Source organism: Hydra vulgaris, chromosome 03 (genome assembly GCF_038396675.1).
Source record: "Hydra vulgaris chromosome 03, alternate assembly HydraT2T_AEP".
NCBI lineage: Eukaryota > Metazoa > Cnidaria > Hydrozoa > Anthoathecata > Hydridae > Hydra > Hydra vulgaris.
The window spans coordinates 28,482,501-28,757,500 of record NC_088922.1 but is presented as its reverse complement, the minus strand read 5'-3'; the positions used below and the strand labels follow the sequence as shown (position 1 = coordinate 28,757,500).

Here is a 275,000-nt window from a genome sequence, read left to right as displayed (position 1 = left end):
GAAGTAAATATATTTTAAATATAAATACTAGTTATGTAAAAGTGTTAAGAGGAAATTAGAGTACCTGTAAAATAATAATTTATGATTTCTAAATTTATTTTCGATTAGAAAAGGATAAAGTTTTAAATAAAAAAATTAAACGACGTATTTGGAACTATAATACTTTTTAATAAAATCAAAACTTTTATAAGTATTTTATAATTATTAAAATGTGTTTTTGAATTATCTTTAATTTATTGGGAAATTTTGACTTGCATTTTATACTTTTATTCCACACATCGGCTTCAGCTTTTGCCCTTTTTACAAATGATGGACTATATTTATAAACAAAAAATAAGCGGCTTCATTTTTTGTCCAATAAAATCCCGCAAGTTAGACATCTAGTTTATATAATATATCATTGCTCTACCATGGTATATGTGCAATAAATTTCTACAGGTGTTTTGATGTATATATTACCTTGTATACTTGTATATACTATACAAGTATACAAGGTAAATTAGAGTTTTATATATGATAGTTATAAAAATCCTTGAATTATTATTATTTATTTTTTTTTCAAGATTTTATTTTAAACGTTATCATCTAGGAATATTTTTTTAAAGAATGTCCTTGAAGATTGTTTTTTGTTCTTTTGAGTTCCAGCATTCAACTGCACATTTTCGAGTTTGAAAATCCGTTTCAGGAACTAAATTTTTTAAGCCAATAATTTTTATTTTTTTTTTACTTTGAATTATTTTCTCCAGATTTAGTTCATGTTTATTACACAAACCCTTGATACTATCTAAAAAAGGTTGTGGGGCTGTTTTGTTTTCCGGCTGCGACATAATAATATCAAATGTAATTTTATTGTTCATCAGGCGAATAAATAAGTTGAGCTTGTTTTGTTGTATAGTTATTGATATATCTTCAATAAAGAATAAGGGATGAATATAATTTTTGCTATGTTTTGAAACGTCGAGGAGTGACTTGAGTGCGTTTCTTCCAACTATATCAAGCTTTTGCATTAATTCTTTTTTATGTTCGCAAAGTTCAAGACCATATGTTAGTGTTGGGACAGCCAAAGTTTTATACAGCTGGACAATGGAGTTTGGGTGAGCAAAACGGATTCCTGATTGAATTAAAGTTTGGATTACTGCCCGGAAATTAGATATTCGGTGATCAATGTTTAAACTATTTAGTGAGGCAAAAGGTGAACTTTTTTTGTCAACATTCAATTTTATACAGTTTTTGTGTGTGTACATATTACAGGTATTAAGAAGCTTTTGTAGGCCAGAAAGGGTGGAGCTAAGGAGTATAATACCATCAGCATATGCTACAACACCCGTATAGTTTCCATTGATTGGTGTACCTACGATGCTTTCATTTTGTAAGGTATCAAGTAGGTTTTCATTGTAAATGTTATGCGAATAAGGCGAGAGAATAGATCCCTGTCTCGCTCCTTGCGTTAGATAGAATGGATATGATTTGCAACCTAGATAAGAAACAGAAGCACTACTTTCATAGTATAATGATGATATGGTATTAACAATATATATAGAAGGAGTTTTTTATCATTGTAGAGTCGCTCAAACAGAATGTCCCAGTTACAGCTGTCAAACACTTTTTCAGCATCGAGGGAACAGAGATAGACGGGTGAGTTGTTGTTGTTGTAGTGTTTTTCTGGACAGACTAGTAGGATAAGATATTCCATTAGTTTCGTAAAGATTGGAATAATGTTAATGCTGTGGTAATTAATTGGATCAATTGAGGATTTTTTATATGATTTAGCGAGTGGTATTATTAGTGATGTAGACATCGATTTTGGGGTCTGCCTATGATTAATAGAAAAATTAAAAATTTTTTTGAGCCATTCTGTCTGTGCTTCACAGCTCGCATTCTTTAAATGTTCAGCTGAGATTCCAAAAGCGTCCTTGGATTTGTTTAATTTAAGGCGAGAAATAACCGTTTTTATATTTTCATCTGATATTATTACCTCGTCGAATTTTGTACAAGGTGGAATTTCAAAATTTGTAGAGGCATATGTGATTGCTTTAGTGTTTAATCGATTTTCAAAACTGTTGGCAAATTTTTTCGTGATTGAGTCTTTATCTTTTTTATCATTTATGGTGTACAATTTCGAGTTTGCATCGTTTTTTATATTTTTGAAAGTGTTTCAGAAATTTTTTGGATTTGTATTTTTTAACTTTTCGATTTTTATGTATTCTCTGTACCGGTTTTTGTTTTGAGCATTTTTGACAGCATTGTGGAAATTTTTTCGAGTCATCCGGTATCGAATAAAAATTTGAGAGTTTAAATCTTTTAGGAACCCATTTCCCCGCCAATTTTTAAAATAAAATGAAAGAATATCTTTACTGCAGCTTAACTCGAGTGTCCACCAAGATTTTGAATACAAAGACGGTTTTTTCCCGAATAAATATTGACTAAGTGCTTCAGCTGCAGATTTTGTAATAATAGTATATGCCTTGATAAGTTCTTCATCGTAATTTTCATTCGTAAAATTGTGACGATTAAAATTAATATTTAAGCAATTGTTATATAGTTGTAAAAAATCATTGTTATTCCAGGCATAATTTGGAATGCTGTAATTTTCTGATTTTTTGTGATTGTTTTCTTGAGAAGATTGTCCGATAATTCCAATTTCATTCGATACTGGTAAATGATCACTCATATTTTGAGATAAAAAAAGAATTACGAAACAATTTGAGTACAGAAGAGATGTATACCTTGAGAAAGCTATGTGATCTATGTAAGATGCGTTTGGTAATGTATTATGGTGATACGTTATCTTAGGTCCAAAGCCTTTTGTCACGTCCACTAATTCAAGTTCATTCGACTTAATAAAATCTGATAAAACCACGGAGTATTCGGAAACATTTGTTTCAAAACATTATTATTCTTCATAAAGAATAATAATGTTTTGAAACAAATGTTTCCGAATAAAAAACGCGTTTACGTCAAACGGTCGACCCTCATGTTTGTTAGCCTGGTGGAAAAATGAAGAATGGGTATTTTTATAGATATTTTTTATCTTAAAGTGTTCTAGTTTTGATATTCAGTGTTCATATATAAAAGTTATGTCATGAGAGAGAATCAACGATTTGGTATACTTAAAGTTGGACTTTAGGCCGTGGCAGTTAAAAGTACATAGATTAAATGTTGTTGTTGGAAGTTTATCTTCCTTTAAAATATTCCCTAAATCCATTTTGATCTATGAGACTCTTCCTGGTTTCCGTTAGTTTCCAGATTTTGAAATATGTTAGTATATAAACGTTTTTTTCGGTATGGTTTAACTATTATATTGTTATCCCATAAAGCAGAGTTAAATATTATATTTTTTTCTGTGTTGTTTACGGAAACTTTGTACGATCTGTTGTATTCATTTTCTTTATTCAATATAACAGATAAGTGGGGGATTCCTATTTCTGTTTCTAAATAGTTTTTAAAAAGTTCTTCATTGATTTGATTGCTTACCCTTCCGACAAAAATGTCAAATTTACGAATTATTCTTTCACCTGCAATTGTTTTATTTTCAGAAAATGTTGTTTCGAAAACAGGCTCTGAAGTTCTATGCTTTTTTACTAATGGACAATTTTGTGTTTTGTGATTAGATTTACTATTTTGGCACACTAAAGTAAAATTATTATTGTCATTGTTGGTGTTTGATGCGCGTAGTTTGTTATCGATTTTGGTTTCTTCGTTTATATTTGTGGTCAGTATTCCATCGATTTGTGCTCGATTTGTGATTGAGTGAGTTTGAGTTACTACATTTACGAATGTTTCAATTAGTCGCGGTTTGTACTCAGCATTATTAAAAGTCTTATCATACATTTTTTGAGTGAGATTTTTTTTAGCATCTGTGTTGGTAATTTTATTATCACATTGCGAATAACCATGGATCTTTAATTTCGATATTTGACACGGCTGTTTTCTATCTTAAGGTTTTCAATAATTTTAGTTTGGAAAATTATTTATATATGCTATGTATATAGTTTCTATAGAATTTCAAAAATGTTTTATTTTGTATTTAAAAAAATTGAAAAAGATTTAAAAAATAATAATAATGTGTTTGTGCACAGAGGGCCAACAAAATGGACAAAAGTTAAAATTTTGACATTATCAATCTGTATAAAAATCATATACAATGTTCTATGTGTTCATCTAATTAAAGTTCTATATATTTATCTAATTAAAGTTCTATATATTTAAATAAAGGCTTTATAATAATTTGTTGAACAATTTACAATTTTTTTATAGTTTTGTTTACATTGTTACAACTTTTTTTGAATAACAACGGTATTGATTGTTTTTTTATTACAATTTAACATTTAAAAGGTAATACCTAGCCACAGTTATGGATGCTAATATTATTTTAAGCTGTAACAAATGAATATTAGAACAGGTGAATGAATATTAGAATAGGTAAATGAATATTAGAATAGGTTAGTTGAAGAATGGCTCTAAGAGTAGATTCGGTTGTACATTATTCTTTCTAAAATTTTTGAAAAAACTGGAAGAACTGAAATAGGGCGATAATTTGTTATATTTGTACAGGGGCGGATCTAGGGGGTATCCTGTGTTGCCCAGGATTCACCCATAATATTATAAGAAGTTATAAAAAATTCCGATTCATAATATAAAAAATACTAAACTTAAATTAAAGTATACTAATATGTATATATGAGTTCTTTAAAAAAATAAGTATTCCCTTTATAGAAAAACATACACGGCTTTAACAATGTTTCAAAGACTCTCTCTCTCTCCTCCGTGATGTTTCAAAACGCCGCTATTAATCAGGATTCTTTTTTTAAAGTAAACGGAACCGAAAGAACCCTTTTAATCAATCGTTATTGCAATGTATTTATTTTGGTTGCCGTAATTAAGGCCAAAAAAATCCCTAATGTTTCAGGATTCATTTGACCCGAATTTCCGGTAGACAACAAAAAAAAGTTGCAGGAACGTTTGATCAAAAGGGTTCTCTCGGTTCCGTTTATATGTAGAAATGAATCCTTAATTATTCCAATAACGCCTTAATTATTCGTATAAACTTTATTCGAATAATTAAAGCTTTAAAATAAAGCTATAAGTATTCGAATAAATTGAAGTTTTATCAAAAATTAGTTTAAAGTAATTTTTAATACAAATTTTATTTTTGTTTGCAATTATGGATTTGTTGCTATCCAATGCCATTAAAGCCAAGCATTTGCCTAATATTACGACTTACAAAGTAAAGCTTCGTAATAATCTCAAAGATTTAAATTCAAAGTTTCCTGTTGTAAACAAAGATCTTCTTTCTTTAAGAAATTCTGAACTGGAAGCTTTTATTCCCATGCAAAAAGAAAATGAAGACTATATTGTTTTAAAGTATGAGTTTAAACGCGTTTTTTTATGTTTTATTTTGTTTATAAAACAATAATTCTTAACAAATAACCTTTAGTTAAATATGTTTTTTTTAATTATATTTAGTTTATATATGATATGACTTTACAGGTCAATGGAAAATGGTAACTGTCTTTACAACTCTGCTGCTTTATTAATAAATTCATCAGATAAAACACATGAAATTCTTCGACTATTAACTTCTGTTGAGTTGTTTGAGAAAGCAACCTTTTATTCAATATACCCAATAATCTTAAACCAAGTGGAATCTAAAAGTTTTTCTTCACTCTCTAGTGTTTTCATGGCATGTGTTTCATTTGAGTCTTCTGATTCTTTTACAGAATTAAATGATATAAATATTTCTGAACTTATAAAAAAAGAAGCCTATAACAATTGCAGAAACAATAAATTTGCTTCTTTTCTTTGTTTAATTGCATTATCTACAGTGTTAAATAAGCAAATTCGTTCTGTTTATCCTGAATTTGGACTTGAAAAATATAAAAAGTTATTTAATGTGAGTATATACCCACGTGGTGATCATAAAACAAATAAAGAAATTCTGAGTATTTTATGGTGTAACACTGATTGTCGCTCTATTTCCAAGAATAAAGATATGTGGTCACCAAATCATTTTGTCCCTATTGTGAAAAGAGAAGTTTTATGCTTAAAGAAATTTGTCAAAAGTGATTTAAAATAGGATCGTGTTCAGTTTTGCCAAGTGTTCTATCGCATTCTTCTGTTACCACTAAGGTTCTTAATTTATCTTGTCAACCTCCTAAAAATCCATTTTCTAATAAAAAATCATTAGTTCAATCTCACATAAAGTTTTGCATAGATAATGAAACTAAAATTGTAGATGTAAATATTGATATTACTCCTAATCCAATCTTAGTTAATTGTATTCCTTGTACATCAGATCAGCCTTCAAGCCTTCCTTTTTATGATGTTTCTACTTACTATGAGCGCGGTAGACATCTATCTGCTGGCAAAGATGATTCAATGTTATTAGATCTAGTTAATAAAATATTTATTCCTAACTTGTCTTTTGTTTTTCCTGTTTCTGGTGAAAAAAAAAAACGATCATTTTTACATAAATGGCTACTTGAATATTCCTGGTTAGCTTACTCACAGATTGAAGATGGAGCATACTGCCTTCCATGTACACTGTTGGGTAGCAGAATTCCAAACAATACCACAATAATCAACTTTATTCAAAAACCTTTTAAAATATGGGGTAATGCAACTCGTGCTTATATGGATCACAATAATAATTGTCGACTTCATCAAATGTCAATGCATTGTCTGAACATGCTGCAATCTAGATCTAATTCAAAAAAAAATCTGATTGAAATTGATATTGATAATCTAAGAAAAAAACTTATTATAAGTAATCGAAATAAATTAATTCCAATTATAAAGACAATTATTTTTCTTGGCCGCAACGATATTGCTTTTCGAGGTCATCGTGATGACAGTAAGTATCATCCACAGATTGGAGAAACATGTAAAGACAACATTGGTATAGGTAACTTTGTAGAGTTTTTAATATTTCGTATTGAAGCAGGTGATAAAGTTCTTGAGCACCATATTCGTTCTGCTCCTAAAAATGCAACTTATATATCTAAAACCGCACAAAACGAACTTATTGAATGCTGTGGAAAAACAATCGAAGAAGTTCTAATTAAGAAAATTAAAAAGTAAGATTATTTTTCTATCTTGTGTGATGGAGCCTCTGATTGTTCTAATGTTGAACAGCTATCTCTAGTTATAAGATACATTGACTGTGATAATGTTATTTGTGAAGACTTTCTACGGTTTATTGAATGTAAATCTGGTACAACTGGTCTTAGTCTTTCGCAAAACATAATTTCTGCAATTGATGATCTTGGTCTTGATATCCAAAAATGTAGAGGTCAAGGATATGATGGTGCTGGGGCAATGTCTGGTAAATTAAAAGGTATTTCATCTAGAATTAAACTTATCAATTCAAAGGCTATTTTTGTTCACTGTGCATGCCATAAACTTAATTTAGTTATTAGTAAATCATGCAATGTTCAGAGTGTTAGAATGCTCTTGATCAAATCAAAGATATATCATATTTTTTTAACTTATCACCTAAACGTGCTAGCTGTCTCAATAAATTCATTTTTCCTGGTCAAGCAAAATTAATTGATACATGTCGAACTAGATGGGTTCAGAAACTTAAAGGTCTGGATGTTTTTTTTGATAACTACATATCCGTTTTTCATTCAATGGAAGAAATGGCATACAATGAAGGTAAAAGTTATAATACTGATACTTCTTCAAAAGCTTCATGTTTTTTAAATCTTATGACAAATTTTTCTTTTATTGTGAGCTTAGTTTTAACAAAACAAATAATGGACTATTTCTACGCCATCACTGTTGTTCTCCAAACTAAAGCATTTGATATATCACAACAGTGTAATGAAATAAATTGTTTAAAAACTCAAATTTTAGATTTAAAAAAAAATATTGATGTCTATCATAACGAATGGTACTTAATTGCTCTTGACCTAGCTAAGACTCTTGATGTTTCAGAAGTTAAACCAAGGCTCTGTGGCAGACAAGTTTATAGAGATAATTATCCCTCTGACACAGTTTCAGATTATTTCAAATATTCCATCACATCTCCTCTTCTAGATCATTTAATTAATGAATTAGAAGATAGATTTGATGAAGGTGAGATGATTGTTTACAAAGGTTTATCTGGTATTCCTGCAACTGTTGTAAAAAAAAATAAAGAAAAATGTTTTTGGAAATCAGATTTTACGGAATTTTTGCATTTTTATATATCGGATATGCCTCATCCTACATCAATTCATGCTGAATTAGATTTGTGGGAAACATTTTGGAACAATCAATCTGTGATCCCATCCACTATTTCAGAGACTTTAAAGTCTATTGATATGAGGGGTTTCCCAAACATTAGGGAAGGTTTTTTAATAATGGGAACAATTCCAATTACTACATGTGAATGCGAGAGGAGCATTTCTGTTATACGCAGACTGAAAACTTATATGCGAAGCCGCATGACAGAGTCAAGATTTAATTCTTTAGCTCTGATGTCTATTCATCAAGAAATAATTCCTGATGTAGAAAGAGTTTTAAATATTTTTTCTGTTTTAGGGGAACGACGCTTAGAGTTGGTTTTTACCTAATATTAATTTATTAATTTCTTTTTTGTTTATTGACTATATTCGTGTATTTTATTTTATATTTAAGTTTACCTTATATTTAGTGAAAATTAGAAAAGCAACATAAAAAATTAAAAATAAAACCCTATTAAAAAAATTTGGCCTAATTGCCTATCAAGAAAAGGAAAGAATCCAGAAATGGAGGACTAACCTAAGGCAACAATATTAATACTTTACATAAACTGCCTATCAAGAAAAGGAAAGAATCCAGAAATGGATGGCTAACCTAAGGCAACTATATTAATACTTTACATTAACTGCCTATCAAGAAAAGGTAAGAATCCAGAAATGGAGGGCTAACCTAAGGCAACAATACAAATACTTTACACTAACTGCCTATCAAGAAAAGGAAAGAATCCAGAAATGGAGGGCTAACCTTAGGCCACATGACAGTTTACAGATGGAGTGCAAAGTCCTATGGCTTACCTTCTCGTTGGTGCACTTCGTTAAATAGGTTAGACAAGTAAAAAATGTCTAATTTATGAACAGAATAGCCAAGGCAATATTTTTATTAGTTTTGTTTTATATGGGTAATTGAGAACAATGCCAAGTAAGTAATAATAAAGTACTGATGCCGCTTTGATGACGAATTATAGTCGGCGATATTTTTTTGCAACCTTACCCCCCCCCCCCCTTACAAGCCCGGGGGAGGAGTTTACAAAAAAATATCGCCGACTATATTTTGGCAATTCGAAAAAAAACAGGCAAAACCCACAAAAAATCCTGCATCCGCCCCTGTTGTACGATCCCCTGTCTTAAAGATTGGAGTTACTTTTGCAATTTTTAGTTTATCTGGAAAAGACCCTTGTGCAATGCTCTGAAGATTTTATAAAGAATATCTTTTATAACATCGTAGGAATCAATCACAATATTTGTGTTAATATCATCATACCCAGTAGCTTTATTACGTTTTAATGACTTAAAAGCAACTTTGTTGTAAACTCATCAACAGACTTATCTTTAATGAATGAAATACTATCGCTTAATTTTGTCCCGATAGTGGTGAAAAGCTTATTAAATTCAAATGCAATATCAAAATTTGGGAGTAAATTTTTATTTGGTTTAAGTTTTCCAGACACCTCCTTCATGATTTGCCAGACGCGTTTTGAGTTGTGCTTATATTTATTAAGCAAGTTTGAATAGTAGTTTTTTTTTTTGCATTTTTGCGACGTTTTTCAAATAAGTTTGTTTAAGTTTCATAATTTTGTTTATGTTTTTCAGATTTCGATTTTAGGTATTTTATGTAAAGCTTTTGCTTAATTTTTGACGATTTTCTGAGACCTTTATTAATCCAAGGAGATGACATTTCTTTATCGCTTAAAACTATTTCAATTAAAGGAAAATTGGAATCGTACACTTGGTGAAAAGTTTTATAAAAATTGTCGTAGATTATGTTGATATTATCATTAAAGTTAATATAACCCCAATCTATAAGTGATAATTGTTCTCTGAAAGAATTTAAATTATTATTATTGATAAGCCGTTTTATTATAAAAACTTTTCCTAGCTTTTCTTTTTTTAAAGTAACACATATAGAAAAAAAGTGATCGGAAACATCGGTTTTTATAATTCCCTTTTTTAGTGACTTATTAAAAAAATCGGTTATTAAAATGTTATCAATTAGTGATGATGAATGACTTGTGATTCTAGTCGGACGATTAATTAATGGTATTGTTCCAGTTTCAAATAAACCATTAAAAAATTTTCTCGAACTTTGATTTTCATAATAACCAAAGGAGTTTATGTTGAAATCCCCAATCAAGTAATTTTTTTTCTTTTCAAGATCAGTTTGCTTTATTATGTTTTTTAGTAAAAATTTGCCAAAGTTTTCAATTCTTTTAGTTGGTGGCCTGTAACAACAGCTTGTTAGTATATTTTTTGAACGCTTATTGATAAGTTCCATTGTTAAAATCTCTCTGTTTTCGTCAGAAACACACGCTTCGAACTTTATACAGAAGGTTATTTTTGACAAAAAAATAAAACTCCTCCTCCTCGCTTATTAGTACTTCGTTCTAAAATTACTGGATCAAAACCTAGGAGATGGAGAGTTGAATTATTTTTAAAATCTGCTTGTAAACACCAAGTTTCAGTTAAACAAATTAAATTAAAAGAACTTTCCGCTTTGCTAATAAAATTTAATAAGTTTTCAAAATTCTTTTTTAAGCTACGTAAATTAATGTTGACTGCATTAAGATAATCACTTTTATTATCGCCTTTTAAAATTTTGCTCACGTCACTAGGATAAAAATAAGAGGTTTCAAATTCAGGAGAATTAATTTCATTAAAATAATTAATATCCGGATCGGATTCGTCGTCTATGTGTAATTTATGGGTTTCAAATAAATTAACTTTTTTTTTTAATTATTATTAGCTTTTTCCATTTTCGCTATAATTTAGATTTGGCAATAAATAATAATATATGACATTTTGAAAGTCTTATAGGAAGACTTAGTGATTAATTTATTGTATACCATAAAAAAAAGTTTGAAAAGATAAGATATTACTTTTTTTGGAATTCCAATCCCGTACAATAAGTTTGTCGTATGAAATATACGCGTATTTGCCAGCTTGTCTTTCGACTTTCATTTTTTCACGTAGGGTCTTTCGTATAACATTCGTTTCGTTACAGTAATCTTCATATATGAAAATATTTTTACCTTTTAATTTGGAAGAGTTGTTGAGAATTTCAGTTTTATCTTTAAAGTTCAGATGTTTTAGGATTATTGTTCTATGTTTGTTGTGAACAACTTTTCTATGTGCTCTTTCAATGTTTACACTTTTGACTCCTAATATGTCGTTGAATATTTTTTTTACCTTTTTTTCACATTCAGCCCAGCTTTCATTGTCATTTTCAGGGGCACCATCAATTCTTAGATTATTATGCCTTGGTCTATCCTCAATCTCTCTGAGTTTGTTATTTATTTTTATAAGTTCATGGTTGTTATTTTGTATTTTGATGTTTGCTAGATTTTCTTTTTCGAGATAAATCAATAGCGGTTTTTATTTTTTTATTGAAAAGATCTTCATGAAAATTAAAACTTTCTTTGATTTCTTCTACTTCCTTTGCAATTGATGCTATTTTTGTTGAGTTTTGAAGGACGTTAAGTTCAACTCTGTCTAATCGATCATTTAATATTTTTGTGTTAGAACTATGTTGATAAAAGTATTTTCTTGTTGCATTTCTTCCGTCTCAATCTTAAACTTCATAAACATTTCCGTTATCGATTTTTTAACTTCAACAAGTGTGACATTTTTAATAAGTATAAATTATTCCCATTGGACACGGAACTAAAAATAGACGTCTTTTGAACGTTCAAAAGACGTCCACAACGTTTAAAAGACGTTCAAAAGACGTCTTTTTTACGTCCTGTGCCCACTGGGTTATAATATAAATATCTATTAATACTATTAACGATTTTTTATTTTATTTTCTTAAAGCAGCGAAAAAAGCCTGCGTTCACTTCAGCGTTCTATTTCGCATTTATTAGTGTACATGTTATGTACACTATATTAAATGTGTGAATAAAAATAAGGTTTACACTTCTTATGGAAGTCATATTTTTATTTGGTTGCAATAGATACCTAGTTTTTTAGTTTTTGCATAACAACCGTATTATTTGTTGTTTCATTACATTTTAACATTTAAAAGATAATACTTAGCCAATGTTATAAATGTTATTTTAAGCTGTAATAAATGAATAATATAATAAATAATAGAATAAGCATAACATATAAGTTTTACTTTATTATTTAAATGCGCCAAATTAAAAAAAAAACGCCGTGCTATTTTTTATTTTGTTGTTAATATTTTCAGACATGGTGATCACAAAATTGGATATTGACATGTTTTTACGTGAAAATAAAGAAGTATTTTTAATTCCGAAGCTTATGAACAACTTTAAAGCTATTTAAGTCACTAACTAAAAGTGAATATGTCTTTTTTCAGCAGTGAAAAATTAAATGAGTTCATCAAAAGTTCTAAAAAAAGAAAGAGAATTGCATAGGGGAAAGTCGAGTAAACTAAAGAAGCTATTTTTTATTTATTTGGCATTGAGTGCCATAAAAACATGCTTTTAGTTATTTTTAGGCATATGCAAAATATCTGCCCCAATATTTGAAAGCGATCGGATGGTAGAGCCAAATATTGTATTAATTTTTTTGTTTACACTTAACTTTTTATTTATCTATAATAAAAATTTTCTTTACAATATTTGTAGAAAAAAAATAATTTTGCTTTATACTTTTATGAATGGTTTTAAAAATGGTATTTTGAAATGTGGTATGAACGGGTGATACCGGACAAACGTTTGGAAGGTAGCTCCGGACAGTTTATCGCATTTATAAATTGTAATTTTTGAAATTAATGCGTTTTTTTCATCATTTATGTCAAAAGGCACCGTTTGATTATTGACAACAAGTAAAGTTAAAAACGAATTTTTAAAGCCCAATACTTTTATATGATATTAAAACACAAATTTTGCAATCAATTTTTTTTGATATTACTAAATTATTTTATTAACATTTGGCTGCATGCGTGTGTAAAAAACCAAAAAAACCACAGAAATTCCGATTTTAGATTAATACTAGGCAGTCCAAATACAAACAGATTACAGCTTATGGTGAAAGACACCTTAAAAGTGAACAAAGTTTATTTCTCATATGCCTTGTTCCACTTGAATTATCTTGTTTTATTGATGGCTGTAAACAAATAATTTTGTACAACCATAAACCATCTTCAACATTGAACTGTTGTCCACTGCGTTTTAAAGTTATTAAAGAAACAACAGATGTATCCATAGAAGAAGAGTCTTTTATTAGAAATTCAAATCTTGAGCTAACTCAATGGAATAACATCAGTTACATCAATATAATATTACAATGGAATACAATGGAATTACAAATTACAATGGAATAACATCAGTAACAACATTGCATATCATTAAAATAACCATGGTAGATGGTAAAGTGGAAACAGTCTTTCAGTCGAGACATCACAGTCCTGCTCAGTGTGTGGCAGCAAACCAAAAGAAATGAACAATATTGAAAAAATGGTAGCAAAAAATGAAAATGCAAATTACTCTGGTCTACAGTATGACTTGTTGTCATTACATGCATGGATTAAAACAATGGAATGCTGTCTTCACCTTGCCTACAAACTGGATAACTAAAAGATGCAGGCGCGTAGCACAAAAGAAAAGTGATTTGTGACAACAAATAAAAAAGAATCCGAGATGCGTTTAATAACATCCAATGATGGAAATCATTGGATATCTCAAAAACTAGCTGAATTTTTAAAGCTGAATGTGCTACTGCTGAAAAAGTTGCATGTCATCTTGGCCACATTGTCATCAGCTCTTCCAATTAAGGCAGACGCAATTCTAAAGTACTGCTTTAAACTAAGTTTATTTGTTAATAAATATTGTTACTATACTGAGCTGTGGCTAACTTAGCTTTTGTAATCACATGATTGGTTGCCTCTTTTAGGTGGCTCATTTATTTGTACATGTATACCCATGGTAAACACGATACAAAGTTTGCGCAAGATTTTTTGCTCAAGAATTTTTGAAAACGCTCAAGAACAATTGCACAAGAATTACTAAATGGACAAAAGGTTGTGAGGAGAATGGTCTTGCCTATTGGCATGTTTTTTAAGGAGGCACACGAAGCAAAAAACAAAGACTTTAAACGTTTTCATGAAAACTACACACGCAAATGCAGTAATTCAAAACAAACTATGATGTGTTATGCCAACTTTTGTACTCATTAGACCCAATAATCAGCAATATGAGGCACTCAAATTCTTAAAATTCAAAATCTCCAGAATGTGTTAGTAATTTGCTTCTTGCTCATTGCACTATTTTCTGTTATTATTATTAATGACCTAATTCTTAATCTAAAATTAATTACCTAAATATTTAATACTTAATAGTTAATTAAGTATTAAATATTTAGGTAATTAAAATTAACAAAAGTTCCATTTATCTGTGAATAACTAATGTAAGTATGTGGTTGTTAAGCAATATAGGTAATCATAGCAACTAAATAAAAAAACTATGACTTTTATATAAAGTGCAACATCGATCCGGTACTTACGTCAAATTCAATGAATATAGCACTCATAAAAAATCTGCTACCACCAAAATAGGTTGTTGTTATGCAAATTAGGTATCCATAAAACTAGATATCCATAGCAACCAAATAAAAAATATCCCCCTCTTAAGAAGAACAAACCTCATATTAATGAACAAACTATTTATAGTGTATATAGCACACATAAAACATCCACAACTACAATAGTTTATTGGTTACAATAGGTTGTTACTAAGCAAAACTTGGTATCCATAGCAAACATATATAAAAATATCGCTTTCATAAAAAACGCAGGCCTCATATTAGTAGTCATGCGAAATTTAGTAAATAAAAACCTAATATTTAGTTAGTTGTTAATTTTGTCTGTTAAAATTGAATTCTGGGCCGCTGTGTAGCGTAAAGATTTGAACCATGGCATTTCAGAAGCGCTGCGAGCTAACCAGTTTGGTAACTAAGACATATTGTTTGTAAAAGGTTTTAACATTATTTAATTAACAAAAGAAATAACAATGGACTAAGAATTGAACCTTGCGGGAGCCCATATTTAATATTTTGAAGTCATGTTACAGTGTTGTTATATGATAAAGCTTGTTTTCGATTATTAAGGTAACAGTAAAATCATTTTAAATTGCTATTTCTTATTCCATAAGTAACAGTTTATAAAGAAGAATATTGTGGTCAACTGTGTCAAACACTTTCGAAAGATCGAGGAATAATATTGGTTATTATTTAATAAGTGATGATTTACTAGATAGTTGTAAAGTCTATTGTGCATTATATCCTCTAATACTTTTGAAATTCATGGTAAAATAGAAATCGTTATGTATTTAGAAGCAAAAGAATCATCTCCGCTTATAAATATAAGAACAATCTTTGCTAGCTTTAGCTAATCAGGTAATACCCCATGTTTTAAAGATTACAGATATGTAGATGGGGATATTCAATAATACCGTTGACAATTTTTACAACGTTTACACTAATGTCATATAGTCATGGACTTTGGTTTGGATATGGTATTAAAAGCATTTTTAAACTCATCCAGACTTATTTCGAGTTTATCCATTACAGAATCCTTTTTTTTCTGGATACGATTTATAACGTTTTTTTTCAGGAGTTATTTTATTAGCTAGTTTTTGCCCATTTTTATAAAAAAAACTATTAAATTTTTTTCTGCAACATTTATTGCCTTATAGGCTACAGTACCATTCTCATCTGTTCTTAAGTATTGCAGGAGCACTTTGGTCGCGTTTTTTTTCCTTGTTACCTCTTTTATTATCCCTCATGTTTTTTTGATTTTACCAAAATAATTTTCTAATAATGTTTTTTTAATTTTCCAATAAGATTTTTGTAATAGATGCTAATATATTTTTACATTTTTATGTCTTCTTTTTTAAAAAATTTTCATAAAGTTTTTTTTTTAAAGATTTAATAAGCCCTATTGTCATCCAAGAACTTAGGTCTTTGAGTGTAGGTTTTTGAGTATAGTTATTCTTTCAAGCTTTTCGAAGTGATTGTAAGCTGTGTTTTTGCAATTAGCAACCTGATCCCAGTTTTCCATCAATAAGTCGCTTCGGGTTTTGTTATATTTTCCATCGATAAGTCGCTTTGGAACTCTGTTATATTTTCCATCAATAAGTCGCTTCAGAACTTTGTTATATTTTCCATCGATAAGTCCCTTCGGAACTCTGTTATATTTTCCATCGATAAGTCCCTTCGGAACTCTGTTATATTTTCCATCGATAAGTCCCTTCGGAACTCTGTTATATTTTCCATCGATAAGTCCCTTCGGAACTCTGTTATATTTTCCATCGATAAGTCCCTTCGGAACTTTGTTATATTTTCCATCGATAAGTCGCTTCGGAACTTTATTAAAACTTATAAAACTTTAAAGTTTTATAAGTTTTAACAAAGTTCCGAAGTGTCGGTGGCTTCGGCCGAGAGGTCATTTTCTAAGTTGGAAATTAAAGAAAATTTAAGAAGCCATATGTCTCAAGAAAGACTGACTGGATTAGCATGACTTAGCATTGAAAACAATAAGCTTACAAAGGTTACCATTAGCTTTAGCCTATTCATCCTATGCAATTTCACTCCAATAGAGTGTAAAATATAAAAAAAATAAATATTATAATACCATTTTTGTAAAGAAACAATGCAAATAGTAAACGTGATAAAAAGCGAATATATGATTATAGTAATATTATTAGTAAAAATGTATTAAAATATAAATGGTTGTAAAAATAAGATACTAGTTTCACTCAATATAAAAGCGAGCTTGAGGTCTCAATAACTTTTGAGTTCTTAAAAAATAAATATTTCCGCATAAAAAAATATATTTCCGCATAAAAAGTATAAAAGTTCACTAACTTTAAAATAATTTTTTTTCTATAAACGCTTTCATCTTTAAATCAAAAAAATCCTAAAGATCAATATTTACTTGTTAAACAAATATTCACAATAAACGGACTATAATAAAATATTGCTGATTATTTAGATTATCGTATGTATTTTGCAATTTTTACTGAAAACCTGTCTTGGGCCAACTAAGATTCTATAACAAAGCTACATGCTTTACGGTTGAAATTTGAAACACTTATCAACGAGTGTCTATTCTATCATATTCTTACGTTACTGGTGTGTTTTTGTCAAAAAGAATCATTTTTTTTATTGCATTTATATATTTAGTTTTATTATTTATAGATGTAAAATATAACATTTTTGATCAGCAAAAGGTTAAAATTTCAATAACGCGATGACGTAAAACATTAAACGTTTAAACATTTTCTCTAATATTTTTTTGCGATTTGTTTAAATGAAACTAATAATTTTTATTTCATTTTACATAAAGTTTGAGTAATACTTTATTATCTTTTATAATAGTCTAACAATGTTTATACGTGATAATATATATCAGATGTATTTTCAATATTTTTTTTGATAATTTTACTACAAATAATTGAAAGTCAACTAATTCATCATTTGCAGCGTTCCTTAAATGTTGAAGAAAATTGATTAGTTTATTGAATTTTATAATACATTTAAGAATTTTATGAAAATTTTATAGACGTTTTGTTGGTGTTTTTTTTGTTTTCTAGAATAAAAATCATCTCTAGTATTTAAAAAGTTATAAAAATTTTAGTAGAACTACTTGAGTAAATGCTTTCAGAAAATAACAAGAAGTTGAAACAGCCGTGAGTAATATAAATAGTAAACACATGTAAACACATGTAAACACATGTAAACACATAGTAAACACATGTAAACACATGTAAACACATGTAAACACATAGTAAGAGCTATTATCGAGTAAAAGTGATTAATATTAAATAAAGTAAGAATAATATTAAAGATAGTAAGTAGGATAGTGAGAAATAAAATAATATATTTAAAATAGATAGATAATAATGGTTGTTATGTATATATATATATATATATATATATATATATATATATATATATATAAATATATATATATATATATAAATATATATATATATATATATATATATATATATATATATATATATATATATATATATATATATATATATATATATATATATATACATATACATATTAGTGGTGTTTAAAAAAAAAGATTTTTCAAAACGTGAATACACAAGAAGCCAAATTTGGGGTAATTATAAAAAAAATTACGATTACAAAAAAAATTCCAAAAATATTGAAATTTACCTTGTGCTCAAGTGACAAAATACCCCGAAAAATGCGAAAAATGGGTAAATCTCAATATTTTGTAAAACTTTTTTTTCTAATGTTATCATAATCATATATTTTTTTCAAGATCATGCTTTTGAGTCGATTAGACGTGTTTATTTAAGCGTAAGTTCTCAGTGATTTTTTTTTTTTCGTAATCTTTTCCGTTTATTCCATTTATTTTATTATCTACATATACTTTCTTCTACTGCAATTTGCTTCATCTTATAAGCTTATTTACTATCCTTTACTTTTCTGCTTTAAATTAATTATAATACATATATTATTTTATCTACATTCGATTCGGCGTGTCTTAATTTATTCAAATACGGTTTGTTTGTTTATTGTTTGTTTTAATTATATACACATATTTATATATTATTTTATATAACTTTATAAATTATTGTGAAAAAATATATTTATAAGCAAATATTTATGCTTCAGTTTGCTTATATTTTTACAGAGTTTTGACAAGTTTTAAAATCTTTTCAAGTTATTTTTATTTTTTATTTTTTATTTTCTAGTCTTCTTTTCTAATCTTTTCTTTTCAAAATTTACCGTCAATAGTTGCGTTGCAACTGATTTTTATCTGTTTGTATATTCATATTTTTGAACATTAGCTTTTCAGATCTTTGTAAATCTTATTCTTTCTATTTTGCGCTTTTGACAATTTTAAAACATACTTAATATATTACATAATAAATCCGTGATTATATATATTTCCGGAAAATTAGTTTTGTTTTTTTTCAGAAAAATTTATTATTATTATAAATAAATTGTTATAACACGGAAAAAAATAAAAAATAAAAAAAAAAAAATAAAAAGTTTATTGAAACTTCACGGATATAAACTATATCAAAGAGTATTTATCGAGTTAAAAGCAAATCATATATACATACACCTTAAAATCGCTTCCACTGGTAATTGCTAAAGTTTGGTAACACAAAAACAGCTTCAAGACGCTCTGGAAAACGATGATAAAATTGCCAAAGAAGAGCTTAAACAAGCTCTTCGTGTAATTAAATCACTTACTGCCAGAATTGACGAACTTACTAATAGAATTGATTTGCAGGATATTGAAATAAAGATCCCTGAAAGATAGCAAAAGTAGTGAAAAACCTTTGTTATCTAAATTAGTTGAACAAGTCAGCAAACCCGGTACATTGCAAACGTTGCTGTAGTGAGCGCGCTCAATAAGCATAATATGGACGTGATTAATAGAGAGAAGAGAATTGTTGTGTTTGGTCTACCTGAATCTGCAAAAACTCAATCAAGCGATATAACTAAAGATGACACCGCGGAAAAAGGTTATGGCATCCTAAAATAAATCAGTCAATATAGTTAGAGTTAAACGTTTCAAAAAAAAAAAAGAACTTTAATTCTGGTAAACCTGCTCCTCTTATGATTGAAGTTGATTCGGTATCTATCAGAAACGACGTTATAGCATCGGCAAAACAATTAGCATCGGGTAATTTTAAAGATATATTTATACGCCCTGACCGCACAACAGCAGAACAAAGTGAGTTTAATAAATTAAACTCACTTTTCACAATTAAAAGAAAAGCAGCTAATCAGAATTAGCTGCTTTTCTTTCTGAGTTTAATTTGTTATTGTCAAGGTCAGCCTTGACAAGCTTGGAAAACTTGACAAACCCTTTAGATTTGTCATCCGCAGCGATAAATTGCGATGCATTGATGTCTCACAGGAAGTTGAAATCAATGGACGTAAAAAGCATCCTTTCATCAAATGGAGAGATGCACAAGCAGCCAGAATTGCAAAAACACAATGAGTCAAAATGTTTACCTGCGAATATTTATTTAAATGCATTAAATACAAAAATAAAATCTGCTAAATCTAACAATAAAAATACATTTTTAAAATGTTTTTACACTAACGCAACTTCCCTTAATCCGGATAAAATGAACGAATTATCTGCACTTGTGATGTGACATAAACATGTATGATTTAATCTTTATTTCTGAGACATGGTTTACTGAAATATCTGCTTCTCAATTGAACAACTACTCACTAGTAAAGAAAAATCGAATTAGTCACGGTGGAGGTGTTGCTATCTACATCAAGCGTGATCTAGTCGTGAATGAGGTATCTGATCGTCATCTAAGAGAGATCTTAAACAACAGCAACTCCGAGCAAATATGGTGTGAAATTAAAATCGGTAACGAAATTGTTCTTATTGGTTGTGTCTATAGACCACCTTTATCGAATATAAATGATATAAATAAAACAATTATATTGGCTAAGCAAGCTGTTGATAGAAAAGCGTATAGTTGTATGTTACTAGCAGGTGATTTCAACTTTCCGGATATCAAATGGCACGTTGACGACAGGATCGAATTACTAAGTGGTCAAAATAGTGCGGCAAGTGTTTTTCTTGATACTTTGGCTAATCATAACCAAGAACAATTAGTTGATTTCTCAACATTCGAAGCATCTAATGGTAAAGCAAAAGACATTTTGGATTTAATTACTACAGACTTATCAACAAGAGTAATCAACTTATCTAGCTCTCTGCCGTTATTTAAATCTTCGCAAGGTCATCGCATATTGAGTTAGGATTATGTCGTCCTTTCTAAAAATGAGACTACTTTCTCAAACAAAAAATATGACTTTAATAAAGGTGGCTATATAAATTTCGGTAAAAAGATTATGGAAACTAACTGGAAGAAATTATTTGAAAATAAAAACACTAATGAGTGCTATGAACTTTTCTGCAATAAATATAATAAATTCAGCAAGCAATTTATTCCGTTAAAAAAAGTCCATACCACTCGTTATGCACCGCGGATATATAAGGAGGTACTGGCTATGATAAAGCAAAAAAAAACAAAAAACAACTGGGCAATTACTTATCTGCGGCTAACTGGCGATCAGCGACACTGATTCGTGAATATAGGAAACTAAGAAGCCAAGTGCAGAAAGCATGTAAATATCGTGTTCGAGTATTTGAAGCACAACTAGCATCAGATAAAAGTAATCCTAAAAGGGTGTACGCTTATGCTAAGGCGCAACAGAATGTTCATGTATCTATTAGTGCTATATCTGATGCAAAAGGTGAAACGTTAACAGAGGGAATACATATCGCAAACAGACTTAACGAACACTTCAAATTTTTTTGTTGATAATAATAAAAGTATTCATGTACCTATTTTTGAGAGAAGGCATTATCAAGAAGACTTAGGCGATATAATTATTAATTTTGAAGCGACGCTCGCTTATTTGAAAGGTTTGAACCCAAATAAATCTATTGGTGCTGATAACATTAGTTCAAAGGTACTTAAAGAATGCGCAGCTCAACTGACTTACCCTCTTACTTTACTTTACAATAAAGCACTGTCCGAAGGCTCAACACCTACAGCTTGGAAACAGTCACACGTCACCGTTGTTTAAAAAAGGAAGTCGTCTTGATGCCGCTAGTTACAGACCAGTGTCTATCACATCAGCTCCATGTAAAGTAATGGAAAAGATTATCAGGGAATAGATAACTAAATATCTTAAAAAAATGAGCTGCATCTCACATAATCAAGATGGATTTATGTCCAAAAAAGGATGCACGTCTAACTTATTTGAGAGTGTTGACTACATCACGAAAGCGTTAAGTAAAAATCACCGTAGACTACTTCATAAATTGAAAGCATATGGGATTAATGGCAATGTTCTAAAATGGATTGAGTCATTTTTAATTAGTAGAAAACAGCGAACTGTTTTAGGTGAACACTCTAGCGACTGGACCGATGTTCTAAGCGGAGTTCCTCAAGGGTCTGTACTTGGTCCAACATTATTTATCATTTATATAAACGACTTAAAGGATAAGTTAAAATCAGCTCATAAAATCTATGCTGATGACACTAAACTATTACAAGAAATAAGACCTGAGTTTCACGATACTGATCGCCTGATCCTCTAAAATGATTTAAACATTGTCACAGAATGGTCAAAGGAATGGCTAATGGAGTTAAATGTTCCAAAATGTAAAGTTATGCGCCTTGGTTATGAAAATAGTAATCATGAATATGTAACGAATGATGGAAATACATCACTTACTCTTGAGGCAACGGATATTGAGAGAAACATGGGTATCTTCATATCTAATGATCTAAAATGGAATTACCACATACAGGTTGCAACACGTAAAGCGAATATATTACTTGGCCTATTAAAAAAAACATTTAGATCAAGAGATATGAAGCTTTGAAGTTAATTATACACTACGTATGTTAGGCCGCACCTGGAAATCGCTATTCCGGTATGGTGTCCTTACTTAAAAGGTGGCATCAAAGAATTCGAAAAAATTCAGCACAAACAAACAAAAGTACCTCATGATTTAAAAGGATTACCTTATGCTGAAAGGTGTCGTCGGCTCAATTTTATTACTTTGGAAACTCGCAGGAGACGTGGCGACTTAATCCAACAGTTTAAGCTAGAAAAAGGTTTTGAGAGTATCAATTGGCATAATCCACCAATTCGTAGATCATCTTCCAACGTCCTAATGCGTGAATTCACATATAATAATACTCGTCACAATTTTTTTACAAATCGTATTGTCAATGATTGGAATAACTTGCCGTCAGCATTCAAAAAGGTTCCGTCAGTTAACGCATTTAAGAATACTAATATAATTGTATATAAATAGGCTTTTATGTTTTTATATAGATATATTTAAAATATAAATTATGTTGTTGCCACTGCTATTTATTTAAAAATGGTTGCCGAGCCAGCGCTGGATTTATGTAACTACGCATATGCTTGTAAAATGGAATTGAATTAACTCTATAATATCCATAATATTTCCAAGTTTCCTGATTACCCCATCCGATTTCGATTTCCCTGTTTGTAAGTATGCTTTAAAGAAGAAATTCTTCTATTAGATTAAGCTGTGGCGTGTATGCTAGTAGATACTTAATAGTTATGCCATGAGAGGCTAGTGTTTGCCTAACAGAAAGACTCCAGTGTATTTTACAATTGTTCATAACAAGCACCAATACTTGCATTCCTAATCGCTGGTGCCAACATTGTAGTAATGAAAGTACAAAATGAATCTGCATTGCAGCCTCCAGTTTTTATTTCATAAGCCAGCACTCCTATTGTTGAAACATCATAAATTAAACTAACATAATATTAAACAAATTTGCCACGATTTGCAGACGACTGTAAAATTGCTGGAACACCTCTTAGCGAATAACGATATGTGCTGTCATTGTGCACATTAAATCCAATTTTATCTGAATAAATTAGTTTGTCATTTGAAATTCCGTTAATTTCGCTTGCAATTGCTTAGCGTGCATCAATAACTTGTGTCGAGTTTCGTTCTTCTGACACATGCACAACACGCTTTCGTGTACAGGGATGATCCAACCTGAAGCTAATTCCAATCAAATCTGATGATCTCCTCCACCTTGTCCACCGCTTCCTTGACGCTTGGCTAAGCTTTCTGCAATCTTATATATAGTGCTCTCCTGGGCCCTTTTGTTTTTCCATAATATAAGAAATATGTATTTCCAACATATGTCGTCTGCAGAAAAACCAGTGAAAAGGAATTTAGATAATATTTGTGAGAATGGTAATTGTGCCAACAAATGCTCCAATGTTGGAAGCAGTGGTGTCACATTATATGGTGAAGATCTGATCAACAATTTTGTAATACTCTAGGATATTTATGATAACACCTGCCTGGTCAACTTCTTTGGAGATTTCAGCTTAAATTCCAAGGAAGATATCATTTGTGTCATCAATACCTGGTGAAACAACAGTGTTCTGGGGTTAGTCTGTGCTTCATCTTTTATCTCTTTTATTTGCGGCTATCTTTTGAAGACGAACCATCTCAGAAAATACTACGAAACATTAGGTTATATGACTTAAATTCATTTATTATTATTTATATCATCATCTCAAAAATTTTAAACCAAAAACTTTGACCAAAACTATGTATTTAAATTTACCTTTTTAATTGACCAAATCAAGTCGACATGCTTTTTAAAATAAGTATAATACTTATAAACATATTAAGGTTCAGATTTTGTTAAAAATAAAATAAGCAAACGACAAGAATATTGTTGGGCTAAACTCTAAATTGCACATGTTTTGTATTACATGAACAGAAATAATAGATTTCTGGAACATTGGAATTGTCGTGCTTATTCGCTGCATAAAAATCATTGGAGTTGTTTTTTTTGAGTGTAAAACAAAAATGTATCAGAAGTTTAAGAATATTTGTAAGCATGATAACATTTGGTGTAATACCCGAACCTGTTTCAAAAAGAAATGTTTATAAAAACATGCAGACTAGTATTATTATTAACTTAGACGTAATGTTAGGGAAAAACTTGAGTATTATCCTGGGGAAAAAAGTTTGTTTCTGGGACACATAGAGAGTTTTTCAATTTAAATCAAAAATAAGTTTAAAGTGGTTGAACCATGTAATAATAATAACAAAGTACGCTTGCAATGAGGCTCTACAACCCACTTCATAAGCCTTTGCGCTAGCATTTCGAGAATCATAAGAAGAACAGTCAAATACTTAGATGTGAACACAATAAAAGTTTTATACCGTGTTAATACGAAATAGTGCAATTGCAACTTAGGCATGGTCTCCATAATTAATCAGTGTTTTTAGAAGAGAGCAGATTAGCTCGAAAATACCGCAACTGTAAAAATACTGATAATAACAGGATATAGACAAAAGATCATATAGACAAGATCCCAACAAAAGCAACCTTACACCTACAATTAAACTGTCAGTTAAAAGGCAAGGTTCGATAATATGATATAAACAATACTAGAACATAAACTACACGGAGATCTTATTCAATTTTATAAAAAGCATCACGATGAAATAAATTTGGTTGCAATGATTTGAAATCAGCATCTAAAAAAGACCCACAAAACACATTTAAGATTAATAGATATATACAAAACAAAAAAATGTGAAAAACGCAAACTAAAATAAATACCCTTATTTATAAAGGAGTTTGAAATCAAACCACCGATCGCCTAATTTTGACTCCCATAGTTAATTCATTTCGAAATTAAGCGGGAGCTAATTTATCAGGGAGTTAACTCGTATCAAAACACCGGGTCTGGTTGCACAACACTAAAAACACACACGTTTATATAGTTATTCAATTTGCTTCGAAAATTGAATGACTATATAAACGTGTGTGTATTTAGTGTTGTTAACAAAAACAACGTTTTTGTTAACAACCTATAACAATTTATTTTGATCAAATCATTATTTTCTCACTCGTTCTGCAATAAATGTAATCGCCGAAATATTTAATTAACGGAGCTTCAAACTGAAGTCCAGTTAAACTCTAACAAAATGCATTTAAATCAAATTATTCATAACAAACCGGTCTTTAACTCGTAGTAACCGAGACGAGTGTTTTATAAAAAATCAAAAAAAAAAATAAATTATGAAATCATTCATGATATAGTTTCGTATTAAGTAAAATGAACATAAAGAAAAAATCAAAATATCAAAATTGTAATTAAAGATTCGGGTGTTAATACATTTAGATATTTTTCTTATTTATATTAACAAAATGTATAAAATATTATAGATTTCGCTAGTAATTTAAGCAAAAAGCTATTATTTCTTTCAAAATAAAAATGAATTAGGGTAATTGCAAATTACAAACAAAGACAATTATAGTTTATAAATTCAAAATTATACAGCCTAAATATAAAAACAGAACAGCTTAAAAGTGATTAGAACCTTGAGACTCAATATCAAAAGTACTATTAAAAATTTCGCCTGACCAAAGGAACTACTTTCGTTTACCGCGATAGTGCTTTTGTGGTTTCGTATAATTTAAAGGATTGTTTGAAGAGTATTCACCTGAATCTCCGGAATTCGAAGACAAAGCATTGTCACGCTTTTTTAATTTTGAGTCTACGTTATCATTTATTCCGCCATGAAAATCGTTTAAACGTTTACGATTATCGTGCATTTCCTCCGCAAATACACTTGATCTGTTGCGGTTTTCGTTATTCTTCTCCACATAAACATTCGCCCTACCACTTTTACTATAATTGACATTTTCGGAAAAAGAGTGATCATAATTTGACTTATGCTGCTTTGAACCGTCGTAAACATTACGATTATAATACATTGAACGAAAGTTATTTTTATTATTTCTATTACTTTCGAAATTTCTGTCTTTGTTAGAGTCTCTGTGTATTATTTCTTGATTGTCACTTCGGTATCTTTCTATTTCATTATTGCGTAATTGATTTCCTCCTTCGCGGTACTTATTTTCACGTTCATGTTTTTCGTCGGTTCGTTGGCGACGAGAATCTATCTTTTCTTGGTGATGCACATCAACTCTCTGATAATCATCTCTGTTTTTCTGATGTAAATCTCTGTTAAAAAAGTAAATGTTTATATAATAGTATCATTTATCTTTGATACAACATTATACAACACACCTTAAATACAATATACAATGTCGTGCACATTTTTATAGTTGTATACAGAAGTAAGAGTTATAAACCTCTTTTTATGCGTTTATATTATACTACATTTGATGTTACATGCATATTTGCATTATGATCAGTGAATTGTAAGCTTGTTAGATGTTATATAAAAAATAAAATAAATCATGTTATTGCATAAAAATGTCTTCGATGTATATGTTGCACTGTATACATTGTATGCACAGTATACACAGTATGTCTTTCATGTGTTGTTTTAAAAGACACACAAGTCTTCTATTATAAAAATACTGTTATTTTATGCCTTTAATGCGTTAGTTATAAAATAAATGTTTTCTTTAAAACAAAAATACAATTTCAAAAAGATGTCTAGTGAGAAAATTAAAATTAATAAAACTATTAAATATAATATAAATATTAAAAAGTAAAAAAAAAACAAAAAAACAACGAAATTATTAAAACCATTAATAATAAAAAAGCATATACCAAGGCTAGTAATTATTACTAAAACAAAAATAAAATAATACCTTTTTTCAGTATTTGAACCATACTTTCCTGACGTTTTTTTAGTTTTCTCATCAACTTGTCTTGATCTTAATATTCCGTGATCTTCAGATTGCTCAATGAGAGTTTGTTTTTCTCCTGCTTTTTCGTAAGATTTTCTTCGAGACCCATCAGACATAGGAGAGGCAATAACTTTTTGTGATCTAACTGGAGTAGTTGAAAAAGGTGCTTCCCAATGGCCACTTGATTCAGCCACTTGTATATCTTCTAGACCAGGTTTACAGCTTTTTCTTGATTCTTTAGGAAATGATAAAAATCCAGAAAATCCGCTTGCTCTAACTTTAGAGGCCATAGCAACCTCATTAGAAGTATCATCTACTTGAGAAAATGATTTGCTGAAAAATGCATCAGATGCCTCAATTGATTGACCAGGTTCATCATATTGAATATTTTCAGCACTATGAAAACTTTTAGACCTTGAAGTTGATTTTACTTCTTTATCAAATCGTGAATCTCTTGGTTTTTCAAAGATAGATTCTCTTTGCAAAGTTCTAAGTGTGTTTTCAGAGTGATTTTCCCTGGATACTCCTTTTCTTTTATGATCTACTTCAATTGAATCTTTTTTCTCAAAATAAAATTCTTTTTGAGATATTAGAGTAGTTTTGTTGCTATCTTGAGTATCCCTTTGATCAAATCGATTCTTCTTTCGATTCTCATCATTTTTTTTTCTACTTGTATGAGAAACTATAGATTTCTCAAAATTCAACTCTCGTTCTCCTTTACTGACTTGTTGCTGATTCAATATTTCATCTTTACCATCACTAGTTGAATGTACTTTATCATTGCTATCGCCTTGAGACTTTTGCTGAGATTTGTTACTTCGATGTTTATCTCTGGTACCTCGAGAACTCTTTCTACCTTCACTGTCTCGTATACCATGTCTTTTCCAATTATCATCTTCAGAATCTAGTTCTAAATCATCATCAGATTTAAAAACGTTGAAAACTTCTTCTTCACAAGGTGGAGTATCTATTTCATCATCTTGCAAAGCAATTGCACTTGGATCTTTAGAAAGTATACCAGAAACACCAGCAATCTGATTATCTTCATCAAATTCATCATGAATTTCTGTATCTTTAACATTTTGTTCATCACTCACGACATCAGATTTATTTACATTTGAGGATATTAGTTCTTTTTTTAATTGTTCTCTCAGTTCATCACACAACTTTGCCTTTTGTTCTTCAAACCAAACTTTAAGCTCATCTTCATTTAGAGCACCCTTCCGCTCTTTCTTTACTTTACGTTTTAGATTTTTTAACTTCTTTAATGACTTTTTCTTGATTTTTCTCTTTTTCTTTTTCTTTTTTTTGATGCTGTCATCACTACTATCAGAATCAATATCAGTTGAATCACTATCACTTGATGAGCTGTAATGCTTTTTAGATTTTTTCTTTTTTGACCTCTTTTTTTTCTTTTTCAATGAATCAGATTCATCTGTTGATGACGAGTCGTCACTTGAGTCACTTAAATCAGTTTCACCCTCTTCAGACTTTTCAGTTTCATTTAATTCAGATTTCTTGCTAGTATCCTCAGATTTTGCATCACTATCATCTGATGTTAAAACTTGGTTTTTAATATCTATGTTTTCTTTTGTTAACAAAATATGATCACTATGACTAGGTTCAATTTTAATGTGAGGTGTATCATGATATTTTTCAGTAATTGTATGACGTAACTCACTAATTGGCCTGTCTCTTTTATCAGAACTTATGTAAGGGACTCTTGCAAAATTTTCTTTTTGTTGTTCTGCAATATCTTCATGACAGTCAGTCACAGTAGACGCTTCATAAATTCCTAAAGAGGAATCTAGTGAAGATTGCTTACTATCATTGAACTTTTTTTCTTGAGTTTTGGTGGAAACATTTTCTGAACTCATTTCTTTTTTATCAGGAGCATTAATAGAATGTATGGCAACATTAACATCTAACGAGTCAATCTTATTTTCTTGACGTTTTAATTTAGACTTCTTTTTTGTTTCAATTTTTGATTCAATTTCTCTTAATTCTTCTTCCATTCTCTTTCTCTGAGCATTTGTTGATTCTTTCTCTCTCAACTTTTCTTCATCCATTCTTTTACGCTCAGCTAAACGAGCTCGTTCAACACTATTTGATCGCCTGTATGCAGTACTAAACCTAGATCCTTGAATATTACCTCTATCATTACGACGATCAGGAATCCATCTTGTTCTTGGTGGAGAAAATCTTCTTTGTGAATGTTGAAACCTATTTTGATGAAAATGACCTCTCCCATATCGAGTATTGTTATTAAAACGACCAACTTCTCTTCTTATTGGTCTTCCATGCTGTTGCCAAGTTGGTCTGTAATTGTCTTGAACATAACGATTTCTTGGTGAACGTGAACGCCTTTGACGAGGGCTTATTCTCCGCGGACTTCGACGTTGAGGACTTTTAGATAGATGGCGTTGTTTTCTAACATTAGAATCTCTGCTTCTTGCAGTATCATCTTTTGAAAAATGTCTCTCCTGATCATTCAAAACTCTATCCTGAGACGTATAAGATTTAAAAACATCATTTTGAGCATCATTCCCACCATCATCAGCACTATCAACAAATTCTCTTGAACTAGAATTTTTCATTTTTCTTGATTCATCTTTTGATAAAACAACTGCAGACCTATTCTTATCTCTTCCAACAGATACTTGAATTGTTTCAGGATTTTCATCTATAATAGCTAATTTTTCATTTGCTTGCTTTATATCATCATCATTATCATCATCAATAATTTCAATACTTTCACTAAAATCTTTGCTTTCACATTCAACATTTCTTTTTTGTATTTTTCTAGTGTCTTCTTTATTAGCTGTAAGTGTAAATTTCCGGCTAACTTCTTGGGTAAAACTGTTATCTTTGTTTATAATTTGTTCCCCAGTGGATTTTGATGTTAGATTTTGACGAATACCAGAGAATTGCTGCTGGTTTGATGCCGTTGATGACTGGATCTGAAACCAATTAACAAACTGAAGCTAAAGTTAAAGCAATTCTTGTAACAAGAGGCGGCTATACCTGAAATAGCAAATTGACGCATTCAATTAACTAAATCGTATGCCCTTTTTGTTAAAACTGTTAGATGTACAAATCATGAGAGACAATTGTTTAGGAATACTTTCTTTTCATTGGAACTGCAGGTTTTGACAACTAACAAAGATCCCTCAGCTAACAATAATTACATATTTATAATCTACTTGAAAGCCACACTGAAGTACTTTGAAACAACCTTTTGGAAATGCTGTTATTAGTTGCTTACTTTAACATAGCAGCCAGATTGAAACATTTGATGCTGCATATAGCAAAATACAAGCCTAAAAAAAAATATTTTTATTAATAAGTATATAAAAATACTTAATCTATTAAGTTTATGTTAAAAACGACAACAAGAAGAAAATTATCCTTCTATTATTATCAAAATCAAAATCAAAATTAAAAAAAAAAAAAATCATGTATTGACTGGAATAGTATTTGATGCACCCCTTACAAAAGCTCAATAAGAGTACTTTAAGGCTTAGGTAATAAAACAAATAAACCAAAACAACAAAAAAACAACAAATATGAAAAATAATAAATTTAAAATTTATTTCTTTGATTAAACCTTTGATTAAAAAACAAACGAGTTATTGTAGGTTAAAGGCATAAAATAGGAATAAAATTAATAGTAAATAATTAAACTTAAAATAAAAAAACAGATATTTTCCCAGATATCACAATTTGTGATCGCATTTAACCTTTGTTGATGATCTCAATGTCCTAATTTACTACAGCCCTCCCAAGAAACACATACAGTGTTTTGTCCTGTATGTCTATGCATGAGTATATATGAGTATATATATGCATGCATTACATAGGTATGGATATAGGGATAATATATACTTGTTACATTAAAATTATAAAAATATACTTTAGAAACAGAAAACAATTTATATTTTTGCATTCCTTTTTAAAAAATAGAAAGTAAAATCTAGGTAAATCATTTTTTTAAACATTGACTTTTTTTTTTGCTTTGTTTTATTCACTTTCGTTGCTGAAAATAACATCCACCCTAAAGAAACAAAAATAAAAACAGTACACAGACTATTTTTCTACTTAATTTTATTTTAATTTCCTATTTTGTTAGTTTCGCTTTCTTTGCTTATGAAACTTATTTTTTTTTTGCAACGTCTAATATAATAAAACTTGCAAATGGCCATGACCAAGTTGTCTAAAATAAAATACTAGTGGGTGGACATACAAGACGAAAAACCGCATGCGCCTCCTAGGAAGGCTTGTATAGTGCTAAAAAGTTAAGAATGTGCCTATCCATTTTACGGGAAAGATGAAATAGGAAGTAAAGATCTGGTTTACATGCTTATAAACCACAAAATTATTGATAGCATTTTAATGATTTGATTTAATGGGAATAAACAGAGTTGCCACATTTAAAGCAATCATATTAATATCAAAAGATTATCTTATGCTATTTTGAAATATTAATAAACATTTTTTTGGATATATTTTGTCCTTTTCCACTAATAAAACTTTATATCAATAGAAATAAACAAATCTTTATTTTTATTAAACACTTTTTATTTAAGCAAAGATATTTTTAACACTATTGTTGGCACAAACTTTAAACTTCTTGGCATGGTTGCATAAATATTGGCATTTAAATTATTTTATACAATAATGCTCAATTTGTTTACTTAAAAATCAAATAGTTTATTTTGAAAACAATGAAATATAAGTAAAAAAAAAGCTTTGCATGGCATTTTTAATGAATGTATTTTTGTAATATTTTGAATAATAAAAGCAACATTTAATGTTATTTTTATTGTTTAAAATATAACCAAAAAAAAAATTGCCATAAAGTGCTCATTTTATATTTATATATTTCAGTGTTTTCAAATTAATAAATGAATTTTATATAATCTTTCTAAAAAAAACCTACTAGTTATATAAACGTTTTTTTTTTTCAACATTTGTATGTTTCAATCATTAACTATACTCTGCAGTATGCTGAAAGGTAGAAAGACAGCAATTAGGGTTTTATTTAAACATATTAACATTTTTTTTTACAACCCTAAAATGGAGTTATATAAAAGTTTTGTAAATGTTTCAATATTTAGAGATTTTCTTTAATAGCTCATATTTAAACAAATGCTGTATGAATTGTTTATTGAGCTCTGTTAGAATAAAACAACTCAAACATTCCTACTAATTTAATATGTTTTCAATATTGTTTTCTTTATATTTTTATATATTGCTTTTATTATTTTTATTTTTCCAACCTTAAAATTTTTGTAGGATAAAATTTGTAGTTTTAGCTTAGTACATTTCAAATAAATAAATATACATTTTTGAGTAAATTTTTACTACTTATACTTAGTACTTATACTTTATTACTTAGTACTTATACTTACTTTTACTTAGTAAACTTTTACTACTTATGAACAATACAAGCAATTTTTAAGACATTTTTTATGATGTGGAACTTTTTCATCATCGTAAAAATTGAAATAATAAATTTGTATATCAGCAAAATAGTGTTTCAGTTTTACTTCCAAATACAATGCATGTTTTACAGTATAATTACATTCTTCCTTAAAAGCTTTTAGAATGATTCCTGCTATATTTTTGCAAACAATAATTTTATTAATGTTAAATTTTGCATACATATTTATAATATAACGTCTCTCAATATATATATATATATATATATATATATTATATATATATATATATATATATATATATATATATATATGTATATATATGTATATATATATAGTAAAAAATATCATAATACTATTTTTGCAAAGAAACAATGGAACTATAAAACCAATTCAAGACAGACCTTGAAAAAGAACTAAGGAAAAAAACAAACACATACACACATAGTGATTTTATGTTCAGAGTAAAGTAGTAATTTTACTATTTACTAAACTAAATAGTAGTAAAATAGGTATTATTGAGTAAATACAAATAATATTATAGAGTAAGGTAAGGGGTATAAGAAAAATAGTATTAGTTGTAGTAATATACTTAGTATAGGTAGATAGCAATGATTTTTATTTCTATTTCTACTATTTAAGTTTTAGATTTAGTTTTTTATATCATTTTTGAGCTCTTGATGTAAAAAATGTGCTTTAATTTTTCAGAAAAAAAGAAGAAGATTGCTGCCTCATGCTGAAGCCTCAGTCGATGTATGTACACAAACCCCCACAACTTCCTGTTTAATGCTGCATTTATTTATGTTATATATATATATATATATATATATATATATATATATATATATATATATATATATATATATATATATATATATTATATATATATATATATATATATATATATATATATATATATATATATATATATATATATATATATATATATATATATAAAACATAAATAAATGGTTTCTATGAGCAAACTTTAACTATTCGAAAAAAGTCTTAATAAAAGCAAGTTTATTTCATATATTTAATATACTTAAAGTAGTAAAAATAATAATAGAAAATTGTTGATAAAATATTTGTTTAATTATTAAAAAAAAGTATAAATTTAATACAACTATTTTTTTTGCAAATAGTAATAATATTGTGGGTGCATCAAAACTACTTGAAGTTATTTCCATCCAGATGAAACTGATATATGGTAACTTCAAATAGAGAAAAGATGATGTTAGTGCCCCATGAGGACAGCGTAAACATACTTTTCTTAACTTTTTATGGTGTCCTAAATTTATTCATTTAAATTATTTACTTTATTGCTAAACTGAAATAGCTTACCAATAGTAACTAGTGAAGCACAGCAAAACCATTTCGCTCAAAACACTTCTACAATGTTTATTGCAATATTCTGACTTAACTTGCTTTAATTTGTCCATATCAAAACCACTGCATTATTTTATTCCATAACGAAACCAATTCAAAATCTATGTTTTATTTTTTACTTCAAAATATCAATTATTATTGCCATAACATGTCAATCTCATGAACTGTACATCTAACATTGAATAATTCTGACACGATACAAAATAAATAGCTGTAAACAATTATAAAAATATTACACACACTCAAAACATTTATGCACAAAAAAAAACATGTAATAGATACAGAGCATACTAAAATTAGATGTGCACTTTAATTTGTAAAAAAGCAAAAAGAAACTTTTTACCCTCTCATACTATGATTATAACCAGCATGGAAAATAACGGCCAGAAAAGACTAAAAATGCTTTTTTGACCTCCCAAAATGAATTCTTGCTGGTCATGGTTGAATAGATTTAAAAACAAGTTTTGACAAATAATGAAGATGTTTATTTGGAAAATGCATATACTAAAATTTTATAAAACTATTTGAATTTTGAAAAAGCGTTTAAAATAGTTTTCAAGTTTATAATACCCTACTTAAATTGCTAGTGGGTTGTTAAAGCAAAAAGTTTGAAAGCGAAAAAAAGTTAAAGCAAATTTTTTATTTGACCTTTTTATTTTGCAATACTGCCTGTTTTTTATCTTTGTTTTAAAAACGCTCAAATAAATTCATTTTTTTTATCTATTTAATTCAATAATTAAAAATTAATAATTTTATATTATTAATTCTACTACTTAAAATATATTTGAGTATATATTAAATTTATTGTTGCTAAAACTTTTAACTTATAATATATTTCATATTAATAGAAAACAGTAACTTTTCTGCTTTAACAACCCTGAATTAATAAAATATGTGAAATTTTTATATTAAATAATAATAAAATAAGAACTTCAATCATTTAAGAAAAAATTATTTTCAGCATCAGCAAATAAAATTAATTTAAATACATGCAATAAATTCATCAACAAAGCGAATTAATGATAATTCGCTTTGTTGATGAATTTATTGCATGTAACGACATAAAATATATCATTAAGTTTTTTGCTTCACTTATTTAAATTAATTTTATTTGCTGATGCTGAAAATCCTTTTTTCTTAAATGATTGAAGTTCTTATTTTATTACTATTTTAATATGAAAATTTCACATATTATTTTATTAATAATATAATATATAATAAATTATGTATTTAACTATGAACAGTTTTCCTTTCATCTGCACTTAGTCAATTCGTTTTATAGATGAAGTTTGTAGAGCAAGATATTATAGTATCTGTAGAAAAGAGAAAGAGAAGCAACATTATGATGATGTGTTAATGGTTGGAGGTTGGCTGCTAGAGCAGGTCCAACTATGTTTACAATGCGTTTTTGCACCTTGTCTAAAAGAGAATGGGCATCATTAGAAGATTGGCCCCAGATATGGCAACAGTATTCCATACAAGGCCGGATTTGAGATTTATAGAGATAGATAATAGAATCCGGAACAAGAAATAAATGAATTAATTTATTTGCAACTTGCGGTATATATAGCGCTAGCCCTTTTTTTTAATAACAGGATTATTAAAAACAATTATATTTATTAAAAATCTTTCATGTAAATCTAAAATTTTTTATAGTGTTTCATTAAACAAATTATTTGTTTCAAATTTTACTATTTAAAACTTGTTTAATTAAACAAATTGTTTAATACTAAGAAGACAAATGTTTAAAATAATTCAAAGTATTAAATATTCAGTTTAAATATGCAAACAAGAGCTAGTAACATTATTATTAACTAATTAACATTAGCGGTTTATGAAATGATTTTAATGAGCAAGAGATATAAATTGTGGGAAAATTTTTCTTATTTAACTTCAGAGAATTATTTCATTATCATTCGAAATTATTATACGTAATTAAGAACATAATCAACTGTACTTTTTTAAAATCTATTCTATAATTTTTCTCTCAGCTTTTCCCACTATTTGTGAAGTCATTGCAATTTAATGAATTATTTTTAATAAATTATAAATTATCAACTGTTTGTTTCTGCTTTTAAAAAAAGCATTGATTTTATCTAAAATTGTTAATAATAAAATAATTTTATTACTTAGACTTAAATCATTAACTTATTTTTGTATTTACAAAGTATAGTCAAGAAGAACTATTACTAAGATTTAAACGAAGAAAAAAAAAAATTTTGACTGTCAAAAAAAAAAAAAAAGACAGTCAATTCTTTGAGTTGGCCGATCGAATTGACCGGTTTCCTTCAATTCCTTATTTTCATAGATCATCCAGGTCATATTATAAAAATCCAGAAAATTGTTCAGGTAAAATATCCGGAAAAACCTAGACTATATTTTCCTCTATTTTTGCTTTAGCTGAGTTGTTTCAATAATTTTTCTTAATTTTTGTATGAGTAATGAGTGAAAAAGCTTAAAAACATATACATTACAAAAATATAAACCTAAAAATGTATGTATGGAAAATGTTTTGGATTTCCGGAAAACTAAAAGTTAAGTAAAATATCTGGAATTCTGGAAATATCCTGAAAAAGATTAACCCTGTTATTTTCCACATTGATTATAACAATCAACTGTTAGTCAAGAACAGTATGAAAAATACATATATATTTTTATAAAGTAAAAATTCCCACAAAATACAAATTAGGTGCAGACCAAAAACGATTTAGTAGATTTTATAAAATTTTGATGTTTAAAATACTAAAAAAACTATACCTCTTTATCATGGTCATAGAATGAACTCTAAAAGAATATAAAACTTTTATTAAAAAACTTCACAACTAATAAAACCATTAAACAATTTTACAATGTGTCTACTATAAATAATTTAGTTAAAGCAACAACAATCAAAAAAAAAAAAAAAAAAAAAAAAAAAAAAACTTAAGGAAAAAACTTAAAAACTACATAATAATAAAAATTCAAATAAACTATTTAAAAAAAAAAAAATTTGTTTCGATCTGATTAGCTCAGATCTTCATCAAACATAAAATAATGCTGAAACATTCAAACACAGCAGAATAAAGCTTAAACATTATGCGATAATTTATTTAAAATAATTTAGATGTTCAATGCAAATTTTTTATACCATATTTTTTTAATACTAGGGATTGTTTAACTTTATGAAATGTTTGTGCTAAACTTATCTATAACAATATGAAAAAGTAATTAAAGAGATTACTTTTCATTACTTTAATTACCTTTTCATATTATTGTTAAAGAGTGCATCTAGTTAAATACTTTGTGACACTTTTTGTGATGTTCAGTTGTTTCTGAAGCACACCAAATTTTATTTTAAATTATTTTGTGCTTAATGCTTCTTTGCAAAATTCTATTCTGTTTCCCTAATATAAATTCTTCCAACCAAACATAAGCACATTAGGGTATCAACCCTAATGAACCATATGTTTGTATATGTTATAATGGGCTAATTTAAGTTAATTTAATGTTATAAATACTTAACATAGTTTTGAGAGCCAAGATACAACTTTTATGATTGTATCTTGGCTCTCAAATGAATGTGATCTCGCTTTCACACAACTTCGAGAGCTGTGTGAAAGCGAGATCACATTCATTTGAAGAGATATGCAAACAGAAAAGAACTTGATGAAGTAAAAGCTGATTATTTACAGATTTTATCTGTATAAGAAAATCAGCTTTTTTCGATAGGATTTATTCTGAACTGATGTAACAAGTTGCTTTAAGAAAAGAAGATTAATTTAAACCTAATCAAAAATTTAAATAATTATAAGTCAACAATCTTTTATGAATATATTGATTACATCTTGAGATCACACCTTTTCTCCTTTGATTCCGCAACGCTACGTTCTGCAGCAACACTAATTGTCATTGATTTTAACAGCAGAAACTTCAGCTTTCTGGTCAAATCAAATTTCAGAAACTACCTCCCATTAATGATACTGCATAAAACATCTTATTAAACTCATTAAGCTTTAATCAATTGAAAATAAATCTTTAAAGAGATGGAATAATTGGGGTATCTGTCTGATATCTCACTAAGATTTTTGGCCACCTGTACACAATTTTGTCAGATTTATGCAATTAATTATTGCCAAAAATTTGGTCATATTTTTAAGTAATTTTTTTGCAGGAGGATAGCCCAAAAATTGAGAGTCAAAGTATCTGTATTCAACACAATTTAGACCATTGTTCCAAAATTGAATACTATTTGGATCTCCTTGGTTTTTAGATGTAGACTGCAGGTTTGATCTAGCAGGATACTGGTTTTTACTTTCTGAACATGTTTTTCTCCCTCTATGTGACTTGTCACAGCTCTTTGATCTATATTTGATAAGTTAAACTGAACTTGGCATGTTTTGACTTAATATCTGTGCCATTTACCAACCATTTTTTAAACAATAGATCATTCAAACATTCTTCATCGAAAACTATTATTTAAAAATTTTAAATTTTTATTTATTCTAAAAAAAGAGAATGAACATACAATGTTAAAAAAACTTTAAAAGTCGTAAAAAACACGTTACAGCTATTTCTACACAAAATAGCACCTAATAAATTCATTTAAATTTTGCTCAAACCTACGTAAAATGTTTTGCATAAACTTTTTATTTGGTTATACTGTATATAAATGACCAGAACAAATTTTTTTTAATGATCAAATATAATATTTAATTAGTTAACTAAAAAAGAATATTATTTACTTTAAAACATTAAAATAAAATAATACAATTTCCTGATTTTTCCTGACTTTTAACTAAATCAATCTTTTGCCCCTGATTTTCCCAGATCATATCTAAATTTCCCCGACTTTCCCTGAATTGATAGCAACCCTGTGATGTTCTTTCCAATGCTTAAATAATCTTTTTTTGCAGACATATATATTTTGAAATAAATCAATTAAGTCATAAAACATTTTAAAGAACTTTTCCTTTATACAATGGAGATATATTTTTAACAATCCTTTTTTGTTAAAATTAGTCATTAAAATTTTTGAGAGCTTTATTGATCTTCTGTCTTTTTACTTTGAATAATATAACAAAATCTTTATCAACTTGTTTACCCTGACTTAGTTCCTTTTCTGGAGGATTTTCTCTTCTGGCTATCTTTTGTTTTAATATTTAAACTGCTTTTAATTGTAACTTGTGACTCTTTTATTGTAAATATGTCAAGATTTTATGAACGAATTGTGTAAAGCATATCTAAAAATTTGACTCAAACTTTATTTTATGTTTTTGAAAGAAAAAATCAGTTATGTTTTGTACAAGTAGATATCAGTTTTCACTTACATATATATCAAATTGGTAATGTGTTAAAATTCCAATAAAATTTTACTAATTAATGTGGTTCTAAAACTAAAAATTTTAAAGATTCTAATTGTCAAAATTCAGTAAACAAATACACATCAGTATCATACTTATTTTGTATATAAAAACAAAACATGATGTGTTTTTTAGTAGTTAAGATCATTAATTTTAGTAGGAAATGAGTTCAAAATTTTCTAAAATTTAGGTGATTTGATGTAGAATTTACCTCTTTACAAATCATAATACAACTAACTAATAAAAAAAAATAGCACACACAAATATAGATTCCTTTTTTTTAAAAACTGAATTTACTTTCCCAAGACTGAGGAGGGGCAATACAATCAAAGAGACAGCATTGCTCTCCTTATTTATCTTTCTTTTGCCCTCCAAAATTTACATGAAAATTTTTTTTCATATTAATTTTGAAAATATAAATTCACACATTGCAAGAAATCTTACTATATTTATTATTGTATAGTTTCTTGTTTAATAACTTACCTTAACCTATTTCCTAGAGTATTTTTTTTTTGTGGTAAAAATGGTCATTATCTAAATTATCTGACATTTGATTGAGAAGGAATTTCAACTACTAGAAGTAATGAAAACATTTTTGTTGGAAGAAATATTATCAGATACAAAAAAATACGCAAAAAATTCCTAAAATCAAAATATAATTTTTATTAATTAATTTTCCATTTCATGTTATCCAATAACTTCACTAGCATTATAAAACAATTTATAGTAAGTAACAATTTATAGTAGTAAATTCACTAGCATTATAAAACAATTTATAAAGGCAGTAAAGTAATTTATTTAAATTCAAACTAATCAATTAATATTAACATACTGACCTCTTCATTTTTAGATGATTTTTTATAAGCTTGTTCAGAAACTTTGTCAGAACTTTTCTTCCTTTTTAGCTTAACAGGTTTACTTCCTCTGAGCTCACCTTTTGATACAGCAGGAATCTTTACAGTTAATGCATTTGATTTTGGTCTAGTTTCATCTGTAATTATACTGCTTCCACCTGAATCATTATCACTTTCAATTTCCATTTTTGGTTTTTTCTGCAACCTGAAACAATTTATATATATATATATAATATATATATTTATAATATATATATATATATATATAATATATATATAATATATATGTATAATATATATATAATATATATACAATATATATATATATAATATATATAAATAATATGTATATAATATATATAAATATATATCAAGCCTTCCAGGGAAGCGTGTGCGGTCGCACATCTTGTTCATCCATGTTTAAATTTTTTTTTTAGACCACATTTTTATATAAGCGTTTTAAGAATTTGCAGCAAAAAAAAGTTTTTAAATACATAAATAAATATATACATACATATATATATATATATACACACATACATACACACACACACACACACACATATATATATAATATATTTGTATATTATATATATATATTTGTATATTATATATATATATATATATATATATATATATATATATATATATATATATATATATATATATATATATATATATATATAAAACAAGCGTTAATCACAACAGTTTGATAAAACTGCTCTTCTATTTCACTATCAGGAAACATTTTTCTACTTTAAGTACAAGGCCTTTAAAATTCATGATCACAACTTGTATGAAATTATATATTCATGAATACAACAACACAAAGTTTAATTAATTTAAGTTTTTGTGACTTTATCGCATAGCATAGCAATCAACTGGTTTATGAATGCTTACCAAACTTACAGCACTCAATACACACAAATTGTTTTTGAACAACAATTAATTTTTTTATTTTTTAAACAACTAACTAGCGTTATTTGAATCTTGTTGAAATGCGTCAGAAGTTTATAAATGACAGAAATTATATTATACTCTTTGATAAATAGAAGAACATTTGTTTATTTATTAAACAAAAAATAATAATAAGTTGTTACTTTATATTTAAAATGTTGCACTTTATATTTAAAATGTTTATAAAAAAAAATTAAAAAAGCGAAGTTAAGAAAATATTAGTTCTAGACGTAATTTATTTTGTTTCAAGTTTTTTGTGTTAAAAATTATTTACCTTTCGATGTACGTGTGGGGAGAGGGTCCTTTTTTTTAATACCAATTACTTTAAGCTTCATGCAAATTTTGATATAAACATTTAGCAAAATATGTTTGTTATTTTAAACTGCCTTTTTTTAAAAAATGACCCTATTTAAAAAATTAACATTACGGGCCTGCTTTTTTTAGCATTTTTTGTCAACTGTCTCTCATTGGTCCAGTTAAATCTTTCTTAGCATTTTTTTAGGAAATGTTATCAAAACAGCTAAAGAGCTGTGGCCAAATTGTCGCAACAAAATATTATATCCGTGGTCAGGAGTCAAGTGCGATTGCAGTTGCTTCCAGACCAAGCCTATTATATAACCCTTTTTCATGACTTTTTACTACCTAAATGCCCATCTTACTTAAATCAAATGTTTTTAAATAAAGCACATAACATGCAGATCTATTTTGTATTATGAATTTTTGTATTAGCCAAAACCAATAAGTATGAAGTGTCTTATTTAACTTATCTTTACTGAAACAACATTTTTTTGACATTATTATATATTTATTTTCTAAACAAAAGATATAAATTTGTTTATATAAGAACAATACAAACTATAAATTTACCTTAATATTTAGGAACTAAACCTATAAATATAAAACAAACACTGTATGTATTTATAGTGCTTCATTAAATACTAATTTCAAGGCTATCACTTAAAGCAATAGCCTTGAACTAACTTTCTATATAAAAACAATATCATATCCAACTTGACTATATTCAATTTCCACACATTTAGTCTTCACTTTAAAACAAGTGAAAGTTGCCGACCTTACACAGCTTAATGTCAGCATCAAATTGGCACAAAATTTTAAAAATTTGGAGCTAAAACATGAAAGAAAAGAATAATAAGCAAAAATGTGTGCAAATATCTAATTTCATTTTAATACATCTTTATCAGAAAATTATGATTATTCTATTTTGTAAGATACAACCCAAATTTAGCATATTCAATGACTTGTTCTTCATCAAAATATTAGCAGACACCCTGATAATATTATCAGGGTGTCTGCTAATACTTTAAGGCAGATTTCCCTAATCCACTACCTGTTTTGCCTGATTCAATTTGACATTAGCCAAAATTAACTTTAAAAAAATTAGGCTTTTTTTCTTTTGTAAAATGTTCTTCAATTGCTAAAATATAACATTAATACATTTATATATATAAAATAATACAATAAAAACATTTTATTGATTGCTTCTAAAATTAATGCACATTTTTACGGACCATTAGTAACGTTTTTCATAATGCTAAACCTTTTATACATTTTTATAAAGTTGTTCAAGTTCAAGTTTTAAATATTTGATTATTCACTCTATTTTTCTAGATGCTTTTTACTTCAATTTAAATTTGGGATAACTTATGTTGTTTGAACAAAGAATGAATTATAAAAGTTATATAGTTATAAAAGTTATCAAGTGCGTTATAAAAGTATTATAGTGTTATTACTTCTATAAAGCAGTTAGTTACTTCTTTTTGCTTAAAAATTTAAGTTGATTCGCTCCTTGAAAACAAAGAACACGGTTTTGCATTAACTAAAATTTTGAAGACCAGATATTTTTCAAGATTTTGCATTTTGCAATTGCTTAATTCAACCCTTGTACACACACATATCTACAATAGCAAATTTATATAAGCATTTGCTTACTTTTTTTGAAGAATGCTATTTTAGTATGATGTCACACTGCCAATTAAATCAGCAGTATAATATGTATAGGCCTCAGCGAGAAGCAAGAGCTTTAGCTCTTGCTCACACTCTTCTAAAACGGTTTATGGGAGCAATTTATGGCTCTTGCAAAAATATAACTTTTTCTCGCAAAAGTATAATTATCATTGTAACTAAAATTTAAAACACAAAGTCATTTAAAAAAAAATTAATTACATAATATATTTAGTAGATTGTATATGATGTACAATATACAATCTAATATAGTTATGTAAGTTTGATGAGTCATTTTCCCTGATTTCTTCTTGATTTTTTCAAAATTTAACCCAATTTCCCTGATTTTTCCCTGATTTTTTTTTGCAGATATCTGAATTCACTGACTTTTCCCTGACCTAACAGTCACCATAATTATGCTTTCCGGTATTGTAGCTATTAAAGTTATAATTTTTTCCCCTCTCAAATATCAACAGCACATGTAACCAATAAATAATTATACAATATACAAAATATATGATTTTTATAATCTCCAACAAACAAACATTTTCTTTTTTCTAAAAATTCTTTATTCAGAATTTCCCTGACTTCTCCAGGTTGCTAAAATTCACTTTTATTTTTAAAATAAAAGTGAACTTTAGGCAAAAGTAAAAGCAAAGATGAAAATTAAACAATAAAATTAACAATTTTATTATTTAATTTATATATTTGCTTAAACTTTCACCATTTATCTTCACTTTTATTTTGATGTTGATGTTTTTAGCACCTCCTTTAGTAAGTTTGTAAAAAACAAGTCTTAAATGAAATTGTTGAAAACTGTACTCTAACCCTGACCCTTAGGGTTAGGCTCAGGGTATGGCTTTTTAATATAAAAAACTTTAGTTATGGGTTCAGGGTTAGAGTATAGTTTTAAAGAAATGTTATGCATAAAACGTGACTCATTTTTTACAGACTTATTAAAGGAAAAGAGGATGGCCTAAATTACATGTCCGCCTTTATTTTTAGATGCATTATTATGTTCCTATATGATGGAAGATTATTTAATGTTGAAAATAGTAAAATGTTGCTAAAACTAAATGTACTTTACTAACTATAATTAAACATAATTTATATATTATCAAGTGAACATCTAATAACTTACACTTGAGACTGTCATTCAAGAGTTTAATCACAAATTCTTCATGGCTTTTAAAAGAATTAGGTTTCTTTAAATATGCCTTAGTTTATAATTTCAAAGTATGTTATTGACTAATTTGAATATAATTTGGCAACTAATAAACTAAATTAGTAAACTAATTTGGTAATGAAGACAAACATTTTTAATGCAACATTTCCATTTTGTCAGAATAGAAATGCGAACAAAAAAAACAAACATTTTAAATGCAACACTTTCATTTAGTAAGAATAGAAATTCGTACAAAAAATAACTTATATTTATTATTCATTTAATGATTCAGTTACTGATGAATGATTTTAGAAAATAACATTTCCGAAAATTACGTAAAAAAATGATAAAACATTTGCATACTATAAAACTACACGATTAATACCTTGATGTTTCATGAAACGAAACGCCTTGTGAAATATTTTGAATTCGATTTATGTTTTCCCGTTGTGGAAGAGGCGAAATATGCTTTTTGAATAACGATACAAGAGTACTTCTTTCCAATATTTCGTCTTTAATAATATTTCTGTCTTTTAAATGGGACACCAGATCCTCTTTAGACAGTGTATTAGGAAAACGCAATTCGTCTGTAGTTAAAATCTTTAGAAAAGATGATCTACGTAGCGTGGACGCACTCCAACTTGATTCTGCCATTATTAGTTGACTCATAAACCAAAGAATTAATAATAATGAAAATGACTAACTGATCAGTTTTTCGATTAATGGCTAGCTTTTACAGTTAGTGCCAATGCAGCATTAAAATATCATTGGTTAGCTTTTTGAGATTTTTAAAAGTGAAAAATTGAATTCACAAATCGAGTGGGAAATTTTGCTTAAAAGTAGGGTTGTTCACTTTTGCAAATGTTGAGTTTTCGATTAAAAAAATTTTTTCGAAACTTTATTTTTGTTTTGGTAAGTTTGAAACGATTTCTAATTACTTAATTTTAAACCGAATTGAATTTCGTTTTACGAAATTCACGATATTCTATCGATACATTTTATAATTGTCGAAATCCTAAAAATAGCTCCAAAATTATTTTTCTCTTTCAAAACTTTGAAAGTTGTATCGAAATATTTTTATGTTATCGAAATTCTAAAAATGGCAACGAAACATTTTATCTCCTATAATTTGTATGGAAAAATTTTTTTGCAATCGAAATTTAAAAAATGGCACCGAAATATTTTGACATCGAAATCATAAACACGGTATCGAAATATTTTTTTACTTTCGAAATTCTTAGAATCACTTAAAAATATCTTTAGGTTTATTAGATATCTTAATTTAGTTTGATTAGATAATTCTAAAAACTGCATCTAAATAAATATTTATAATAACAAAAAATTAAAACTCGGTCAAATTTGCAAAACGAATATATAACGTTGTTCTAAGGGCCTATTCATATTTATGAAAAACATTCTACCTGGTAGAGAAAAACAACAATAATTTAGTATAATGTTGTTTGTTTGCCAGATGTATTCAACTTCGATACGATAAACTTAGGAGCGACATTTTTATATCAAGAAAATCTTGATATTTTTATATCAAGATATTTTTATATCTTGATATTTATATTTTTATATCTTGATATTTTTATATCAAGAAAAGTTGACAGAATACAAACGAAGTAAAATGATTTCTCACTTTGCATGTGTCGGATGCATGTTATAATGAAATTATATAATAAATATGTAATTATTGAGTTAACTGTGAAATTGTATAATGAATATGTAATTATTGTTGTGCTAAGAGTAGACGAATATTTGTCTGTTTTCTGTCACGTGATTTTTTTACCAATGCATCTTTCTATCTGCCGGAACAAATATAATGCTTTGGCCTTTCTTTGATCTTAGACACATTAAAATATAGTTGGCCTTTCTTTGATCTTAGACACAGACATTAAAATATAGTTGGCCTTTCTTTGATCTTAGACACAGACATTAAAATATAGTTGGCCTTTCTTTGATCTTAGACACAGACATTAAAATATAGTTGGCCTTTCTTTGATCTTAGACACATTAAAATATAGTTGGCCTTTCTTTGATCTTAGACACATTAAAATATAGTTGGCCTTTCTTTGATCTTAGACACATTAAAATATAGTTGGCCTTTCTTTGATCTTAGACACAGACATTAAAATATAGTTGGCCTTTCTTTGATCTTAGACACATTAAAATGCATAGTTTTTGCTAGTTTTATTTATAGTTTAGTTGTACTTAAAAATTTTAGTTTAGAATTAATTCAAATTTTTACAATTACAATATGATAAAAAATAAGATATTTATAGAGTATGAAATTAATTTAACCCTGTCTTTCCTAATGTTGCCATTTATTTTTTCATTTGGCAAGACAAACTTTAAATTTAAAAATCAAACTCTGTTTTATCTTTTTTATTTCAATTTTAAGTAATGCCTAATGTTTTATTTTAATTTTAAGTAATGCTTAATGTTTTGCTACTTCCTACTAGATGGCAACACGTGCAATTTAAAAATGAGCGCACCGATTCGCAATTGTTTTTTGAAAATATTGATTGTAATTTTTTTTTTTTTTTTTTCATAAATCGGGAAAAAAAGGGTTAACTTTTTTCTCTTTTTACATATTCTTATTGAATTTTTTTCGAAACTATTATAGTACCCCTTTTATTGAAAATGTTTAAAATATTTTTTCTACCATATTTTTCATACTAACTTTTTTTGGCTAGCGTTTTGGCATAGCGTTGGCGTTGGCTAGCGTTTTGGCATAGCGTTTTGGCATACAACTACAGCGTGAAAGTTAACATAAACTCTCCAGAGTTTTTGCTTTCAATTGTGAAAGTTTGCATAAACTCTATTTATGCAAACTTTCTTAACGTGTGTTTTTTTGTTTTAACGTGTTTTTATTGTGTGGCTAAAAGGTGTTAAGACAGTATGCAACCAAAGATACACATATTAGTTTCATTGCTTATTTTACGATCTTATTCAGTGTAAATGTCACGATCACGACTATACGGTTGCACTTTTTGTTTAATGTAAATACAAGCATTTTTTTTACTGATATCGCTGTGTTTCAGATTTCTATTTAATAAAAATTTGTTGATAACGAATTGAATTTTTATACTTGAAAAAAAAGTGAGAAATTAAAATTTGTGAGAAAAAAAAGTTTTCAACAAAACCGCTTAAGTAAACGTACGGCGTATTTTGTGAAAAACAAGAAAACTGGAAACAAGTTAAACGTATATGGAAAGTTAAATATATATGGAAAACAATGTTGGGAGTTTTTGGCAATAAAAAACTAATTTTATTGCGGGCGCAATAAAAATGAACTTTTAAAGCAAAATAAGTTTTGTACATAAATGAAATGTATAAATTTACCTTCAATATTGCATGAAATGTATAAATTTACCTTCAATATTGCAAATGAAGTTGAGAAGTTTTTTTACTATTTATTATGTAAAACAACGCAGAAATAGACCATTATCGTAATAACGATATAAGATGTATAAAGCGGAGTTAAAACGCTTATAGCATATTGCAATATAGATGAGGATGATACTAAAAATTCTTACAAAATAAAACTGAAACCCATATGAAACTTTAACGAAACCCACAAAAAATTTTTTTTCTTAATTTCCCAATTTGCTGATGTGTGATAAATATCCAAGTTCTATTTTGACAAATGTACATATCTAGAAAAAAGGTCCCAATTTACCGGCTAATTTATTGAATAAGGCAATGTCACCGTCCTACCCACCTCCCACACATAATCTTCACGCCGGCCTTGACTACATCTAGCCATCAATATTCATTCGTATTTAAAAGGAGTAGGAGATTTTAAGAGTTGGTTTGTCCTAATTTTTATTATGGGGAATGAGGTTAGAGGGCTTTTTCGTTCCTAACCTCCAATCATCGCAATTTATTGCAAGGTATCATTATTTGACATAAGTATAAACATACAAATGTTTAGAGTTTGCTCCATATCTGGAAGTTAGCTATCTTAAACACCAAGAAATCCTGGATCCGTCACTGATTGCAATGATGAATTTTTCCGGTGATAAAAAATATTTTAAATACTAAATCATTTAACAATTAGCCTTTTTCAAACCGCGTCAGACCTGGTAACCAATATTTACTTGAGGGGACATTTTTTTCAAGCGTAGTTTATGTTCAAACAACTTTATAAACAACATATATCAAACAACTGATAATAACTTTCTTTTGACAATAATGGCAAAAGCTTGTAAAATTGATCAGTTCACATTAGTAGAAGCTACCACGTGGTTAAAAAAACTGCAACTGCCAACTTCAGGCACAAAGGATGTACTTTTAAATCGAATTAAAAAGTTTAATCAATATCCGAATTTGATCAACAAAATTAAGAGCAGGGCTGGTCGAAATTTCAAATTAGAATGCAGTTTATAATACCACCAAATTCTCTAAAATGGGAAATAGAAGACTCTAAAATGCCGTTTGTAGACCAAAAGATAATTTAAAAATATGTGTTGAATAAAAAAGAGAGAAGAATTGGCCAACAAGAAAAAGCTGCACGTATGCTTAAGCATACGTGCAGCTTTTGAAGCGCTTCAAAGCAGAAGAATAGTAAATGTTACAGTTTTTCAAACTGATTTGAGTAACACTTTTGTAAAAGCAATGGTGAAAAAATCATATGAACAAAATGCCAGACCTGCTGTTATTTTATTCGTTAATGGAGTGCCATTTAAATCACATTGTCCTTGTCTAGTTGATTCAAGTGGTTTATGCTGCCACGTTTTATGTTTACTTTTGTTTTTACAACATTACATATCTACAAAAGAAAAAATACTTGAGCTTACTTAGTTTCATAGTATTATCTCTCAGAAAAAAATACTTGAGCTTACTTAGTTTCATAGTATTATCTCTCAGCGTTCAAAAATTATGACCATATAAAAATTATAATCCCCTCAAATTGAGGGGGGTTTAAACTTTATATGGTCATAATTTTTGAACGCTTAGAGATAATACTATGAAACTTAAAAATTATCGATGAATATAAGTCTAGTTGAGAATAGTACAAAAAATATTTTATCAACTTGTTGCTCTCACGTTTGGGGCAGGTGTAGCAAAAATTTTGGGGCTTTTTTGTTCCCAGCCTCCAATCATCGCAATTTTTTGCAAACTCTCATTATTTGACATAAGTATAAACATATAAATGTTTGGAGTTAGCTCCATGTCTGAAAGTTAGCTATCTCAAAGATCAAAAAATGCTGGATCCGCCACTGATTATCTTACGATACAATATAGTTACAGAGAATAAACACAATAATAATAAATTTCAACAATTCTGCTTCAAATATACAAATTAGTATTGCAAGCTCTGAAGAAATTTTGACAGATATTTTACCTGTTGAAGTAATAAAGTGTACTTATACTAAAAAAGATAATAATACACTAAATATTAAGAACAGTATAAAGAAACAATTATTAATTAACCCAAAAGCAAAAGTTTATATAAACATAAGACTTTTAAACTCATCAAAACCACAGGTAGCCAACTATATAGATGTAACACAAAATACTGAAGAGTGGTATCAGTTATGTAGATTTGAAATTACTGGAACTCGATTGCCTCTTTTACTCGGGCTTCATGGAAAAAATAAATTTATGGAATGCTGGAGTACTGTAAAGACTGGTAAAAGGAAAGATGACAAACTTTTAGCCATTAAAAATATTAAAAGAGGAGTTAAGTTTGAAAAAACTGCTATTTCTTATTTTGAAAAAGTTTCTCAATCAAAAACAATTAATCTGGTTTCTTTACACACCATACAAAAATACACTACGGAGCAAGCCCAGATGCTCTTGCTACTTGTGGCTTCCTTTTAGAGGTTAAAACAAGGACAGAGAACTGTGATGGACCCCTTCAATCACTGGATCAATTTCCACATTATTATATACAATGCCAATTGCAAATGCTTTGCGCTGATGCTGAATTTTGTATTTTATTATCTTATTATTGTCTGAGAGTGGGATATTTTTTTAATTGAAATAAATAATCTACTAATTAATATATAATTAGACATTTGTGACAATATTTTATCAAGAAATACACAAAATCAATTGTTTTATTAAACTTTGAAGAGGATATTGACTTTACATTTCAAACATAATATATTTTTACTTATAACTATATTTCTTTTTTTGAAATATTTTTTATCAATTATATAATTTATCCTTTGGTCCTATAGGAGTTAATGTTATATTTGTAATATGGCACGACATTTGCCAAGTTGATCCTAGTAAATCCATTTGATTTAAAGGCCAGACAATGTTTAAGATTTTCCAATTACGTACTCTCCCAATATAACATTCAACATGAATACGGGTGGAAGCAATATTAAAGTTTTTTTGTATTTCACATTCTGAAAACTGGTGCCCTTCTTTTTGTTTTGGTCGATATAAGTATATACCTTTAAAAGAGCATAGTTCTGTTATTGCAAATCCTTTTTTTTTAAAGTCTGAAATAGAGCCTGGATAAATATCACTGAAAAAAAGGCCTATTCCATAATGGGCTATTCCAATAAGGGCTTTCCCTATATGAGTTTTTGTAGTGAAAAAAAATTAAACTAATCAAATCAAGATTAGAAGCATGCTGAAATTTGAATTCAGTGGCATCTATAACAATATCAGTTAATCCATTGCCAGTTTTTACAAATATATCTGGCATTTTCTTTAGAAGAAAACTACCATCAACTTTTAAATCTATTTTGTTAAAAATGGTAGCACAAAATATTACCTAACCAGTGAAAGTTATGTACAGTTGTATAAGACTTTTCAAGCAACAATGACATAAATTTTAAATCTAGTCCATGATGACACACAGTCAGAACACTAAAGAACTGTGTTTCATTATTAACAGTTTTTTCACCTTTATTTCTACAATCTGGGTATGGTATAAGATGTAAATAAGGTTAAACACATTCAAAAAGCATATCAAAATTTTCCTTTGATACCCCACATAAATATTGAATTGTTTGTTTCTTAGATTTAATATTTTCATAGGTGAATTGTTTTGTTCTGCGATTAACTATGCTACCAGAGAGATGCATAACTTCTACTTCTAACTCTTGAATTTTTACACTTTGCTTAAGTATTTTATTTTCAAATTTGGTTATGAAATTGTCTTTTTCTTTGATAACAGTTTGCAATAATTCAATTGTTTTTAAGGATTTTTCAAGTTTTTTTTTCAACTCAGTTTTTGAACATTCTCTATTTTTTTTAATAGTTTGTTTAGTACGAACTACTATGGTTCGTCTATTTTTAAAACTGTTTATATTTTGGACTATTGATAAAGTAGTTTTATATCTTCTTGCAGCATTTTTAAATACTAACAATTTCTTTGCTTTATTTGTTGGCGAACTTGCGTTAATATAGCTTTTTTTTGAATTTATAACTCTATTTTTAAGTTTTTCCAACTGATCTGGAGGAACAATAATATCTGGTAAATGGTCGGTGTTATCTCTAGTGTTCTTACTACAATGGGCAGAACATATATGTACTTTTTTCCAATTCATTCCATAAGTTTTAAAAAGCTTCATGTAGAGTTTTTGAATATTTTAACATCTCGGCAATCGATAAGCTTTTATATGATTTCCTCATTATTTTTAGATCTAAAGTTGTTAAACACAAATACGAGCTGCAATACCACTTCATAATTTAGAAAATAATAAGACCAAAATAACAACGAGTTGGAAAATGATTTTCTTTTTGCAGACCAAAATTTTAATAAAGATTTAGACGCCTTGGTGTTGGAGTTGTCTCGTGAACCTATTGAAAGCACATTTTCTTGCACAATTTGCTCTAAGAAGTGTATATCTCAAAGAGGCCTTACAAGGCATACAAATTCAAAACATCAAAGTATTCCTTTGGATTTAACATTACAAAATCCTCAACCACCTATTCTTCTCAGCGAATTTAAAAGTCTGCTTGATAAAAGCATTACTACCTTGATTGAAGACGAACGCTACCCTGATTTGTATAGAAATGAGTTAAGAATAATTCTTAACTCATTCTTAAGGAATTATTCATGCAATGGTATTAGGAAATTTACAACAAACCCTATCTCTATTAGAGGCAACAATAGCTAGTTTTAAAGATAATGGCGATGCAGAAAAGTTTTATCCTCAATTTTACAAAGATATTAATTGTGATAGAGGAATTTTTATTAACAGTCTGACTAAAAAAACAACTAGACTTCTTGGTTATGAACTATGCAATCATGTTTTAGCATTTCGTACAAACTCATTTTGCAATTATTCGTTTGTAAATTTAAATGATTTATCGTCAGTTGAACTTTCAGATAGAGATAAAGAAATTGTATCTTATAATTACCTCATAGATACAAGATAATCTTGTATCTAAGTGGTTATGTATTCGATACATTTTATTGCAGAGTTTGCAGTTCGCGGTTATGGCAGTAAAAGTTAAGCACAGACTGCTTTTCACTTCTTAATGCTGGTAAAATAGAACATTTTTTTAAGAATCCTGAAACATCCACTAAGTCTTACCAAAACTTTGTAGATGCTAAAAAATCGAGGTGGCTTGTGGAAAGTGTCTCCTACAGTTTTAGAAATCTTTACAAAAGTTGAACTTCTCTTTCGCTAACAAAGTAATGGTTTTGCAAAAAAAAATTGATTCAGAACTGATTGTAACCGAAATTTTAAAAACAGTGTTGTTATGGCAAGCATATATGAACTTTGTAGTCTTTGCACAAATCAAATATCCAAAGAACTGTCTTTAAACTTATTTTATCATCTGGTTACACTTTATTTTAGAGTGAGATCTTTTTCATATGCAAAAGAAAAACTAAGTATCCACAAACTTAAAGAGAATCAAACAAAGTCAAAATCACTCCGTTCAAAAATGAAAAAAACATCAATTGGATTTGAATAAATAGTTTAATGTAATATCACATTCAAAAACGGCTATTTTCATTGCCACAAATTTCATAAAAACAAACTTGGCATAGTAACTCAGTTATTTATTTGTCATTAAACATATTAATTTGAGAAAATGTTTCGATTTGTTTGTGTCAATAAGTCATAGGTAATGCCCATAAGAATTTAAATCCAAAGTACCCTGATCAAAATGTAATACAAAATTAAAATATACACACAATAGTTTTAAGTTTATAATAAACAAATATTTTTAAGTTAACTTTCTACTCTGACTGATTTGTAGTGAGAGAGAGTATTGTTTTATTAAGGTCAGAACTGGGTCTTTTTATTGTGACACTACTACTAGGAAGATTGCCATCCAAGGTTAGAGCTCAAGATATCTTTTGAAATTGTCATGCTTTCCTTCAGGGTTTTTAAGTTGATACGATGAACAATATCGCAAACCTCATTTGAATCTGGCAATTTTGCATAGGTGCGAATGAAAAAATTCTTAAGAATAAATCCCGCTGATGCGAATTTCTGCTGAAAATTGGGTTCAAGAAGGCAAACTGGACTAATTTGGTTTCAAACAGGTCCAAGTTGTCATATTTTATCGTTTTAAAGCCCAGTAGTCTAATGAATTTTATCCATATTTTTTGTTGTCAAAGGTTCTTGAAAGAGGGACTGGACTACAGAAGTTCCTTAAGAAAGAAAACTAAATCAGTTAGTTCATATATCATTTGAATTATTCAGATTGTATAAAACAATAAAATAACTAACCTTGTCTTACTGCAAGAGATTTGCTATAAGAGGCAAACCTCTTACGATAAGAGGTTTGCCTCTTATTGTAAGAGGAACACGATACGGTAACTTTGTCTTATTGTAAGAGGTTTGACCGAGACAAATTGTTCCGCCAGGAGATGCTTCTTTTGATGCAATGACAAACGAAGCAACTTGTTTTGCGCCCACAAGATCTTCCAATGCAATCTGTTTTAAGTTTACACGGCGAGTTGTATTACTACAGTTGTGAGAAATTCCACGAGCAATGACAGACAACAATTTTGTGCGCCGTTTTTTATCTAACATTTCTTCTTCTTGCAAGGGTTTTGATGCAAAAGCTTTTTCAAAGACTTTTCTTTGCCGTTTACCTTTGAAATTTGACATATGATGCAATCACAACATGTTGTAAGTCTTGTCAATGGCTTTATAACAACGGAATCAAAGCTCTAGACTTACTTAACCTGTCTCACCTTTTAAGGTATTAACATCATCACACAGTTTTTTCAGGTTGCAACGACATGAGACACAAATTTTAAGATGTACTCTTTCATCCCAAAAATTAATATTTATGAAATCAGGCAATGAATCTCAGAAATAAAACATTCTGAAACTTATCTGTTACTTTTCTTCATGAAAATTGCCCTTCTGTAATCATTAAGGTCTTTGAAAAATGTAAACATTTATATTTTTTTCTAAAAGTAGTATAAAATAACAATGACTTCAATACCTATACATTGATTTTTATCATGATTAAAAGAAAAATAGTAATGTTAATGTAACTTTTATTCGCGTTTATATACTATATATATTACAATTAATTAATCTGTTTATAGTTTTTCGTACCTCGACCATCGTGAATTTAGCGCTACACCTTTTTATTTCATTTATATGGATTTCTTCGCGCTGATTTTAGTCTCTAATGATATAGTTTTGTTATCATTAATGATCGTCAAAAGAGAATATTATAAATATTTGTTTGAAAGAAATTGTTTTTGTAGCAATCATTAATGACTAGCGGTCCGAACCCGTAAAATATGGGTCTTAATAAGTCTACTTAACACCAACCATTTCAATACTTATATACTTCAATACTTTTTACATAAAATTTAAAATATTTACAGTTGCATAACATTTCTTCCAGTGTTTTTGGAAACTTATGGCTAAAATAAAAGATAAGCCTATTAAAATTACCTTTTTTTAAAAACCAAAAGAGGACACAAAACTTTGTTATGTCAAATATGTTAGCTCTATCTGATTGATATTTCTTATAAACTTTTATATAACAAACTCTTTACAAAACCTTTCAATTAAGTTGGTTTTAAAACCGGCTTTGGCAAAAGTTTAAATTATTATAACTGTTGTTTGTGACAAAAATTGACACTAAAAAGATATTTAGTGGAAACCATCTAGATCGTTATCACCAAGGTAATAAAAGTATAAATGGTTACATATAAAAAAATACAACGGATATATGAAAAAACAAAGCAAAAATGGCCATTATATCCATACGAATTAATGATTTTAAAGGGGAAAAAGTATATTATTTTTACGTAAAAAAACAAAAACAAAAAATACTTTTCTTGAGATAAAATAAAAATATTGATACACTTTAGTAAAAAAAAAAATAACAAAAAATTATTATATATTTCAAAAAGCTGTAAGGACTCGTACAATACGGATCATGGTAACTATCCCACACCCGACTATATCTAAACTTGTTCTTAAGTCGAAACTTTGTTTTAGCTTTAAGAAAGTGATCAACATTCAGAACATTTCTCAAATTATTCTATGTAAGAAAAATTTCAAAAATCATTCATAAGAGAAGAAATTTGACCTAAAAAATGGAACAGAATTATTATTGAAAACACTTATTACACCTTAACTACATGTTAATTTGTTATATACTGCTATTTATTTATTTGAAAACTCAAACATGTGACTAAATAGATAACAAATAAGACTCTTACTTTGAAAGATGTTGTTTTTTTCTTTCAAGAAAGTTTCAAGATTTATTGTTGCAAGTTTGGATTATAAACTCTTTTTGAAAAAGCTAAACTAAAAACAAATATTCCCAATAAGATAAAAACGTTTTTATTTAAAAAATAAGTCCTTGATTTTAAGTGAATGATTACATGTAGTCAGTTTCAGTATTGAAACAATGTAATAATCTTTTTTAACAATAGACACCAACTTGAAGGTAAGCCAATTTGTCTACCAACACAAAACAATAGCATCACAAAATTAAAAATAGCTTAATATGTTACTTTCAGTAACTCAAACCTCCAAGGGACTAATATAATATATTAGCTTGCTAGAGAATGTTGAGTATAATTTATAAATAAATGCTCAACTGGAGTTTAAAAAACAAATTATCAAATGACTTGGTTCTGGAATGTGAATATAGAATTTGTGTGAAAATCTTTTGAAATTTAACACTTTTATACTAACTTTTAAAAAAACGAAAAAGTTTTAAATTCAACATAAGTTTAACTGTAAGCTAATAAACAAAATTTATTTATTTAATTTTAAACCTTATTTAAAATTTAAAAAAACATTCAAAATAGTCTATTTCTATAAACCTATCGTTGGACCCACCCCCTGTGGGCCCCTGATTTAATTTTCTAAATGCCAAAAATGCTTCATACAGTAAATCTTAAAATAAATAGTAACGTATAAATTTTTAAAATTTTATTTTTATAATAACCCATCAAAACTATAAACCACTTATTTACTTTAGCAGATGTTGCTTCTGATACTTTGGGACAGCACTTGTTGATGTTGTTGCAACAACTGTACTGGCAATGAGAAATATTTATTAAAATGTGTTATCTAATTAAAAGTTACACATTTTATGATTACACTAACAACAAACAAATTTTATGTGTTTCATTATGACAGTACACTGGTTGGCTGGCAAGGACAATATTCTTGCTCTCAACAAAACCAATTCACAATATAGCTAAGTACACCACTTGGCTAGCAAGGACAACACACTTGCTGAAAACTAAGCCAAGTGACAACACTTTGAAACCATTGGAAACAATACATTAATTACTTACAAACTATAAACATATAACATTATAACACATAACAAATATAGAAACACTTTATATATAATAGATACAGATACATAAACACATTCAAAATATAAACTAAAAAATATACAAAATAAAAAATTTAGTTTTGTATAACTAGTTATAAAAAACATGGTGTTTAATGGTAAAACAATAATTGTTTGTAGATAAGTACATTTGTACATTATTACATGTAGATATGTAAATACAAAACTGTTTATGTAGCATTTATTAAATGACCTTGTAATAAATATTCATCAATTTTAAAAAATAAAATATTAAACGATCTTGTTTTTTAATATGCAATATAGAGTTGACCATGTGAGATGCAAGGGTTTTGGAGATAAACACCAACTTTATCAAGAGTTTGACCTTTATCAAAAGTTCGGCTTTTTAAAAGAGCAACGTCTTTGAATTTAACATAAAAATTACAGATTAATACACTATAAATACAATTGATACAGGAATTAAATTGTGCCATTTTTAAAAATACATGAATTAAATAAAATTCATGACTTTTAAAGTTACTAATTTAAAAATAACATAAGGTTTATCTATTACTACAGATATCCTCAAATTATTTTCTAATATAAAAGTTAAATCTTATTACTGATTAAGCAGGTATTAACAGATTATAAAGATACTAAAGATTTAAGAATACTTATCATGTGGTCAAAAGTATAAAAGGAAATATCAAAAGGCCAAGCTTGCTAAATCTTCTTTAAAAAAATAGATACATAAATTGGAAACATATATCATTTAAAAGAATTAGACATGACTAAGCATAGAAAACTTCAAATGCATCAACATAAATGTTCCTAAGTCGAATTTAAGAATATTTATGTTGATGCATTTGAAAATCACTTACCAACTATCATTTTAATCACAGTGGACCAAAAAGAAAATTTTGTATTGTGTCAATTAAACCAAACCTTTTTTATTTAAGAGTATTTGTTTTATAATAATAGAAAAAGTTGCTTTTTAAAATCAAAATAAAGTGTTGAGGGTTCCGAATGGGCCAAAAACAAAGTTTGAGAGGACCCAAACCCATTTGATATTTTTTTTTTTTACTTTTTAAATGCTTTTTGCTAGCTATATTTAGTTTAGAAGTTTAGATTTGCAAGATTATTATAAAAATATTATTTTTCATTAGCCAGATAGCCCAGCCAGGTACAGCTAATAACGCTCCCATCTTCTGCGCCCCTAAAATCCTATAAACAGTATAAAACTCTTGTATCTTTTTTCTTTTTCTTTTTTTTTCAATCTATTTACATGAATTGAACAAACTTTAAAACAATAATAAACATCAACATAACTCTTCTTTTGTTAAAGTCGACAACAGAAGAGAGGAGTCTTCTGCCATATTCTTTTTTAACTATTTGTGTTTTGATCCTGTTCTATGTTGGTTTGAATTTGGAATGAATTGATTTTCCGCATTGTTCAGCTAACTTAGATAAACCACAGTTGTGATATTCAACAAATGGTTGCGCATGACGCAATAGTTTATGTACTTTCCAGCTTGTTGAAAGTTTTTACCAAAAATATTTGCAATTTATTGATAAAAATAAGTTTTTAAATTTTGGTATAGCTTGTTTATATCCAAGCTCAAGCGTTCTACCAAAACAAGAATCTGTACAACCTTAAAATCAACTTGAATAATTGGAACAAGATCAGGGAACTTAGATAAAACAACTCTTTCTAACTCACCAACACACTCTAGTATCTGGTTTGAATTACTCTTGTTCCAACCTCTACCTTGATGCCCTCTCTGTAGAACACTTCTATTTTTTTTAAAAATCTATCAAGTCCTGACCAAAGATCTATCAATAAACATCCTAGCATAGCTACTATTCCTATCAGGATATGTAACTCAGGTAGGTACTAAATGTTGGATTAGAGTATCTGGATCTTCATCAAGGTAGAGATTTCTTGGAAATATCACATTCATAAAATGTTTCATATTGGATTTCCTTGAACTATTTTCGACAGTGTATCTTTGATATTCACTCTCAAAGCTTCCGAGTGTTTTTTTGCACGGTTTTTATAAGCTTTGTATCTTACGATATATATATTACGGGGCTTAGTTAAAAGACAGTTATAGTCTTTTTTTTGCCCGGTGATGTTTTCTTTTAATCGTGTTCTTTGTAATACTCTTTCAATTTAGAAAAAGAAAAAAAACTTTTCGATTTTATTTTCTTTTTTCTAAAATGAATTAGAAAACTTCATGAACTCAATACAATTTTAAGATAAATTATTTTTTTCAATTTTTTTTTTTTTTTTTATGTATACTATGAAAAAAAACAAACATTTATTATCGTGAAAAAAAATATATATATATATACAAAATTATTACGTATCAGATTGATAAAAATACATTAATAAAATATTGATACAAACTTTAGTATAAGTTTTAATATAGTAACTATTTATACTTTTATTTTTCCAAAATACCTAAAAAAAGAAAATCAAAAATTAAACATATTATTTAGGTACAAAACCCAAAAAAACATATAAAATAACATAACATATAAAACTCAAAGATTCAACAAAATATTTGGGTACAAAACCCAAGAAAAAATCTTTTCGCAGGTTCCCTAAAGAGCGCCATTTGGCGTTTATCTATGTTCATTAGGGTGTCCCAAAAATATATATTAAAAAAAAGACGATTCTAATAGCTGTTGTTTTTCATAGTTTTTTACATAGTAAAAGACATCTGTAATCTTTTTTTAAAAAAACTGTTAGCTTTGCATTAGGATATAGGTGGTAACTGATCAACTAGTAAACATTAACAAACTTTTTTTGATTGCTGTTCCAAATATTAGGAAACTTTTAAAACAGTATATATTGATGTGTTTTTAAATCATCGATAATTTCGGTACTAATTTTTTTTTTTTTTTTTGGACTAACAGCTATTTTTAAAATATCGACTTTTAAATATACGAACTTTATCTTATTTAAAATATCGACTTTTAAATATACGAACTTTATCTTATTTAAAATATCGACTTTTAAATATACGAACTTTATCTTATTTAAAATATCGACTTTTAAATATATCAACTTTGAAAGCGGCAATCTTGATTACCTTTTTAGAAAACGTAAACAAACTTAAAGCAATCATTTTTTTCTGATAAAAAACAACTAATCGAATTGTTACTCTTGACAAAAGAATCTTTTGGGCAGTTTAGTTTTTAAAAAGTATAAAAAAATAAATACTTATAATAAATTCTTATCACAAATGAAGAAAAGAAAGATCGCTAAAATAAAAAAGTCGAACCACAATGTTATTTAAACCCACGACGACCGCTTTACCTTCTCAGAAGTCCGATTTCTGTTTTTCCTCAACATCAACTCCAACAAATCGAACAGTTCTGCGATATTACCAGTATGTTATTACAGAAAAATGTAAAAGGTTCAAGTCTACTCAAGAAAATTTTTCATGCAAAACAAAGATATCTGTTATGAAAATATGGAGATACGTTGCCTAAGAAAAATTTTTAATATATGGAAATATGCTGGCTTTGGAAACAATATAATTTCTGAAGTACAAATTGTGAAAAAGTTTATCAAACTAAATATATTGTACATTTCAATGCGAAATACAAGTTATTTAGCCTGGAACACAGTTTCCAAAAAAAACATGAAAATCAGTGTGAAGAACTTCTTGAAAATTTGTTTGATATTTCTCAAAAAAAATAGAAGCAAAAATAAAATCAGATAAAGGTATGCCAAGGTGGAATGCTGCAGTAATAGAAGATTTGGCTTTTCTTTAAGATCAAAGAACATTGAGGAGAGGTGTGGTGAGTGAAAAGTATGAGACTGATATGAAACAAAGAGTTGAAAGGAGAAAAAGTATGAAAGAATGAGACCTCATGAACAAAAATGCAGAGTTAATGAAAACTTTAAATTTGATAGAAAAATTGATTTAGAAATGGATGAAGTGATTCTTCATGACTCAAATGAATCCGAGGTATCAAATAGGTAAATAAATTTGTAATTTAAATAATTCTTAATCTTTATTTAATTCAAATTAATCTTAATCAAGTTAATCTTAGTCTTTAATTCAAAAATTTTCAAATAATTATTTCTAATAATGGTTTAAATTAAACTTTTATTCACTTTATTAAGTGATTAACCCTTTTTGTTACCTAAGTTCTGCGTTTCACCAGTCTTCAGATGCTAGTGATTGTGATTTCGATTTTCCAGAAAGCAATGAAAATCAGCTTCCAACACACACAAAAGTAAATGTCAATATTCCTTTGTGTGCGTCAAAAAACATCTGAGTCTGGCTGTTCAGAAATAGAAATAGAGTTTAACAGAAACAAGCTTCTATTAGCTACAACATCTGTTAGTGTTAGATTGAGGATTAGCATTTGCTCACAAACAATATTTCTAGGAGCTATTATTAAAGCTTTAGGGGGAAATGTTCATGATTTAAATATATTTAGAAGCTCAATAGCTAGTAGATTTAAGTATATTGAAGATTTAGGTAAGTTTTTTTTATATTCAAAATATTTATAATAAAATAAAAAGAATGATTATAAAGAGAAAAACAATCTTTTTTAATTTACGAGCCAACATCAGATCAAGCCATTATGAAGTAATGTTGGGAAAGAATTTGATCTTTCACTTTGACAGTAAGTTAGTAAAAGAAATAGAGGAAAAGTTAAAAATTACAGTTAAAAAGGAAAGGGTTGTGATATCTGTTACCAGTCCTAAATTCAATACAAAAGATGACCGCCCACTTGGAATTATAGCTCTAGAGAGCACTAAGGGAAAATATCAAGCTTTATTGTTCGAAACATTTTATTTTTTTTAAAATAGCTGATAATATAGTTGGAGTCTGTACTGATACTACATCAAGTAATACAGGCAGACTAAATGGAGCTATAATAATTAGTAGAATTCTCAAAAGGGTTGGCATTAAAAAACACGCCCAAAAAAACCCAATAAAACCTGGGTAATCTGGGTTTTGTTGGATTTTTTAAAGATATTTAATAAGTTTATAAACTATTATAACCAACATTAACATTACAACTATAATATTATTAACTAAAATAATTATTAACTATTATTATTAACTAAATTATTATCAACTATTATTATGAAGTATTATAACCAACAATAACAGCTATCAGAATGGCCGCCGAGAGGAGGGAGGGGTAGACGGGGAAGATTCCTGGGGCCCCGTGTGTGTACAAATAATTTTTTTTCATGAAGCCTTATTTATTCATCACTTATTAAATCTTATTTATCGCTTCCAAAAAATCTTAAAGAGAAAAGTTTTTAACAAATATCTTTTTGTTCTTGCTATTTTTCTTTTGTAATATTAAAATTCGAATTTTTTTCAATTAAGTTTCAATCAAAATTAAAATTTGAATTTTTTCAATCGACGTTGTTAACTTTTCATTTGTTAATTTTCTTTTAAAACGTTAACAGTTGTAAAGATTTCATGACTTGATCTCTCATTGATGCTGGATTTTAAAATTTTCGTTTTAGACATTGCTGATGTTTTTTGTAAGCGTATATTTTTAATGTTAATTTTAGTTTACATTTTGTAAATAACATATACGTGTTAAATTAAAACTTTTGATAAATATTACAATTGCGTTAAATACAAAATATTATTCAAATATTATTATTATTAAAAAAATGTTATTATTCGTAAACTTTAATATTAAATTAAAGTTTACGAATAATAACATTTTTTTAATAATAATAATATTTAATTTAATTAATTAATTTATAAATTAATTATAAATTCTGTATAAAGAACTTCGCTTTAATTTCTGAAATACAGAATATAATTTCTCGCCATAAATCTGGATACGAAAAACGAAAAGAGCGACAAAAAAGAAATGAAGAAAGTTTTAGAGGTATGAGAGCACTAGAAAATTTTTAAAATTTCTTCAAAAACACTGAACGATGACTGTTGCGATAATGGAAACATTGATTCAGATCCATTAAGCGCAAGGAATGAAACGGAATTTGTTGGAATTTCCGCGCAATCTGATATTTCGACACTTTCTTTGTATACCGACTGTGCCAACATCGATATTGGAGTGGTTTTACCATTCCAATATTTCTTTTGGTGTTGCATTTACTTTTGTAAATGTAATATCTTTTGGTGTAATATTTTTTATATATAATGTAATATTTTTTGGTCTTTTGGTGTTACATTTACTTTTGTAAATGTAACACCAAAAGACGTAGAAGATGTTATTGTAAGAGGTCCAGAACCACACCCAACAACATTTCCTGTAGATAAACATGGTTGTTAATTCCCTACCTATTTATTAAGCTTTCGTTTAAAAAATAAAGAAATGGTTCCTCGTGATTGGTTAGTTTGGAGCAAATCTAAAAATGCTTTGTTTTGTTTTCCTTGTCATTTATTTTATAAATTTCATAAACAAAGATCAATTTTAGCTACAGATAATGGCTGGCAGGCTAATAGAGGGTACAAAAAATCATATGACCTGACCATGAAAAATCTAGCAATCATAAATCTTGTTACATCCAGCGGCGAAATTTAGAAAAAATATTAGTAAACATACCACAATTGATTGCTTTATAGTAAAACAAATAAAAATGAGACACAGAAATGGAAAGATTTATTAAAACAATTATTAGATGTAATTTTGTTTCTTGCTGAGTGTGGATTTACCTTTAGAGGTGTTACTCATTTGATTGGAGATTCGAACAATGGAAATTTTTTAGGATTATTAGAACTTTTAAGTCATTACGATCCGCTTTTAGAAGAACATTTAAAAAACGTAAAGCAGACACAAATCGAAAAGCAGAGATTGCAAGTACATTACTTATCGCCAGACATTCAAAATGAATTCATATCATGCTGTGCAGATTACTTGAAAACTTGTATTTTAAAGGAAAGAGAAACTATGAAGTATTATTCCCTTATTGTAGACGCAACACCCGATTCTGCGCATATAGAACAAACTACATTTATTTTACGGTACGTTACTATTAAGTCCAACAAATTCAAAATTATGGAAAGATTTTTTGCATTTGTTGACTGCAATAAGAAGACAGGAGAATATATTGCTAATTTAATTCTTGAAACGCTACAAAGGTATAATATTCCTATAAGTGACTATCGCGCACAAGGATATGATAACGGATCTAACATGAGTGGATCATATAAAGGTGCACAAGTTCACATTTTGCAAATTAATTCATTGACAGTTTTTTCTCCTCGTGCATGTTATAGTTTAAATTTATGTGGTGTTCATGCAGCAGAATCTTGTATTCATGTTGTAAGATTTTTCGGCACTATACAAAAGTTATACAATATATTTAGTAGTAGCCCACAAAGATAGGAAATATTAAAAAATAATACTGGATGTTCTTTGCACACTATGTTAATAAACGGTGGTCTGCAAGAATTGAAAGTGTTAAGCCATTTGCTGAAAAAGTTAATGAAACTAAAATAGCAATAAATACTGTTTTGGAATTAAACTTAACGTCAGAAACTCGATCAGATCTTATCAGAATAAAAAAATATATGGAATCTTTTGAATGCTTAGTACTGGCAAAAATATGGCACAAAGTTCTTGAAGCTATAAACTACAGAAGTATTGTTTTACAAGCTCGCAATACAACAATTGATGTAGAAATAACCAATTTGTCAAGTCTTCTTGTTAAATTAAATACGATGAAGACATTATCGTATTTAATTCAACAAGAGACAGTTACTATTTTAAATGAATGTAGATTGATAGGGAACACCTTTACAGATAAACATAGAGTTTTCGGTGAAAAAATATACTATAAGAAAAAAAACAACACACGAGTTAAAAAGAACATCGGCAGAAGAATTTAGAACTAATGTTTTCATGGATAGCATTATTGGAAATATGACAAGAAGATTTAATGCACCAAAAGAATTAGGTTCTTTATTCAATATATTATGGTTGTTCCGTGACTTAAATGATCAAGAAATACAAAGTAAGTGTGAAAAGTTGCAAACTATTTGTAAAAATGATATTGATGATCACCTTAGAGATGAAATACTACATTTAAAATCAATTTATGATGCCAATTTACAAAATGTTTCTCTTCAGTCCGTTGAATTGTTAAATGGAATTAAAAAAAACAAACTGGATGTGCTGTTTCCAAACATTAATTTCAATAAGGTTTGCAAAATTTGCACAATTCCAGTGACAGTTGCCCAAGTAGAAAGATCTTTCAGCATGTTGAAAAGAATACAAAACGTATTATGATCAACAATGACATAAAATTGTTTAAATGACTTAGGACTTTTATTTATTGAGGCCAAAATGGCTATGAAAATTAATTTTGAAGAAGTTATTAATTTGTTTGCGAGTCGAAAGGCTCGCAAAGCTCTATTATAAAACAGTGTTTAACATTATTTTTTGTACACTTTTTCCTAACTTTAACTTTTAAAAGATTTAAATAGTTTTGACTTTTAAAAGATTTAATTAATTTTCATTTTTAATTTTCAATGACCAGAACACGCTTCTCGAGGTCCTGGGTATATGATTGATCATATTGAGGGCCCGTTAAGAAAACTTCCCCAGGGCCCGAAATTTCTCTCGGCGGCTATGGCTATCAGAGCAGGTTTACTAATATTTGAATCATTATTTGGAAATACATTACTACAATTTTTATTCAAATATTTTTATTGAAATTTTTTATTATTTTATGTTATTCACCTCCTAAATGAGTAGTAGTGGCCAGAGAAAGTTACTACAGTCGAGGAGGCTTATTGTAGTTACAACTCTCTCTCAATTTTTTAACTCCTAAACACGAACCTTTAAAGAAAGGAAAAAAAAGTTTGTTCATTTAAATTTCAAGTTCAAAGTTTGAATGAAATTTCAGTACTACCTCCCATTCTCTAGGCTTCTTTTTACCATTTCTGATTGACATTTTTAATTATATAGAATAATACTAAAAAATTCAAAATAAATCAATACATATAAAGATTTAAGGTGAAATTTTTTTTTCAATTACGGTTTTAAATTATATCTAAAAGTTTTTTTCAAAATAATTTAAAAAGTTCTTGTAATAAATTACTAAATAACAATATATAAAATATATTTTAAATAAAGTTAAAGTAGAAAATTAAACTAATTTTCAATATCATTGAACAAAAAAACAAAAATATTTTTACAGAGACGAAATATAAATAAAACGCAAAAAAAACCACATTTACCCAAATAAAACCCAAAATTACCCAAAAAACCCACTAGGTTGGGTTTTTTTTTTTTAAAAAAACCGGGTTTTTGCTAACCCTGATTCTTATAAGTGTTTGTTTTGATTTATGTGTTGTCACCACAAGATTATGCGAAGTATGAGTTGGAGAATAAAACTTCTCCAAGAAATGACTTTAATCATATTGTAAAATTTTTGACTTTTTATCTTGGCGTTGAACCTGATAAGCTCAATCAATTTAAAATTCATCAACCTGGAGCTTGTCACGAAGCAAGATTCATGGCTGATGCTTTGTATATTCTTCCACTAGAAATGATATCCACTATTATAACCTTTTTACCTGATGAAAATAAAAAGGAAATTGAAACATGTGCCTTTATTGTTGCTGTTTGCCCCTTGGTACCTCAAATCTAGATGGATTTAAAGCAGCATCTGTTCTTAAGGATGAACTTAATGTCGATGTTAGCAATGCTTTGATTAAAAGTTTTCATAAACATTCGTGGTATCTTTCTCCAGCCGTAGTTGTCTTTTCACTATCCTGTTTTAATCTTTCCAAACAGAAAACTTTCAGAGCTTGTTACTGCTGATAGCTGGCTTAAATATTTATACGCCTAGGAGTTGTATATCAAGTAAAAGACTGGGTTCATTCTCATCCCAACTTCTCAAAAACTGAATCATATAGTGTTTTTGAAAATTTTGTCAAAGGACTTTGTGTAACTAACGACTGCGCTGAAAGGAACATTGGATTAATAAATGACTTTTTTAAATATTCTCGAAAAGAACAATAGCGTCAAAATATACTATTGATAGCGAGAGAGGAGAGAAAAACAGTAACAAAGAATATAACTCAAAGCGAACTTATGAAAATTTAAAGCTTTCTATATGATAATATATAATGAGATATATTTGTAAATAAAAGAATTATACTCTCAGTTCATGAGATATATTTATGAATAAAAGAACTATACTGTCAGTTATTAAATTTTGATCTTTTCTAGCTAAAAAAAAGAAGATTTAGGAGTTTTACAGTAAGCACTTAAAATGATCTGAGTGCAATTTTTTAGTATGTATTTATCTTCTACCTTTATATAGACAAGGAATTTCGGGTGTACAAGAGAAGTTTAAAAAAAAGATATTTCTACATATTTTTGGAACACCCTAATGTTCATGTAAAAAGTTAATTTAAGTAAATTTAGTAACAATTTTTTTTGCTATTAACTTTGTAATTACTACTTCTACTTATTTTTTTTTTTTTTTTTTTTTTTTAAAAAAAAAATATGTTGCAATCATTTTTACAAACCAAGAGTATGCAACTTTGCTTGCCGTTTAAACGACGATTTTCTATTTAAGTATTTTAATTTTTGAATTTTCAAGTTTTTCCATGTTTTACGTGACATTATTGAAAATTCAGAATACCGGGTTTAGTTTTTAATATAATAGTTATGAAAAATATTTGATCGTAAATTATAAGTTTGAGACAACAATTATTTTATTAAAAAATTATTATTTAAGATTTTTTTAAAATTATTATCAAAAAAATACACTTTTTTCATTTTTAGTTAAAAAGCTCATTTTTTCTGCAATAAACTATAAAATAATAATTTTTCAATAAAATGATTATTATTTTTTAAATTGTTTTATAATTTCACTATATTTGAGACCCAACACGATATACTTTTAAAAAACTTTTTATATAATATTATGGAGCTATTAAATTTTCAAAGGTCTTGGGGCACCTCAAGATAATTTTCAAAAACATTTATATTTTTTCAGAGTATTTAAAAAATGAATGAATAACTTTTGGCTAAATGAGTTCTAAAAAGTATAAAAATTCACTGCACTCTGTACCCTATTCATCCTGCACCCTACTGTACAAGTTGGTTTAATAAAGCTTTCAAGTATTAAGTTTTTGTTTTTATTTTAGTGCAAATGTGTGTGTGCGTGTGGTGTATACACGTAGTAGAAACACCTTTCAGACGCGTCTGAAACGTATTTTTAGTACGTGTTCTACAGAATAAAATGGGTAACATACATTTGAAAATAACACATATTCCTGAAAGTTTTAAATGCACATTTAATACCAAGAAAACATCGCATTGAATATTATCTTGTTACTGTGTTTTACGCGCACTTACAAGTTTTAAATGCGAGTTAGATATTCAATAAGTGTCGCATTGCATACTTGTTTTTATACGCATCTGAATTGTATTTCTAATGCGTGTTTGACACAATAAAATGGCTATAAAACATACATATCATTTTGATGCGTATTCAGACATAATTTTCATGCGCATTTACCATTTAACGTGTCGTCTGGGATGGATTGGTGATTGTAAATAATGATAAGAGCTTTTCCTCTTTAAATGGTTCTCGTACACATTACAATGCGAAATTGAGTATCATAAAAAAGGTCAAGTATCTTTACTTGAAAAAATTTAAACAACGGTTGTTGGTTTGGATTGCCATTAACAAGTTTAGCATATTGCTTTTCAAATTTCAACCTTCGGGAGGGACTACAATATTATTCGGGAGATACAATACTAGATATATATCAAAGAATGTATAAAAAGGCTTTTAGTGTCATATTTTTCACTCTATGGTGAACCTCATTTTTTGCTGACCTGATTTGATTTCAGCACATGTACATACACATATGCGCGCCAGACACAAAAAAACTTTGTAAATAAAGGGTGAGCTTCGTAACAAAGTTATTCAACTCTCAAGTAGTTTTCCAACTCCCTCCAATAGAGAAATCGAGCTCTCTGTAAATAAAAATAAGTGCGTATAAATGGTTTGGAAGCAAGAACAATTGGAGCGGAAGATACTAATGAAGCTGCTCAAGATAAGTTAACTTAACTTAGCAGGGTCTATGTTTTGAACTGGGTGCGCAACTTAATGAAGAGTGTTCTATTGAAAAGTGCACAGAGCGAAGTGCAAGGATGTCAATGCAATAATTGCATAACTGTTTAATATTTAAATATAAAGTTTCTTCAAAATGACGTATTGTATGCGCAAATAGTATTTTCTTATAAAAAGTTGTTAAATATTAAATTTTTTAAAAATATTTTTACCGCTCACACGATACTTAGCTACAAATGGTTTGTTTGATTCAAAATAGTAAAGCACGTATTTCTTTCTTTTGTTGCAAGCTTAAGTATTCTTAGAATATTTAACGACGTTTATGTATTTCCCTTGAAAATTACTCCAAACATGTAGATGACTACATTGCAATGCTTAAATGCTCATCAGTAAACAATGTGAAAATCACATAGTTTTTAAGCGTGATTTCTTTGTTGCCTCAAGTTGTTTTTCTTTTTAAACAAGTTAGTCAAATTCCTTGAAAGAAAAACATTCAAAACTTTATTTTTTCTACTCTAGTTTAAGCTGGCATTTTAAAAACACAGTGAAATGTTTATAATGTACTTTTGAATGAATATCAAGCTCAAAAGTTTTGACTTGACATTTCAACTTCTAATTGCTTTAAAAGTGGAAAACTGTGTGAGTTTATTGTTTTTAAATTAATTAATTTTATATATATTATATATATATATATATATATATATATATATATATATATATATATATATATATATGTATATATATATATATATATATATATATATATATATATATATATATATATATATATATATATATATATATATATATGTATATATATATTATGGAAAAAGGTATGCCGAGCAAAAAAAAACAACAGTTGAATTTTTGAAATTTGAAAAAAGATTTATTTCTTTTAAATAAATATATGTAAATGATAATAAATCACTAGAGCTCTTTCACTATTTTCATCAGTAGTGCTATGTTTCTGATGAAAATAGTGAAAGGCCTCTAGTGCTTTATTATCATTTACATATATTTATTTAAAAGAAATAATTCTTTTTTCAAATTTCAAAAATTCAATTATTGTTTTTATTTGCTCGGCATACCTTTTTCCATTACATTGTTTATTATCAATTTGGTAGTTATATATATATATATATATATATATATATATATATATATATATATATATATATATATATATATATATATATATATATATATATATATATACATATATATATATATATATATATATATATATATATATATATATATATATATATATATATATATATATATATATATATATATATATATATATATATAATAAAATTAAACTTTTATGGGAATCTAATTTGACAAAATAATACATCAGTGCATAAGAATGTTAGAAATAGAATTTTAAATAACCCAATAAAATCTATTTGAAAAAAACTTTTTATTGCTTCTAAAATTTAACATGAAACCAAAATTTTTTTTCTCCACAATTTCAGTTTTGAAGTAGAAAAAGATGCATAAAATCTATTGAATTAAATCAATTGAACATTAAAACATTATCGAGTAGCTTTCATTTTCAAAAAACAACGACAACAATCAAACTTGAACGTACAAGATCAGCAAACAACAACAACAAACAAACTTGAACGTACAACGATCATTTAAAAGATATTTTATGACTATAACAATAACATAAATTCGTGACAAGTTTACATAATATTACATGAACTAAAGATTAAATGGTTAAGAAACCGCACGATTTTAACAAAAATTGACGAAAAAATAGTCATATGGATGTATATGGATGGACCATATCTAAATGGTTATTCATCGTGGTTTTAACCATCAAACAGTAAAAATATTTCTAAAAAAAACCGATTATTAAAAACATAAATAGTGAGATAATAAAAATCGATAATAACAAAACTGCTTTTAATAATAAACTTTTCCTACTTGATTTAATTATATACTGAAAATTTTTGTATTTTGTTATTGATTTATAAAATTCTTAAACCCTTAGCTGTGTAGAAAAAAAAACATCCGAACATTGTGAATGTCATTCGAGAAGTTCAATGTAAAAAAAAACGGTTTTAAAGTTTATAATAGTTTAATTTTCTACTTAATACATAAAACCTTTATTTTATTCATCGTATTCGATAAATAAAAATTTTGATTAATGTAAATTTAATTACTTCGGTAAAAAGCATGTTCGTAAAACTTCTTTGATTTTCATTTACAATAATTTATGGGTCAGCGAATATTTGTAAAAATTCGGATTACGAAGTTTACTAAAGGACGAAGTTGGATTTCGGTGCCGAATTTGAAATGAAATTTTGCAATTGTAACTGAATTTAACTTTCTGTTAAATTCAGTTACAATTGCAAAATTTCATTTAACTTTCAGTTAAATTCGAAAGTTATTAAATTTTTTAAATTATAAAAAAAAAATAATTATAATATAAAGGGTAACGAAACACAACTTTTGTAATATGAGCATGCTCAAATTACTAGAGTTTTCATTGAAATTACAGAATATTTTTGCAGTAATATTGCAGCGGTTTTAATTGCTTTTTGAATAAAAACAAAGCAGATTAAAAATATTTATTAATTTAACAATACTAAAAATTTTCTATAATTAAAAAATAAAAAAAATTGTATTTTGTATGTTTCGAAACTGGAGGGTAGCCCCGGAGACATAGTTTGACCATGATTTTACCTCTTTTTTTTTTTTTTTTACACAAATATAATATATAATTATTTAGCATTAGAATATTCTCAACACATTTAGAAAAAAAATTGCCTTTAAAATTGCCTTTGATATATAAGGAATGGGAATGAAAATGCCATTATTTTCATATTTAAGCCATAGCTTAGATTTGTAACTTTTGGGTATTCCGCCTCTAAAGCTTGCCGAACCCTGGTTTATGCAAATTGTTTAATTTCATAATATCAAAAAGTTATTGATGTTATGAAATTAAATAACAATTAAACTTCAAATATGCTTGTGAAAGTCAGAAATATGGTAACAAGTAAACATAGATAATTTTCCAACAGTAGCAGAGTTAATTGTACCTGAAAAGTCTGATCTTAAAGTTAAAAATATAATAATCAAAATCAAATTTGGTGCTAAAACCATGTAAAAACAAGCCAGAATTTCCTTCATTTTGGTTTGCTTTGGTTTAACTTGCCAACTAATTAGAAGCTCGTACTTTTATATTATTGCTGAAAGATTTATCCCGCCACTAATTCCAGTCTCCAAAACTAACGAGAGCCTTAAAGCACCAGATGTATCAAAAATAAAAATCACATAGATTTCCATCTCTTTTCCTGTGAAAGTTAAAAGCATACTACTTCGATTTTGCTTTCTAACCAGTTTTCTAAAGTAGTTTCTCTGACTTGACTGAGAGTGTTCGGAAATTAAATGTATTTATATTGGAAAATGTTTATCTAATTATACTTTATTGTTTGAAGGTAAATAAAAAAGTAAGTGGAAATGGATTGAGTTAAATTTATTTCCAATTTCCGGAAGGTAGAAAGTATTTAAAAATTAATCACTTTCTTTAGGTTTTTGCATGACATTAAATTTATAATATTACTGTTAATTAAATTGGAACTTACCTCTGTACACGTTCTAATCACTTCTCATTGGAAAAAAAAAATTAAGCAGTATATTTTTTTAATTTTTTAATTTCTGTTTTACAAACAGTTGGTTACATATCTCCTCTTTGCACTCTTTAAAACTAATGTAAATCTTAAGTTTGATGAAAGGTTAGTTTTTTCTTTCCTTTGAATAAAGTTTGATCTACTAAAAGCAGATTCTACTGCAACAGAAGATGCTGGTATAAATGTAATACTTTCAAACGCATTAGCTAACACAGGCAAACTTGATGAATTTTATTTCCAAAACTGACCAAAACTTAAAGGACTTAGAGAAGCTTCTTTTCCTATAAAAGTTTATTTCTCCCTGTATACGTTTATCTTTGCGTTTCTTGGAGTTGTTTGATGAACAATCAAGCCTACCCTGCCAGCCAACTTGTACGCTGTGGATTGTTTTATTATGCTTTCTGCTAGATTAGGTCAGAAATCGTTTTGTTGGGTATTTTGCAATGGAAAAGGCGTTATGTTTTTGAAGATACTGACTAACTCCTTTTCTGTGCTTTTAATATCTTCTGCACTTAACCATTTTCAATTAAGAGGTTCTAAATGAGCAGCCGTGGCGCAGTGGTTAGAGTTCTGCTCTGTGATAATACCGTAAGGACTTCTGGGAGCACCTAAAATTACTACAAAAAATAAAATAAAAAATAAATGAATAAATCAACTACTTTTAATATAATTTTGTTTTGAGCGTCTGGAATGTTAGTCTTGCCAACTAATTGATGGCTCAAGTTGCTAGATAGGAATTCTTTTATTTCTTTTTATTTAAAATCACCAGATTCAGTTTCAAGACTATGAAACAAAATTCTTTTGGTAACAAAAGGTAATGATAAAATCTCGTATTTTCTTCCCGATAAGTGCACAATTTTTTTCCTCTATCCATTTTTCTATTTGTTTTTTAGTTATTCCAGCAATTTTATTTGATTTTTTTGTGATGAGAATTGCAGTTAACTTCACAAATTGATTGAAAGCGAATATAAAAATCAATGATAAAGTTTTTAATGTTGTTTAAATCTAGTGTTTTGATAATTTCCTTTTGAGCATAACTACAAATACTTCCACATATTTTAATCATTTTAACTAACATTCTAATTCGAGACAATAAACATTGAATCTCAACAATACAATCTGGGTTTACTTTCTTCTTCTTCTTCTTTTTTCTTCTTCTTCTTCTTCTTCTTCTTCTTCTTCTTCTTCTTCTTCTTCTTCTTCTTCTTCTTCTTCTTCTTCTTCTTCTTCTTCTTCTTCTTCTTCTTCTTCTTCTTCTTCTTCTTCTTCTTCTTCTTCTTCTTCTTCTTCTTCTTCTTCTTCTTCTTCTTCTTCTTCTTCTTCTTCTTCTTCTTCTTCTTCTTCTTCTTCTTCTTCTTCTTCTTCTTCTTCTTCTTCTTCTTCTTCTTCTTCTTCTTCTTCTTCTTCTTCTTCTTCTTCTTCTTCTTGATCTTCTTCATCTTCTTCTTCTTCTTCATCTTCTGCATCTTCATCTTCTTCTTCATCTTCTTCTTCTTTATCTTCTTCTTCTTTATCTTCTTCATCTTCTTCTTCTTGATCTTCTTCTTTTTTATCTTCTTCTTGATCTTCTTCTTTTTTATCTTCTTCTTGATCTTCTTCTTCTTCTTCCAAATCTGCATCCTCTAAATTTTCAATTAATTCAAATTCAGAATCATTGACTTCTAGATTCTTGTTATGTGACTCAGTATCATACTCATTTTCTGATTCTAGAGTTTGATTAATTTCGTCCGTTTCTTTATTTACTTTTTTAGGCTGCTTTACAAATGGTTGTACAGTTAAATTTAAATTATGACAGAAATAGGAGAATCTTACAACAAAATCGATTGAGTCAGCAATAAATGTCAACAACGAACAACACACTTTTGAAAACCAATCGCTAAAGTTACATTGTTAAAGTCATTGTCAAAGAAATGTAACGTGAGCCCTAAAAATGAGTAAGGCGCTTGTTTTTCCACATATCTGTTGATAATGCAAGATATTGAATTTTTTTTAGAAAATAACACCCTAATACATTTTTTATATTAATCAGAAAACCGCCTAGAAATTGTTTGCCTTTGCTGAGGCTTATAACTTGGTGCCTATAAATTTAAAACTTTTAATTATCCACTTTTTCGAAAAGCTCCAATTTTTAAGCAGTCTTCAATCACGCAATTATAAAATAAATTCTAAAAATAGCCTTGTCTACTTCTTTCTTTTGCTTTGGAGATATTGATTGGAGTTTCTTTTCACTCATTTACTTTTGTGAAGAATACATGTATTCTTTTATACTGTGTGTTCTAGATCACAAATGCTTTCTTCGTAGAGTTTAGGCGTCGTCATGTGCTCTACTTTCTTGCTTACAGCTTGATATGTAGCATTCATATATATTAACAGATTTTTCTCACAAAATAAGTGAGGGTCTGTTGGGTAGCTTACTTGGAAATTAATAATAGGCTTCACCAAGGTAGTATGATCTGTGACTGAGTCACTATCATCAGCATTATGTTGTGGTGGTATATCAGCAGGATTTGTGACGACTATCAGTCATGTGACTGAGTCACTATCATCACGTTGTGGTGGTATTTATATAGTCATAAATTACACGATAAATTGATACAAAAAACATAGCTTGTGATTTGACAACTTTAAGTACCTACTAAAATGGGAAACATGTATCTGCGCCTTTTACGAGGACATTGTGGCAACTTTGGCGCCTTTTCACAATTTATTATGCGATGTAATTAAACTGTAGTAAAATAATATCAAATAAAAAAAGCTCTGCCGTTGAATTTCAAAAAGACACCACAAGCTCCGAATTATGTTGCAGGGGAAGCATTCACTACTCCGGCGCCCCCTCGCCTACGCTTCTAGATCCAACATTTTTTGGTGTTTGAGATAGCTCTTTTCCGGTCATTGAGCTAACTCCACACATTTGTGTTTTTATACTTATGTTAAATAATGATGCTTTGCAAAAAATTGCGATGATTGAGATGATTAGCAATGATACGAGGACATTGTGGCAACTTTGGCGCCTTTTCACAATTTATTATGCGATGTAATTAAACTGTAGTAAAATAATATCAAATAAAAAAAGCTCTGCCGTTGAATTTCAAAAAGACACTACAAGCTCCGAATTATGTTGCAGGGGAAGCATTCACTACTCCGGCGCCCCCTCGCCTACGCTTCTAGATCCAACATTTTTTGGTGTTTGAGATAGCTCTTTTCCGGTCATTGAGCTAACTCCACACATTTGTGTGTTTATACTTATGTTAAATAATGATGCTTTGCAAAAAATTGCGATGATTGAGATGATTAGCAATGATACGAGGACATTGTGGCAACTTTGGCGCCTTTTCACAATTTATTATGCGATGTAATTAAACTGTAGTAAAATAATATCAAATAAAAAAAGCTCTGCCGTTGAATTTCAAAAAGACACTACAAGCTCCGAATTATGTTGCAGGGGAAGCATTCACTACTCCGTCGCCCCCTCGCCTACGCTTCTAGATCCAACATTTTTTGGTGTTTGAGATAGCTCTTTTCCGGTCATTGAGCTAACTCCACACATTTGTGTGTTTATACTTATGTTAAATAATGATGCTTTGCAAAAAATTGCGATGATTGAGATGATTAGCAATGATTGCGATGAAGTTATAGAACTTTTTTGTTCCAAATATCCAATCATCGCAAATTTTTGCAAAGCATCATTTTTTGACGTAATTATAAATAAAGTTTGCTCTTACCAGGAAGTGTCAAATATAAAAAAATGCTGGATCCGTCACTGTTTAAAAATACCAGTCTTTGTTTATTTTAAATTTTTTTTTAGCTTTAGGGGTTATATAAGAAACCACATATTGCTAAGTGCCCAAATAGTTCAGTTATAAGTATAATAGAGATGTCAAGCTTCTTTGCCTAATCAAGCGAGAGCATTTAACAAACAGAAGAGACGATTGTCTTTTTTAATTTTAAATTAAAACTTTTTTTTTTGAAATTAATAATCTGGGACAGGTCTCAATAAGCTCCAGGTGGTCGGATATTGATAAAATAGATAAGAATTAAATAAATTTTTAAAATGACTTTTCATGATTGTGATTGGAAGCCGTAGGGAAGTAGGATTAAAATTAATTAATAGTAATTTTATATTTTTGGTATTATGTAAAAACCTAAAGAAAGCGATTAATTTTTGAATACTATCTAATTTCCAGAAATTGGAAATAAATTGAATTCAATCTATTTCCACTTCTTGGAAAGTTGGAAACTCATTAAAACTGAACTTTTTTTTATGTCAAATAAATTTTATAAATGAAACAATTTATTTTTCATTATAAAAACATAGGTTATTTAAAAAATATCCACTTTCTCGGAAAGAAAGTGAAACCGAATATGGGAGACCGGGGCTAGTTGGTCGCAAGGGTAAGTTGACGAACTGCGTTTATCTTTAGAGCCTTTCATCAGAAAGTGACAAAAATGACACAGAACCTTCCTAATTGACCATTTCATCATTCACTATATTATTGTCAAGATTCGCACATGCGCATAAGAGATTTATGCGTTTAAGATTTATGCATTAAGATTTATGCGTTTTTTGGACAAAAACGTATTTTTCGGAATATCGCTTCGTTTTTACTTTACAAGAAAAATAGTTAGTCGTATGAAAAAAAATTATTTTAAAAGTTCCATTCACAATTGACTTACTTATCCAGTCAGACGTTTTTTCATAGATGCTGTTTTTCAGGATCTATAGACTGTTTATTGAAAAAAAAGCTCTTGGGGTAAGTTGGCAAAATTTTCACGGGGTAAGTTGGCTCATAGCATTGACTATGGAAAAAAATATTTATTTTTAGAAAATTAATTTTTTTTATTTTTAATTTTTAAAAATATTGAAAAAATTTATTCTTACAAAAAAATTTGAAAAAAATTTTTTTTAGGTTTTTTTTCCACAGAATCAACAGAATAAAAACTAGGCTATTGTTTTCGCTGTTATACGGACTAATATTTGGTACCAGTTAAAAGTAATATTAAATTTTGGGATAAAATTGTTGCCAAAATTATTAGTAAAAAAATTTCTATTAGTTTTGCACTTAATAGTGCATTAATAATCATTTTTATAGTTTGCGCCAACATACCCCGTGGTGGGGTAAGTTGGCGCAAATTTTTTTTTTTTTAAGAGCCCGGTAAAGGCCCCAAGAAATTTTATTTGTAAATGAATGCAAATTTTATAAGTTACCCAAATTCATACTCTTAAAGACTACACTTTAGTATTTTCAAAAAAATGTACTGTTAGGACTACAGAGTTTATAGAGTAAAAACCGAGCCAACTTGCCCCGGTTTCCAATAGTTCTATTTGTAATAAGTTCATAAGCTAAAATTTCAATAAATTTTTTTATAAGCTTTTTACTTTTAAAAACTTTTTTAGTTTTTAGTTACTGTTAAATGGTGACGTAATTTTATTGCGGGGTCTCTAGAAGTTTGACGCGTTGTTGACAAGAGGGAGAGAAGAGGTGAAAACCGCTGAAAATTGTTGACGTAATGAGTGGACAGCCATGAATGTGATTAAAACACAAATTTGTCTTTTTGTTAAATTCGGTGAACGCGCATGGTTTAAATTCGTCTTCCAGTTAAACTTACCACCTTGTTCAGAATGCGATTCTTTATTAACTGTAATGTTTTGCAAAAAATTTCAGGAGTTTTATAATTTAGTTAATGTAATAAACCTATGACATTTAGCTAAAATTTAACCTTAGCTGTTTTAAGGTCATACATAATGTTTTTACAAGTGATAAAATCTGCCTCCCCTCCCCCTTGTCAACAACGTGTCAAACTTCCAGAGAACCCGCGATAAAACTACGTCACCGTTTATTAGTAGCTTAAATCTAAGAAAGTTTTTAAAAGTAAAAAGCTTTGAAAAAAATTTATTGAAATTTTACTATCAGCCGCAGAACTTCTTTCGAATGTCAAATTTAAAATCTTAGTGATTAAGATCTTAGTGATAAGGATCTTAGTGATTAGATCTTAGTGATTAAGATCTTAGTGCTCTCACGTTATAGGATTATTAGAGAAAAAAACAATTAATTAAAATACATAATTCTTTATTTTAAAAATACTTTAAATTTACGAGATCTAATTGCGTGTCCTACTATAGTAGGTCACAATATTAGATATCATATTGATAATTAAAACAATAGGATAATATTAGATAAAATATAAAATCTTGTGTTACTATTGCAGGGCACAATATTAGATCTTGTAAAGCAGATTTATAACTGTTGAAGTTACTGCCACATAACATTTATGAATGTCGTTCGGCACCCATCTTGTAATAATTACGACAGTAATTTTTTTACTACTAAAAATCTTTTAGCAATTTAATCATTACTTGTATTGCCTATACTATGACACTGTCCTTTTAAGAACAGTGTCATAGTTGTCCTTTTAAGAACAGTGTCATAGTTGTCTTTTTAAGAACAGTGTCATATTTGTCCTTTTAAGAACAGTGTCATAGTATAGTTTATAAAAAAAGTTTATATTTCACTACTACTACTTAAAATATTTAATTTTTTTGTTACTTATGCTTTTTTTAAATTTATGTTTATATAAAAAAAACATTGCCACATAACATTTATGAATGTCGTTTGGGGGTCTCTAGAAGTTTGACAAGTTGTTGATAAATGAGAGGGAGGAAGGGGAGGGTAAAAATTGTCAAAAAATTATTGACATAATTAAAGGACATCCCTAAAATGTGTTTTGCTTTATACCCCGTTTATATTGATAATAAAACGCGTTTTATTTTAATAATAACATATTGTAAACAAACTGTAAACAACAACAACAAAAAAGTATTAACAGGTTGTTTTGTTAACAAAAAGGTTTGTGTTAATATTGATTGATTGCAACTTGTTGTTGACTGTTGATGATGTTGCATTGACTGCTGGCAACTTGTTGTTGAGTGATGATGATGATGTTGCTTTGACAGATGGCAATTTTTTATTGACTAATGATGTTGTTGTGTTGACTGATAAATTTAATCATACAGACATCAGATGTCAAAAGTTGACATGTCATGATTAAACCTAACAACACAATGCTTAAAAAGACTCACAATAAAAAAAACTCTTACACAATCTTACACAATCTTACACAATCTTACACAATCTTATACAATCTTACACAATCTTACACAATAAAAAAAAAGTTTAGATATGGTGCCAGCTAGAAATTAGTTAAAAACATTTCAATGTCCTTATAAAAATAGTTTTATATTTTGTTTTATTTTATTAATTATTCAAATATTTCAATGATAATTCTGACAATTGTTGAATTTGTAAAAGAAACTTATGAACACCTGAAGCAAATTCTAAACTTTGTTTGAAAAGTAAGGAAAGTATCCTCAGATTCCAAACGATCTTAATTATAAACCAAATAAACTACTTTAAAGTTTGTTAGAAATACTAAAATGCCAATATCTTTCTTGGATATTGCTAATTTTAAAAAATTAATTTCTTTGATATTGCTATATTTTTGTTAAAATTTGCGAAAGTCGTGTCAATATAAAAACAGTTTAAATATTTTTTGAGGAGCATTTTACTCTATTGGAAATTTCACCCTTATATGACTTTTATCTCATATTTTGAATTACTTATGTAATTTTCAACGAGAATGTAAAATTCTGTATTGCTTAACAGTTTCAAACATTAAGTTATACTATGAGGAATCTTGAACAGCGATGAAATCTTTACTAAAAATATAATCACTTCTAAATTTTTTAAAAATAACAGCATGTATGCTAAATTTGACAAAACTCGAGTAAAAATAATTTAATGCTACAAAAATTTTTTATCTAAGGCATGCTTTTCCCTAAGACCCTCATCGTTGAGGTCTCTTGCAATTCCTTCGCTCTCCTCCAACAATGGTATAAAACTTTTGAATTGTTTTTATTTATTTTTATATTTTCATAATTTCTTTTTATAAATTTTCCATGTTAGCTTCTTTTACAGTTCAAACTGAGTTATTCTTAATTTAAAAATTAAAAAGGAAAAAAGAAATTTAATATTTAAATTTCTTTTCTCCGGAAGGAGTAGCCAATCATAGTCTTACACTTTAACTAGATGTACCAGATTATTTAAGTTTAAGAAACTATCGGTCTTATATTGTATTTTAATGGCTTATAATTATCTTTTGAACTGTACTTTTCCAACAATTCAGCGAGTGCACAGAGCACAAAGTACAGGAATACCATTAAGCTGATAATGTCTTTTTATTATATGCATATATATATATATATATATATATATATATATATATATATATATATATATATATATATATATATATATATATATATATATATATATATATGTATATATATATATAAATTAGTAAAAACACTTATCTAACTTTTATCTTCAACATCATGTTTCTCTATCAGTAGGTTCACCAGGAAGCTTCCTGATGAACCTACTGATGGAGAAACATGATTTTGAAGATAAAAGTTAGATAAGTGTTTTTACTAATTTATATATATATATACATATATATATATATATATATATATATATATATATATATATATATATATATATATATATATATATATATATACATATAATAAAAAGACATTATCAGCTTAATGGTATTCCTGTACTTTGTGCTCTGTGCCCTCGCTGAATTGTTGATAATTTATTTGGTTTAAACCAGTTATATATTTTGATATGTTTAATGTTCATATCGTTAAATAATGTAATTTTTCAAATTGAATCATTAATACTACAAACTAAGTAAATTTTTAATACTATTAACTTTTAAAGTAAATTTTTTTCGAATCCAGATAGACTTTTAAATAGTCTTTTATTTATAGATAAAAAATTATATAATAAAAGACTATTATATGCCTAAAATTAGACTAATACATAGTTTAGATTGTATATTAGTCTAATTTTCGGCATTAGGTCGCGGTATCATCGGTTTCCATTTCCCAGATTAAATGAGCTGTTTTAGTAGCACATTTTTCTTAAAAGACAATTCGGAAGATCCAAAAATGCAAACTCTAAAAAGAAATGAATTTTTTTTTAAATAATATTTTTTTTCCTATAGAAAATATACAAGTTGTTATTGTTAGGGAGGCCACAAACCACATGGCACTGCATGATATATAATATATATTTTGAGCAACATATACGAGAAATAGCAATACATAGTAAGCAAGATATACGAGTAAGAGCTTGTTTTAAATATTTGTATTTATACTTGTATTTATCCAGCTTTAAAATGAGCTTTTACTCGTATATCTTGCTCAGTTTAAATCTATTAGAAACTTTTTATGTTTTTTTTATAATTATTATTATTATTATTAAGTTGTAGCCATAAAACATACATACTATATATACATACAGCGAGCAGGGAAAACACTCTATTATAAACAACCAGTTATATAAATATTTGTTCCGAATTTTAATCTCAACCAGTAATCTAGTCTAATTTTAAAAGAAAGTAGAGTTGAGTAGAAAGTTACTTGCTCGAGTAGTTCGCTCCAGTACTTTGCTGATCTATTATATAGTTGGCTGTGTCTTGGAAGACGGTTTGGAATATATTCACGCTTTATTTTAAGATAGTGACAAGGAGTTGATAAACTTTGGCTGGTATATATCATTAGTTATATCAAATCAATGCATTAGTTTAAAAATTTGGATGAGATCGAATTGTAGGCGCAGAAACTTAATTGATGGTAGATTTAGTCTTTTTAGTCTTTCGTAATATTGAAGATTTCTCAAGCTTAATTATTCCGCATGTCGTTTATTCCGAATGATTTTAATTTGAACATGAGTGAGGTACGGAATCAAAAGCTTTAGCAAAGTCGAGGTAGATTACATCTATAAACTGGTGGGATGCTAGGGAAGACAAAGTAATATCAAAAGTCTCTATTAGATTGGTTCAAAAGATTTATGATGAAGAAAGCCATGTCGATTTGTAGAGTTATCGTTGATGTGCTTCAAGATTTTATTCTTAACAACTTTTTCATAGAATTGTTGTTGATGATCTTGAATACGATCAATTGTTGTTGATGATCTTGAATAATAGTTAGTTGAATAATTATGTTCAAACTATCCCGGACAATTGCAAAAATAATGTTTTATTTATAAATAAAATTTAAATTATAACTTTACGTATTCATTTTCTAAAACAATTTAAAAAGACAGGATAAACACAGTGATTGACCTCTACATATTAGAAGCACAAAGAAAAATAACTTTTCACAATTTTCAACTTTTTTTGGTACTTGGTAACAAGTACCAAATAATATTGTCAAAAAAAAACCGCATACGTCATTCCAATCTTTTCCTTGAGCCCACATACAAAGTTTTAATAAAATATATTAGTTATAATAAACCTTAATAAGCATAAAAATACCGCACTGGTAAACAAATCAAAAAAAAAAAGAAGAAAAAATTTGAAAAAGTTGAAATGAAAAAAATGTTAAAAATGAATTCAGAGAGACACTAAAGCATACATGTTTTTTAAATTTAAAAAAATATATTTTTTTGTTGAAAAAGTAAATGAGCTTAACGACTTTGCGAGACACTTTTCTTTTTGATTAGTATTTCATACTTTTGGTCTTCGATATGCAATATCATATTCCGTATAAATATTAAATTTCCAAGTTTTTATTTTGTTACTTATATTTGCTCTAAGATTTCATTTATTTTAAAATTGTTATTAATGTTTGCAGGAGAGAAATTATTGTTGAATTGATACATAAAAATTAAATGCTGATATTTATTGGAATTAATTTTTGTGATTAGAAGATAAATATCTTTTTATTGTACATCAAGTGGAAGATTCATTTTATGGACTATTAAATCAATTAAAGATATACGTGTGATATATATAAAAGTTTCTTTATTTTAGTTGTTATTTCTTTTATGGGTGTATGTGGTGTATGTGGTGTATGGGTGTAAGAGCATGTAGTTTGTATGGGTATATTATTTTTTAAAGAGTTTGATGTCTGAACATGTTTAAATGATAGATAGCCTGCATATTTTTATTTTTAAGACTTCCAATCAACGAATAACTGCTGTTCTTGCCCCGTTTTGCTCCAACCACCTAAAATATGAAAAGTTTGCTTCTACTACTTTAAAAATATTTTATCCTACTAATACATGTTTTATCAATGAAATTTAAAAAATTAATAAAAAATAATTAATCTTTTTTTAGATTAATTTATCTTCAACAAGCATTTTTATCTTAAATGTCCTTACATGCATTATTAGGTAATAATCTTACATGCATTATTGTGTAATAATCATACATGCATTATTATGTAATAATCATACATGCAATGCATATTATGCAATAATCTTAGATGCATTATTGTGTATTAATCTTACATGCATTATTATGTAATAATCATACATGCATTATTATGTAATAAGTTCATCATTTATTGCTTTTATGATTGTTATTTTATATTGATTAAAAAAATCAACTCAAGCAAAGAGGAGTACAGAATTAGATTATCATTCATTGAGAGTTCTAAACAATCATCTGCATAGGATTTTGAATACTGTAATAAAGCAACTGTTCAGAAAAAGTCAAAAAATCGATTATTTAACTTAGCATGACAGTTGTCTTTGTTTGAGAGCAACTTTCAAATTGTCTATTACAAAAAAAAAATGCAGTTGTTTTAATTTTGTTTAACGGTGCTTTAATTTTTTCAGCTGCAAAACTCCTGGTTATTTCAATGTTAGCATACATTGAAACCTGATTTCAAATAAACAAATCAATTGTCTTGTTTTTTGAATAACTGCGACTCAACACATATTCCTCTGTCGTTTTGAAAAAAAGTAATTCTACAACCTGTTGATAGTTATCAGTTGTCTCATCGGCTTTATAAAATTATTCGTACTTTTCCTATAAGAAAACCACTGTTTTACAAAAAGCCCAGTGGGCACAGTACGTTTTTAAAACGTTCTTTGGACGTTTTTATTAGATTTAAACCTTATAAAAACGTCAATAAAACGTTTTAAAAACGTACCGTGCCCACTGGGAGATGGCTTCTATTATTAGATTGCGAGGGAAACAGAATAGCCAATAAGATGTAAATAAAAAAAATTGTGCAAAACATGTCATCAAAGTTTTTAATGCTTTTTCTAAGAAGAACGTAAATCATAGAGTACTAGAAGCAGCACAGAGACACTTATGTATATGAAGCAGCACGAAGACATTTCCTTAAATGGAATGATGATAAGCATTTAATAAGCATTAAATAAGCGACGATTCTCTATCAACATGGAAAAAAAAATTGCAAAATATTTATTTGAACTTAGTTTCAAAAAACTTTTGGTTTTACAACTCAAAAACTTTGCATTTGACAGTAATGCGACTCAAACCGTTTTTATTTGAATTTGCAAAAATAACGTTTAACATAATTTTAATAGAGAAACTCGTTAAATGGGTTTTTAAAAAGCAAAGATGAAACTTCATTGCCAACTTCTAAATAAAAATTTTAGGAAAAATTTAAGGTTTTTTGATTTTCCCCATATTGCGATACTTTTTTATAAACCAATATCTAAAATATATATTCTTGGGCTAGCAAAGCATTTAGATTATCAACAACTTGTTTGTTGACTTAAGTCAACAAACAAGTTCTGGTTATAGAATCATATCAAAATATTGGTTTTATTGTAGAATACAGATTAAGGATGTACTGAAATTTGTTATTCAAATTCCAGCCGGAACCGGAATTTGGCGGAGTTGATGATAAAATTCAAGTCGGAACTCGAACTATTGTTATATTTTTTTCTGCCTTGAAGATTAAAAGACATTCTAGACTTAACGCGTAAATACATACAACTTGGTAACAATTTTACCATATAGATACTATTCATTTATATACCAGGTAACTAATAATAAACGCATAAACCTTATTAATGGACAATTACATTTACCATATACATGCTATCTTCATTATGTAATAGTAATGTCTAATGCTAGATCAAACTGAGACTCTCAAAAATCTGTATAAATCTACACAGCACACCACCCTCATTTGGGTGGTGTGCTGTGTAGATTGGGAAGCTAATTGTAAATGTATTGGGACTTTTACAACTATTAATTATTCATATTCGGAAACTTACATAATTTTTTTGGAAGCATTGCAGATCATTCTATAGTCCAATCTTCGAAAAAAGGCGCTAATAGAGTTTTTTGAAAAAATATTCATAACGATATCCTTTTAAAAGGTCACTTTAATATATTAATTAGTAAAGTACACGGTTTGTCCACAGCTGTTGATCCAAGATATAACCTTCACTTTCCCAGATAAGCGAAAATATTTGACTAAAAGTTGGCTTTTGTCAGAGATAGAGAATCAAAGTAAATCACAAAAAGAGACTGATAACCAGACTAACATGACAAGTTTATCTTCCTACAATAGTGCTGATTCCTCATCAACTAATAGAATTTGTCAGTTGTAGCCAACATTAACATCATATGCATTAAACCTAAGAATACAAATCACGATAAGTTTTAACACTTGTTACAAGTTAGTAGAAGAAAGAGAAAGTAAAAAAAAAAATAGATTATTAGAATAGCTTTCTTTTCTCTCCCAACCAATAACATATAAAATATATAAAATGATATAAATAGTAAAATAAGATTAATTATAATAATATTATTATAATAATAATAATATTAATAAAGATATTAATGCTATTCTTTCATTTTCTATTTCTACAACATTCTTTTTATAATTTTAAAGTCCTTAAGGTCTTTTGATTTATATAAAAGATTGGTAAGGCCTTAAGGTCTTTAAAATTATATAAATTTTGTATATATAACAAGTAAAATAATTTAGTGCAATTTTTTTATTATTTATATTAGTTTATATATTTGTGCAATGTTTTATTGTATATAAGCAAACCTTAAATTGAATTACATACATTTAAATTATTAAAATACTAAAAAATAAAGCAATTCTAAGTGAGAAGAAGTTATTTAACTTTCCTTCAAGAGTTCTCTTGCATCATTCGCATGTGAAATGCGGTGCCCAGGAATTTTTCTGAAACACGACAGGTAGACCAAAGTATACTTTGTAGATGTCATACACTTTACAATTTGCTTCCAAGTAATACTTTATTGATCTTGTCTTTATTAATTGTCCACACACATAGCAAAATGCATCTGTTGGATGCAAATTTTTTGACAAATAAATCCTTAATGCCTTTCAAATTAAATAATTGCTCTTCAAATGCGATTCGTTATTTCTTTAATTACCAAAAACGCGAGCTAAGATGTTTGAGTGTGCTTTTATACATGTATAACACGAGCTGAAATGTTTAAGCTCTTATACATGTATAAGTTATACATGTATAAAAGCTCATACATTTAAGCTCGTGTTATACACGTATAAATTATAACACGTATAAAGCAAAATTCTTATGATTTCTTGAAAATTTATTATTTCTAAAATATTAAACTTTCAGAGTATTCTGAAATTATTTTTAAACCTTTTGGAGAGTTCTAGCGATTCAGGAATATTATAGAAATATGCTCAGTATTCAATACATGTCGAGCACTTTCTCGAAAACACAAAGTATTTCAAAACATCGTTGTCCTAGTCAAAAAAGGAAATTTTTAATGGAACAGCAGTTATTTTGATTAGTTTTCGACAAAACGGTTAGAAAAACACATTCAATCAAAAATAACCAAAGGACAAAACAAAAATTTGTTTTATAAATTTAAATTACGCGTTATTATTTAACGAGTGAGGGCTGTCAATCAGATTTTAAATTATTATACATTTTTACATTTTACATTAAGTTTTATTTTTTATTTTAATTTCCCATTATAGTCATATTTGTCGGAAGTAAATAAAAAGCAATAAAATAACAAAAATTTATTGAAATGAAATGCGGAATTAAAGCGAAAATCTAAAAATAAGTTTATATTTGTACTGTATAATTGAAGGCATATTTGTAGTCAACATTGTTGTTTAATTTATATTTGTAGTCTACATTGTTTTTTAATTTATATTTGTAGTCTACATTGTTGTTTAATTTATATTTGTAGTCTACATTGTTGTTTAATTTATATTTGTAGTCTCCATTGTTGTTTAATTAATACTTGTAGTCTACATTGTTTTTTAATTTATATTTGTAGTCTAGATTGTTGTTTAATTTATATTTGTAGTCTACATTGTTGTTTAATTAATATTTGTAGTCTACATTGCTGTTTAGTTTATATTTGTAGTCTACATTGTTGTTTAGTTTATATTTGTAGTCTACATTGTTGTTTAGTTTATATTTGTAGTCTACATTGTTGTTTAATTTATATTTGTAGTCTACATTGTTGTTTTATTTATATTTGTAGTCTATATTGTTGTTTAATTTATATTTTTAGTCTACATTGTTGTTTAATTTATATTTGTAGTCTACATTGTTGTTTAATTTATATTTGTAGTCTACATTGTTGTTTTATTTATATTTGTAGTCTATATTGTTGTTTAATTTATATTTTTAGTCTACATTGTTGTTTAATTTATATTTGTAGTCTACATTGTTGTTTAAAAAGAATAATCATTTTACATATGTTATATATTTTAATTGCATAAAAACTGCGTTTTTTTTAAACATAAATTAAAAAAACTTACTTTATATGGTTTTGTATAATATAATTTTAACTACAAAGTAGTGTATGTTATTACAACAGTTTGACCATTACTTTTGACTAACAAAACAAGTTTAAAATAAAATTTGATTTTTGGCTACAAAATTATCTCTTTTTCCACAGGAAAATATTTTTAAATAAACAATAAATCAAATCTATTTAATCTTTCTTAAAAAGTCGTGCTTCTTTGATTTTTTAAGAATTTTAATGTTGGATATAAACTTAATGTTGAATATAAACTTAATGTTGAATATAAACTTAATGGTGTACTATTAATAACTGACAAAGTAAAAAGTATTTTCGCTTTTTTATTCAGGAAAATCTTAACATTGCACAGCTGCAAAGCTTGGTAGTCTTATTTTGAGTGGAAGTCTCTAGTTAGATGAGTTTTTGTTGCTATAGATTTATATCCAAAATGCTTTCATAATAATAAATTGGAGCGAGCAAAACAAGATACTAAGCGTTTTAAAAATTCGTAGCGTTTGCAAAAATGTTAGCCGCGGAGTAGGGTGTTTGTTGCGGAGTAGGGTGTTTGTTGCGGAGTAGGGTGTGTTGGTTTTTTTTTCCGAAAATCAAAAGAGTAGTGAAAATATGCATTTTTACTATTAGTTGAATAAAGAAAAATTTAAAAAATAAAGTAAGTGCTAGCTTAGTAAATTTTGATTTGAAATTTTTAGTTTTAGACGTCATAATTTACTCAAAGGAAGAGGCTCACTTCTATCCTTGCTCAGCAACTCCCCAACCTTGTTTGGTCCAGCCCCAACTTTCAAGACTTTACTGCGCCATTAACATCATAGATCGTTAATATTGAAATTTAAAATTTAAAATTTTAAGTGAGCAGCGGTCACTGATCTATATTATAACTGTTATAATATAGATCAGCGGTGCTACTTACACAGATCATTTTAAAAAAGTTATAACTTGTTTTTTACTTTTTTTGTTGGCGGCTCGCAAAATAGATATTATGAAAGGCTGGGCGGGTTATATAAAAATTTAAAAATTATTTAAGATTTAAAAATAAGGGAATTTAAAAATAGATAAATAACAGTAAAAACCAAGTTTTTAGCTTATTCAACATTTTTTTAAAGACTGTAACTACGCCACCTGCAACTTTACAAGGGTTGCCATACCTTTTTTGATACTAATTTTTGACATTATATGTCTACTGGCAAGTTGAGCACGTATATACGATTCTCTTGGTTCATGTGTGTAAACATGGCTTGCAGCTTCAGTTACCAACTTGACGCATCTTTCAAATGATTGTTTTTTAAAAGTCCAATTATGAACTTCTTTAGGATAGTTTACAAACTCTTTAGTTGTGGCAGAGGTAAGAGTACAGGTAAGTGGAGGCTCAGTTACATTTAAGTTCCATATTATAAAGACTGACAGCTGTTCAGCATTAGGATTTATTTCTGGTGTTCTTCTTAATCTGAAACTGCTATGGAGATAGCATATGAAGATAGAACTTGAGATACTTCATCTCCAACTCCTCATATTTTTAGAATTCTATGTACAGCTTTTTTTTCTCCTGCATTTTTGCTGCAAAGCATGGTTTGTAAAATTGCTTCAAAATGGGCATACCATGTTGATCGCCTAGTTGTTTGCATAACAATATCTAAAACATCTTTACTCTGAATTTTAAGTAGTTATAGTTGATACAATACATGTCTAGATCACTCAATCCAACTTGATTTAACTTTATTATTAAATCAGTTAGGTATATGAGCACTAACTATAAAGTTCACAATTATTCTTAAATTCTCTAGATTTTCACCAATAAACGACCATGAGATGTTGATTGTGATTTTTACTGTTTAACCGTCAACCAAGTGGTCTGCAATAACTTCAGCTTTTTTTTTATTATTAGTCATATCTGAAACAAAATGAAAAAAAATAGTCGCCACTAGGATCTTTAACAACAGAGTAATGTTCTTCTTTAATCAAATAAGGAAAATTTCTTTCATTCACTTCTATAAACATTTTCGTGGCAATAAAAGAGGTAAAGATTCGTTCTCATGTAGGCAATTGAATTTTCCTATGAATTTATATATGGATCTTCTTCTTGAACATTTACTTTTTTGTATTTCTTCTTTCTCATCGCAGTTTGTCTTTGTTGTTTTATTTTTATTTTTTGGATTCTCTCCTACCTGCACCACCAATATGAAATGTTCCAAAGCTTCCAATTTTAGTCCTCTGAGAGTGGATAAATTGAGGCTCTAAAGTTGGTATTTTTCAGCTTACATTTACACTTTAAATTAACTTTTTTTATACATTCTCTTAGAAATATACCATATCTTAGCATATCTCAAGCTGTTGGAAGCTCAGATGCATAAGGTTCTTTTCCATTCCCTACAAGTTTGCTCATTTTAATTGATAATGCATTTCTCGTTTTTTTTGATATTTTTAATAAACAAAATATGTTTACCGGGGTTTTCCTTTTGGTCCGACTATGAAGATGTATTGCATGTATTAATGTAGGTATTAATTTCTATGTATTAGTTACTTTTTGCAAGGAAAAGATTGATACCAGCGTATTATTGTTAATTACCAAAATAAAAAAAATTAAAATCAAACTTTACCAAGCAAGCACAAATTACATCCAGTTAAGTCCCTATAACGTGACCAAATGACAAATGTCATTTGGTCACGTTATAGGGACTTACATGGATGACAAACTATTAACTTTTTGCCATCAATAGTGAACATTTTTAAAAAAGATTATTTTAAACAATAATTTTTTCACATAATGACTAATTTACAAATTAAACGTTCATCTTAATAATATTGTTAAAATTGCTAAAAAAGTCTAAGCTTAGGCTTACGGTTTTTTAGCAATTTAACACCAAAATGAAGAATCTACTGTGTGCGAGTGTATGTGTTTATATATACTACTGTGTTGTGTATGTGTTTGTATATATTGTGTGCGTGTGTTTGTGTGTATATATAAATATATATATATATATATATATATATATATATATATATATTTATATATATATATATATATATATATATATATATATATATATATATATATATATATATATATATATATATATATATAAATATATATATAGGATTTTTGTTTGTTTGTTTATTTTGCCGTTTTATAACTTTTACAATTTAAAAGTTTATAATTTGTCATATCAATCGCACGTATTTACAATAACCGTATAATATATTTATACTTTACAAATTATTTATTGAAAATCATAATCATGTAAAATAAATAAAAATTAGTTTAAGAAATACTTTAAGAACAATGTTCATGTTAAGAGTAATAATCAAGTTAATAAGAAAAATCGAAAGAAACAAAAACAAAAAAAAAATTAATTAATTAAAGACCATGTGTCCACAAGAGCCGTACTATATACGTATACTATTCAAATTTTTTAATTGAAAAATATAAAAATAAAATATAAAAATAAAATAAATAACAGTTGTTAATAAAGTAAAATAATAGTAAGAACGAAAAATTAAAAATAAATTTTAATTTACAAAAACCGTAATTTTTATGTATATTTTTAAACCAATTTGTATAAAAGTAAAATAAATAACAATTCATTGATAGTTAAAAAAAAATATATATATATATTTAAGAATTCAGATTAGATTTCAACAATAACTTTTAATATTAGAGGAAACACCATGACTAAATTAATGAAAAAAAAGTTGATACATTCTGAGACATATTTTATATAATTAAATTTTAGTTTAAAAAAATTTAAAATCGGAGATGTTAAAACCCATAAGTAATAACACCTGTTTGGATCCATTTTAAAACTACTGCATACTAACTTTTTTTGTATTTGAAATACTTGGGAACTTTTTCCATAAATAAGATCCATGATATTGAATCTTTGCTTTATACATTAAAACTTGGTGTAAATTGATTTTATAAACATTTAATGCACCCATTATACGCAGAAGGGGCTAGCATGGTTTAGTTTTATCAGCTCAAAATAATATTCTGCACGCAGTTTAATGGAAATATTTTCTCATTTATTTACTTTATTGAATAAAATAAATTTAGTTTTATCCACATTTAAAGAGAGTTTATTACTTATAAACCACTCATTAACCTTACCCAACTATTCGTTAGCTGTTTTAAAAAGTGTTCTAATATCTCTGTGGAAATAAAAAAGATTGGAGTCATCTGCAAAAAGAAAACAATTTAAGAAGTCTGTTGCTAAATTTAAATCATTTATATATACTAGGAATAATAAGGGTCCTAAATAGGGCCCTGGGGAACCCCACAAGTTACCGCATATGAAATTGTTTGTTTTTGCTCATATTGTATAAATAGCTTTCTATTGGTCAAATAACTTTTGAACCAAAGTAAGTTATTATTTTTTACTTCATAATATTTAAGTTTTTTAATTAGCATATTATGGTTTACAGTATCAAAAGCCTTTGACAGATCAATGAAAACTCCAATGTAAAGTAGTTAGCACATAATGTGTTTGTTATTTGATTGACTACTTCAACCGCTGCAAGTTCAGTGAAACATTTTTTTTGAAACCAAACTGTTTTGAATACAACATATCGTTTTCTGATAAATGATTAAATTGCCTGTTGCACATTATTCTTTCAAGCAACTTTGAAAAATACGGTAATATAGATATAGGTTTATAATTAGAAATAATGGAGTCGTCGCTAGTCTTTAAAATTGGTGTGATTCGTACAATTTTTAATTTTTCCGGGACAATATCTTTTTTAAAAGAAAGATTAAAGATGTGAAACAAAAGAGGTTCGATTATATCATAAAGATATTTTACAACATTAACGTTAATTTTATCAAATCCAACACTTTTGTTAGTTTTAAGATTATAAAAGGCTAATATGGTCATTTTTTATGACATTTTGAAGCAATAACTTTTTAAATAAAGATTGTAAATTTTGAATATTCATAAAATTTTGATTCATTTGAGACTCAGATTAATACGCCATAATCCTAATATATATATATATATATATATATATATATATATATATATATATATATATATATATATATATATATATATATATATATATATATATATATATATATATATATATATATATATATATATATATATATATATATATATATATCACAGCAATTTGATCATACTTTTGATCACACTGGTTTGAAGTTAATACTAGATCAATTAGTAACAATTGTTTTACTTTTTTTAAAGAATAAATAAATTAATAATTTAAAAAAAAGGAAACAATTTTTTATTTTTTTATGGATTTATTTATCCTTTCAAAAAAGTAAAACAATTGTTACTAATTGATCTAGTATTAACTTCAAACAAGTGTGATCAAAAATATGATCAAATTGCTGCGATATTGCGACAAAACCAAAAGCAAATATTTTTTGTTAAAACAAATTTGATTATAAGCAATTAGCATTAAAATACGTAAGACGGCGACATGTTCACAGCAGTTGTAAATTTATCAAACAAAAATTCATTGTGAAGTAGGATAAATGTGTTAAAAAAAACAACAACAAGAAAATAAAAATGTTATCTACAAATTTTCTATCTGTTTTAAAACTTAAATTTTTGGAATCTATCTAATTCTAAAATGGAAGTACGGGTACTTTAATAGACAGCATTTAAAATACCTTATCAATATCGAACATTTTTGTATTTAATAGAACTACGAGCTTTCTGAGTAAGAAAACAAAATTTCATTCAAATTCAACGACATTCTGAAGTAAAAAATACAATGCTCAGAAAATTGTAATATCTGCTATGCTCGGCGAAAAATCTTTACAAATATTATGCAAGTTAGTTGTAGAATGGAATTCTATTCAAAAACATTTTCGAGGTAACTTGTGTATTTGTTTTCAAATTAATTTTTTTAGGGTTGACTTTTTGGAAGTCAGTTCTCTTTTGAAGCATGTATATTATATTTATAAAATTTCTTTTTTTTTTAACAAAATTGAAATTATTTTATTTCTTTTTTTTTTCGTTCCAATAAACTTAGATGTAAACAATGTGATAGCAAAAGTTACTTCATGAAACGTCGGTTCACGGGCAAAAAAAAATTAAATAAAGCTAGCTTATTTGGATAATTTTAAATAAACATCAATTTGTTTGAATTAAAATTTCGTAACGTTTATAACATTAAAATTTTTTTTTTTTGAACGTAAGTTATTTCGAACGTACGTTTTTTAAACATAACTTTTTATGTCACATTAACGTAAAATTGCTTTAAATCTAAAAATATTGTTTATAAAGTAAATTAGATTTAATTTCATCATACATCGTGGTGGGAATAGTGAATGACTTTATAGCTATTTTTTAACAATTTTTTTAAACGTTATTGTTTTTAAAATGTTGTCATAATGTTGTCAAAAAAGTCTTTTTAAATTTATGGCTTTATTTGCTTTTACTAAAATGTGCTTTTTTATTATGATTTTTGTTAAAGATATACTTTTATATTGCTGTTATACCAAACAGAGCCATGACTAGGCTACTCCACACACCCCAATTGGAAGGGGGGGGGGGGAAGAAGCGAATTTAGGGGGCCCATTTGCAAAATTTAGGGACCGTTTTGGAAATTTAAGGAGTTTTTTTTTTAGGGGCGGGGGGGCTAATGACATTTTATTTTTTGTGGGGTTAGCTACGCCACTGTTACCTACTTTATTCCCAGCTTACTGTTGTCTGTCTTTCGAGCTTCTTTATGATATTTACTTTTCAAACATTTGTTTTTTAAGCACACTTACACTTTATAGGTTACAGTTACAGGCTTAATTTGGAGTGTTGCTCAATTTGGAGACAAATTTATCTTCTGCATATTATTATATATATTTGATCTCTGTAAATTAGGCGAAAGGAACAAGGTAAATTAGGCAAAAGGAACAAGGTAAATTAGGCGAAAGGAACACCGCAATGCTGTATTGTCTTAATAAATTCAAGTAATATTAAATTTACATTGTTATTACTATGAGGTGCAACTAAAAAATTTTTTGTCTTGCTGTCACTCAAATATTAGGTAAATACTTTTTTTATAGTCGCAGGTTTACGCCTTGCTAAAGCGGTTTTTGCGAATCTTGTGTCGAACGTGTGTATTCTCCGTAATCGTATACATGTAGTCTCCGTATAGCAATTAGTTGGAGGAGAATAAAATACTATACTTAGCCGTAGAAATTCATTATTGCCATTAACCAAATACATAAACATTGTAATAATATATAATAACTTAAATATAAATAAATAACAATTATATAATAAATGAGTTGTAATAAAATGTATAGTATTGTAAGAGGTTAGAAAATAACATTGATGAGAAGGTTAGGAAATATAGTAATATTGAGTAAATATTTTAAAGTTTACTAATAACTGGTAACAAAAAGTAGTTTCAATAAAAGAGCCGTTTATTTTGAAAGTGGCCAAAGTCACCATTTCAAAAAAAGTTATTGATAACAATGATTACAATTTAACGGTATCTCTTCATTTGTGAAATAATATAAACCATTTGTGTTGAAAATTATTGAGATATTTTGGAAAGAAGTTTTGCTAGTTAACGGTGTATGTTAAAACAATAACCTTTAAAAATCTCCGTTTAAAAAAAAACTGACTTATGACACTTTCAAAGTGTCATAAGACCAAATATTAGGCTTGCGTAGATGTATTTATAATACATTGTTTCTAGTTGTTGAATGCTAGATATTCTTGACTCATTGCATGGGTTTTGTCTCCGTTTTTTATGACTCTAAAACACAGTTTTAAGGTTCTGAGGCCGGCTGGTAGTCAGGTTTCCCGAACTCTGTGGTAGCTCTTAGAGAGGCTGATTCCATCAACAGATGTAAAATCCCAGAGTACTAACAGTGCCATATTGCACATGATTGGTGTCCTTGTTTGTACTTTTGGTGTGCATTGTCGAGACCGCATTTGGAGCCCTTTGTTACGGCTTAGGGTTTATTAATAGTAATGAGGCAATCGCTTGGACTACTAGATAGTATACTGAGTACTATCTGTGCTATGAATCAATTTCTTTAACAAATTTAAAAATGACTTAAGTGCCAAAAACTATAATACACAAAAAACCATCATCATCATCAAGTTCTCTAAATATATCATTCACTAATATTTGTGGTCTTCAAAGTAATTTTTTTTGTTGTTGAGTCTTATCTCTTGCAAAGTTCACCAGACCTACTTGCACTTTGCAACAATAACTTGAGTTGTGCTGTCTCATATTGTGATCTTAGTGTTGATGGTTATCTTCCTTTAATTTGTAAAGACTCCAATAATAACATGCTTGGCCTTGGCATTTACAACACAAATAGTCAACTTCTCAACTCGCTTTCCCAACAATCCAAATCATTTAGCTTCTCTACTCGACTTATGTCTTGTTTCTGATTCTAGTCAGTGCTCAATTTCTCCACATTCACACTTAGGTGCATCTGATCACAATTTGATCTCTTTAAAGCTATCATCTCATTCTTCTTCATCATTAGAATCCCCTTATTATTGTACCTCTTACAACTATCCTAAAGCTGACTGGGACTCTTTCCGTGATTTTCTTTGTGATACCCCTTGGGTTGAAATCTTTTGTCTTCTTGCTAACAAATGAGCCACTTTTGTAATTTCTTGGATTCAGGTTGGCATGGAATCTTTTATTTCCTCTCGACAATTCCAAGTCAAGCTTCACTCATCGCCATAGACTTCCTCTCTTTATACTGTTGCAATTTCCAATTGTAACCATTACTTCCATATCTATTGCCAAAACATATCTTAAAAAATCATGAAATCAGACGTTGTCTCCATCTGTTCGGAAATCAGACGTCTATCTCAAGAAAACAGACGTCTGCGTTCTAAAGCTACAAACCATTGTAAAAAGGTTTTGTCTTACGCCAAATCCCGCCAAAACTCAGGTCACAAAATATCGTATTTAATCTTAAAAATTAGGCTCCAGAGACTTCTTGAGAATCTTTAACAGTGTCTATAATAATGGCAAATCTGTTATTCCTCCTCTCTTGCATGGTTCAGATTTTGTTGTCTCACCTAAAGACAAAGCTGAATTGTTTGCTAAGAACTTTTCATCAATTTTATCTCTTGAATCAACAAACCACATGTTAACTGATATAGCCGACATATAGGTTGATCCATTGCTTGACGTTTGTATAACTCCAGCATCTGTATCTAAAGTGATTACCTGCTTAGACTCATCTACAGCTTGTGGTCCGGACAACATATCTGCTTTAGTCTTGCAGAAGTGTTCTCTGGAGCTGTCGTCTTTACTTTTAAAACTTTTTAACAAGTGCTTATCAGAGTCTTTTTTTCCAGTCTGCTAAAAAGCGGCATCTATTATGCCTATTTTCAAAAATTCTGGAGAGTGACACGTTCTACTGCTAATTTGTAATAACTGGTAGATTTTATCGTGCAGTAGATAATGTGGAGAGGTTAAGGCTATTGTTCTTGACATTTCTAAAGCCTTTGATAAAGTTTGGTATACTGGTCTTCTCCATAACTCTTTTTTTGACAATGTATTAGTTAACATCTTTAAGGTTACTTAATCCTTCCTTACCAATCATATTTCCCTATCGAGGACAAATTTTATATTAATAAAAGTTGTCCTCGAAAGACAGGACTTTTCTTTATTTCCTGTAAATTCAGGGGTTCCTCAAGGTTTTATTGTCGGTCCTATACTTTTGTAATTTACATTAAGGATCTCCTAGAAATTCTCGCGTCTAAGGTGGCATTGTTCGCTGATGATAGTACCATTATGTTCGTGTATTGTTAAGAAACCAACAATCTCTGATTGCTTGGAAGGAAAATTGTTAAGTTATATTTAGGTCATATAAACTTTGATTCAGCAAATTAGAATGGAATGACTTGAATCTAAAGAAATTATAAAAGCTATATCCCATTAGCGGGGGTATAACTGCTTTTGCCGAAAAATTCGGTTTAATAAATTAAATTAATTGTAATCGAGAACAGAATTTTATTCACTGTCTGGCTAAAAACAAGCGTTAACATTAAGTTTATTAATCGAGTATTCAAACTCTTAGAGTGTAAGGTGAAATAAAAAGTTAATAGTTAACCCTAAAATTTATAATTTTGACTTTTAGATAACACGAGACAGCTAATTCTTTGCACAATATTGAGTATTACCTCTGGATTTGTTCTTCTTATTGCATACTTTTTGATTTATATTTGCTGTTTAAAGCTTCACAAAAATCGATATGCTCGTTATGTTTGTACAAATGTACAAGATAAAAGAGAAGCTTGTGAAATTGAGGATGGGGAACAAACTAAATTAATGATTGTTTCAGCGCCAGTAATTCAACCAATCGACACAAATGTTAAAACTGTCGTTATTGATAGGAGTGATTCGCAAACCTTTCAAAATATTGAAACAGAAACATTTGTTATTAACAAGACTAAAAATAAAAAAAGCGAATGCACCTTGATTAGCGCAATTAGACGAAGCCATTCAATTGATGAAGGAACGCAAACAGATCATGAAGAAACCGAGCTACTAGAATCGCAGAATAGTATTTCGGCAGAAGAACAACTCGAGTTAAGCTATTTAGTTGAAACAATGAACTTTTATAACAATCGTTTAAGCAACGACTTTAATTTTGAATATAAAAATAGTTTCAAATCAAGCGAACGTGATTTTCATTCTTTGGAAAACACAGTTGAACCTTTGCTATCTTCAATAAATGAACCTTTGCGATCTACAAAAACAAATAGAGATTCATCAAATTTTACTTCAAACTTAGTTAGAGAAAATTTCAACTCTTGATCAAAATTCAAAATCAAACAAGAGGCTGTGACTTATATTCTCCTAACTCAATTTTCAACGGAGATTTATCAGAAACTAATGAAGAGAAAACAAAAAAAAGAAGCTTTTCTTTTATAAGATAAGAAAAATTAGTTTGCAATACTGAAAAAGCTTAAAACAAGATACACGCATACACACACACACACACACACACACACACACACACACACACACACACACACACACACACACACATACATTCAAAATAATTTTACTTCTATTGAACAAAAAGTAAAGAAAACTCATATGTATATGATATTTAAATTTTATGTAAATATGTATATGTTATTTAAATTTTGCATTATTTAGTTATTTATCCAAAGCTGAAAATACCTATGGTTTCATCATTTTAATAATATTGAAATGGTGAATATTGTCATTTTATGACTATATATGGCATATAAAAATGTCATTATATATAGTCATAAAATTGTCATTATATATAGTCATAAAATTGTCATTATATATAGTCATAAAATTGTCATTATATGACAATTTTATGACTATATATAATGACAATTTTACATATAATGATATTTTACCACAAAAGATACATGATAGCATATAATGCTATCATGTATCGCTTGTGGTTTCCACAAAGTTTAGTCATATAATGACAATACTACGATCATTATATTAAAAAAAACAACAGGAAAGTAGCAACTAATAAGTTATTACTAAGACTTGTTTAAACTGTTAGAACCAAAGTTCTTATACCAGAGGCGAAACCAATGTTAACATTTATTAAAAGATTTGTTTAAACGGTAACCGACAAGTTCAGTATTATCACAAGTAATTTGATCTTTTTCGGAAGAAGCTAAATCAGAAGTGAGAAACCACAATTTTGGTTCGTTCACTTAAAAAGAATTTTATTGGTCACACCAGAATTTAATCTTTTCTAAATTAGCATTAACTATGTTAATTAAGTTAGCATTAATTATGTCGTATATGATCAAAAGTTTTGTTGATTTGTAAATTATAAGTAAGGTTCATATCTGTGAATATTTTGAAACTAATCCTTACTTCTCATGCAACAAACACCTAAATGCTAAATCACCTCGAGCCTTTATTATTCTCGTTTAGGGGACCTAAAAAAGAGCATCAATGTGTTGGGAGACCTAAAAAAGAACACCGCAGTTCTTGGGGCATTAAATTAAAAAAAGAAAAAAAATGTTTTATTAAACACTTATCTATTTCAAATTACTAATTTTAAAAAAATTAAAAAATCACATGGATTTTGGAAATTTTTCGAAGACGAGGGGCGGCAGCCCAGGAGAAAGTTAGGGCTTGTTGTTGATTTTTTAAGACTAAGCCTAGATAACAATGGCTTTTTGTTAACTATCCTCATTTGAAACATGTATGCAAAATCAATAGCCACATCGAACATTCCGGTGTTAGAAGCTGTTGAGTGTGCTCCAGTATACTGTGAATCTATAACATACTTTTTACACCAATCGGCTTTAGGTTTGGCTATCATTTATGCAATTTTTTTCTTAAGAGGAGAAAAATGAGGCTTAAGAGGAGAAAATGGAACGCGTAAATGGAAATTCTGGTTCATTAGTGATTGTATAAAAATCCATCTTTATTGTTTTTGAATTGTATTTTAATGATGATACATATTTTAAGATTTACGAAGTCTTAAAGCAGTGTTGCTCCGCAATGGAAATAAATACCCATATTTGCCTCTTGCACACAAAAAAGTCACAAAAACCCGAGTAATTTATACAATGACAAAAGTTGAAAAATAAGCTTGGTGTGCATTTTGTGATGTAGTTCGTAGTTCCTTATTACAATCAAGTGGTTGTAAAGCTTATGACAAAAGTTGAAAAAGAAGCTTGGTGTGCATTTCATGATGTTCTTGGACACTAATTGCAATCAACTGGTTGCAAAGATAATTGTAAACTGAAGAAGCTTAAATTTAAATTTAAAAAAATTTAAAGAAAATAAACATTGATTTACACCTAGATTTCTTCCCCGAAAACGTGTGTGATGTCAGCGAAAATCACAGTGAGTTTGAGATACGATAAATACAGGAGTACGCTATATTTGAGACACAATAAATACAAGAGTATGTTATATTTGAGACGCGATAAATACAAGAGTATGTTATATTGAGACACGATAAATACAGGAGTATGTTATATTTGAGACATGATAAATACAGGAGTATGCTATATTTGAATATGATAAATACAGGAGTATTTTTTATTTGAGATACGAGAGCAATGATTAGAGAACTTCGAATCGGTAGACATGGAGATTTCAATATCCTGAACTGAATAAACAGTTTCAATATTGGTAAATTACATATATAGGTAAATTACATATTGGTAAATTACATATATAATATATATAAATTACATATTAACTGTAATTTTGACTTATATTATATTACATTTGTCACACAAATAGATTTAGTAACATTTTAAATTGCTATATAGCAAGAAATTTGTTGTTTTATGAATACGTTTTATGATTATACATAGTGTTGATTAGCAGGAGGCAAACGCATAACATACACAATGGGCATTTTGTAACATTTAAAAATAAATCCTCTTCGAGTATTGTTTATAAATAATACTCAACGTAACAATTATCAATTAAATCTTATCGTTTTTAAAACTCATCAGACCTATTTGCTCTATTTGTGAGACTAATTTAAATTCCGTAATTTCATATTCAAATCTTAATGGTGATGGATATTAGTTCTTGATTCGCAAAGACTCTAATTGTCACATGTTTAGCCTAGGCATATACTTGTCTATTAGCTTAGGCATATACTTGTCTATTAGCTTAGGCATATACTTGGTTGTAAAATTAGTTTTCAGTCCTCAGAATATTCTTTTAGAGGCTTTCACTTTCTCAACTTTTTGTTTTTTGCTGCTCTTTTTCTTCCCAAAACGAATTTTTTTATGTTATTTTAGATTAAATTGACCAAGTCCTTTCTTTTTTTGTACTCCTGTTTTCTTTTTCTACCTCTAAAAACCTCTTATTTACTTTTGTCATAATTGGGTTGGTAATTAGGTTGCCTGCTCAAGCGAGCTATTATCACTTGTTCCATTAGCCTTAATCTTCATTCAGCTAAACTGCATTCTTTTTACTGAAGCAGTTTTTTTATGTTCAAAAATGTATTGTTTATCTAGTTTTTTCAGCGATCATCGATGCTTTGGAATTCTTTCCTGTCTTTTACAATTTACTGTTTTTAAAGTCTTCTGTTAATCACTTTTTTCCTTTTAGCTCACCTCTCTCTTTTCAGGTAACATCCAACTTAATTAGTGGTTGTTTGCAGTCTTGTTGTTGCTGCTGTTGTTGAGAGTAAATTTGTTTTAAAAGGTAGATCAGCTATAGTTCGATTAATCTGAATAAATGTTGCTTTTTAATTTAACTTTTTACAGTAAAGCTAAACATTAATGAAATAGGTATCACTTGATCTTTGTCAAAGTTTTTTAAATGCTTTTCCAATAAGATTACTAGTAAATTATCCAAGAAAACATGTGGCTTGTGATTAGTAAATTATCCAAGAAAACATGTGGCTTGTGATTAGTAAATTATCCAAGAAAACATGTGGCTTGTGATTAGTAAATTATCCAAGAAAACATGTTGTGGTTAGTGAATATTTTACTAATTCAACCATTCCACAACATGTATAGAAAAGAGTTAAGAAGTATTTTTAAATAAAAAAGTTAACTTTTTATACTTGGATTTTGTTTTTAAAAAGCCATTTCTGCGACCAAATCAGTTAAACTAAAAAGAAAGTTTAATCGCTCATCATTGTTAAATAAAAAAAAAAAAAAGCACGATTCTCATCTCTAGTACAATCGTTTCAAAAAGTCCTTTAATAGTACCAATTTTTAAAAATTTGATAAAAATAGACTAAAAAACCTGTAGTGTTGACATCATTTTGAATGAATGGATAAGTTTTTAAAGAAGCAAAAGTCTCATTACAAAATATTTAAAAAGTTGACACATTTTGACCCCCAACCCTCATTGTACTTTTTTTCTAAAGGACCTTTTTTTTAATAGACTTTTTTTAGAAATTGACGATTGTGTCCTCCACTTCGGAACCCGTGTTGTCGGCCGTGGTTCTTGAACTACCTTCATAAATAAAACATTATTTTTGGCATATTTCTGTGAACCAGTTATTGCAAACAAATTTTATCAGATGGGCAAACTCAAATAAAAAAAAGAATGCTTTTCAATTCACTTATTATTTGATCTTTTTTATTTTTTCCATTAGTTAAATTTAGCGTTGCGTAATTTATGGATGTTCCCTAATGAAGAGTAAGCTATAAGAACTTCAAACTGAGAAACTTTTCGCAATTCTCGCCCCCCCCCCCTCATTTCTTTTACCTTCTGGATTATTTGATGCCCTACTTTTGAAGGGCATCGAATGATCAGTAAGACCTTGTCATCGTTTAAAAAAATAAAACAAAAAAAAGATAAATAATTGCAGTGTGGTGCAGTGGTTAGAGGTCTAGCTAAAGAACCAAGAAATTCAAGGTTCGATTCCGGCTCTCGCTAAAAAAACAAATTTTGTAAGGAAGGAGACGTAAACTTCTTAGCTAAATACTTTTTCGAGGTGCCCTGAGATATGAACGATAGGTCATCTTGGAGTACTTTAAAAACAATAATAAAAAAAAAGATATGTAGAACTTTAGAGTAATACTAAAAAAATGTTTTTGTGAGATTTCTCTAAATTCACTTGCAAATAAACAAAGATTTTCACCATTTTGACACTACTCGAGAACGCTCTCCTATTTACATGATTTTTTCTATTTCCCTTAATTTTTATTCAACGGAATTTAAGAATCAAAGAATTGAATATGCCATGAAACAAAAAGTATTTTAAACAAAGGAAAGTTTTTTTAACAAGTAACTTATAAGAAAATGCATTGTTTTATTTTTCTCTTTTTTATAGAAGTAAAACGTTTCTTGATTTTCAATAAAGAAAACCATGAGTTTGATTAGTTTTCAAAGTTCAAAATACTTTAAAAGTTATTAGGGCTGTTAATGGGTCGGGTATCACTGTTCCGGACCCAAACATGGTTAGCATATACGTCTGTGGGTTTAATTTGGGTATCAACAACTCCTACTTGGATCCATACCCAATTTCCTACGAGTCTGGAGCGAGTCTGAGTCTAGAATCGCTCCGTAATGGCAAAACAAGAACACAAACACCATTATTGGGAGTAGGATATTGAGTGCGTGTGTCTACAAACAGTTAAGGTTTAGTTTTGGTTACTCTTAGCTTTCAATAATAAAAATACTTAAAAACTAAAACAGTTAGCCATAACAAATGCAATAAAGAGTGAATCTCTGGAGGGCATCACAAACAATCTAATCTGGAACATCACAAACAATGCCGCTCTGTGTTTTTTCTCATAAAATGTAGCTTTTATTTGTTTTTGTTTTCAAAAAAAGTCAATAAAACTTTTTTTCTTGTTTATTTTAGGGCTCCAAGGATACCTAAGGATTGTGTCACATAACACCGCGGAAGAATACTTATCTAGGAGTTTCACGCCGCTTTACTCAGTGTGGCGAATATGGTCAGAGCAGGAATCGGCCATCGAAAGCAAATTTTGTTTTTATAATAAGATTTGTTTTTTTTAATACAGTTTATAATAATAAACAGGATCAAAAAATTTGCGTGATTAAAAAAATCTGGGTGGCATTAGTTAAGAAAATATTGGTCGGGTTTCGTTATAACAGGTCTGGATATTAAAGACGCATACCCGAAACGTTCCATATATTGACGAAACACATATCCATAACGTTCCATACATTGACGATGCAATTAGTAAAGAAATTGAATCTTTTTTTGCAGTTTTTTACCATTTGACGTTCAAGTCGAAGATAATGTCCACGCAAATTGTATTAGGAAATCGATGTTGCGAAGACTTGAGGGTTTTTAAAAATGATTTGATCAATACCTTTTAAAAGTTAAAACTGTTGAATTAGATGGCCTCAAGCTATCCTTTCTTTAAGTGCAGTTAAGCCAAGATGACGGAGTCTTTCTTCATATGCCAAGTACTTTATTTCCGTGATTGTTTCAGTGGCTTTATCCTGTACTTGCTCTAAAATAGTAATGTCTTTTTCTTTGTGTAGTGACCAAGCCTGGGTAGCAAACTCTAACTGGGGTCTTATATAGGTTTTGTAGAGTACTTTCCACAAAAAGAGTCCGCAAATTCTAAATATTATCTTTAGTCTACCAATTTTCCTGTTAGCTCTTGCTGCTGCTGATTTGACGTAATAGTTTACTTTAAGATCTTCTGATAGAAGTACTCCCAGATTATGTTTGTGTAACGTCAAGTTGAATTCTGTTTTCACTCAAGTCAAGCATCGAAGAATTTTGAACAGATTTGGAGTTACCAAGCCCGGCATGCATACTTATACTTATACATACTTATACATATACTTATCGAATTTGCGAGACATATTCCATTTATGCGACCAATCTACTAAGTTATCAATTAGGTGTCAATTTTCAAGGTTTTTTTTATCCTCCTCAGATTTTAAACGGCAAGTATACTGCAATTGTTGGCATAAATCTTTATGTGATGAGTAATATAGTCCGGCAGATCATTTATATATAAGATAAAAAGAAGCGGACCAAGCTCAGAGCCCTGAGGTACCCAGCTTGTTACATATTTCCATATATATTTATGCTTGCCAATTACAACTGGTTGATAAAGATTCGTTAGCTAGTTTGCTATCCAGTCCAATACAAAGCCGTTTATACCATAGACTTTAAGTTATTGTAAGAGTCTGACATGTGGAACTTTATCAAAGGCTTTAGCAAAATTAGTGAAGATGATATTAGTGGCGTAGCCTTGATGCATTGCTTCTGTTAGTATATTCCAAGTTTCAAGGAAGTTTGATGTGCATCCTTTACTATGAAGAAATCCGTGCTGTTCTTAGGATATAAGGTTGTTGCTAAGACAGTCATATATAATTTTTTCATGTATAATACCTTCAATAATTTTGCAGGGTCTATAATTAGCTCGGTTTGCTTGTTGCCTTGTTTGAAAACTGGGGTGGCATTTGATCTTTTTCAGATCTCTGGAACCTGTGAATCACAGATATCTTTTGGATCTGGCGAGTTTTGGTCTATAATAACGAGACCCAAACCCGGTTTAAATAGGTCGCATCAGTCTGGGTCTAGACCCAACGTCATTGTGCTAAGTAAGGATATTTTTATTGCTATTGACGATGTTTTTTATCTGATGTATCGATTACAATTTTACAATAGTCATAACTATACCTTGTTGATATAAGTTGTAGACGTGGCAATACTTTTTTTAAAAAATCTGGCAAATCTTTCATTTTTTAATTTTAGTTAAATATTTTGCTGTTTAAATACATAAATAAAATGCTTCATTCTTATAAATATTTCTATCTTTATCAAAGCAAGTGAATTTTACATATATTAGAGGTGTATGATTTTTTTTAGGAAGAGGAGCATGTACAACATAATATTTAAAAATAAATTAAAAAAATATATATATTTTTCTTTCACATTTCAAGCTTTGCTTAATTTTTTAGATATAATATATATATATATATATATATATATATATATATATATATATATATATATATATATATATATATATATATATATATTATATATATATTATATATATATTATATATATATTATATATATATATATTTGCTTAATTTTTTAGATATAATATATATATACGCACACACACACACACACAGAGTGGCAACAATATAAAAAGCACACTTTCATGACCAGTTAGTTTAACTTTTTGATATCATGTTTTATGTTTTTATAGCAATTGCTGTTATTTTTTATAGCATCAACAGTGTTTACTTTTTTAAACGGAACTACTCATTGGACATTTATAACTATCAAAATTGTTTGTTTTGAGCATTTTATCGGCTGTGTTTAAATTTTTTAGGTCATTTTAAATAGCACACATTTACTTTTATTTTTTTAAAAAAACGAAACTTCTTATATTATATCAAAAGAAAATCATTATACTCAGTATTTTAAGAATGAACTTGTAATTTATTTTGCAAAAATCATATTCTTTCAACAATGGGACGAGGTAAACACGAAACAGATGTCTTTCGAGAACAAGTACAGGCATTTCAAGATTAAGAATTGAACAACTCTGAAATAGCTCGAAGATTGGGTTGTTCCATGGCCTACTATATAACACGGCCGGATTTGTTGCCTTGAACGCAAAAAATTAGTGGGCCGATTTTAGGTTTTTAGCTTTTGAATCAAAACCTGAAGGTAATTCTATAAAGACATTAATAATATTTAAATAATTTGCTCTTAGCTATAATTATTACTATTACCAAAATTCTTAACCTTCAAACACTAAAACAGTTAGCTAATAATAAATCATGATTGCATTAAGCCGAATGAACTATCTATTTTAGCCATCAATTTTAATCTACAAAATCTTAGTCTTAAAATTATTGGTTCAAACAACTAAAATTAACAAAAATGTTAGTAAAACTAGCATAATTTTTAAATGTACACATTTACTGAAAGCATTTACATATATTACAAAAAGATTAATCAAGTCAAGTTTCTTTTATTTCTCAAAAAAACAATATACATATACTATGTTGTTATGGGTTTATTCATTTGTCTTTTTTGGTTTGTCGAACTTTAAAGGCAGCAACTTCATTTTTTCTAATGTTTCCATTTTTAATTTGTTGCTCATTGTTAAAATATATGTTGGTAATAATTGTGTTTACCAAATGCCTTCCCCATTCCTCATGTTCTATACACATAAAATCACTATCACTTGGTTGATATTTTTCTAGCGCTAGCAAGGATGCATTTTTTATATCATGGGAATACTTTAATAACATTTTCTTTACAGTGTCCAGAATTATAAACCCATTACAAACATAGTTAGCTAATTCTTTGGAAGGTTTTGTTAAACCACCACGTGAAAGAATTTCCAGATATTCTGTTGAGACTTTATTGAAACTTAATGATTTCAGACAGTTAGAACAGTTATATTTACCCCCAATCTTTTTCGTGATGTAACCAGATATATTGATTGCAACTTCGTAAGAGTCATGACAAAGCTCATTCTCTTGAATTTCATTGCTATATTTTTCCAATTTTGTTTAAAGTTCATTTTTGTCAATTTTTGTATCAAGTTTAAGATTGCTCGTCCAACAATTGATATTGGCTTTAATTAAGGATTTCATGCATAATATCTTTTCAGAGCTTTGAACTTCTCGTAAACTGACTAAAAATCTTCCACCGCTCATTTGTCGATATTTACTGAAATGTCTTTCTAATGGATCAGTTTGAAACCTGCTAGTTAAAACATATTTATATCCTTCTGAAAATAAATCTTCAATCAGACTTGCAGTACCCTTCAGTGTTGTAATTAATGCATTAGTTGTTTGAGCAGATAAAGTATACTTATTACATCTTTGAAACTGCAAGTTTTTCCATTCATTAATCCATGTTGCAAAAACTCGAAAAAATTGTGACTTTTTGTCACCTGGAATAGCTGCATTACCAATCCTATTGTTTGTATTAAACATTACCTTTGAATTAGAAATAGTCCACCAAATATTAATAAGCCTTAGAAATCCAGCAGCTGCAGTTTCGTTTGGAAAATAGCTGATGATTGCAGCAGAGGTGGTTTTATCAAAAATATTTAAAGCTAAAGGAACACTTTGTTTGTTGTTTCCTGGATGTAAAGTTTGGGCAGACAATTTGAAAGCTTTTTTTAAGTTAGCAGGTAACAATTCATCTTTCTCATAAACATTATGCAATAAACTCTAAGAAAAACTCTAACTCTTCTCCAGCTTCAACATGAATAATATCATCAAACTCAATAAAATCAAAAGGTGGAAATACAAACCGTTTTGAATTTAATAAATTATTTCTAATGTTTTTCAGTAAATGAGCACTGTCATATAAATTGTAAACCCGGTGTCCCATAAAAGTAAAATATATTTCATTATCTTGTTCACCAAACTTTAAACGTAGAATTTTAAATGCTGAAACATTTGTTGCATGATTGTCAGTTATTATAGCTCGTACATTAAAAGATGCTTTATATAAAGTATCTAACGTTTCTTCTATATGTGAACTAATCATAGAACCAGAAATTTGAAATTCTGGACAGGCCTTAATTACAAAGGGGATAGATTCTTTCAAGCTAACCACCATGAACACAACTATACCAGAATAGAAATTACCATCATCATCAGCACCAATTAAACTTCCTCCATGATATTGGACACCTTTTTGTAAATACATCTCATCAATTAAAACAACACAGTCAGCACTAATACTACCATTTTCCAAAAGTAGTAATAATCCTGCTAATGGATCAATGCCACCCTTTGAAAGTGATTTTAAATAAGACAACGAAGGAAGTGGAAACTCTTCTAATAGCAAAGTATAAGCCTGTTTTGATGTATATCTGTGCATTAGAGAAAATCTAATGATTTCATTTGTGTAGATTGGACGTCCTTGTGGTTTATAAAGAGATAATTTATATAAATCTGATAATACACTTTTTGATACGTTCTTTGCAACTTCATGCATATAAGAAACAAAATTAACAAGCATACTGGCACTGGTCAATTTACAAACACTGCCTTCTCTAAACCATTTAGGCAATGGAACTGGGATACCTTTCATATGTAGCTTTACATGTAAGTCTTTATCAATAGTAATACTCTCAATGTTAGGAGTAACATCCCCGTCGTTGAAATAAATTCGAAGAAATAACACACGGTTATCAACTAGTTTAAATGAAAATCCTGCTGGACAAAAACTTTCATTAAGATCTATAATGCTTTTAATTGTATCATGTTTTCTAAAATCGTATGTTTCATCGAGAAAAGGATGAGAATATATACGAACTGCAGGGGGCTTACGTAAAGCTGAGGTTGATTGAATTAAAGATGGCTTTGATAGGATGTTTTGGTTGGTAATAATTGTTGGTATAGGATTTTCGCAATAATTCAATGTTATACGTTTACCTCTTTTCAAACAATCTTCAAAATGATCGATACATATAACTGAGTTTTCTGTGGGGCTCCAATCAGCTCGGTTGACAAACTTAATCCAACAATTTCGAAGATCTAACTGATTGCTATCAGGAAAACTAAACACAGTTTTGTATGTTACGTGGTTGCTGTTACTGGAACATTCTTCAATCTTTCGCTTAAAATTACTTCTACAACCAACAACACAACACTTTTTTGGCATTGCAAAATAAAGTATTACTTGAATTAAAAAAAGTTTAATTTAAGATTGTTAAATCGGTTCATTGTAAACTTCAAACTCGTGTTTTTTCGGCCCACTAATTTTTTGCGTTCAAGGCAACAAATCCGGCCGTGTTATATAGTAGGCCATGGTTGTTCTCGTAAAAAAGTTATCAATGCTGTTAATTTATTTAACAATACGATACCAAAAATTGATACCGTTTATTCTTAAAATACCGTCGTTGCCAAGCAGTTATTGACCCAAAAGGATACCCCACTAAATATTAATTTACCTCAAGTAATGTTTTCTTAACTATTTATACAAAGAAATTCTATGATGTTTATAGCAAAGGGACAAAATAATAATTCTTTAACAGGGTGTGCTATTTAAATTGCTCCCTTATTCTGTACCTCTAAATCATTTACATGCTCGATTTTTTTTAACTAAGTTAATTTATTTTTTTACCCTGTAATGTTATCTTCTATAACTAATATTTCTTTTTAGGTTAAAAAGTTTAGATCTCAAAAACTCTTTCTGGAAAATATACCATTACATACTAAACATCAATCTGTGTTATTTATGTGTGTGTGTGTTTATATATATATATATATATATATATATATATATATATATATATATATATATATATATATATATATATATATATATATATATTTGACCACCTTAAAAAATTGAAAAATGGTAGTCTACTACAAGAGAAAAAAAAGTTACAAGAAATGTTTATTCACCCTGAAAACCGTTTTTATTTAGATAGTTAACAATTTTCAGATAACGATATTTCTTGGCTGTCTTTTTTTGTCACATGCAATTTACGTAAAAGGAGCATTAGGGCAAACTAATATTTTTCACGAGCATCAATTTTCACGCATTTACTGCTGCCATAAACGTTACCTCATTCAAAGAGCAACCAGCTTTGCGTATATACTTCAAGACATCGAGATTCTTATTTTTGACAACTTAACCTACATATTCATTTCACGGACAACCAAATTTTCGAAAAACATCGAGGTTTTCATCTTTGGCGGTCGTCATGCAGATATTACATAAATATTATTTTTCCTCAAAAAGCACATAAAAAAACTTTTTACACCGCATTACTGCTTTATTCCTTATCAATTTTTCATCAGCTACAAATCCCAAATAGGTCAATAAAGAACAAACATCTTTTTAGCTATATAAACATTTAAATAGCCTTTAACTTTATTGACTGTGTGAAAAATAAACTCATATAAAAATATTAGATACAAGCAAAACTAATTATTTTCTTAAGCAAAACTTGATTATTTTTTTACAGTCTTTTTATTTGGTTTATTTTTCAGCTTTTCAACACCAAGCGTTTCCGTTTCAACTACTGGTAGGAACTTTCGGTGATATTCTTCAAATACTCGAATCAGCTCAGCACGCTGCGTTTCTACTTTTAACTAAATATTAACAAGCATATTGAAACAATTTATTAGAGATAATGTTAGAATGAGTAGAAGACAAAATTTATGAATTTTTTAACAAAACCTTATGAAAAAATATTAACTATTTTTCAATATAAATTAATATTTATTTTGTAAATTAATATTACCTTTATATTTGCATTATCATTTACTTGTCTTTCTTTTTCTGCATTTCTTACAAGGTGATCATATTCACGTTTTACCAGAATGAGCTCGCAATTTTCACGAAAACGTTTGAAATTTTCTACCTGCTGATCATGAAGATTTTTTATTTCAAACTTTTTTTTTTCAGATGTTGATCTAAATATTAAATTTTTCAAAACTTTTTTCGAGCTTCTTTAGAAACGAGTCACAACGCCCCCGTAGTTATATAGGACTGAACTGTATTGTACTACTGCACAGTGGGCCAGGGGTTAGAAAAAGGGTAAAAGTTTATATATTGACTTTTTAAGTCATTTGCAATCAAAACGAATACCATAGAAACAAAAATAATATACTTAAACCAACACTAAAAAACTTTTTAAGAGGTTGAAAATTAAGAAATAAAGAGAAAAAATCGTTTAGTTAGTTAAAAAAAAGTTTTTATAGCTAATATGGTGAATTTGTAAAAAAAAAAAAAAATTAAGATTATTTTAAACTTCCACAAACTTATGAATGAGATTTAATGCTTGATTCTAAATATTCAATAAAATTCCTGGTTTTTTTTTTATTTTTAGTTAAGAAAACTTGAACAATTTTTGTAAAAATTTACCTAATAAAAGGCTTCATATCAAAGTCTTTTAAATATGCATCTTCTTTTTTTTCTGGTGCTTCGGTAAACAATTCATACTCATCAGACACACCAGTTAAGATAAGATTAGACAGCCCTAAGATAAATCATATTTCGAAGATAAATCATGTTTCTGTAATCAGATTTAAAAAAATCGGTATATTAAATTAAAAGTCAATTTAAAATGATTAATATGTACAAATATTTAATGTATATATTGAGTAAATAAGAAAAAGGAGCTCATAAAGAGGAGGGTAATTTATCTAATGGTCACAATATCTGAAAAACAGATCAGGATTGCTTATGCTAGAAAAAGTATCTGGTTGTAAAAAATCGCTTTATCTTTTCAATAAATTTATACTTAAATAAAAAAACGGCTTTAAAGAAACTTGTCCAAACCAACGTGTGGAATATATATATATATATATATATATATATATATATATATATATATATATATATATATATATATATATATATATATATATATATATATATATATATATATATATATATATATATATATATATATATAATAAATATTATATAAACATTAAAGTCAAATTTTAATCTTTTGGTGAAAAGCATTTATTCAAACCAATTACAAACCTTTTTCAATAGAAATTAATTTATTGGCTTTTTCATTTTCATTTTTCATTTCATTATTCCATTTGAGAGTTTGTATATATTTTCCTCGCGAAATAAATGCCTGTCATAAAATACAAAACTGAAATTTATTTGAGTAACAGTTTCTATGAAAATTAAACAAATGTTATTTTACACAAGACAATATTAAACCCTATTAGGGTAGAAAAGCGTAAGTGATAGTTTAAATTAAAATGGTTAAAAATTTTGTATTGCTATTTATTTTTAGCAACATAAGTTACACATCAAAAATATTATTTTTAATAAACAATAATTTTTAATTTGAAAACGTATACGCATTTCATGAAAACTCATCAGATATCAACCATCAGGTATCAACCCATCAGATATCAACCCATCAGATAACAACCCATCGAATATCAACCTATCAGATATTTGATTTTTTAAAGTGATGCTTTTAGTTCCTGTTAAAAATGAAAATGTTGCCCACACCCTTTTACCTTATAAGGTTCAATATCAAAACAAAGCAAAAATTACTCTCGAAGATCTTCCCGAATCAACCAGTTCCCATGCTGATTTAATAGCTTTAATTTGACTTTCTCTTTCTGTGTCTTTCTTTAATTTAATAGCTTGCTCCTATAATTTCAAAAACTAGTGTTATGCTTCTATGTTTTTGAAAGAGAATGCATTAAAACAAATTTCAAAAATACCATATTTAGGTCAACCACAAGCCGGAGATTCCAATGTGGTCTTGATATATCAATCAAATTTTTATTCTAAAAATTTTTCACAATTTATAATTCAAAATTAAAATAATCATTAAAATACAATAATGTAAATTTAGACTACAAACCTGTGAATCTGGGCGCTGTTTGTTTTTACCATCTTTAGTCTTTTTATTTTTCCCTTTTTTTCCACTGTTATCTTTTACTTCAACAGCTAAAATTATTAATATTTTTGTAATTTTAGACCAATATTCTTTTAAGATTTGCTTTCCTTAATAAAATCCACCTTTATGATTTACACTTTACGTTTTGAAAAGAGTGATTTTAAAACTCCCTTTGTATCTAGATATATACATATATACATACACTCATATATACATACATGCGAACGCACATATACTACTGTCCATCCAAGTTTTTATAAGCATTTATGAAAAATAATAAACATTTATTTTCAATCAAAATTTCTTAGGCCTTGCTCTCAGTCTAAAATTATTTGTCAATAAAAAAAATTTGTGCAAAAAAAGTTTTTTTTTCAATTTTAATCACCAAAATGTTAAAAAGGAAGGAATTAAGTGTAGAAAAAAAAGTGGAATTTTATACTTTACATGGTTTGGGTTTTTCCAATGCAAATATTGCACAATGTGTTGGTATTTCAGAGTATGGGGTGAAAGAAATAATTAAACGAAAAGAAGAAGTTGGATCATTTTATGACTGCAAACAATCTATAAGACCTTGTTCCATCATAAGAAAGGAAGACTGGTACATAGTTATAAGTTTTATACGAAATCATTAACAAACAGCACCAGAAACTACGACCAGTTTCAATGAACAACATGTAACAAAAATTAGGGCTACAATAGTTAAACAATATTTGCTAGGTGTTGGTTTTAGAGGTTGTGTAGCAAGAAAAAACCATGTCTGACCAAAGTTCATAAACATAAAAGATTGAATTCGGCTGAAGATTACAGAAATAGGACATTATGGTTTGGTGTTGTTTTGGAGGTGGCCAAGTTAAGAAACTTTTTAAAATAGAAAAAAAAAATGACAAAATAGATCTATGTACATATTTTGTTACTTGTTTTGAAGAACATGTTTTGCATTGTGGAAGAGAACTTATTGGTAAAGGATTTGTTTTCCAACAAAACAATCATCTAAAATATACCCTAAAGTCGTGAAAGAATATTTACATAAAAATCTGAAAACAGAACACTACAGTTGATGGCTCAAAGGCCTAATTACAACCCAATCAAACTACTTTGGGATCACCTAGACAGAGAGGTGCAAAAAAAACCCCAAGATGCAAAAAAGACCTATAGACACCAATTTAAAATATTTGGAATGCTGTTGATGACCAATAATTACAATTGCTGAGTAACAGATTGCCTCATATTTGCCAGGCTATCATCAAACCTAAAAGCGGTCATGTTGTTGAAGACTTCTATGCTGTTGTTTTGTTAGTCATCACAATTTTCTAGTAATCACCTAAGTAAGAGAATAATTAAAACTAAAAAGGATTAAAAATGGATACCAAAACGCCATTAGAGCTTGTTCCATATTACTTTAGAAGAACAACAAGAATTAACAGATAGTTGTGAAAAATAACACAGTACAACAAGATAACATCAAAAAACTATTTTGTTAAAGCTATAGTGTTACAACTATTGTATATTGATTTGTTGGGTAAGTATAAAACACAATAAAGGAATAAAAATAATAAAGCATACCATCATCATCCTCAAATTCTTCTTTTAATTTCAATTTTTCTAAAAAGTTCCATTGATCTTTTGTCAAAGGCCAACTATCGCCAAAAATGAATGCTTCAATAACATAGCTATGAACCTTTAAAATCAATCATATATAAATAATTGTAAATAAAGATTTCAAATAAGTTAAAAAAAGTAAAAGAAAAAAAAAACATTTTGTAAGAAAATTATGTCCTAATATTAATTGTATACATAAGCAAAAACATTAGAACTAAACTTTCTATTGTTATTTTATAAAACTACAGTTAATATATAAAAATAATACTGACCTGATCTTTAAGACCTACTCCTTCATCAGTCTGCAAATAAAGTAAGATTATCTCAAAAAATATTCATGTTTAATAACTATATATATTTTAAAGGCCTCTAGAGCTAATAAATTTAATTTGTATTTCTTTGTTAGTGTATTTTTTGAAATTGTATTTTAAATAAAACACTTTGAGACAATAAAATTTATTGGAATTTTGTGTTTGTTTGTTAACTGGTTTGACAAATTCTTTAATTTATATCAGTTAAAACCATACTTCAAGTTATAAAATATGGTTTTAACACATATGTATGTATATATACATATGTATGTATATATACATATGTATTTTGGTATGTATACACACACAGTTATCTTCATTCGGGATTGACTGGAAGCAAAGGAAAAAATACTGTCTGAATGGTCATTATTTTAAAATTTGATTGCTTTTTATATTTATCATAAGAAATTATCCTCCTTGCAAATCAGTATTTACCTATCCACATTAGGGTACATTATTAAAAATAGAATCGAATAATAAAATTTTTGGAAAATCAATAACTGCAGCTGCTTATCCTGTTCTACAACATTCAGTTAGTCTAAATACAAATTTTCACTTATTTTTGTTTGTCTACATGTAATTTTTTAAATATTGAGGATTGGCTAAACTTTATGTCATTTTTACGGGGTAAAATATGTTTAGAACTAAACTTTTGTTTGATCTTAAAAGAAAAAAAACGCTGTTTATAGTTTCATATAGTTAGCTATTATTTTACATTAATTTTTCAACTCTAGGTTTCAGCTATACCAGTTCCTTCAGCGACATATCTTTTGTTATTAGCTTTCCATGTTTCCTGACTACCAAAAGAATGTTCTGCCTCAAATCCTCATTGTGGGAACTATGAACAAAGTTTTCAATTAAACTAATATTTCTTTCTGTGCAGTTGTTGGTCACACTAAGATTGCGAACTAACTAAGTGAAATGTGTGTATGAATCTAGCGCTAAGAAATCACTTGAAGTATGCCACTTTCGAACAAATTCGGTGTGACCTGTAAGTATAAAAAAATCCAACTGTCTATTGTAATTAAATCCTCTAATCAACTATCGTTGGTGACAATAATAGCAGAAGAAACTTCTACAGAAATCTCTGATAACTCAGGAACTGGAAATTTTAAAAGTTTCTCAATGATTAAATGCTTAACATCTGCTTTCATATGAGGATCACCTAACAATAGTATGACAACTTTAGGAGACAAATACCATGTGTGGTTACTCATGCTTTTCTGAAGTGAGTTTCCAACTTCATATTCCCATTCTGTTTTAATTGTTTCAGCAATTTTTAATGCATTAAAATCATTTAAAACGGCATGCTTGCTTTGACTGATTTAAGAAAGGTAGGTCCATAATAAAATGGCAACAATAGATGCTACCCTTGAGACCATATGTTTCTTTTCAGGAGTCAGATATTCAATGACTGTGGATGTCATATAGAGCATTAGAAAGTATATTGCATAGGCCATGAACCTTGCATTGTGACAGGTGCTTTTTTAGGTTCTGTAGGTTCCTCATCTGCAAAATCGAAATCTATATCATTGTTAGGAAAAAATTTATAGTTCCACTGCCTTTTTTCACCAATTTCCTTTATTATCACAAACTATTGAATTTTTGCTTTTCTGTGCTCGTTTTTTGTACTCTTCTTTCCTCTTGCATCTATCAATATTTCTCTGAAACTTTGCTTTAAGCCCTGAGCCAATTTTAGAAGATATCATATTTCTGTGAGTTCTATGCAAAAGGTTGTTAAAACACTTAGCGTAAGATAAATTTGAATAAAATAACAAAATTTCTCAAAAAAATGATTTTTTATATTTGGGAAAAATTAGTAGATTAGATTAGATGTCATTTCAATTGGTTAAGTCTTCACAAAAAAATTAAGCAAAAAAGACCTTTGATCATCTAAGAAGGCCAAATCCTCTTGCAAAGCAGAAGTATTACAAGGCATTGGTTCATTGTGTCTTTTACACTGATGTTAAACAATTGCTCTACCATGTTGTAAAAGTCATTTTTATGGTGTTAAAATGTTTGCTTTTTGACTTGAAAGATTTTACAATTGCACAAAATTTTGTATTTGCTGTATAAGGATTTAAACTTTTCCACTATACTTTTCTCAGAAATCAAGCAATTACTGAAACCAGCAGATTTCCAAATATTTACAATTTGTTGGAGTAAACAGTATTTTTCGGTATTTGAATTACAAAGCTCATCATTCTAGCTGAAGTTAGGAACAAGTAATATTGAAGAACACTTCTATTCGATGGAAGTTAGTTTGTAGGTAGATAGCTTAAATGCGAGTTAAGCAGATAAACAGACCTACAAGCGTTACAGCTAATTTTTTTCATTTTCCTCTCTTTGATTTCAGCATTTTGTATGGATATGTAAATAGTAAAAAAAAATCCAGGTTTAAAGCAAGATAATCAATTAATTAAAAGTTGTCAATTGATTAAACGCAAACCACAAAATTTATGCTGCAATTAAACTTTTTAAAAAATAATTGTGAATGACCACAAATGTTTTAGAAACATCGTGAGTTTTTGACAGATATTTTAAAAACTTGCTGAATGATGTGAAGATAACAAAATAATGCAAAGAAATAAAAATTGCATGGAACGTAAAATGATCAAATTTACATGTAGCTCTTCCTGATCACTAAGGAACTTAAATTTTTTTTTGTAGACTCCCTAAGTTTGGTAGAATTGGAAAATGTACTGTGACTTTTTTTTTTTTTTTAAATTTTGTGTCACCCTAATCCACATTTTGTGCTATCCATTGAGTCACTCAAACATTTATACCTATCTCTGTAATTAGTAATACATTTTAATTTTAATTTTGTTTACAGATCTTTTTTATTGCGACACATTTATACAAGCTTATGGGGTCTCAGACAAAAGCAATGGTGTTTTAATATCTTTTAAGGACTTAAAAACTCTAATAAGCAAAATAGTAATGGAGAATTTTTTTTTTTAATCATTTTATACAAATCTGCATCTTCTTTTAACTCAGAATTGCTAACATCTACACTGTTTGGGACTAAACATGATTAGTTTATTAAACAAGAAAAATTTTAATCAACCCTTAAGTTTTAACAAATTTCAAAATAAATATTTAGTGCTCATTTTTTTATTACATCTCTCTTATTCTTTTTCATAACTTATTATTGCGCTGGGTTGCAGAACTTGATCATTTGAGAGCACCACTTTTATGACAATGTGAGAATGGCTCAAGCTTGGCAGATAGAGAAGGTCCAACTATATATATATATATTTTTTTTTGTTATTCATCTCCTCAAGGCTGAGAAGGCTGCTACAGATGAGGAGGCTACTTAATAGTGGTTATAACCCTCTCTCAACTCAATAACTCCGAAACACAAACCTTGACGAACAAGGCCACTGCCCGGAAAAACAAATTGACTTTTCTTTTCTAAAATGCATATACAATGCGTATTAGAAAAGAAAGTGTATTATTAGAAGTTTGCAAAGAAGACCAATATGCCAAACTTTATCAACAGTTTTTGATATTTCAAGAGCAATAGCCCTTGCTTTGCTGCCTCCATATAAAGTATAATAATATCTTTCAGTTAGTAAGAACTCAGTTAACACCTTCAGAATGGGAAGATTGAAATCCATATCAATATTCAGAGAGTAAGATTAAATTCAAGTTAGAAATTTGTTGATTAAAGATGCAAAGGCCTTGCTAATAATAAGGAAGACTAATTAGAAGTTGATGGGGTCAATGTGTTCTCCAGATCTTTTTAAAATTGGAACCACAGATGTCATTTTCCAGCAGGCAGGAAAACAAGATTCAGTCAAGCACTAATTAAATAGTTTAGTGAGAATGAAGAGAGTTCTGAAGAACACTTTTATAAGACTATGACAGAAATGTTGTACCACAAGTTGCAGAATAGTTTAATTAAGAAATGACTTTAGCAACAGAAGCTGAAGTTATTTAGATGTTTAACAATGGGTTAACCTGTTTAACTGGAATGGCAGGAAGAGTTTGGCCATTAAATTCAAGAGTTGAATTAAAGGAAATGCTTTTTGCAAATAGTTCTGCGTTATATTTGGGAGAGGTAATAAGATCAGACCTTTGCATTGGGAATGGAATGTTCAACTAACCTTCATTAATAACACTGTTAAAGATTTTCCAAAAATCTCAGAGCCTACTTTTTGAGATAAGATATGAGATTTAGTAAACTTGGAATAATAGAGCTTAACATCAGACAGCACCCATCTGATAAAATACAAGATTTAGTAAACTGGGAATAATGGAGTTTAGCATCAGACAACATCTTTTTACATAGATTTCTTGTAATAATAAGATATAATAATAAAAAATGTTTGTTTGTTGCTTGTGATTACAAGCTTAATTACAATACTTTTTTTCCCACTTATTTACAATATTTGAATAACAAACATATCATTGCTGTATGTTGGGTTTTTAATAATTGAATAGTCTCAAGAGACTATTCAATTATTGATTAGAGATTATTCTCAAGAGATTATTCAACTATTGCAAACATAGTTTGGATGGACTCAAGAGTCCATCCAACCTATGTTTGCAAATACAGGATCATTCAAACATAGAAATTGAGTTTTAAATGTTTCCAACATTATAGAAGCAACTCTCAGACTTCATCAATGCAGGCATACCTAGGAAAGTAAAGTTTTCTTGAACAATTACAATTAACTCTGGTTAGCTGGTAGCATGTCACCATATTTAAAGAATTAAGAAATAAGCTTATTCAGTTTAGATGCATTTTATAGTTTTTACTTATTTTAAAGCTGGGGTTATTTTACTAAAGTACTTTAAAAAGTACTAGGTTACCACTAAATAGCGTATTTATATATACCCAATAAAAACAATTTCTGATTGGTTGAAAATGATTTAAACAAGTCATTTTTATTGTCTTGATTACTATAATTTCATTTAAAAAAACACTCTAATGTTTAATAACACTCTAATGTTTAATAACATTTTGTGGTTAATAACTTAAAATAACACTGTAATGTTTAATAACATTTCGTGGTTAATAATTCAAAAATATAATGCTATAGTTTAATCCATTATTCTTAAGTTTACCACCTCCTCTCATTCTAAAAAATATTTGTTTCAAACAATTGAATGCAACAATGACTGGTAGTAAAAGCCAAAGTGAATTAGACAAAATTCATCTTAACCAGATGGATCAATTAAAACGAGCCAAGGCAATGACAAAGCATTCATAAGAACAAGAAGAACGCTTATAGAGTAACTTAATTCCAACCTTTCTAGCCATTTTCATTTTCAAAATATGAAAAAAAAAAGTGATATAGAACAAAGTGGTTATGAACAACCATGAGCGGAAAAAATGGAAATGGGATCAAGGAGTGAATTAATGAATAATGGATTGAAAGAGCATATCTAAGGATCTTAAACACTTGACAACTTGAATCAAATGGGTTGAAAAATGACAACCTTGATACAAAAGTTAAGTGGTTTACTGGGATACTGGGAAGTGGATACTGGGATACTGGGAAGTGGTTTACTGGGACTTCTTAAGTGAAGATGAGCAATTAAACAAGCTCTGTTGTAACTGGTTTGGATGAGAACCAGCAAAAAAGTAAAAATAGTATTAACCTTCAATTGGCTGATAACAACTTAAATACAAAAAACAGAAGTGGGACAAGACTTACGGAGACACTTATTCAGTGTATTATTTAGAAAATCTACTCACCAAGTTTTTAAACAAGTCCAGATGTAGCTATAAGAACTTTGCATGTCATTTTAACTAATGGACAATGATTAATACAAGTCAATGCTTTATTAGATGATGTCAGTAACCTATTTAAACAGTGATGAGGCTGCAAAAAATGGATTACAAAATACAATAAAAGAAATTGAGGTTAATGTACTCAATGACATATTTCAAACTTTACCCATGTTATTTTCAAATTACTATTAATATTAGAAAACATTGGTAGTAAATTAAAAAAAAAGAAGGTAAACGCATCAACAGTTGACAAAGTTACAAGTAACATACAAGTAAATATATAAACCCCTAGAGTCACTTAAAAACTATACCATTTTGTAGATTTGGACAAAAACCAACTGTTGATATTTTTATTGGACTAAGAAACACAGAACTTCACTCATCAAAAACAGAAGTGTTCACTAGGAGTATATAGCTTGACTCATGCCACTGTGATGGACTATAATAAGGGCACTTGGAGGTATAAACTACAATTTACCATCTGAATCAGAAAGAAGAAAAAGGCTGTTTTTAAAGTACATTTCAAAGCTCTTTAATCCAATCAGACTTTGTCTTTTTTTGAAACTTGAGCAAAAATAATATTTCAGAACAAATAAAGTCAGATATCTGGTTTAGTAAACAATTTTAAAAAATTACTAAAATGATTAATTCAATCCTTCATGTATTTGTCAAAGCTTCACAAAAATATTTGTTTGTTATTTAGTACATATTTATAATTCATCAACTTGTATTGCTCCATTAAACTCTGTTAGCATTCAAAGGTTTGAGTTAATGAGTGAGGTGTTAGGATTAAACCTTGGCTTACCATTACAGAAGCTTTGCTTTTTACAATAAAAATGAACAAATTGAATTTTTCGAAATCTAAAATAATGGTGTTACATTATTTTAGATTGAAAATACATGGGATTTTTACCAACAGAGAAAAATCTCATGTATTTTCCATCTGAGGGGTAAAAATAAGTGATTTACTAAATAGTAATTTGTGGTAGAATGAACCTGATTTTATTTAAAAAAAGAATCCCAATGACCAACCAATGAACTCAAAAAAATCAAAAACAAAAATAATATTGAAAGAAAAGAACATTTATCAATTGACTATTCAATCTAAAAAAAAATACTCATGAATAGCATTTGGAACCAAGTAGTTTGGAGTATTGGCATGCGCGTGAAGATTTAAAAACACTCTGAATGGAAAAAATTGATGATGCAGAAATAGTATTAATTATAATACTTAAAAAAAAATGACAAAAAGTACAATTGATTAAAAAGTAACAAAGGAATATCCAAAACTTGTTGCTTATTAAAGTTAATGTCTCAATTGGATGAAAATAATTTGTTAAGATGCAACAATCAACGGAAAGCATTCAAAAGATGCGCTGTTGATGATGGTAGGCCATTCATAACTATTCAAGGAAAAGGACTAAGATGAGCAAAACGTTATTTAACCTTATTTACCTGTTTGTCTGCATGAGCACTTTACCTTGAAGTAGCGCTCGGGTTGAACACCAATTTATTTCTAATTTTACAAGATGAGCAATCAAAGAGAAACACCTAAAGAAATACTGGGTAATGGTGGGAACTTTGTATCAGTAAACAAAGAATTATGAACTTTTACAAAATAATAAAAGGAAAAAATAAACAATGCAACCAGTCATGTTGGTATTAAATGACATTTTAACTTAGAGGCAGCCTTTTATTTCCAATAAGTTCACTAAATTATGATAAAAGCAACAAAATGAACAATTTCTTATCAACTCAATAATGTGAATATTGATGACGATTAACATACTATTCTTGATAATTGAACTACTGAGAAGATTTGAGCAGCAGCTTATGAGTAGAGTCAGAAAGATTCAGCACTTATTACTCTGGACAGGTTTACATCTACACTAGTCTATTAGAAGAATAAGAAGTGCAAGGATGGTCAACAGAGACTTACTTGCTTTCTCCTAATTAAGCCATAACAAGTAGGTTTCAGATTGCGTATTTTTTAATTGAATGAGCAAATATCTTATTCCAGCCATCTGAATTAGGGTCAGTACTCGGCAATGCCAAATTCAGCAAGGACCTAACTGCCAAATTAGAATTGTTCGAGGTCGGCAAAAAATTGCTGACCTCATTTCTATGTTTTATGATAAAACCTTTCTATCCTATGGTAAAACCTTTCTAATTTTTTTGCCGACCTGATGCCAATCTCTATAAGATTAAGGTCGGCAAATTATTGCCGACTTTTTTTTTCTGATTCTGAAGGCTGTTGTTCACTTGCATTAAATTTTAATAAAAAAAATTTATTTGGCATATTTTTAGTTTAAAAAAAAAATTCCACAAAACATCATGTATACTAGCATTGCATGAAAATAATAAGAACTTACATTATTTAATCGCATATTAATGGATTGCTTAACTGTAACTTTAGATAAATTCTCTTTGAAAGGTTCTCCTTTTGAAAATCCATTTGATTCAGATTGAGTAACTGTATTTATAAGTATTAAAGAAAATAGTATTTTATGTATTATACATGGTATTTTTAAGATGCAATTTTTGAGGAGCAAAGTTTACCATTTGAATTGCTACAAGGCAGATTGTCTTTGAAAAACATAAAACTTGGTATATCAATATAACCTTTTCCATTACATGTATACAATTCTTCATTATTATCAATAATCTGAAAAAAATTAAAAAAAAAAAAAAAAGCTTCAAAAAATGTTGTCTCACAGCATAAATAACTATTAAAGTATAATAACAGACCTTAAAACTAATTAAAGCATTTTCATTAGAAGTAGTTAACTGTATACTTGTTAAAGTAGCAGCAGATACATTTAATGTATACCTATATATATAATATAACATTTATAATTATAGAGCATTTTTAATAATAAAAAAAAAATTTTTAATAAAAGATATATAATATAACATTTATAATAATTGAGCATTTTCAATCATAAATTAAAATTTTTAAGATTTTGTTGTTAAAATTACTAACTATCGTGTATATATCATGTCATGGTATCATGTCAATTTAATAACAGAAATGGTAAACATGAGTTAAGCAAATAGATTTTATTTGTCATTAAAAATTCTTTAATGTGTTATATTTTCAAAGAAAGCTTTGTAACTTTGTCACCAACTTCTTTTCTTGATTAGCAAAGATCACCAACCCTCTTTTTGCAGCAGACTTACACAAAGTAATATTAATTGTAAAAATGTCAATCTTTATCAAAATTTGGTGTTCAATCATATAAATATCATTATAAAATCTTAAATATTATCAAAAAAATCATCAAAACTTGTTTATTTATAGTAATGTTTATTATTCACTTAAATTTTTCAAACTTTCATAAGAAAAGTTCATCTATGCGTAAATAAATCGACTTAAATAGGGATAGACACATGGGAGTGTACATACATAGACTGAGGGTTTAGGTTTTGGCTGGCATTCTTTTAATTAAAAGATAAGTATTTCAATATTTAAATAATGTTTATAAGTAAATTTATATTAAAAAAATTTTTTAAATTAAACTATACTAAATTTTAAAGCAAAATAGTCATATAATTAATAAATACACACATATAAACAAGAAGAAATAGCGTTAAGTAATTGTTGAATGATACTATTACTGTTTTAATTACTAGATGAACTAAGTTACAAAAAAAAATTTTAACTTGTAATTCCATAAGAAATTTTTTTTTTAATACCTGATAACGAACCAGAGAAAAGTGATAAAACAAAGTTATTAAACAACATTTTTAAATATAGTTTATGTTAAAAAAAAGAGTTGCAAATTAAAAGGAACTTTATAATTCTAAAAATTAAACCTAAATATTCTTTTGTACAGGTTTGGTATGTAGTATTCTTTAATATCTATAGTTGACAAACTTGAATTTATACAACTTTCTTTGTTTGGATATGGAAGAGGTTCTTTTTCACCAATAATCCGAAGAGTAAGCTTTCCAGCAGAAATCAAATTATTATTTTTTCTTACCATAACAACAAATGTGTAACCAAGCTTATGTGAAAAATATAAAAATTTTATAAAATAAATTATTTTAAATAACAAATAAATTAAAAATATATAAATGTATCTTGCCTCATTAACTGGAAGAACTTGAGGAAACATCTTTCCATAAAAAGATTTCATCTCTTTATGATTGTCATTGTTTATAATCCTCAGTACACATTGAGGAATACTAGAAAATACTCTTGGCAGTATAAAAACATCTTCTTTAACTTTAAACACTTCCCTTTATAATAGAATTATAATTAAATTATCAAGAATTTTAAAATTAAAAAATATAAAAAATTTTTTATTTTAAAAACAAAGTTATTATAAAAATCCCATGTCGAATAGATTTTATAACCAGTATTGAATTTTAAGATAATAATATAAAACAAACTTTTGGAATAAGAAGTAAAGAAAATTTATGTTGCTATGTTGCTTTGCTTTTATAAAAGTTAGCTACTCTAATTTTAAATAAAATGTTTTACATTGAAAAATATATTGTAATAGTTTTTCTATGCCTCAAAAATAATTTACCTTAAACTTTGAAATTTTTAATAACTAACAAAATTCAAAAAAGAAAAATCTTGCTATAATGACCTAAAATGTCACTGCTCAATTTTTTAGCAAAAATAAATTTTTGAATTTCTTTGATTTGTTTGTTTGTTGAATATGATGGATTGGAGTGTTAAAGTTTACAAATTTGTCATGTTTTTGCTCTTGAAAACATTTTTTGCTTAATTAAAAATCTTTCCTTATAAATAAGAAGATTTGCAATTTGTTGACAAAAAGTTTAAACTAAAGTTTAAGCTTTTTGTCAACAAATTACAAATTACAAAATTAAACTTTAAAAAAGCTTAAATAGATAAAAATGTATACTTTGTTACTACTTGTTTTACTGGTTATTTGTTAACAGTCAGTGATACTATGGTACTTTAAATGGAAGTGGTAAAAACACTTTTGACATATCCCAACATCTTATTCTTTTCCATAGCTTTCTTCATATCAGGAAAAGTTTTTTAAAGCGATGCATAATTTTCCTCCTACGGCAGTATTTAAATTTTCTTTCAATAGACAAGGTTTTTCTTCATTTCTATTAACTTTAAAAGTATCAAAAAGTTATCACTGTTACTTTTCCCAATTTAAGTGAGTATTGAACTAGCAAAATAGAAATATAAAAGTGGTAGCATGGTGAAGACACTTAATGATTCAAAGTAAGCTCATATTCAGATTTGTTTTACTTCTAACATAACTTAGATTAAATATTTTATTTCTAACATAGCTTATACATTAATAAAAAAAAAGAAAAAGTAAAAGTTATACTAACTATTCATTCATACTAAATTCAGTTATATTCAGTTATATTCAGTTATATTCAGGGGCAGATTAAGGGTACCTGGGGCCAGAGGCATAAATAATTTGGGGCCATTTTGACTAAAGAAAAAGTTATGTAGCATTTAATATTTTAGTCATGTATTTAAAAATTAAAGTCATATTTTTGGAATTTTTGCCTGGCAAATTGTTTAACAATGACATCAAATGAGAGTTGTCTGGTCACCTCACTTTCAATACACGTTAAAGAAAGCATGTTGAGCTGCTCTTGATTATTTCTAGAACGGCATTCATTTTTATATGCTTTAATTGCAAGAAACTTATTTCTCCTGTACAATTTGCCACCATTAGGCTGAGGTAAATTCTAAAAGCTACTGTAACATTTAGAAAAGTTTCTACCAAACTATCATTGAGCAAAATATGGTTACATCAAAAACTCCTTGCTTGTTTTGTATCATCTGAACTCATTTATGTGACTGCATAAGACCAATTGAACCCTTTCCTCTCCCAAGAAGACTTCTATGTCATAGGAGTAATGTGCTGCTAAAGTATCACAATGTTTATCACTTTCATACGAGTCAATGTTTGCAAGTTGTTCATAAATCCTAATCTGCTGGCCACATCTAAATATGCATATAGTCCTTTTAATTAATCAATAATAGCAATCAGCACATTAACTCGATATTGATCTTTTGCAAGCGGAAAAACTTCTTCAGAAGTACCTTAATTGAAATGTTGCTTTTTGACTTCTTTTTTATATACATTTGGACAACTCTTTTCCATATTTATCAAATTTATCCAATTCTGTCAAATATCTCAATGATTAAACATACTCAGACAATAAATGCAACAAATTAACAGCTTTATGCAAACCTAAAGTGGCACCTTGTAACACTAGACTTGTTTTATTGAATCTTTGCGGTATTGTGTCCTAAAAAACAGTAAAAGTACCATTTTCTAATTCACAAAGACGTTTTCCTAGACCAAGCGCCTCTTGTCCAGTTTTACCTTCTGTACAATCATTAGTTGCAATTGTATTTAGAGAAGATTGAATATTCTTGTAACCCTTTCACAAAGCATTTGTTGCATCAGCATGTGTTTTCCAACATGTGTCTAATTTTAGACACTGTTGTCTTGTATTTGGCTAGCGCTTTTGTCCATCAATGAGATTTTTGACTTATGTAGCATTCAGAATTCTCACCAGTTAACTTATGATGTTGAATGAATAATGAAGGAGTACAATACTGGTTTCCGCTTATACTATTGTCAGAGAGTTTCGATTGCAAAAATCCTTCATCTTTATGTTGTTCAATACCACTGGTGCTGATAAAATGAGATTAGATGTTTGATAAAACACTTTTTTATAAACCCAGATTACACAAACATTTGGCAGGTCTACCACTGCTTGTTCTTGAGATGTTCAGTGTCAATGTCTGCTTCAGCTGTAGCCAGTTCAAGATCAACTGGTTCTTGATTTTGAACTTCTCTGATTTCACATTTACATTCACATTTTGGTACTGGACCTTTTACTTTTTTGCTTTTGAACTGTTGTACAATGGAAAAAAGTTTCCATTTTAGATGAACACGCTAAATTTTCAACAATTTCAACTCTCAACTGTTGACTCAGTTGAGAGTTAAAATTGTTGAAAACTCATGGCTATTACGAAATTTTGTAAATGTTGTGTATTAAAAGGAACATATATTATTACAGAAATTGTTCTTGGTTTCTTGTTCTTTCTTTCCAATGGCACATAATTTTAAATACTTCAAGTAAAAAAAACATGCTTTTTCAAAAAGTGTGTTAACAAAATTTAGGGGCCAGAGGCACGTGCCTCAATTGCCTCAGTTATAATCTGTCCCTGGTTAAATTTTTTATTTTTGAAGTAACTTAGAAATTCAAATATTCAACTTTAAATATAGCAAGTATTTTATATTTTACAAATAAAAAATGCAAAAAAAAGAAATAAACCTTAATTTTGAAATCATATAATATTTACCTACATATAACAAAAGCAGAGTGAATTGGCTGTTCATTATAACTGACTAAATAATCTGCATAAACAACTTTATTCAACTCATTATGAATAATACTATTCCATTCACTTGATTGGAATGGCAATAAAAGTAATATAGATGGATTGAATTGAAAAATCTTATGGGTAACTTTTAGTGCAATATACTCAATGTTTGATTCTACTTGAATCCACAACTTATTTAAATCAGAAACAACAAAATCAAATTCTTTTGTGCCTAGAAATAAAGCATAAAAGTTCACTTGTAAAAGTATTATAAACTAGTTTGACTATAATATAGTACAAAAACAAAACAAATCCCACCTGTTTTACAAGCTTTAATTAATTTTCTGATGTAGAATCCTTTAAAACAAGCTTGTATTTTAACTGCAAAAGAGTCTATAGAAACTTCATTTGTGCCATTTTTTTGAAACAATGTTTTACTGCTCCTTGTATCATTAATTCTATCATCGTTGCTTTCTACTACAATATTCTCAACATCAATGTTATTACAATTTTCATCACTTGGTTCTCCTGTATCAACTACCACACAAGGAGTTGTAACAATGGTGTTGCAGGATTTGATTGGTTTTTTATTTTTTTGCAAATGGAAATACAATTTAAATTTAAGTGCGTTTAAAGCAAAAACTAGTTTTGGTGTGAATGCTTCATTTAAACAACTTTTTAACACACTTAAAAGACTCTGATTAAACACCTAAAAAAAAATTCCTTAAAATAAAAAGCTTAATACTTAGATATTTATATAGTAGACTCTTAATAAAGAATACTTAATTGAAAATGCTCTAGATGTATTTCAGGTGATTGAGACTCAGTTCCAAGCAAAAACAAAGCTTTACTTCTCGGCCATTCTTCAAAGGATTGAATCACAGTTTTTAGTTGTTTTATGGTTGACAATGAATACTCTATAAACTGTGCACTTTCCTAATAATTATAAATTGATGGAATATTTTATTATCTAAGTACATATTTTATTATCTAAGCCATACTTGTATAATACAACTTATGTAAAAAAAGATGTAGAATATCTTTTAGTAATGAAATTTACTTTTATTACTAGTATTAGACAGGTATAGACTGCAATAAACAGAATATACCTGTTTTTTACCATTATTTTATTTTTATGGTCATTTTGTGCTTAACGTATATCTTTAACATGTATAAATGACTAGTTTATTAGACCTGTCTGTATTTACCTGTCTTCTTTCATGATTTAAATAAAAATAAATACCCAGTCAACTGTACTTTGAATAACTAATAATTAAGTTAGTTGATTACTAAAAATACTTTTTGTGTGTTTATAAAAATGTAAACATCAGTTTACAAACAGTATAATCATATCCTTGCTAGAAGTTCATTCAAGCTATATCAAATCATATTTTCAATAAAAGCATAGTCACTAGTGTATATAGTCTAGTGAACTATGTATATATTTCAATAGTTCACTAGTATATTTCACTTATACTTTAATTATTATTAAAGTATCTTTGATGATGAGGGCAATGTAGAAGATTTCTTAAAAATCTAAAGAAAATTTTATTTGTTTTAAACTTAAAAATAAATAAAAAATTTAAAATCTATATCCTGTCAAAAAATAACATTGAAAAACCTGAACTATTTGATCCTATTTTGCTCTATATCATAAATATCATCAAAGATATATATATATATATATATTTTTTTTCCAACATCTTTGCTTTCAACAAGTCTGCAAGCAACCACTATTAGAGTTGGAAGTTAATGGAAGAGAAAAGATGAAGTTTATAGAGCAATACAACGATTGATAGAGGACTTAAAAGATTGCCAATTATATGAATCAGTAAAGTAAAAAATTTTTGCAAATAGAATTGCCTCATCCTTGTGAGAGATAATAAAATCAGTCCCATAAATGAAAGAAAAAATGTAAGACCTACCCTTGTTAATACTGCTGTTACAGATTTTCAAGTTATAGGCTGAAGTTATAGGCTTAGGTACCAGCAGGGTTAGTGGCATTAGAGCCAAGCCATTCAGTGTGATGAGCATCAAAGTCACCAATAACAACAATATTGCCAGAGGGGTAAAGAGAAAGGGAATGGTCCACTTGATCAGAAATTACACCTAAAAGAGTGCAGTCTTGGGAAGAAGGAGAACAATAAAGAACATAGAGAAAGGTGATAAAGTAAAGAGGTGCTAAGTGGAGGCAATTAAAGGTCAAAGGATTCAAACCTGATTTCACAACAAATAGGTGAATTGATGTGTATCTATACCCCCAAGCCAAGCATATGATTATTGGAGTCTTTGTAAATCAAAGGATAGTACCCATCAACACTAAGATCAGAAGAAGGAATAGCAGAATTTAAATTAGTCTCACTAAGAGCAAGCAAGTCTGGTAAATTTTGCAAGAGGTGAGATTTAAATGACGGCAGGTTGCTTAACAGACCACAAATATTAGTAAAAGATATATTAAAACAGTTAGGTGGTGGGGATGGTTTTTTATGTTTAATATTTTGGGTTACTTTTGGCATAATTTAAGTTTAAAGAGAATTTAACTCATTCATAGATAGAGCATGGCCTCCTAAGTAATGAGCTATGCAATCTTCTCAGTCCCATTAATTAATCCAAAGTCATGACTTAGAGCTTCCTATGTAGCTCAACAATGCGCACCAAAAGCATAAACAGGAACACCATCCATGCGCAACATGGCATTGTTAATACTATGATATTTTACAGCTGTTGATGGAATCAGCTTCTCTGAGAGCTACCACAGGGTTCAGTAAACCTTACTACCATCCGTCCTCAGAACCATTAAACTGAATTTTAGAGCTGTACCCTCATTAGGAGATAACAGGAAGAGTTGCATAGCTACTATCAAAGAGGCACAAGCAAAAATTTATGAGTAGAGCAAGAAGATACATCATTCATCAAACAATGTAACACAGGTTACCAACAATGTAACACAAGCTTAGATCTACGTCAGCCGAATGAATAAAGAAGAGGTTCTAGGCTGGTCAGCAAAAATTATTCTGCTTAACCCTTAAGTCTTTGCCTAGGAGACCTTCTACAAGACAGTATCTGGATACAATTAACATCTGCCTAAGATGAGTATTTCTATAGAAACACCATACCTAGCCTTTACTCAATCAAAAGCTCTAAGGCAAGGAATTATTAAGTTAGAGTTTGTTTCTCCTAACCTTTGCCCAAAAAAGAAAACCCTACAAAGCAGCAGACAATGGGGCAGTTAGTACTGGGTTACATGATAATGGTAGCAGGGTGATTGTAATAATCCTAAACTTGACCTGATCTGGAGTAGTGAAAAGGAGTGAATTCCGATAAATATTACTTTAAAATATCAAACAAGATATTTAAGAAATGCATTAGGAAAAACATAACATCTGACGAAATACTAAAAACTAAGGTGAGTGTAGGTTTTATAGTTGGAGCCACTATTAGTTACTGAGTACACACTAGATCAGAGATTTAAACAGAACACAAACATACATAAAGGTGAGTAAACATAAAGTTTACAGAGCAAGATAATTATTAACAGTCATCTTAAAAAATTACAAATTATATAAATCAGAAAAACAAGATGAAGGAAGCGAATTCCGAAAATTGATGTTCATGGAAAAAACTAGTTAAATAAGAATAATTCCTCTAGTTTTTTTTGAAAGACGAAAAGGATGACACTTAATTAAATGACAAGTAACGCAAGAATGAATTTTAGTAGATGGCCCAAGAGACACTAAATCTTTAGAGCAGTGCCTATTATCACATCGTAATAATGATCTAAGCATTTGTACCTTGTCAAAAAGAGAAAGGGAATCACTGGAAGATCCACCCCAGATATGGTAACAGTATTCCATACAAGGATGAATTTGAGATTTATAGAGATTAAGAATAGAATCTGGATTAAGAAAGTGGCAAGCTCGATAAAGAGATGCAACCTTAGCAGTTGCTAATTTTGCAATCTATTTGATATATGATTTCCAAGAAAGATAGAAAGTATAAGTTAATCTTAGAAGATGAACAGTAGATAACTCATCCAGTACATTACCGTTCATAAATATAGGATAATCTAGATTATTACGAATGATTGGTTAAAAAAAATTGAGTTTTATCTGAATTAAAGTTTACCAACCATTGTCAGCCCCATGCTGTAGTAAAAGTGAGATCCTTTTCAAGCTCAAATGTCCCCTCCAAGTAATCAGAGAGTATTGGTCAGTTATTACAGCTAACTAGTAAATGACCCAGGCTGATATTTGACTGTGGCCAAGGCCGGTACTACGGATGGGGCTGCATAAATATTGATGTATATTGTTTTTTTTATATATCATATCAATATGCACCAATATTTATACAGTCCCAGCCATAAACCTGGCTTTGGCTTTGGTCAAATGCCAGGCCCGGTTGTTACTACCGCTAACAAATCAGCAGTAGAACAAGAAGATCGAAATCTATACTGTTGATCAGAAAGTAAGTTATTAGATTCAAGATGAGAGATTAAGTGGTTGTTAATTTAAGACTCAAAAACCTTGCTTATGATAAGAAAACCGCTCTCCAGATGTTTTGAAAACAGGGATAACAGATGCCGCTTACCAGCAGGCTGGAAAACAAGACTCTGATAAGCACTTGTTAAATAGTTTTGAAAGTATAGACAACAGCTCCAGAGAACACATCTGCAAGATTATTATAGGTATGTTGTCCGGACCACAAGCTTTAGAAGAGTCTTAGCAGAAAATCACTTTAGATACAGAAGTCATGAGAGCCTAATTTTTGAGATGAAATAGGGGATTTTGTGACCTGAGAATAGTGGGCTTTAGCATTAGACAAGACTTTTTTACAATGGTTTCTAGCAATAGTAAACAGATGTTTGTTTTCTAGAGAATTGTTTTGCTGATTGATACAAAAGTAATGGTTACAACTGAAAATTGCAGCAGCACAATGAGAGGAAAACCACGAAGAAGAGAGAGGCTTAACTTGGAATTGTCGAGAGGGAATAAAAGATTCCATGCTAGCCTGAATCCAAAAAGTTACATAAAAAGTACATTAAACTTATTGTTTTATAGAATAAGAAAAGATCATAATAGATGAATTAATTTTTAGTTCTTTTGATGACTGTTTATTGTAGAGAATAACATTTTCAAGAAATCTTTCTATCATATATTAAAAATACATAAATAAATATTATTATATAATATAAATAAGAATATATTTTTTAATCCAATAAGTTTATTTCATAAATTTTAAACTTATTGGATTTTATGATTAGATTTTGCAGAGATTTTAGCACCAATAAAAACAATCATTTCTCTCTTAAACAAGGAGAAACTCTTACTTTTTATTAATTGTATTTTTTTCATTTTTATTAAATTTTATTATTCCAATAAAAAGTCAATAATAAAAAAGTAAATATTTGTTTTAATTTATTTAAAATCTTAAAATATACTAACTTTGTTAAGATGTTGCACCAAGGTGCGTTCATCACACAACGAAAAAGAATCCATTGAGCACACAGTTACATTAAAACCTAGTTGAGCATAAACAACCAATTGAAAGACAAATCTCCTAAACACATATATTTAATTAATTAACAACCCATGAGTTAAAAACTATATTGTTTGTGGTGTAGTAACATACAATTTGAAAGTATAAAATATTTACTTTAGGTATATTTTTAGACTTGTCAAAAGCATTTAACATGGTAAACCATCAGATTAAAAAATATATATTATGGAATATTGCAAGATTATCATAAATGATTCACTAGTTACTTAACTTGTACCTTAATTTTTTCAGATAATCCGAATCAATTACCTTCTCTCTCTCTACTAGACTTATGCCTTGTTTTTGATCCTAGTCAGTGCTCAGTTTCTCCACATTCACACTTACGTGCTTCTGATCACAGTTTAATCCCTCTATAACTATTATCTCATTCTTCTTCATCATCAGAATCCCCTTATCATCATACCTCTTTCAACTACCTTAGAGCTGACTGGGACTCTTTCAGTGATTTTCTTCATAATGGTCCTTGGGTAGAAATCTTTTGCTTTCCTGCTGAAAAATATGATTTATACATAACTTCTTGAATGATGTTACATGGTCTTTGATGCTGGCAAGGAATATTTTATTCCCTTTTGACAATTCCAAGTCACTCTTCTCCATGGTTTACCTTGCATTGTACTGTTTCAATTTCTAATCAAAACCATTACTTCCGTATCTATTACGTTCGTATCACTCCAGTTTTTGGTCCAGACAGCATACCTGTTATAACCTTGCAGAAGTGTTTTCCGGAGCTGTCATCTATACTTCAAAACTATTTAACAAGTGCTTATCAGAGTCTTGTTTTCCAGCCTGCTGGTAAGCAGTATCTGTTATTCCTATTTTCAAAAACTCTTGAGAGCAATCTGACTCATCTAACTACTGTCCCGTTCATCTTCTTACTATTATAAGCAAGGTTTTTGAGTCTCTAATTAAAAAACACCTGATCTCTCTTCTTGAATTTAATAAATTACTTTCTGATCATTAATCTTCTCATTCTACAGCTGATTTGCTAACAATAATAACCAATAGGTTTTATCTCGCATCAGATAGATGTGGAGAGGTTAAGGCTATCGTTCTTGAAATTTCTGAAGCTTTTGATAAAGTTTGGTATGCTGGTCTTCTCCATAAGCTTTCCTTGTTATGGTGTATCAGTTAACATCTTTATGATTATTGAATCTTTCCTTGCCAATCATAGTATTAAAGTTGTCCTCGATGAACAGCACTCTTCTTCATATCTTGTCACTTCAGAGGTTCCTCAAGGTTTTATCCTTGACCCTACACTCTTTTTAATTTACATTAATGATCTTCCAGAAATTCTCACATCTAAGGTGGGATTGTTTGCTGATGATACTAACATTTATTCTTGTCTTGATAATAAGCCAACACTCTCTGATTGTTTGGAGGGAGCATTTGAGCTTGAAGAGGATCTCACTTATGCTACAGCATAGGGCTCACAGTGGCTGGTGAACTCAGATAAACTCAATTTTTTTCACCTAATTGTTATCGCAATAATCTAGATCTTTTTATATTTAAGAATATTTTATTTTCTAGGATTTTTCTTACTTCCAATCTTTCTTGGAAACCATCTACCAAATTGATTGCAAAATTAGCATCTGCTAAGGTTGCATCTCTTTATTATGCTTGCTACTTTCTTACTTGGATTCTATTCTTTATCACTATAAATCTTAAATCTATCAATTTTCAACTCTAATAGTTGTTGCTTCCAGCCTTGTTGGAAGTGAAGAAGTTAAAAAATAAATAAACTGGTAGTAATCAGTTTATATCTTTAAACGGTCTTCTGACAAATAAACTTACAATATTAAATGGGGTCCCAAAAGGCTCAATCGTGGTCCTCTATTATTTTTAATTTATGTTAATGATCTATATAAAGCATCAAAGACCATGTAACATGAGCACTCTATTTCAAGTAGCAAACAAAGAACTAAAACAAATATCCAACTGGCTTAATGGTAACAGTATTAATTATTGGTATTTTTAAATTATTCAACTCAAATGTCTTTATAAGCAACAGAAAAATAAAGGATGAATAATTTATTTTCAAAATTTCTTTGCTAATGCTAAATCTCTTTTTAGAAGCATGAGGACTTTTAATATTTATTAAATAAATTTTTTCTAAATTGTGCAATTTATGTTTCAACATAAATTGCACAATTTAGAAAAAACTCCCGGAGTTTTTGAAAATAATTTTTGTAAAGTATAAAATAATACAATACTTGATCAAAAAAAAGATTTGAAAAACCTTTCCCTAAAGCAAAACTAAACCATTAACCATAAACCATTTTTATGGAATCATTTTACAACTCTAAACTTGGAGAAACCAAAACAGCTTAAAAATTCATACAACACACAATTGAACTTATTGATAATCGAGATTCAATTTTTTCTAAGAATAATACACATTTTTTAGACAAGGTTTTATTTAAATTTAAAATTTTTAAATATTTTGTAATTTATTGCTTAACATAAACAACAATAAATAAAAAATGATAAAAAAATCTATGATTGTAACATATGACTATTAAATATTCATAAATTTGATCCATTAACTAATTAAAATTATTCCATGCTAGCAAAAAATAAATTAACATGATTGCATTATAATTGTAAATATTAAATTAGTATCATTATATGACAATAACAAGAGGTAAATTAACATTGTTTTCCTACATAAAAGCATATATTAACATCATATAACATATAACGTTAATTATAATATTAATGTTATATGTTATATGATGTTAATTATATGTTATATGTTATATGATGTTAATATACGCTTATATATATACATCATATAGCATATAACATCATATAATCATATATATATACATCATATAGCATATAACATCATATAATCATATAACAGTATTGCTAATCCTTTAGGTTAAATATTTTGGTTTTAGTTTTAGTTTTAATGATCTTGAAAACTAGCATTATTACATTAGAATAGTTTAGTGATAAAACATCATTATATTACAATAATAAAAAGAAAATTAGCATCATTGTAGGGGTGGACCAATGCATTTGCATCAGTTTGCTGATTCATAAACCATTTAGCATTGACATCAGCGCCAGTCTAGGTAGCTATCTGTTGATGCTGATTGTTTTGAGAGAGTAATTTTTTTACTTTTGTGTTTCTCTTTTATAAAAATAATGCCATAAATAACTTAAATGCAATGTATAAGCCTTAATTATTATATAGGCATATGAGCACCATAAAACCACCATAAACCTTTTGAAATTTTTTTTGAACAAATTTCTATCAGGGGCTAACCACTTTTATGATTCATTTTTATTTTTTGTGTCACTTATCTAAACTTTACAAAAAGAGAGGTTTAAAATTTAGCAAATAATGTGAACTAGCTGTCCGGATTGTAAAATACGGGTCTAAATGAGTTTATTTCACACCCATCTCTATTTTATGTTATTCAGCTATTTATCCTTAATCAACCTCTATTTCTATACTTATCATTTACTTCAATTTTTTTTAGTAAACAGGAGAAAAATAGTTCATTTAAATATTGCTCTTAAAGCAAAAAAAAATTAATAGGTATACTTTTTCAGCATACTTGGAGCTTATTAGAAACCTTCTAATTTTAAGAAAGAAAATTGTCTCCTTACTGCCTTAGATGCACAGATTTACCTAAACACTTAACAAAAATCTCTAACATAGATGAAATTTGTTTTAAAAATTAAAAAAAATGTGACATTTCTCTCAGCATTTTTAAAAATTAAAGTCTATAATAAAATTTCAACCTTTTATTGAGACTATATTTATTTAAAAAATAAAAAGAGAACCCAGAAAACATGTCACAGGAAACTCGATATGCCAAATAAGTGAAATGTGCCAGTATGAATATCTCCCTGATGCCAAAAAAGACTTTCCGATTCTTGATTAGTGGAAATTGCATTCAATTACATTGCCAGAACTCTCTTCATTAACTAGACAAATTTTAGCTATTCCAGCAAGTTCAAATAAATCAGAGAGAGTTTAAAGCTCAGGTGGAAATGTTGTCCGATCATCCAGACACAACTTACACCCAGAAAAAGTAGAACAAATCATCTTAATCAGAGAAAACATTGTCTTGTTGGAAAAGTTTGGCAAAAAAATTCTGAATTAATATTTGAAAAAGTTGTTTACATTTGACAAATGTCATTTTTGTCTATTTGTCAAAACCATTTACATTTTTTTTTTTTTTCTTGGATTTTAATAAATTTGTTTTCAAAAATTGTTCAATTTCTTGTCTCGTCTTGTTCTCGGTCTCACGAGAAGTACTAACTTCTCGTCTCGGTCTCATCTCGTTTTGAAAAAACCTAATCTCGCTCATGGTTAATCATAGCTCATTTAGGAAGCCCTATTATGATTGCTTCAATGTTGGTAGTTTTAACATATCCCATTACACACATTACATCTCCAGACACCCTATAGTTGCTCAAACCATATGTTGGACTTGTTATTTACCTGCAACAATAATTCTATTTTAAAAATTATAATGTTTTTTAATGCTATATTAGGTTATAATATTTACAGCTGTTTTAGTATTACAGGAATTTTAGTTTCAAAACCGTTTCCGAAAGTGAACCTCAGTTGTTTAATTGCAGCAAAGGTGATTATGATTTAATCAATTCAATTCAACTTTACGATTCAAACAATACAATTCAACTTTATTCCATCAATCAACTGGAACATTTTATTTCTGCATAAAACTGCGGATCAAATGTTTAATTTATTAATTTCTAACAATTGTACTGTTTGCGAATATTTTATCCCCAAGGTTAATAAAACAAAGAAAAAGTATGATTCTTAAGAAATCCGCTTGGTATATCAACTGCTCAACTAAATGGAAGATTAATAAACTTAAAATAAACTGCTATCTTCTTATCCGTTCCGTAAAAGCAGAAATATTTAAAGCAAAATGAGCACATAAAAAAGAAATCATATTAACATCCCTCTGAATAATTTCTATTGTTAAAAAGGTTATACTAACCTGAATGAACTTTAATGACAACTTGGGTTTTTCTATTCCAGACATTATTAACTTAACAATCTAAACCCCTATAAATATTTTTTCCATTTGCAAAAACTATTCATAATTTCTTTAATTCTGGAATACCACTCACTCTCTAGAAATTAGCAAATTTTAATTCAGTCTATAAAAAAACAGATAAATTAGTTTCTAAAAACTATCGAACTATTTCACTAAACTCTTTTGCCTTCAAAATAGTCAAAATACTTAATTTTTGTTAAGAACTAAATCTTTAAGCACATTAAATATAATAAAATGCTCTCTGCAAATCAACATGGCTTTCTTCACCATAAATTATGCCTGACTAACCTAATAGAGACTTTTGATATTATTTTATCTTCTATAGTATTTCACCAATTTATTGTAATCTCGATTTCACTAAAGCGTTGATTCTCTACCTCAAAACAGACTTATGCTAAAATTAAGATATTTCAGAATAAATGGGAAACAAAATAAAAAGGTATAATAAATCTATATCTATATATATATCTATATATATATCTATATCTATATCTATATCTATATATATATATATATATATATATATATATATATATATATATATATATATATCTATATATATATATATATATATATATATATATATATATATATATATATATATATATATATATATGTATGTATGTATATATATATATATATATATATATATATATATATATATATATATATATATTTATAGATATAGATATATTATAATAACTTAAAATGTTTAAAATTTTTTTACAGATAGGAACATTGATTAAACATGCATTAAAATAATAACATGATTATTTTGACAAAAATTACTTTAATATTATTTTTGCAATGTGATCAATCTTTAATTTAAAGCCAACTATAAAACCTTATTCAAAGAGCAAAATTATTAAGAACACTCAAGATTTAGTAATTTAAACAAATTTTATTATAGTAATACTAAATGTTGCCTTGCTTTTTATGATTAATAACAGTTTGGTAGAGTAATGAAACTAACCATAATCATTTTTAATGATAGACATCAATGAGAAGATAAGTTTAGCTTTCTATCAACACAAAATATTAAAACAATAACATCACTACAATTAAGCAAAGTAATAGCACTTAGCATAAGATATTTGTAGGTTCACATTATGTTGCACTAAATATTACCAGAAATATGTGTTTTCTAAATAATAAAAGGCTAGACAACAGAATCTAGATATAAAACAATAAAATTTCTTGGGACTAAATACTGACTCATCTCTACATAATAAACTGCTTGGCTGGTTGAAAACTTTGCTCTACACCATTTTACATTTTACATTACAAAACTTCTTGGGATTAAATGCTGTCACATCTTTACTTAGTAAACCGTTTGGCAAGGTTGACAATCTTGCTCTAAACTATTTTGCAGTTTACATTTTACAACTACAAGTTATAACACTTTCATGGCATACCACTAGTTTTACACAATTGGTTATGGATTGTAACATTATACCTTTTTAAAATCAGTTATAACAGTAGGTAAAGGAACAGAAATTTGGTTTCCAATAACAAAATTAACTTTATTAAATTTTTTTGTAAAAAATGATATGTTTAATCGTAAAACTATAATCATTCATAAATTAGGTATGTATGAAATTAAAACATAGCTAAAACATAGAAAATAAAACATAGTTTGTATATCATTTATTGAATTATTCAAGTTATGTCATTTTGTAAATCCAACTTTTGGAATTTTATATTCAATTTTTGGAACAATATTAGTATTTATAAAATCATGCAATTAAAAAGTGTAAATAATAAATAAAAAGCACAATTAATAATTTAAGTCAACAAAAATACAGCTTGTGCTTGCAAACTATGAAATTTGAAGTGAAAAATCCAAAGACAATAATTTAAAAAAATGAGAAAATTTTGACCTGATGACTTCTCAGAACAAAAAAAAAAATCAGAATCTGATAGAGCCAACTAAACTCGATAAACAAATATCTGTTTATAACTAGAAACAACTGTTAAAACCTCAGCATCAATAAAATTATTTTGAAGAGCACAAACTTTCATTTGAGTACTATTGCATAGCCAAATTTTAATAAATTTCTAAATAACATAATTACACATCCAATTTTAAATTTTAAAGAACGCAGTGGTATACTTGTAAAAATAAATTTCAACAAAAACTGAATAGGAAAATTATTTATTTTATTATGATTTTTGATCTCAATTTTCATTTTTCTGTTAATGCAAACTTTTGCAACTACTGCCTATGTAATGAACATTATATAAACTGAATGATGTAATGAACATTATATGAAATGAATGATGTAATGAACATGGGGCTGAAGTTGTAGAAGCATACATGCTTCTACAACTTCAACCCTCTTTTTGCAACAGGTAATATTTGCCTAAAAAAAAGTCAATGTCATTGCCAAATAAAATGACTTTGGTACCAAATGAAATGTTGTTGTAGCAAAAATATAATGGAAAGTTGTTGTAAGTAAACTATAAATTGCATTTAAGACATTTTTGGGTATGATGAATTTCCAGTCCATGTGGCTGAAGCAGATTAAACACTCTTACTGCTGGTTTCAGCTATCAAATAATTATATATAAACATTTTCATACTACCGGTTGGTCAATCCATAAAAAATAATCAGGTATGTTGATTATATAGGTATCACATAGCCCACAGGCTACCCGTCTAAATCATAGCTATTATACAGTATGCTATTACACTACTTGCTATATAGGTACTACATAGCTACTACATTGCATTTGTAGGTACTACATAGGCATGTAGCCATTTATATTAGATATAATATTCAATATTTTAACTAAATTTAATTAAAACACACCAAGCTAACTTTAGTGATATAAAATCGAAAGTTGGAAAAGAAAAAAAATTTAAACAATTAAAATGATAATTTCAAATTAAATATATTACTTGATTTTTACTATATCAAATCAAAAGTTTGAAAATAGTTTAATTTGACATCAGTTAACTATTAATTGTCACTAAGCGCATTAAACAGTAACAAAGCGAATTAAATTAGACATATATAGCCCATTACATGCTAGAAGATTCTTTATTAGTCAATTAAATTATAATTATAAGAAATGCATTTAAAAAAAGCCTAGAAACTACTTAAAAACAACATTAAACATTAAACATTAAATTGGACTATAAATATAAATAATAATAAATAGTTAATTAGGGTAGCCCATGTTAAATCTGAAACTTTACTCCTAAAATTTTAATTCTAAAAGTTTTACCAGGGTTTACCAGTAATAATATTTGATCTAAAAACGCTAAATACTGAAAATTTTGAATTTAGGACAATTTTTAGATCCCCAACACAACATTGAAAGTTAGAATAATGAATTGCACAAATGTTACACAACATTTATATCCACTAATTGTTATTTGTTCTTAGTTAAGTTCACACAATTTAATTATTATTCATTGAGAAATAATTATAAAAAGTTGATAAATATACAATTAATCACATTATTAAAATGTTATTTTTTTGTTTGTTGAAAATTAATTTCAATTAATTTTATTGAGTAATATGCTCGAATAAAGTTTTCTCGATGCTATTCCACAACTTAAGCAAGTTATTCTCTCTCTACTGGATCAAAATTTCTCCTATAAGTTTCCTATAAGCTTGATATTTTGCTCTGCAATATCGTTGACACAAGAAAGATTGTATACAAACATTTTTGCAACAATAAGCCTAATTTTGCAACAATAAGAATTTGTTCAATGCTCTGATGGAATGTTTAGCCATTCTGTGGGCCTGTTTAATTTTAACAGATGAAAAAGCAACCATGATTTTTGGCCAATTAAAGACAAAAAAAAAATTTCTTTGTCACACCAAATAATAATAGAAGGCTTCGGTTTGTAAAGAGTTAATACTTTAGGTCTTGGTAAGTTTATAAGTTTCTGACCCATCATAGTCTTTTCTACATAACTCACACAGGTGTCGAACAAGAAAAAAACCAATAGCTCCTCAGATAAGTATACCAGGTTCAATGGACTTGATGGTTTGTTCTGTTATTTTAAGGTCAATTGATTTAAATTTCCTCATTAAATAAAAGAAATGCAGGTCGTAAGCTGGAGCAACAGCAGTAATAGCAGCTTGTAGAAAGTACTTTTCATTAGAGAGTTTCCATAAAAAAGTCAAATGTACTAACCCATCCTCTCAATCTTTTTTACTTCTTCATCATTATGTTTAAAAGTATGAGAGAGTAGGAACATTTTTGGATAATAAATGGTTTTTGACATCCATCTTGCATGATGATCAAAACCAGCATACAGAATTCAGAAACCTCTTTTAACATGTCCACCAAAAAAAATAGAATAATCTTCACTAGTTCTCAATAGTCCTCACAAGGAAAAGTTATTCTCTCCAAGCATTCCATTGCCCTATTTATTACTTTAAGTGTTAGTTGAAATAAAAGACTATTTTGATCATGAGGCCAGCCCTACACTCTAAGTTCTTTTATATTCTTATTAAAGTTATAAAATTTTTCCTTGAACTTTTCAAACAGATAAATGCTTGGTGATTTGTTGAACAACAAATAGCATTGGATGTTGCTTTTATAAAGAGCTCTAAAATATGATTTCTAGAGGGGGTAGAAAACAACCAATGTGCTTCTCAATTAGAATTGCAGTTCCATTATATGCTCCACTGTTTGTAACTGTTGTATAATAAACAACTGTAACAAAAGATTTAATTGCCACATACCAACTAGATTCATCACAGCTTCATCAGCAATCTTAAAAGTATCTAGCAATTTATGAAATGGCCCTGCATACACAGTAAGTTGCTCTTCCTTTTTTTAGTAGCTTGCTTGAAAGTTTTTCTATCCCAATGAATTTCAAAAAATTCAGGTGAAATCCAAGTTTCTTCAATTCTGTTAGCTGATCTTGCTAATAAACTAATGTTTTATCATTTAAAGCTGCTCCACCTATGGCTAAACTTTCCCTAAAATAAGTAGCTTTCGCTATTTATGAATATCAGATATATCGCCAACTGTACATGTTTTTTTTAACAGTTCTCTTTTTGAAATTTTTAGCATTATTGCAGATTTGCAATGATGGTTTTTTTCTCTTTCACTGAAAAGTTTTTAACTTTTTCCTACATCTTTCATAACATTTGTAGAAAATTTGGTGTCCTCATTGACTTCTTTCTCACCAGTAATGGTTGAGAAAAATTCAAGGTTTTTGAGTCGCTGTTTCTTAATATGAAACAATTCCATTTTTTTTGTCTTTGGTGATGTTGTAGATTAATATAGCTTTGTTTTTTCAGCAATGATTTTGTCTACTCCAGCTATTGAGCCTTTTGAGGAAACTTTTGTTGGCTTTTTAGGAATTCCCAGTCAATAAGCTACTTATCATGACTAGAGTTTCAGCAATGTGTAAGTGTCTGTATGTGATATATCAAACAGACTGTTTAGTTTCAATGTAAAAAATTTAGTTTTTTACTTTACTTTTCTTGTTTGTATTCTAATTTCAGGAATTTTTTCAGTGTCTCATATTCAGTTACCAAACGGACAATATAATCAACACAGTCCTACATTTTAGACTTGGATTACAAGCAGGTAACCAAAAGTTTTCAATGGTATGGCTAATTAGATGACTTTTAATTAGTCTTGCTTCTTCTCTAGGATCATTTCTCTTTCAGAAAGATATTTTTACAATATAGCTCTATTTAAAGGTAGCTTTACTATGTTAAAATTTTCTTAGGAAAAACCAACAATCCAATGATTTAAACAAGAACGTCTGCTTTTTATAGCGGCAATACTTTTATTGCAATATGGTAGGCATTGTTGTTGTTTAATATAAGACTGAAGCTTGTAATACAAACACTGTTAGTAACTATACATTTAGGTAAGGTTCATTATAAATTTATAATGTTCATTAAAATATTTATAAATTAAACCGTATTAAAACTTATATTTAATAACATTGTGACATGCTTTTAAGAAAAAACTTTTCCTCAAGAGAATTGATAAATTGTGAAATACAATTTCACAATATTAAATGCAATATTAAAGGCACGAAAGCATTGAGGTTAGAATGAAAAAATCGAAAGAGATTGAAAAGTATTTGAATGAGGGTAACTAAACTGATTTATGTTATGCAATATCTATGGTGTTTTAAAACAAATCTCTTGTGAGACAAGTAGTTATTAAAGTTTTTTAGAATAATTCCCTAATGATTAACAATTAAATTGCGTGAACCTCACTAAGAAACAATAACAATTAGCGGGTAAAAACGTTGCACAATACTTGCACAATCTGTTACTTGAAGTTTCAATGTTTTGGGGGATCTAAAAATTGTCCTAAATTCAAGATTTGTGATATTTAGCTATATTAAATCAAATATCATCACTTAAAACCCTGGTCAAAATTTTAAAAAAAAGTTTAAAATGGACCACCCTATTAATACCTCATAGTCATAAAAAGCATAAAATAAATGTTTTATAAATATATGTATACAACTTTAATTATACATTTGAATTTTACGAAAGTCATGGAAACATAAATTATTTTATATAAATCAACAACTAAAGACAAAAAAATAATAATAATAGTAATTATAAACCCAGGAGGTAGCAATATGGTAACTGATTTTATGCCAATTGTTGAAATTTTCAAAACTGCTTTTCTTTTTTGTATTTCTCGCCAACAAAATGGTTCAATATAAAGATTTCCAGGAAAATTAGATTGCTTTCTCTGAACAACTAAAAATTCATTAAAAATATTAATAATTGCAAAAAACAATATTATTTATATTAACAATGTATAACAATGTATATTATGTTTAAATTTTGAAAAGCATACCATCTGTAGGACTGCTATGTTCAAACCATCGAGAAAAGGATTGAAAACATATTATAATTTCTGTTTTTTTTAAACTATCAATAACTAAGTACGGAGACGAAAGTTCACTACATGATATTCTGTTAATGACTGATGAAGGTAATTCTTCGTTAGGATTGTTGGCTGAGCTTTCTTTTTCAGATTTTATATCAAATAACTGTTATAGGGGAAAAAAAATGTTATGTATATAAGCATAAAATTATTGTCTAATAATAGTCTAATAATAATAGTCTAAACAGTTCGTTGGTACCTTATTTGTTATTTGAAAGATTGTTATATCAATGTATCAATTTAAATTTATTGAAATAAATTTAAATTGATAGATTTAAATTTATTTCAATAAAATCATATTATTTTTGTATATATAAGCTACAGAAGTATTTGAATTTCTTTTTTCATAACTTATGTATCTATTGTTATTTTCTATATTTTTTACATTTTGCACTTATAAATCATAAATTTAAATGTAATCTTTAAACATTTAAGAATGGTAGGCAGACCTAGTGTGGCCTTTAACATATTCATAGTTGTCAGTATATAATAAATCCACAAATGAGATTGTTATTATTTTAGCTTATAGAAGAAAGAAATTGTAATCTTTTTCTTTTAACTTTTGACCTTTTTTTCTACTTTTTAGAAAGTATATTTCTTAAAATATTTTTCTAAAAGGCAGAACTTTTTAATTAGTTCCTTAATATTAACCAATACTTAATCAAGTTATCATAGTTCCAATAAACATCTTTGGTGAGATAACATCTTTTGTTTTTACAAGGATTCTTAAAGTTCATAACTCAGTAAGATACCATACATCATGCTAGACCACAACTCAGTAAGATCTTGATATTATAATTGAAAACTTATTTGGCATAATACATGTAATTTAAATAAAACATTTTAAAACATAAAATAATTAATGCAGGAGCAAAGTATAAGTATCATGAGGTAGTCAAATAATATAAAAAACATGACTTCCTTATTTATTAAGAAAGTCATGTTTTAATATAATAATATCGCAAAAATAATTTAAAATTTTAAAATTTTAATAATGCTATAATGTAACCATTTGATAGTGTCATTTTTCCGCAAATTTGACACTTAAGAGTATCTCCTATTTCACTTAGAATTACTGTAAATATCTACTGTACCAGAAGACACTGATAATAAATGTTTTCTGCTTTGTAATAACTTTAGAATGAAAAGAGATATATGACAACTTTTAATCCTATTTTTTACTGGTGCCAGGTTAATTATATGGAATAATTATGTTTGCAAATCCTACTTTAAATAAAGTTAAAACCTCAGATAGTATCCATTCTTCTGTAAAAAAAATTGTTTTTGTTTTTTTAATTATGCTTATCCCAATCAAACTGCTTTTTTTTTACATTATTCTTTATTTTTATAACTTTGTTGGTTTGTATAAATGCCATATTTTAACCCAAAATATTTATTTATTAATGAAAAACTAATTGCACATACCTATAATGAGCAGATTGATATTTGGCCAGACACATAACTGGACATGGTTAAGTATTTCAGTTCACATATTTACTAACAAAGCTATGCAAATAACCTTAATAATTACTTTAAATACTTTGTATACAATCTGAGTTTACAGACAACTATTGCTATTTAGTGGAAAAGAACAGTTGTTGTGACAACAGTTTGACACCATTGTATGTGGGATGTTTAAAAGGTCGCAATAAACCAATTTTAAAAAAATACTAAAAAATACCTTAGTTTCAGATGCTATTTTGAAATACATCTTGGGTTTATGATAAATCAGCAGCATGCTAAATATATATTAAATAAATTGAATAAGGCTTTAGCTATAATGTGAATATAAAAAAATAAAATAAGGAAAGCATTAAAAAAGAGTAAATTTTTAGCATTAATAATTTTCAGTAGTTTTTAAAAAAACAGCAATTTTTTACTTAAAATTAATTATAAATGAATATGCTAACATTTTAAAATTCAATATTTAAATTTAAAAAAAAAACAACGCATTTACACGATTAAGTCTTTTAAATGAAATAAAATTGCCTAATACAGGTAATTAGGATAAAACATAAAAATTTAAATGTATTGGCAATAAATGTTATTTTGTATTTGATTTTTTTTTTTTAATAATTTTTTTCATATGTTTGTTTAACAAAGCTCAATGAAAAATGTTAGACAAATATTAAAAATGTATTTTACAATATTATAGAGATTAATTAAAAATAAAAACTAACCTAAAAAACTTATAGAAATCATCAAACTCCATCCAAGCCTCTATTGCTAACCCATTTTTATCTGAAAAAGATACTAACACTGTTAATGAATTTTGGTCAAAGTTTTCTAGCAGACCAAAGTATACTAAAATTATCTTGTTGTAGACTCAATTGCAAATTAACATTATCTGATCAAAACAAAAAAAAATCATAAGTTTTAGAATGCCAAAAAAACAAGAAAAGAATCTAAAATTACAGCCTTAAATTATTGCTGCACTGACCCAGATATGACACTTATAATATAATATACCAAGTGATTATTATCTAGTTGTAAAGCACTTGTATTGTAAACAAGTAATTCCATGTTCAATCCCCAGCTACCATTTCTGGTAGTACTGCCCTCAACTTTTTTCTCTGTGCACCTAGTTTGTCAAGACTCATGTTTTGGAATTTTAGAGGATTGAAAAAGGATTGTAACAACTTAAAAATAATAATAATAGTAAACATATTAATCTCCCTGGTCTTAGCAAGGTCAATGTCTTCCTGGTCTTAGCAATGTCAATGTCTCCCTGGTCTTAGCAATGTCAATGTCTCCCTGGTCTTAGTAATGTTAATGTCTCCTATGTATACAGTAAAAAAAATAATTAAAAAACAAACCAAACACACTACTTAAATAGGGCATAAGTTAAAAGAAACTCATTGAACCTACAGTTCTTTAAAAAGCAATAATCTCATAGAAATAAAATTTCCAATATAATAATCTATATATACTTGACGTAATTAACATTTCCTGACATTTTAGTAAAGATCAGTTTAATATTTATAAAGGTTTTGATAAATCCAAGATCTATGTATATGTATAAATTATACATACATTATCATATAAATGCATTTCATTTATACTATACAAAAAAAAAAAAAAAAAAAAAAATTTAACAACTTTTCAACAATCTTAATTTTAATATTAAACCATTAAAATGTCTAGCTATTTCATAATTATTAAACAGTAACTAACTTATAACAAACTATTACTAACATTAATTTTAACTACTAAACAATTTCTGACCCTAAAATCTATAAACATATATTTTATAACTTCTGCTAGACTAATTGTAGCAAAATTAACTTTTTAATAATTGTCTCATGATTATAGTAAGACATGAAATTTGAGTAACACATGAAATTTGAGTAACAATAGTCTATTATAAATATTAGCATTTAGTTAATACCTGCTACTGCAGACAACAGTAACTAATACATTATATAGCTCTAGTTTATTTGTTGAGTACTTTTTTAAGCATGCAAAAATATACATGATAATACAAAAGTACTTGCTAAGTATTATATATATACACACACACACACACACACACACACACACACACACACACACACACACACACACACACACACACACACACACACACACACACACACATATAAATGCAGCATGAGATGCACATGGATGACATCATACTAAAACAGAAAGTTGTGGGGGCTTCAGTACATACATTGTCTATCTTATTAAGAAGTGCTGCTAACATCAACTAAGGGTTTGGCATGGGGCAGCAATCTTTTCTTTTATTACTCTTTTTTTTTTGGAAAAATTAAAGTGCACCTTTTTATATTAAGAGCACAAAATGTACACATATAAAATATGTATACATATTCTATATATGTGCGTGTGTAAAAAATTTAATTTGTTTATAATAAATTAAAAATATAGTTTATTATAAATAAGTTAAATTTTTATTTACAATATGGAACATATAAATCAAAACTATAGTCTAATTTTTATCAACACTCATAATATGCAATACTGATAAGCTGATTATTGTTTATAAATTAAAAAATTGAACAAAATACCTAAATTTATTTTCTTTTTTAATTTATTTGATATATCACTTCCACCTTCCAAGCCTCCACTATTATTGTATTTAGTCAATGTATCAATTGCACCTTCCAAACCTCTGTTGTTGTTGTTGTTGTTGTGCTTAGTTATATAAGAATCAATCAAACTCTCAACCATGTTAATCTTACTAATAGGATCATGTTGTTCAACTAATACACTCAAATTTCTATTAGAAGTGTTATTTGTTAAACTCCTATTAATAAAATTATCAATATAAATATTATTATTTGAAGAGTTATTATCAGAAGTGCTAACAGCAGTGTTATTACTGCATTCGCTAAATAGAAAAAAAGGAGATTTAAGCTGTAAAAACTTTGGCTCTTTAACTTGCTGTTTAAGTAATTCTTTGGGCTCCTTTTTCTTTCTTATAAGCTTCCATTGAGGGATTGGAGCTGAATCAGGAGGTGGAATCAATGTGCAATTACGAATGTAATTTATGTACACATGTTGTATTAATGGTGAATAAAATGGATACTTTTCTGAAAACTCGCTTTCACCTAGCACATTACAAGCAAATATAATAACAGGTGTTTCATCAACTTTAGTCAAAGGTTGATTTGATATAAAAGTTTTCTCTTTTTGAGTCTTATCTTTTTCAAGTCCTTTCAACTTTTTTTCATCTTTTATTTTAGCACCTTTATCTTTTGAAACTTTAGCAGATAGCAGTTGCTTTGTTTGCAATTCATCAGTCGAAACTAAATTTTAAAAACATGCTTTAAATTAAATATAAAATAAAGCAAAAGAGGGAATGTTGTAAACCATAATAAAATAGTAAAACCATAATAATAGTATTGTTGTAAACCATAATTAAAAAGTCTTTCATGTATATTTTGGCTTTTATCAAATATAAGAAAAAGGCTATATAAGAACTACAAACATCTATCGTATATAAATAGCGTAACTAATAACCGTATGTATAATAGATTATATATAAATAGCGTTACTAATAACTGTAATATTCAGAAGACGGGAAGTGACGTCATTAATATTATATTGCATTATTACTTAAATTATAACAGTCTTCTCCACATTAGGAAAGTTTTAGGGCGGAGAGTATAGACTTAACCTCTGATATTATACTAGGAAAGAAAGTAGTCGTCGAGATACTTTGGCCTCTTCGTAACGCGTCCTGTTCTTGAGGGTATGTTAGTAAGATTCTCGGGAGTAGTAACTTTCTGCATAGGCTGACTAGGTACCGCTGTTGTAGGTGACTGATTACAAGGGATACTATCTATAATTGAATTCTCAACTAATTGGCTTGAAGTTACTTCGATATTGTTGATCATCTCTTCAATGTTCAAATCACCGGATTGTTGTTGAACTGATTCTGTTGGGGGATTTAGGTCTTCTAGTGGGGCGAGGTCTTTTGTTGAAACAGTATCAATTTTTCCATTTTGAAATTTTATTCGAGCGTAGTAGGGCGATATTGTTTCTAGCAGTTGAACTCTGTCAACAAGTGGATCTCCTTTCATTCGTACTTGACGTCTGTAAAGGATTGTGGAATCCTGTTCTGTTAAGAAGTTAGGTAAAACAGTGCCTATTATTGATGAGCGTTGAAAGTTCATCATCCTCTGATGAGGTGTTTCGTTAGTGACGGTACACAGAAGTCCTCTTATGGAGGACAAAGCCATTTGCAATACTATTTCTTATTTCTCTTTTCCTAGACTTAAGGTTTTCAGAGCTAGACTAACAGCTTTTAGTATTGTTCCATTTATTCGTTCACACTGACCATTGCCTTAGGGATGGTAAGGAGTGTTTCTAGTTTTAATTACTCCGTTCTTTTCTAGAAAAACTTTAATTTTTAAGCTTTCGAACTGAGTTCCACGATCTGTATGAATAGATGATGGTGCACCAAATAATGAAAAGAGGCTAAGAAGGTGTCGTATGACAGTTTCAGCTGATATGTCTTGACAGGGGAATGCAAATGGGTAGCGTGAGTACTCGTCAACCACCACGAGGATGTATTTGTTTGTTGTAGTGGATTGTAAAGGTCCAACAAAGTCCATCGATAAGCGTTCCCAAGGCCTTGTTGCCTGAATGAGACGACCTGTGGGTGGTTTATAAAAACGTGGTTTGAGTTCATTGCAAGTTGTACATTGGTTTGTTAATTGTTTGATTTCTGCGGTGGAGTATGGTAGATTTCTGGTTTTGCAGTAATGTATCATTCTTGTAACTCCGGGATGGCATAGCTGGGAATGGATACTGTAAAACGCTTTAGTGTTATTTACAATCGAGCAACATCTTGAAAGGGCATCTGCTACAATGTTTTGGTTCCCCGGCCTGTATGAGATTGTATAATTAATATCAGCTAATTCTAAACGCCATCAAGTTAATTTTTCATTTTTTATTTTTGTTGCATTCTGTTTATTGAAAATAAGGGAAATGGATCTTTGGTCGGTTATTATATTAATATATGGTACTGAGTTAATCAAATGCCTCCATCTTTTACAGCACTCCACTATGGCAGCCGCTTCTTTTTCAACTATCGCATGCTTCCTTTCGGCATTAGTTAATGTTCTTGAAAAGAAGGCAACTGGCCTGCCAAGTTGTAATAGTGTTCCTCCGAGTGCTGAGTCGGAGGCATCAGTTTCTATTGTTAATGAAACTTTTAAATTAGGGGAGGCTAGACAAGCTTCTACAAGTTTATTTTTGAGTATTTTTATTGCTTCTTTGGCATGTGGGGTTAAACCCTTTGTTGGAAAATTGTCTCTTGCTTGAGTAAGTGGGAGAGTTAATGCTGTGCAATTGTGTATCCACTTAGCGTAATAAGCAAATAAACCTATCATTCGGTTTAGCTCTTTTAACGATCTTGGCTCAGGCATATTTATCAGTGCTTCGTATCTTTTTGGGTCTGGCTTTATAGTTCCATTTTCAATAATGTGGCCTAAGAATTCGATATGAGTTTTTTTTGAAGTTACTCTTTTCTTCGTTTATCTCAATGTTGGCGATTTTAGCTGCGTGTAGAAAGCGACTAAGATTTTTATCGTGCTCTTGGGCATTTTTTCCACCAATAATTATATCGTCAAGATAAGCGTATGTGTTTTCAAGTTTATTATCCTGAATGAATTCATCCATTACTCTTTGGAAGATTGGTACTGCGTTTGTACATCCAAAGGGTAAGCGTTTGAACTCATATAATTTGCCATTAGCTTTAAATGCGGTTAGTTTGTAATCTTCAGGTCGTATTCTCACTTGATACTACGCCGATTTGAGATCAATTGTGCTAAAAATTTTATGAACTGCTATTTTAAGTATTAAGTCATCGATTCATGGTGTAGGATATGAATCGAGCGGAGTGTGTAAATTAATTGTATTCGAATAATCAATCACGAGGCGATTTTTATTTCCTGTTGATACTACAAAACATTGAGCTCGCCAAGGGCTGCGGCTTACTTGAATTATGTCTTTTTTTAGTAAGCGGTTTATTTCATCTGTTATGACGGAGATATTTTTGGGAATACGTCATGAGGTTGTAGCTACTGGTTTTATTTTGTTAATATCGATTCCAGGAATTAAGGCGTATGTTGAACATTTCATGCTTTTTGTTGCTAAACAGAATTTTAGAGGCTCTTTGTTTCCTTTAAAATTAATGGTAATTGAGGAATGACATGTTAACACGTCCATTCCTATAATTACTGGTGCTACCAAGTCGTCCACAACGAGAAATTGTACTTTTAGTTTTTCTCTAGCCAATAATAATGAACCATGGAAGATACCTTTAACTTCTAATGTCGAGTTGTCTGCCAGTGATACCTTTGAGGTAGATTGAGTATCGTATGAAAATTTCCATTGTCGAAGAAGTTTTGATGTAATAAAAGTTTTGTCGGACCCAGTATCTAACAGTGCATATGTTAGATTTTTGTTTATGGTGACGTTAATTAGTCTATCAGGTGAGTCAATTGCTGCTATGACCGTAGATATTATTGTGTTATCATCCTTTTCGTTATATTCTTTAACAACTGCTGCTTTGGTATAAGTTTTGTTTTCTTTCTTAGAAAGACAGACAGTTGCCCAGTGGCCCTTTCTATGACAATGTGTACATGTAGAGTTTCGTGCAGGGCATTTGATTTTTGAGTGTGGATCATTACCGCACCAAAAACAGGGAGATTTGGTAAGATTATGACTTGCTGCAAAAGTTGGTAGCGTGGTAGTATCTGTTATGGTTGTTGTCAAATTAAGGGCATCTTCGGTGGCCAATTCCATCGTAAGAGCTGTTTTATAAAGTGACTCTAGATTGTCATCCGTAGCTTCAAGCAGTCGTTGACGAATAGAAGGTGAGCGGATACCAGCTATAAAAGCATCACATATTAGTAGGTTACTATGGTGATCTGCTGTTAGAGCTTCTGTTGGACATTTTCTGGAAAATTGTTTTAAGTTACTCATAAAGCTTTCAATCGATTCCCCTTCCTTTTGTTTAAAAGAGCGAAGTTTATGGCGCATCATGATCGCTGTCGATCGTTTTTGATACTTGTTATCAAGAATTTTGATTGCATCGTCGTATGATGTAACATCCTGAATTATCGTAAAAGCCTTCACTCCGCATAGAACGAATAAGACTTGAAGTTTACAGTCCTCTGGGATTGTGGCTTTATCTAGATAAATTGATAGCATTTTTTTCCAGTATATATAGTCTTCTTCGTTTGGTTCGTCGCACAGTACTTTTTTGAATATTTTTGCATCCATACTGATTTATATTTATATATACTAAATTTTTATATTTGATAAAATTGTTGTAAACCATAATAAAATAGTAAAACCATAATAATAGTATTGATGTAAACCATAATTAAAAAGTCTTTCATGTATATTTTGGCTTTTATCAAATATAAGAAAAAGGCTATATAAGAACTACAAACATCTATCGTATATAAATAGCGTAACTAATAACCGTATGTATAATAGATTATATATAAATAGCGTTACTAATAACTGTAATATTCAGAAGACGGGAAGTGACGTCAATATTATATTGCATTATTACTTAAATTATAACAGGGAATGAATAATTAAGAGTTAGAATTCATTTTTTTTCCATGGTAAAAAAATTTTAAATTTTTTTTTTTTAAGTTGTAGAGAATTTTGAGATGAATTTAAATATACAAAAATCAAATAATCTTTAAGAAACTTCATTTTATTGGAAAAAAAAAACTATTTCATTCTAACCTCATATTTGGGGAGAAAAGAAATATGCCAATTGATGGGTAATAAAAAGACTTAATTAAAAAACGTGACCAATAATAACAGTTAAAAATAACAGTTTTATTTATGTGATGATGTAAAGTCTTTAAAAAGTTTTGTAGGTTTAGTTGAGTTGTGCATTTTTAAGTGCTACAAAACCCTGTGTCTTTTATTGGTTTGGAATGCATGTTTGACAAAGGCAAACCTTGCATTTTGAATTTTCGCACTAATACCATTCACTATTTTGACTTGATGAAGCTTTGCTCAAATACTTTTTACATTTGACTTGGTTTACTGGTGTTGTTGTTGTTGAAGCTGCTGTTCTGATTTATTTATTTGCTACTCATCATCTAAGTCAAGCTTATGCTGTTTCCTAGCTTGCTTTTGTTTATTTTTTTACAGTCAGCATCTATCAATCTTTCAAATATTTTGTATTTATTGAGACACCCCGTTTCGCATCTTGACACGTCGAAATTTGTGTGTGTGTCAACATATTTTATTTTTAATTCTGATTCACTCCCAACAAGACTGTAAGCAACCACTATTAAGTTGGAAGTTACTAGAAAGATGCTAATTTAGCAATTGATTGTATATATGGTTTCCATGAAAGGTCAGTCGTGAACAATAATCCAAGAAGACATATAGAAGAGGAATCAGTGAGAGGGTTGCCATTCATTAACATAGGAATGTCAACAGCATTGCAATAGTTGTTTGCACTAAATAACTGAGTTTTGTTGGAGTTAAAAATCACAAGCCACTGCAAGCCCCAATCTGTTACAGAAATGAGATCAGATTCAAGATCAGCTGCCTATTCTAAGCAATCAAAAAGAGAAGACTTTTTGTCAAGGCAGGAGTATAAAGTTGAGTCATCAGCAAAAAGAGCAACTACTTATGTGAGGTTGCCAGAAAGATCATTAATGTAGAAAAAAAACTAAACGGGACCAAGGATAGAACCTTGATGTAACCCAGAAGCTACTGGAAATGAAGAAGAGTGTTGGCTTTCAAGAATGATAAAGTGGTTAGAATGAAAAGATTTGATAATCTCATAAACTTTCCCAGATACATTATATGAAGCAAGCTTATGGAGAAGACCAGCATGCCAAACTTTATCGAAAGCTTTAGATATGTCTAGAGCAATAGCCTAGCCTTGCTGCCTCCACCTAACGTATGATAAAATCTTTCAGCTACAGCAGTTAGCCATACAGCAAGAGGATCTAAAACCATATTGATTATCTGATAGTAAGTTATTTGATTCATGATAGGGTGTGAAACATTTGTTGATCAAAGACTCAAAGACCTTTCTAACAACAGAAAGAAGACTGATCAGATGATGATTGGAGGGGTCAGAATTTTGAAACATTTGCTGCAAAGCTGTGGCAAGCAATTAGGCAAATTGCATTGTTTTCAAATTCTTTTTGAATTTCCTTTTGAATAGCCAAAGTTATATTAAAGGTTGGTTGCAGGCGAGTTGACTGTGGAGTTGACTTTCGAGCTGGTGCTATACAATGTATGCTGATGCTAGATGTTGTTGGTGTAGATTCAGAAGGCAGTGGCTAAGATGGTGTAACTAGTGGTGCTGGTGGTGGTAACACTGGCATAGATTGCGGTGGTTGAGATGACAAAAACTAAGGCTGAGATGAAAGTATTTTAAACATATTAGCAATTTCTAATTTAGATTGATCAATTTTCTTTTTGTTGAGCAAAAATAAACCAGTATTTTGAAATTTAGAGACTATTTGTGTGCGTGAAAAACTTCACCAGAGCTAAGAAGCTTTGCTTGCAGTTTATTAAAACATTATTTTAATAAATTGCTTAACTTTGTCTCTGCATAAAACTCTTGAAGTGACTTGAGACTAACTCTTTTGACATGGCAATAAACATCAACATCTAGTGGCTGCAGAATATGTGACGAATGAGCTGGTAAGCAAATTAACAAGATATTGCTTTCGATACAAATAAGTACAACCTGATAGGTAACATGTGTCAAGCATCCATCTACAACTAAAATATGAGTATTAATAATTGAATAACTAATAATTAATTGATTAAACTAATTTTTAACAAGTCAACTAAACAGTTTAACTAGACTTTTTTAATGGCGGGAACATACACACCAGTGAACCACTGCATGAACTGCTTTGCTTATCTTTCATTCATCCATATGGAGAAAAATCAATTATACTGTAGAAAATAGCATCAATGCTGCTTGTTATTGTCTCGCGCCATACATCACTTTTAAATCAAAAAAATGACTTTACAAAAATTAGTGCTCAAGTGTACAGATGTTTTTTTGATTTAAAAATAATGTACGGTACAAGACAATAACAAGCAGCATCTATGCTATTTCCAACTGTATAATTAATTTTTTCATTGTTGCCAACCAATTGCAATGGTTGTTTAGCACTTAAATTATTGTTTAGTACTGATAAGTACTTGTTTTATTACTTATCAGTTTAGTTGATTTGGGATTCGATAGAAGGTTTGCAGATGTCATTGCAATGGTTGGGGGTTATTTGGTATCTACAAATCAAAGTCATCTGCTCCACCAAATGGTACCAGAAATGGTATCAAGGTTTCATGAAACAATGGAGTCATAAATTAAGTGTCAGAGTAGCATGCAATATTTTGTCTCTCAGAGCTTCTTCTTGTACCAAAGACAAAACAATAAGTTTTTTCAATACTCTATAAAAACAATTTCTTGAAGCAAATATCAACAATAACACTTCATGTAATTCATAGAATTTTGACAAAATTAGATTTTCAGGCAGTCAAGGTAAATTCCCTTTAAAATTAATTGCTAACAACAAAAAAATTAATTATACAGTCGATAGTGTCAACGCTACCAGTACCATTCTGCCATCATTTGTAGTTTACAAATCAATATCACATCTGTACTAAGTCTGGTGTGTAGGGGGACCACCAAACACCGTATTTACAACATCCAAGTTGGGTTCAATGGAAGAGAAATAATTTACTCAACGGCTCACTAAAGCATTTATACCGGTAATCAAATTAATTCCAGGTAATTAGTTTGATTTACTTAAAGTTTAACTAATTAATTAATCAAATAATTTTTTTAAATACAGGTATTCAAATACTAATCTTAAACGGACACGTCACACATGTTACTTATGATGTTGCATGTATTTGCAATGACAATAACATCAGACTGATATGTTTAACAGCTCATTCGTCCCACATACTTCAACCATTAGAAGTAGGTGTATAATGTCAAGTTAAACAAGTTTGCTACTAATTACTTACAGAGTTTCATCCAGCTGCATGCAAAACCTTTTAGCTCCTGTGACGCATTTACATGAACACAAATAATCACTGGATTTCAAAACAATAATTTGTTTTCACTTGATATTAACAAAGTTTATCAATCAATTGTAAAATTGCTCAAATATTTCAAGTACCATATCAGCCTGCTCCATCATCTTTATTCAAGCCTGCTTCATCATCCTCAATCAAGCCTGCTTCATCATCCTCATCCCACCCATATCATTATCTAACATCAATCCATACCGTATAATTATCTAACACCAGTCACCATATAACTCCAACAATTTTCCAACTTTAAAATTTAACAACAACACTAGTAAGTCCTGCTCAAATGTATCAAATGTTGCAACACTTTACAGAAAACTCGAAGACCAGTGTACATAAGTACATCTGAGGTGCTCAAGAAACTAAAGCATAATGATGAGGCCAAAAAGTCAAAGCAAATAAAAAAAAGTAAGATTTACTTCAGTGAATCTTCAGATGAAACTCAGCAAGCGCAACATTCACAAAAACCGAGACGAGAAGTTTGCCAACTCAAAATAACATTTGGTACCAATGTGAAGCTTTTAGTTGCAAGCAAAGTATTCAAAATCGAGAAAAAATGGAGTCGAGACAAATAGAGAAATAACTCTGTTGGAGTCAAGAAAAAATTAGAGTTTTGGCAATGCTTTGTTATAAAGCAAAATATTAAACTATTAAGTTGATAACTAAACATTGTTCTTGTATTTATTTTTTTAATATTATATATTTCAATTTATAACTCATTATAAACTTTTTTAAAAATTTATATTTCATTATTTCTTAGTACTTGAATTTTTTTTTTTTTAATCACAATTCTTTCACAAACAGGTTTTATTTAATAAATGGCTTAAATTCTGTGGGCGGTTTGTTTAAATTTCAAAATTGCTTCATATTTCTCACCAGTTGCTTCATACACTTTTAACTGATTAGCGAAGGTCTTGATGTTTTTTTAATCAGCTTTTAATTTTTCTGTTGATTTTAGCTTTTGATTCAGAGCCTTTTGAACTTCGGCAAAAAGGATGTTGATTGTGATGGTTCTTCTTGTTTGCCTTTAGCGTGATTATCTAATTTCGCTTAGTGATCATTTTCTTTTGTTGCAAATATTTGATCAAATTATTTTGCAGCCAAATCTTGAATATCTTTTTTCAAAGCGTGAAAAAATGTGAGGTTTTTATCTAAAAAAAATCAAGATACTTTTACAATTTTCATATCTGGAGATTAACCTCTACAAATTTAGAACTGATGTCAATTTCTACAATTTTCAATTTGCTAACTAACGTTTCCATAACAATGTCACTCTCCAAAATTGTTGTATTTTGTTTTTCCAAGCAAACTGCAGCAGCAGCAATGATTTCCAATAAATCAGACAGCAATTTCAACAAATCCAAGTCAATGTCATTTAATCTGTTTAGGCAATTTAGTTCCTCAAGTGTTTATTTTTTTTTTTTACACCTTCTAAGCTGTACAAAGAAATACATCCAAAAATCTTTTTATTATCTTAATTACACTGTTCTATACAGTGTGGTTGTCAAGCAGCACTCCTTTGTAATGCAAAGATCAGTAAGTTTCGTGTTTCTTTTAGAACTTCATATTGAAACAATATTTCGAGAACCTAATTAGTATTCCAAGTTTCTTCAGACTTTTTCCAATATTTTCTTTATATTCAATCTTTTCCTCTGAATAATTAATAAGCAATTCTCCTTCATTCTCTCAATCAGTTTCCGTTTCTGTTTCAATATCCGAATCAGCTTCTTGGCAACCCACAATTTTGCAACCCACAATCTTTTTAAGCGTATATCAAATTAAAAAAAAACTAAAATAAATTAAATAATTCTGGAGGATCTGATGTGAAAACTTAATTATGGTACCTAATTTCAGCATCCACCTATAGCCATCCATAGTTTTAATTGCAATACATTCACTAATCCAAATCCTTTCAACTTTTCCATTATAGAAAATGTCCTAATGTTTCAGCAGAACATGGAGATGGCAATTTTACCTTTCGTAAGCAATACATAAAGTTGTGGTGAACATTTAAATTATAGTATCTTCTACCTCTATTGCTACACTATTCGTCACCTGTTAATCCTCAGATATTTGTTTTTAATTCATTTAAATTAAATAGCTTATCTTTGAATTAACTAATGTTTAATTACACTTACCTTAAAAATAAATTAACTTAATATTTTTATTTTTTATTTTTGTTTTTAAAATTAAATTATATTATTATAAAATTCTCTGCCAACTGTGACGTCATATTAGGTTATCATTGAAAAATTTTCTTAAGAGAACACTTTCATTTTCAAAACAACAACTTTGAATTATTGTTAAAGCAACGTAGAAAAAAAGAACTTAATTATTTTAAATAAGTTCTTTTTTTCAAAATTGGTGAGGAGTTTTTTAACATGAAAAAATGCAGCTAACCTGCTTCTGCCAATGAAACAACTCAAATTTATTTAATTAATAGTTTTTTTCATATATTTTATTATAATAGTTTTTTTGTAAACCTAACTTCTAATAAAATTAGTTTTCATTTTACTTTAAATTAGCTTGATTTTCTTATTATCTTAATTGTTATTAAAATTGAAATAGTTTATCCCAATTAAAAGGGGAAAAGTAAACTTTATTTTTTTTTTTTTTAATTGAATTTTTTTTTAAATTTGCAAAATATTTATTCCTAATTTTGATATATTTATAAAGTGTAAAAAATTATCTATAAAACAAAAAAAAACATAAAATATTTTTTCTTCAAAAAAATTATTAAATTTGACACAATTCAAAAATTCAATACATCCTAAAGACAGCTCTAAAAGTCTATACATCCAAAGGACAACCCAAAAAATCTATAGATCCAAAAGACAACCCAAACAATCTGTATATCAAAAAGTCAACCAAAAAAATCTATGCCTCAAAAAGACAACCAAAAAAATCTCTACATCAAAAAGATAACCCAAAAAATCTATAAATCAAAAAAATATTCAAAAGAATCTCTACATCAAAAAGACAATTCTAATAACCTATACATGAAAAAGACAACACTAAAAATCTATACATCAAAAGGACAACACTAAAAAAGTAGCAGAACATGCAATTAAAGTTTTGGCTTCTTATGAAGACAAGAATAAATGATAGCATCATCAGCAAAAAATGCTACCTTAGATGTAGGAACTTCTGAGAGATTGTTAATGTAAACACATGGTACAAATTATTATACTGGTTGAACTTTTGTGTATGCACTAAAAACATCAAATACGTATTTTTAGTGCATACACAAATATATACTTTTGGTGTTTTTAGCTCATACATAAAAACACCAAATAAAAAAAACTTTTTCTAGTTATTTAATTACCTTTAAAAATTTATGTGCTGAAGATTCTGAGTTCAAGACAAAATCCTTCAAAATTTTATGTGCTGAAGATTCTGAGTTCAAGACAAAACCCTTCAAAATTTTATGTGCTGAAGATTCTGAGTTCAAGACAAAATCTTCAAAATTTTATGTGCTGAAGATTCTGAGTTCAAGACAAATACTTACTAAGTGACATGTATAATGGTTATATTTTAATTCATAAAGGAAAGTTTTTGATTAAAAAACTGTTTCAATTTCAAAAAAAGTTTTAAGTATCATTAGGAAAAAAAACACAAGCTTTTTATATAATATTTTTATCATAAAAGTTAAAACATAATGCTTTGTTAATACTACATTTTACCAAAAACTTTTTCAGTATTGACCTAAATTAGCAGTAAAATACATACAAATATTTATTTTAGTTAAAAAAAAAATTATTAGCTTTTTTCATCTAGAACTATATGCTCCACAATAATAGGTGATTGGGGAAGCTTCCAAACTGGTAAACTTTGCATTAACATTTTCCATATAGAATCTTTATACTTTTCATTAAGTGGGATTAGTTCAGGTAACCAGCCAAGTAAGCAATAAACAACATGAAAGTCCTGTAGGTCATTTATAATATTGTTGCAATAACTAAAAAATAAATATATTCAAAAAATGCTATATAAAAAAAAAAAACATTTATTTCTAATATCAAAATAATAATGAAAAAAACAAAAAGCATTTAAAAATTACTTAAACACTTTAGGTTAAAGTTTTTTTTTAATGAACTCTCTAAAACCTATTTAAAATTTCTTTTGATTTTTTTAAACAAGCACCAAATTTAAAAAAAAAAAAATCAAATTTTAACTCATCTACCTCTTTTTTTTTTTCAACTCTGAATTTTATGCATTAAAATAGCCATAAATGGTAGATTATGGCATTCAATGGTTTTTACATACTTTCTTTTTAAATTTGAAATTTGATTTTTTAATTTATTGAATTTGAAAACAAATTCAATAAATTAAAATATGCATATTTAAATCAAATCTTTTACTTTTAAAACTACTTCCTGCGGATTCAAATTTGCAGGATGCAATATTAAAATATCAGTGTACAATACAAAGAACAATAGCTATTTAAAAGCTAAAAGTTAAAAATATGTTTATTTGTTTTTAGTAATATTTTTAATAATGGTATTCTGGTATTAAAAAAGACATTTTTAAATTAAAAATAAGACGCATTTCACTGCGCTCTGCAAAGGTTAGCAATAAATCTTTATTTAGTAAACATAGAATACTGGAATATTTATAATAAACAAATATAGACAACATTTCTTTAGGTATTTAATGTTTTTTATTGTTTCTAGTTAATGTGCTTAATAGCCATAATTTCTTAATTATCAGGGAAAATTTTTTTGTTGAAATTTTGAAAATAATTGCATATGAATTTTTAATTAAATTTTTAAAACACAAAAAATGCTACATTAGTAATGTTATTAAAATAATATCGTAGGAAAACCAATTAACACAATTAAAACTTTTATAGTAATATTTATTAATCAATGTCTTTACTTAACTGGAATGAAGCAATTTTAATAATAGCTTTTATATTACAATATAATAAATATTATCAATGTTTTTACTTAACAGTAATGAAGCAATTTTAAGAATATCTTTTATACTACAATAAAATAAATATTATCAATGTCTTTACTTAACTGTAATGAAGCAATTTTAAGAATAGCTTTTGTCAGTATAGGCAACCAAAGTTCATTTCCTCTGGAAGTAAATGGCAATAAAGGCAAGTTATTTTGATCACATGGTATAGTATCATCAACAATAATCTTTCTCTGTGTTCCCTAAATAATATTTTTTAACTTTAAAAAATTTAGTTCCAAAAAAAAATTAAGTCTCAATTTGCCTAAAGAGGTACAGAATATCTGTGGTTCTGTTGGCAGCTAAAAAATTAAAATATGTCAAAAATAAACTGTCAGCATATTTGTGCTTGTCTATATCAATGTTGAAGATATAAAAAAAATTTTAACTTATAAAATAACATGACAGCATTAAAAATTTAATACTGACATGTTATTTTATAAATTAAAAACTGCTTACCATCCAAAATAGTTTAACAGCATATTTCCCTGACAAATTTACAACTGGTAAACTATAAGATTTTGGATTTTCTTTAGGCCAGATAAGATCCCAAGGGTTACAAAAGTGTTCATCTTTTATTTCATTTTCTTTTCTTATTTTATCAGCTTTTGTGTTGGTCTGTTCTTTTACTAAAGATGATTTTAATTTTAAAGAACTGCTGCTTGTTTCATTAAACTGTGCTTGACAAAAATATGATGAAACAACAGAAATGCATGAGATAATTGCATTCATTACCTAAAAAAGTATTGATAGTTTGATTACAATAAAAAACCAAAAATATATAGGTGTTTTTGTGTTCAATCTGTTTAAAGGGTAGTTGCCTCAGTTGTTGTGTGTTTCATCCACCATTACTACAATAAAGACAAAACAAATGTTTAAAAAACCTGTGCTTAAAAAAAATAAAGTTATATCACAAAACCCAGTTATTTTGAGGTTAACAGTTATTTTGAATATAAAAATCTTTGATTTTTCAGGGCAAAATACATAATACAAGTTTTCCAGGGCATAATAAATCAAATTATTAATTCATCTTATCAACACCATTAGTAACATTTTATAGTATTTTATTTATATCAGATTCCATAGTTCAATAATTTTATTTAACTTAAAACTTGCATTTTATATAATTAAATTAAAAAAAAACTGCCTCTCTTTTTCAAAAACTTTACTTTTTTAATGCAGTCTAAGCAACTCTTATAAATTTCCATTTAATTTCTTTGAATAATAACCAAAAACATTTGATTTTAACCCTAATGGATTTAAACAATGAAATCTAGATGAAAATTTGTTTATATGACTTCTATTATAATCTAGTAAGAATCCTTCATATTTGCTCATTCATTTCTATTAATAGCTTGTAATTTAATCCCAGTTGTATCAGTGATGATAACAAGATGCTAGTGGTATCAGTGATGATAAAGAAGATACCAGTGGCATCAGTGATGATAAAGAAGATGCAAGTGGCATCAGTGATGATAAAGAAGATGCCAGTGGTATCAGTGATGATAAACAAGATGCCAGTGGTACCAGTGATGACAAAGAAGATGCAAGTTCTATCAGTGATGATAAAGGAGATGCAAGTGTTATCAGTGATAACAAAGAAGATGCCAGTGGCATCACTGAAAATAATGACGTGTTGCAATAGTAAAGCCCTGAATAAAAACTAGTAAAATTTGTGATGTTTTTTTCCCAAACTTTCTTATGCATAATGAAAAAATTTTTTTGCATACAGTAAAATATTTTAATTTTAACTTTAACAATCCTTTGATAAAATAGTAAAAAGTTTTTTTATACCTGACTAGAAATCCACTTGCTATAAAAAAAAACACCAAACAGTATTGCAAAAAAAAAGTTGACAAAATTAAAACCAGTTACCTTATCTTGAACAATATGTCCATTTTTTATTAACAGATCACCAATATGATCAAATTCAGAGTCAACAATCACTGCAGTCTTTTAAGCAAAAGATATAAAATGACTATAGTTTAATTTTTTTTTAAATTTTTTATCAAAATCAATGAATGTTTTAAGAGGTTTCAAATTAAAAAAATTATGTTTATTTCATAAATATAAAATATATACATAAAATAAAAACCTTTCCAGTAATGATATCTGATGGTCTTTTCCATGACTTAACCTGTAAATTCAATGACGGAGGAAGCAAAACTTTACCTTCAGGATCATCAAAAAAATTCTAAAAATTTTATCATCAAAATAGTCAAAATTATAGTGATGTCTTTACATAAGATAGCACATTTCAGTTTTGTTCATTTAAAACATAATTAATAACCTCAAAAAAAATTTTTACCACTTGAGCAGAGGAACTTCTTACTTTCTCTTTGTCTTTTTTAGATGGATCCTGTAAACAATTATATTCTATATTCATACATAAAAAAATCTTTGTTATTGGTATAATTAGTAATCGAATAAAATATTTTTGGTTGACATTTATTTGTGTGCATTTCATTTTTTTTTTTTTTCTTTTGTGCTTACTCTTATATGCATATATGCATATAAGCATATATGCATATATATTACTCTTATAAGCATATATGCATATAAGATATAAGCATATATGCATATGCATATATGCATATGCATATATATTACTCTTATATGAATATAATTTTTTTTAATCTCTTGTTTTGTCCTTAACTCTTGGGCTTTATATGCCAATAAAAATATCATCTTAAAAAAAAGCAAAATTATTAAGTCTTGTTTAAAAAAAACCATTGAATCATCTTCAGTAAAAATCTAATTAAAAGACAAATAAAATTAAATCTAATGATTTAATTTTATTTATTTTGATCTAAATTTTAATTTTATTTTGCAATGTATTTTTTGTTGCAAAAGACCTTACAACAAACCTCACTTCTTAAATTCCAAATATAGTTGTTAGAACAAATGTCCTTAGTGTGCTATTGGCTTAGTGTAAAAAAAAAATTAACTCATATGAAACTCAAGCAAAAAAATAATTGCATTAAAGAATGTATTTTAACATTTCGATGACAAAACTAAAAAGTATTCTATTTAGGTTATCTGTTTTATGTATTGACAGCAAAAAAAAAAGCTTAAGAATAAAATAACAGTCACTTGTGAAAAAATTAAAGTGTCACAAGTACATATTTCAGGAGACAAAGAAACTCAATTGTTGTAGATTCTCCTGGGTGGAAATATTCTTATTTTTTTACGACTATCAGATAAAAACTTGTCATGAAGAAAGTTTAATAACAAATGAAGACTACATGGATATATATATACATACATAAATACATACATACATACATACATACATACATACATACATACATACATACATACATACATACATACATACATACATACATACATACATACATACATACATACATACATACATACATACATACATACATACATACATACATACATACATACATACATACATACATACATACATACATACATACATACATACATACATACATACATACATACATACATACATACATACATACATACATACATACATACATACATACATATATATATATATATATATATATATATATATATATATATATATATATATATAAATTATGTTAGTGCATTTTACAAATAGAGTGCTTAATGTTCTTAAAGAACAGAGCAATAATAAATTAGTAAAAAACACTTACCTAACTTTTATCTTCAACTTTAAGTTTCACCATTGCTGGATCATCAGGAAGAGTTTCTCAACAGCATTACATCTGCGTTGTATTGAATCAACCAAATTAATTAAAACATCAATTGGTATTTCCTCCCAAGTGCACTTAATCAACTCAAACAAATCATGTTGATTAGATGGTTTTTGAACACTAATTTTTCTCTCAATGTGTTCCCAAAGATGTTTGATTGGGTTCAGGTCCAGAGATTATGACAGCCATTCCAAGATACAAACTTTCTTTTGAGCCGAAAATTCTGTGACTACCTTGGAGGTGTGTTGGATTGCTTTCGTGTTGGAAAGTCCAACAAAGCAACATTTTGTCTTTTACATTGGCAGCATTATATCTTTGATTATTCCTTTATACATGTTTTGGTCTATAATGCCTTAAACTCAATAGATTGGACCTACTCCATCATGGCTAAAACATGACTAAACCATTACTGAACCACCACAACAATTGGTTTGCTGTCCAATTTAGATGTTCTTAAGCAAATTTTAACCATGCTCTACGATTTTTTGCAGAAACAAAAAGTTTTTTAACAGCACGACGGCCAAAAAGGTTGTTTTGTCTTAAGTGACACTTTACTGTTGCATAAGAGCAAGAAATTTGATGTGACTGTAAATTCTCTATAAATTTCTTTAGCACTCTTGCGCGGATCTGCTCTTGACGATCTTACTACAACATTATCTTGGCGAAAAACTTAATTATTAGATGTTCTTAAGCAAATTTTAACCATGCTCTACGATTTTTTGCAGAAACAAAAAGTTTTTTAACAGCACGACGGCCAAAAAGGTTGTTTTGTCTTAAGTGACACTTTACTGTTGCATAAGAGCAAGAAATTTGATGTGACTGTGTAAATTCTCTATAAATTTCTTTAGCACTCTTGCGCGGATCTGCTCTTGACGATCTTACTACAACATTATCTTGGCGAAAAGTTTTTGATTTCGGGCGTCCTGACTTTGTTGAAACTTGGAAGTAACTACATTGTTGAAAAACTTTTAATCAACTGTGAATCGCGGAATGTTCATATCTATTAAAATTTGTCGCACAGTCTTACCGTTATTAGATGTTTGTACAACCAACTTTTTTACTGCCTCGCTTAAATATTTATTATGTTCCATTGCAAATTATTGATCATTGAACGTTTTTATAAAAATCTGCCTTCAGAAAAAGAATTTAAAATAGTCTAGTTATATCAATGTTGTTAGAATTTAGTTTTTTTAATTACTTTTAGGTCAATCATTTCCATTCTTTTATCAAAATTTTGAGTAATTACTCCCAAAAGGGAAATTTTGTTTTGTTTTTCATAAATGTAGTATAATTTGACACGCTTACGCGAAATTTTATTTTAAAATGTTAACTTAATGAGAAAATATAATAAAAAAAGGTGTTTGTCTAATTACTTTTGTACGCTATGTGTGTGTGTGTGTGTGTGTATATATATATATATATATATATATATATATATATATATATATATATATTATATATATATATATATATATATATACACATATATATATAAATATATATATATATATATATATATATATATATATATATATATATATATATATATATATATATATATATATATATATATATATATATATATATATATATATATATATATATATATATATATACGAGGGTCACTATTTATATTTCGGGAATAGGAACAAAAACAAATAGTTAAGCTGCGAATATATTTTTATTGTTTTTCAAAGTACTTGCTATAATTGCATGCGCTTAAACCAATTTTCAAAGCATTTATTAAATTCCGATTGAGGTATCTCCAAAACATGATTTTTGAATGCTTCAATAGCTTCTTCAGGCGATGAAAATCATTGACCATGCAGTTTATTCTACACGGATGGGAACAAAAAGAAATCATTGAGTGCCAAATCAGGGCTGTACGGCGGATGACCCATCAATTCGATGTTTTGAGTGCTCAAACAGTCTCTTGTTTGAGCTGATGTGTGAGAGCTTGCATTGACATGATTAAGAACAATCCAACTTCTCTTGTTTGTTTTCCTTATTTCACCGAAGATTTCTAGCAAACAGATGGTTGTGTACCACTCAGAATTTACTGTTCTACGATCCATTTGAGGCACTGTTGCAATATGACCAGTTTTTCCGAAGAAACAGGCCACCATTTTCTTTGAAGAGCTTTATGCGCGAACAACTTTTTTTTGGATTTGGTTGATCTTGGAACATCCATACAGTCGACTGCGACTGACTTTTGGGCTCATACAAATATATCCATGACCTGTCACGATATTATAAATGTCTTTTGAAGCACCGCGATTGTATTTCTTACGCATTTCTTTGCACCAATCGACACAAGCCTTTTTTTGAGCAATTGTCAAATTTTGTAGGATCAAACGCAAACATAAATTTCGCACAGCTAAGTGTTTATGTAAAATCGCATATATGCTGGTGGAACTAATGCTTAGGGATGCCTCAATCTCACAATAGGTTACATGACGATATTACTTAATCATTTCGTGCACATCATCGATGTTTTCTGGCACTACAGTCGATTTTGGACAACCTTCATGAAACTCGTCGGACAGCGAACTACGACCACGATTGAATTCACTATACCAGTGATATATCATCGCCTATTTGGCGATGAAGCTCCATCAAAAAGCACTGTGCATCACTGGTATAGTGAATTCAATTGTAGTCGTAGTTCGCTGTCCGACGAGTCTCATGAAGGTTGTCCAAAATCGACTGTAGTGCCAGAAAACATCGATGCTGTGCACAAAATGATTAAGCAAGATCGTCGTGTAACCTATTGTGAGATGAAGTCCATCAAAAGTCAAATTAAGTAGATTGACGCACTCTTGCTGTGATAATCCACATCGAAAGTTGTAAAAAATTATCTCACAAAAATGTTCATGATTCAGTTCCATTTTTTGCCGAGACGAAACTTTCAACTAAATATAAAATAAACAAATAACATCCGTATGACATCAGTGTTGCTAATTCCCGAAATATAAATAGTGACCATCGTATATATATATATATACGATGCCTACGAAATGTAGGCATTTCAAAATGCCTACAGTTTTCAAAAACTTAATTATTACTCTATTAAATTCATTATAATGTTTATAATAAACCCATTTTATTTAAATTATCAAAGAATATTATACGTAATTACATTTATATAAATATGTACTTTTTTATAAATCTTTTCAAACTTTTTGTAGAATTAATTTATAAACGCTTTTAATAGCAAAAATTTTTAGCACAAAAACAAACGTTACATAACAACTCAAATTTAATAGTGTAATAAAAAGTATTGGTTTCTATAAGAATTAAAATAATTATTATGTTAAAACTTTTATAAAGTAAATTTAAAATGGGTCTTAAAAGTTAAAATATTCACTCCAAATTCATTAAAACCATGAGACGAAAAATAAAATAAATATTAAACAATAAATTTAAAGTAATAACTAATTGCAACGTTATAATATAAATGATAAAAAAAGGGCTACTTGATTCAAAATAATGTAATGCTCTGGTGTCTTTTAAAAAATGAACTAACTCAAAAAAATGATGTATCTTATTAATGTAGCCATCTGCTCAACTTCAACTTTTGTTTTGTATAAAAAAATAAAAAATAAATTTGTTTTGTATAAAAAAATAAAAATAAAATTTGTTTTGTATAAAAAAATAAAAAGTTAAAAAAATAAAGTTTATATACAATACTGAATTTATTAATAATTTTGGAACAACTAAATTTGATTAGAAAATAAATGCACATAAAATATGGGTCGGAGAAAATGATCAATAGATGTCGTTTTTTACTGGACAAGTACCAGACAATGTCCGACGCTTATTTCGAGCCCTGTATATATATGTATGTATGTATGTATATATATATATATATATACATACATATATATAATACATACATACATAATACATACATAATATATAATACATTATAATAATACATACATAATACATACATACATAATACATACATATATAATACATACATACATACATACATACATACATACATACATACATACATACATACATACATACATACATACATACATACATACATACATACATACATACATACATACATACATACATACATACATACATACATTCATACATACATACATACATATATATAATATATATATATACCAAACAAAGTAAAATATATATATATATATATATTTTTTTTTAAACATCTTCGCTTCCAACAAAGCTGCAAGCAGCCACTAATTAAAGTTGGAAGTTACTGAAAGAGTAAAAAAGAAGATTGTAGACCAAGATAAGGATTGACAGACGACTTAAAAGATTGAAATTATATGAGTCAGGAAAGCAAGATGAAGGAAGCGAATTCCAAAGAGCTGATGTTCGAGGAAAAAAACTAGACGAATAAGCGTTTTTGGAGCACTTAGGAACTGTCACAGAAAAAGGATGACACTTAATTGAATGACGAGTAACCCGAGAATGAATTTTAGTAGATGGCACAAGAGACGCTAGCTCATTAGAGCAATGCCCATTATAGTATTTGTAGAAAAGAGAAAGAGAAGCAACATTACGACGATGTGATAATGGTTGGAGGTTGGCTGCAAGAGCAGGTCCAACTATGTTTACAATGCGTTTTTGCACCTTGTCTAAAAGAGAAAGGGCATCATTAGAAGATCTGCCCCAGATATGGCAACAATATTCCATACAAGGCTGGATTTGAGATTTATAGAGATAGAGAATAGAATCCGAAGTAAGAAAGTGACGAGCTCGATAAAGAGATGCAACCTTAGCAGATGCTAATTTTGCAACTGATTTGATATATGGTTTCCAAGAAAGATTGGAAGTAAGAGTTAATCCTAGAAGATGAAGAGTAGGTGACTCATCTAGTACATCACCGTTCATAAATATAGGAAGATCTAAATTATTGTGATAACGATTGGCTGAAAAAAATTGAGTTTTATCTGAATTAAAATTCACCAGCCACTGTGAGCTCTATGCTGTAGCAGAAGTAAGATCCTTTTTAAACTCAAATGCCCCCTCCAAGCAATCAGAGGGTGTTGGTTTTTTATCACGACAAGAATAAATGGTAGTGTCATCAGCAAACAATGCCACCTTATATATATGTATATATATATATATATATATATATATATATATATATATATATATATATATATATATATATATATATATATATATATATATATATATATATATATATATATATATATATATATGTATATATATATATATATTTTACTTTGTTTGGTCACAAAATAAGGAAGCATCTTATTTAGGATATAAAAAATAAGACTCAATAAATTGTCTGATTCTAATGCAGTTAAAAGTATGCTACAAAATAAGAATGTTTTGAATGCACCACTCCAGCTCTATCAAAGAAAAACTGAAATCAGAGGAAAAGAGCTGCATGTCTTTTAACTAAGCACACTTTTAATTATGAGGTAATCTGTTTGACTTTTTCAAACAAACCCTGAAATGCTTAATCAATATGTGCACTATTACTTTCAGTAACTCAAAAAGTATATTTTTATTGCTATGATAAAACTGTAGGCAAAAAGTGGTCTGTATGCTCTATGCTACATGACTTAAATTATCAACTGCCTCGAATGTAAAGCATATTAAATTGATTTGAAATTTATGTGCTGGATACATGACCATTGCAAATCAAAAGATTCTAGTAGAAACACCAGACAATTGAAGGAATGTTTTCCAGATCTCTCACAAAAAACCAGAACCATTCGATGTTATAAATAAATATGATACAAGACAAGTTTCTGAGATTTGTTGAGTTTTTTATTTTAAATATGTTTTTTATAATAGATAAAAAACTATCAATCCCAAAATTATTAGGAAAAAAATTGCTAAAGTGATGAGTTTGTATTTTTAAGCAAACCCCAACATTTGCATAAGCAAAAGTAAAGAAACATGACATTCGTTTTTTCCAACGCATCTTTTTTTAACGCATGTTTGTTGAACTTTTTTATAAAATTTGAAATTTGCACCACAAAATTTTATAAAATTTCAAGGCACTTTTAAACAGCCTAATTTACTTATGTTTTTAGACATGGTGCTACGTTATATTCGTTTCTAAGAATATATTTGTTTCTAAGAAGAAAAAAATCTGTAGGGGTGAGGGGGTGGGCAGACGCCCCATCCTGATGTTATGTGGAAGCAAAAATCATCCCTGGTATGTTACTGTTTAGTAACTAAAAAAAGCTTTTAATGCTTGTTTTGAGCAAACTTAGAGTATTAGAAGTAACTGCAGCTGTAGACAATGGTTTTTCAAATTTAAATCATCCAAAAATCTCTAAAATTATTAAAATCACTAAAAGAATATGCCAAAAACATATGACATATAAATTAAATTCAGGAAATGTAGAAGTAAACACAAAATTTAATAATCAAATTAATTAAAAAATAGAAATCTTAAAAAATTGTTACTTTAGAACATCCTAGAATATCTGTGTATAAATAATTATAAATAGATATCTATGTACCCATTTTTCATTTAAAATATCTTGATCACTCCATTCGAGCCAAGGTGGTATTATAGGCTTTCTCTGATCTTCTGTTGCTACTTGAGGAATTCCACTACTATCAAGGCAGTTAAAAAGTAAAAATAAACATTCAAAAACATGTTTTTAAAATTTTTAAATTATAAATAAATAAGAATTATAACAGATGTTTCAAACTTATTTAAACAGTTAATATGTGCTCATACAATATTAGTATTACTTGTAGTATAAAAAAAGAGGAGAAAACAAGACAATGTAAATTAATATTTTGATTTTAAAATTTGTTTTAAAATATTTTTTTTGCTATTTTAAAATAATATTAAACTAACAACAAAAATCAAAAGAAATGATAAAGGTGTCTCTCAGTTACAGAATCAAAAGAAATGATAAAGATGTCTATCAGTTACAGAAATATGATCCATTTTTTTAAAATAATAATAAAGTAATAACAATAAAAGCTGCACTGAAAATTTCTTTTACTACTATAAAATAAATATTAAATATTAATTTTTATGTAAACTATTTGTTTTAAAAATAGATAATAATATATAAATAAAACTTACTAGGGTGAACCATCCTCTTTTGATTCTTTTTTCTTCAAGGACTTGTTTCCAGGCATTTAATTTAAATTGCAATTTCTTGCATCAAAATATGAACTGTATTACACAATTATAAGTTAAACTCCAACACATCAAAAAACAAATGAAGAAAAAAATATAAATAATAAACACATAAATAGATCACAAAAAGATTACTTATTTAAGTTATCTCAAAATGTTAGAAAAATATAGCAACTACATAAACTATAATACATTACAAAATAGTGAATAACATTAAAAACATATATGCTAAATAAACAGTAAATTATGATTGATGATGATGAAAATGATGATGATGATGATGATGATGATGATGATGATGATGATGATGATGATGATGATGATGATGATGATGATGATGATGATGATGATGATGATGATGATGATGATGATGATGATGATGATGATGATGATGATGATGATGATGATGATGATGATGATGATGATGATGATGATGACAAAGATATTGATTATTCATAATAAGTTTATTATTCATTCATTAACGTTGCATTATTAGCATCTTATATAAAATGTTGAATTAAAAATTTTCAGAAACAATATAGAGAATTTTATAAAGAAAAACTTTAAAAGATTTTGTTGTATATTATTTTATATAACTTTTATAGAAAACCAAATAATTTTATTAAAATAATTTTTACGTTATCATATTATAAAGTAGTATACATTGTGATAATAAAATTATTATATTAATTCTTTCTTAATACATTTCGTCAACTTTTCCTGTGTCCTTAAGTCCTTCTTCATTAAATGTAACAGTGGGATTAGGCTCTTTTTCCACTTCTTTGCTATACTCTGGCCCATTAGTTCCATCAGCAGATTCGGATAGTGTTTCATTTAGAGATGAAATCAATGGAATATTAGTAGCATGTATACGTTTTTCAACCTCAGTATCAAGATTCATGTAAGTTATTGAACGCTTTATTACTGTATTTTTTATAATACCTATAGAAAAGAAATAATAATTAAGATATTGTACTTTATTATTTAAAAAAAGAAATTCTGATTTGCTGTATCTTTAAAAATAAAATAAGAATTATATACAGCAGATAATTGTAAAAAAATAAATGCAGATCAAAGAGTACAAATATTATGAAGAATTTGTTTGTACTTGTGCATATTTTTATCATATGTTTGTCATATTAAAAAACAACAAAAGGGTACAAGTGTTATACTGGCAGCAAAAAAAAATTAACACTAAAATTTCTGTTTGTATTTTTTGGAAGTTTTGTGACAAATAAAAATTTTGGTAATTTTTTTGTCAATAATTATATTTAACAGATGAGATATTGATTGAAATCAATCAGTTTAAACCAACACATGTATAATAAAACAGCATTAGACAACTTTTCAATAAAATTTATTTATATAACCCAACTTTTAAGTCGAATATCTCAAAACACCTCTGTGTAAAAAAAAATTAAGAAAAGTACAAAAAAGTACAAAAAGCAACAAAAGTACAAAACATTTTACTAAAGAAGGAATCTAAAAATGTAAGAATTGTTTCTTATAATTAAGAGCTACTTCTTGATACCAAAATGCATCAGGGGTTATGATTTTTGGTGCATTCTTCAAGGAAGGAAAACTCCCACTAATTTCATTTATAGATTAAATCAAGCGACAGCTCTCTCTAATTGACATTTTGAAGTCTCATGTGAAACCTTATGCTGATCAAATGTTTGGCAATTGCCCATATACTTTCCAGCAAAATTTAGCTCCTGCATATGAAGCAAAAATCAATTAAGTGTGGTGTGAGAAAAACTTCTCTTGTTTCATTCCAGAGTCAAAATGGCCCGCAAGCAAGTCAGATTTGAACCCATTGAATTTCTTTGCATGAGGTAACATGTTGAAAAAACTCTGATTGAATTTTTTATGAGAGTTCATATGTGTATCAAAAGAAAAAGAAGTAAGACTTTTAAATCAAGTAACTTTTTGTATTAAGCATTAATGTAACCTTAAAAAAAAGTTTTTTATAAATTAAAATAATGCTCTAGTTATGCAAACACAAAAACTATGGGACATTAGTCCCACCCTGTATATAACTTTTTAATTTATATTTTCAAAAACATAACAAAATAAAGTTTTATACAAATATATAACAAGCTTTTTACAATTACTATATTTAAATTTTCAGTTATTTTACTTTAATTTTCACAGTTATTTTTAGAAAATCTAGATTTAGATAAAAGAAAGATTTAGTTACAATAAAAGAGTCGCAAAAAATGATTAGAAGAAGTTTGAATATTACTATGAGAAGAAACTCTGAAAACAAAAGATTGCCAAAAAAGATTTTACTTAATAGTTCGAGTGAACAAGATGAGGATTTTGTCATATCATCAAAGTAACAGACAGGAAATCAACAAAGATCTTTAAAATTTTAATATATCTTTTCTAAAACCTCATTCAAAATCTTTAAAACATATATGCTCAGAAAGAAAGCAAAAGGTTGCATTAATGAAATGGTAAGAAATGTAAGTAGACAAATTGAAAATCGTTCCAATGTTCTCTCAAAATTTTAATGAAATTATGGGCTTGATAAAAGAGAAAATTCTTTGTTCTGACAACAAGACTATTGTTCTAGTTCACACACTTGCACCCACAAGTTGGTTGATAAAAATACAAAATAACTTTGCAGTTACAGAATACCAGGCAAAGATGGCTCGACAGCTTTTTAAGGAAAAAAGATTGTTATTTCAATATTTAATCAAAGTGAAGTTTTACCTAAAATTGTAGAAGATTCTAATAAACTGTTTTATGACTCAAGTTTTGTCTAACTACACCTGAAAAAAATAATATGTAAGAATTAAAAAAAACGTCCATAAACAAAAAAAACTACTTTTGTGTAAATTAAAAAAAATAAATGTGTTATACAAAGAAAACAATCCAGAAACTAAAACAAGCAACTCAAATTTTCTTCATTATGACCAAAGTGGTACATTAAGCCAGGTGCAAGAGGTACAAATTCTGTTTGTGCTTGTACTTATCACCAAAATACAAAATCACTAGCGGATGCCTTAAGATTTACTACAAAAACTGTTTACTCAGTGGAAAACAAAAAATGCATGCCTGCACAGTGAAGCGCTAGAGCTATAACTGGATCACCCAACAATGTTCTTTACATCCATTAGTGTTATACTATAAATGCAAGGTATACTAAAACATATTTTTTACTGCTTTATATCATTCAACACACAATGTAACTTTTGTGTACAAAATTTATCAAATAATAATACCCACATTAAAAGCAAAACTTCGTAGTGCAAAAAAGTTTGAAACAACCATACCAAAACCAAATACTCACATTAGAAACCATGTATGAATTTTGTATTGTAAAGGTGTTAACTTAATTAACATAAAAGGATCAGGTTTACTACTCCAATGTAAAAAACAACAAAAAAAGTACAATGGTGTAATAACTCTACCTAGTGCTCATATTTTCATCAGTTTATAGATCTTGATGATAACAGGGTTGGGGTAGAGAGGTGTAACACAGAAGCTAACCACACAATAATCAACAAACTTAAAACGAAACAAGTTATATTTCAATCTGATATTGTTTTGGACTAACTTCAAAATCATCTACTAAAGTATTAAAGTTCAATTTTTTGCTTAACTCTGAAATTTTTCTTATTTTTGCTTGAAAATTTTTGATACAATAGAACAGAACAGGAATGAACAATTGTTTTTTCCATGTCTTAATCTTGAAAATTTTTGAATGCAATGCTTCAATATGATATTTTTAAATAATTGATAGTTTTTAAAAAAATTAAAATTTGGTTTTCTAAACATTTAGTAGATATTTGAAAAAAAAAATTTTTGCACCATTTTTTTTTTTTTTTGCTCAGATTATTAAAAATTGGATTTGGGTTTTATAAACATGTTTTGGTAAATGTTGAGAGTAGTAAATTTTGAAACAATTTAAAATTACATCTTCTTTCATTCTGACTGTTAAAATATTGTGAAAATAAACGGTTTCAGGAAGAGAAAACTCTTCCTGAAACTGTTTATTTTCACAATATTTTTGCATTTTTGAATTTAATGTTGAATTTCTACAATTAACTGGATCTTTTGGAATTAATTAAGGTCAGGTCTTTTGGAATTAGTTAAGGTCATTTTTCTTTTGGAATTAATTAAGATCTATCTCTGTTGGAATTAAATAAGGTCAGGTCAGAATTAATTAAGGTCAGGATCTTTCGGAATTAATTAAAGAAAGGAATTAACTAAGGTCAGGTTATTATGCTACTGGTAACATGGAACCCAGTACAATCTACTTCATGCCCTACTGCCTTGTGGGATACGCCTTTTTAGGCAAAAGCTGGGAGATACAAACTCCAACTTAAAACGCCCCCTGCCATGGGGCTTTTTGTTGAATAAAGGCTAGAGATTGTGTCTCGATAAAAAATACTCATCTTTGGCAGATGTTAAATGCATCCATTTACTGTCTTGTAGAAGGCCTCCTATGCAAAGTTTTAAAGGGTAAACAAATTATATTTCTTGACCAGCCTCGCACCCCTTCTCCATTTATTAGGCTGGCTCAGATGTATTTTTAATGCATTGTTTCCAGTTTAGGATATTGAATGCTGGATCTTCTTGACACAATGCATGGGTTTTGCTTGTGTCTCTGTTTTTATGACTAGGCAACTCATTCTATTATCTCCTAATGCGGGTACAGCTCTAAAACCCAGTTTTATGGTTCTGAGGCCGGCTGGTAGTCAAGTTTCCCAAACTCTGTGCTAGCTTTCAGAGAGGCTGATTCCATCAACAGCTGAAAAATATCAAAGTATAAACAGTGCCATGTTGCGCATGGATGGTGTCCCTGTTTGTACTTTTGGTGTGCATTGCGGGGGCCACATTTGGAGCCCTTTGTTATGGCTTCGGGTTTATTAATAGTAATATAGGAATTACTTGGGCTATTAAACAGAGTTCTGAGTACTATCTATGCTTAAATACAAAAACTATAAAACACAAAAAACCATCAACATCACTAAGTTCTCTAAACCTATCATTCAATAATATTCCTGGTCTTCGAAGTAACTTTTCTTCTGTTGAGTCTTATCTCTTGCAAAGTTCACCAGACCTACTTGCTCTTTGTAAGACTAATTTGAGTTCGGCTGTCTCATCTTGCGATCTTAGTGTTAATGGTTATCTTCTTTTAATTCGTAAATACTCCAATAGCCACATGCTTGGCCTGGACATTTACATTTGTAAGAATTCACCCATTTGTCATGAAATGTGAATCCACAGACTATTCTTTTATGTGCTTTCACTTAGCACCACTTTACTCTATTGCCTTTCTCTTTGTTCTATATCGCTTTCCTTCATCTCAAGACTGCACTCTTTTTGATGCTATTTCTAATCATATTGACCAAGCCCTCTCTCTTTATCCATCAGCTAATATAGTTGTTGTCGGTGACTTGAATGCTCACCATTCTGAATGGCTTGGCTCTAGTGTCAGTGATTCTGTAGGCATTAAAGCCCACAACTTTTGCCTTTCTCAATCCCTAACTCAAATAGTCAACTTTCGAACTCGCTTTCCTGACAACCCGAATCATTTACCTTCTCTACTCAACTTATGTCTTGTTTCTGATCCTAGTCAGTGCTCAGTTTCTCCACATTCACTTTTAGGTGCTTCTGATCACAGTTTGATCTCTCTAAAACTAATATCTAATTCTTCTTCATCACCTGAATACCCCTATTATCGAACCTCTTACAACTACAGTAAAGCTGACTGGGATTCTTTCCGTGATTTTCTTTGTGATGGCCCTTGGGTAGAAATCTTTAGTCTTCCTGTCGACAAATGATCTTCTTACATAACTTCGTGGATTCAGGCTGGCATGGAATCTTTTGTTCCCTTTCGACGATTCCAGGTCAAGCCTCACTCTCCTCCATGGTTTTCCTCACACTGTGCTGCTGCAATTGCCAATCAAAACCATTACTTCTATGTTTATCAGCAAAACAATTCTCCAGAAAACAGATGTCTGTTTATTACTGCTAAAAACAGTTGTAAAAAGTTTTTGTCTAGCACCAAAGCCTGCTATTCTCAGGTCATGAAATCTTGTATCTCATTTTAAAAATTAGGCTCTCGTGACTTTTGGAGAATCTTTAATAATATCAATAATAAGGGCAAATCTCTAATTCCACCTCTCTTGTATAGTTCAGACTTTGTCCCCTCACCTAAAGAAAAAGCTGAATTGTCTGCTAAAAACTTTTCATCAATATCATCTCTTGATTCCACTAGTTGCGTTCTACCTGATATTGCCAACAAACAGGTTGATCCATTGCTTGACATTGATATCACTCCAGCTTCTGTATCTAAAGTGATTTCCTGCCTAGACTCTTCTACAGCTTGTGGCCCGGACAATATACCTGTTATTGTCTTGCAGAAGTGTTCTCCGGAGCTGTCGTCTATACTCTCAAAACTATTCAAGTGCTTATCAGAGTCTTGTTTCCCAGCCTGCTGGAAAGAGGCATCTGTTATCCCTATCTTCAAAAATTCTGGAGAGCGATCTGATTCGTCTAACTACCGTTCCATTAGTCTTCTTCCTATCATAAGCAAGGTTTTTGAATCTTTAGTTAACAAACACTTAATTTCTCATCTTGAATCTAATAACTTACTTTCTGACCATCAATATGGATTTCAATCTTCTCGTTCTACAGCTGATTTGCTAACAATAATAACTGATAGGTTCTATCGTGCATTAGATAAAAGTGGAGAGGTTAAGGCCATTGCTCTTGACATTTCAAAAGCTTTTGATAAAGTTTGGCATGCTGGTCTTCTCCATAAGTTTTCTTCTTATGATGTATCTGGCAACATCTTTAAGATCATTAAATCCTTCCTTTCCAATCATACTATAAAAGTTGTCCTCGATGGACAGCATTCTTCTTCTTATTCTGTAACTTCAGAGGTTCCTCAAGGTTCTATCCTTTGCCCTATACTCTTTCTAATTTACATTAACGATCTTCCAGATGTTCTCACATCTAAGGTGGCATTGTTTGCTGACGATACTACCATTTATTCTTATCGTGATAAGAAACCAACACCCTCTGCCTGGAGGGGTTTTTTTTGAGCTTAAAAAAGGATCTCACTTCTGCTACAGCATGGAGCTCACAGTGGCTGGTGAACTTCAATACAGATAAAACTCAATTTTTTCAGCCAATTGTTATCGCAATAATTTAGATCTTCCTGTATTTATGAACGGTAATGTACTCTATGAGTCATCTACTCTTCATCATCTTGGATTAACTCTTACTTCTAATCTTTCTTGGAAACCATTTATCAAATCAGTTGCAAAAATAGCATCTGCTGAGGTTGCATCTCTTTATCGAGCTCGATACTTTCTTACTTCAGATTCTATTCTCTATCTCTATAAATCTCAAATCCGGCCTTGTATGGAATACTGTTACCATATCTGGGGCGGATCTTCTAATGATGCCCTTTCTCTTTTAGACAAAGTGCAAAAACGCATTGTAAACATAGTTGGACCTGCTCTTGCAGCCAACCTCTAACCATTATCACATCATCATAATGTTGCTTCTCTTTCTCTCTTCTACAAATACTATAATGGGCACTGCTCTAAAGAGCTAGTATCTCTTGTGCCATTTACTAAAATTCATTCTCGTGTTACTCGTCATTGAATTAAGTCTCATCCTTTTTCTGTGACTGTTCCTCAGTGCTCCAAAAACTCTTATTCGTCTAGTTTTTTTCCTCCAACATCAGTTCTTTGGAACTCACTATCAAAGTGGATTTTATAAAAAAAATTTCAAAAAATAAACAAAACTGAAATCTTAAATCTAGCTGGATCCAAAACTGAAATTTTGTTTCCAACCAAAACTATGACTGGAAATCAAACTTTCATCAATACAAATAATTATGTATATTTTACTTCTTAAATGCTAATATTTAAATATTATATTTAAATAAATAGAAAAGGAATGTTTAAACTTACTTTTCACAAGGCAGCGTTAAAGTTTAAAACATTATGAGGATTTAATTTTTATGTGAAACTTTCAATATCATGTTAGTGTAACATTTTTGCTTAATAAACATATTGCAGTTCCAGATATAAATAAAATAAAATCTCTTATTAAAATTATGAGACATTTTATTAAAACAGTTTCACCATCCCTGTAAAAATATAACAACAGCCCTGTAAAAGCATAACAAATAAAAAATAAAAAACTTACTATTAAGAACAGCTCTTGCTAAAAGAACCTTATTTAATTCATAAACCACATTTTCCATCAAGAATGGCATGAAGAATGCCTCAACATCTAATGAATTATATAAAGAAATTTCATTATATTAAGGATTTGGCTATCATAGTAAGTAAAAAACAAACAAACTTGGAATCAAAAATATAATACCTTGTTCAACAGGATCATAAAAAAATCCATGTTCATGTAAATTTGTAAATACAGATGGAATGAGATCTTGTAAATAACTCTAAACAATATGCTATATATATATGTATGCATATATATATATATATATATATACATATATATATATATATATATATATATATATATATATATATATATATATATATATATATATATATATATATATATATATATATAGATATAGATATATAAGTATATATATATATATATATATATATATATATATTTATATATATATATATATATATATATATATATATATATATATATATATATATATATATATATAGATATATAAGTATATATATATATATATATATTTATATATATATATATATATATATATATATTTATATATTTATATATTTATATATTTATATATATATATATATATATATATATATACATATATATATATATATATATATATATATATATATATATATATATATATATATATCAGCGGTGTACACTGGATTTTTAGATGTTGGAGTTTTGACACTTACAGGCATTGTGCAAACTCCAAACTTTTGTATGTTTATGCTTATATCAAAAAAGAATATTTTGCAAAGAATTATGGTGATTAAATCTTGGAAACAAAAAAAACCTAATTTTTGGACCCACCCATCCCTTAACGTGGGAGCAACAAGTTTATAAAATATTTTCTTTACTATTTTTACCTACATTTATATTCATCAAATATATATAAATATATATATATATATATATATACATATATATATATATATATATATATATATACATATAAATATATATATATATATTTATATATATATATGTATATATATATATATATATATATATATATATATATATATATATATATATATATATATATATATATATATATATATATATATATATATATATATATATATATATATATATATATATATATATATATATATAGATCTATAGTTTGTTGTCTTTGGGAAGAGCGGAAGGAAAAAAGTGATTCTTACGCCAACACATACGTCACTTTTAATTACTTTTGACTTTCGTCCAACATTTTCGTGTTGGACGAAAGTCAAAACCGTTAATTTAATTACAAATTAATCGTTATATAAAAAAACCACAAAAACGCAAATTTAATTGACCAGAATGTTTTTAAAAACATTCTGAATGTTTTCAAAACATTCTGAATGTTTTTAAAACATTCTGAAAAACATTCTGTTTTTAACAACATAAACAATGTTTTTAACAACATAAACAATGTTTTTATTTTTATTTTTTTTAATAAAATGTTTTTATTTTTATTTTTTTTACTGTAAATCATGCGCGGAGTGTTGCTACATCGACTATCTTATAGCCTGGCTCGCAAGGGAGTGCTGCTACATCGACTGACAAATAGCCTGACCCGCAAGGGATTGCTGCTACATCGACTGAGGGTTTGGTTGGAGCAGGCAGTCTATCATTAATAAAAATAAAAAAATTCCGATCTTGCATTTTAATTTTTACTTTTTGTCAACAAAATATGGAAAAAACTTTCGGACTTCTATTGTAGAATTTTTACTATAATAATAATAATAATATATATATATATATATATATATATATATATATATATATATATATATATATATATATATATATATATATATATATTCATAAATATATATATATATATATATATATAATTAATTAGTAAAAAACACTTATCTAACTTTTATCTTCGACTTGATGTTTCACCATTGCTGGATCATCAGGAAGAGTTCTCTTCTTGATGATCCAGCAATGGTGAAACATCAAGTCGAAGATAAAAGTTAGATAAGTGTTTTTTACTAATTAATTATTGCTCTGTTCTTTAAGAACATTGAGCACTCTATTTGTAAAATACACTAACATAATTTACATATATATATATATATATATATATATATATATATATATATATATATATATATATATATATATATATATATATATATTATATATATATATTTATAAATATCTATACTTTTAAGTATATATATACATATATATATATATATACATATATATATATATATATATATATATATATATATATATATATATATATATATATAGATATATATATATTTTGACACCGGTGATTAGCTGATATTTTGTTTTTTCTTAGCGACGTTAAGATCCCACTACACAGTATTTTGTAATTTTAGCGGTTTTTTTTTGTTTTTGAATTTGTATTCAATGGCTGATGATTGCCGTATAGGCATGAAACTTAAAGTACCATAGAAAAAGTTGTTTTTTCTTCGTTAATATATATGTATATTGCTCTATTTGAAGTATCTTTTTAATATTGAGCACTCTTTTACGACTATGAGTTTTGTTTTATTATTATAATACAAAACAGCCTCAAATATCAATATATATATATATATATATATATATATATATATATATATATATATATATATATATATATATATATATATATATATATATATATATATATATATATATATATATATATATATATATATATATATATATATATATATATGTATATATGTATATATATATATATTTTTATATAAATTAAATTAGAAAAAAACACTTATCTAACTTTTATCTTCTACTTTAAGTTTCACTTAAAGCTGGATCATCAGGAACTCTTCCTGATGATCCAGCAATGGTGAAATTTAAAGTAGAAGATAAAAGTTAGATAAGTGTTTTTTTCTAATTTAATTTAATTAGAACATTGAGCACTCTATTTGTAAAATACACTAACATAATTTACATATATTTTTATATATATATATATATTTATATATATATATATATATATATATATATATATATATATATATATATATATATTTATAATTATCTATACTTTTAAGTACATATATAGATAAATATATATATATATATGTATATATATATATATATATATATATATATATATATATATATATATATATATATATATATATATATATATATATATATATATGTTTATATATATATTTATATATATATATTTACATATATATATATTTATATATATATATATATATATATATATATTTATATATATATATATATATTTATATATATATATATATTTATCTATATATATACTTGAAAGTATAGATATTTATAAATATAATATAATAAGTATAGATATTTATAAATATATATATATATATATATATATATATATATATATATATATATATATATATATATATATATATATATATATATATATATATATATATATATATATATATATATATATATATATATGTAAATTATGCTAGTGTATTTTACAAATAGAGTGCTCAATGTTTTTAAAGAACAGAGCAATAATAAATTAAATTAAATTAGAAAAAAACACTTATCTAACTTTTATCTTCTACTTTAAGTTTTACCATTGCTGGTGAAATTATTTGTTTAAAGTTTTAACTTTTAATGTAACTTTAAACTAAAAGTTGCAGAATATAATTTTAAAATTTTTTATTTAATGACATTTTCTTGTAAAATGTCATTAAATAAAAAATAAACAGACTTTTCTTCCAATAATCAACAGATTTATTATCTGTTTTGTTGTTTTACAGATACATAATTAAATAAATATCATAAAGATGTTAACAAGAAAAACAGCAAATAAACCAAATAAATACATTTTTGATGAATGATAATATTCTAAAACTTTTAAGTTCATGGGATGTATTTTTTAGAAGTAAAAACGTTATAAAATTGTGTGTACATTTTACTTACTTTAGCTGACTCACCAAAAAATTGATTTAAAAAAAGTTTTTTAAGAGTATTTGTGGATAAAAATGATTATACTTTCGATTTAAAATAATATGGAAACATCTATGATAAAAATGCAGATGTTTTTAACTATGTATTGTATGCAGATGTTTTTAACCACTTTTGAGCCACAAAATCTTGATTATTCTTTTAAAACAGTGTTTTAGCTTATGGGATATAAAACATTTATAAAGAAGAAAGCTCACAATCTAGCAGGATCAAAAACATTTATTAAAAACCTTTAAGATAATTATTGAAAGTTGAAGTATATAATTATAATCCTATTTAATTTTATTACATTAAACTTAAAAAGAGAAATTTTTTCACTTATAATCTCATCATCGATTTTTTAATACATCAATCGGTGCTGTATTAAAGAGCTAGTGCTTCTTGAGCCATCTGCTAAACTCATTCTTGTGTTACTCATCATTCAACTCTCATCATTTTACTGTGACAGTTCCTAAGTGTTCTAAAAATTCTTTTTCGACTAGTTTTTTTTCTCAAACATCATTTCTGTGGAATTTGCTCACTTCATCTTGTTTTTCTGATTCATTCATTCAACTTACAATCTTTTAAGTCATCGATTAATTGCTATATTGCTTTACAAACTTCATCTTTTCTTTTCTAGTACCTTCCAATCCTAATAGTGGTTGCTTGCAGCTTTGTTGGAAGTGAAGATATTTTAAAAAGAAAAAAAAACTTAAGGCAAGAACTTACACAAAGTCTATTATAACTAAATAATTCAAACATTATGTGCACAATTTTCCTGATGTTTCTGCAAAATGATTTAGTGAATTAGTTGCTCGATAAATTTTTTTAAAAGAAGATCTAAAAGGAAGCTCAATCAGATGAAGATTACAGTCTACATTGTGTATTTTTTATCCAAATTTTTTTTATAACAACACAACCATTCCTGCCCTTTAAGCTTTGCTTGTTCGACTTTAGAGTGTTTAAAGTGTCGTACTCTTCAAGAAATTCATACAGGCACTGAACTCAATTTTTTACTGTTGTCCCAACAACAGGTAAAACTTTGTTTTATATCCCAGATATCCCTGACATAAAGATTATGAAAGTTTTTTAAATATGATGTTCATTTCTCTTTAAATACAGTCAAATGATGTTCATTTCTCTGTGGATCTCTTTAATACAACTTCACCATCTTCATTTTTTTATTTCTCTTAAGACTAAGATTTCATTATCAATTTTACTTTGTTATTATCAATATGTTTTAAATCTGATAATACTTTAACTTTTTTTTGTCTATTTTAGATTTGTTTAAAACTAAAGTTGACATGATTGGATCAATAAACAGTCCTGATGAAAAAAAGTTTGAAAGTGAAATAGCACTTTTGAAAGTGAAATAGCATTACTATTTAGAAAGTATCCACATAAGTGTTTTTTACTAATTAATTATATATATATATTATATATATATATATATATATATATATATATATATATATATATATATATATAGTGTCTTTCACAAACAATTGTATCTGGACTGTCAAGTATATTGTCTCGTGGAATAGCATTCACCCAACAAATATATTCTTATTTTTCAAAAGAAAGCCAGGAAACTTTTTCTTTATTTTTCTTATTGTAAATACCATAACAATTCATTACACAACATTAATTAGACATTTTTTGCGTCTATAAACTAAATAATAGTTATACTTTAATTTAAAAAACAGTTAAGATGTTGTGTACAATTATTAATACAAAAAAACGTTAGAGCATTATAAAGCCTCAGTCTAAGGCCCCAATATATGCGCTAATAAAGCCTGTTAGTACAGAAAACCATGGTCGTGATAGGCTAAGCATAAGAATACTTCCTTACACGGCTCTAATTGAACTTCCTATATCTTTTCTAATCAGCTCAATAGTGAATTTTGAAATTACTAAAGAAGAAAGTTATAAAGTTAAATTTAAAGAAAGGTTTATTTTTTTCAAAAAAAGTTATATATAAAAAAATTTATACAAAAATCAATTAATTAATTTAATTTAATTTAATTAATAAGAACCTTAACTGGGATTTCCAGTATGGGTTCTAAATTAGATTTTTAATTTAAATTTTTTCAAATTGTACCTGATATAAAATCTGATGCAGAAAAGCAATATAAAAGTTATGAATGAAAATGAAAAAGATGAAAATGAACATTCAGTGGATTTCAAACAGCAGACAACAACAGATAGAATTGAACTATTAGCAATATTACCATTAAATAATTAGAGCTTCTGTGTAAAAAGCTTGATAAAATTACTTTTTATTCATTTATCACAAAACTACATAAACGAGAAATAAGAGGCATCTTCTTTTTATGTAATTTCAGATGATTTGAACAATGATGTTGGATTGATGAAGTTATGAAACTGTTCATATAAAAACTAATACTTGTTACACATTTACTAAAATTGATTTTTTTAACAGTTGTGCAGGAAAGCTGCAAATATTTTTACAATTTGAAAGTTTTTTGGAAATAGAGCTTGTATGAAGTATGTGTCCTAGATTTGTATGCAACCCTCATTTCATCAGTGAAAATTTCCTAATATTTCACTTTTATTATTAGAAAAAAAAATTAAAATATATAAAAATATCAAAATAGTATAAACTTTAACTTCAACATTTGCATAATATTTGCTTATTTTGATCCATTTTTATTTTTATTTTGAGAATTAAGGCACAATTATTGATGCTTTGCTGAGTAGAGTAGAATTATCTTAAATAAAAAAAAATCTTAAATTTATTTAGAAACAACATAAAAATACATTGAAAACAATATTATAGTATGGTTTTACATATTTTTTTAATTAATACTTTTCAGCAACAAAAAAAACTAGAAATTAGTTTAATTTATGCCCTCCCTATTGTTTTGTTATTTATACTATATATTATGCTATATATTATAATTATAATATATATTATATTATTATAGATAAAAATAGTTATATTTGTTCTTTCAAATGAAGATTCATTTCTAGACTATTCACACTCAACTTTAAATGATGAAGTTAAAATGATTCTTTTGGATAAAACTTCTCTGGTCTTTTAAACATAATCTGTCATAATATTGAGCAACTGTAAATGAAATAGTATTACACTTTATTAAACACTAATGTTTATTTTATTGAAAAATATTTTCCTTTTATTTTAATTATCTATTAATTAATTTAAAACAAAATTGCACATACCATTTTATCTGGGCAACATATGAGTATCAAAACAATTATCGTCAATACACTTGATATTTTTATCAACACAAATAAAACCAACTACAAGAGCATAAACTGATGAAAAGTCTACTCAACTTTTTAGAAGTATTTGATTCTGTTGCTAATTTATATTTACTTTGGTTTATCAGTCTTTTGAAGTACTTCAACCTTTTCCACAATGCAATAAGTGGACATTAGAGATATCTGAAGATAAACTTTTTTCCACATCAAGAATATTTTTCCTGCTATAATTTTTACATTTATTGTGAAAAAATAATTTGAATGACTATTATTTAGAAAATAAAAATTTTGAATAATCTGACTGTGTGTGGGTTTTTACATGATAGCACAAAAAAAAATTTATATTTTGTGCAATTACTTTTTTAAATTTTATTTAAAAACATTCTCTTTTGTCCTTTAAAACTTTAACTACTCCTATACAAATTATCTTTTGTATTTTTATCCATTTAAAATTATTTTGGCTATATTAAACTACATAGGGGCTTCACTATGTATACTATGTATATGAAGTATATGAAGGGATTTTAGAAAAGCAAAAAAAACTGTTTCATTATTGCTTGTTTTTTTGTTTCTTTTTTTATCTTTGAAAACAGTGCCATCTTAAACTAGCAAAAGTAGTTATATATGTATATATATATATATATATATATATATATATATATATATATATATATATATATATATATATATATATATATATATACACACATATATATGCGGTAGTGGTGTAGTGGTAAAGCGCTCGCCTCATAAGTGAGAGGTTCTGAGTTTGATCCCCACCACGTCCCTGGTAGTACCGCGTTCAACTCGTTTCTCCGCACAGCGGCATAGAGACAGCAAGCTTGTATATATATATATATATATATATATATATATATATATATATATATATATATATATATATATATATATATATATATATATATATATATATATATATATATACAAGCTTGCTGTCTCTATGTTAGTCAGTCTCTCATAGTCTTTAAAATATGTGCCGCAATTTACAGACTTTTTAATATATTCAAGCGCGTTTAATTCCAAAGAGTCTTAGTAAATTTTTTTCTTTTGAATCAATATTATTTGTTTTTGTTTTGTTTTTTAAAATAAGCATTTATTATCAATTGTATGACTTTCCTATAAATTTTATAGTAACCTAAACAAAATAATGTTTTTTTATAGAGCGCAAGAATCAAATGAAATTAAGATTTTTATGTTAAAATATAATGAATATTCTCTATAATATAATAAATATTCAAAAAAGACATTGATCCCCTTACTATATATTCTGATTCTTTTTTCTTTTTATGTAAACAAATTTTTTTTCTAGTTTTTCTAAGCCATTTATCACGTTTTCTTCTCCTATCGAAATGACATTTTAAAAATTTTTAATTAATAAAGAATTTTGGTAAATTACATTTACTTGCTGAATTCTTAAATTTTTAGTTAGAAAATATTTATAGATTTTACACATAACAAATTTACAGATATCATTTATGTCATAAATTTATGGCAATATTTAGCAATATTTATAATATGTCTCTTAAAATTACAAATCAAAAACTACCACTACCAATTGACAATAAAAAGTTTTTCATTAAAAGAATTTCAATTTTAAAATTTATCATAATAAAAACAAAATAAGCAATACATGTTTTACAGAATAAATTTCATAAAATATATTCACACATGATTAAACAATAATTCGAGAATATTTGTACTTGATGAAAAGTTAAGCAAATAAAGGCTGTTAATTAAACTTAAGTAAGGATAACTCTTTATTAACTACCAGCAATTTTAATAAAAATCTTTATGCTGCAACGACACATTTTTTTGAATTAAATTTGGACGGCATAACATTGACAACTAATTCAAATTCAAATAGTAAATCTCTTTAAAAGCATAATAAACTATATATTAATAGAAAGCTAAACAAATGAACATTTTAATTGAGTAAGTTTTCAATACGCATCATTGAACGATAAGAAATGCAAAGTGCTTAAAACCATTGTTTTATAAATAGTAATTAAAACATTAAGTCTGAAACTAAACTCATTTAATGTATAAAAAGAATGTTTTTCTTCAAAGGATGTTTAAATTAAAAAAACGTTACATTTAAAGAAGTTTTTTTTAATGAAGGGTTACTCAAGAATTTTTAACTTTGTCAAGTGACAACTTTTTATAATAACAAATTATGGCTCTTATTTGTTCTTGATTATGTAGAGAATTAATTAAACCTTAAGAACAAACAAATTAAATGTGTCTAGAGTGAAAATTTATCTACAAAACAAGATAAATTGTGATGCATACTCGAAAGCTGCTACTAGCGGCTTGTGGTCAAAATTTGAAAAAATCAAAAGCTGCTGTCAGCGACTTGTGGTAGTGTTATATAATACAAAATAATTTTTTTAACAGAATCTTAATAAGGATGATAATCATTTAATGACAATAAATATAACACAAAAATAATTTTGTAGCAATAGACGAGCTTAAAATATCTGAAATATTTAATTCATATTTTTAATGCAATCTTTGCTAAATTTAGAAAATAAAATAACTAAAGAATTTCTACAGTAATTTATGATGAAAAAAAAACCTTTATATAATAATAAGTAACTAAACAAATTCTTTAGTAACCTATAATAATAATTTAAAAAATTCTATAATTTGATAAAAAAAAGAATTTTCAGATTTCTTATCGAAATTCTACAATGACATCATTAACTAAAACTCTTTGGAATTAAACGCTCTTGAATAAATTATAAAGTCTGTAGATTGCAACATATATTTTAAAGACTTTGAGAGACTGGCTAACGAGGAGACTACAAACGAGTAAAACAACAAAGTTTGTTTTTCTTGCTATACCTTTATTATTTTGCTTTACTTAGAATAATTCTGCCCAAACATTTTTTTATCATTCTCTTTAATATGCAATGCAACTTGTCTCGGCACTTAGGGATCACTTTAAGAGTGATCGATATTTTTTACAAAATAGATCGAATTATATTAAAATAATTCAAATGTAAAAAACACAACTTTATTATGAAACTCTAAGTTTCATGTCATTTGACAATCATTATTATTCAAAAATCGAAAATAGAAACTGTAAAAAATACAAAAGTACAAAAAATACAAAAATAAAAATACGAAAATAGAAACTTATAAAAAATACAAGTTTAGTGTTGCAGCAGCATCTGAATTCAAATTTATGTGATCCGAGATTTGCTAACTGCTGGAATCAAAGCATAATAGTAAAAAAATTTTACTATGCCTACATGCAGAAACCAATTCACTCTTTTTGTTTAGTAGTGATTCATTATCAAAAGTCATAATAAAATATTTTTCATCAAGGTTACATTTTTCTGCAGATGGCTTGTACAATTGGCATCTTTTAATAATGTTCCACTTGGTTGCATGTTACTTTTATCTTTATGTTTCCATATTTCTTTGGAATGTTCTGTATCATTTTTGTACCTGGTTGCATTAAGAATTTTTGGTGGTTTCCAAACCTAAGCTTGAATGTATTCTCACTAATACCAATATAAGATTTTTCTGTAAGATTGGAATTAAGTAATGTTATAGTGGCTTTATATACAACATCTTTTGATAGACATTGATTATTTAACAGGCATGTGGTTTTCTTAATGCAGTTGGAGTTTTTAACACGAGCAGTGAGTTTGTTGTGCAAAATTTGAAAAAAGACATCCTATTTTGGCTACAATGTTATTGCAGAAAGGAAGATTAAATCATATAATATTTATTTTTTGTTTATTAGTATTAGGAGGGTTTAGAATTTTTTTGGTTTAATCATGTTTAAAAATGCTAGCGCTTCTTAAAAAAAAAAGACTAAGAAACATTTTACGCTGATATATAAGAAAACAATCTCAGAGAGCATGTTAAATTATATCAATGCTAGTTCAAACCAACCACCAAGCCTTTTAAAGCAATTACCAACCTCAATTGAACATAGGTTATTGGCCAATTCATCAAGCTAAAAAAATTTTCAATACACTGCTCCTATTTATAAAGACGCATTAGAAAAGTCTATATTTTTCTAAAGCATTTACTTCTATTTTCCCAGGTAAACTCGAAAACTATGTTACATAAAAAAAAGTAAAAAATAAACGTTGTTCATAATCAATCTGAAATTTTAGTGGAAAATTTTAGTGGTCATTTTAGTGGAAAAAAAAAACATTTTTAAATACTAAAAAAAAATACGCCTTTACAATTTATTGGATGTCTTTTATTTGACGTCAAATTAACATGAACAACTTTTAAATTGATATTGCTAAAATCAAAAAATTTAATTTATTTAAAATTATTATTTTTTATTTAAATTATTTTTATTTTGCTTTTGCATCACTAATATTAGCGTTATAATATTTTTTTTAAATTTGTTTAACACAAAATGTATTATTCTTTTTTATAAGTAGGTATGCAGCAGGCTACATGCTTAGGTAGTAGCTATGTAGTAGTTACTTTTATATATATATATATATATATATATATATATATATATATATATATATATATATATATATATATATATATATATATATACATATATATATATATATATATATATATATATATATATATATATATATATATATATATATATATATATATATCTTTTAATCATAAAATTTAAAGGTAGAGAAAGTTGCAAATGATTAAAAAAACCTGAGCAAATGTATGTGCTGCAATTTTCTCTATTGTTTCCTTTTCCTTTTTCATCACTTCAAGCTGTTGTCTAATTCTTCTTTCTTTCTCTTCTCTGTGTCTTTTTTCTTGCTCTTCTAATCGCTGTGTTTCAATTAACTCTGCAAATCTAAGCTCTTCAAATCTGCGTTGTTGTGCTCTTAGATTATCAAGTTCTTCTTCTTCCATAACTTCCATCAAAGACTGTTCAACCGTCTTACCAATTAACACCTCAAGGATGGGTTTGACTTCAATGTTAAAATCAAACAGCTAAAACCAATAAAAACTTATTATTCTTTCATAAACTTAACACTGCATTTAAAAGTTTGAAAATCTACTTCCATAAAATTCTATTTTAAGCAACTTACTTCTCCATCGAGAATTTGTGTGGATACATCTACTCCAGATTTTGCAGGAATAAAAAGAGGAGTTGGTGGTCTATCTAAAAATGTATCAGTCTGCGTAAAAATATCAGCTTCTTCAACTCTGTCAGTTAATTCTTCTAAATATAATTCCGTTTGTACATCAATATGTTTACGACCTTCCACAGGCTCAGGAGTTTGTGATTTTAATATCTGTTTAGCTCTCTTCCTAGCTAGAGCAAGTCGTCTTATTTCTTGTTGCTTTTGAGCTTCAACAGGATCTGGTTGAACATTCTGTTAAAAATTAAAATTACAAAAAGCATAACATACACTTCCATGCATAACTTATACTTACAAAAATTACATAATATACTTTTACAAAAAAATGCACATGGTTAATTTTAATTTAGCATGTATTATTTGTTTTTAATTTACCATGTATTATTACTACAATATTACTACACAGCCATTAAAACTTTTGTATACTTAAAAGTTGTAAACAATAAAGAAGAAATATAAAACTCATTAATCAAAATTTGCAAATTATAAATTCCAATAATTAACATTGTTTAGTAAAATTAATCCAAGTTTATTTAACTAATTAGAGTTAAATTAACTTATAATAAATTTATTAAATATATATATATATATATATATATATATATATATATATATATATATATATATATATATATATATATATATATATATATATATATATATATAATAAATTGAGGGTGCTCTTAAAAGAATATTAAATTAAACTCTATATTATTTATGTTATTGTATTATTATTTAACAAAAACTTCTAACTTTATTAAACGACAATCAAGATTTTTATATATTCTCAGAGCTCAATTACCATCTTTGAGAAAATTGCTGGAAACTCCATGTAATGCTTTCAAACATTTAAACATTTAAACTTCTCAACCTAAAACATTTTAACCTATAAACAAGCTCTAATAATTATTGTAAAAACTCCTAATGCACAGCAGTGTCAGAAAATTCAATTTTTTCTTAACATTTCTCTACCAAATGCTCTGGACACTAACACCTGGGGTGTTGGTGTCCAGAGCATTTAATGATGTTTCATTGATTTTATAGTGTTTCATATTTTGTGTTGTTTTATTGATTTTATTGTGGAAAAATAGGGTTCATCAATGGATAGAAATTCTTTTTTTTTTATTCTGATTCACTCCCAACATTAATATAGATAAGAAACAAAACTGGTAAGAACAAGGATAAAACCTTAAGGTAACCCAAAAGTTACTGGGAATGAAGAAAACAGTTGGCATTTAAGGATAACTTTAATAAAGCGGTTTAAAATAAATGATTTGATCATCTCAAAAAATTTTTTAGATACAACATATGAAGCAAGCTTATGAAGAAGTCCAGAAGACCAAATATTTATTTAAGAGCAATAGCCTTAACGTTGCTGCCTCCATCTAATGCACAATAAAATCATTCAGTTACACCAGTTAGCAAGTCAACTGTAGAGCAAGAAGATCATAAACCATATTGATTGTCTGACAGTAAATTATTTGACTTAAGATAGGATTTTAGAAATTTGTTGATCAAAAGCCCAATGACCTTACTAATAACTAGAGATGCCATGAATATTAAGCAACTATTTGGTAATCGATGTATTCAGCAACATTTTACACTATTCGGTATTCTGCCAAATATTGCAAACTATTCCACAGAATAATGGATACTGAAACATGAAAAAAATCACATTAGAAATAGATTATATTACTATATATTACTACAATAATACAATAAATAGATTAATCAAATAATGAATATATTATATATATAAGATTCTATTAATCACAACAAAATTTTATTTAGAACTAGTTTAATACTTGAAATTTATCAGTGGAAAATTATGACAAATGAAAAAAAAATTTTGGCATTTGCTGATAGCAAACAATTCCACTTTTCCTCATAAACTATACCTGCTTCCAAAAATACCAGCTCTCTATATACACTATTACCTGGAGATTAAAAGTAAATCTTAGCAAATTCTACTGGGGTTGGATATCATTTTGCATTAGTTGACCACCACTTGTAAGGATCTGCTTTTTGATCTAGGCAAACATTTTACATAAATAAATCAATTTTGTTTTCTGTTGAACTTTTCTGTTCGATATCTTCATCTGTGTGCATGTTTTCGGTAGCAACTTCCTCAAAACGATTCCAGAAACTATTGTTTATCATTTTCATTTACATTTTTTTCATTTATATTTGTCATTTTTATTGAACCACACTTCAAGTTCAGATTGAAGCAAAAATCTCATTGTTTATAAATTGGGTGTTCTCTATGCTATCTCTTCTTTTCCCAAGTATTTTAAAGTGACAACATGTAAAATTACCTCAGAAATGCAAGAAATACCCAAGATGGTTATTTTTTTAATTTCTTTGAATGGTTTAAGAAGTTTAATACATTATTCTATTACCTCCCATTGAGCAGGTGTTAAATTGTTTAAAGAATTATGATCAGTTATATACAACGAGACAGCTCACTTTTGCTCTAGTAATCGCTCCAATAAATAGTATGTTGAATTCCAGCTTGTGCTTACATCTTGTATTAATTGGTTGTCTGGCAGTTTAAGTTCTTGACAAATGCATTTTAATTTTTCTTGTGCTATACTAGAGTGGTTAAAATGAGTGATGATTCATCTTGCAGCAGCTACCACCTGTGTTATTTCTATTTGAGAACTTAGCAATACATTGACAGCCAGTTGTAGTAAAAAAATAAAAAATTTGGCAACCATATTCTGCATCTCATACACCTTTTCATATTGGCTCCACTGTCAAGGACAAGAAAATGGATCTTGCTATGTGAAATGCTCCATCTTTCTGCAATAGTATTGAGTTCTTTTGCGATATTGGTACCAGGATGTGAACAAGAAAATGGCTTCATCGCTAAAACAGCATGTTCAAGAATAAAATCTGGAGATATCCAATGCGCAGTAAAACTTAAGAAACTTTGGTTGTTGTGTTGAAATGTCCACATGTTAGATGTCACAGATACTGCTGTTACTTGTGAAATACTAGCTTCAATTTTAGTGCTAATTCTGTGTAATATATCGAGAATAATTTTCTCAGTTATGTAGGCACAGTAAAAATCTGCATGTTCAAGAAAAAAATCTAGAGATATCCAATGCACAGTAAAACTTAAGAAACTTTGGTTGTTGTGATGAACATTAGACTTAAATTTGTTAAAGATGCTGTTGAAGATTTTCTAAAAGTCTCTAGAGCGTAACTTCTGAGATGAAATACAAGATTCCATAAATTAGGAATAATTGAGCTTAGCATCATCATTAGTTATTTTTTTGAAAAAGATTAAAAAAATAATTATGATTAGATATAGCAGTTGCATAAGAAAGTAAAAACCATGGAGTAGAATGAAGCTTGACTTGAAACCGACAAGAAGACATAAAAGCTTCCATGACTGCCTGGATTCAGGAGGTTACATAGGAGGCACATTTGTCAGCTGAGAGAGAAAAAAGATCAGCCCAAGTACCATCACAAAGAAAATCACAAAAAGAATCCTATTCAGATTTAGGCTAGTAGTAAATAGTCTGATGATAGAGTTAGTCCAAAGAAAAAAATACGGAATAAAAGATTTATAGAGATCATTGCATGGTCAGAACTACCTACAGGAGAACAAGGAGAAACTGAAAATAAGCTTGGGTCAGAAATAAAACACAAATCAAGAAGTGAAAGAAAGTGATTCGGGTTAGATAAGAAAAACGAGCCACAAAGTTAGCTATCTGAGTAAGAGATTGATAAATGTAGAAGTTATAGGCTTTAGTGCCAGCAGGGTCAGTGGTGTTAGAGCCAAGCCATTCAGTGTAATTAGCATTAAAATTACCAATAACAAAAATATAGGTACAGAAGTAAAGAGAAAGAGCATGGTCAATTTGATCAGAAATTACACCTAAAAGAGTGCAGTCTTAAGAAGAAAGAGAACTATGCCTTCAGTCAAGCGTTTCTGGTGTTGTTGAACCCCTGTTTGCATTTGAAGTTTTGATTTAAAGTGGAGGCTAAAAAATTTGATAGAAAAGTCTGTGAAGCCTAGGGTGTCCCAATCTTGTAAAATTTTCGAATTACCACACAAACTTTTTTTTTTTTTTTAAACATCTTCGCTTTCAACGAGGCTGCAATCAGTCACTAATTAAAGTTGAAAGTTACTGAAAGAGAAAAGGTGAAGATTGTAGAGCAAGATAACGATTGACGGACCACTTAAAGGATTGCAAATTATATGAATCAGGAAAGCAAGATGAAGGAAGCGAACTCCAAAGAGCAGTTGTTCGAGGAAAAAAACTTGATGAATAAGAGTTTTTGGAGTACTTAGGAACAGTCACAAAAAAAGGATGAGACTTAATTGAATGACAAGTAACACGAGAATGAATTTCAGTAGATGGCACAAGAGACGCTAGCTCTTTAAAGCAGTGTTCATTATAGTATTTGTAGAAGAGAGAAAAAGAAGCAACATTACGATGATGTGATAATGGTTGGAGGTTGGCTGCAAAAGCAGGTCCAACTATGTTTACAATGCGTTTTTGCACCTTGTCTAAAAGAGAAAGGGCATCATTAGAAGAACCGCCCCAGATATGGCAACAGTATTCCATACAAGGCCGGATTTGAGATTTATAGAGATAGAGAATAGAATCCAAAGTAAGAAATTGACGAGCTTAATAAAGAGATGCAACCTTAGCAGATGCTAATTTTGCAACTGATTTGATATGTGGTTTCCAAGAAAGATTGGAAGTAAGAATTAATTTTAGAAGATGAAGAGTAGATGACTCATCGAGTACATCACGTTCATAAATTATTGATCTAAATTATTGCGATAACGATTGGCAGAAAAAAATTGAGTTTTATCTGTATTGAAGTTCACCAGCCACTGTGAGCCACATACTGTAGCAGAAGTGAGATCCTTTTCAAGCTCAAATGCCCCCTCCATTCATTTATGTCTCCAAACGAAGAAGGCCTCAGCAATAGAGATCAAATGGCTGTTGAAGCAAAAGTCATCAAAGTTTGCGGTAGTTTGCTACATTATTTGCCTATCTCGCGATTATCAGTTCACTGTAACCGTAATTAACGTGTAAGGGTAGAACTAGGAAGAAAAAAAAAGTTGCTCAAAGAAAGGAGAAATATCAAGAGAAGCGATCTCTTAATCTACCTGGTCACTGGAATTCAAAACTTGTTTTGTTACTAACTGGTAAATCGATGGTTAATTTATTACTTGCTTACTGTTTTAAGTGTTTGGAAATGCAAATATTGAAAAATACTAAAATATTTTAAAACAAACATTTTTTGTATGTAGGAAAGAAAAAGGAGTATGTTGCTAATCTGGCTAGTGGTTGGGATGGGTCATTAAACAATGCAAATGAAAAAGTTCTAGAAATCCATGAAACTATCAACTCTTCTGGTCACATCTAGAAAGATGCCTTCATTAAGTGTTTTTTAACTGGAAACTGTTAGATAATTTAATTGCCTTAGTTTTCGACAACACTTCTAGTGTGCAGCACTCATTGAAAAAAAAGTAGGTCATACACTGTTGTGTACAGCTTGTCGCCATAATGTTTGTGAACTGCATATTCATCACGCCTGGGATGCAGTTAATGGAAGTCATTAAAAAAGACCAATCGAGCCAATTTTGAAAATGCTTCAAGATATTTAGGATTCAATTTCTTCTGAGCCTACAGATATAACAAAATTTGAGTGGCCAGAAGAGAACCTTCTTAAAGGGCTAGTAGGTGCCTTGAGGAGAATATCTTTCCGAGGGTTGATTAACAAGAATTTATTGAACTAACAGTTTATTACCTGGGAGGTGACTTGTCAAAAGGTAAGATGTTTAACTTCAAAAAACCAGGTGTGCATTATTGTGAAAGATTTATGCACAATGAGCTGTACATCTTGAAACTTATCATGTTGGAGCAACAGATTGCATTGCTCAACCCGGATTAATGTCATAAATTGAAAAGAATGGCTAATTTTATCACTCTGCTTCACGCAAGGCATTTTTACAAAGTAGCATCTCAATTATTGCACTGAAAGTTGATCATTATATTGCCGATATGCAGTAGCACCATGATACAGACAAAATTGATTCTGATACAGCCATTCAGTCTTGCAACAGACACCTTTGGTATTTAACTAAAGAGTTAGTTATCTTTGCAATGTTTGATGAGGACATTTTGCCCATTGAAAGATCTGCTCTGGCATTGAAGTTGTACAACACCCAAAGAAGTGAAGAAATAAAGCCTGGAAAACCATCTTTCCCGAAAGTCGATGGTGACAACATCCTTTCTTTTGTCTCTTTAATTGATCCACATTCCAGGCTACCATTTAACTTGATCAAGATGACTGCAAAACAGGAAAATTGGATGCAATTGCCTGTCAAGCACTGGATGAAGATGAAAGATTACAACTATATGAAAAATGTTGTTAAGTACTATCAAGTTATGAATGACTGCATCGATAGAGGTGTAAAACTTATATAAGAATTTATAAATAAAGTCAAAGATCTCACGCAGCTTCAACTACTACTTTAAATAGTGGAGGACCATCGCAAACAAGCTTCTTTTCAAGAACGAAAAAAAAATTTAATGAATACTTGATTATTTGTTTTTAAACAGTGCTAATTGTATCTTATATTAACATAGATTAAAATGCTTAAAACCACTTGACTACTTAAACTGGGGACCCTTAAATAAATTTTTTTTTCAAGTTGAATTTTTTATGCAATATAAATGAGTAGTTAATAATACTTTGCGAAAAGTTGAAGTTGTTCAGGAGTATATTTGTTAATATTTTAAGCAAAAATACTCAAAAAACTGGTAAAAAAGATTTTTTCAACTTTTTCTGAGTAAGGGACCCTTAAATTTTTATATTTCTTAAAAATACTTGGTAAAATTTTTTTTTCTTAGTCTTTACCTTAATTTAAAAGTTGATGTGATAATTCAAAAATTTTGCGGGAATGGGACACTCTAGTGAGGCCTTGGAGATACAAAAACATTCACGTTCTCTGTATGGTGGTATTAATTTTGACAATATATTTGGTGGTATTAATTTTGACAATACCTCAAAACAAAATTTTGGACTTTAATTTTTTTCATATTTATTATAAGAAATCATTATAAAGCTGACATCAAATCTTAAATTTTATATATAAACATTTATGAAACATATAATAACTGAATAAAAATAACAATCTCAATAAGTATACGGTTTAAAAATCTAACTTATATTTGATTTATTTTAAAAACAAAATTAATATTAGCGCTATAGATATAAAATTAAGAAATTATGATACAAGTTTTGCTGATAAAATCTTAAAACCAAAATAAATTTTATTTTGTCAAAAGTCTCCAAATGAACTAAAACGCAAACATTTTTTTAAGGGGAAAACCCTAACCTAATTGTGAAATTGTTTGAAAATTCCTTAAAAAAACTCTGTAATAAGTACTTTTATTATTCAAACCAGATATTTTACAACAAAAAATATTAAGTTTATATTAACCTCTCAACTGGAAGTATAATGGCAAAATAATAAATGCTTTTTTGTTAATATCTCAATAAATAAATTGATTTGGTAATTTTAATTAACTCAAAAGTTATTTTATGATTTAAATACATGAATACTTTTTTAAATAGACTGGGTGAATAAAAAGCAATTGCTTTTACTCAGCGTTTTTTGAGTAATTGATCAGCTTTACATAAACAAATTTTTAGCGCAAATTTTTATTCACATAAAGCTGAGCAATTACTCTAATTTCTCGCGGCACTTGGGAATCCCTTTATTAATTAATATACGCATACAAATAAGAAAAAATTATTTGTACAAACAATGCCTCACCTAAGTAAAACATAGCATAAAGTAATTGGCGAACAATACCTTTACTGCTTTAACTATTTGATGACAAAAAAATTATTTTTAACTTGTATTTCTAGAAAGCCATTTGGATATTTGGAAAATAGAAAAGTTTATAGAAATATCCGGAATACTCGAAATGTCTGGAAAAATATGATCCCTATTTTATATACAGAGCGTTATTTTAGCAGTAATATTGATAGAGAATATAATTTAATAAAGTAAATTTCCTAACGCTTCTTTTTAATTTAAAAAGTTGACTAAACAAGGCCAATTTAAAAAAAGGAGTTTAAACCAAAAAAACCATGGTTCTTTTTTTAAAAAACTGTTGTTTTTTCTTAAAGTTTAAATTTTTTTTTTTTTTAAATGGTTTTTTTCAAAATCTCATGCTGTTTTCTTCAATTCATTGAGATCAAAAAGGCTTCCTTGGGGATTATTAGTGAGCAAGCCACAGAACCAATGTTTCATTGTTTCAGCTCAGACTGGCAGAGATACAAGAGACCGCAATCATCCAGAATATGCAAAAAGGCTCTTTTCAAGTGTTTACAACATCAAGCATTTGTATGGAATTCAACTTTAAGAAAAATTCATATTTAGCAAATTTATAAATTTTTTATGCTTAGAATCAAAATTCAGAGAATAACAAAGTAAACCATGTTTTTATTCAATAGGTTAATTATACTTTTAGAATAAATTATACTTTTAGAGTGTTTTTGAATGCTAAAAAAATGCAAAACTCGAAAAGCTGTTATTTTTTGCTATTGTGCTAAAAGCTAAAAACTAAAAATCAAGATTATTTTTGTGGATGATATAGGGTCAAATCATTATATTTCAACCAATTTGAAAAAAATGTTGCGGGTCACCATCTTTGATTTTCCTGATTTTTACATATTGTTATGTATATTATGTAGATAGGTTAAATTTGAAATTTCAGACTTCCAAGTACAACAGTTCAGAATTTTTTTTTTATATTTTGCCCATTTATTGCAGGCAGTAGTAGCTAATCAGAAAACTTATCTGTAAAGACTTGTCAGTTAATAGAAAAATGCTACAGTTAGTTTCATTTTGGCATATTTTAGCAATTTTAGGATTTTTTCCAAAGTTGAGGAGGTCATAATTTTTTTCTAATTTAATACAAGTTATTAAAAATCACTTTTTTAAAGAGAGAACTATTCAGAAAGTAGTTCTAGAAAAAATGAGACACTTGTTGAAAGTGAGAAAAAAGTTATACAGCTCTTAAGTAAGCTATTTTGACCATTTGTAAATTGAGGGAGGCTACTGTGTCATGCTTCTAAGGCTATAACTTCTGAACTTGTTCTGTTGTACTTGGAAGTCTGAAATTTCAAATTTAACCTATCTACATAATAAACATAATAATATGTAAAAATCAGGAAAATCAGAGAGGGTGACACACAGGCCATTGGTTGAAATATAATGATTTGACCCTATAGTTAAGTTCAAGTTTTACATTTTTGGAGTCGGAAAACATTGTAGCTTCACCCTATTAAAATGGTCAGCTCAAAGTAGTTTTTGACCATTTTTTTATAACAGTGGTGAAAATTATTCAAAAAAAGGTAATGAACAAAAGTAAATATTTCAAAATTTATTTAAACTTCTCTTGTTTTATTTAAACATGTACACAGTGGGCCAGATGGTAAACAAAAGTAAAAAAATACATTTTATAAAAATTACATTATACACCATTTTATAGCTTAAACATTCAGCTTTTAAAAAATGTGAATATTTTTGTTTTATTATGTCTTTTGCTTCTATTATTATGTCTTTTGCTTCTATTATTATGTCTTTTGCTTCTATTATTATGTCTTTTGCTTCTATTATTATGTCTTTTGCTTCTAAGCTGTAGAATAAAAAGCACTTTTTTTTTTTTAATTTTTTTTTTTTTAATTTGAAAATCTTTGCGTTACTAATAAACATAAATTTGATGTTAATTTTAAAAACTCTCTTTTTATTGCATAAATAAAGAAAATCAAGTATTACCTGCCAAATAAGCTATTGCAACACTATTTTGTGCGTAAGTAAGAAATCAAATAAATTGATTTCAAATGATGGTGTATTTGAAGTACTTTTTTCAGTTAAAATTTCACTTATATAGTTGACAACTTTTGCAACCCTAGGTGGTCCAGTAATTTAAGACTTGAAATACTTGCTTCCTTTGATAAAGAAAGCTCTTATCCCAACTGTAGTATCTGGCAGATCCCAGGTGAACTTTGATACTTGAAGTAATAAAAAAATATTTTAGTTAGTGCAATTAGTTGCATCTTTTTCATCTTCAGAACTACTGTGGCATCAGGTTGTAGTTTGCACAAAGATGGTAAAAAAAAAAGAAGCTAAAGCTGTTTTACAATTATCAGAATATATGTTTTATTTTGAAAAATAATTTTAAAACAAAACTTTTATATTATTATATATACAAAAAGGTTTAAGCTTTAAGTTCTTTTTATATAATTATGGAGTAGTTTCATGAAATATATAATAGAGCCCTGGAATAAAAACTCCAATAAAAACACCTAAAATTAGTAATTGGGTATGTGTTTAATTTTTTAAATCCATAAAATAATTTTCAATCAGACTGCCACATTAAAATTAGTCTTGTTTATAATTTTCATATTTTAAGAAAGTCACTTAAGGTAGTAACTATTTAAAATGAACCATTGCCAGGGGTCACTATCAACCAGATAAACATTGCCAGGGGTCACTATCAACCAAATAAAAAATCCATAGTACCACTATATTTGTAGGATAAAAAATATTCAATGTAGTAATTAGAGGAGTAATCCAAACTACTTTTGTCCAGTTAATATTTATTACGACTAATAAAACATGTGGTTGCTAAGCAATTTAGGTATTCATAGCAAATCAAAATTAAAAATTATGTCACCATTAAAACTGCAATCCTCAAATTAGTAAACAGTGCAAAAATAGTCCTCAAATCTTTTTTGACGAGTTGATAGTTTTGTTCAGTAAAAGTGAACTCTGGCCTACTGTGATATGGTATGAAATAATTCATCATCACTTTACCAAACAAAACCTAATTTAATAATTTAAATTAAAGTATAATGATAATAATAACATAAAATTTTTAAAAAGTTTTTAAGCAACTATTTACCACTGGTAATGTGTTTTGTGCATAAGTATTTCCTCGAATAATACGTCTATCATACATTATGTTACCATACAAGATTTGTACATCCGGTTCACTAAATCATAAAATTTATACTATATATTTTATTAAAATTTATACTATATATTTTATTAAAATTTATACTATATATTTTATTAAAATTTATACTATATATTTTAGAACAATATCTAAAGCAGTATATTTTTATGTAGCTGACAAATATGTAGCATTTTAAAACTTAAAATTTTAAAACTCAAAAAACTAAAAATTATTATTTCTAGTAATATAATCATTCACTTCAATGTTATATATTCGCTCTAATCTTGTTGTTAAGACATTGATAATTATAATCAAATTCAACAACGGTACCTAACAGACATCATCTCTTGATGGCTACACAAAGTTTTGAGATAAATCAGGATCAATTTAGATATTGTTTGTAGTAAATTTATCTCTGTAACCATTCAAAACGAATTGTACTTACATGCAAATTTAGATTTGGAACAACCACAACATCAGATTCTGCTGCTTTCAACAGCATAACATCTGCTTCATGGAACAGTTTTTCCTATATCAAATCATTACTTTAGTCATTGTCAACTTTCTATTACTGCTTCCAAAATTTTATAAAATGTGATTGTGCTAATATAATATAATACAAAACGCAAGCATTTGATCAACTGTCAATATTTGACTTTCAAAAGATCTTTGCAAACTTGCTCTTACTGTTGTGCTCTATATGTCATCACAAGGATTGATTTCCCATGGCTGGTTGTAAAAACTATCCATTCAGCTGTTACCTGGAAATTTTCTTTATGGTGGCACAGATTTGAAAATTTTTTATAATTTTTATAATGAGCATAACATACATCAAAAGAATAACCAATTTTATTGATATTAATAAACTTTAATATAATCTACTATATATATTATATAGATTTTCTTTTGAAATTCATATTCAAATCATGTGTCATGATTATTGTCACCCTTTAAATAATAGAACAGTTAATGCTGTATATTTAATTTAAAAATTTACCTGAAATATTTAATAGCTGTATGTTATGTACAGTGTTGTTTATTCTAATGATATTTTTAAGCTTTTTTGAATAGGGAGTTTGGCATTTAGCAATATATGAATGTGAAGTAAGTTGTTAATATTTATAGTTATTTATATTCAAAGGTCTGAGTAATTAACTTGAATCAATTGATACTTTCCCATGTATCACACTAATTTTGCTTGTAACACTTCCACTACTTGTAACATGTTTCCCACTATCTTTGTTTGTAACACTCTATTGAATAGTATTTACAAACAGAATTGAGTTTTAGTTGTAAATACAAATACACAGTGTGTAGTACTTGATCTTACGTTGATACACCATATTGGCTGCAAACTACAAAACTTTAAAAATATTATTTTAAAATGAGGCTGTTATGTTGTGTCACCTTTATGAAAGAGTACTTAATTTTAAATTTAAATTGAATTTCAAATTAAATACTCTTTCATAAAGATAAAATAACAATAATCTTTCTTGTTCATTTCTACTTTCCAGGCATAACTCTAAAAATATTTATCTTCTAGAAAAAAATCTTGAAGCAAAGCTGAAAGAAAGTCATATTTAGAAAGTCAGACTTTTTAACATATTTTAAATATAGTATAACAAGGAACCTATTATTACTTTTAAGATACTTATCATGTCCTATGAGATTTTTAAGCAGTATTAACCTACATGATCTCCTAATCTGCATAAACAATCTTATCCTTTCATTTACCATTGGGAGAAAAAAAGATTATGATTTTTGATTAACCTAACCACTGCTGTGGTCAAACCAGACAAAAAATAAATAATAGATAAAAAATAAATAATAGATAAAAAAAAATCAAGACTTGATGTTTGTGACTTGTACTTTGAGATAAGATTAAATTTAGATTTGGTACTACGGACAAGCAAGATAAGGGTAAAGGTATATTATCCTAATATTGTACTTGAGTTTATTGTTTTGTAAGTATTACAAATTTAAGAATATAAAAGTGTCTTATGTTTTAAAATTTATATTGTATTTAATATACAAGTAATTTAAAGTAAAAAAAGGAGAATGTCTGGTTTAAAGAATCAAAACTACAACTTGTATTTAATAACTAACATTTTCTTTTGCTGCCTATTCATTGTAACTTTCAATTGTTTATTTATAACTTGTAATTAACTTTTTAATAAATGCAATTAAATTTTCATATTTAAGAATTATTAAGAAATATTGAAAAATTTTCCTTATTTAATCTTAATGCAGATATTTAAATTATAAAACACTAATATATTAGTATAAACTAATAATATTACTATAATTTTATAAAGAAACATAATTTTAAAAATCCAAGAATGCAAAATAAAAATTTTAATTTATAAGATAAAACTATATATAAATATAAATTTCAAAAAATTTTTACTGATCATCACGATATTTGCTTGCTTTTTGTTGAACAGGACGAGGGCGACTAAAAAATGTATATGGTGCTGATCCATCTCTTTTTTGCAAAAGTGAAGTCATATTAACAAAGAGAAGAAACTACTTTATAAACAGCATGATTTTACTTATATTATCACATGTATTTAATACTAAAAAAATGTTTGAAACAATAAAAAGTAATTAATAATAACTTAATAAAAATCTGATACTGTAGACTTTTAAAAAAAAGGGATTTATTACAAAACTAATTTTGGGTTTTTAAAATAAAGGGATTTATTACAACATTAATTTTGGGTTAAAACTTTGTGCTTTTTTAAATACAAGCAGTGTCTTTAAAAAAAATCACAGCAATATATATATATATATATATATATATATATATATATATATATATATATATATATATATATATATATACAGATATATATATATACAGATATATATATATATATATATATATATATATATATATATATATATGCAGATATATATATATATATATATATATATATCTGTATATATATACAGATATATATATATATATATATATATATATATATATATATATATATATATATATATATATATATATATATATATATATATAGACACAAGCAGTGTCTTTAAAAAAAATCACAGTAATATATATATATATATATACAGATATATATATATATATATATATATATATATATATATATATGTATATATATATATATATATATATATATATATATATATATATATATATATATATATACCGATATACATATATATATATATATATATATATATATATATATATATGTATATATATATATATATATATATATATATATATATGTATATATATATATATATATATATATGTATATATATATATATATATATATATATATATACAGATATATATATATATATATATATATATATATATATACCGATATACATATATATATATATATATATATATATATATATATATATATATATATATATATATATATATATATATATATATATATATACAGATATATATATATACAGATATATATATATACAGATATATATATATACAGATATATATATATATATATATATATATATATATATATATATATATGCAGATATATATATATATCTGTATATATATACAGATATATATATATATATATATATATATATATATATATATATATATATATATATATATATATATATATATATATATATATATATATATATATATATATATATATATATATATATATATATATATATATATATATATATATATATATATATAGACACAAGCAGTGTCTTTAAAAAAAATCACAGTAATATATATATATATATATATATATATATATATACAGATATATATATATATATATATATATATATATATATATATATATGTATATATATATATATATATATATATATATATATATATATATATATATATATATATATATATATATATAAGTTATTGTATTCACATAAAAGAAGCACTCCTTGCATGTTTCACCTATTTGTCAGGTCGATGTAGCAACACTCCTTGCATGTTCTGCCTATTTGTCAATTTTTCAATCAATGTAGCAGCATTTTTTGCATGTTCTACCTATTTGTCAGTCAATGTAGCAACACTCCTTGCATGTTTACTTATTTTTCAGTCGATGTATGTAAACAGTAAAAAAATATATATATTCTTGACTTTTTAGTTCTCAAATTTAAACCAAAAAAGAGTTATATTTTATTTAAAATTATGAAAGATTTATTCAAAAATCTGTACATCTTATTTTTATATAGTAATAACCCTTATTCATTACAAAACTTTAAAAGTTATTGTATTCATATAAATATTTGTTCGAAAAATGGACTTTGTTGGAGGGAGACAAAACAGAAAAAATAAAAATTGTTATATTATTAAAATAAAGCGTAGAAAATGTTATATCATTAAAATTAACTTATGCTATAAATTAAAAATGATTAAAATAAAAATAGTAGCAAAATTTGAAAATCTAAGTTGTTTGAATATGGCGCTTTGCTTCCTAGCGACCGAGAATTGTTATTGCCTGGAAAAATTACCGTTTAAACCGTTCATACATCAGCGTTTCAGGGTCCGTATTCTCATCTCTCCGTTAAGCTTAACGTAAGTAAGTCAAAAAAAATTTTAAATTACATTAATAAAAAATTTATTTAAAATTATAATTTTTTAAACATAAATGTTATATTTTCGTATAAGTTTTATTTTAACGAATTTATATAAATTTTCGTCATTTACTTAGAAATATTGTAATGAAATTTCAGACAAAAGTTCCGTTAAGCTTAACGGAGAGATGAGAATACGGCCCCTAAGCAATACGAAAACAGGATAAAAACAAGATAAAAAAAGGTAAAAATAATGTCGTTTCAATAACACCGATTGAAACAAAACGAGATTGTTGTAATTTGTAAAAAATATATATATATATATATACAAAAAGTTTTTAAAAACAACATAAAAATGGACTAAAAAGTAAATAATAAACTATTTCACGTGACCCAAGGACTTTGTGTACGTACAGATTAGAGTCAACATTTGCTGAAATAATTTTTTCTAAAAAATCTAATATTATTGTTGGTTGCATTTATAAACACCTTTGCATGGATCAGGGCCGACGACACGGGTTTCGAAGTGGGGCACAATCGTCAATTCTTAAAAAAGTCTTCTATCTCTAGAAATTTCTTTAAAAAAAAAGTAGGTGTTGTCGGCCCTGTGGATATAAAGGATTTTACAATTATCATGTCTGTCCTACTTCAAAAAATAAATGCTTAAAATAAATCGGATACCTTACTAGGTGATTATAATATCGATATGATACAATCAAATAATGACTCTTCAACGTATGATTTTTTCAACTTGCTGTCTTTTTATAACATTCGCCCTTTTATCACTTTGCCAACCAGAATTATTAACCACTCTGCTTCAATCATTGACAATATTTTTTCTAATTTAATAACTTATGAAATTATTTCAGGAAATTTGACAACTTCAGTTTCTGATCATTTACCTCAATTTTGTATTTTGTATTAAGTTATTTATACCACGCAATCACAATTTATATCGCAGAAATTTTAAAAACTTTTTTTTTTTTTTGTACTTTTATTTTTTTATAATAACTGTTGCAATAAAATAAATGAAAGAAGAATGCATATAAATAAAAATTACAAATTTTGTTACATATAAAATAAGAACGCGGAGACTTGCAGAAGATCAGATGATCTTGTCATCAAGAACCACTTACAATCGTTACGTGTTTAAAACAATTTTGTAAATAATAAAATAAATAAGGCAGTCAAATAAAGTTTATAAAACGAAAGTTAGAAGTAAAAATTAATGTTTTATGTAAATACTTAAAATACAAGACTTGATAGGTATAAAATATATAAATTAAATTAACATCATACACAAAAACAAAATTAACAAAACAAAATTTAAATATACAAGTATATAGTCAAATAAATATTTTTTATATAAGAATTCGTAAAAACATTATAAATAAATCAAAATAATTAAATTTAAAAATATATAAGTATGTTTTCAATAGAGAGAATGATATTTTTTAATTTCCTTTAAAACGCGAAAAAGTTCCAGCCAAAATTAAATGTTTCAAAACTATATTGTTCCATAGAAACGCCCCTCGAAAAGAAATACTAAACTTGCCTACATTGGTTTCTAAAACTGGTTGAAGAAGGAAATTATCATTTTGTAAATTATATTTATTTTTTTCTTTTAAGGAATATAAATTGTGAAAAGAAAGCGAAGCTGTACGAGTTTTACATTTAAACATAAAACACAGTACTTTAAAAAATTTAGTTGAAATATATTGAAAATATTCATTTCAATAAAAAGAGGCTTAGCATGTGAAAAACGGTCTTTAAAATTAATAAGACATGCAGCATGTTTCTGTTGGCGATGAAGAGGTTCTAATTTACTTTTATTGACACTACACCAAGTCTTCTTCCAACTTCAATATAATAAACTTAAAATCAGATTTATTAAAAATTAATTGGGATAATCTTATAGAGAACAGTGATGTTAACTCTTGTTTCCTAATGTTTATTTCTGAAACAACCTTGATTTTGAATCGCTACGCCCCACTTAAAAAAATTAGTATTAAGAATTTCGAGCGTCGAGTTAAACCTTGGATTACAAAAATATCTTAAAATCGGTAATTCAAGGACGCAATCTTTTTTTAATTAAATGTTAAGATCAAAAGATATTAGGAACATAAACATATTTAAAACTTTCAAACCTTAATTAAGCTTAGTAAAAAAATGCATTTTAAAAAGTTCTTTACAGAAAATGTAAAAAATCTTCGCAAAATTTGGAAAGGAATTAATCATTTAATAAATGTCAAAAACTTTAATCATTCATCTCCCAATTGTTTACAAGATAATGAAACTATACTATGAAGTATGACTGAACCAAATCTTATCTTTGAAAAGTTTAACACTTTTTTTACAAACGTTCCACAAAAACTTAAATCCAATATTCATTCGTCTTACATAAACTATACAAAATATCTTAAATATCCAAATTTACATAGTCTACTCCTATCTCCAACAAATATTCCTGAAGTTTCATCTCTTATATCTAATTTGAAGCCGAGAAAATCAAAGGGCCAAAATAGCATTTTTTACAAACATTCTTATCGATTTTAGTTATGAATTTTCAAATATTTTTTCTAAACTATTTAATATATATCATTATAAGTGAAACTTTTCCGAATGTTTTAAAATTATCTTGTGTTCAGGGCCGTCCCGAACGGGGGTGTTGCACCCCCAAAGCTGTCATATAAGCATTTGAGTTGGCACATTGAGCAAGTTTTAAACTATAGTTAGCAAATTGCAAATATTGAGGACCTTTTTTTTTTTTTTGGTGTTTCTAGTTGGTAAAATACATACAACATCCTCCCTCGCACCTCCCACAAAAGACCTCTTTGGGACGGCCCTGCTTGTGTTATTCAAATATTTAAAAACGGCTCTAAACTTTTATGTACTAGCTACAGACCTATTTCTCTTTTGACTAACATTAGTAAACTTTTTGAAAAACTTATATATTCTAGAGTTTACTCTTTTTTTAACTCTTTTAACTGTTTAAATGAATTTGAATTTGGTTTTTGTTCCGAACATTCTACCTGCCATGCATTGATAAATATAACTGAAAAAAAACTGGTCATTTTGTTTTTCATTTTTATAGATTTACAAAAAGCTTTCGATACCGTTGATCATAACATTTTGATTTCTAAATTAGAACACTAGGGTATTCATGGTGTAAGTGTTGTAAGTGACTGGTTTTATCTTATCTTACAGATCGGAAACAATTTGTAAGTATTAATTGTTATAATTCTACTAACAAATCTGTTGAGTGCGGTGTTCCTCAAGATTCTATTCTTGGTCCTCTTTTGTTCTTAACTTATGATAATGACATAAATAACTCAATTCGTTCTCGTCAATTCATCTATTTGCTGATAACAAAAGTTATCAAATATCTCGGTGTTTTGATTGAATGCAATCTTTTGTGGAATTTTCATATTGATGAGCTACGCGAGAAACTAACTCGAGCTAACGGCGTACCTTCAATAACTCATCATTATGTCAATAAATTCACACTAAAGAATATTTACTGTGCATTATTTTAATCGCATCTTAGCTACTGTTATCAAATTTGGGGTCAAAATAGCAACTATCACACCAAAAAATCGATGTCCTCTCAACGTCAATCCATAAGAATCATAAACTTACAACCTTTTAAGTCAGAAACATTAAAATCTTTCAAAAAACTAAAAATTTCAACCATATAACAGAAAGTAGAATAATACATACATACTCTTCTAGAAACATATATAATAGAAAACTTAGTGTACCATCTTTTAAAACTCAGAAGTATGGTAAACATTCTGTTGTCTATCAGTAGATTTGTGAATGAAACAAGAGTCTTGGATGCAAGTGAATGAGTTCAAAAAACTACAACTTCAAACACCTTTATTGTCATTTTTTAATCTTAAACAAAATCAATTAAAAAAATTCTGAGAACAATTTTGTTTTAACTTATTGACATGACTTTCCCCTAACATTTAAAATATACTCTTATTTTTTAATTATGATTACTACAACTATTATCATTAACTTCTTGTTTGTTTATGAAATATTATTAAAGTATATGAATGAAAATATTGCGCAATTAAGTACAACTCGTTCCTATTGGCGCCCAACATTTTCAGTCATTGACTTTAATGATATTTATAGTTACTGATCTATATAATATAGTAGTTATATTATAGATCAGTAGGTTGTGTGCGTACACAAAGTCCTTGGGTACCGTGCAGGGGTGGCGGAACAGTGGGGGTTTTGGGGGCTTCAGCCCCCTCACTTTTAAAACTGTAAGAGCTTGTGGTTTTATGCCCGCCCCCCTCCCCACTTTTCAAGTCTGTAAAATTATTCTTTTAAAAGTTTTTTTCTTGTTTTAAATCAAAACTTCAAGCCGCTTGAGGTCAATTAGTATTTTGTATTTGAAATACTAACTTAACGCATTTCGAATCGCTTCGAATCACTTGTGAAATGTTTTACAATTCACGAGGGAGCGACTAACGGTTGCGATTATTATAAATCTATACTTAAGCACACTTTACATTATTCACAATTTCTAATCTTACGGCTAGTATCTCCTTACAACTACGAAGAGTCTTGACGGAATTGTCTCATAAAAAACAACGAACACTACAGTTGATGCTACCAACAGTAAGTCGCTTTTTTATGCAATATGTGATGTTTTATTAAGATGTAGATTAGACAAGAAAATGGTGCAGGGGCAAAGTTATGATGGTGCCCTTCAATGTTGGGGCATCTAAGTGGTTTTGCTAAACTATTTCAAGATGATGTCAATGAAGCGATTTTTATATATTGTTACGCACATCGGCTCAACCTTGTTCTTCAAGATGCTTGTAAACAAGTCAGTTGTATGAACGAGAGACAGGAATTGTGTCATCTGTTGTATAATTTCATTTGTTTAGCTCCAAAGAGACTGGTAAGGTTTAAAAAATTACAATGCAATATACTCGACGAGGATGTCAAGCAAATCAATTTAAATACTCCTTGTCCAACTCGTTTTACCGCGAGGACCAAATCATATGGTTCAATTCTGACAAATTTTCAAGTAATTGTTTTAGAGCTTCAAGAAATTTCTGATTCAAATGATTCTAACAGAGCTAAAGCAGAAGAGTTACTTGATAAATTATTATCATTTTAATTATATTTTGGGCTTCGCCTGGCTTATGATGTGTTTGCAACTGTAGAGCAAGTCTCTCAACATATGCAATCTGCTGAAGTAGATGCTCAACATTTGCTTCATCAATAATGTTATTAAAAATTCATATATAATCTATGAAATCAGAAACACGTTTTAAATCATTTTTTGAATCTTGTGTTAATGAATGAGTTAAGAAATTGGGTTGCAACTTACCTCATGCTTCTTTGCCTCGCTGATGTTTAATTCCTTCTCGCTTTGATGATAATACTTTAAACATTCACAATGGGACACGATGGAATATTACCGAGCTCAGTATTACGAGGTACTTGATGTTATAGAAAGTCAATTAAATCAGCGGTTCCCAGAAAATTTAATGGAATCAATAATTGCTTTAGAAAGGTTATTATTGTCCACAGCAAATGGTGATAGGGACATAAAAGTTTTAGATAATATAAAGGTTTTCTATAAAAATGATGAGTTTATGAAAATTAAAAGCTGAACTCTTTCTATTTAAATCTATTAAGGAAACTTATAACATTACATAGTTCCGAAGTACGCCTTTGGCGTTTTTAAACATACCTATACATTTAACTCAAGAACTAAAGTTTGCATTGCATTTCTGACTTTCGATTTCAAATCACTGGTCCATAACAGTCCGAAAAAACAACAACTTCACATGGTTTTATAATTATAAACTTTGCTTTTATTTTTACTTTGAAAACCAGTTACATTTTGACTTCCTGAGGTCGCCGATTGACTCAATCCCAAGTTAAAAACATTATTGATGAGCTCAAAAATAGTAAGAATAATCATTGTAATGCTAAATAACTGTTTTTTCATGATTTGTATATATACTTTTGTATTTTCATGTTCTTAGTGTCAATATATTTTCAAAGCAACAAGGTACTATTTTGGTTTCTTGAATATTTACTCATAGTTTTACCAAAACTTGGACTACAATTTTTTCAAAATATATAAGAAATAAAAGTGCTATTAGAATATGTTTTATTTATTCTAATAAAAAATGGCTACGGAATGTTAAAAAGTTTAAATAATATTAAACTTTTAATATTAATTAAACTTTTTGACATTTCGTATATGTTTCCACCTGTTTTTTTCTCAAAAAGTGTCTCTTTATTGAAAAAAGAGCTATGTAAAGTATAAAAATAAAAGTTTTTTAGACCAACACCGTATAAAATTTATGATAGGATAGCGTAAATCTGTAAAGTTATGTAAATATACTTATTTTCCTTTCAGAAAAACTGTACTTCAAGGTTCAGATATTACGATAACATAACAAAATTTTATTTTTAATATACCTAAAACTTTAGCTAAAAATACTGCGTGCTGAGTGGTCAAACCTTAAAAAATGAACGGAGCGAAAGGGTTAAACGACTGTAAAGGAGTCTCAATAATGTTTTCTGAAATATCAAAAATTCTAAAAATTTACTTGGCGATACCATTGACAACCTGCACAGTTGAGAGGTCTTTCTCTCATCTAAGAATGATGAAATCATATAGTCGGTCGACCTCGACTCAGAAGCGATTAAATCATCTTCTACTTCTTCGATTTTATAAAACCGCGGAAATAGATATAAAAGCTATAGCAAAAGAAAATGGAAAAAGTAAAGACCAGAATTTCTTACTTTGGTAAACGTTAAACTATTTTTAAATTGTAACATATTCTTTTCATTTTAAATTTTAGTGAAATATTTATAGTTGATATTATACTTTATTGAAAATGGATGTGGTTTTCTTTTAAGAATAACTGAAAATTAATATTAGTTTTATAAAATTTGCAAAATATTTTTAGCCCCCCACTTTTTATTTCCTTCCTTCACCCTTGGTCCCGTGAAATAGTTTATTTTTTACTTTTTAGTCCATTTTAAAATGTTGTTTTAAAATTATTTTTTTTATATTTCTTATTATTCAACAGCGATTCTATTTATTTACGCTGAACTAAAACGCTAAAAGTTTGTTTATTGTTTGTTTTAATTACTTTTCTTAACGATTTCTTTTATTTATGCTGTTTTTTTTAGTTCCTTTTTTTTATTATTATTACCACTGACTGAAGTCAGTTGTAATAATAATAAAAAAAATTTTTATTATTATTATCACTGATTTGCGTGAACACCAAAAAAAAAAAAAATCAGACAAACAAAACGACAAGAATTTGCATTCTTGTTAAATAAAGTTAAGTTAAATAAAGTGTTGTAAAAATTAAGGACCGCCTAAAACGCCAAATTCTAAAACGCCGAAATGATGAAATGCCGAGAAAAATGGCGTAATAATAGACCTGCGGTTACCGTAAAAAAAGACAACGAAAAGTTACAGGGTTATTCACTTTTAAATGCGCGTCTATTCATTTTTATATGCGTATTTATTCATTCTTATATGCGTGTTTATTCATACTTATATGCGCGTTTAAAGGCGAGTCAACCACCGATAAAATCTCTAATATAGTTTTTTATAAACTATCATATAAGCTTTTATGTTTTTAAATAATATATAATAATTTAATATAATATATAATTTATATAACCTTTATACAAGCTTTTTTATTTTTATATAGATTTATTTAAAATATAAATTAGGTTGTTGCCACTGCTATTTATTTAAAAATAAATTGTTGAAACAGCACGAATCAAGCTAACATTCTTGCCACGATTGCAGTTTTTTCAAAACAAATTTTTCTTGTTTCCTGGTTAAAAATATTTAAGACGAAAATTTTTACATTTAATGATGGTTAATCTAATTTAGTATTAGATCTTTGTTTAACTTTATTATTATATTTATTGATTGAATAAATTATTATTTATCTAAATATTCATTTAACTGGATTTAAATTTAATTATTTATAATTATCATTAATACTCAAATACTTGCCCTATGGATAGAAGAGAAAATAGCTGTGCAAATCATAAAACAAGGAAAAATGTTAACAGCACATTAAAATGATTAAGCATTTAGTTGAAATAAATAAATCTACAACAAGAATTTCCACTTCTCTTAATTTATCGTGGCTTAATTATTTTTGTTTTACATTTTGAACATCTTCTTTTAAGTATTACATAACACATAAGATTTATTTATTTTTTAAATAGTTTTGTCAGTTTGCTAACATACATAAATTTTAAGCATGTTAAATAACATATTAAATTATATTAATATTTTAAAATACTATGTATATAAATAATATGCTGAACTACTTATTAAATTGCTTTAGTATATTAAAAGTATTTAATAATAATTAATAACAATAATAATTGGCAACAAGCGAAACCACAAACTTAGAAGAATGTGTGATTTTAGAGGCAATCAACACTCGTGCTAAAGATGTAAACAAGTTGCAGATGATCCAAATGGTGATAATTTTATTATAAACTTCAAATTGTTGAAATTACATGTGTATCTTTTTGCTGTCTTGTCAAGAATGTTTTTCATAAAACAGACTTTTTATTGACAAATTATCTTATCACATGGGTGCTATTCCGGGGAGCATATTTTGAAACCCTATACAGGCTCAGAATAGACAGAAATATGAGCAATCTGATTCGCTGATTTTTAAAGAGCGGCAAGTGCGCATTTGTTGAAAAATATATTTATAATCAATACAGATTATCGAAATGAATTTCGTAGTTAATGATAAACTTATTTTATCAATAAACTAAGTTTATCAATACAAGTTTTGTGTTACTATCAATACAGGAAATTTGTTTTATTTTGGTACTCTTCAGAGTATTTAAAAGGAATCAAAATCTAATTGTACAAGAGAGTTTTCAGTCGTAAAAATCTTAAAATTTCAACAAAGTTTACCTTGGTGATGGAGGTTTTATCTGTTCTTAATTTAAAGAAATGGAAAAAAAAATGTATGTGTTGAAGTAAATTCGAAAAGATTTTTAAATATATTTATCGTAAAATATGTTCTTGGCCTTGAAGCATACTCAAATACAAAGTTTATATACAGTTGTACAAGCTACTTGTGAAGTACTTTTGCATATAAAGATTATATGCAGTTTTACCAGACTACTGGTGAAGAACTTTATTTATAAATTGATTTATATGTTAATTATAAAGAGTTGAACATTAGAGTTTTTAAATAAAGAAAATTTGTACTGATTGCAAAACTAGCTTACATGTTCCATGTCAATATTTGAGCTCTGAGGAGATTTTGTTTTCATGTTTTGTTTCGACCATAGTTTTGAGGAGACTGATATATTTTTTTATTACATAACTCTAATAAAACATCGTCTTAAATCATTAACACTTTTTAAAAATTTAGAAAAATTTTGGCAGCATACATTAATTTATATAAAATACTATTTGAAAATTTAACAAAAGAAGTGAAATTTATGTTTGTCTACTGAACAGTAACTTTTTGTACAGTTACATATAAACACTGACATTTATAGCAAGAAAAAGTATTGAAGTCAAATAAGTTAACCAAATAAATGTGGATTATGGCAAATGATTGTGGCATTTTTTGTATTGTAATAATTGAAAAAAAAAAAGATTTAAAAAACCAAACTAAGTGGTTAAAATTAAATGTTTTAATGAAAGAAGAGTAATTAAAAAAATACAATAAAATTATCAAAAAAAGAACAAAATCAGTTGTCATGCTATGAATATTTTTGTTATTATCAAATGTGTTTTGTATGTATAAACTCTTGAAATATTTAACTTGAATTTGCATGTGTGCAATTTTGCAAGATTTCTAAATGTGTTTCTCATCAAATGTAATGTCCATGTTCTATAAAGCATGCTCAATACAAAGTTTATATGCAGTTGCACCAGACTACTGGAAAAGTACTTAAAGTATATATTTTAAGCTGAGATAAAGGTTGTTCTAAGCTCATTACTGCATCTTTATACCAACTTGTTAATTATAAATATTTAAACATTCAAATTTTTTTGGAAAAAGAAAATTTTCACAAATGTTTTACCAAACTAGCTTACATGCTCCATGTAAATCTACAAGCTCTGAAGAAGTTACTGTTTAACCTAAATATTGAATAGGCTGATAAGGTGTACGTTAATATTTTTCTTTACTTAACTTAACTAATAAAACATCATTCTTAAACCTTCAAACACTTTGTGAAAAATAGTATGGTCTGGTATTTTAACTTATATATAAATAGGATAAAAATTGTATATTAATAATCTATTGGAAAATTTCACAAAAAAAGTGATATTTGTTTTCTACTGAACAGTTCTTTTTTACAGTTACATAATAAATAAGCGCTGACATTACAAGCTAGCAAAGAGTATTGAAGTTAAAAAACTTAACCAGTTAAAGATGAATTATGGAAATTATTGTAATAAAAAAAACTTCGTCAAAACAAGCTTTAACATTTGAAGTTAAAAAAAAAAAATTTATTAATATTACTTCAAGATAAAACATGAAACGTTTCTTTTTTTTAATTATTATGCAAGAGGTACTCACAGAAATTGAAAAAAAGCACACTCGACTATATTTATTATACCAAAAAGTTTACATAATAAAACTATTAATAGAATTTGGAAATATGAAAGATAAATATTTCTGCTCTAGAAAAATAAAAATAAAATTTTTTTCATTTTTTTTTTCTAAAGGAGTATGTATATAATATAAAATAAATTGATAGCATAATAAATGTAAAGTTCATCAAACTTTGTTGCTTTATTTATTATAATTTATCATCAATTGCTATTAAAAATACAAGCTATATATCAACAAACATGTGCTTTATATGTATTGACTTTTGAAATTGAAATAAACATTACCATGAGCTTGTATGTTAGCAATTTTTTTGTTTCTACCTTTTTACACTTAGTTTTTTATAAAGGTGTGGTAAGTTAAGAGTTATTTCTTTTGGTAATCAGTTTACTATATCAAAACACACTTGTGGACATCAGGTTAAAAATTTTTTTTTATAGCTTATTATGCTACAATGCTTTTGTAATCTTTTATTCTATACATTACCAAAGGCGATCTAAATCAGCTTGTGCTCGCGATTGCTTTTGTTTTGAGAGTGTTGCAAATTATCTGGGCTAGCTATAACAATCAATAAGCAATATTCTCAAACTTAAAATGTTTTAGTGACGTATACAATTTATATACGGGAATAATAAGGGTAAAAATCTGAAAAGAAATTAAGTCGTTTTTGAAAATATTTTTCTTTTATATTACAGGATTAATGGGAACTTAATTTGAAAAAACTTATATCAAGTTAATAATATTCAATTGATATTACTTGGTAAATTTTAAAACTGTTTTAAAAAATCTATAGTAGGAGAATCATAGCATATTTTTTTTTGATTTAAACAACACATTTGTTTTGATTTAAACTTACGCGCTAAAGCCTCTCTTTCAAAATCAGCGAATCAGATTGCGCATAGCTCTGCCTATTCTGTGCTCTTTATAGGGTTTCAAATATGCTTCTGGGGATAAAAGTGGCAATGGGATTTCCTGGTATAAAAGTGGCAATGGGATTTCCCGGGGATAAAAGTGGCAATGGGATTTCTCTTATATACCAAAACATAATTTTTTTTAATTTTACATAAGATAACTGTTTGAACTAATTCGACCAAAAATAAGTAAAATATTATTGCATTTAATTGCATTTTATGTGTTCATATCTTATATTAAAACCTAGCACAACAAGAAATGTTATTGAAACTATCTTAAACCATCTAACTCAAGGAATGCATTGCAATTTGCAATGCAATGTTTCCTTTTTTCTCGTTATTATAAAATATGGGTAAAAAATAAAAAAGATTTCTTGCGACGAAAACAATAAGTTTGATTTTTAAACTTCTAAATTATTGAAAAGTTTAACTTTTTCTGTATTAAAATATTTAATAATTTTTGTATTTAAAAAACGGCAAACAAAGACTTAAAGTCATACGTAAGATAACATACATATGTAAAAAATATTTATAACTTTACCTTTAGTTGTTTTACGATTCGGTTTAGTTATATCATGTCAATTGTAAATGGAATGAAAGCATGGCAATATTTTTGTAAAAAAAAATCTGGCGAATCTGCAGTCAAAAAGTGCAATGTTAAGATAATGTGCAAAGGATTTTCGACAAGTGGGCTCCTTCGTCATTTAAAAAACGCACATAAAGATTTGGATATAAATAAGAAGCGTCAACATAAAGATACTGGTTCGGAAATTAAAATTATGCAAAAGAAAATCACATTGTTTACTAAACAGCAGACTATCGAGGAAATTGTGTCAAAGCTAGCAACGGTGGATGGCTTCACAATAAATACCATAACAAAAAGTGAATTTATTAGAAAATCATTGTCTGAAAAATGCATGTTATTACCAAAAAATCCATTCCATGTTATGAGTATGATAAAAAAACAAAATGATTTAGCTAAACAAACTGTGGTTTTAGAGATAACCAAAGAATTATCTAGTGATTCGCGATTTTTTTTATTGTTAGACGAATATAAGTCTTTTTTTCGCGATTTTTTTTATTGTTAGATTTTTTTCGCGATTTTTTTTATTGTTAGACGAATATAAGACGAATATAAGTTTAAAAAAAATCGCGAACCGCTAGATAATTCTTTGGTTATCTCTAAAACCACAATTTAAATTTTAACTTACCAATAGCTGGATCACTTCCTGCAGAAAAAATTATTGATCTTGTTGAAAATAAACTGTCAGATTTCAGTTTATCAATTAAAAAGCACATCATAGCTAGTGTCACTGATGGAGCATCCGTAATGAAAAAATTTGGACGGCTAAGTGGTATCGAACATCAGCTGTGTTATGCCCACGGACTTCATTTTGCAGTATGTGATGCTCTGTGCAAAAAGTCTGACTCTTCAGCAAAATATACTGAATTTGAATCGCAGTTGTAAGATTCCGATAACAGTATGAGTGATTACGATGAGTTTGATGATGTATTTGACTGTAATGATGAATCATAAAGCTCAATAGGCATTACATATATTGATGATTTACAAAATAGCGTAAATATAGCCTCAACAGTTCAGAAGGTTCGAAAAGTGGTTCGAATGTTCCGCAAATCACCTCTTAAAAATGACTTTTACAAATCTACGTAAAATCTATGTTTCATAAAGAACTGAATCTGATACTAGATGTCAAAACAAGTTGGAGTAGTCTTGTTGCAATGCTAGAAAGATTTCTTAAAGTAAAAACATGTATACTAAAAGCAATGATGGATTTAAAAGAAGTTCTGAATATCTCCGAAGATGAATATGAAGACTTGGGAGAAGTGATGCTACTCTACTTGACGCAGAAGGTGTAATGATATTCATCTTAGACAATTTAGTGGAGAAAAAAATTTGATAGCTAATAAACTGCCTCAATATATGCAGCAGAGAATTGAAGAACGCAGAAATGCCAATTTAATTGGACTACTAAAATTTTTAAACTACCCAATTAATTATAATCAGGAATTAAATATCAACTCCAAACTACTCTTACTGTCCAAACATGCATTAAAAGCAACTGCAAAAAAAATTTATACCAGGTTGTACACAGAGGATGCTAACACTTGTTCATCAAATAATGAAATAGTTGAAGTGAGTTGTGATAATGAAAGCATGGTTTCTGACCCGTCAATACCTCAACCTGTTGCTCCAAATTTATTAGGCAAAAGTATTTTGACACTTGAACAAAAATCGGATGCGAGTATTTGTAATGTCATACAAGTAGAAAAAGCAGCTCTAGAAAACATTAGCAATTTAAAAAACCTTACGAAAGAAACCAAACTTTTTGAGGCAACTAGAAAGCGTAGCGAAAGTTTAGAAAGAATATATTCCACGTTAAAGACCATCAAGCTGACATCAATTGAATCAGAAAGAGCTTTTTCTGCCGCGGGTTTATTTATGAGAAAAATTCGTTTATGATTAATTTATAAATCAATTGATTGTTTATGCTTTTTAAAACAATATTTTAAATAGTAATATAGATTAGTGTGCTAAGATGTGTCAGAAACTGCTTGTTTTTATACTAAAAATTAAAATAAATTGATTACACACCGGGAATCCCGGGATGCTATATTTACGGGAAATGAGAAACTCTAATTGGCATATATTTTGTTTTAATGTTTTTACGGCTTTAAAAGTGCATTTCGATGACAGTTTTAAACTCAATCAGTGCGAATTTTATATAAAAAATATAGCAAAATAAGTTTATACATCGGAGTTATCACTATCACTTTCTCTTTCTAAATCTGATATTGTTTATAGAGAAAGGTCGATATAATTTGCACCGGCAGATTTTTTTCGTTTTTCCGGATAGCGATGAGGAGCAGCAGATAGTCATCAAATTTCTTGATGCTGTATCTTTCTTTGCTTATTCATAAAAGAGATTCAAGACGATCACGAGTTTGTTTCTTCAAACCGATTTTACTCTGTTAATGCGGGAAAACATTCGTTCTACTTTAGCGTTTGTAAATGGACAAAGTAAAAGCAACTCAAATAGGTATAACACATTTCTGCATTCAGCAATAGTTATGTCTGGTGTAAATATTTTTTTCCACGTTTTTAAATAGTATTCACCTAACGAATTTTTTAACTTTGAAAATATATAACTTTTAAAAACAATCCACTCAATAAAAATTTCATCAGTTTTACACCCCCCATTTTTTAGGAGGTCTTTAAAATGTGAAACCGCTTCTGCTATTTCTTTATCACCAAATGTAATCACAGGGTTCATTGGTCAAAAAGAAATGTCCAAAAGAAAAGTTAAATTACATAATAAAAGAGATACCTTAATATATTTCAAACGCAAATCCATGCTAGTTGTTAAACTATTCATTATATCAGTATAAATGTGTTGCACCGATGCATTGGTTTTATTAAAAATTTTTTAAGAAATGTTTTTATAAGTAAGTTTAATTGCCATTTTTTTCGACTATACTTTCAGTTAACTTTTCTTAGTTTGTTAAAATAGTTTGCTTTGTTGAAATATTGCTTAACAAACTATTCAACAGAATTTTAAGTTTTTCAATTGTCCAATTAAATTGCTGCTCCCTGCGGACAGCTTATACAGGATCATGTAAATCTTGCTGAAAGCCAACACTCAAGCGTCTCAACGGTGCAAAAACATCTAGATAAATAGATAAATGTATTACGAGAGATGAATTTTTATAAACTTAAAAACCCTTTTAATTCGGCTTTTTTCGACAGCTGAGAATCTGTTTGGCTAAGAGACTTTTATGAGAAATATATGCACCATAATTATTTAAAGCTATTTTCATTGCATTCCACTTATGATCCAGCCAACGAGTACCGTATGATTTTGCTGGTTTAGGAACGGATTCTTCCCAAGCTTCTGATAAAAGTTTCAATTCTCGTAAACGTTTTGGCAACTGTTCATAAAGACAATGTAACTTTAGTAAGAAGTTTTCGCAATTTGCAAATGAATTACATCTTCAAAAGCATCTTTTAATGCAAGTTCGAGGCAATGGTTCGAACATGGTATTATTTGAAGCCGTGAAGATTTTTTTTTTATTAAAGCTCCTAAACCTGAATGAACATCAAGATTTACGCTAGCTTCGTCTACGTTCAACCGTAAGAGTTTTTTAGTCATGTCATTTATTCCAATCTCTTGTCATTGCTTTTTCTAGACAGATTTATTAACCACAGGCATTACCATTGTCAGGGCTTTCAACCGACAAAAGTTTAACGCATGGACTGCCCTTAAACAAATACAACACAAATACTAATTCCTGTTTGAGTGTCGCAATATCACAACTGCCATCACTTAAAATTGACTAGTGTCTCGACTTTATAAAATCATTTCTGAAAGAATCTTTAACAATTTTACCGATGTAAATATTTTTTAATTAGCTCAGCAAATCAGGGAAATCGGAAAATTCTTTTTTTGCCAAGTAGTAAACTGCATTGAATTTCTTATTAACGAGTCACGATTTTTTCACTAATTTTTCGTAGCCTTTTTTTAATATCAGAATTTTTATTTTATATATTCTTTAAAACCTTCCCGATTTACTCCGATAATGGATGATTTAATTTGCAATGGTTGTCTTTAGTTTTTGGTAAGAAAAATGATGCCATATTTTTAAATATTTAGTTCACTTGATCTTAAATATTTAGTTCACTTTTAAACCTTTAATTTTAGAAGTTTTTAAATCTTTTCAATTTGCTCAAAATGATTGTAAATTGGAACGTCATTTTGCAAATTAAACCCATTGAAGTCTCAAAGCCATAGTTATGAAGTAGTTTTATTCTTTAACCTTTTACTACCATCATAAAATATTTTTAGACTTATAATAACTAACCGCCACTGACAATAACAAATAATACCACGCCGAAATATTCTGTCAGCGTTTTGTATTATAAGCGTTATAAACAATATTATACATATATATATATTTTAATATATCTTGCTTTTTGGTACCGATTTTTTTATTCAAATAATTGTTTTATTAAATATATATTTTTAAATACTATTATTAGTATTTTTAATTATATAATATTTGCTAGAGTAAGTATACAACATGGCCCCATGACCATGGCCGTAGAGAGGGGGCTCAGGTGGTATATTGTCCCGATCCGGCTATATTTAAGAGCCCATAAGAAAAAAAAAGGAAAAAAAATTTTGAGTCAATTCAGCATTACATGGTGTCTATTTTCAGCTAAAAAAATTTTCTCCGGGACATGTCTCGGCTCTCTACGGCCCTGCAGATGCCCCCCACTTTATAAGTTACCATGCCCCTGCTTCCGTCGCCCAGGTGTAACTTCATTTGTAAATAACTATTTTTTCTTTGGAATATTTATTTCTTATTCTTAGCCGATTTTGGAAGCTAAAGTTAAATGTTGCTAACTGAGTCGGATTCTAATAGAGGGAAAAAAAAGTGACGCATTTAAAAATAATTACCTGAAGACGTTATTACGTCTATATTATTTATAAAAATAATTATCTGAAGACGTTGGAATGTTTTAAATAAAGAAATTTTTTAAAATAAGAGCCATTACTAGCCTGCTCTTACGATCCCCTTAATCTGGTAAGGGGGAGGGGATAGGCACCAAAATTATGGACTCTTTTTCAAATTTTTCAAATGCTAGGGCACTGATTAAAAGAAGAGGGACGTTTTGAAAAAATATTTCTTTATATTTCTATGATAAAAAAAGTTTTATTATAGAAATATAAATATCAGCTACATCAAAGTTTGATTTAGTTTATATTTAATGTACATTGTTTTATTTATATTTCCTTAAATTTTTGTCATATAAGATTAAGTATTTGAATCCTGTATTTACTTTTTCTTTTTCTGTATTTGTATTTACCTAGCTATGCAAAAACAAATGCATAATACATTGGTAATCTAGCTAGATTTACGGCTGTTTCATAAAAGAAATATTTTAAATATGTAAGCTATGAGAGTCTTAATGAAAGTAGTTATAGTTAATTTTTAAGATCGATAAAAACTGAGTTCACGGTTTTTTAAGAAAATAAAGATTCAAAGACCAGAATTTTTTGCGGAATTTTCAATTCGCGATGACTTAATTCGCCCCTTGCCATATATTTGATCTATATACAGCGGCGGCTTTAAGCACAGGCAAAGCAGGCATTTGCCGGTGGCCTCGCGCTCAGGTGGCCTCGCATTTTTTTTTCTTAGTACAAGTAATATAAAAAAATTTTCTTAGTACAATAAATATAAACAACGAAACTCATTTATTAAAATTCAATATAATGTATGCGTAAAGTATTTTTATAAACAGTATTTTTATAAAATATTCAACTTTACATATACATCTATTATTATGTATGTAGCAATTTTTTTTTGCGTTATACATAATGCCTGGCAACCATATGAAAGTGTATGCGGTTTCTAGTCTCATATACATTGACAATGACTGTGACAAGTATATCTTTGCCCATATACACCTACACGTCTCAAAGGCTTTTTCTGTTTTTCCATCCTCCTAACTGAATGACTTTTTGTTTGTTTGTTTATTTATTTTATATAATACTGTCTTTACATTTTTACTGTTGCACAAGACATAATCTGAGCAGTGATGGGATGTTATGCTGGTTCCGGGTATTTGTTGTAGCGGTTTCTCTTTGAGCCATAGATCAGTGTTTATTCCATGTATAGGTGTTTTATCCATTGTGGATTCGATGAAGTATGGCTACATTTGCTAACAGTTATTGACAATAGTACCATAAGCGGGGCTGCCCCCTCCCTGAGAATATCCTTGGTGAGTTTGTGAAGTCTAAAGTTGGAGACTCTCCTTGCATTGCTGTTAAAGCCATCTTGGGTTCTTTGATTTACGACTGGCACTTCCCTTATTATTGTTTTGGCTTTTATATTCACTCCTTACGCTGGCTTTTGATTAGACTCGACGTTACAGAACTTACAACAAAGACTGATTTTTCTTTTACTAATTTATCACATTTACATACTATTTTTATTATTTTACATTAATGTTTTCATGAGGACGCTTGTTCTTTCCTTCTGACTTTGAGTCTTTATGCATTTTATGAGTTGAGTTCTTTATGTACATTTTAATATACAAAATCCTGGTACGTTTTTGGTTTTATATTGAAAAGATTTGTGGTTTCTGTAGTATTATATTTGTTTGACGTCGCTATGCCATTTTTGTTTTTGTGAGCACTTTAATGTCTTCATTAACGATCTTTTTATTTTTCCTGACAACAATTTTGTTTTTAGTTTCTCGTTTGTTATAGTTTGTTATATTGCTATAGCTATAGTATGATTGTTGTTGGTATAAAAAATGTTGTGTTATGATTGTGTGCGAGTTACAATTTTTTGGTATAATGTAAGTAATGAATGATGTAAAAAACCAAATTAAAAACTCATAAAAATTTTCAAATTAAAACTCATAAAAAACTATTTACGTTCCACTATGGGTCAAGACCGCTTATCTGCATTAGCTTTAATTTCCGTTGAAAATAAAATAAGTCGGTCCTTGGACTGTTCTGATTTGATTGATGAGTTTGCGTCTTTAAAAGTCAGAAAGGTTAAGTTTTAAGTCAATGTAATCGATCCTCCTAAAATCTGCGAAAAAAATAAATGGTATCGCATTTTGAGTAGTCTTATTAGTGCATCTTCATCCAAAATAAAAAAAATACTTAATGTACATTTAAAACCTATGTGCGTTTTTTGCTTCGTTACGTTCTAATAAATATCCAAAACACAATAGAACACAAGAATTAAAAACTCAACTAATATAATAGAAAACTTGCCTATGGCCTCGCATATGGTAAATCCGCCACTGTCTATATATGATGATATTTAACTTGCCATATATTTATATATTTGATTTTGCCATTATTTGATTGCAACTATTTTTATTGCCATTATTTGATTTGCATAATTGCAATAATTGCCATTATTTGATTTGTATTATTTGATTGCATTATTTGATTTATTAATATATTTGATTGCCATATATTTGAATATATATGATGATATTTGACTTGCCATATATTTATATATTAGATCAATTTTACTGTTGTTTTTTAAACTGTCTTTTCCTAAAAGATTTCCACATATTTTACAAGCTCTTGATAACTTTTGTTGATTATTTACTCGTCATTATTTGCGGACCTATTTTTGTGAAAACTACCCTATTCAACTACCCTATACAGTTGTGTTATTAACCTTCTAGCACACAGCATTGGGAAATTAAGAAAAGGTACATAAATTATAAACTGCATTTAAAAAGTGTATACTAGCTAAATTTTTTAATAATTAAGAATCAAATAACCTTATTTCGCCATCTTATTTTCCTTAAAAATTGGAATAATATACCGATCACGCCATTTATAGAAAAAGCCGCTATTCAAACAAATCTACTATAGCTTTTTTCAAAGTTATTTAAATTACGGTAATACAGCATGGGGTAGTACCTATAAAAGCAAACTAGAACCTCTCTATCGTAAACAGAAGCATGCTATACGAAAAATTAATTTTAAAAATAAAAAAGAACACACAAATCCTCTTTTTAAACAGATGTCTTTACTAACATTGTTTAAACTAAATTTATATAATGTTCTAAGTCTTATGTATAATAACAAAATGCAAAAAACTCCTTCAATTTTCTATAGTTTTTATAAAAGCCAGAGTATAAATACCTGTTGCGCATAAATAGTACCCTTTTAGAGCCTTCATGCAAAACTAAGCTCGAGCAATTTAAAATTACTTATCGTGCACCTCACCTATCTGGAATAAGTTTTTATTACTTAATCAAAATATTATTGACTTTAAAAACTTAAATGACTTTAAAAAAACTATTAAAAAGAGTATTTTAAAGTATAAAAATTTACTTACTGATTTTTTCTAAATTTGTTCACTGCTAGCTTCTTATATAAAATCTTATTTTTTAATATACTTAAATATATTTTTTAAATTTAATTGCGTTAGCAATAAACGTGGTAATATTAAGAAAAAGTAACGATATATGTTTGTATAATTGTTATCTTACATTTTAATACAATTATAATGTAACAATTTAACGTTAAAATTTTGTAAATATTTTTATTTTTATATATGTATACATATATATATATGTATGACAATGTAAAGCGGTTCTTAATGTTAAGAACTTGTGGTCTTGTGCAAGTTTCTCGCGTTCTTCTTACAGTTCGTATTACAGAAGTTTGCTTAATATTAATGTTTGTAATTTTTTATATTTATATGTATATTCAATCTCAACGAATCTTTATTATGTAATCACAAAAATGTATACTATAAAACAAAACAAAAATTAAAAAAAAATAGTTTACTTTTCTTATTTGGTCAGAATTTTTGTACGATTCAAACCGCTAACGATTCTAACCGGCGCCATCTTGGTTGGCCAAAATTCGCTTTAACTTTTTTAACGAAAAATAATAGAATAACGCTATCCAATTATTATTTTGAGATCAGTGTTCCACTTCAGACTAGTAAACCAAGGGTTCGCCTCTCAGTATCGAATTTTTTTTTTTTTAAATTAGTGTACAAAAGTTTTTTTTTTTGTTGCTGCAAACTTTTGCGCACCAACTAAATAAAGTTCTTGGACCATTTAAAGTCAAAGCGCAGAACGTGCACTGCACATAGACCGTTGCAGCCGTAACAGTCTGTAACTACTCCGTTAACAGAGTGTACACATCGACTATGTAAGATTTAGGCGTAGTTGATTTTACAATCAACATGTAGATACATCAACTGAGGGTTTTGGTTTGGTCAGAATTAAAAAAAAATCTTCTCTAGATTTGAAACTAAAAAAAAATAAATGTTGCGTCACAAAATCGAGACCCCCCCCCCCTGCTCCTCGTCACAAATCGTCACAAAATTGCCTACCCCCTCCCCCTCTAAAGCGTGACGTAATTTATGGACAACCTCTTAATTACTTAACTGCATATTTTAGTGAAGACTGAACCAAAGATAAAAATATTCCAGTCTACGCGACACTTGGTTTTAATGGTCGCGCGAACGACTCGCGTTGGGAGATTTTTAGACAAAAATTAACGCCGTGTTTTATACATATATATTAAAATCATATTGTTACAAGCATATTATGTTACAAAAGGTTATGTTACAAGCAAAACCTTAATTCTTCATTTTTCATATATCGACTAATAAATGGTAGAACATACATAGAGTGTACGTACATCGACTGATAAAAAGGTTTTGGTTTGGTTTTTTTTAACAATCCAAAAAAAAATAATTAATATTTCTTTTTTTATGGAAATTTTTTTAATGGGCAATAAAGTGCAAATAAGTTGGATCTGTGGGTACTTGCTCGTGCTCTTTCATACGTATAATAGGTTTGTTTGAAGGAGAAATAAAGATGGTTTAAATTTTCTTGGGATAAAATCGGTCTAGCTTTGTAAATCATGCAAATGTTATTTCTTATTTTAGTACTTATAAAGTCAATAGGTGCAGCCGAGTATAAATATATTGACTGAGAGTTTTAGCTTCTGCAACACTCTCTTAATGAAAAGAAAACTTGAATCATTTGTATGTATGTATGTATTTTGTATATCATTTGTATGTATGTATGTAAAACTTGAATCATATATTGTATGTATGTATGTATATATGTATGTATGTATGCATGTATGTATGTATGTATGTATGTATGTATGTATGTATGTATGTATGTATGTATGTATGTATGTATGTATGTATGTATGTATGTATGTATGTATGTATGTATGTATGTATGTATGTATGTATGTATGTATGTATGTATGTATGTATGTATGTATGTATGTATGTATGTATGTATGTATGTATGTATGTATGTATGTATGTATGTTTATTCAGTTATCAACAATTATTGTTTACAAATTAAATAAGAATGTGCATAATAAAAACTAATTTAAAAACTAATTTAAACAAATAATTTGTTTAAAATGCATGCCCTATTATTGACGGAGATAGGCAAGCAAGGACCCCTCTTTTCTGAAAAGATGCGCCAGATAAATTGGGTGGATAAATTGTACAATCCAAGTCTACGTTTAAATCTTTTGAGCGATGATGCGTTTACTGTGGTAGTTAATAAGGAATTTCAGTTTTTAACTACTCGATTAGTGAAAAAGTTACGTCTTTTATTGTGTTTCAATATTTTTTCGGCGGCTAATTCAAAAGTGTATCTTCTTGTTCTTAAACTATATTTAAATTCTCGATAAGCTGGTGTGATTTGTGGCGCCTGAAAAAATTGATTGAATTAAATCCATTAATTGTTTTGTATTGCTGTATAAGGTACACATACGGCGTACTTTATACAGCAATATAAAATAATTATGGATTTGCACGAGTTTCAAGGGTATATTTCAAATTAAACAGTGTTAAACCTTCTTCGTATTTCAGGTGATTTATTGACTTGATCCATTTTGTGATTCAATGCTAAATTTATGTTTACCTCTTATGCAATGAGAAAACCACAAATTGGGACGACGAATTTCTAATAACGGTTGAATATAAGAAGTATACAGGAAACGCCAAAGAATTAAACCACGACAAAATCCTTATTTAAATTTCCCTTGAACTCTGTTTCTAGCTGCAGCTGTGAGCTCAGGTTGTAACTTTACTTAAGGTGGTACACCAGGAAGAAAAATGACAAAAAAAAATTTTTTTTTAATTTTTTTTTGTTTAATTTTATGAAAGTTGACCCTTTAAGTTGATTTTTAAAAAAAACTTTCGACATACTTGTTTAAATATATAGCTTAACTTTGACCTACTTGAGCCCCACTATCATATAAAACTCCCTAGCAACCTCATAGCAACAAGTTTTTAACTTGTTTTGAAAGTGGTTTTGGACTTGTTTTTTCAATAGCAATTTTGAGATGAAAGCATAAAGTCATCAAGAAAGAATTGCTCTTGTTTTCCCGGTCTAAACTGCATTGATAGAAGTCACAAACCTTATTAAACAGAGCACAAACATTCTTGTTGCTTATTTGATTTTTTTTTGTTAAGATGTTAAGTAAAAAAATTTATCTAGAAAAGTTAAAAGAAAATGGAATGGATGTCAAAATTTTTATGGTATGGCTATTAGAGCCAATAAAGGAGATAACAAAGGAAAAAAGCAGTTTATGCTATATTCTTTCATTTTACTAGCTTTCCTAATAATGATTATTGACACTAATTTTGCCCTAGAACAACAACTAAAACATGGTGTAAGTACTGGAATAGTAGCAAGAAAAATATAACTTCATCTATGTCAATTCCACCATGGATAAAGACTTTAATTCTTCCTATTATCCAAGACCTACAAGCTGATGAGTTACTCAAAAAATGCCTGCATGGTGAAACTCAGAATGGTAATGAAGCATTAAACTCTTTGATATGGTCTCGTGTACCCAAAAACAACTTTGTAGGGAAAAATGTTCTTGAAATGGGTGTTCATTCAGCAGTGATCCATTACAATGATGGTGCAAATGGTGTCTTAAATGTACGAAAGTATTATGGTTTAACTGGTTCAGTAACTTGTAAAAAATCAATTTTAGCAAATATTGCTCGTGTTAAACGAATGAATTTAAAATCGAATAATGAAGGAAAAAGTAGGAGAAAATCTTTAAGATCAAATAAAATGGTTTCCCGTGATGCTGAACAGGATAAGAAAAACGAATTTTATGTAGCTGGTGGTTTTTAGTAGTTTTAACACTTCAAAATGATCTATTCTTTTTTATTTCTTGTTTTTTTTGCATAAATGTTTTTTTAGGGTTTTTTAAAATTCAAAACATGATAACTTAAGTACAGTTTATGTTTATGAGCTGAAATTTTCAGGAAATGTTTATTTAATATTGATGCTCCGGTTGACCCATGGGTTTTTCTTGGATTTGGTTAGATAAAAAGTTATTGCTATAAATCTATAGAGGAAGTCAAAAATTTTCAATTTTTTTAGTAAATTCGTGATAAAAAGAGTAATTTTCAAAAAATTTAAAAATGCATGGGTTAAACGGTATATAACAAATTGTTTTATAACTGTATCGATTTTTAATCCATAATCTTTTCACTAGATAAAGATATTATGTTTTGAAATAAAGCCTTTGTTGTTCTTTTTTCCGCCATTATGCATTTTTAATAAGTTTTAAAATTTATCTTTTTAAATAAAAATAATTATAACACTTTATTAAAACAAGTTTTCATCACAAAAGATACATTTTATATAGTATTTCACAGTTTCATTTTTTCCCTGGTGTACCACCTTAAAGGTTATTGGATACTATTACCCCTAAATTAAACTCTTTTGTTGTGGTTTTGAGCTGTTTGCGTTGACCGTTTTGTGATTCCATTGTATATAAATGATATGGCTTATTTGTTTGTTTTTTGCCTGTGTGCATAGCTTTGCATTTTTCAAATTTTAAATGGCATAAGTCTATTTTTAGGCCAGTTAACAGCCGTGTCAAGATCTTTTTGAAGACATAATGCATCTTTATCAGACTTGATAACACCTACGAGCTTGCTGTCGTTTGCATACATTTTTATATGACTCAAAATTAAGTCCGGTAAATCGTTAATGTAGAGCACAAAAAGGAGCGGTTCTAAAACCGAAGCTTGAGGTACTTTGCTAAATACATTATCCCATGGAGATAGAGTATTTTCTATTTTGACACGTAGTTTTTTATTGGTCAAGAAATTTTTAATCCAGTTATGTAATTAACCGCGAATGTTATATGCCTTCAATTTATATAAAAGTCTTTATTGTGGTACACTTTTGAAAAGTCTGTATAAATAATGTCTGCCGCAAAACCCTGATTGATGGCATTAGTAACAACACCCCGTGATTCTAAAAGGTTTGTCGTGCACCCCCTGCATTTGGCAAAGCCATGCTGAGCTGGTGTGATAAAGTTGTTTTTGACACAATGCTGCATAATAAAATTATGAATTAAGCCTTCTAACACTTTACAAGGCACCAAGGTTTTGGAAAATGGCTGGTAGTTACTTGCTTGCCTATAACTTACTACCTTTTTTGAATATAGGTATTACTTCTACCTTTCTCCATTGATCTGAAACAAAAGAGGTTAAAATAGAAGACTTAAATAAAATGATTAAAGGGAAAGAAAAAGCTTCTGCGCAATTTTTCAAGACTCTAGAATGGATTCCATTTTATTAATCAAAAGCAACAAGGGCCTGTTGCTTTTAATTAATAAAATATTATTGTTATCATTATTATTATTTCCTTTATATATAAATACAACATCTAGATATTTATGAAAATTTACAAAAACCCGCAAAAGATTTTGTTAATTGAAATGATTTTGGGTGCAGTAGTTGCATCTTACGCAAATTCCTAAGATTTCGCACTATAGGCCTGACTAAAAACAATGGTCGAAGAGGGTGGTCATTCGATTTAGCAACTTTTTAAGTTAATCTGAGGCAGATGCCTTCAAGACGTTTTGAGGGTTGGTTGGAACACGGGCGTTTGTTACATATTATTGCTGCACGTTTCTATGGGCGAAAATTTCATGAATTGAGAGCTAGAAATATTGCTAAACACTAGCCAATCGTAAGCCATATGCGAAACGACTAGGGCAAGATAGGTTTTCCATATTAAATCAGCATGGATACCAAAAGATGCCAGGCAATAGATAGCAGACATTTCAGTGAAATACTTTTGATGGATGTTTTTGAAATAAGTGTTCCACTTAAGGTAATTTTGTAAGGTCACACCGAGGAGTTTGATTAAGGGTTGGGTTTCTAACTTACTTCCGGCAACAAATATTGGAATATCCTTAAAAACTTCTAAAGAGAAATCAATCAGAGTTTTTGCTTCGTTGACTTTTATTTTAGCGCTTAATAACCAATTTAGCAAATTATTAACTTCTATCTGCGAATTATCGGAGCCATTGCGTCCGACATGATGTAAGGGTGAAGTTCATCAGTGTACAAGTTTAAGAGACTCCTGGTTTGTTCAAGGACCGACATACTGTTGACTACCATGGCAAATAGAAATGGTCCGAGCACAGACCCTTGTTGAACTCCACTAGCGGTATTAGTCCAAGAAACTGAAGTCGTAGGGACACCGGAAACAACGACCTTTTGAGAGCTGCGAAATAAATACGATTTAATCCATGTTAAAACAGTGTAAGGTAATTTGAAATTATTTTTAGCTGCAAGGAGGACAGCTAGATGAGAGATTCTGTCAAATGCTTTGTTAAAGTTGATACTAATAGATTGAACATACCCACCTGAAGTTAAGAGTTTGTTTAAGGTCCAAATAACTACCATTAGCAGAAAGTTAGTTGTACTGTTATAAGGACCAGACACAAAAGCAAATTGAGAAGGATTAAACATATTCTGAAGGGGATGAATTAACTACTACTTGAGTGCAAAAAAAAAAAAAATATATATATATAATACCTACTGAAAAAAAGGTAGTTATTAAGTCGATCAAAAGTACAGCAGATTGAAAATTTAGTCGATCGAAATTTAAATTTTAGTAGTTCATGTTTTAACTTAGTGTAAAAAGGAAAATACAAATGCTTGTTGAAATTCAAAATGGTCAACATTTACGATTTTAGAAACTTAAAAATAAGGTTCAATTTAGGCCATAGTTTCTACCTTTATCTTGATTTGATTCTTCCGCTAAACAAGCGAAGTCACGAAAATACAAATTTATTTTAATTCTGGTGTTAAAAACTGGCGTTTCATTTAAAAAAAAGATTTATTAAGCTGCCAAACATGCCATACATGAGTAACCATATTAGTTACATAGTAAGAGATCACGGAAACCAGATGTCACACCTTTTATAGTTTACTAGTAACAAAAATAACTTGTAACCATAAAAACTCACTAATAAAATATAATAAACAACAAACGAGTACTGCCAAAAAACCCCTTTTAATTTTTCACATTTTTCTCGGCTTTTTTTTGTTGCAGCACAGTTTTTACCAACACAACTAAACATTTTTTAAAATTTCAATTACTTTTATTGTGGGACTCATTAAAAATAAGACACTGTGTTCTCAAATAAGACACTGTGTTCTCAAATAATTAACAGGGGTTATTTAAATTGCAAATTCAGAGTTAAAATATTAAAAAAAAAACAATAAAAATGATTTTTTTCCGTGGTTTTAATTTACGTATTACTTACATGATTTTTTCGGTAATGAGAAATGAAACTTTAAATCGTGTAAAAAGTCAGGTAAAACGGTACTTAATATTATATAAATCTTAATATAATAACTTAATATAAATCAAACAAATTCTTCGAGTACTTAAAGGATAATATTTAGAGTTGAACTCCTACAATTCAAACATATTTTGAGACCTTTTTAAAATGTAATGAAATTTTTTTGATTTCTGTACAAAAATAACTTTTCTAAAAAAAATATCTGTCACTATCCGCTTTCGGATAGTGACAGAAAAGTAAATTAACCTCTAAGATGTACTATTAGAGGTTAATTTACTTTTTAGCCTGTAATAGTAAATTAGGCCCTTGTTTTGTAAAATCTATAACCAGATATTACCATCATAATTTAATAATAATAATCTACTTACAAATAGAAAAGAATTTATATGTAAAAAAAAACAACGCGTTTTCAACTAAGATTAAAAATAAACAAATATATATGACGTACCAAGAAAAAGATATTGTTTTGAAACTTAAAATTAATTACGGTGGAAGAGTACTTTTGAGTATTTCCATTTGATGATGACTTAAATTTGTTGGAAATTGTATATCAAAAGACACAATTAAGTCAGCTCTTCGATTAGGGTTTTTGGGCAGTGGAAGACCTTCTCCACTAACAATTTTTTTTGTGCTAGGTGTCACATTTTTCATCTCAATATTAATAACTCGATCGTCTAATAGTTTTAAAGAAAAATGACACCCTACCAATGCATCACGCAAAGATATTTTTGCCGTATATAACAAGTTGTTATCTTTATCTCTTGTAAAACGACTATGAGGTTTGTCTTTAATAACAAAAACAATATCAGCAGGAGTTTTGTTTAATGATTGGTTACCTTCTTTTGGAAATGTTATTCTAGTCCCCTCTTTCCAACCCTTTTTAACATTCACTTCAAGAATCTTTGGTTCTGATCGTTTACTATTCGTCCCAGGGACAATAACATCTCGAGTTATTTTCATTTTTTTACTAACGCCAGTGAGTAATTCTTCAAATGTAACAGGAAGTTGGTGTTCAACAGGTGGGTCTTGTTGCTTCCTTGACAAAGAAGTGAACCCAAAATCATCCATCGCTTGACCTGAGCGAGGAAAGCCTCGTTTTCCTCCAAACATAAAATCTTAAAGATAAAATTTCAATTTTATTATATTAGATTACAGTTACTACACACACATGCATTTGTACATAAATATACTTCATTATAGTTAATGCAATACATCGGTATGTTGCTCAAACTTACCATTTACTAAATTACAGGCCCAACATTACGATTACTCACGCGTGTTCAATACACGGGAGGAAAAGTTTATTAATTGTTCGAAAATTTTCCTACCCGCCTCAAGCTTTAATAGATCTGGAATTCCAAAACCACCCTTTTATTCCTACAACTCCTTGTATTAAGCACGCAAGAATACAAAGACTTTTAGGGCAAAGAACAACTTAAAAAATAAAAAAAAACCTTGTGATTGGAACTTGGATAATCAGCTTTCCCAACCTTAACTTATTTTAAGTTTGGACTTTTTTTAATTTTCACAATAGAAATCATTATACCATATTCTTTTAAATTTGGTCCAGATTGTACTTTAGGATAAATAAGAATTAAATTAAAGCTATGGCAATTGAGGCAACTAACTGAGGCAGCCACCTCAAAATTCAAAATTAACTTTTTATGATTTTTCAAAATCAATTAAAACTTTTTCAGATTTCCTTTCACTCATACTCACAAATTCAATATATATTGATGTACCGATTAATCGCATCGGCACCGGCTTAATTGGCCAGCTTTTGTACGATCAGGATCATCTTTTTTTACTGATTTGTCAATTTTGCAGCTGATTACTCACAAATTATTTTGTTCCACATTATGAAAATAATATTTTAAATAAATGAAGTTTTATTTTAAATAAACCAAACCCAAACTAAAAAATATTAGGTCTAAAACTTGATACATTACATAGGATTTTTTTGAGATGTTTTATATTGATTTGGTTTGAATACAATTTACTTTTGTTGTTAAACTATTTTTATTTACAAGTAACTTATTTAAATAGTATTTCCTATATGTATTAATGTATTGCTTTTTCTTTTTAATGTATTGCTTTTTTATATGATTGCTATTTAGGTTAATTACAAATAAATTAAAACTAACTTACAAATAAATGAAGTAATTTAGTTAATAAATTTTGTAATGACGGAAGAAATTAAATAAAAGAAAGAAACAGTAAAGTTTAGCAAAAATATGTGAAAAACAAATTTTAAAATTGTCTCTATTTCTAGCGCAAATAAGTATTTCTTTAATATACTGACTGACAAAAGTCGTGAATAATTTGTATATCAAAAATTTTTTCCATTTTCGTAATATTCTTATCTGCTTTTTTTCTCGACTTATATTAATTTTAGCAGGGTGAATTAACAAAAGCCCTTAAAAAAAGCCCTTAAAAAAACGACACAAAAAAAATACAGTTGAGTATTAAGGTATATTATTTTTTTTTTAAATTTTCTATTTTTAATTTTTTAGTCTATTTTATTTAGATATTCTATTTCGTATAGTATTCGTTCCTTTCTTCGTTTTTTGCTGCTTTATTCTCTGTCGTTTCTTAAAGCTTTTTTGACAGCATATTTCTTAAGACGCTTACTATATAAAAACGTGGTCAAGTTGCCTAAAAAAATTACTTTAAACGTGGGCAAACAAAGCTTGCACGCTCTTCATGTGAAGGCTTGGTAAGGTATGACTTTCTACTTTCTAAGGTAAAAAATTATACCTTAAAAGTAGAAAATTGTATGACAAATAACTATTTGTAATATAAATTTCTACCTAAGAAGGCTGAAAATTATACTTTATCAAGCATATATCACATATCCTACCCTAAGGTAGAAATTTCTGCTTTTTTTTAGAGTGCATATTTATACGTAACATAAAGAAATAGCAAAAAATGAGTAAGAACTTAACAAAGAAAGAAAAAAGAAAGCAGAAAACAAACAAAATATTTTCAAAATAAAAATCAAGCCATATAAGGCAATTTCCTTAATACAATCCCAACAAACTTTGTTTAAAACATTTAAGTGGACTAAGTTATTTCATAACTATATTGCAGAAATGACTGCAGTTGATATTCAGCTATTTTCTATAGTAGATCTTGGATTTTAGAGATTGCTGCATATATGTCCTAATTAATGCATTCCAAGTAAAAAAACACATTAAAAATTCTGTATTTCAAAATATATACAACAAAGTCAGACAAAATATGAAAAATACTCTAAATGATGCTTCATCCATTTCATTTACAACTGACACTACCGATGGAAAATGCTTATTTCTTAGCTTGGCAGCTCATTGGTTAACCGATGACTTCAAAAACAAGTAAAAGTTTGAGTTGGTTAACTTAATGCACATATTGCTAAAAATGTATATAAAGCAATTCAAAGTTCTGAGTGAATTTTTTATTTCAACTTCTAGCTGCTAGAGATAATGTAGGCAATATGGTAGCTGGAAAAACAGCAGGTTACAAGCTGTGCTTTTTATACACAACTTTTGTTGAAGGACGTTTTGTTTGATCCTATTTTGTTGTTGTATTTCCTCTGATTAAAATATATCAATAACTTGTAAAACAACAACATAGTAACTCATTTTTAATTACTGCCTTTTAAAACTTTTTGAAAATATCAAACTCAGTATCAAGTGCTTGAAAACAGGTTTAATCAAGACATCACAACAAGATATAATTGTAAGTATTTATGTTTGAAATAATTTGTGAACAGAAGTGTGCTGTTGTGATAGTGATAGATCTAAACTTAAAATACTGGAAAACAATGAATGCGATTTTTAAAATGTTTAATGATATTACAAGTTTATTAATAGCTCAGAAGTTTTTATCATGTCTTCCATTCTCTGTTAAAAGTGAATAATTGTTCTGTTGTGAGGACAAGTTTATTGTCCTCACAACAGGACAATAAATTATTGTCCTCACAACAGGACTTGTCAAAGTATAAACTTGTCCTCACAAGAGCCAACTTTTTTCATTACTCCACAAAGAAATAGGTAGGCTCCAGGAACAAGAGAAATGATTATGTTTTTATATAACAATTTGTGCACTCACAAATGTCAATTATTATTCATCAATTGATTTATTATTACTATTTTTTCAATAATTAAAACTTAATATTTTTCTTGTTATTTGTTAGTTTGTGTCTTATTTTATTTTGAGAAAATGTTATTTTTAATATGTTATAATTATTATATTATAATTTAAGAAAATATTTTGCGTTATAAATACTTTGCTTGTTTTTAAAATTGAAATAAAAAATATTGATTCTTATAAAATGTTAAGTGTTTGAATCAGGTTTATGTCCAAGATTACCAGATATTACCATTGTTGTTTACCTGGTCCGATCAGTTAACAGTTCAAAACATTATATGCTTTTATTTTTGAGGAAAACTTATAGAATTTAACAATTTATACTTTTATATTTTTGAATATTTTAATTATTTATTAACCAATATTAATTCATTGATATTAGCATCTTTTTTTTTTTGTCTATCAGCATTAGTATCACAAATGTGCAACCGGTACATCACTATATACTCCTATTTTTTAAACCTCTTATTACTGAAGATTTTCAAACTTTGTAAATATTTCTATAAAATTTTAAATTTGCCAATGAATTTCAATGTAACTTAAAATAAGTTTTGTGAAATATTACTTATTTATATTACTATATTTAAATATAGCATTTATATATACTACTATATTTAAATATAGCATTTTTGTGTAATGGAAAATATTAACATTCTGTTCAGATTAACGTAAATTATGCTACACTTTTTACTACTGTAAATTTTTGGTCACTATAAGTCAATTAGAAATATTGGGAAAAAATTGGCATTATATATTTTTATAATTTTAGATAGTGGTTTGTAAAAATTATAGTTTTTTTTACTATTTAAGAAACCAAATATTAAATGTTGTATTTGTGGAAGTAAATTATAATTGTTTCCACTATGTAAAAGTGGATCAAATATTTTATTATACAATTGATGATATAAAATTTATTTGTAGGATTAATAAGAAAGACAACATGTATCTATAAGGATGTTGTCTTTAATTGAAAAAGGTAAGAGACTTTGTCATAAAACATTATTTATACTTCATCTAAATATATCTGTTTAAAGCTTTAAATGAAAATGTGGAATTTTGAAGGTAATCATAAAAGAATAATCCTACCTTTAAAAGGATCTTCATCACCAAAGAAATTTTTGAATGTATCAAATGGATCAAAATGGCTTGAATCAAATGTAAATGAAGTTGCACCAGCAGGAAACCCAGAAAACTCAGCACCACCTCCACCACTACCACCAATGCCGCCTTTGAGTCCTTCTTCACCATACTTATCGTATACAGCGCGTTTATTTGAATCATTTAATACCTTAGAATATAAAAACATATTTTAATTTTAGAACTAAAGCAGGATTGAAAAACTTTTAAAAAAATACTAAATACTGATTAAATCTTGAAAAGATTTAATCAAAAAGATTTAAATTATTCAAATACAAAAGTATTTAATAGTCAAATTATTTGTTTTTAACTAAATAATACAGTTAAACTAATAATGTTAAAAGTAAAAATAGCATACACTATTCCCAGCATGCATTATTCCCAGCATACACTATTCCCAGCTTACACTATTCCCAGCATACACTATTTCCAGCATACACTATTCCCAGCTTACACTATTCCCAGTTTACACTATTTCTAGCTTACACTATTCCCAGCTTACACGATTCCCAGCATACACTATTCTGAATGTTAAAACTTTTTAAAAATCAAAACTAGATAACTAATCATAGATTGATGGTATAATTTTCTAAAAAGTTATTGTTGATATTTATATATAGGAATCATCAGATTACCTCGCTCAGTGCTAAAAATAATTATTTAAAGATTGGCAATCAACATAAATTATTTTAAATAAATAAAATAATTAAATGAAAAAAAGTAAAGTGAAAAATCATTTTTCAGGCAATCAAACTTTTAGAACATTTTCACCTAATATTTATATGTATAACACTTTAACACTTTGCGCATTACAGCTTAAGTAACTAAAAAAAACACAGGAAAAAATTTCAAAAATAAATCTTAACGAACTTATTAAACTTTTAATAAAAATTCTAGAATAGCCCTTTCTACATAAACCAACAAACGATTTTTTACATTTTATTTTTAAAGTTTAAATGTGTCAATAACTTTTAGAATTTATTATTATTATTACATTTCAATCTATTATTTATTTATTCACTTTTATTGATTATACTTATTTTATTGTTCTAACATTTAAGGCTGGTGGAGTTAAAAAACAAAAACAAATTCTTTAGCATAAATTTCCTAAACAATTTAACTCTAAAAACATTTAAATAGCTAGTTATTAATCGATTCTGTATTGATTCATAGGAGAACGAAAAGCAAAATAACTTTGAAATTGCAGTTACTCATATGCCTTTTGCATAAAAGTTTTTTTTTTCTGGTCTTATTTTAGTATTTAGTTAATCTTATTACAATATTTTTTAATATATGATTTATCTGCTGATTTTCATATTATTATTATTATCAAGGAACTTTTATGCTATTATTATCTTATATTCTTTACTCAGCTTTGTTTTAATTTTCATAGACACAATTTTTGTCTTTTATTATTATTCAGAGAATTTCTTATATCCTTCACTACATGTTTAAAATCTTTACATTTTTGCAGGCAATTTATATTTATTTTTTTCTACCTTCATTTTCTTACACTTTAGATTGGTTAACAAAATTCGAATGAAGTATCTATGACAGCGTTATAGTTTTTTGAAGATTTTATTGTATTTTATTTAATTTTAAAAGAGTTTTTAATAGGGGATATTGCCATTTGATTATTTTTGGTTTATTTGTGCTGGAAGTACCTATGTGGTTTAAATGGTCTTAGGGGAAAATTTATTAGTATATTTATTGTGCTTAATTTTTTCTACCTGTGGTATGGTAAGTGATTTATTTAATTATTTTTTATTTATATTGCGCAGTAGATCAACACTTTTTATATCATATCATCAAAAAAATATTAGTGTTTTACAAATGGGTATGGTTGGGTTTTGGCTATTTGTAGTGAATCCTTTTTTGCTGCAGGAATAGGCATAAGTTGCGGGGTAAAGCATAAGTGGCGATGATGTTTGTCTGACGGGATAAACTAGTTATAAGCACTGATCCTCATCGAAACGCCAGTAATAATAGACGTGACTCTGAGGAGATGTTTATTACTTAATCACTACACAAATTATGTTTACACATTGGCATTATTATTTTTTTTTTCCATTCTGAGGCCTTTCATTGCTGTATGCATACTTTTTATTTTTGTAATCAATTTTTTGTTTTATTTATTTTTTGTTTGGTGACATATTTTTTGTGTATCTTCGTTAATATTAGTGTTTATAAAACAATTTATTGTTTATTATTATTGTTAGTACTGTTTAGGTGCATTGTCTGTCTTATTTATATTATAAATATTCCTCTATTAATCTTTATTTTTTGTCTTGACAACTTTCAAAATATGCTTTGTTCAAAAAATGTTTCTCCTTTATTCTAATGTACTTCATTTCTTCCCTCAGGCGTTCACTGCTTGTGTGTGACCATTCAGCGAATTTTATATATGCTAGAATTATATATATGCCAAAGTTTTTAAATAAATAGCTAGTTTTCTATATTAATTCATAGGAGAACAAAAAGCAAAATAACTTTGAAATTGCAGTTACTCATATGCCTTTGGCATAAAAGTTTTTTTTTTTTATTAAAATATTTAAATAGGCTTTAGGTGAAATATTTAAATAAACTTTAGGGTCGTCCATTAAGTATGCATGCTCATAGGGGGTGGGGCAGTCTTCAAACAGCATACAAAAGCGTATGGGGGGAAAAAGGGAAGTATTCAATTTAAAAGTACATATGCACTAATTAAAAAAAAAATTCCTTAGTTATGTTCGTTTTCCTAATTTATCACATTTAAAAAGTACTTGTTAATAACCTAATGTTTTTGAATAAATAACAACTTTAAAAAATAAACAAAAAAAAACAATACGGTATCATTATTGTCAATAATTCAGCAGTTAACCAATAGAAAAGGTAATAATTTTGACTAAAGATCCTAGTTTGCCAACATAAAAAAATGTATGGTATAGGGGAGTCAAGGGTAGAGTGACTCTATACACACACATGCCACTCTTTATACACTGGCCTTGAGTTAGGCAGATTTAGGAAACCCCTTTTTTACCATTAAAAAAAAAAGAAGCTCCTTATATTTGCAAAAGGGCTTCTAAATTTGCTGCCCTTCCCCCTTGGGGATGTGGGGTAGCCTAGCCCAGCTCTGGATTTTAGGTTTTGTTTTCAATATTACTAATCTTGTGCAAGATTTGTTTTTATTAGGGATGGTAGATTAATGGGTATTTCAAATTAATCGATTAATGATTAACTTTTGAAAAATTAATCGATTAATTTCGATTAATTTTTACAAATAAACTCTGACAGTATAAAAAAAGTAAATACAACTTCTTATGATTTTATTTCTCTTTTTTTATCAGGTATGATCTTAAAAAATATAAGTTATTAACAGTGTCATCATTTAAACTAGTTCTTAACTTAGTAATAAATAAACCTGCAGCACTAAAACTTCTTTCTGCTTCTATAAAAGATAGTGGAATGCTAAGCATAGGATTGTATACTTTTTCTAAGGGGTTTGGCCTTTTTCCAGTGCTTTCAAGTGCTTCTCGTTTAATACAAGTTAAAACCTCTTGAGGATATGACTTACTAGTTAGTCATTTATTTCTTACTGCTGAAGCTTTTGATATCATTTCTGCTAATTCTTCAGTTCAAGTTTTTTTTCTTATTGGTTCTACAGCACAAGTAGATTTAATATTGGAGCTGCTTCTACGTCTTTGTGTAGAAACAAACCTATGAGAACGTCTTGAGCTAATCATATAGTAAATCAGCAAAAACATGATTTCTTCTTTCAGTAACTCTCTCAGAGCCTACATATAATAGTTTTTGATCAATTTTAGTATTTTATTCTCTAAGATTTTGTAGTGAAAAAAAATAAAATAATTTTATCAGATTTTATTAAAGTCTCCCTTTCCAACGCCATAACACTTAACTCTACAACATAAAGAGCCTGAAAAATATCAGAAATGTGTTTTATGTCTTCTTCTGATAAAATCAAATCTGTTCAGAATATATTTACAAGAGCTTTTCTAATAACATTTTTAATTCCAAAAATGGTTTTAACATACTGATTAGAGAATTCCATCTTGTTTTAGTATCCAAAATAGGTCTTAGCTCTTTTCCCAAATCTGATCTACAAATGTTTTGAAGGGTATCATTTTTAAGTGGTGATTTTCTAAACAGTTTGACAGTTTTATGAACCTTTGATATAATAATACTATAGCCCCCATTAAATTGCATTTCCTTATCAACAAAACTTTCCTCATTCCAGCATTCTTCATTATCATTTTCATCATAAGGGTCGGAACAAGATTCTTGATTTTCATTTAGCTCTTCCATAAATAGTTCTTCTCCAGTTGTTTCTGTTGCTGAACCTTTTTTCTTATAAAAAACATCACAGACCACAAGATGAATTCCATGGCAATAGCAAAGTTGGTGGGTAACTTCTATTTCTTGTGCCACTTTTTTCATGACTGATGCACCATCAGTAACCCAAAGATATCATTAATCAAATTTAAGCCAAAATCATTTAACTTTTCAATAACTATATAAACTGCTCTTTCTGAAGAAACCATTTATTTTAATCATTACATGATAAAATTTGTCTGAACAATGTTCATTAAGACACAAATACCTTCTAGTTCCATCTGAAGTTCACTCATCAAAAGAAATTGAAAACCTTTCTCCAGTTATTTATTTTTGCAATTTTTAATTTTATTGAGTTTGCGTAGTTCATAACAGTTGCCTCTATAGGATGTTGGTATTTTAAGTCCTTGAGCTTTCCAGCCATTTTTATTATCTTTACTATTGGCAAAAGAAGCAAAAAAAATACGATCTATTGCAGTTAGAAGAGCTAATAATGGGCTGATGAGAAGCAGACAGAGTTTTTTAGACCATTAATATAAATCGAAAACAATAAAGGACCAAGAATAGAACCCTGGGGAACACCACAAACTATGTGTTTGTTATTTGATTTGTAACCTTTAAGGCTAACAAATTGTTTCTGATTTGAAAGATAAGATTGAAATCTATTCCAAGCAACTCCTCAAATTCTGTAATGTTCAAGTTTAGAAATTAAAATGGTATGATTAACAGTACCGAACGCTTTTTGTAAGTCGATAAAAACACCAAAGAAATGACTAGTATCCAGTGCCTTTATTATTATTTTGATTATAACTATTAAAGCGTGGCAAGTAGAGTGTTTTGATCGAAATCCAAACTGAAAATTATTTAAACAGTTAGTCCATAGTTAGTACATGAGAGTTTTGAACCATTTTTATATACTGGAATGACACATGATAATTTTAAAATGTCAGGAAAAATTCCATTTAAGAAGGAGATATTAAATAGCTTGGAGAGAATATGAAAAAAGTCACAATAAAAGTCAATAAGAATGTTTGTGGAAATGCTGTTAAGAATCTGAATGCAACCTTAGCAGATACTAATTTTGCAATAAAAATTGATATATGGTTAACATGAAAGATCAGATATAAGAGTTAATCCTAGAAAACAAAGGGTAGATGAGTCATTGAGTACATTACCGTTCATAAAAATTCTATAAGGTCTAGATTGTTGTGATAACAATAAGTAAAAAAAAAATTAAGTTTTATTTGAGTTAAAGTTCACCAGCCATTGAGAGCCCCATGCTGTAGCAGAAGTTAGATTCTTTTCAAGCTCAAATGTCCCCTCCAAGCAATCAGAGAGTGTTGGCTTCTTATCGAGACAAGAATAAAAAGTAGTATCAGCAAGAATTCCATCTTAAATGTGAGAACTTTGGGGAAATCGTTAATGTAAATTGAAAAAAGTATAGGACCAAGGATAGAACCTTGACGAACCCAAGAAGTTAGAGGAAATGAAGAAAAGTCCAACGAGAAAGACTTTTACACTAACATTGGTAAGATTCTTAAAGATGTTACCTGATATGCTGTAAGAAGAGAACTTATGGAGAAGACATGTTGAGCTCTATCAAAGACTTTAGAAATATTGAGAGCGATATTTGCTCACTATTATAGTTATAAAAAAATTAACTAATATAATAACAATTATATATATACAGGGCTCAAATTAAGTAAATGCAATATTCGGAAATGATAAAGTTAAATAATAAAAATAAAAATAATTGTTTTTTTAATCACTGGGTAATTTAGGGATTATTAATAAAAAAACAAGTAATAAGATAAAAATTATTACAACTAAAGATCTGAAAAATTTGCACAGTAATTTAAAAATCAACCAATAAAAAACTATGCTAAAGCTAATTGTGCATTGTATGAAACATTGTATGAAAAATCAATCAATAAAATATTGTGCTTAAGCTATTTCCACATTGTATGAAACATTAATATAGATTTTTGTTTGGAGGAAAGATTAAGGAATTATTTATTTAAAAAATTAAATGTTTTAAATTAGAAATTAACTCATTAATAATAAAAATGATAATCAAAAAAATATATAGATATATATATTTTAAAACAAGTTAATAAAGTTTTTTTGTTTTGTTTTAAAATAACTATAAAAGTTAGTTTTTATATTTTTAAACTCCTCTGTCTTTTAATTTTGTGTACCTTCAAAAGAGTTACGAGCATTGAATTAATAAAAAATATTAAATAAGATATAAAAGAATTTTATATCTTTTTTAATGGTTTCTTTTATTTAAATACTTGATCACCAATAAATTCCTAAAGACTGTTGTGATTATGGGTTGTTTTTTAATAATTATATTGTCCTTTATCATACTTTATTTTTCTAGTTTTATCTGATGTTTTATAAAATGAATTAAAATATCATAGCTTAAATAATATTCTTTAATAATAGTAAAAAAAATAATAATATGGTTTTATAATAAGATTTTATATCATAATTTAAGATCGAAATAAAAATTTTTGATTGCATAACAGCTATTGAGTTAAGTGATAAAAACAGTTTTATGGTTTTTAAAAAGCTAATAATTTAAAGACCGGAAGCATTTCCAGATACTGCAATTCACAATCACTTAACTGGAACCCTGATATATATATATATATATATATATATATATATATATATATATATATATATATATATATTTATATATATATATATATATATATATATATATATATATATATATATATATATATATATATATATATACACATACACACAAACATACATATATCAGGCTTTGTTTTAAAGTGTTACATGTAGAGCAATTTATGTACCCCTTAAGCAACTTTACGTAAGCAGTGAGCGATTTTGGTTAAGCAACTTTTTATCATTTTTTAACTTTTAAATTATTCTATAAGCGGTAAGAAAAAAGAAGTTCTTAATTTGAAAAAAAAGTCACATTAACTTTTGAATGAGATTAATGTAAAAATATTTGTTACAAAAGTTTGAATGACAATTAAGTTTAATATAAGTGCTATTTACTAATGAAAAAAACTCAAATAAAATTAAAAGTTTATTTTTATTATGTTTTTATTTTATTGTAATTGTTGTATTTTTAAGCTTGAAGCAAAGATCACAAAAATATAATTAAATTCTAATAAAAAATGATGATTAAATTTAAAACTAATTTAATAAAAATATATAATTTTATTTTGATTAAAAAATATATAAATTAATTTAGATTTAAAAAAAATGTGATTTAATTTTAATTTAAAAAATATATTTAAGTTTATTAAAATTAAAGTTAATGCTTGGGCATCAAATCTATTTAAAACTATTACTAAATACTGTTCAATATTTAAATTTTTTTTGTTCTTAAAAAAAAATCAGCTTATTTTTATTGCAATTGTTTATTTAGTTTTCCTTTCTAAACAGTTTTTTTTTACTCAAAATTAAATTTTAAATAAATGGCTGCATCAAAAATTTGAACAAAACTCAAGTTAAACTTTTTTTTATATTGCAAGTTAAATCACAGAAACTATTTTTTTAATAAATTATATATAGGGCAAAAAATAATCAAGGTTTTGTAAAAACTTTGGTAGCTGTGTACCTTGGAGGTAGCTAATGTTGTGTACCTTGGTGGTACCATCAAGGTAAAAACTTGCATGATTTTGTAAATACTATTATATCTAATATTTGTTATGAAAGTATTACATTTTTAATGTGTAATATTAGTTTCTTATGATATTTTTTTTTGTTTATTAAGAATTTCTTTAGTATAATATGATGTGTATATTTCTTTGTTAAATAGTAATTATTTTTTTCAAATTGTTATTTTCTCTTTGATAATTTTCTTGAATTATCAAAGAGATAATAAAACTGTGTACGAGTTGGACAAATTAGACATGGTCTTTTAGTTGCCACATCCTTCTATTACAGGAGGTTCAGCACGACAGCTGGAAAAACTCATTTGACATTAACTTTGATTACCTGAATGTAGAGTAGCCAAATGCTAAATCAAAGTGAAATACTTATTATTACTAAACTTTAATGTAGATATTTGTAATTACTCTTTTCTTAATCCACATTTTTTTTGTAAGTTTTTAATACTTCTAAGTATAAATTAGTTTAAGTTTATAATAAGTATTAATTGAAATATATCTTATATAAATCTAACTCGATAGATTAATATTATTTCTGATGTGAAATCTAATTATCCTATAAGTAAAAATAGAAAATACATACCTCCAAGGTACACCACTGGTAGTGTACCTTAGCTGTAATATAGGCTGTTTTTTAAACTTAAAAAAAGGGATAAGAAACATGTCTGGATGTTTAATAAAAAATCCTAGAGTAACTAATATCATAAAGTTAATGAAAATATATTATTACAAAACATATTGTAAGTATTTTTTTAATATTTGTAAAAGTTTGAAAATACCTCCGAGATACACCACTCTCCCCTATATCAAACATGCTTATTAAATTTATTCAATTTTTTATCATTTCAATACAATATTTCATGTATTTGCAGAGTGAGTGCAAATTAACGATAATTTTTTTTTTCCTTCCCAAACATCATTGCTTCCAACAAGGCTCCAAGCAACCACTTATTAGAGTTGGAAGTTACTGGAAGAGAAAACATGAAGATTGTAGAGCAAGATTACGATTGACGGAAACTTAAAGGATTGCAAATTATATAAATCAGGAAAGCAAGACATAGGAAGCGAAATCTAAAGTACTGATGTACAAGGAAAAAAATTAGACAAATAGGAACTTTTGAAGCCCTTAGGGACAGTCACAGAAAAAGGATGAGACTTAATTCAATGACAAGTAACACGAGAACAAATTTTAGTAGATGGCACAAGAGACGCTAGCCCTTTAGAGCAGTGCTCATTATAGTATTTGTAGAAAAGAGAAAGAGAAACAACATTACAGCAATGTCATAATGGTTGAAGGTTGGCGCAAGAGCAGGTTCAACTATGCTTACAATGCGTTTTTGCACCTTGTCTAAAAGAGAAAGAGCATCATTAGAAGATCCGCCCCAGATATGGCAACAGTATTCCATACAAGGCCGGATTTGAGATTTATAGAGATAGAGAATAGAATCCAAAGTAAGAAAGTGTCAAGCTCAATAAAGAGATGCAACCTTAGCAGATGTTAACTTTGCAACAGATTTGACATATGGTTTCCAAAAAAGATCGGAGGTAAGAGTTAAATCCTAGAAGACGAAGGGTAAATGACTCATTAAGTATATTACTGTTCATAAATATAGGAAGATCTAGATTATTGAGATAACGATTAGCTGAAAAAGATTGAGTTTTATTTGAGTTAAAGTTCACCAGTCACTGAGAGCCCTGTGCTGTAGCAGAAGTGAGATTCTTTTCAAGCTCAAATGCCCCCTCCAAGTAATCAGAGAGTGTTGGCTTCTTATCACGACAAGAATAAATGGTAGTATCATCAACAAACAATGCCACATTAGATGTGAGAATATCTGGAAGATCATTAATGCAAATTAAAATGAGTATAGGGCCAAGGATTAAACCTTGAGTAGCCTGTGAAATTACAGAATAAGAAGTAGAGTGCTGTCCATTGAGGACAACTTTTATACTATGATTAGAAAGGAAGGATTCAATAATCCTCAAGGTCTTACCAAATACACCATAAGAAAGCTTATGGAGAAAACCAGCATGCCAAACTTTATTGAATGCTTTAGAAATGTCAAGAGTGATGGCCTTAACCTCTCCACCTTTATCTAATGCACAATAAAATCTATCATTTATTACTGTTAGCAAATCAGCTGTAGATTGAGAAGATCGAAATCTATATTGATGATCAGAAAGTAAGTTATTATATTCAAGATGAGAATTTAAGTGCTTGTTAATTAAAGATTCAAAAACCTTGCTTAATTTAGGAAGAAGGCTAATGGGACAGTAGTTGGACACATCAGATTGCTCTCCATAATTTTTGAAAATAGGGATAACAGATGCCGCTTTCCAGAAGGGTGGAAAACAAGACTCTGATAAACATTTGTTCAATAGTTTTGAAAGTATAGAAGACAGCTCCGGAGAACACATCTGCAAGACTATAAAAAGTATGTTGTCCGGGCCACAAGCTGTAGAAGAGTCTAGGCAGGAAATCACTTTAGATACAGGAGTGATACGAATCTGGAGCTGATACGAATGAAATTGAAAGCTGGAGTGATACGAATGTCAAGCAATGGATCAACCTGTTTGTTAGCAATATCAGATAGAACGCCACTAGTGGAATCAAAAGACGATTTTGATGAAAAATTCTTAGCAAACAATTCAGCTTTGTTTTTAGGTGAGATGACAAAGTCTGAACCATACAAGAGAGATGGAAATACAGATTTGCCCTTATTATTGAAACTATTAAAGATTCTCCAGAAATCACAAGATCCTAATTTTTGTGAAAAAAATAAAATTTCATGACCTGAAAATAGAGGGCTTTGGCATTAGACAAAACCTTTTTACAATGGTTTCTAGCCATAAACAGTAATGAACAGACGTCTGTTTTCTGGAGAATTGTTTTGCTGATAGATATGGAAGTAATGGTTTCAATTGGCAATTTAAGCAGCACAATGTGAGGAAAACCATGGAGTTGAGTGAGGCTTGACCTGGAATTGTCGTGAGGGAATAAAAGATTCCATGCCAGTCTGAATCCACAAAGTTATGTAGGAAGCACATAAGTCAACAGGAAGGCGAAAGATATCTACCCAAGGGCCGTCATGAACAAAATCACGGAAATCCCAGTCAGGTTTAAGGTAGCTGTAAGATGTACGATGATAGGGGGATTGAGATGATGAAGAAGAATAAGATAACAGTTTTAGAGAGATCAAACTGTGATCAGAAGCACCTAAGGGTGAATGTGGAGAAACTGAGCACTGACTAGGATCAGAAACAAGACATAAGTCGAGTAGAGAAGGTAAATGATTCAGGCTGTCTGGAAAGCCAGTTGGAAAGTTGACTATTTGAGTTAGGGATTGAGAAAGGCAAAAGTTGTGGGCTTTAATGACTGCAGAGTCACTGACACTAGAGCCAAGCCATTCAGTGTGATGAGCATTAAAGTCACCAACAATATTGGCTGATGAATAAAGAGAGAACGCTTGGTTAATATGATCAGAAATAACATCAAAAAGAGTGCAGTCTTGAGATGAAGGAGAGCTATATAGAACAAAGAGAAAGGCAATAGAGTGAAGTGGTGCTAAGCGAAAGCACATAAAAGAATAGTCTGTGGATTCAAACCTAGTTTCCTAACAAATGGGTGAATTCTTACGAATGTAAATCCCCAGGGCAAGCATGTGACAATTGCAGTCTTTACAAGCTAAAGGAAGATAATCATCAACACTAAGATCACAAGATGAGACAGCTATACTCAAATTAGTCTCACAAAGACCAAGTAGGTGTGGTGAACTTTGCAAGAGATAAGACTCAACAGAAGAAAAATCACTTTAAAGACACAGATATTTGTCAATGATAGGTTTAGAGAACTTGATGATGACCATGGTTTTTTGTGTTTTATAGTTTTTGGTACTTTATTCATTTTTAAATTTGTTAGAGAACTTAACTCAAATCATAGATAGTACTCAGTATACTGTTGATAAGCCTAAGCAATTGCCTCGTTACTATTGATAAACCCTAAGCCATAACAAAGGGCTCCAAATGTGGCCTTGGCAATTCATACGAAAAGTACAAACAGGGACACCATCCATGCGCAACATGGAACTGTTAATGCTTTGATATTTTTCAGCTTTTGTTTTGTTTTTCAGTTATCATATGATTGTGATCTACAGTTAGATATGTCCAAGCTGAGAGTTGAATCCAAAAAATTGATGGTTACTTCAGCTAATTTCTCACCCGAGTGATCCTCAACTTGCACAAAATTGTTAAATCTTTCAATTGGTTCAAATGTTGTATCATCAACATATCTCAAGATAATACAAAGCTGATCTTTGTGACTAATGTCTGGTGTAGAATCGACGGATAAACCAAAATATTTTGAATTTTTTACTTCGTTGCTAATCGACTGTAAAACTTTCTTGGCCATCAGTGCAACAAGTTCATCACAAACAGTCTTTGACAAATAATTAGTTTTTCCAGATCCAACATTTCCATAATTTTCCACATGAAAGAAATGGGTCAAACTTCAAAATAAGCTCCAGTAATCCTATAAAATTGCCATTGGATTCTTTGCTGAAACTTTCGTTGGATCCTCTGAAAGCCAAGTTTTTTTCTATTAAAGTACAAATCACTGCTACTACTCGTTTCAAAACTTGTCGCCAGTAATTTCGTTCCTTTCTGATTTCATAGTCCAGCTGAACTTTTACACTATAATTATTTTTACACTCTAAATACTTCATCAAAGCTTTTCTATGTTCGGGTGAATTCTCATGACTTTTTAACGATGAAAACAAATTCTTCCAGTCTCTAAATCCATGCCTTGTTAGGGCGAATTGAGAAAGTCTAAACAGCTTGCACACAAAGCAAAACATACTACCTAGCGATGGTGAATATATTAACCATTCTCGTTTAAATTCTTCACCATTAGCTTTCTTGCTGGTGAAAAGGTTTTTTGAGCAATGTGTCATTTATACAATTTTTGAGCCAAAAATGTGTCATTTATATTCTGACAGACTTCAGGCCTCTTTTGAATCCCTAATTCAACATCCTCCTTAGACAAATCAGTCCATAGTCCGGCATCACTCTGTCTATTAATTTGAGCACTCAAAACATTTAAAGTTATTGTACTTATTGGAGATGATTCACAACAAGCTAGAGTTGATGTTTCAGTGATTGCTGACAAATTATTTGTTTCCAATCCAGTAGCATTTTCATTTACTTTAATGAAAAACTGATCAGGCTTTGGTAATTTTTTGACTTCCTCATCTTTTTTAGCTTTTTTCTTACGTTTTTGAGCTCCGCTTTCATAAGCTCTCTTCATTTTTTTGTTTTTTCTAAAATAAAGGAAAAAGTCAAATATTCTTATATTTCTTTGCTGAAATGAATGAAATAAAGCACTAATTAAATTCTTACATTAATTTATTGAATTGTACTATACTTAAAAAAATCATTTTTAATCTAAGTTTCTAGTTTATTCTGTAAAAATAGAATTCAAATTTCAACTTATTAAGTTGAAATTTGATTTCTATTTGAAAATTTGATTATACCCTACATTACAATTTCACAAATTATGAATAAACAAGGAAGGGGTGTATGTTTTCACTAAAAAATTACTAAAATAATTTTTAAGAGATGGTGCCCATAGGAAAAACAGGTTTTTCAAATTAATAATTTGAAATTATGAACATTTATGTGCAAACTCACAATATATAAAGTTCAACTTTTTTTCAATACAATTGTTGATTTTTTATCAAAAGTTTTCAATTCAAATATTTATTTGTTTTGGAATTAGATCTCCTGATGCTTGGGGGCCCCCAGAATCTTGGGGCCCTAGGCAGTGCCTAGTCTGCCTATAGGTAAATCCGGACCTGAGTGTAAGTTTCTTATACAAACCACTTTACTGATTTGCAGAAATCAAACCTAAAAATTGAAGCAACTTTTTTACCTTGTTTTCCATATAATGTAAGTTAAGTGACATTTTCAGCAATAAGTTTGCCCTTTTTCGGCCAACTTTTTGATTCAAAACTTTTTAGCTTTTTTTATTCTTTAGACTAACAACTTTCATACAAAATAGCTAAAAGTTTAATTTACAGTTTAAATAGGCAAATATTTGATAAAGTTGTTGCGCGTGTAACATAAATTAAAAGTGGAATTGCTCATATATATATATACACACACACATACACATACACACACACATATATATATATACATATATATACATATATATATATAAATACATATATATGTAAATACATATATATAAATACATATATATATACATATATATGTATATATATATATATATATATATATATATATATATATATATATAGGAAAATTAAAAAAAAAGCACGCACAAAAAGCAATCATAACGTTTAAGCATGGTTTATTTCAAAGTTATATTTAAAGTTAATTTTATATGCAAATGCATACATTTTAAATTATACTTATAATAAGTGAAAAAAGGTCTCTTTTAAAGTATTTAAAATGCATTTTCAATTTTAGTAACTCAGTGTTTTAATTATAAACATATGCTTTTTATAACAAATAAAATACTATCTTTTGCTTAACTAATTAGGAAAAAAAATTACTAAAAGTAATATTTTTTAAACTTGAAATTCAAATAAACAAACTTTTACGTCTAGCAGACTTGTTTATAAACAAACCTTCCTGGGAAGTGTGCGATCGCACGCCTTGTTGGTCCAAGCTTAAAGTAACTTTTTTAGACAACTTGAACACATTCTCATATAGTAAGAGTTTTAAGAATTTGCGGCAAAATAAAGCTATAAGAAACTAGAGAGAACAAAACAGCAATACTCGAAGAAAGGAAACGAATACTATACCAAATAGAAAATCAAAATATATTAAACTAAAAAAAATTGAAATGTAAATAAAAGGAAAATGTTGTGAAAAAAAATATTATACCTAAATATTTTACTATTTTTTTGTTTTCTCTTTTTTTTTAGGGCGTTTGCTATTTTTCACTACCAAAATTGATACAAGTTGAGTTAAAAAAGCAGATAAAAATACTTTATAATTTTGCTAGAAACATGGACAATTTTTAAATTTTTTTTCGAATGTTTTTGCTTAACTTGGTTGTTTTTATCGATGCACAAAAAAGCGAGAAAAATAATTGTAATTTATTTGTAAAAAAAATTTTTTTTTTTTAAACAAGTTTTTCATATAAAAAAATAAATAAAAAGTCATTAATAATAATATTTAATTATAGAATATTTGGTTGTTTTCACTACCTGGACTATTCAAATTATGCATTTCAACCCAATAGTTTATTTTCTGATGAACTATTGTTATTGAAAAAGCTTCAAAAGCTTGTGGGCTAGTGCATTGTTAATTTTTAACGAAACTTTTTAACGAAATTTTTAGGAGCCTATTTAAAACTTTTTTTAAGTTTTTAAATAGATTTTTTCAAATAGAGCACCCGTTATGTTCATTATCTTTAGTAATTTGTATTAATGTTGGAAATTGGGCAATATAAAAGAAACAATGTCAAACATGCATCAAACGCGGTAAATACATTTATAAAAGACACCATGTTATTCTTTTATTTAATTTATTCTGTCATTACAAAATTTATTAATCATATAATATATTTTACAAATAAATAGCAATTTATCATTTTACTTTCCTATTATATATAAATATTGAGAAAAAACATCAAATATAGCAAAATCATTTTTAAAAGCAAAGACACCAAAACGAATAAATGTAAGAAAAAAAATTAACAAAATTTCTCATAGTTCTAGCATCTATAGCAAATTAGTTTCTTAATTATACAGACTGATAAAAATTGTGAATAAATCACATATCAAAACTTTCAATTGTTGTTAAATTGTTATAAAAGATGTTTTTTTCATCAACTTGTACAAAATTGGCTAGCTAAAAACAACAACTACTCTAAAAAAAAGAATACAAAAGTTGTATCAAAACTTTCTTTTTTTGATTATTAAATTTTCTAGTTTTTTAATTAAACTGATATTTTATTATTTAGAATTGTTTTTTTTCTTTCTCAGTAGATAAGTTTAGCTTTTTGCCGCGAATTATTGAAACACTTTATAAGTTAAAGATGTGAGCTGCATTGGTCAGTGTGCCTAAAAAAATTACTTTAAACATGAATGAACAGGGTGTGCGACCGCATGCGCTTCCTGGGAAGGCTTGATAAAGGTTAATGTTTCAGAGTTAAAGAGTTGAGAGAGGGTTGTAACCACAATAAGGTAGCCTCCTCAACCATCATGGCCTTCTCAGCCATCATGGCCTTCTCAGCCTTGAGAAGTGAATAACATAAAAGATAAAAAAGTGACATCTTAATCAGTAAAAATATTTGAATAAAAATTGTGATTATGTATTTCCAAAAAATGATTTAAATATCAGTAAATCTGCTCTGATAGCTGTTATTGTTGGTTATAGTAGTTAATGATATTAGTTAGTAATAATTTAGTTAACAACTAAGTTAATAATATAATAGTTATAATGTTAATGTTGGTAATAACAATTCATAAAATTATAAAACATCTTAAAAAAAACCCAATAAAACCCAGATTGTTTAATTTTTATTGGTTTTTTTAGGGAGATTTTATTGTGCTTTATTGCGCGGGTTTTTTAATGCCGGCCCTGATTTATATGTATCAGTGCCATACCCAGATAAAATCTTATACCATTTGACCAGTTAAGGCGTCCAAACTAATGGGCCCAATTAAAAATTCCATAAGTTATAAATTAATAAAGTCCAACTTTATTAAATAAAAGTAAATAAACACATTAAAAAAAATTGTCATTTTTGTTAGCCATACACTACGACTTATATCTATAATTATAGTGTAAACTTTATCAATGTTGCTTACTTATATTTTTATATAACTATGGAATTTTATTTACATAAATTCAAAGAATGATTTTTCAATTATTAAGAATTACTAAATTTCTTTTTTAGGTTTCAATATAGTTGAAAACAAGTTATGTTTTCAACTATATTTAGAAAACATAACTTGTGTTCATAAATAAAACATAAAAATGTTGTATGACCTTAACAAGATTTTGAATAAAAAAGAAAAAGATTTAGTTCTATTTGTGAAAAAAATTCCTTCAAACAAAAACCCTTTTTTCTCACAGCAAATAATGATGTTTTGTGGTTTCTTATGGTTGCTTTTACACAATTAAATCTATGATATAGAATTTTTAATAATTCTAATGTTTTTGCATAACAAATAAGTTTGCAAATAAATAAAAAAGAAATAAATAAAAAGGAAATAATTAAAAATAATTTTTCACTTATGCATGAACAATTGCTAATATATAAAAGGTATTGAATGTATCTTAATATTATTTATTCACTTGAAGGCTTTTAAAAACAATATCCAGATCATTATTTTATCTAACACGATAAAAATCGATTCACTCAATAATACAAAATTCCACCTAAAACTTCTCAAAAAAAAAAAGAAAAAAACTTAAGAGGTTTTAAACTCTGAATCAGTCTACTTTAAAATGCAATTTTGGAAGAAATAAAGTAATTTTGAGAGGGAAGTCATGAAAAATGTTTTCTTGTTAAATTATAAGATCACAGTCTATATGTAGTTTTATGTATGCTTTAAATTTGTTTATTTTTTCTAGCTGAATATTTTAAAATAGCTCATAGGTAAAAACTTTCAGCTAATTAACAACAAAACAGATAAAAATAAATCAATAAATACCTCATATGCTTCTGCAATTTCCTTAAATTTTTCAGCTGCATTTTCTGCTTTATTCTTATCAGGATGATATTTTAAGGCAAGTTTGCGATATGCTTTTTTTAATTCAGCCTCAGTTGCATCTTTAGATACTCCTAATATTTTGTAGTAATCTTTTCCCATTATAGTCTATAAAATTAAAATAAAATCAAAAGATATTGCATTTTTAATAATAAAATACTTTGGATATCTGAATTTACATACTGTAATAAAAAAAACAAGACTCTGGTCTCAATAAATTTATAACAATTATTAAACTGTAGATGCTTATATTTGTATAAAATAGCTATAGAAAGATTTACTTAGCTTTTGACTCACTTTAGACAAAACTATGAAAAACTCTTCTTGAGTTTTTTTTATCTTTATCTAAAAAAAACACATTTATAACTTATTCAATTATTTTATATATATATATATATATATATATATATATATATATATATATATATATATATTAATTAGATAATAAGAATTAAATATAAATGAATGGGTGTAATGTTATGGGCTAAGAGCATAACTCCCCAATCAAAATAAAATTTTTATTCTTTTATGGTAACTTTTTATTTTATAATTTTATTAAAAAAAATGTTTATAAGTAGTTGAAAGTTAAATTAAAATCATAAAAAAAAACAAAAAAAAACAAACTATTATTCAAGAAATAATAATTTATCTGTAACTATCAAAAATAAAAAACTGAATAGTTATTTCAAGACAAAATAGTTAAGACAAAACTATATTTACAAATAAGAAAAATACTTATCCATTGCAATTTTGAAAAATTAAAACCTCAAACTATCAAATAAACTTGAATTTCAAAATCACAAAATTTTTTCATAAAAATCAATAAGATTAAAAAGAATAGTGCTTTCGAACATCGCATTAGCAATAAATTTGTAAAAATTTTAATAAAAATCAAAATATTTTTTATTCTTGACATGTTTCGTAGTCATACTACATTTTCAAAAGATTTAATTTACAATTTAAACTCTGGTAAAAAAATTTAAAAACTGAAGACAATACAGAAAAAAAATTAACGGACAAATAAACTTGTTACAAACCAATTAAAAATTAAACTACAAATTATGACAAAATAAACTTCCTAATATTAAAATATTAACAATAATAATAATATAGTGCTTTCATAATTTTTTATTTTAATTTTTAAATATCGAAGTTGCTTGTGTAAAATCTATTTAAATTACTATAAATAATTAAAATTTATACATCTTAATAATTTCAATATCAAATTGTGGGCGCCCTTATATATTTATATATATATATACTGATATATATATATTATAAATATATAAATATATATATATTTTTATATATATATATACTGATATATATATATTATAAATATATATATATATATATATATATATATATATATATTCATATATATATATATATTTATATATATATATATATATATATTCATATATATATATATATATATATATATATATATATATATATATATATATATATATATATATATATATATATATATATATATATTTATATATATATATGTATATATATATATTTATATACATATCTATATATATTTATATATATATATATATATATATATATATATATTTATATACAGATATATATATATATATATATATATATATATATATATATATATATATATATATATATATATATATATATATATATATATATATATATATATATATATATATATATATATATATATATATATATATATATATATATATATATATATACAGGGTTGTTATCTGTCAAATATGTCTGAGACATATTTTCTGCCGACATAAAATATGTCCCACATAATTTCTATCGACATATTTTGACATAATTTTATGTCTGAATTATTTTCTGTCGACATACTTTGACATAATTTTATGTCTGAATTATTTTCTGCTAACATAAAATATGTCAGACATATTTTCTGTTGACATATTTTGACATAATTTTATGTCTGAACTATTTTCTACTGACATAAAATATGTCAGACATATTATCTGTCGACATATTTTGACATAATTTTATGTCTGAATTATTTTCTGCTGACATAAAATATGTCAGACATATTTTCTATCGACATATTTTGACATAATTTTATATCTGAATTATTTGCTGTTTGATATTCTTGAAGAAAAAATCAATCTAACAAATTTATTGCGCATTTCAACTTAATTTACAGAGTTAAGTGAAAATAGTTTAACAAATTTGTTGCGTTTTTGCAATCAATTATGCTTCATAAAACTTTTACTTTAAACCCTACAAGCAAACATCAGTTGTTTCATAAAGGTCTTTTTCTGCCCTTTTTAGCGATGTATCATTTGATAGTATTGACTAATATTGGCATTTATTGACTTATTTATTGATTATGACTTATTTATTGATTATGACTAATATTGACATTGATAGTATTGACTAATATTGACATTTGATAGTATTGACTAATATTGACTAGTATTGAGGCATCATTTGATAGTGTTTGATAGTATTGATTAGTATTGATTAGTATTGGCGCTTTCCCTTATTAGAATGTAAAAACCATCTCAAACTGAGTTTTTATTACTGAAAGTGGTTTTCATTAGTATGACAAAACTTAAAATTATTTCTTTGATTAAAATAATAATAAAAAAAAAACTTTTTCAGTTATTTTTAATTATTAGTTGATCCTGAAAAAGATCTCATTATGAAAAATTGAATTCAAAAGATTTTATGAAAAAATGGTTCACAGAATTTCAAAAAATTCGTGCCAAATTAAATTCATTTAAGCTGAAGAATTTGAAATATTTCTCAAAAATTATATTCAGCTCATTAAATTCATATTAAGAAGACTAACCGGTAATAATTTATAACTAATTACGAATAATATACTTTTAGTTATAATAGTTATGATTTATTTAACAATAAAATAATTGACAATTGCATTATAACAGCATAATTAACTGCCATAAACTTGCATAAAATGTTTTGAGTGAAATATATATTGGAATAATTATTTTTTTCATTTTCCTTACGATTTAAAGTCAAAAATGGAGAATAATTTATTGAATGAATCAACTATTAGTTAAAAATAACTAAAAATGTTTTTTTTTAAATATTATTTTAATCAAGAGAATAATTTTAAGTTTAGTTATATTAATAAAAACCATTTTCAGTAATAAAAACTCAGCTTGAGATGGTTTTTACATTCTAATAAGGGAAATCGCCAATACTAATCCATACTAATCAATACTATCAAATACTATCAAATACTATCAAATACTATCAAATACTATCAAATGATGCATCAATACTAGTCGATACTCTCAAATGATACATCGCTAAAAATACTTTGTCAATAGTATTGACAAAGTATTTTTAGCGATGTATCATTTGATAGTATTGACTCAATACTATTAAATGATACATCGCTAAAAAGGGCAGAAAAAGGCCTTTATGAAACAAAAGATATTGGCTTATAGGATTTAAAATAAAAGTTTTATGAAGCATAACACAGGTCAACAAAAACAAAAAATTTTTCTGGTGCCAAAAAAACAATTTGTTTTTTATGTAGGATTTCTTATTTTGATTTCAAATATGCAACTCATTTTTTACCATCACGTCAAGTTGTAAAGATATTTGGGTTCAAATCTTTAGATTTTGGGGAAAAGTCCCTAATTTTGTCGAAAAAAAAGTTGTTCAAAAGTATGTCAACCTGAGTCTCAAAAGAAGCGTATTTTCATAGAGATTTTAAAATATGTCTGACATATTTTATGTCAGCAGAAAATAATTCAGACATAAAATTATGTCAAAATATGTTGACAGAAAATATGTCTGACATATTTTATAACAGCAGAAAATAATTCAGACATAAAATTATGTCAAAATATGTTGACAGAAAATATGTCTGACATATTTTATAACAGCAGAAAATAATTCAGACATAAAATTATGTCAAAATATGTTGACAGAAACTATGTCAACAGAAAATATGTCTGACATAATTTATGTCAGCAGAAAATAATTCAGACATAAAATTATGTCAAAATATGTCGACAGAAAATACGTCAGACATATTTTATGTCAGCAGAAAATAATTCAGACATAAAAATATGTCAAAATATGTCGATATAAAATATGTCTGACATATTTTATGTCAGCAGAAAATAATTCAGACATAAAAATATGTCAAAATATGTCGATATAAAATATGTCTGACATATTTTATGTCAGCAGAAAATAATTCAGACATAAAAATATGTCAAAATATGTCGATATAAAATATGTCTGACATATTTTATGTCAGCAGAAAATAATTCAGACATAAAAATATGTCGATAGAAAATATGTCTGACATATTTTATGTCAGCAGAAAATAATTCAGACATAAAATTATGTCAAAATATGTTAATCGAAAATATGTGGGACATATTTTATGTCGGCAGAAAATATGTCTGAAAATATGTCGACAGATCTGCCAGACATATTATGTCGTAACAACTCTGTATATATGTATATACAGTGTGGGAAAAAAAATAGTGAATTTTTTTTAAGAGTTTTTTATTATACTTTGATTTCACTACAATTAAACTGAAGTTGTTGATTATTTTCAAAAATGATATTTAAGGTAACTTCTGAAGACAGGGCATATATTCGTGACCAGAGAAACAAGATTGGTCCTAAAAAAAGGTTCACTATTTTTTGTTCCACACTATATATATATATATATATATATATATATATATATATATATATATATATATATATATATATATATATATATATATATATATATATATATATATATTATATATATATATATATATATATATATATATATATATATATATATTTATATATATATATATATATATATATATATATATTTATATATATATATATATATATATATATATATATATATATATATATATATATATATATATATATAGTTTCGTATATATATATATATATATATATATATATATATATATATATATATATATTTATATATATATATATATATATATATATATATATATATATTTATATATATATATATATATATATATATATATATATATATATATATATATATATATATATATATATATATATATATATATATAGTTTCGGCAATGCCAACCTAACTGCCTACATTAAAGTGTTTGCAGTCTATGAGTATTTCTATGCTTTATGGTAAAATTTTACTGTCTCTTTTTTTTTGCCAACCTTATGCCAATCTCTAATAATTTAAGTTTAATAGTTTAATCATTAATAATGGTGTTTAATAGTCATGGTTTTTAATAGATAATGAGTGTTTAAACATTTATTTTAGGCTTCAACTTTTTTTAAATTTCAAATTTTTAAAAATCAAAAAAGAAAAAATCTATTTGATTTTTTTCATTTTTTGTGATTAAATTTATTTTAATTTATAAAACTGTTGCCAATAATGGTCATAAAATGTTTTATGACTTGTAATAGCACTTTTTAATATGCTTTACAAAAAAATAAAATAAAAATAAACTATATATTGAAGCATTTTGTTCTATAAAATATTTGTATTTGTATTATGTTTTGATCTGATATTTAATGTTAAATATTTGATGTTTGATGTTAAAGTCACATCATTTATTTTAGATTTTTAATAATTTTTTAATAAACCGGATATAAAATCTAGTGGAAAAGAAAGATTTCAATGAGAAAATTGCTGGATCTGTTCCGTATTAGTAAGAGAAATATAAAATATAATCAAACAATTGACCCATAATATAAGCATAGGTATTGGTTATAATATCAAACTGTTATGATTATAACTAAGAAAAAAATTATTAAAAGCATTATTCTAATGGATTTAAATCTCACACAAAAAGAAATCCATAGAAAAATTAGTTGCTATTATTATAATAGTTATCATCAAATGTATGTAATTAAGACAAACGGCATGTATGTAAATGTATAAATGTACATAAACACAAACAAAAAATACATATTTTGAGCAAGCATAAAAAATTACAAAAAAAAGTACAAAATATATCAACACAAATGCAAACATGCCTGTTTGTATGTTTTTATTAGATTACAAAGACCGAAATATTTATGAAAATATTTATGTATATTTTAAAACAAATTTGAATAAAAGTAAAATAAATAACAATTCATTAATAATTTAAAAAATAAAAAAATATATTCAATAACTCAGATTAGATTTCAACAATAACTTTTAAGATTAGAGGAAACACTATAACTGAATTAATGAAAAAAAAAAAAAAAGTTGATAAGTTCTGAGACACATTTTATATAATTGAATTTTAGTTTAAAAGAAGCATTTAAAATCGAATTTGTTAAAATCCATAAGTAATAACACCTGTTTCGTTTAATTTTTAAACTGCACTATATTAATTTTTTTCGTATTTGCAATATGAAGGAAACTCTTTCCACAAATAAGGTCCATGATATTGAATTGAGTATGCAATTTGTTTTGAACTAATTAAGACAAACGGCATGTATGTAAATGTATAAATGTACATAAACACAAACAAAAAATACATATTTTGAGCAAGCATAAAAAATTACAAAAAAAAGTACAAAATATATCAACACAAATGCAAACATGCCTGTTTGTATGTTTTTATCTCAGTTTTACATTACAAACTGTCTGTGTTAATCTCAGTTTTACATTACAAACTTTGAAATGGATAACACAGGTGCAACAAGTGTGAAGTGGCGGCTTAATTAATCAATCGAATTTAAACATAACTGAATCTACTCTACTATACATTTATATTTAAAAGCTAGTTTTTATATTAAATGAGAGCAAAAAAAGGATTATAAGACTAAACAACATTTAAAAAAATTTATTTTAAACCTAAGTCATATTTTATTTAAAAAAAAACTGTTTTTTTAGTCATACAACTTATTTATGTACAAAATGTCAATTGCATCCCATGCAGATGCGATGGATGATTTCAAGTCAGCTAGTGAACTATATTGTTTACCACTTTCAAACACTATATGTAATAGCTGTGGCCAAGCATTCTCAATAATGTTCAGGTCTGGAGATCTAGCTGGCCACTTCAATGTTTCAATTTTACTGCTGTTGAAATATTCCTTTACTATCTTAGCTGTATGAACAATAGCATTATCTTGTTGAAAAACAAAATTTTCACCACCTATTACAGATGCTTCATGGCTTAAAAATTCTTCAATTAAAAGATAATCCTTAGACATTTTTCTGTCAATAAAATGAATTTTTGATTTACTATGATATCCGATTGCACACCAAATCATTACACCACCGCCACTCATTTGACGCCGTTGCTGTGTTACTGGTTCTTAACCAAATTGTGAAAATAATAATTCCATCTATCCGGCCCATCAAGAAAATTTTTTTTTTTGTCTGAAAATACTACTTGTTACCACTCTTCTTTCCATGTTACATGGTCCTTTGCAAAAGTTATTCCGCTGTTTATGTGATTTGTTGTCAAAGATGGTTTTCGCTAAATTTTTTTGCGTGAAAGGTGATAAGCATTATGAATAACTCACTGAACTGTACATAAATTAGCAATCACTCCTGCTTCTGCAGCAATTTGACAAGCAGTTAATGAAGAATTTGAAGCTTGTCTCAACAACCTTCGCCTATCACTGTCACTTAATGATGGATGTCCGGGACTTTTATTATTCCATACATATGAGGACTATTAATGTAGATTTTAACTGCAGTTTGGCTGCATCCAATAGCTCTAGCCATGTAACTAACAGAGTGACCCATTTTCGATAAATTAGAGAGCACTTTTTTCTCATCTGAACTCAATGGTGCAGCATGACCCATTATTAATTAATTTTTTATTTTATACTTAATAAAAAAAAACCTGAACTAAATTTTTGACAGTTCATAAAAGTTTACAGTTAAATAATCATCTGTGGTGTTTACATCAAATAAATATTCTTAATTTCCCACAACTGCAGTTTGCAAATAAAACATTTTTTGTAAAATTGTCTTATAATTTTGTCGCACTGAAAAAACGGGTTTTTTTAATAAAATTACGTTAAAAATAAATTGTTAAATGTTACATTAAAATAAAAATAAAATGTTACATTAAAAATAAATTTGTTAAAATGTAGTTTAGTGTTGTAAACCCTTTGATTTCATTTACAATAAAAATTAGTTTTTAAATATATATGTATAGCAGAGTTTTCTTTTTGGGGTGTCTTATCATTATGTCACGCAGTGTATATATATATATATATATATATATATATATATATATATATATATATATATATATATATTTATATATTGTAAATATATAATGATGTTTCATTACAATTACATTATATATTACAATATATACATTAGGTCACACCTAAGACTTTTTTATTTCCATCAAAAACTGATGTATTTCCACTACTAAAAGCAAAAATGCAATGTTATTTGGGCATAATATAATTGTAATTATTTAATTAAAATATGATTAAAATATTACATAAACATTATTGTGCACAATTGATTTAGAATCTTAGACTAATTTGTGACTTGAAATATGCCATCTGAAAAAACATTCAAGACCGCAACCTAACAAGGTTATTATATTTTTTTTAGTTGTAAAATCTATTTAAAGTTGTAATCATTAGTAAAACAATTTTAAAAAGTTCTATAAGTTATGTTTAAACTTGGCTTCTAAAAAGTTCTATAAGTTATGTTTAAACTTGGCTGATTAATTAGGCACATCACATCAGTAGTACCTGTGAAATTTATTTTGCAGTTTGTAATGTAAAACTGAGATTGTGAACCAAAATGATTTTGTAGACTTGAATAATATTTTTGACCCAAATGAAATCATAGACTAAAGCATGAGATTGAAAAAAAAAAGAGAAACGAAAATCTTTTCAAAAATATAAAAAATAACTGTTTTTTTTTTACAAATTTCTTTAATTTCTATTTAAAATTAAAAAATCAAAGAATATAAAAAAACTTTCAGTTTCAAAATTTTTCTTTATTTATAAAAAATAATTGTACATTACTGGTGATGTTGCCCATTTATTTCTGAACAACTGTTATTGAGATTTTTTGTTAAGGTTGACCATGACTTCAGCAATTCTTGTACTGAATTTATATTCTTGCCTGTTTTAGGCAAATATCTTTTGTCAATACCCCAATATTTTCTGAATAAACCCAAATTGTGGGAAATTTGATGGATTGAGCTTTTTTGGTACAAAATTAACTTTTCTTAATTTATACCACTACAAAGTTTTTTTTTAACGTGGTGGCAGGCAGCTAAGTCAGGCCAAAACAAACAAGGTCTAGCATGCGATCAAATAAGTGGCAAAACTCATTTTTGAAGGCACTCTTGAATATATATTTCTGATATCAAAGCTGATCACAAAAGCCCAACTCTTTTTTCCACAACTACAAATTGTTTGTATTCATACTTTTTGCTTACACTGCCACAAACAATTGAAGTATAATATTTGTCACCAGGAAGTTGACTAAAGTCATATTTTGTGTAAGTCTCATCGTCCATCAAAATGCAGCCATTCAATTTTGCAAAACTTGGATGTAAAGTTTTTGTGTTTGTGTTTTGGCAGTGGAATACTCTTTGTACAATTTAAGTATTTAATTGCTTGGACCTTTTAGCTCTTTTTCTTTTAGACAAGCCTGGATTTCCTTCAAAAGAACAACGAATCCTATTTACCACTGATTGATTGTGAAAAAAAATTTTCATACAGATCCTTTAGCTTTTTTAATGGATAAAGTCTTTATATATCGCTTTATAACTCTTCCAAGATAGTAGATATAGTAGTAAAGTAGATATAGGAATTCTAGTAGCTTTTGAGACTCATTTGTAGTTCCATGATGGATATTCTTCATAATAAATTGCTTCAATGATATTTTAATAAATTATAAACTTTTTTTTTAATGTCTTTGAAGAACTACTATCATTACTTGATTAAAATATTATCATAGTTTTTTTTAATGTGTTAGTAATTTATTTTAAAAGTTGTTTCCGTTTCACATTTTTTTCGATTCATGCTTGAAAACAATAATGCAGACAAATGACAGACAAAATAAATAAGATAATACTGATCAGTATTATAAATAATAATAGCAACATTAAGGATAATTGAATGCATTGGAATAAAAGACTTAAGTAACATAGAATATAACTATAGTTTAAAAAAAACAACATGTTTTTGTATTTTTAATTTAAAAAAGTTGATAAAATTATTTAGAAACTCTTCAGATAAAAATGAAGAAATTTTGCATGTAAAAACATGTAAAATAATATTTTGGGTATGAATTTAAACATATTTTGGACCGCAAAACACCATTGGTAGAAAAAATTAAAAAAGATTCTGGTTGTGAAAATCACAAAAATCACAAAAACTACTATTTATGCCTAAACTTTAGTGTAGTAAGCAAAGTTGCTGATAATTGACCAGTACCAGAGTTTGATTTGATTAAAACAAACACTTTTTACATGATTAAAAAATTATGAAACTCAATTGAATACTTTTGTTGGACCGAAAAAAAAAATTTTCAATTGGCATTTTGCATCGTAAAACATTTCTGAAAATTGCATTTTCGAAGTATAAAGATTTTTTGTTTGGAGATTATAGAGATGAAGATCTAGCTATAAAATGAATTATAGGATTAACAACTTCTTGTATAACTAGTCAATATAAGCTCTCAACAAGTATCATTTTCGGAAATGTTATCTGAAACAACAACAACAACAACAACAAGTGTCATTTTCGGAAATGTTATCTGAAAAAGAGGCCCAGTATTTAGGGTTATTAATGTATAATAATGTTCACTGCCTGATCAAGACCTTAATCATTTTGTTGACTTTACTTGAAGAAATAAAAGTTCACCTGCAAAATATGGATGTCACATAACCTGAGTTAACCAATCATAGTTTAATGATTTGATATTTTATTGTGGTATATGTATATTAAATTATTTTAATAAAGTTAATAAGAAACTTCACGGACCAAGATGATTTCCTTAAAGTATTTATGTAAATATCAAATTGCTTCAATTAAATTTGGATATTTATACATACTATATTAAGATATCATATATTATATTATATTAAGATTAAATAAAAAAAAAAAAAAAAAAAAACTCTGAAATGCTTTCTATGTTTTTCTGTAAAATTTATAAAAAGTTGAAAATACAGAATAACCCACGAAAAAAAAAAAGGATTCATTTAAACACTATATGGCTGTTATAGTAGAAATAAATGATGTTTTTTCTGAAAGATTTAACAAATTTAAAGAAATCTTTTTATGGAAAAAAAAAATTGATGTATTAACTGCAAGACTGCAAACAATTGACTGCCAAGTTAATCATGTTGAATCAGTGGAGAAAAAATTTGAGAATATTACGAAACAAGAATGAAATTCTTTACAAAATAAAGAAATTTGCTATTTTAACTATATTTAGTTCTACTTATTACTGCAAGGTATTATTTTCATCATTTTGTAAAATCACTGACATCAAAAACAGGTTTGCAAATAACAAAACTATGAAAGATTAAGTGTTAGTTAATCAAAGACTCAAAAACCTTGCTTATGATAGAAAGAAGACTAATGGGGCACTAGTCAGATCGCTATCAAGAATTTTTGAAAATGTAATATATATAGTTATAGTATATTGTAATATATGTAGTTATAAGTTGAGTGTAAAACATTTTAATTGTTTTAAAAGTTAATTGTTCTCAGTAACAGTAATGTACTCAATGAGTCATCTACCCTTTATGTTCTAGAATTAACTCTTACTTCCAATTTTCTTGGAAACCAAATATCAAATTGATAGCAAAATTAGCACCTGCTGAGGTTGCATCTCTTTATTGTGCTTGCCACTTTTTAATTATGGATTCAATTCTTTATCTCTATAAATCTCAAATTTGTCCTTGTATGGAATAGTTGCTATATCTGGAGCAGATCTTCTAATGATGCCCATTCTCTTTTAGACAAGGTGAAAAATGTATTATAAACATAGTTAAACCTGCTTTAGCAGCCAACCTCCAACCATTATCACATCATTGTAATGTTGCTACTCTTTCTCTTTTCTATAAATGCTATAATGGGCACTGCCTTATAAAGCTAGCATCTCTTGTGCCATCTACTAAAATTCATTCTTGTGTTACTCATCATCATTCAATTAAGTCTCATCCTTTTACTGTGACTGTTCCTAAGTGCTCCAAAAATTCTTATTCACTAGATGAATTCTTCATTGAACATCAGTTCTTTGGAATTTGCTTCCTTTATCTTATTTTCATATAACTTGCAATAGTTCATATAATTTGAACCTTGATTCTTGATTCATAAATCAAAATCTTGATTCATATTCAAATTCAAAATCTTAATTCATATAATTTGCAAGTTATCTGTCAATCATTATCTTGCTCTATAAACTTCATCTTTTCTCTTCCAGTAACTTCCGACTCTAATAGTGGTTGCTCGCAGCCTTGTTGGAAATGAAGACGTTAAAAAAAAATCTACAAAAGATAAATTATCAAGGGATTATCTTTAGACAACATATCAACAGCAAGTCAACATTAGATCAAAGCTGGTTAAACATAAATCTGGATCAAGAAAGCAAAAATTTTGAAAATTGTTAACAACTATGACAAACCTAGTAGCATCAACATTGGATGTAGACCTAAAGGTAGCATTAAAAAAAAACCAAAAGTGCATAAATTGTTTAGACAAACTCTTAGATACAATATAGAAAAAAGTGAAAAAAAAAAAGTAGGTTACTAACATTAACTCCTGAAAGTTGCTCAATTAAAAAATAACTTGATTTGGAATCTAAGAAGTTATACAATGAACACAAAGTTGGTTTAAACAAGTATTGTAAACTAAGGCTGAAGTGGAGTATCACTGTTGACACTAGTTGAAGCCACTTGGTTTGTGTATATTCTTACTATTAAAAAAGTTAATGTGCACTGT

General features: G+C 27.7%; 6 protein-coding genes across 9 annotated transcripts; 2 read left to right on the top strand and 4 right to left on the bottom strand.

Moving 5' to 3' along the window:
- Nucleotides 1-25,826: 25,826 nt before the first annotated feature.
- Nucleotides 25,827-45,397, bottom strand: LOC100199824 (dentin sialophosphoprotein). Its single transcript, XM_065792885.1, has 5 exons — nt 44,905-45,397; nt 40,418-40,640; nt 37,000-37,026; nt 27,374-30,372; nt 25,827-26,774 (listed from the first exon to the last, which is right to left on the bottom strand). The coding sequence occupies exons 1-5, from the start codon at nt 45,186-45,188 to the stop codon at nt 26,180-26,182; spliced, it is 4,128 nt and encodes a 1,375-aa protein (XP_065648957.1). The 5' UTR covers nt 45,189-45,397; the 3' UTR covers nt 25,827-26,179.
- A 15,720-nt stretch (nt 45,398-61,117) lies between these two features.
- Nucleotides 61,118-64,592, top strand: LOC136078606 (zinc finger MYM-type protein 1-like). The gene is made up of 4 exons (XM_065794388.1): nt 61,118-61,236; nt 61,409-61,496; nt 63,029-63,131; nt 63,886-64,592. Exons 1-4 carry the CDS (start codon nt 61,118-61,120, stop codon nt 64,590-64,592), a joined length of 1,017 nt encoding a protein of 338 aa, XP_065650460.1.
- Nucleotides 64,593-69,811: 5,219 nt separating this feature from the next.
- Nucleotides 69,812-99,671, top strand: LOC100201456 (uncharacterized). Of its 2 annotated transcripts, XM_065792884.1 has the most exons (3): nt 69,812-69,945; nt 94,237-94,409; nt 98,659-99,671. In XM_065792884.1, the coding sequence occupies exons 2-3, from the start codon at nt 94,334-94,336 to the stop codon at nt 99,336-99,338; spliced, it is 756 nt and encodes a 251-aa protein (XP_065648956.1). In that variant the 5' UTR covers nt 69,812-69,945; nt 94,237-94,333; the 3' UTR covers nt 99,339-99,671. The 2 variants fall into 2 exon arrangements, with proteins under 2 accessions (XP_065648956.1, XP_065648955.1); XM_065792883.1 differs by lacking the exon at nt 69,812-69,945 and having other exon boundaries at nt 94,037-94,409.
- Nucleotides 99,672-111,872: 12,201 nt separating this feature from the next.
- Nucleotides 111,873-175,320, bottom strand: LOC100213299 (androglobin). 2 transcript variants are annotated; one of them, XM_065792880.1, is made up of 31 exons: nt 175,174-175,320; nt 174,593-174,689; nt 166,688-166,738; nt 166,475-166,573; nt 166,255-166,332; nt 164,839-165,114; nt 164,443-164,582; nt 163,182-163,375; nt 150,864-151,604; nt 149,019-149,079; nt 148,520-148,577; nt 146,749-146,944; nt 146,510-146,648; nt 134,782-134,896; nt 130,127-130,276; nt 129,659-130,049; nt 129,320-129,572; nt 126,081-126,234; nt 125,809-125,999; nt 124,741-124,822; nt 124,552-124,657; nt 124,365-124,465; nt 116,211-116,240; nt 115,903-116,017; nt 114,304-114,389; nt 114,161-114,226; nt 113,988-114,086; nt 113,454-113,553; nt 112,827-112,941; nt 112,204-112,375; nt 111,873-112,051 (listed from the first exon to the last, which is right to left on the bottom strand). In XM_065792880.1, exons 1-31 carry the CDS (start codon nt 175,227-175,229, stop codon nt 111,911-111,913), a joined length of 4,653 nt encoding a protein of 1,550 aa, XP_065648952.1. In that variant the 5' UTR covers nt 175,230-175,320; the 3' UTR covers nt 111,873-111,910. The 2 variants fall into 2 exon arrangements, with proteins under 2 accessions (XP_065648952.1, XP_065648953.1); XM_065792881.1 differs by lacking the exons at nt 111,873-112,051; nt 112,204-112,375; nt 112,827-112,941; nt 113,454-113,553 and adding an exon at nt 113,791-113,874 and having other exon boundaries at nt 113,951-114,086.
- Nucleotides 175,321-175,847: 527 nt separating this feature from the next.
- Nucleotides 175,848-209,368, bottom strand: LOC100211327 (radial spoke head protein 3 homolog). Its single transcript, XM_065792882.1, has 7 exons — nt 209,169-209,368; nt 206,708-206,798; nt 195,699-195,986; nt 195,313-195,600; nt 183,592-183,670; nt 183,412-183,498; nt 175,848-176,172 (listed from the first exon to the last, which is right to left on the bottom strand). Exons 1-7 carry the CDS (start codon nt 209,267-209,269, stop codon nt 175,928-175,930), a joined length of 1,179 nt encoding a protein of 392 aa, XP_065648954.1. The 5' UTR covers nt 209,270-209,368; the 3' UTR covers nt 175,848-175,927.
- A 30,025-nt stretch (nt 209,369-239,393) lies between these two features.
- LOC101235166 (dnaJ homolog subfamily B member 4) lies at nt 239,394-268,533 on the bottom strand. 2 transcript variants are annotated; one of them, XM_065792878.1, is made up of 5 exons: nt 268,408-268,533; nt 262,365-262,412; nt 262,011-262,175; nt 244,280-244,481; nt 239,394-240,177 (listed from the first exon to the last, which is right to left on the bottom strand). In XM_065792878.1, the coding sequence occupies exons 3-5, from the start codon at nt 262,167-262,169 to the stop codon at nt 239,546-239,548; spliced, it is 993 nt and encodes a 330-aa protein (XP_065648950.1). In that variant the 5' UTR covers nt 262,170-262,175; nt 262,365-262,412; nt 268,408-268,533; the 3' UTR covers nt 239,394-239,545. The 2 variants fall into 2 exon arrangements, with proteins under 2 accessions (XP_065648950.1, XP_065648951.1); XM_065792879.1 differs by lacking the exon at nt 268,408-268,533 and having other exon boundaries at nt 262,349-262,412.
- Between the last annotated feature and the right edge of the window lie 6,467 nt (nt 268,534-275,000).

What these genes read in the sequence shown, in the direction of transcription:
- LOC100199824 (XM_065792885.1), bottom strand. Translation starts at nt 45,188, where the DNA reads ATGAGTCAACTAATAATGGCAGAATCAAGTTGGAGTGCGTCCACGCTA. An exon ending in AATCATCTAAAAATGAAGAG is followed by an intron (nt 37,027 to 40,417) that starts GTCAGTATGTTA and finishes ATATTCTTTTAG; the next exon opens with AGTTCATTCTATGACCATGA. An exon ending in GGTTCAAATACTGAAAAAAG is followed by an intron (nt 26,775 to 27,373) that starts GTATTATTTTAT and finishes CTTTTTTAACAG; the next exon opens with AGATTTACATCAGAAAAACA.
- LOC136078606 (XM_065794388.1), top strand. Translation starts at nt 61,118, where the DNA reads ATGAGACCTCATGAACAAAAATGCAGAGTTAATGAAAACTTTAAATTT. An exon ending in AGCTTCCAACACACACAAAA is followed by an intron (nt 61,497 to 63,028) that starts GTAAATGTCAAT and finishes TTCTGTATAAAG; the next exon opens with AACTTCGCTTTAATTTCTGA. An exon ending in AAATGAAGAAAGTTTTAGAG is followed by an intron (nt 63,132 to 63,885) that starts GTATGAGAGCAC and finishes AACAATTATTAG; the next exon opens with ATGTAATTTTGTTTCTTGCT.
- LOC100201456 (XM_065792884.1), top strand. Translation starts at nt 94,334, where the DNA reads ATGCTCGGCGAAAAATCTTTACAAATATTATGCAAGTTAGTTGTAGAA. An exon ending in TATTCAAAAACATTTTCGAG is followed by an intron (nt 94,410 to 98,658) that starts GTAACTTGTGTA and finishes TTTGACTTTTAG; the next exon opens with ATAACACGAGACAGCTAATT.
- LOC100213299 (XM_065792880.1), bottom strand. Translation starts at nt 175,229, where the DNA reads ATGCCTGGAAACAAGTCCTTGAAGAAAAAAGAATCAAAAGAGGATGGT. An exon ending in GAAGTTCCTCTGCTCAAGTG is followed by an intron (nt 166,574 to 166,687) that starts GTAAAAATTTTT and finishes TAAAATTTTTAG; the next exon opens with AATTTTTTTGATGATCCTGA. An exon ending in CTTAAAATTGCTTCATTACA is followed by an intron (nt 163,376 to 164,442) that starts GTTAAGTAAAGA and finishes TTTATTTTTTAG; the next exon opens with TTATTGCAACAATATTATAA.
- LOC100211327 (XM_065792882.1), bottom strand. Translation starts at nt 209,269, where the DNA reads ATGACTTCACTTTTGCAAAAAAGAGATGGATCAGCACCATATACATTT. An exon ending in CAGCACATACATTTGCTCAG is followed by an intron (nt 183,671 to 195,312) that starts GTTTTTTTAATC and finishes CATATTGTTTAG; the next exon opens with AGTTATTTACAAGATCTCAT. An exon ending in TTATGATCCTGTTGAACAAG is followed by an intron (nt 183,499 to 183,591) that starts GTATTATATTTT and finishes ATAATTCATTAG; the next exon opens with ATGTTGAGGCATTCTTCATG.
- LOC101235166 (XM_065792878.1), bottom strand. Translation starts at nt 262,169, where the DNA reads ATGGGAAAAGATTACTACAAAATATTAGGAGTATCTAAAGATGCAACT. An exon ending in AAATTGCAGAAGCATATGAG is followed by an intron (nt 244,482 to 262,010) that starts GTATTTATTGAT and finishes TTATATTCTAAG; the next exon opens with GTATTAAATGATTCAAATAA. An exon ending in TGATGAAGATCCTTTTAAAG is followed by an intron (nt 240,178 to 244,279) that starts GTAGGATTATTC and finishes TTTATCTTTAAG; the next exon opens with ATTTTATGTTTGGAGGAAAA.